General features: G+C 43.1%; 11 protein-coding genes, 1 non-coding gene and 3 pseudogenes across 18 annotated transcripts; 9 read left to right on the top strand and 6 right to left on the bottom strand.

Annotated features, from left to right (window-relative positions):
• Window positions 1-730: 730 nt before the first annotated feature.
• LOC106562065 (embryonic polyadenylate-binding protein 2-B) lies at window positions 731-3,775 on the top strand. Of its 3 annotated transcripts, XM_014126614.1 has the most exons (7): window positions 731-804; window positions 891-1,118; window positions 1,644-1,737; window positions 2,082-2,152; window positions 2,296-2,402; window positions 2,567-2,654; window positions 2,810-3,775. In XM_014126614.1, exons 2-7 carry the CDS (start codon window positions 1,050-1,052, stop codon window positions 3,128-3,130), a joined length of 750 nt encoding a protein of 249 aa, XP_013982089.1. In that variant the 5' UTR covers window positions 731-804; window positions 891-1,049; the 3' UTR covers window positions 3,131-3,775. The 3 variants fall into 3 exon arrangements, with proteins under 3 accessions (XP_013982089.1, XP_013982090.1, XP_013982088.1); XM_014126615.2 differs by having other exon boundaries at window positions 799-1,118; window positions 2,085-2,152; XM_014126613.2 differs by having other exon boundaries at window positions 799-1,118.
• Window positions 3,776-3,795: 20 nt separating this feature from the next.
• Window positions 3,796-5,381, bottom strand: LOC106562066 (trafficking protein particle complex subunit 2-like protein). The gene is made up of 5 exons (XM_014126616.2): window positions 5,168-5,381; window positions 4,383-4,555; window positions 4,201-4,288; window positions 4,012-4,091; window positions 3,796-3,925 (listed from the first exon to the last, which is right to left on the bottom strand). The coding sequence occupies exons 1-5, from the start codon at window positions 5,198-5,200 to the stop codon at window positions 3,880-3,882; spliced, it is 420 nt and encodes a 139-aa protein (XP_013982091.1). The 5' UTR covers window positions 5,201-5,381; the 3' UTR covers window positions 3,796-3,879.
• Window positions 5,382-7,749: 2,368 nt separating this feature from the next.
• On the top strand, window positions 7,750-26,538 carry LOC106562064 (N-acetylgalactosamine-6-sulfatase-like; annotated as a pseudogene).
• Window positions 26,539-27,287: 749 nt separating this feature from the next.
• On the top strand, window positions 27,288-30,224 carry aprt (adenine phosphoribosyltransferase). Its single transcript, XM_014126611.2, has 5 exons — window positions 27,288-27,565; window positions 27,818-27,921; window positions 28,244-28,377; window positions 28,528-28,606; window positions 28,798-30,224. Exons 1-5 carry the CDS (start codon window positions 27,474-27,476, stop codon window positions 28,935-28,937), a joined length of 549 nt encoding a protein of 182 aa, XP_013982086.1. The 5' UTR covers window positions 27,288-27,473; the 3' UTR covers window positions 28,938-30,224.
• A 48-nt stretch (window positions 30,225-30,272) lies between these two features.
• Window positions 30,273-34,449, bottom strand: LOC106562060 (DNA replication factor Cdt1-like). The gene is made up of 9 exons (XM_045690351.1): window positions 34,351-34,449; window positions 32,938-33,041; window positions 32,535-32,729; window positions 32,298-32,443; window positions 32,096-32,190; window positions 31,817-32,008; window positions 31,329-31,472; window positions 31,026-31,227; window positions 30,273-30,924 (listed from the first exon to the last, which is right to left on the bottom strand). Exons 1-9 carry the CDS (start codon window positions 34,447-34,449, stop codon window positions 30,761-30,763), a joined length of 1,341 nt encoding a protein of 446 aa, XP_045546307.1. The 3' UTR covers window positions 30,273-30,760.
• A 566-nt stretch (window positions 34,450-35,015) lies between these two features.
• LOC106562059 (piezo-type mechanosensitive ion channel component 1) lies at window positions 35,016-111,226 on the top strand. 3 transcript variants are annotated; one of them, XM_045689069.1, is made up of 50 exons: window positions 35,016-35,094; window positions 64,181-64,276; window positions 76,852-76,974; window positions 77,833-77,875; window positions 78,182-78,338; window positions 86,739-86,928; window positions 87,557-87,770; window positions 88,640-88,814; window positions 88,907-89,011; window positions 89,137-89,313; window positions 89,519-89,779; window positions 90,179-90,284; window positions 90,571-90,752; window positions 91,029-91,177; window positions 91,470-91,628; window positions 91,845-91,951; window positions 92,145-92,308; window positions 92,621-92,797; window positions 94,782-94,907; window positions 95,220-95,420; window positions 95,538-95,742; window positions 96,066-96,170; window positions 96,372-96,528; window positions 96,753-96,996; window positions 97,128-97,224; window positions 97,364-97,529; window positions 97,703-97,792; window positions 98,151-98,230; window positions 98,444-98,515; window positions 99,495-99,595; window positions 99,743-99,872; window positions 99,952-100,035; window positions 100,169-100,353; window positions 100,443-100,564; window positions 103,944-104,102; window positions 104,275-104,533; window positions 104,983-105,171; window positions 105,301-105,661; window positions 105,787-105,910; window positions 106,152-106,299; window positions 106,565-106,779; window positions 106,961-107,119; window positions 107,252-107,399; window positions 107,507-107,695; window positions 107,894-107,986; window positions 108,212-108,384; window positions 108,501-108,623; window positions 108,734-108,813; window positions 109,336-109,534; window positions 109,679-111,226. In XM_045689069.1, the coding sequence occupies exons 1-50, from the start codon at window positions 35,085-35,087 to the stop codon at window positions 109,941-109,943; spliced, it is 7,644 nt and encodes a 2,547-aa protein (XP_045545025.1). In that variant the 5' UTR covers window positions 35,016-35,084; the 3' UTR covers window positions 109,944-111,226. The 3 variants fall into 3 exon arrangements, with proteins under 3 accessions (XP_045545025.1, XP_045545023.1, XP_045545024.1); XM_045689067.1 differs by lacking the exon at window positions 35,016-35,094 and adding an exon at window positions 35,618-36,464; XM_045689068.1 differs by lacking the exon at window positions 35,016-35,094 and adding an exon at window positions 35,620-36,464 and having other exon boundaries at window positions 100,169-100,341.
• LOC106562061 (cytoplasmic tRNA 2-thiolation protein 2-like) lies at window positions 110,985-119,936 on the bottom strand (annotated as a pseudogene). The gene is made up of 15 exons (XR_006757501.1): window positions 119,613-119,936; window positions 119,369-119,443; window positions 119,090-119,168; window positions 118,949-119,008; window positions 118,719-118,779; window positions 118,488-118,597; window positions 115,439-115,734; window positions 115,162-115,297; window positions 114,836-114,968; window positions 114,632-114,723; window positions 113,772-113,872; window positions 113,386-113,584; window positions 112,608-112,673; window positions 112,454-112,507; window positions 110,985-112,287 (listed from the first exon to the last, which is right to left on the bottom strand). The product of XR_006757501.1 is annotated as a cytoplasmic tRNA 2-thiolation protein 2-like (transcript).
• Window positions 119,937-120,031: 95 nt separating this feature from the next.
• On the top strand, window positions 120,032-135,372 carry LOC106562062 (E3 ubiquitin-protein ligase RNF166). Of its 2 annotated transcripts, none has more exons than XM_014126610.2 (6): window positions 120,032-120,758; window positions 129,323-129,479; window positions 129,714-129,826; window positions 131,189-131,303; window positions 131,488-131,595; window positions 131,962-135,372. In XM_014126610.2, the coding sequence occupies exons 1-6, from the start codon at window positions 120,589-120,591 to the stop codon at window positions 132,025-132,027; spliced, it is 729 nt and encodes a 242-aa protein (XP_013982085.1). In that variant the 5' UTR covers window positions 120,032-120,588; the 3' UTR covers window positions 132,028-135,372. The 2 variants fall into 2 exon arrangements, with proteins under 2 accessions (XP_013982085.1, XP_013982084.1); XM_014126609.2 differs by having other exon boundaries at window positions 131,862-135,372.
• A 7,195-nt stretch (window positions 135,373-142,567) lies between these two features.
• LOC106562074 (zinc finger protein SNAI2) lies at window positions 142,568-146,723 on the bottom strand. The gene is made up of 3 exons (XM_014126621.2): window positions 144,812-146,723; window positions 143,382-143,993; window positions 142,568-143,247 (listed from the first exon to the last, which is right to left on the bottom strand). The coding sequence occupies exons 1-3, from the start codon at window positions 145,008-145,010 to the stop codon at window positions 143,066-143,068; spliced, it is 993 nt and encodes a 330-aa protein (XP_013982096.1). The 5' UTR covers window positions 145,011-146,723; the 3' UTR covers window positions 142,568-143,065.
• A 209-nt stretch (window positions 146,724-146,932) lies between these two features.
• LOC106562057 (B-cadherin) lies at window positions 146,933-163,940 on the bottom strand. The gene is made up of 17 exons (XM_014126600.2): window positions 163,846-163,940; window positions 161,657-161,942; window positions 161,089-161,203; window positions 153,243-153,478; window positions 152,859-152,999; window positions 152,613-152,768; window positions 152,375-152,519; window positions 152,101-152,273; window positions 151,870-151,998; window positions 151,570-151,755; window positions 149,878-150,122; window positions 149,644-149,786; window positions 149,307-149,531; window positions 148,995-149,213; window positions 148,731-148,861; window positions 147,957-148,097; window positions 146,933-147,771 (listed from the first exon to the last, which is right to left on the bottom strand). Exons 2-17 carry the CDS (start codon window positions 161,705-161,707, stop codon window positions 147,565-147,567), a joined length of 2,643 nt encoding a protein of 880 aa, XP_013982075.1. The 5' UTR covers window positions 161,708-161,942; window positions 163,846-163,940; the 3' UTR covers window positions 146,933-147,564.
• Window positions 163,941-173,993: 10,053 nt separating this feature from the next.
• LOC106562058 (cytosolic iron-sulfur assembly component 2B) lies at window positions 173,994-175,890 on the top strand. The gene is made up of 5 exons (XM_014126601.2): window positions 173,994-174,246; window positions 174,395-174,474; window positions 174,612-174,737; window positions 174,872-174,917; window positions 175,205-175,890. Exons 1-5 carry the CDS (start codon window positions 174,120-174,122, stop codon window positions 175,309-175,311), a joined length of 486 nt encoding a protein of 161 aa, XP_013982076.1. The 5' UTR covers window positions 173,994-174,119; the 3' UTR covers window positions 175,312-175,890.
• Window positions 175,891-176,903: 1,013 nt separating this feature from the next.
• On the top strand, window positions 176,904-176,976 carry trnaf-gaa (transfer RNA phenylalanine (anticodon GAA)). Its single transcript has one exon. It is a non-coding gene; the product is annotated as a tRNA-Phe (tRNA).
• Window positions 176,977-186,646: 9,670 nt separating this feature from the next.
• LOC106562056 (fibroblast growth factor 19-like) lies at window positions 186,647-195,517 on the top strand (annotated as a pseudogene).
• Window positions 195,518-198,751: 3,234 nt separating this feature from the next.
• lto1 (LTO1 maturation factor of ABCE1) lies at window positions 198,752-201,226 on the top strand. The gene is given in 5 exon segments (NM_001141837.2): window positions 198,752-198,882; window positions 198,988-199,093; window positions 199,913-199,983; window positions 200,101-200,218; window positions 200,454-201,226. Coding segments are annotated over 5 exon segments (426 nt in total). The 5' UTR covers window positions 198,752-198,829; the 3' UTR covers window positions 200,532-201,226.
• A 3,319-nt stretch (window positions 201,227-204,545) lies between these two features.
• Window positions 204,546-211,940, bottom strand: LOC106562055 (G1/S-specific cyclin-D1). The gene is made up of 5 exons (XM_014126599.2): window positions 211,429-211,940; window positions 209,829-210,044; window positions 209,293-209,452; window positions 208,106-208,254; window positions 204,546-207,964 (listed from the first exon to the last, which is right to left on the bottom strand). Exons 1-5 carry the CDS (start codon window positions 211,624-211,626, stop codon window positions 207,809-207,811), a joined length of 879 nt encoding a protein of 292 aa, XP_013982074.1. The 5' UTR covers window positions 211,627-211,940; the 3' UTR covers window positions 204,546-207,808.
• Window positions 211,941-230,244: the final 18,304 nt, after the last annotated feature.

Genomic DNA, 230,244 nt, shown 5'->3' with positions numbered 1-230,244 from the left:
TGTAATGAATATTTTTGAAATTGTTGTATGTTGCATTTATATTTGTGTTCTGTGTACATATATAACATTTAAGAGTACAGATTATTGTATGGGACAATAAGCCTATACAAACGTTTTTGAGAAAGATAATTTAATTTTTTTTTTTTAATTTAGTAAGTGTATTTATTGGTTTCTTTTCGTTTTGATAAGAAATGAAAATGCTATTAATTTGTTGATGTAAAAATCGAAATGTACGCAATTTTATGTTGTGTCATTATTATATTTGGGGTGGGTGGGGTCGCGAGAAATTATTGGGGGAAAAATGGGGTCTCAGTTGAGTTTGAATGCCACTATAATCTGATGGACCTTAAAAGGGCATTTGTAAAGGTAACGGTGTATGTACCAGCAGAATCATTAAAGTACACAGGTGACTGAGTCCAATAGGATTAGGCTACTTCGGACACAAATGTTAGGTTAACATTAAGGTAAATCATAGACAAAGACCACAACAGGCTTTTTACTGTTATTTTCATTATATTTCACATAGCCCATAGAGGGGGATTATTCACAGCGTGTTCCAGCATGAGGTACGGGCAGCATTTGGACAAGTCACCTTATCCTGACATTATAATCAATAGCAGTTCGCATTGAAACCACACGATAATTACATGGTGGCATTTTTGAAAATAAAATTATACTTTATAGATTCATTTTTATTTTTTATAAAATGCCCATTCAACAACTGATTGGGCGAGCCCACAAACATGTGATGCACAGACAGGTGACAATTAATTGACATTCCCCCTCGTCATATTGGACAGACAGGTAAGCAACCAGTATTGACAAGGCGTGGGTAGATTCCGTCCGCGGGAAGATATTTTTATTTAATCCAAACAACCTTCTGTATTTAGGCTACATTTATCGGCCTTATCAAAATCGGATTAGTGATTAAAGACACCATCGATTGCATTGGAGTCTCCTACACTGGACTGGTTACAAGAGAGCGACGTCGCGGGCATTAAAGTGGGGTCCGCGGGCATGGGTTTGGTGTCTGCTGTTGACCACTGAATATGGCGGAGCAAAGGCAAGATATGTACATAGAAGGCGAGCTCGCGGGAGATCATTACATGGAGGACCCGGTATGTAAGGAAACATAAGACAATTGTATTCGGCCTTGCGTGATACAATTTGCAGGCTAGCCTACTGTTTTTTTTTTCTTGAATGCGCAAATGATTGTAGGCTACATAATGTAGGGTTTAGGGATATTCCAGGTAGCCTATTGTATTATTATTGCAGCACATATGCAATGTCCCACCTATGTTACCTGATTGATATGACAGTTTTGTATGTTTTAAACTGCATTATCTTGCCACTATATATCCATCCACTGGGTAATGTGGCAGCAGCGTGTGGTTCTGAACAACAATATAATTGCATCCTCAAACAACTATTTAAGACAGCTGTTCATATAGGCCACTGAGATGCTAGGCATATGTGGGCCCGCTGCCACATTAGAACCCGAAACCTCAAGGCACTTGCTCATCTCATGCGTTTCAGACATGTTTTCATGTTGTCTGAAAGTTTTTTTTTTTAAGTGTCTCATACTGCATAGTCGTTATGACACTGCATGTTTCAGATGTTTTGGCATTTCCCTTTCCATATAGGAACTTGAAGCCATCAAGGCACGGGTGCAAGAGATGGAGGAGGAGAGGCTGAGAGCAGTGCAGTATGAGGCAACAGAAAGCCAGATCCAGGCAGGTGAGCTCCTGTTCAGCCTAGCCAGCTGGCCCACACCTGAGCCCATCTGCTGGGCTGGCCTGCCACGGTGTGGCTCACATCATTTCCCAATGAGATGAGCAGTGAGCCGCAGCGTTCCAGAAGGGTATCCTCATTGCCCAAGGCCCGGCATCCTCTATTTCAGGTTATCCCTTCCTCTGATGGAATGGGGCTCTCTCTCTAGTGTCTTCTTGCAAACACCTCTTGATAAATATATCTAACTAGTCTACAGTTCCTCAAGGTGTTGTAATTAGTTGCTTTGTGTTGCTGACTTTCGATTTCCGTCGTGTGAAATGTGCTCCAGTGTTCTCTTGTGTTCAAAATAGCAGGTATGTTCTATACAATGACCCATGAGGAAAGGATAGATGCTGACAACAGATCTGTCTATGTGGGGAATGTAAGGTTTACTTTTTTAATTAATGTCTACATTTACCTTTAGCATTCATGTCAAGTTATACACAATTCATATTTGATATGATATCCACAAAGTAACTGAGGGTCCTCATGCATAGACTCATGATATTTTATGGAAATGAACAGGTGGAGTATGGTGCCACTGCAGATGAGTTGGAGATCCATTTCAATGGCTGTGGTCCTGTCAACAGAGTAACCATCCTTTGTGACAAATTCTCTGGCCATCCCAAGGGGTGAGTTTAACTATCCATCCCATCACGTGGGACATCAGTTTCAATGCAAAGTCCAATTACAAATAGTTTATCCACCATTTTATTTGTTTCTTGGAGATTTTGTATGTTCTGATTACAATTTGAGTATGTTATTGTGTATAAATTGACAACTTTCTTTCTCCCAGTTTTGCATATATTGAGTTCCATGACAGGGACTCTGTGCAGACTGCCATGAGCCTGGATGAGACAGTATTCAGAGACCGTGTCATAAAGGTTAGTAGGAAGGGATTACTTGAATTCTAAACTCAAAACACACTTGATTTGATGAAGTTGCACATTTATGAATAAATTGAGCTGAATAAAGTTTTCCTGTGAATTGTAAATGATTCCAGGTCTTTTAGGTTGTTTCTGTGGCCTTTGCATTGCAGGTATTGCCAAAAAGGACCAACATGCCAGGAATCAGCACCACAGACAGGGGGATTCACAGAGGTGCTCGATCCAGGGGACGAGGTTTCCACCCACCCAGATACAATGGGTATCAACAAGGCAGGTTCCGATACAACACTGGCCCCGCCAGGTCAGTCTCGCCACACCCATACGGGCCCCCAGCTGGGAAGAGACACTGGGGGGTCCCTGAGCATCGTGAGCAGGGCCCTAAACGGCACCCATGCCTTCTCCTCATAACCCCACCCACTGACCACTCGAGGCCAGGGCACACTGGACACATGCACCCGCAGCAACACTACTGAATCACGTCTGTATTCAAGTGATTGTTTAATAAACATGGGATGTGAATTTCAGGATATCGTGACTTGCTCGTCTCTACTCATTTGCAAATTATTTTCCATGCATGTTAATGGGCAGAAATTGAGACAAGCACAGATTTCAACCTCATTGAATTGATTCATATGGCATCTGTTAACAGCCTCCATAAAAAGTTTTTGCAACTTAATCCTAACAAGTCAATGGCCATTTTATCCTCTTACTGTAGGGGAAATGGAAGAGGCCAGCCTTGGTTTGCTGCTTATTACTGTGAAAGATTGTGCCTATGGTGTTTTATTTTAGTTGAGCACAGTTTTACTGTGCAATTTACCCCAAGGACTGTTTGACTGCACAGCCATTTGCCATGTCATACTTTGTTTTAAGGATGTTTTGATCAGATCACTCATTTTGTTGGTGTGGCTATCGAGCTTGTAAGTATAGTTGTTCTAAAAAAGAAATGATAAAATTTGCATTGTGATTGGCTTTCTTTTGTATTTCTTTTAACTATAATGACATGCAATTGGCAGTTTGCTTCAAGTACATAACTCAATCGCTCAATGTTTATCACTGTATATAATGTCAAACATCTTTGCTTTAGAAATGAATGAATAAATGAATTACACTTGATAGTGCTTCTTTGAAATGGTGTAAATGAGGTTCTGATGGACATAGTTTATTATGAGGCAACACGCAAAGGGTTTCAAGAAATTATGTACAGATGTTCAGGAGGATAATATCAGCTAGCTTGCACCATCATTGCAGACACCATGCTGTCAAAGGCCCTGGAGGAAAATAGGTGTAAATCAGACAACAGCAATTTTGATAGATACACCATTGCATAATTATCACTGTGGTAGGGATAACTTACTTGGACTGAATGGTGTCTCCAGGATTGTAGAATGGGTTGCACATCACATCAGTAAATGAGTTGTGTAGCTTTCTGAACATCTGAAGGAAAGAATGTGTCAAGTAGTTTCATCAACATGACCATAAACTGAAGCAATCAGATCCCCTGAAAGCCATTAAGAGAACCATACAGATTCAGGAGTTGACTTACACTTCTAATCTCATTGTCCCGCAGAGATGTGTTTGACGAGTCCACAACAATGACAAACTTCACCTTGGAGTTTGTCACATAGCCATATCTGGTATGTCGGTAAAGGATAATATTTTCAATTTTATAGGAGAAAAAACATGCAGACAGGAGTGTAATATACAATTTTTATCATATAAGGATACACTTTGTAGTCCTCAGTTGGGTACAGTAGCCCAAGGTAAAGCTCTCTCTGGTCTGCCATAGCTTTGCCGACTGCTGAAATCTTCTCTTCCACCACATCCAGAGAGGTATGCACCGTGTAGTGAAACTTCAGTTCATTCTGTACGGGTACACTTCGGATGTACAGAGGATAATTCTAACAGAATAGGAAATTAATTACTGCAACCTTTAATAATAAAGCCTAAATTCATCACAAAATAATGTATATAAACAGGCCAAATACTTGCAGATAGAATGTCTATGGTGCTGGACCACTGGTTGAGAGTGCGCAAGCCTTTTGTTCCAGCCCAATACTAATACACCTGAGGGCTTAATGATGACCTAGTTAACAAATTAGGTGTGTTTGGCTAGGAAAAAAGCCTCAACCTTCTTTGGTTTGGACCAAGATTGAAGAACAGCAGTGATTTGCTAGCTATCTGCACATTAATTGAATAAGAATAGCTAGCTACGTCCGGACCTTTCACCTGAAGTGTGACTTAATGCGTTATTATTCCATGCTTATCTCTCAAATGAACTCTACGATAAACCATACTCAATGTATCTAGTTAGCCCAGTTGGCTAACTACTACCTAGCCTTATAGCATCACAGTCAACACTCAGTTTCGTAGAGGGGTTGGGTTAAATGCGGAAGACACATTTCAGTTGAATGCATTCAGTTGTACAACTGACGATGTATCCCCTTAGAGGCTAGTCAATACAAAAACGAAATTCAAATGTCGATGTAAATAGCGTTCTTGTTTCATTTTACCTCTTTAGCGATGACAGCAATACAGACCGCCATCTTGGAATTATGTACACTGTGCCTGCCAAGACGTATCACGTGACTGTGATAGATAAAGACTTGTAAGATAACTTAACTTTAATTTTGTGTAACTGTTTATGTAAAATAACGGGAGTTATTATAAATATTTTAATCAATACAAAAATGTGTTTTCAAGCGTGACTACATCGGGCAGTAAAGTCAGCTTCACTATTTGAATATGCGCAAGTGTTGCGCTAAAAACGCTCATGAAAGCAATGAAAAATCGTCATGTGCTTCCTGAATGTGTTATCATGTGATCACTGCAATGGATGTCTGTCTAATTCAAACTTTGATATTGTTTTGTAGTTTAATATGTGGTTTTTGGGGCAGATAATCCTTCAAACAAGTCGACTCCGAGCATTGTCATCATTATTATGGATGACGTAAGATGTTGATGTACGTTTAGTTTGGGGAGTCTTACTTTTGTGGCATGAGACTTTTTTTGAATGTATTTCTAAAACCTGTGGCATGATTACTCAAATGGAAAGGCTGTGTCCACTCTGATTATATGCCACGTATACTTGACACATATTGACATACAATACTACACAGCATGCCAACATGTGCTTGGTATTTGGTCTCTGTCAGGAAATGGCAACCATTTCTCTGCAACTCTTTGTGATGGTAAAGTCTGCTTATCATAGCATCATGATCCACTGGCATTTGACAGCTTGTTCCTCTAATGTTTAGATGGGTCTCTAAGGAGACCCCAAACCTTGACTCCATGGCTGCCCAGGGGATGCTGTTCCCCAACTTCTACACAGCTAACCCCCTCTGCTCTCCATGTCAGTGTCAGCTCCATACATGTCATATTTGATTAAAGTCCCAGTCCTTTTGAATTCATAGATATGAAAACATATTACACTGATTAAAAAGACAGAAGGAATTCATAGTCTGGATTCATATCCGGAATTGGCACCACATGCATAAGAACCTGACTGTCGGTGCGACAATCAATGATGACAATTCAATAGTAATTCAATATTGTCATTGGAGAGGAATAGTTACAGTGATGATAACGTCACTGTGATTAAGTGGGATTTGGGTGAGAGGTTGGTGGTAGATGCAGCCAGGAATCCTTCAAAAGCCTTTTGAAACAATGTGACGCATACATCAGAAGCCTAAGCTGTGTGTGTCTGGGTGATAGAGGGGAGAAGACTCATTATGCTAATAGGGATAATACACTATTGAAATATGCTAATGATACCTAATTTGGGAATTTGAATGAACGTGTTATGCAAAATAGATCAACCCTTTTCTTTTTTTCTAATTAATATTTAAGCAAATAAGACCTAATCAATTGCTTATCTCATATGTGTGTGTGTGTGATGTGTGCCTGAAGGAAGCCAAGTGCATCATACCTGGCTATTTGTATTAATGCGACGGAGAGGGTATTAGAGGATTCAGCCACTGAATGTTAATTAGAAATGTAATCATATACTGAAATGGTACGTGGCTTAATCACAATATCCAGGGTGAGCTCCCATATATATATTTGTATTTGAAAATATAGCCTGACGCAAAACCCAAATGCAAAGCTCAACTCGGTTCATACATACAGTACCAGTCAAAAGTTTGGACACACCTACTCATTCAAGGGTTTTTCTTAATTTTTACAATTTTCTACATTGTAGAATAATAGTGAAGACATTAAAACTATGAAATAACACGTATGGAATCATGTAGTAACCAAAAAAGTATTAAACAAATCAAAATCTGAGATTTTTGATTCTTCAAAATAGCCACCATTTGCCTTGATGACAGCTTTGCACACACTTTTTTATTAGTCTTTTTTTCTTGTTTTTTAAAATTTCTTTATTATTATGATTATTTATTCATTTTTTACCCCTTTTTTTGCCATGATTTTGTGATATCCAATTGGTAGTTACAGTCTTGTCCCATCGCTGCAACTCCCGTATGGACTCGGGAGAGGCGAAGGCCAAGCCGCACTGCTTCTTGACAAAATGCTCGCTTAACCCGGATCTGACTAGTTATATACTGTGGAACTTTATGTAAAATCACATGCAGCCTCTCCCACATTAACTACGCATTCAGCTGATCATTGAAATAGTTTATCAAAACATGATGTTGATGTCTCTTATCCTATTACTCCTTAGCCAGAGCTTCACTTCTGACAGGACGATTACCAGTTAGAAATGGATTCTATACCACCAATGCCTATGCCAGGAATGGTGAACTCTCACTCTGTCTCTCTTTTGAGTTATATTTTCCTTGCTGCTTTGCCCCACAAATGAATGTAACCCCTGACCTTTGCAGCCTACACACCCCAGGAGATAGTAGGAGGGATCTCAAAGGACAAAATTCTATTACCACAGGTACTGAAGAAGAAGGGTTATGTCAACAAGATCATCGGCAAGTGGTGGGCACCATTCATTTTGATCTCATTTGAAGTGGTAACAATAGTGACAATTCTAATTTTGTGTTTCCCCTTCCCCCATCATTTTTCCTGGCCTAAGGCATCTTGGTCACAGAGCTCATCACCTACCTCTGGAGCATGGTTTTGATGAATGGTTTGGTGCTCCAAACTGCCACTTCGGTCCCTACAACAGCAGCGACAGGCCTAATGTCCCGGTCTACAACAACTCTCAGATGGTGGGAAGGTATACACACACACAACCCGCACACACGCCCACGCTCGTTCCCTCACTCACACAGAACAGAAAACATAAAAATCTTCTCTCCCGGACTCTTTCAGTGTTTGGCTCGGCTGGTTGCTCCTCTGAATGAGGATAATTTCTTTACTCCTCTTCTCTGTACCAGCTGCGCTTGTGTATTCCATTTTCCGCCCATTTGTTTTCCCCAAAACAGCCATATGTGTATTCAGGGTCATTGGCGCTAGCAGGCGGGCGCTTTTTGCGCTTAGCCGTGGGTTTAATCAGCATAGCGTACCTGAGCCTGGACAGACGCACACACACGCACCCAGGAGACGGCAGGTTGCGTTGGCGGTGAGTGAGGACACCTGGAACAGCCCGAGCATGAGAGAGACGGTGGGCGCTGCTGCGTCTACCGTTCCACGCTTCAGTACTATTTCATAACAGTTCCCCTGCTCTTCAGAGACTTCTCAAATCTGCTTCTCTAAACTCCCCTCTAATCACAGCCTGGGAGGACGGGCTTTTCAAAGTCTGCTGCTGGGTTTTTGGAATAAAACAAATTGTTTATTAAATAGCCACGGTGTGAGTGTTGTGTATGAGTCCTATTGATAACTAATAACTATTGTACTTATGTAGATGACATGGAAACTAATGAACTACGTTTGTTTTCCAGATACTATGAGGAGTTTGGGATCGATAAGAAAATTGGAGATCTACTTGGAGGTAAGTGATTGAGTGGCAGACGTCCATCCCAGTTCTTCCTTACAAATACTTCTTGTAATAGGAATTTCCAGGTGAACAAAAGGGAGAGCAGTCATTGATGAAGTCAGTCAAAACCAATCCAGTTTAATTACAAGTTACAACAGGGAGACACCTACAGCACAAAAGCAGAGAAAGTGTCTAACTGGCCTTCTCTAAGCAGGCCTTTATATTCTAATCTCACAGCACCAATGTTCTGTAAACACCTGCTGAGAGGCAGGTAGGATGTCACAAATCAACTGCTACAGAATCGCACACTGTCACAGAAGATAATAACAATCAATGTCCTCGGTCTTTGTACCTCCAGTCTAGCGTCAATCACTATCAATCACCCAAAAACAAACACCATTCTGCACTAACTGTCATTTTTATTCAGACATTTGGAACAACACAAATAAATAATCATAAGATTTAAAACTATAAAAATATAAATAAGACTCATAAATATCAAAAATAAGTAACAAAGACAAAGAGAAACAATCTTGTGTTGTTTTGGCACTCGAGCGTCAATACATTACCCATCCCCCCAACACTGTCAACCAAGAGTCAAGACTAAACCAATTCACCTTGGTGGTGTGCAGACTGGTTTTATATTATTCTTAACGATTTCACACAAACCAGAAAAAAAATGCAACAACATGTCTGTGAAACTATATATTCACAGTATTATGAATGAATTGTGGTTTATTTGGTAGCATTTTTTGGTGTGACTGATTTTACTAATTAGTACTGTACAACGTTAGATGTGCACTATTTGATAGATTCCCCCACCCTCCCTACCTCGGGCTTCCAGTGGGGAGACCTGAGGTCAACCTACCCCCGCCCCCTTCCCATCTCGTACTTCTGAGTGGGAGACCTTCCCAGGCAGTAGCCTGCTTAGCTCACAAACTAGAATCAGGGCGCCCTCTCTGACAAGGTGAGTTGACCTACAGTCCCACACGGTGACATGATATCACTGACGTGACGTGCAAATGAGCGATAGAAAACTGATCGCGCAAATGTCACCATTCCACAAAAAATTGTATGGCCGCCCTGTGCAGGATGCCGCCCTGTGCAGGATGCCGCCCTGGGCGGCTGCCCATGTTGCATATACCTAAATCCGCCACTGATCAACAGATATGAGAACAATCCATAATGTACAGTATCAAGTCTAGTTACCATCAACCCATACACAAATGAGTGTCCCAAATAGAACACTGGAAATCATGTGTATTAAAGTGAGGGAAAAAAGTATTTGATCCCCTGCTGATTTTGTACGTTTGCCCACTGACAAAGAAATTATCAGTCTATAATTTTAATGGTAGGTTTATTTGAACAGTGAGAGACAGAATAACAACAAAGAAAATCCAGAAGAACACATGTCAAAAATGTTATGAATCGATTTGCATTTTAATGAGGGAAATAAGTATTTGACCCCTCTGCAAAACATGACTTAGTACTTGGTGGCAAAACTCTTGTTGGCATTCACAGAGGTCAGACGTTTCTTGTAGCTGGCCACCAGGTTTGCACACATCTCAGGAGGGATTTTGTCCCACTCCTCTTTGCAGATCTTCTCCAAGTCATTAAGGTTTCGAGGCTGACGTTTGGCAACTTGAACCTTCAGCTCCCTCCACAGATTTTATATGGGATTAAGGTCTGGAGACTGGCTAGGCCACTCCAGGACCTTAATGTGCTTCTTCTTGAGCCACTCCTTTGTTGCCTTGGCCGTGTGTTTTGGGTCATTGTCATGGTGGAATACCGATCCACGACCCATTTTCAATGCCCTGGCTGAGGGAAGGAGGTTCTCACCCAAGATTTGACGGTACATGGCCCCGTCCATCGTCCCTTTGATGTGGTGAAGTTGTCCTGTCCCCTTAGCAGAAAAACACCCCCAAAGCATAATGTTTCCACCTCCATGTTTGACGGTGGGGATGGTGTTCTTGGGGTCATAGGCAGTATTCCTCCTCCTCCAAACACGGCGAGTTGAGTTGATGCCAAAGAGTTCAATTTGGTCTCATCTGACCACAACACTTTCACCCAGTTGTCCTCTGAATCATTCAGATGTTCATTGGCAAACTTCAGACGGGCATGTATATGTGCTTTCTTGAGCAGGGGGACCTTGCTGGCGCTGCAGGATTTCAGTCCTTCACGGCGTAGTGTGTTACCGATTGTTTTCTTGGTGACTATGGTCCCAGCTGCTTTGAGATCATTGACAAGATCCTGGGCGGATTCCTCACTGTTCTCATGATTATTGCAACTCCACGAGGTGAGATCTTGCATGGAGCCCCAGGCCGAGGAAGATTGACAGTTCTTTTGTGTTTCTTCCATTTGCGAATAATAGCACCAACTGTTGTCACCTTCTCACCAAGCTGCTTAGCGATGGTCTTGTAGCCCATTCCAGCCTTGTGTAGGTCTACAATCTTGTCCCTGACATCCTTGGAGAGCTCTTTGGTCTTGGCCATGGTGGAGAGTTTGGAATCTGAATGATTGATTGCTTCTGTGGACTGGTGTGTTTTATATAGGTAACAAACTGAGATTATGAGCACTCCCTATATGAGGGTGTCCACAACACAACACTTGACTTCATATTTCACCAAAACATGGCCCAGTGGCCATTTCTTCTCTACCGGGCAGCAGACGCTACGCACGCTTCAAAACGGTTCCTGGGGAAGAGCCAGAGGGGGCGGTAGGATCACAACACTTGAAGCTACAATCATAAAATGTCAATAATAATGTCATATATAGAAACGGACACTGCAAAGTCTTACACAGAGACATGTGATGTGTTGCTGACAAAGCACGGAGCGTTTCTTCCAGAACAGAGGGTTTGGACACACTCTTGGTTATTAACCTGTATCATTGTTGGCTTTGTTGATCTGGCTATTATAGGACCTAATTAGTACATATCTCTTGATGATTTTCTACCCCGGTACAGTATTTCTGTTTTTGTACAATGTTTACCAAACTGGCTTGTTGTTTTAAAGCTCTGCTTAGATCTCTGGGTCTTAGGCCATTGATTTAGGGGCTTTGTGAATGTGTGAAGTGGATGAGCTGTGCCTGCAGCAGTGTTACAGCGTGGGGAAAGTCATTAGCATGAGCCACTGCGTATTCTACTAGGTGATCTATTGCCCATCTCACACCTGGAAACGTGAGCAGAATTAGATGCCACTTGGAAAAAGAATCACGGTATCAACATGAAGATTAAAAATGGAAAATGAGAAAAATATTGTAAAAATGAAGAGAAGAAAAAAACAGTTTCTTGCTCTGAGGATATTTGTCAATTAAATGTAGATTTTTCACACCCTTTTGCCCCTCTGTGGTTGTGGTGAGGGTAAAGGGATGTGTTGCTCATCTGGGCTCAGGTCACTTAGTATTCCTCTCAGTCTCAGTGAACACTCAGGCCTCACTAAGCAGGCATTTCTTCAGAATGCCAAATGAGTTTTTGTTGACAGAGAAATGGATCAGAGATGAAAAGTGTTAGCCAGGTGCCTGGGATAGGTGGCTCACACTGAGATGGAATACTTTTCTATTTTTTCCAACAGGCTTTTAGTCCATGTTTTTTGGGTGTAAACTCTTGTTGCTAAATACCAAATGTTTGATAGTAAATACCTAATTTACCTCCATGTTTTCTACGATATTGCAACTTGGTTGATGGCTTTGCCTAGCCCTAGTGCCTACACAGACCTGTCTGTCTCTATGGTGAGTTGGGGTTGGGCATTTGAAGTTCCTGAGATACTGTTGTTTGAATGGCTTGTGTGTGTACTGCAGGTACAGTCCGGTGATGCAGTTATGGAGCTGGACTACGGTGTTGGACAGATCCTGGTCTGGCTGCGTGCTCTGGGCATCGAAAAGGACACCTTTGTGTTCTTCACCTCAGACAACGGGGCCGCAGTGATGTCCGGCCCCAAGCAAAGTAAGAGCTGCACGCCATGATTTAGTCTCTCAACTCATCCCCTGATACCAACAAATGCAATTCCATGCTGTTTTCTTACAGTTCTTGTACACATGCCTGTATCGATAGATGTGAGTAATGTACTCTATCTCTATGAGTAGTATGTGTGGGTATTTTCTTTGTTTGGGGCTCCTTTCAGTTGTGTATAAAGTAAGTTGTTTTAGTAATCTCTTTATCATGGTGCTTAGAGTGTGAGTGATGTTTCTGTCCCCTGAGGTGGCAGTGACGGTCCGTTTCTCTGTGGGAAAGAAACTACGTTTGAGGGGGGGCGTGAGGGGACCTGCCGTCCCCTGGTGGCCTGGACACATCCCAGCAAGGCACGGTGAGAACTCTCTCTTTCTCTCTGTTCTACCTGTCCGGAAGATCTCCAGGTTCCAGGTGTTCTAGATATGTTCTTGGTGTTCTACTTGTCTGGAGTTGGGGAACATCTCCTGGTATTTACACACAGCTGTGAGTGACTGTAGTGCTATCTGTCTGTAAGCAGGTTTTCAAGCAGGTACCACATTAGAAAGTAATTACAATTAGTCATTTCAGTAATCGTCTCCCTCATATCATTGTAGTTCTTTGTTTCGATTGTGTATCAATGTCCTCAACATCGTCACAACTCAACTCTCTTCAGGTGCTGGCATTGCAAAAGCAAACACACCGTTTTTTGGTTTGTGTGGGTGGGTGGGTGGGTGGGTGTGTGCGCGCGCGCAAGTGTGGACTTTTTTCAAATACTTTTTGAGGTGGCAAGGTTCATCTTCATAACCCCCCCCTTTCCTGTCTTCCTCCTCTGTGAGCCTGTGAGGAGGACTTTCCCCCTGATCCGCTAAGCCTGTGCGTTTTGCAAATGACTTTTAATTGTATTAGGGGCAGCTGTGACACGGGGCTGTGGCGCAGAGGGATTTTTGGAGGAGCGAGCGGAGGAAGCAGTCTGTAGGCTGAAGTAAGCCCTGCCCCCGGCTCATATCTGAGGGGTGTGCTGTGGCCTGATAGCGCTGCAGAGTGGCGAGGGAGAGGGGGATTGGGAGCGTGTTAAGCGGCTAATCTGTTTGTCTGTTTGCTGAGGTTGGATTGAGCTGTAATGAGGACTTCTGTATCTGAATATGCCAGGCGCACAGGATAAAGGACAGGAAAAAAGAGAAGTAAAGGGGTGGTTAGGAGAAGAGAGGGAAGGGTGCACCCGGTGCAGTGTTCTACAGGGTTGCTTCTGGAAAAGACGGCAGTGCCAGGGAGGTAGGGAGGGTTTGTATGCAGGGTCTTTGGTGTGCTGGTGCAGTGCCATAACAACTAAACCTCTGTGTATACGTTTGTCTGTAGCACCTGCTGGTGGGTTAACTAGAGAAATTACTGCAGATGAAACACTTCTGAGAATGGAGTATTCTGAATGAGGCACCACTGTTATGCTGAAGAACAGGGATCATCAACTAGATTCAGCCGCGGGACGTTTTTGTCTTCAGTGGATGGTCAGGGGGCCGGAACATAATTACAAATAATTTGTAGACGGCAAATTGACCGCAAATAGCCCAAAGAGATATAATATTTGACTAAAACATAATCATTTCAAACCTCGCTTACATTTGTATATGATCTCATACATCTCTCAATTATGCGTGGGAATACTTGGGAACAGATTTCCAAAATTAAAATCACTTGGAGCTGATTTGTTGGGGTTTTTACAGTCTTAAAAAAATTAAAAAAATAATAGTAAATTTGGCCCGCGGGCCGCCAGTTGGGGAACCCTGCTGAAAGCCGTCTGTGGCTTTGGTCTGTGGATCGGGCAGGAATACATGGGGCGAGCTCCTCTGTGAGTCTATGACAAAACAGATTTGTCGTATGGGTTTTGTTTCATCTCTCTGCTGCTGGGGAGGATGGCCAAAAATATGATTTCCCTCTCTGTTGCTTTGTGCCGCGCTGAAATCTCTCTGTTCATCTGCACATTGAAAAGTTTCATAAGCCCTGAACATAAATGCTGCACATAATGAACAGCCACACGTGCCACGTCGCTTTTGTTAGGAGGATTGTTGGTACAGAGGCCAGCAAACATTACCAAAGCCTACTCTAAATCGTTTCAGATTAAACATGCTTTCAGGTTAAATACTACAGCTAGGTTTGGTTGGTCCAGTTTCAGGTTAGGCTAGGTAAAGTTACTTCTAACATTCTCACACTCATTACAAGAATCTTCAACAGAGGAAGAAGACTCCATTACAATCTGTGTGAATGCCACAGTCTTACTGCACAGTGATTTGATAGATTAAAGTTTTTTTTAAAGTGAATCAGTGTGTAGGTAAACCTAGCATGCCATCGTGACTGAACTGCACATACAGTTGAAGTCGGAAGTTTACATACACCTTAGCCAAATACATTTAAACTCTGTTTTTCACAATTCCTGACATTTCATCCTGGTAAAAATTCTCTGTCTTAGGTCAGTTAGGATCACCACTTTATTGTCAGAATAATAGTAGAGAATGATTTTTTTCAGCTTTTATTTCTTTCATCACATTACCAGTGGGTCAGAAGTTTACATACACTCAGTTAGTATTTGGTAGCATTGCCTTTAAATAGTTTAACTTGGGTCAAATATTTCAGGTAGCCTTCCACAAGCTTCCCACAATAAATTGGGTGAATTTTGGTGCCATTCCTCCTGACAAAGCTGGTGTAACTGAGTCAGGTTTGTAGGCCTCCTTGCTCGCACACGCTTTTTCAGTTCTGCCAACATATTTTCTATAGGTTTGAGGTCAGGGCTTTGTGGCCACTCCAATACCTTGACTTTGTTATCCTTAAGCCATTTTGCCACAACTTTGGAAGTATGCTTGGGGTCATTGTCCATTTGGAAGACCCATTTGTGACGAAGCTTTAACTTCCTGACTGATGTCTTGAGATGTTGCTTCATTATATCCACATCATTTTCCATCCTCATGATGCCATCTATTTTGTGAAGTGCACCAGTCCCTCCTACAGCAAAGCACCCCCACAACATAATGCTGCCACCCCCGTGCTTCACGGTTGGGATGGTGTCCTTTGGCTTGTAAGCCTCCCCCTTTTTCCTCCAAACATAACGATGGTCATTATGGCCAAACAGTTCTATTTTTGTTTCATCAGACCAGAGGACATTTCTCCAAAACGTACAATCTTTGTCCCCATGTGCAGTTGCAAACCGTAGTCTGGCTTTTTTATGGCGGTTTTGGAGCAGTGGCTTCTTCCTTGCTGAGCGGCCTTTCAGGTTATGTCAATATAGGGCTTGTTTTACTGTGGATATAGATACTTTTGTACCTTTTTCCTCCAGCATCTTCACAAGGTCCTTTGCTTTTGTTCTGGGATTGATTTGCAGTTTTCGCACCAAAGTATGTTCATCTCTAGGAGACAGAACGCGTCTCCTTCCTGAGCGGTATGATGGCTGCCTGGTCCCAAGGTGTTTATACTTGTGTACTATTGTTTGTCCAGATGAACGTGGTACCTTCAGGCGTTTGGAAATTGCTCCCAATGATGAACCAGACTTGTGGAGGTCTACAAATTTTTTTTCTGAGATCTTGGCTGATTTCTTTCGATTTTTCCATGATGTCAAGCAAGAGGCACTGAGTTTGAAGGTAGGCCTTGAAATACATCCACAGGTACACCTCCAATTGACTCAAATGATGTCAATTAGCCTATCAGAAGCTTCTAAAGCCATGACATCATTTTCTGGAATTTTCCAAGCTGTTTAAAGGAACAGTCAACTTAGTGTATGTAAACTTCTGACCCACTGGAATTGTGATACAGTGAATTATAAGTGCAATAATCTGTCTGTAAACAATTGTTGGAAAAATGACCGACTTGCTAAAACTATAGTTTGTTAACAAGAAATTTATGGAGTGGTTGAAAAATGAGTTTTAATGACTCCCACCTAAGTGTATGTAAACTTCCGACTTCAACTGTAGCTCTAATGAAAGTGTTGTTAGTATTGAGGGACAGAGAGCGTGTTGGGAGATGTGCTGGAATGAGAGAGATGAGGTTGACGGCGGGAGCCGGGCACAGGTTCAAATTCCCCCGGTGACTGAGGGGCCGCGGTGGGATGAGGCTGGCTGGGATGGAGGGGGAAAGGGGGGGCTTTTTCCCCAAAACACTGCTGCTTCTGCCACCGTCACAATCCTTTTTGTTGTGTTTATCAGCTGGGAGACACGGAGCCTGAGTGCATTAGACAGGGATAGCAGGTCTGCCACGTCAGATAACTACCACCAAGGTTTAACCTAGAACCACACAGACAAAAGGCTGGCAAAAAGAGAAAATACAGAAAGAAATGTACTGAATGGAGAGAAAAGTGTAAATGGAAATAAATGGGAAATAATGAAATGTTCTCTTTCAACTATTTAGATATTTTTTAAATGGTTTGCATTTTTTGGTGGAGGATTTAGCGAGCGCAGATTATAGAGGAGACTGGTTACCTGTGCTACCTGGTAGTCAACTTCATTAATTGTCCTTTTTGATTTCTCTTGTTTTATGCCATGTGTGTGTGTTAAGCGTGAGAGTGCAGATAATGGAATGTGTTGCAGGGCCCTTTCTGGCTAGTGCAGTGGCTGCGGGAGAAAAAGGAATTCATTTTGGTGGTGTGTGTGCAGGCAGCTGATAGGAGCATGGAGGCACATGGCGGCGCAGCTGCTCTGGGCTGATAGCACTATCTGATTGTGAGCGTGCCGTCTCCCTCAAAGGGCTGCTCAGGAGAGAATGGAATGGAAGATCAAGGATGACAGTGAAAAAATTGCATTTTATCTGAAAATAGTTCAAAGTTTATAAATAAAATAAAGCTTTTCACAGGGACTGGGGAAGGGAGATAAAACAGCTAGCGCTAGCCCGCGCCTCATCTTCTCTCGTTTTCCTCACTCCCCTTTTTCTCCTAATTTACAGAGGCGTTTGTGAGGTTTATAATAAACCTGCGAGCGCAGATTATAGAGGAGACTGAGAACTGCATCATCAGGACTCACGCCCCCCCCCTCCACCCCATCCGCTGTAATGGTGGGCTTTCATAGGGGGCGCGTGCACGCTGTTTGCTATTGTGCTGTCGTGTTGGGTTTCATGCATGGAGAGGGATCCCTTGGTGTCTCTGCAGGCTGCTGGTGTATCACAGCCTCCCAGTAGTGTGAATCACTGTGCTCTAAGGAGAAGTTCTCTCTGCTCCCTAGCCCTGCTCTGATCACGGCGCTTCACAAGGCTGCCGCGCTGTGCTGTTCAGGATGCTAACATGGACACTCACTGCAGCTTCGGAGGAGACGCTCATGCATTTTGACAGGATATTCATTGATTAAAGCAAATAAAGTGTTGTAATTTGGGAACAACATTTTTAAGATTTGTATTTAAATTGATCAGTTTGTGCATTGTTCTGGCGCCTATGGATGCCCTATCTAACTTCCTACAACAATTGCTGTTAAACTTTCATGTCGGCACCCATAGACAATGTGATTCTATCTGGATTTGAATTCCAGTGTGTTACGGTTCAATACCAGGACTCTTTCTCCCATCTCCAGGTGAGCCAGCAGCTGGGGACTGTGGTGGATCTGTTCAGCACCAGTCTGTCTGTGGCTGGCCTCAGCGTTCCAGACGACAGGCTCATAGATGGACTGGACCTCAGCCCTGTCCTCCATAACAACACACTCATCAACAGGTTAGAACTCGCAGCTAGGAGAGGCGGTGGCGGTGCCCCCTGTAGGGAGGCTGCTGGCTGGGGCCCAGGGAGAGGGACCACCCTGGTGGATAAGGTGTTCCACCAAGCACATAATGGGATGAGCCATGGCAGCGTGGTGGTGGGGCGCGAGCCTGGGAGGGGAGGCGACGGAGGGCCAGGCAGTGCAGCGCGGGGGGGGGGCTTGGAGCTGAGAGAGGGCTGCTGCTTATCACAGGAATCCAGCAGTCACCAATCCCATTTCACACCCAACAGGCCCATCTTCTATTACCGCGGCAACGAGATGATGGCAGTCAGGGTTGGGCCTTACAAGGCCCACTATTGGACGTGGAGCAACTCGTGGGAGGAGTTTAACCAGGTGAGTCACTCTCAGTGACTGTAGTGTATATTTTGCATTCTCTCTCTCTCTCTCTCTCTCTCTCTCTCTCTCTCTCTCTGACTGTAGTTTACCTCTCATTGTCTCTCTCTCACTCTCTCTCTGACTGTAGTTTATCTCTCATTGTCTCTCTCTCACTCTCTCTCTGACTGTAGTCTATCTCTCATTGTCTCTCTCGATCTCTCTCTGACTGTAGTTTATCTCTCATTGTCTCTCTCTCTCTTCCCCACACCCTCAACCAGCCATCCACAGTGCTCTCCAAAAACACACATTTGGTAGTCAGTGTTATCTTGAAAACAGCTCATCAAGTGGCTGTTGTGTACATCAGTGGCTAATGAATATTAATGAGGACACCCCACTTCACCAAAGTACTATCATTCATCAGCACTGGCTGTCGCTGGTGGAGAGTTCTCCCCTCCTGCTGAGTATCCCACTCCTCCCTCCTGTGCCCTGAGGAGTGAGAATGTGTTCTCTCCTCCTCTCGGCACCCTTTAAAATGTGCCCTGCTCTTCTCCCTCAGAAACTTCAGTTTCAAACGTGCAAGTTTGTATTATGTCCCATCGGTTGCTTAAATTGCTCTCTCCTAGAGGGCCGCTGAATCAATAGCAGCCTCCTTTATCAGCTCATGTGAACTGGAGTGGAACTTCACAAATAATGGCGTCTGATTGCCTGTGTGTTGCCTATCGATTGGTGTGTGTGCGTGCGCGTGTTTGTGAATGTGTGTGTCTGCGAGGAAAGGATGGTTTGAAGGGGAGGCTCAGGGTCTCCAAAGCTGACTCTGAGAGTTAATGTGTCGGTTCTTCACCAGAATGGGCAGCGGGCATTCAGAGCTTTACAATGACCCTTTTTCCGAGCATCTCACCCGAGCATCCATCACACAGAAAAACCACCCTTTATTTTCAAGCGGTTTTAAACGGGTCTGAATATTGTGCTGAAATGTTGATCCATCATTCAAGCTTATTATTTTCTTACCAGTTGTAAGTAATGTTGTGTATTTACTATTTATGTTCAATTTAAAATAAAACAAGGATGGTGTGTCTTTTCTGAACTTGAAATTCAATTATGGCTTAATAGCCATGAGCTCTACTGTGATTTTTCTGGTGAAATCCAGCAGATTCGGTGATGTGCAAAATTAGACATTTCACAGGGTTAAGTGGTTTTCATCAAAACCTCTTGTTGGATGGTGTGGTAATGGTGTGAGGTATTATATTGTGTTGGGAATGGGAACATCAGATACAGACCGTTATCTGCTCGGCCTTGTCTTTGGTGGGTAGCATACGTTTAATAGGACTCTTTATATAATCTTTTTCTTTGAGGAAAATATGAAACCAAAATGCTACTTTTGCATTCCATGTTATGTCCCTTGATTCTTCTTATAATGCTGACTACTTTACTCCATCTTGAAAAGAACATTGCTTTATGATCTGCTATATTCTTAATACCATGGGAGATATGGAGTTCTGCTGTGTCTTCTTCTTGGATAACAAATAAATGGGCTTTCTCACAGTCCAGAGGGATTTAGGCTCTTTTACATTTCAAAGACCACAGCACAGAGACTGCTTCAGGACACTATGTGGGCAAGGCTGGATCATAGTGGGCTATGCAGTGTACTGAGGTGAGGTATGTGTGTGGGCGCTCGTGCCTGTGCTCCTTTGAGCGTGACTGCTTGTGGTCCCAGAGGGGGGTAGGTAGAGTGCCTTACAGATGAGTGATCTCTCAATATTAGTCGTGTTGCTCACAAGGGCACCTGAGAGGTATCCCCAGGGGGTCTGGAGGGGGCTATGACTCAATCAGCCTCTGTCAGAGCCAGGCTGCTACCCCAGAGGAGGGGTGGAGGGGAGGAAAGTATAGGGGAGCAAGCCTGCACACTTTTGGGGGTCGGCGGGACAATCGTACAGGCCATGGTCCCACATTCTGGCTGGCAGATAGAGTAGCCACATGGGTAACAGCCACAGGCATACCGTAACCCCAGGGCAGAGAGAACAGGTTGACAGGTTTGAGGTGAGGAAGACGTGATACTATATACCAAACAGATATAGTCACACACACTATACACCATGTACTGTACACATCTACACTCCGCTCCCTTGGACAGATTCCTCCATATCTTCAAACAGAGAGACGGCATCAGGTTCAGGTGTGCAGTGAGAGTGTCGGTCTGTAGGTGGACATCATTGACAGTCTTTTTAATTGAATTTTATTTTCAAGGGCAGTTTCTCAGGGTCAGTTGAAATAGGTTATCTGTTACCACAACAGTCTCCATTGTCCTCTGTGAAGTGGGCGTTAGAAGCTAAAGATCAATTGTGTGTATGTGTGTCTACTCTAACAGGGCAGTAACTTCTGTCCAGGCCAAGAGGTGGCAGGCGTGACCACCCACACCCAACAGGAACACACAATGCAGCCACTCATCTTCCACCTGGGCGGGACCCCGGGGAGAAATACCCTATCAGGTGAGTGCTCATTAAAACAAACAAAGATTCCTTGGTGTACTGTTAGATTGTACTGAACGTAAAGTGAAAAGCAAGGGAAATATAGACAGGGCTTGGGGTTGGTCAGCCAATCTCCACACAGCTCAACAAACAGCAGGCCTCTGGTTAAATAAGAGAAGACAAGAGCAGAGGAGGACGAGGAGGGGGTTGTGGGACTTTGGTGGACAGAATCTATGGGATCAATACTGATCCAGTTGTGGGAAAGAGGCGCAGTGATGACTGAAGATTGATCTTTGCAGCCTCAGACTGGCTGATTAAACACTATTCTTTGTGATTGCAAATAGCTCTTTAAAGCTCGCTGTCTTGCCTCAGACCCACTGCTAGAAGTTAAAATTGCAAGACAAATTGTTCTCATATAAATCGAGAGGGAGTGCTGTTTAATGGACTTTTGTGTGCCTTCGAACATGACCCGTTAGTGGTGTAAAAAACAGTTGGGTGTTTTATTTAGAATACCTTTTAATTTTTCTCTATACATTAAATGTAATTGTGATGGTGTAAAAATGTGGACAAAAAATGGCCTTAATTGTACAAAAGAACCATTATTCGGTGGCAGGTAGCCTAGCGGTTAGAGCATTGGGCCAGTACCGAAAGGTTGCTGGATCGAATCCCTGAGCTGACAAGGTACAAATCTGTCATTCTGCCCCTGAACAAGGCAGTTAACCCACTGTTCCCCGGTAGACCGTCATTGCAAATAAGAATTTGTTATTAACTGACTTTCCTAGTTAAATAAATGTTAAATACATATATATTTTTTTTATTCATTTTTTCTTTCACTTTTTTATTGGCAAAGACACTCAGAGATGAACAAAAGCGTGACATACATTCATATAGTTTCCATAATGATTTGATGAGGGAATAGAATTTCCTATTATCTTGCTTTCTCTCTGATCCGTCTTCATTCTCCTTAATGTTTTCTTCAGTCGGATTAGCTCCTGTCCCCCATGCTGTTTCACACCCTCTGGCTGGCTCCCTCCCTCACCATCTCTCTATACGTCTCTCTCTCTCTCTCTCTTTCTTCCTCTCTCACTTTATCACTCTCTCCTCTCTTAATCTCCCCGTACTCCTTTTCTCACTTGAAGGGAGATGGAATAATTAAACATTCATGTTGTTTTTGATCAGCCCATCTCGTCTCTGCTCTCTTCTATTCAATCCGCATAATTAAAAACAGAAAAATCTATAGCAGTGTTGTGTTGAATGCGTTGGAGCGTTTATTTGGCCGTGTCCCAGACTTATGGAGAGGAGGAGCTGATTTGGCACCTGGAGAGAGGACCCTGTGTCCCCTCTCCAAGTGGGTGGGGGTCATTGGGGTGGACCGTGAGGTCACAATATTCCAGCCCCATACCTCCAGCCCCAGTAATGACACCCAGCCACCATCCACCCCCACTGCCCTCCCTCCCATCTCCTCCCTCTCTCTGTTTCCCTCTCTCCTGTCTGTGTGTCAGGCAGGCTGCTGGCCATGTGCTCCTTGGGCACCCAGCTGGACCGGCTGGCCGTCATTAATCTCTGTCTGCACCTAAAGAGCCACTTAAGATGATGTAGGGCCTGTCTGCACGCATACCTTCAGTTGTGTGGCAGGCTGATACTACAATAGTAACACACGTTGCCCGGGCAGTCGCTCCACTGTCCCAGCCTCTTAGGATACATGGCACACTCACCAGAGACCTGCTGCAGGAATCCAGGGGAATACAGAAGATGCTTTTCCATTCATATCTGAGTTAGGATATATCATATTTTGTCTTTATCTCATTGATATACAATAACAAGACAATCACAAGCACACAGAGATCAGCATTCTACCGCTGTGAAATTTAGACAAAACATTTATTTACTGTTAAGCGTTTTCAGACTGTACATGAGCACATGAAATTGTTCTTATTGGTCCTCTTCTATTGGTGTGGTAGATGACTCCTCCTGTGGTTGTAGATCAGTGGGAAGGTGTGGCTGACTGGGTCCAGTGTATATAGTAAGACAGCCCAGTTCTCCCTGCCTGTGTCCCAGTGGGACTGAGACTTAGCCCTGCCTCCTGCTGCTCCGGCTCACTTCCCCTGGGCCCTCGTCACCCTGTGCTGAGCACTTAAGTCCCAGCCAGCCTCGGGCTAATGTAGCAGGCAGCCCTGCACACTCTGGCCTCATCTGCTGCCGACTAGCACTTCAGCCCCCAATCAATAGTCTTCACCGATTTGCTCAATTTCCACAGGAGGAGGAGAAAGGGCAAAGGTATTTGATTGTCTCTTCAATTCCCTCTGCTTGATGCCTGCTGCTGTGTGCGTGCGTGCGTGTGTGTGTGCGTGTGTGTGTGTGTTCGCTCTACCAGTGGGGTTATGAATCACTAATCAGAGTGTGGTGACACACCAGAGCAATACCGCCTTCCCCCTGGGTGTCATGCATTATAAATCAAAAGAGTTCATTTGCATGCAGCGTTATTATTATTCCAGTTTTTGCTTTAACACCAGTGGGCTAAGGGTTATAGTAATGATAATGAGGCTGTGCTGACTGGAGTTTTCTTTGTTTATTTGTGGAGATGGAGTAGAGAAATACATGTGTTTTTATCTATATATTTTTAGGGTTAGGGTGCTCAATGCATAGACAAAGAACAGTCTGTTGACACAAAAAGGGCTGAGTGTACACTTTCTGCACCACACGAAGCTGCTGAGGGGAGGACGGCTCATAATAATGGCTGGAATGGAGTCAATGGAATGGTGTCAAACACATGGAAACCACCATGTGTTTGATGAGTTTGATACCATTCCATGATTCCGTTCCAGCCATTACTATTAGCCTTTCCTCCCCAAATAAGGTGCCACCAGCCGCCTGTGTTGCACACTGTGTTTGGTCTGGCTCTGATGTATGGTTCTAATATTTAGTGAGATAAAGCAACTTCAGAAGTTATCTGAAAACGAATCACAGTGATCAATACAGAGCAGAGAACAGATAGGATGGTAATGAAATCTCCATCATTTTGATCAAGATATTGTCTTTGGTCCATGAAGCGGAATTTGTGATTTCAAATACATATATAGTCAAATTTAATCTGAAATGAAACACTTGTTTCTATAGAAACCTTTACTCATTAAAGATATGATCAAGGCTATGGTATGTTGTGATTCTGGGTCATTGCACAGTATTGCGTCACCACACAACCATAAGAAATAACCAGCAAGCCAAGGCGGAGAGCAGATGGTAAGTTTAGACCGCCATGGCCTTGTTAAGAACCTAAAGGATGAGTTGTGGTGGGGAACACTGGGGCAGTAGAGTAGTGATGCTGGGAGAGCAGAGGGTGTGAATATAGGAGTAGCACATGGCTGAGGAATAGGGGAGCAGGTGCTATTGTGTGTCAGAAGCCCCACTGCCCTCTGGGATGTTGAGGGGAGGTGGAGGTGGGGAGATGGAGGGGAGGTGGAGAAGGAGGAGGGGAGGTGGAGAAGGAGTTTGGGGAGGTAGAGGGGATAGGCGGTGTGAGCCGGACAGGACCTGGGGTTATTACACTAATTGACACTTCACCTCACGCACACCCTCCCCAGGGGCCAATCAGAGAGCTGGCTTTGGGGAGGGGCGGGGGAGGGGCGGGGGCGGAGCTGGCACAGGTGCTGCTTGCGACTGTATTATGGGTGTAATTGCATTGGTGATATTTGTCTATCCACGTGTCGCGCCACCAACCGCCCACTCCCCCCAAACACAGAGAGCCCATTAACCCTACAGGTCCTATTGAGAGCAGACAGAGCAGTGTTCCTTTGAAACACTTCAGGGCCTCTGCGTTTTACACACTGAATATAATAATGCACAGAGGTGCTCCGCCGTGTCCAACAAGAATAATTGAGAGACAGGGGATGGGGAACATGGCCAATCCTGCTGAGAGGGCTCCTCAAAGTGTGGGGGGGGGGGTGCGTGTGCACGTGCGTGCGTATGCTGTCAAAAGGCTCTCATATGAGTTAAGCTTGTCGGCTTTAAACTGTTTCAGTCATTAGTGTACATTCGCTATGGATTATATCAGTTGTTTAAAGGCAGGCAGGTGTCATACAATCATATTAGATAGTCATTTTAGGCTGTACAGCACATGGAAGACTAATCTGCAGATTTATGAAACTGATTTATGAAAAATGTTTTACTAATCATACAGAGATTGTTTTACACTGATCTATATTGTAGGCCTGCTGTGTTTGTGTGCGAATGTGCATTTGTGTGAGCAGTGACCTTCTGTCATCTGTCTATGTGCTGTGACTGACATCTATTCTCTGTGTTAAATTGTATAACTACGCCATTGGTGTGCTGTATGTGTGGTGAGTGTTTTGCACAACTACTTACGTCTGTGTGTTTCTCTGCAGTGTTGTGACTAAGGAGTACCAGGATGCACTGAGTCGGATCACAGCAGTGGTGGGGAAGCATAAGAAGGGTTTGGTACCAGGTGTGGCCCAGCTCAATATGTGTGACATGGCTGTCATGGTAAGATAAATACTACACAGAATGTCCATTCCCCATGTAGCCTCCTTTAACTTGTTTGATATAATACATTTTGTTTCAAAGTATTGTTCTGTGGCTTTTGTTTTCAGTGTTAACATCTCTGACTTGTGTGTTCTTTCTCAAAGAAAATGATTTTAGAAAAGAAATTGCTTAAGAGCTTGCTGTAGTTTTTCTCATTTCTCATTTCCTTTATCTTTTTATAATGCTGAATGCTTTCAGTAAACTATGTGGGCACAATTTCAGATTTGTTTACCAGAGTTATTTTCTTTCCCTTTGTTTGTAAAATAATAGACTATCTTATTGTTATTTGTGGAAAAACACAGCAGCGTGATTCTTGGACCTTTTGTCTCAGCAACTGTTCCTGTGGGTTTTAGCTGCTTTTGGAAAAAATAGGGAGTGTCTGTCTCATTGGTTTTGGTTTTTACAAAACAGCTTAAAATGATCATTGCTTTGTATGCTCATTGCTAAAGCAGTTTGTCCATGATTCTGAGATCTGTGTATCACTAGTGTAGCAGCAGCTCCCCCATGCGGTTTCCTTGGAGAACATCATTTTAATAATGTTCAGCTCAACTGAATTAATGTGTAAGAATGTTTTCTGTGGTTTCTTTCACTGACAGAACTGGGCACCTCCAGGATGTGAAAAGTTAGGAAAATCCCCCAAGTCACAGCCGTGGAAGTGTGACTGGCTGCATTAGCTATCTGTTTCAGCGCCACCCTGGGAAAAGGGAGGATGTCAGCGAAGATGCTGCCTTGATGAAGAGCCATTTTCAGGAATTCAACTTGAATTTCTATTCGTTTTTAACTTGTAATGTTGAAACAGAACAACATATGGTTTGAATGGTGGACGTTAAAAATGTAATGAATGCTTTCTGGGTACCATATGATTATTAATTGAATGAAGCTGATTTGCAATAGCTTTTTTTTAAATGACGCCATCTCTGTAGATGTTTTCTCTCTCGTTACTTACTTATGCACTATTGTGGAAGACATTGAAATAGGGCAACAACGACAACAAACTGTTTTAACTAGAATAAAACAATGTTTCATTTTTATGCAACGTTTTTCAAAATGTTCTTAATAACAGATGTTTTCTAGTGGGCGGCTGATTGAAGATTTCTGCGTCAATCGATGGGTCGTCACTTGCTTCCACAGTCACAAAGTCATAATAATAATAATTTATTAAACTTCGAGCGCTTTTTATAATAGAAATTGCTTCGTAAACAAAAAACAAACAAATAAACAAGCAATATATTATGACAGATCAACCAATAGAGGTCAAGTCTTTGCAGATGGAGAGGGTCAGTTCGTGGCTTGAGCGGAGGGAACTGGTCAGACGATGGTGATGAAGTCTGCTGATGATCTTGTACAGGGCAAGTCTGAACCAGCCCGAGTTTTATAGCCACTGGAATTCTCTTCCACCCTGTGAAGCACCTACTTGGGGGACGCCTCGGCATTCCTCTCACTATTATGAGAGGAATATTAATATAATTATTATTGATGACAATTATATTATAGCTAAATCCCGCCTATTTTTACAGTGTGTGTATATATATATATATATATATAGATTTTTTATTTTTAAACCTAACCTTAACCACACTGCTAACCGTATGTCTAACCCTAACCTTACATGACGACCAAAAAGCTCATTTTTGTTGTCATACATTTTTACGATAATGGCAGTTTATTCTGACTTTGTAGCTGGGGAATCTAGTGAATACCCAATCGATGTCTCGAAGTCAACGAACAAAACGGGTTTGGGGTTTCCACTAGATCGCATATCTACAATTTGCTTTTAATTGAAGGTTAGCCATACGGTCAGCAGTGTAGTTAGGTTCAACGTCTGATTTTAAGAAGATACATTGTACAAATAGGCTGAGTTTGTGGCTGTGGTAACTAGTGACGACCCGGATTTTGTCGCATGACTACCAGGCATCTGACCTTTTGCCTCAAAGTCTACGTCCACACAGACGATCCCACAGGAAGTTAACCATGGCACTCCACACGAGAGAAGCTAAATTAGATCTGGTCACCAAAAGCATAAAACATTTTCCTGATTTCCCAAGCAAAGGAATACTTTTCAGGTAGGTAGTGAATGATAGATTATCGCGATACACCTCGCTAGCTAGCGTTACAGTCATGTGGCGAGTTAGATAGCTAGCCATCTTTGCAATGCTAGCGTTCTGTTCTAAATAACGTGCATGCGTGTAATACTATTTTGTAGTAGCTAGCTAGCTATGTTGAAATGCTCGATAGAAGATACATTTTACGAGATGGCTAGTTTAGAATATTTATTTCAACAGCTAATGTGAATGATGTTTTTGTGTGTCACACAGAGACATCTGTCCAATTCTCAAAGACCCGGGTGCATTAACCGCAGTCATCGATCTTTTTGAGGAACATGTGAGGCAGACTCATCCCCAAGTAGAACTGATTGTCGGTGAGTCATCCCCATGGCTGCGTTTAGACAGGCAGCCCAATTTGGTCTTTTGGCCAATCAGATCAGCTCTGAGAAAGATCTGACGTGATTAAGACCAATTGGTGGATAAAATATCAGAATTGGGCGGCCTGTGTAAAAGCAGTCACTGTCAAATGCAACTCCTGAGGAACATTAACATGAGAAGTAATGGGACTGGCGCATGTGTCACTGAGGACACCATGCAGCTCCCCAGTTCTCGTGCTGTCTGGGAATTAGGCAATTCTGAGCTCATTGAAGGTTGCAGCTGTCACTGTGTTCTAACAGCGTGATCTATGTCCTGTAGGTCTGGATGCCCGGGGATTTCTCTTCGGACCCCTTCTAGCCCAGAGGTTAGGAGTGGGATTTGTGCTGGTCCGGAAGAAGGGAAAGCTCCCAGGGCCTACAGTGTCTGTGGCATACAAACTGGAGTATGGAGAGGTGAAATTGGCTGGTGATGACCGCTGTATTACCTCCTACACCTTTTTGTTCATTCATATCACAGCTCCAAGCCTCTGAAAAGTACATATTATGTATTGGAACCTGCTATTTGTTTATAATGTTCCTTTTCAATGAATATTCCTTCATCAGGCCGCAGTTGAGGTCCAGGAGGATGCAGTGGCTCCAGGAGAGAAAGTGCTTCTCATTGATGATCTACTAGCCACTGGAGGTGAGGCATTTCACTGTTCATGGGGTGTATTTTGTACAAATAAGTGGACAGTATGACAGATAAAAATATATGTTGATTTAAGGGAACTGTGTTTCATTGGCATTACCGTTTTTGTTTTGAGACCAGTGTCGATGACAATGCCTCCATATTACTCAGTAGTACTCTACCTAACTTTCTCTACTGTTTTTCAGGAACCATGTATGCTGCCTGTGAGCTCATGAAGAAACAGAATGCGGAGGTTATGGGCTGCATGGTGGTCATTGAGCTCAAAGAGCTCAACGGGGTTGAAAAGCTGAAGCCAAATACCCTCTTCTCCCTGGTGCAGTATTGAGGTCAAAACAATTCCAAGTGTTCCATTCAGTATGGTTTAGAACACACTACTTTGATGCAGTTTACTGTCTTACAGTTCCTACCCAACTGTAATGAATTGTGATGGAGACGCACTATAAAGCAAATGGCATTCATTTTATAAGTATACATAGTACGTCTGTGACGGTTATGGAATTTTGGAAGACTATTTGGCCAGCCAAATGACCACGGTCACTGTAATAACTGTTGGAATAGCAGCAACAACAAAAATATTTTTACACACATTTTTCTCCTCATCCACGTGCGGTCATATGAATAGAATGGGCGTCCCCATTCAAGTCAATGATGGCATAATGGGTGGACTGGCGAAAGCAGGAAGAGTACCATAGAGAGAGGTGAAGCGAGAGGATTCTCTCTTCCCAAAACCGGTCCACGTGAGATGAACCCTTTTTTGTATGGAACTCTTGTCAAATTATGTGAGGCTTTTTTGATAACAATGTGCAATTGAAAAGCCACTTTATTCTTACATTGGTTCAAAATACTGACCCTCAACGAGGTGTAGATGAGAGAAATAAATAAAAAAAAAGCCCAAAAGGAAGTGCCAGCTGGCTGGCTTGCCTCTGAAGCTATGCAGGGTTGTCCCTGAATGGGTGACCAGGTGCTGCTGGAAGTGGTGTTGGAGGGCCAGTAGGAGGCACTTTTTCCTCTGGTCTTAAAAAATATCCCAATGCCCCAGGGCAATGTAGGGTGCAGTCTTTCGTGTGGGACGTTAAACAGGTGTCCTGACTCTGGTCACTAAAGAGCACATGGCACTTATCGTTAGTTGGGTGTTAACCCTGGTGGCCTGGCTAAATTCCCAATCTGGCCTTCACACCATGGTCACCAAATCATCCCCAGCTTCCAATTGGCTCATTCATCCCCCTCTAGGTCGGTGCTGTACATGAGAATGTGTTCTCAGCCAATTTAACTGGTAAAATGATCTAAATGTGTCACTGACAACTTTGAGAAAAACGTACATTTTGCACGCATATCTGCCTTATTGGCATTTATTGTTTGATCAGTCACAGCTTTCTTGTCAATATAGACCATCTGTGTGTACCCATCAATGTGCTGTTAATTAGTTGTGCTAGCCCTCATTTATATGCAATAAGAATCAATGACTAAAGATGCCTTCTGTTGTGTACTGGTGCAATTGCTAGTCATTTTGTCAGTATACTTGTTTCACCATGACTGATTAATTGTTTCAAACTTCTGCAGAATAAAAATGAACTGTTCACATTGGAGAAACATGTGCACTATAGAATAAGAACCTGCTTGATGGGAATCTGTGCAAGCAAAAAAGGCAGTTTGACAAGGGTAACTAGAAAGGTTTTATTACAGAAGACAACGGTGTCATACTACCTAATCAACCAGAAAGTCTCCCTCAACTGTAAAACCACCCACAATGAGTCAGTGTTAGAATTGACAAAATCATTGCACAGTGTAAATCTATACAAAAATTACATGGTTATTGAATTGATACAAGTTATTTTACTTGCTTTAAAAACCAGCCATGCATTGTACAATAATCAAAGACTTGAAGTCACAAATTGCAAATATATATAAATATATATGCACACACACAACGGCCAATATGTCTCTATTCAAATTACACATTGAAAAATCATAGCTTTTTTTAAACATTTTAGTCATTTAGCAGGTGCTCTTATCCAGAGCGACTTACTGTAGTGAATGCATACATGTCATTAATTTTTTGGTACTGGCCCCCTGTGGGAATCGAACCCACAACCCTGGCGTTGCAAACACCATGCTCTACCAACTGAGCCACAGGGAAGCTTTTAACCTTCAAAGCCTTTCTTCCTCTTTGGTCTTCTGCTTCAGCTTCTCCAGTACCACATTCAGGTCCATGGTCTTGTTCAACTTGAGATAAAAGTCCTTTCTAATTGTGTGAATGGTAAGCCATTCAGGAGTCAGTTCTGCCAGCAGGCGAAGGTGTAGCTCCATATCACCTAAACAAAAAAGTCAATGTTTAAACGAATGCACTGAAATGGCTGTTTTTAAAAGTTAAAAATCTAGGATTTCATATCAGGCATTTCTTCAGATGACTCACCTGTGTTCATGGCAGAGCGGTAACTAGAGATCATCCGGTTACAGGCCACCTCCATGATCAGTGCGGGTTTCATCTCTGCCACAAAGACGTTACGCAGGATCCGAGACAGCTCCCCCAGCCGTGACATCATCACAAGGCGCTCCTCCTGCTGAGGGTTCCGGGTCATGGCAGCTTGGAGCTTCTGAGCCTCCTTTGCTCGGATCTACAACAAAAGAGAGGGGTCAGTCCCAGTTCTCACTGCATAGGGCACACTGTACTACATACACACATTTGTGTCCTAAGTCAAACAGCAGGGTGACCTACCCTCTCCAGCAGGGACTGAGACACCCCTTTGAGGGCACTGTGAGTTTCAGCAGGAGCTACGGGAGTTTGTGGAACAGGCCCTTGCTCTTTTACACAGACCATCTCTGCGGTCTTCAGAACCACGTTGACCAGCGCTTTCTCCATCTAGAAAAAGCAAAATGAATACCAAACAAAGCTATTGAAATGAATGCCCATCAAACTAAAGCCCAATCAAATCAAGGTTTATTCAGCACGTACAGAGTCTACAGCAAGTATAATATATGCAGTGAAATGCTTACTTGCAAGCTCCTGCAACAGTGCAATAAAATGGAAGTACACAATATAAATGATGAATGTGCCATGTCCAGTATGACTTTTTACAAGTATAAAGTGGATAGTGTCTTCATCACACAGATGATGTTATATAGATAAAACAGCAGCATTGACTGTGTGTGTGTTAAGGGTTGGATGTGTAGAGCAGAATTTAAGACAGACAGGTCAGTAACTACCTTAGGGGTCATCATGGAGCGGGCCTTGTCCAGAACCTCCTGGGCAGTGGTTAGCTTCTCAGCTCCCTGTGGGGGCTGGGGCAGCTCACCGGGCAGGACATTGGGCACCTCATCCACATTGAAGCGAGGGTGCCAGCGGGTAAGCTTGTCATCTGGGACTCTAATAGGAGGATTCAACTTGGCAAGGAACGCCTAAAGACAACAGATACAGATTGGTTACCAAGTCAGGTCAACTCAAAGTATACAGTTACAAAATATTATCTTATAAATGGTGCCTACCTTGTGATGCCCTTTCACAATGCTGACAAGGTTTTGATGGAAGATACTTCGCCTCTCTAACAGGCGGGAAGCAGCCAGCACTGCCTTGCTCTTATCTGAGGAACAAAAACAGACATTAAGAGAGACACTCAGATCAGCAGTTATTTAAAATACACTCATCTGTGTTGAAAGAATACAAAGCATCATGAGACCATCCCCTCACCAGCTTCAATGACAGGCTCCACTGTGAGCTGGTAGCTAGTCTTCTTCACTGTAACACTGAAGGTAGGAATGTTTCTCTCCTGGCGGAAATGGTAGGCAGTAGGATAGACCGTCTTAATCTGGCCCACATGGGTCTCTTCAAAACGCCTGTGAAATAAAAAGTAATGAATATTTCTGCTGCTCCTTCCCATGGATTTCTACTAATTACCCAATTAGACAACTGTAGTTTGCTCCATACTTGTGCATCATGTCCTGGACACCCTGCTTCACTTTGGCAAAGGTAACAGTCTCTGAGCGGTTGAAAAGCATTCCCACTATGGTGTCCATGCTACGGAACATTCCAGCAAGCAGTTTGTACTTGAAGGGCAGGGTGAGGCCAGGGGGAGCATCCTGGGCAAGAGTATGGTACCGCTGATAGGCTGGGAGCTTATCTCTGAAAAAGAGCATATTACAGATCAGGACAAAGGATGAGTTATAGTCAAAGCCACTACAGCAGCCTCTTTTCAAATAACACTGTTTCCCAACAAAGACCCCTAAAAAAGGTGGCAGAAACATTTGCATTAAATGTCACTATTTTGAGCTTCACCCACCCTGGCTGAATTGAAGGTTGTCGATAATTGAAATAATTGTTTCATCCTCACCCATCCTCGGTTTTGCGGCTGATTATTTTCCTCAGTAGATCTGGCCTCTGCCAACCTCTCCTCCTTCCGGTGTTGTGCCTTAGCAGCAAGCTCTTTGACACGGGCTAGCTTTGTCTTCAGGTCTGGGGCAGTAGACTCTGGGGCCGTAGAGGGCAGGTTCTCAGCTTCCCGTGTCTGGTCCTTGATCTTCTGAAGTCGGAACTTGAGTGCCGCAGCATCCTCTGTGGTGAAAGTCTGATGTAGCAGAAAGAAACATTTAAAAAACTATATATATTAAAAATCAGTGTCATTGAAACATGTGAGGATGCTGTCCATTATGGTATGACTAAGGAGTAAATTGAGAGGATAAAATGACACATTCTCCCATAGAATTGAATTTTGGCCAGGTGTGTAGACATAACAGCGAAGAGCAGAGGTGAAAGCATAAGCCACTAACAATACTGTACCTTGTGCCCCTCTTTTGGGTTTGAGCTGCCCTGAACATGTGGTTTGCCCGTTGGAGAATGGTTGGCACTGCGATTGACTAAATTCTTTGATTCTATATCAACAGGTAGTGAATAGGGTACCTGCGGGACATCTTTAACCAGAGGGTGGGTTTCCTAAAAAAAAAAAAAAGGTTAAGTTGTAAATATTCAGCCCCCTTCAATGTTTTCAAATTATTTAGCTACTAGTAGCCAAACTAGGAAAATAAAAATGAATTGTTGTGAGGTCTGTTGTGTCTAGCTTATGACTATAATATCAGTCAGTTAACATGACCTTTATTAAGCCGTTGTACTTGTTTTGATTAGCCTACCTAAAAGTGACGTTATTTTGATGAAGATTGTCTTAGAACAACACGTAGTTATGAGATCTAAGCCTGTGTTTACCACACACACACACACACACACACACCACCTTAATTTACGCAGTTTATAAAAATATAAACATTAAAATGACCCCATGGCGGCCTACGAAAATACGCCATTATTAAGCCAACATTACCTTTTCGTCGTCTTTGAAGAGAATCAATTTCTTCCTGACAGACTTCGGTACAACTTTAAACCGCCCAGGACTTGTCCCTGCAGCGATAGAATGTTTTTTTGCCCCGATCCGAAGACGCTTCTTTGCGATGATATGGTCAGCAGTGGTTGTAAATACAGTTGATCCAATATCGAACTCAGCATCTGCAGAGGTCCTCTTGGGAGTTCGAGGGCTGGGGAAAAGTGTTTGTTTTTCCGAGTCGGTCCTCGCCAGCACAGCAGACACTCTCTCCACCTTATCGACCGAAGTCGCCTCGTCAATAACCCTCCAAAACTCCTCTTGTACACTGTTTTCAGAACATGTGGATTTTGAAGTCTTTATCATAACCGTTGTTGTAGATGCCGCATTCTTGCTTTTCGACCGAGTTGATCTTGTGCTGGGATGACTTGTTACAGTGTCCACAACTTGGGTTGTATTGCCATCACCATGCGCAGCCCCACCAGCATCTTTCTTTCTCTGGACGTAAAAATCGGTGACCCGCGCCTGAGCCATAATGATGCCAATCTAGAACCACACAATTCTCTTCTGGTCAGGAAAGACGAATGACCAAACTATAAATAAAGTCCAACTCAGCAGCTTGAGCCACCGAGGTATATATGCAGACCTGATCAAAGTCTATATGACCGGAACGTCAACACGCTTTCGCGCGAAATGGACACGTGACCTTCCCAAGCCTCCTCCCGCCGCGTTTCAAATAGATGTGTTTAGTGATTGGCCAGTGTATCAACTCTTTTGAACGAATCAGTTGTTGATAAGGCTGTGTCAAAGACAGTGCGGTAGGTAGTTTAGAAACGATTGTGTGATTGATGGGATTTTATTCCTGATTAGCGTTGATTGCATTTGATTAGAGCCGTTTATGTCTAGAAGAGATACTGCTTTTGTCAAAATGGACTTTTCGTAGCAGGTTTAGGATCATTTACGCAGCATGTTAGGAGCATTAAAGTAGGTTAGGAGATTTAGGTTAAGGTTAGGAAAATAGTTAGGGTTAGCTAAAATGCAAAAACATTTATTTTTATTTTTACATCAATTTGACAAAAGCTGTATCGCATCTAGACATTACCGCGTGAGCCAGTTGCTCCGTTCTGGCCGAAGGCAACGTGAAGTAATGAGTAGGATTCTGTGTTCTCATGTGCAAAGGTGGTTGCTTTTTTCTTCTTTTTACTAGTTTCCCTCGTGTATAATTTGTATCTGCATGCAGTGAAAATGTGTACTTTTTATTGTACGGTAGGTCAATGCTATGTTATTTCTATATTTTGAGTTTGAGTTGGTGATGGTTTCCTATCTGGCCATGTACATTTGAGATTATTGTAGGTCATGCATTCTGGATGTCTATGAGTTAAGTAGTGTGATTATCTGACTGCTTCCTCTTTTTTTATGGAAATTATTTGAAGAGGGTTTTCTTGATGTGAGTGTGAGAGTGATGAGTTGGGCTTGGTGTACCGCTAGATGACGCTAATGATTTACCAGACAATATTTATTTAGAAGATTGTAGAATCAATTTCAAGCAGGTTACAGTAGTTTGAAACTTCTTCAAAAGATTACCGAGTACGAGTTTTATGTGTATAATCTCAAAATTCATAGGCTACTGGTTTTACTACGCAGTTAAGGTAGGGTAGGAGTGTCACATAGCAATATTTCACCTATAATTTCCTGCCATAGGCTAAAGTTTGTAAGTGTCATGTGTCAACGCAAAACGACGATGTGCTCAAGTAGGAAAATCGCAGGCGATGGTGCTGTCATTGAGAGATGTTCAAACATGCGTTAACTATGATATAGAATAGCTGAATAGTTTGACAATGAATTCGTTTCTTTCGAAATGACCGTACATTAATTGGGTATGCTTGTGGGATAGTCTTCCACGTGGACAGGTTGCTTTCGAAAACACACATTAAAATTGTTAGTTAGGTTATGAAGAGAGAGAAAAAATTCAGAGGAAGTGCCAACCCAGTGAGAGTGAATTGGATTTACAGCGACTGAAAGAACAGTTCATCTGTTGCAGTAGGCCTACTGGTGAATCACTTTTTCCAGGAAGATATTGCTTTACAGGGAATATTCAGTCCAAGGGGCGGCAAGAGAGGAGAGTTGTTTCAATACGGGAGAGCTGGTAGTTCGTTTTGTTTACAATTTCGTGAGATTACATTTTATATCCCCGCATTGTGAGGAGGTGAAGATGTCTTGTGGATTTACAGAACAAGAACCGCAATAGATTTCATTAGTCCATCACTCTGGAAACTTGAAAAAGTTTACTTTTGGAAGTCATTTGTCTGCCTAGTGGAATGACCGCACCGCTTTATTTTCTCGGTTCAAAAGACTGTTTTAAAACCATGAACAGTTATTGCGGACTGAGTTTATTAAAATTGTTTGGGTGGAATGTAACGTTCCGTCGAGGAATGTCAGCGGGGCTGTAGACTGGAGTTAAGCAGTGCATTTGGGACGCGACCTCATGGAGCTTCAGGTGGTATGTGGACTGCTCTACTGCTTCCTTTTGCCGACGTTCTTGTTAGCAGGTAAATTGTCAGTGTTTCCATTGTGAATTGAATTAAGACAGAATTCAATTTTACTGCTCAATAGGTCTAAATTATTGATATTATGTTATTTTGCTACATATTCAATTTGCGTGTCATGCTATTATTTATTGTCTACTTTTTAGGAATTTTTTTTCATGTAATTTCAGGCAGGGGTAGGCTACAATAAAAACATGAACGTACAGAAAACTGACAGAATGACATTGATAGATCAGATAAACATCACATAATCTGAAATTGCAATCACTTCTGTATGAATAGGATTATTATGGGTTAAGTATTTGACTTCCCTCTTTTGCACGGTGGCCCAATGAAGATAGGCTATACTTATTTCTCTGTTTGTCCTGTTTTCCCCAGTTCAGATAGACTCCAGTGAGTTCTCCTGATTCATCTGGTGTTTATTTAGCAGACACAGGCCTGGTTTCCTTTCTACATTAGGTTTTAGATGGGACCTTTTCCTGTTAAAACACACAAACACACACACACACACACACACATATATATATATAAAAGGGTTCTTTGGCTGTCCCCATAGCATAACCCTTTTTGGTTCCAGGTAGAACCCTTTTGAGTTCCATGTAAAACTCTGTGGAAAGGTTTGTACATGGGAGTCAAAGCGGTTCTACCTGGAACCAAAAAGGGTTCTTCAAAGGGTTATCCTAGGGGGACAGCCGAAGAATGCTTTTAGGTTTTAGATAGAGTGCACACCATTGTTCATACTCCGTTCTTTGCCTATATAATGGTAGGATGCTGTGCCACAGGACAAAGTAAGTGTAAATGGTAGTTTAAATGAAAAGTTGGTTTGTATTTGAAGCTTCAAGTGTAGTAGGCCTATGACTTGGTAAATGAACTGAGGACATTGTCCCCCACACGTAGGCCTATTAGTATCATGTAAGTGTTTTAACAGGAAACCGTCCTCCTCAGTTGTGTCATCTGTAAATATTATTTTCTATCTCAGCCTTCTTGTCCCTGAAACTTTCCATTCCACGAGCCAATTTTAAGGCACTAAAATCCAGATATTCTCCCACTGGTCTTACTAAGAGCTCTGTGGTGCTTATAGATGTGGTTCAGACTGTTGACAGGATACTGCTAGAAGATGTGGCATCTCTTGTCACATGGGTTCTCCGTGGCTCACAGGAAACAGAAAGTGTCTCGCGAGCCTCCTTAGCCGTTACACGTGGCCAACCAATCTCCACGCATTTCCACATTGGCTGCAACTGTTTCAATCTAAGGTCTATGTCTCACCCACACGCCTGATTTTCCTTTTTTGACCGCATAATGTTGCTCTTCTCATGTTGTTTAGAAGTTGCAGGCCTCATCAAACATGTTCTCTGTTTTGTTTGTCAGCAAGATCTGTTGGTGCTCATCTGGATGCAGACTGTAACGCTGCCATCTTTGTGGTCAATCCAAGGCTGGAAGGTGCACATGACTGAGGGCAATAAAAATGCTCCACACAGTGGGTCATCCTGACCAGTGCATTGTTCCACATGAGGCCACATAGGACCTGTTTAATCAAGACCACATGGTTGGCTGGTGTGTTTACTACTACCGTTTGAAAGTGAGACAATGAGAAGATAATGAACCTGTATCTTAGTGGAATAAAGATTTTAGAACAAGGTGGAATATGTGAAGAGCGGACAAACACAATAAATCAAATTAAATCAAATGTTATTTGTCACATGCGCCGAATACAACAGTTGTAGACCTTACCGTGAAATGCTTACTTACAAGCCATTAACCAACAATGCAGTTCAAGAAATAGAGTTAAGAAAATATTTATTGAATAAACTAAAGTGAAAAAATAAATAAAATCAAAAAGTAACACGAAAATGACATAACAATAACGAGGCTATATACAGGGGGTACCACTACCAAGTCTATGTGCGGGGGTACAGGTTAGTTGAGGGAATTTGTAAAGTGACTATGCATAGATAATAAACAGTGAGTAACAACAGTGTAAAAACTGCTGTTACTCACTGGTGGGGGGTCATTGTAAATAGTCCGGGTGGCCTTTTGATGAATTGTTCAGCAGTCTTATGGCTTGGGGGTTGAAGCTGTTCAGGAGCCTTTTGGTCCTAGACTTGGCGCTCCGGTACCACTTGCCGTGCGGTAGCAGAGAGAACAGTCTATGACTGGGGTGACTGAAGTCTGATAATTCTTTGGGCCTTCCTCTGACACCGCCTAGTATATATATATGTATGTATGTATGTCCTGGATGTCTAGAAGCTTCCAATATATTCATTTGGAAATTTGGAGAAAACCTGGACTTGTTCGATGCAAGCAATAAAATATAGTTCAAATAATGACATACTGCATCAATGATATTTTCTACTCACACAAACACACACTTGTGTGACATGAACTCTTCCATTTTGGAGCACTTCTGTATGCCAGTCTCGGCACAATGATATCAAAATGAAATGTTCTGTGCTGGCGTCGCCTACCAGCACTGTTGTGTAACCTCCTTTTATAAATGTAAATTTCTCATTTTTATATTTCCATTGGCAATGTGAATCTAAATAATTTCTCATTCAAAACCCCATTTAAATGATCAGTGAGTGCCCTTTCCTCCAATGGTGCAACACTGTCTTTGACAAACAATACTAGGCAATCAGTGCTCATTTAATGACAATACAAACCCAACCCACTCTCCAATCAAGCAGCTATCAAATCAAATTGTATTTGTCACATGCGCTGAATACAACAGGCGTAGTAGACCTTACAGTGAAATGCTTACTTACAAGCCCTTAACCAACAATGCAGTTTTTAGAAAAATGTGTGTTAAGTAAAAAATAGATAAGTAAAAATATAAAAATAACAAATAGTTATAGAGCAGCAGTAAAGTAACAGTAGCGAGGCTATATACAAGGGGTACTGGTACAGAGTCAATGTACGGGGACACAGATTAGTCGAGGTAATTGAGGTAATATGTACATGTAGGTAGAGTTAAAGTGACTATGCATAGATAATAACCAGAGAGTAGGGTCCTGTGCTGTGTGAGGATAGTTGTGTGTGAGGTTAAGCTCATGTAATAAACATGGGGCGCACAGTGAGTCTGCTGCATAGGTCTGATAAACCGCTGCGTTTGATTCTCCAGCTGCGGTACATAGTGAAAACACCTGTAGCCCGTCGCTCCAGCACAGCTTAAATACTCCCATTAGCTAGAACGATGCTCCAAACACTGTTAACATTACACAGCCAGGAGACATCCAATGTATAGAGAGGAGTTTTCAATCTCTACCTTTTGATTCAACTGGCTGAAGTGTAATTCACAGCCCTGAAGTGCTATTCTGTTGAAGAGCTGTTTGAGAACATAGAGGATAGACTCGATCTATGCTAGTTCTCCTTTTTCCCGGTGCCAAGAATAGATCTATGTTTTATTTGGTCACTCACTGCCATAAAGATGAGTTAGTGTCAGTGAGATGTAAACCTGCAAGAGGCCTATTCTAGGGCCTACCCTGGGCTGAGACTCTGCTTCTAGAAGAAGAGAATGTGAGAGGGACATGACTGGCAAAGTGGGTGAGGAAAATAGTTCACCCTTAAGTCCTGGCTTGCTGCTCATTACCTCATGTTCAAAGCTATAAACAGTATGGTTGGCCTGCTCGCTAAATTGTGTGAGTGCATTGCATTACCTCGGTTAATCCCATCTGTTTTATACCTAATAAGAGACAAGTATGCCCATTCCCAAGAATGAATGGGGGTGGGCTTACTGGGCTAAACTAAATCACAGATGTGTGTGGTGTGTTTTAGTGTTTAGAGATTCACAGTGGTCTCTCAGCAAGTTGTGGGGTTTTACTTACTGAATCCTCCGTACTGGCCTTGGATTATCACGGCAATTCTGATCCAACCATTCATTTATACATTGTGCCCCTGGCCTGAGAGGATGGCAGTTCAATAAGTAGCTAGATGTAGAAGGCTAATGTTAACTAGCTAACTTTGCCCATGAAAGCAAGCATTTTAGCCAGGTAGCCTAGGACATCAAAACTAGAAGCGTGTACTGTATGACAGAGTGATATACCGTTTCGTCAACATGAAAGAGAGGAGGATGGCATCGGTGTTTCACTGCAAGTAGGGTGGGTCAACATGTTTTTCTACTTGCACGACCGTACACACACACACACACAAATCAGAGCCATGGACAGCCACATCATATTTAGCTTACGTTGATTGGACTAAATCATTTTGGGTATCTTTTAGTTGTCACTGTATTAGACTAAGCAGAGGTGATTTGATGATGTTGAAATGGTGCTGGAATAGTGATGGTGGAGGCAGCTCCTGTGTTCTTTGCGACATGCGGTAACTCTCCGTGGTTGTAAATCAAAAGTTATTTAGTGGTTCGAAAATGTCGGAAACATTAACTTGCTTGACCATGCTGTAAGTCGTGTAACTGTTGCATGCAATATGCTTTGTGGACTTCCCCCGACAGAGGTTGCTCTCCGGTTTTGTCATGAAACAAGGGTGTGTTTGAATTTATTCTGCCACTGTTGTCTTCCTATTGTCTCGGCCTTTAGGCCTATGTATCACGGACGCAAGGCATATGAACTATCAGGTTATAGACGCAATCTCAACAGATAGGCTGTAATGGCATTTTTTTCTAGCTTCCCCAGTGATTTTAACCACACACTGCTACACGTGTGTGTGTGTGTGTGTGTGTGTGTGTGTGTGTGTGTGTGTGTGTGTTTCAGTCTGAGTGTGTCAGCACTAGTTGAGACGGTTGAAGCAGCTTTCACAGTCTAGTCTGAAATGTGACACAGGCCTTGTGGGGAGGGCAGGGCTCCATCCCGGCTCATCTAGCTCCGCTTTAGTAACGACCCGCAGGAGGCACGCCTGTTTACAGGAGCCGGCAGGCAGAACCACTGCCCTTAAATTACCTTTAACACCCACACATTGATTGCGTAGCCCAAAGCCAAGTGTTTGTTTTACTATGTCCTGGACACAGACCCACAGTCAATGGTACCGCAGCAATCCCCCCCCCCCAAAAAACAGAAAGGAGGTCAATCCAGGTGAGCACAGCCAGCAGCCCCAATGTTCCACCAACAATGGAAAGGCTTTGTTATACACTTTGTTATACACTTAACACTTAACAAATATAAACGCAACATGCAACAATTTCAAAGATTTTACTGAGATAACAGTTCATATAAGGAAATCAGTCAATTGAAATAAATTCATTAGGCCTTAATCTATGGATTTCACATGACTGGGAATACAGATATGCATCTGTTGGTCACAGATACCTAAAGAAAAAAGGTAGTGGCGTGGATCAGAAAACCAGTCAGCATCTGGTGTGACCATCATTTGCCTCATGCAGCATGACACATCTCCTTCGCAAAGAGTTGATCAGGCTGTTGATTGTGCATTATCATGCTGAAACATGAGGTGATGGTGGCAGATGAATGTGTCACGCTCTGACCTAGGAGAGCTGTGTTTTCTCTGTGTATTTAGGTCAGAGTGTGATAGGTGGGTGGGCATTCTATGTTTTGTTTTTCTATGTTTTGGCCGGTATGGTTTCCAATCAGAGGCAGCTGTTGATCGTTGTCTCTGATTGGAAGCCATACTTAGGCAGCCTGTTTTTCCCTGTGTTTTCGTGGATAGTTGGTTTCTGTTTAGTTTGTATAACCTGACGGAACTGTTGGCTGTCATTTTGTTTATTTTGTCTAGTGTTCGTTTTCATAAAAAAAATAACGATGAGCACTCAACACGCTGCACCTTGGTCTCCTCTATATGACGCCCGTTACAGAATGGCACGAAAATTGGCCTCAGGATCTCGTCACGGTATGTCTGTGCATTCAAATTGTCATCGATTTAAAACGCAATTGTGTTCGTTGTCCGTAGCTTATGCCGACCCATACCATACCCCACTGCCATGGGGCACTCTGTTCACAACGTTGACATCAGCAAACCACTCGCCCACACGACACCATACACGCTGTCTGTCAGCTTCTCTGAGACGGTTTCTGACAGTTTGTGCAGAAATTCCTTGGTTGTGCAAACCCACAATTTTATCAGCTGTTCGGGTGGTTGGTGAAGAAGCCGGATGGGAAGGTCCTGGATTGACGTAGTTACACGTGGTCTGCGGTTGTGAGGCCGGTTGGACGTACCGCCAAATTCTCTAAAACAAAGTTGTAGGCGGCTTATGGTAGAGAAATAAACATTCAGTTATCTGGCATCAGTACTGGTGGACATTCCTGCAATCAGCATGCCAATTGCACGCTCCCTCAACTTGAGACATGGTGTGGTGTTTTTATGACAAAACTGCACATTTTAGAGTGGCCTTTTATTGTCCCCAGCACAAGGTGCACCTGTGTAATGATCATGCTGTTTAATCAGCTTCTTGATATGCCACACCTGTTAGGTGGATGCATTATCTTGGCAAAGGTGAAATGCTCACTAACAGGGATGTAAACAAATTTGGGCACAACATTTGAGAGAAATAAACTTTTTGTGCATAAGGAGAATTTCGGGAATCTTTCATTTCAGCTCATGAAACATGGGACCAACACTTTACATGTTGCGTTTCTATTTTTGTTCAGTATACATGAAGTCAGTTACATGTTCATGTATGTTAGTTTGAAAGTTGAATCCAAGCATGTCATAGTTTTCCGTTACTCAGTGGAGTTTATTTTGTGAATAAACTGAGTGTTGTCATTTCCACTAGCTGTATCTACGGCCCTCAGTGTGTCTCGACCACACCCAGACGTTCAGACTGTTTACCATGGTATTACCATGGTGAAGATGTGTGCCATGGCAACATCCTGAGACGAATCTCGTGCTTCCACCTTTAGACTGGCAAGTCAACTTCTCAGAAAGTGAATGTCACCAGTACAACTAAATACAAAGTCCTATGTGTCTTCTTGCATTTACACAACTTTGAGTTTGATGATTCATAAAGCGAAGAAATGACAATATTCATGTGAAAGTTGAGTAATGTGCAATAGTCTCACTGCTGCTAAAAGGAGGAAGTAAGACTTTTTGGCCAAGTACAGTACAGACATCAAATAACGCCTTTAGAGAACGCACAATCTGCCATAGATGCCACGGTTCAGTGTGCATCCCAAATGCAGTAATGTGTTCCTTACACACAGTCCTGAGTGTAAATGCCCTTTCCATCCCATGTACGTTAACCATGGAGAAGAAAAGGGATGATAAGGAAAGGGGATACATAGTCAGTTGCACAACTGAATGCATTCAACTGAAATGTGTCTTCCGCATTTAACACAACCACCCTGAATCAGAGATGTGCGAGGGGCTGCCTTAATCAACGCCCTCGTCATCGGCGCCCGGGGAGCAGTTGTTGTTGGGGGTTAACTACCTTGCTACTGGGGAGACAATTCGGTACGTGTTCCGTGCACTGTGCATGGTGTCTGTCTTTGGGGCAGTGATGATAATGGCAGATGGGTCACACTTTGAAAGTGTATCAGCTGTGTTTTTTGTATTTTTATTTAACCAAGGTCTCTTTTTCAGATGAGCCCTGTATACCCACCAAACACATCAATATACGCTATATGCATTAATATTCACATCAATACACTAAAAGCAAAACGCAATCATCGAAAACAAACACAATCTTCAGTAAAAAGGTGCTCAATCAGCCTTTTGAATTGCCATAGAGGCACCAATTCATCCAACTTTAGAGAGCGTTGGAGATCATTCCACAAGTCAGGTGCCAAAAAACTATGAGCAGATTTACCTAACTCAGTGGAGATAGCCATTCCTGAGACCAGATCTGGTATACTGTACGTCTAGTGCAGTACTCACAGCAAAGACTGAGGAAAACCCCTGTATGATTTAAGATACTCTAATATTTGAAGAGAGGAAAATAAAAATATTTGTATCATTCAACCTCACACAATGTTGACGTTTTCTTATTTTTAAAAACTCATAGTGAGTGAAAATGGAAGCATTTTCAACCAGAAACGGGTGTGTATTCATTTTTGGATGATGGGAATGGATGTGAATGGCCGGGCCTCCATGTGTTCCCTTCACATTGATGTTCAGTGTGTCACATCCTGTTTGTCAGAGTGCTCACTGCTTAAGCTGCAGGTTTAACACACACAACCTGTGTGTCACTGCGGGCACAATGACCTGAGGAACCACAATGATCTCATAGCTGCACTACTAATGAGAAGTTGACGTAGAACACTGATAAACTTGGCAGGGACTTCAGTCTTGTTAGGTTAAAGGGTTCTGGATGATGAGACGTTTTATGGTCTCTGGGTGAGTAATAGTCTGGTTCAGATGGTGGTGCACTTAAGAGGCTGTAACTGGGCCTGTGCAGCAGAAGTGGTTATCAGGCTGTGCCAGAACTGTGGGGGAGTCTATTGACTGACTGTCCTCCCGGTGCACATATGTACACTATATATACAAAAGTATGAGGACATGTAAAATTGAGCACACAGCTATGCAATCTCCATAGACAAACATTGGCAGTAGAATGGCCTTACTGAAGAGCTCGGTGACTTTCAACGTAGCACTGTCCATAGGATGCTACCTTTCCAACCAGTCAGTTCGTCAAATTTCTGCTCTGCTAGAGCTGTCCCGGGTCAACTGTAAGTGTTTTTGTTGTGACATGGAAATGTCTAGGAGCAACAACGGCTCAGCCGCAAAGTGGTAGGTGGTAGCCGAATCCACTAATTTGAAGGGGTGTCCACATACTTTTGTACATATAGTGTATGTCACGGTTTCCCAAACATCACAAACTGACCGTTAAACTGATAATCACATATCCACACACACATCCTGGTTAGTGCTCTCAACTGCTTGGCAGTGTTTCTCTCAGTGTCGAAGTTTGACTGGGATCCAAGTGTCTAGAGAAGAAAATAAGGCCATGGCTTTTGTGTTGCCTTTAATTTAGGGCTGAGATGCTTATGATATATTTGTAAACCTAACTCTGACTTAAAACTCACTTAGACACAGCAGCATTCTGGAAAGTTACATGCCTTTGGTTGCTGTGCTTTGTGAAAATTAAATATAGACCGGAAGAAATGCTGCTCAGCCAGAAATACCTAAGTCAGTTCTAGCTACGTGTATTTAGGTTAAATCTACCTCAAATTCCATGGAGAAAATACTGAAAGTTTCCGTCCCATACTGATGAACTGCCCCAGTAGTTACTGAATCATGAAGGGGACAGTTCATTATAACTGAAGATCCACTTTCCCGTGGTCTTCTTGCAGATTAACCCAAAACACTTCTCATGACTATGAAAAACGTCTGAAATTTGAATGACCTTGATCATATATTTTTATCTGTGGGTTGTTAACATCTGTATGATGTGATCAGTAACATTGGAAGACCAAAGTGCAGATTGGCCCCAAGCAAGTGTATGTTGATCTGTGCTATTGTCTTAATCAATTACCCAAATGTATTCAAACAATGCCTGAGATACATCATCAGTATTGTTTGCCACTAACTTTTGTTCACTATGAGCAATTGATCAAGTATTTTATCAAGTGAGACACATTCTGGCCAGTGTAAGTATTCGATTTCAAACCCAGAGGCGCAACATGGCGATAATTCCAGGAACGCGTTGCCAAGCAGACTAGACAGACCAGACTTGGGGTTTGGTAAGTCAATGGGAGGTGAAACATGCATCCTTAGTTGTTCATTTTCTCGAATTCTAAAGGAAAAACCTAGATTCGAGCCGATGTCTTAAGTAGCTGAACCTGTCATTACTACAACCTCGTGAAAGTGACAAACTGACACGCTTTTAATTTTGTCAAGGACAATTTTATATTGAAGGAGTGCGTTTTGGTTTGACGGCCTTCACATGCGCAGTTCGGCGCGACATGACGGTTAACCTGATGAAGTGTTTCTGCGCATGAGCTATGCTAACTAACGTAGCAATAACTTCGTCTACAAGTGTGATCGGGAATTTCTATTGGATAATCATTTTTTTTACACCCTTTTTTCTCCCCAATTTCGTGGTATCCAATTGGTAGTAGTTACAGTCTTGTCTCATCGCTGCAACTCCCGTACGGACTCGGGAGAAGCGAAGGTCGAGAGCCATGCGTCCCATGAAACGCAAACCAAGCCGCAGTGCTTCTTGACACTGCGATGCAGTGCCTTAGACCACTGCGCCACCCGGGAGGCGCCGGATTATCCGTTTCTGCTTATCTTCATTAGGGCAGCGGTTTACCTCACTATTCTCTTTCACACACACACAGCTGTGAAGGTGCTGTCATGAGTGTCCTTTGAATGAACTCGGACATAATCCTCCATGTAGGTGCTGCTTCTGTCAGCGTAATTGGATTGAGATGAGTGGGAGGAAGTTGAATGTTGAACTTCAACAAGACATAGTTCCATAATGATAAACATACTGCTTGAACGCTCAATTAAATGCTATGACTCACACATCTATCTACAGTACAGTACTTGGACTCAGTCGGGGAAGACTAGCTTCTCTGCTAGGCCCCAGAACCACTCAGTTTGTATGTTAGGTCTGGAATCTGACACCAGCCAGCGCCATCCAAACTCATTATTGGTGAATTAACAGTGAGCCAAGGACAGGTGTGGGACTGGCCCGGCTTCAGAGATTTGTCTTTCAGGCTGCAGTAAAACATGATACAGATGGAGGTTACTCATTAAATGAGAATTTGACTTCCCGCTGATGCCTCTGGCTGACCGGTAACCAGATAACAGACTGCCACTGCACTGGCCTCATGCTGGCCAGTCACCACAGAGACAGGAGTGCTAATGCTGTTTTTAATGAGGAGCATGGAGCTCCAATGCCCAACACCTGTTGCGGGCACACATTTAGATGTGCTGAACTAGCTGGCTGCCTGGGGCTGAGGCTGGCTGACCACGGCCAGAGAAAACCCTCTCGGATATCTAGGGCATTGGGCAGAGCTGGGTCTGCAGCCAGGCCAACTGCCCATAGGCCCAGTGGTCCAGTCCCTCCAAGCCAAAAGGATATGGCACAGCGTGAGTAAGGGAGAGGAAGTTGAGCTTCCTCAACTCACTGAGTTATTTTATGAAGAGATTAATTAGATTGAAAAGTGATCTTAAGCACTTACAAATTCGTAACATATTGTACGAATTGGAATTCGTAACATATCATGTGAATTGCACGTAGAACATATACAGTACCAGTCAAAAGTTTGGACACACCTACTCATTCAAGGGTTTTTCTTTATTTTTACTATTTTCTACATTGTAGAATAAACATGAAGACAACACAACTATGAAATAACATAGGGAATCATGTAGTAACCAAAAAAGTGTTAAACAAATCAAAATAGATTTTAGATTCTTCAAAGTAACCACCCTTTGCCTTGATGACAGCTTTGCACACTCTTGCCATTCTCTCAACCAGCTTCATGATGTAGTCACCTGGAATGCATTTCAATTAACAGGTGTGCCTTGTTAAAAGTACATTTGTGTAATTTCTTTCCTTAAAGAGTTTGAGCCAATCAGTTGTGGTGTGACAAGGTAGGGGTGGTATACAGAAGATAGCCCTATTTGGTAAAAGACCAAGTCCATATTATGGCAAGAACAGCTCAAATAAGCAAAGAGAAAGGACAGTCCATCATTACTTTAAGACATGAAGGTCAGTCTAACCAGACAATTTCAAGAACTTTGAAAGTTTCTTCAAGTGCAGTTGCAAAAACCATCAAGCGCTATGATGAAACTGTCTCTCATGAGGACATGAAAGGAAGACCCAGAGTTACCTCTGCTGCAAAGGATAAATTCATTAGAGTTAACTGCACCTCAGAAATTGCAGCCCAAATAAATGCTTCACAGAGTTCAAGTAACAGACACATCTCAACATTAACTGTTCAGAGGAGACTGCGTGAATCAGGCCTTCATGGTCGAATTGCTGCAAAGAAACCATTACTAAAGGACACCAATAAGAAGAAAAGATTTGCTTGTGCCAAGAAACATGAGCAATGCACATTAGACCGGTGGAAATCTGTCCTTTGGTCTGATGAGTACAAATTTTTGATTCTTGGTTCCAACCGCCATGTCTTTGTGAGACGCAGAGTAGGTGAACGGATGATCTCTGCATGTGTGGTTCCCACCGTAAAGCATGGAGGAGAAGGTTTGGGGGTGTTTTGTTGGTGACACTGTCTGTGATTTATTTAGAATCCAAGGCACACTTAACTAGCATGGCAACCACAGAATTCTGCAGCGATACGCCATCCCATCTGGTGTGGGCTTAGTGGGACTATCATTTGTTTTTCAACAGGACATTGACTCAAAACACACCTCCAGGCTGTGTAAGGGCTATTTGACCAAGAAGGAGAGGGATGGAGTGCTGCATCAGATGACCTGGCCTCCACAATCACCCGACCTCAACCCAATTCAGATGGTTTGGGATGAGTTGGACCGCAGAGTGAAGGAAAAGCAGCCAACAAGTGCTCAGCATATGTGGGAACTCCTTCAAGACTGTTGGAAAAGCATTCCAGGTGAAGCTGGTTGAGAGTGCCAAGAGTGTGCAAAGCTGGTCATCAAGGCAAAGGGTGGCTACTTTGAAGAATCTAAATTCTAAAATATATTTTGATTTGTTTAACACTTTTTTGGTTACTACATGATTATTTCATAGTTGTGATGTCTTCATTATTATTATACTATTCTCTTGGCATATAATTATTTTTTGCAGAGCGTAACATATTGTGCGAAATGGATGACTGTACACAATTGTGCACCATTTTCTGGGACCTATTTTTGGCTTGTGAGCGCTACTTTCAAAACTACTGGCTGAAATTATACAACACCTTTATAATACATCTTTAAGCAAGATGATATTACAGTTGGTTAATGTATCTGCTTGGCAGGCAGGCATCTCTTTGTTAGCTTCTATTTAGGATATAGCTCATAAAAACCTGATTTGATTAATTGAAACTGTTTTAATTAAGTTGTGATTTTGTGATATGAGAGACATTTATAACACTGCCTGTCTACATAGTTATGAATATTGGACAATGTGTTACAGCTTGCTGCTGAGTCTGAGCCATATGAGAGCTGTCTCTTATCTCTGGCACTAATAATAACATAACTGCTATATTGCTGAGGGGCCCTAGGCCCATGGATAGATGACGCATTTGAAGGGTCTTCTCACTGTAACTCAGCCCACTCTCTGGTTTCCAATGACATGTGAGTGATACAATTTATGGGGTTAAGGTCTCACCATGATCTTCCACTCCTTCTCATCTCCTCTTCATGGGAATGAATGATGAGCATTTCACCAGCTCTAAATGCAATTCAATGTTAAGCTATTTTTGAGCTGTCTAGCCAAGTATTAGGAGGTCTGTTGCAATGGAAAGGATTTGTCTCTCTAATTGCTCTCTGAAAATCTAAATCGCAGAAATCTATGCATTTCTTTTGAAATGAATACCTTGACTTACATTGGGTTTCAAAGGTGAAAGCTCTGAGGTTAAGGGCACTAGTTTGGATAATATGTAGTGTAGGTGCCCTTATGTTTGTGTGATGTTGTAGTCAGTTCAAACGGCATGGGTCATACCAGTAGTATTAATTGTGTTCTGTCCAGTCATGCTTATTCTGCATTCTTGGTTTTGACTGAGGCTAGTCTGTATGGAAACACTGTAGGGAAGTGTAGTTCTTCTGAATTTCAAAATAATTGCTAAATAATTGTACTTCAAACTATATCATCACTTCTTGCAACTGTAACTAGGCCATATGGCCTAGCAAACTTCTGAAGAAGGAATTACAGCCAAGTGGGAGCTACAAGCTAAAACTCACACCATTCAACGTGTTAGATTATGCCTCTCTGTAAGCATTCCTCACACACTTGCCCTGACAAGCCTTGTGCTTTTTACTTTCCATTCCTCCAGTAGCGGGATTACAAAATGCCTCCTAATGACCCTGATCTCCCTACTTGTCGGGAGGCAGGCAAGCATCAGATGATGATGATGATGATGATGAGAGGGGCAGAGTACAGAGTCAGAGAGAGGGCTGTGGTGTGTCAAAGAGCAGGCTGCAGGCTGAGATGAGAGCTGGGCATATCAAAAGGCTTTCTGACTTTTACGACAGGGTCCACATTCTGTTCTTCACGCTGAACGCTACTTCTGTTATGGGCCATTTTATGGAAAATTGCTTCCTCGTGCCGTCGTCTGACTGCGCCGTTTGAGTTCTGGGTCTGAATTGAGGTGGTGGTGCAATATCCTCCCCACACATGTTCTCAGAGCCTCCGCTGCCTTTACTTGTCAAAGAGAGAAAGAGGGAGGGAGTGAAGGGAAAGAGTGACAGTCTGTTCAGGTTGCTTGGCTAGCGCTGTTATCTTCTCGGGCCACATGGCACACGCCTTTGTGTCCGTCGGGTGGAGAAGTCTCACACAGATAGGTGGAGAGTGGTGTTCCTTTTTGTCCTTTAGAACAGGGTGATAGATGGGTCATTATGTATGCAGAAATAGTAATAACCCCCTTGAGCACCACATGGCCATTCAAGATACTGCATTCATACTAATGGAAATATTCATAGTGTTTGAAAGGGGCATATATTAGATGCATATTTTCTATTTTAAGGGCAAAACTTCTCTCACAGAGCTGTTTCCTCTCCTAGCACCCAAGTGGTTTCCTCCCCTGGCATCCAAGAGCATTTCGTATTATTCTGTACATAAATCCGAGACACTCCGTTTAGTATGATATGTTACGTTTTGTATGGTATGTATTAATTTGTGGATCTCCATCATCCATTTCGTATGATATGTTACAAATTACAATTCATATGATATATTATGAATTACAATTCATACGATATGTTACGAATAGCAATTCGTACAATATGTTACGAATTTGCAAAACCTATAGTATGTTAAGAATTCCAATTTGTTGTTGCTAACGTTAGCTAGGTGGCTAACGTTAGCTAGCTCTAGTGTTAGGGTTAAAGTTAGGAGTTAGGTTAAGGGGTTAGGGTTAGGGAAAGGTTAGCTAAAAGGTTTAAGGTTTGGGGAAGTGTTAGCTGAAAGGGTTAGGGGAAGGGTTAGCTAACATGCTAAGTAGCTGCAAAGCAGCTAAAAAAGAGTAAGTAGCTAAAGTTGTCCTTGATGGGATTCGAACACACAACCTTTAGGCTGCTAGATGTTTGCGTTATACGCTCGCTCACTCATCCACCCCGACCAACTACCCTACTTTCGTTTTTGTTTGAAGTAACCTGTCTTATGTAACCATACCAAAAGTAACATATCGTACTCATTTGAGTGTCTCGGATTTACATTTACTATATCTATGAGACCAGTCTGCTGTCACAGAAGTAGAACAGTTTCACCCATCACGGCGGGAAGGGAAACCAAAGGGGAAGTGATTGTTTAGAGGATTGAAGAATGAGCATTGTTTCATAGAGCTGCAATGGACAGTGAATAGAGATTGACTTGGCAGCATGCACTTCTTGCAATGCCAGCTGTTTGTTAGGAGTTGACTCAGATTTGTTGGAAAATGTTCTCAGGTTTCAGTAGGTTATATGAGTGAATAGTCTCCATATTTTACAGGAGGGCAGCTCAAGTTCCCCTTTTCTTATTCACACACCACACTAGAGGTCGACCGATTTAATCGGAATGGCCAATTAATTAGGGCCGATTTCAAGTTTTCATAACAATCGGTAATCTGTATTTTTGGACACCGATTTGTCGTTTAAAAAAAAAAATGTTACGCCTTTATTTAACTAGGCAAGTCAGTTAAGAACACATTCTTATTTTCAATGACGGCCTAGGAACAGTGCCTTGTTCAGGGGCAGAACGACAGATTTTTACCTTGTCAGCTCGGGGATTCAATCTTGCAACCTTACGGTTAACTAGTCCAACGCTCTAACCACCTGCTTTACATTGCACTCCACGAGGAGCCTGCCTGTTACGCGAATGCAGTAAGAAGCCAAGGTAAGTTGCTACCTAGCATTAAACTTATCTTATAAAAAACAATCAATCAATCAATCATAATCACTAGTTAACTACACATGGTTGATGATATTACTAGTTTATCTAGCCTGTCCTGCGTTGCATAAAATCGATGTGGTGCGCATTCGCGAAAAAGGACTGTCATTGCTCCAACGTGTACCTAACCATAAACATCAATGTCTTTCTTAAAATCAATACACAAGTATATCTTTTTAAACCTGCATATTTAGCTAAAAGAAATCCAGGTTAGCAGGCAATATTAACCAGGTGAAATTGTGTCACTTCTCTTGCGTTCATTGCACGCAGAGTCAGGGTATATGCAACAGTTTGGGCCGCCTGGCTCGTTGCGAACTAATTTGCCAGAATTTTACGTAATTATGACATAACATTGAAGGTTGTGCAATGTAACAGGAATATTTAGACTTAGGGATGCCACCCGTTAGATAAAATACGGAACGGTTCCATATTTCACTGAAAGAAAAAACTTTTTGTTTTCGACATGATAGTTTCCGGATTCGACCATATTAATGATCTAAGGCTCATATTTCTGTGTGTTATTATATTATAATTAAGTCTATGATTTGATAGAGCAGTCTGACTGAGCGGTGGTAGGCACCAGCAGGCTCGTAAGCATTCATTCAAACAGCACTTTAGTGCGTTTTGCCAGCAGCTCTTCGCAATGCTTCAAGCATTGTGCTGTTTATGACTTCAAGCCTGTCAACTCCCAAGATTAGGCTGGTGTAACCGATGTGAAATGGCTAGCTAGTTAGCAGGGGTACGCGCTAATAGCGTTTCAAACGTCACTCGCTCTGAGACTTGGAGTAGTTGTTCTCCTTGCTCTGCATGGGTAACGCTGCTTCGAGGGTGGCTGTTGTCGATGTGTTCCTGGTTCGAGCCCAGGTAGGAGCGAGGAGAGGGACGGAAGCTATACTGTTACACTGGCAATACTAAAGTGCCTATAAGAACATCCAATAGTCAAAGGTATATGAAATACAAATCGTATATAGAGAGAAATATTCCTATAATAACCAGGGGCGAAAATCTGATATAAACTTTGGAGGGGACAATTACATGAAATTTTCTCCAGAGCAATTCCTGGGGGGGACACCAAAAGTAGTGCTGTAACACATAGCCTACATTGTAATATGGTAAATGTATATTGAGGAACCAAAGAAATAAGGTGTTTGCCGTACTCCTAACTACCTGTACCCAAAACTACACAACTAATCACAACAGCAATACCATTGCCTTTAACAAATCTTAGTTCAGTCACCAGTTTAAGTTGAGAGTGGGGGTATCCATGGCATTTTCCAATTATGTTCCTATTTTACAAGTCAAAAAAATAGAGAACCTTTCATAATGTTGTCAAACAAAGACTCAACAAACTTACCTGAGACTCCCTGTCTCTGCCAGTCTGTCCCTGCATATCTGTCCCCAACTCTGCTGTCTGTGTGCCATCTGTTGCCTGCTCTGCCTAATGACATCATTGTGAAACATTTCCATTAGAATTTCATTTCTTTCTTATGAACATTTTATCAACTAGTCTTTGAGATATTAGGCTACTAGGGTTCTTACTATGCCTTTTGGTGTGTTGAAAAATACTCTGATGTCCGTCTTTTATTTTTCTGCCATTTTTCTACCTGGCTGGCTGGCTGGCTGGCTACACACACAGTGTGTAGGTTATTTACAGTAGGAGATGGGCTTCTATCATCTTCAATCATTCTATTTGGGCTTCGATCTAAAAGGTAGCTAGCAAATGTGAAACTGATTAAAATGACAAGAGTTGACAGCTGTATGAGTTCACCATTTACACAACATATGCTGCAACCTTTTGTAATTTTAATTGTTTGTTTCATATTGGCTGGCTTCTAACAATAGCTGAATTTGCAAAGCTAGCGAGCACCAATTCAATGGTGTTTGCTATAATCTTTGCTACCCGGGTTAAATAAAGGTGAAATAAAATAAATAAATAAAAGTTCACTTGCGACAATTTAGCTTTTGCAACGAGACCATTAAATATATTTAAGACAATGGTAGAAGAGAGTATAGTTCTGTTCAGTTTGGATTTCAGTTTATCGCTAACCTTATCACAGGGACTTTGAAGCACTAACTTACATCATCTGCATGCTGACTCCATCTTTGACGACGCCACATAAATGGAATAGGTACTAGCTAGCCTAATAGTTATTATTTGCGCGCTAGCTCTGCATATTTAGCTAGTGTGTGTGCGCGATTGACTGGATTAACCTCACGTCAGTTACGTGCATTGAGTGCCTTTCAGACAGTGGATACGACCTTTCTGTTACGGAGCAAGCTAAGGAACTGGCAGTGGATCAAACCATTGTGAGGCAAAGGGTGGGGGGGTTGCAATCTTTTGAAACTTAAAAACACGCTATTAAGTGTCTATAACCAGCACAATTGCTTTCATTGCGTATTATTAATATTATTTAAATTACATAGTTATGTTTCAGTGATATATTGGGGGGGACAAATCATATTTTTCCCAGGATGGGGGGGTCGTGTCCCCCCCGTCCTCACCGGGATTTCCACCCCTGATAATAACTACAACCTAAAACTTCTTACCTGGGAATATTGAAGACTCATGTTAAAAGGAACCACCAGCTTTCATATGTTCTCATGTTCTGAGCAAGGCACTTAAACGTTAGCTTTCTTACATGGCACATATTGCACTTTTACTTTCTTCAACACTTTGTTTTTGCATTATTTAAACCAAATTGAACATGTTTCATTATTTATTTGAGGCTAAATTGATTTTATTGATGTATTATATTAAGTTAAAATAAGTGTTCATTCAGTATTGTTGTAAATGTCATTATTACAAATAAATAAAAAAAATTGGCCGATTAATCGGTATCGGCTTTTTTTTGGTCCTCCAATAATCGCTAACGGTATCGGTGTTGAAAAATCATAATCGGTCGACCTCTACACCACACGTACTCAATGGGCCTTGCGAATCTTTCATTCCTGCGGCAAGGTGTCTTTCAGAGAGCGATTCTAGTTGACAAAGTTCTCCTTCTTTGTTCTGGCTTGTTTAGTTTTGTCTGGTTATCTCTGTTTAGGCCCTACTATTGTCCTGCGGATCACACGTGAATGGCTTGTATCCTTTTTAAATTGCTACCCTTAAGGGCATGTTATGATTCTTGACTTTCTTTCTCTCTGTCTGAAATGATAACAGTAATAGAATGATAACAGTAATAGCATGCAGAAACCGGAAAGTTTGAGAGTGAAGTAAATTAACTCTTGTCTGTCGAAAGGAATTTCTCTGTTTGGAAAGCTGAAAATGAGCGAGAATGGAGGTCAGAGTGGCAGCTAGTTCTTCAGGAACAGACACTGACAGCAGGGCTGGTTGCGTTCAGATTCTCAGTTCTCCTCGCTTTTTATTTTCCAATTCCTCGCAGGCACACAATAAGATTTTTGTGGGAAGCTCAGTATTTGAGCATACAGTGTGTGCAGTGTGTGTGTGTGTGGGAAAGACAGAGGAAGGGGGATTGTCTCTGGCTGTAGGCCTCATGCAGGGCCTGCCAGATCTATAGGCTTTAGCAGCTGGCAATGGGATTCATCATCCTAGAAGCCCTTCACGGCCTGCGCTCCAGGGAGGGGTTGTCTCTCTCCACTCACCCCTATAACCCAGCTCTGTGTCTGGCTGGGAGAGCTGCCCTGACTCTGGCTCCCCACCTTCTCCTCTCTCCGTCAGAACAGAAGAGCTGGGATCAGGCTCCCTGGGCCGGCCTCAGTCCAGGAACAACCCATTCGCCCTAGTAGATATGAATGGATTAGAATGGTAGGCTATCAATATGGCAATCAAGAGCTGCTATCATATGGTTTTAAGCCGTGGATCCACAACTGTGGACGTGGCTTTTTCTCCACTGTACCGTAGAGTTGCAGTAGAGCATGTAAAACTGTCAAAGCTCTGTCACATCCAGACTGGCCATTTTATTTTAATTATCACATAAAGCCGACCTCATTAGTTGATCGCCCCACTGTCCACATGGAGATCGGGTCCTATTGAAACACACAGTTGATTACTTAATGGCTTCCATGAGCCGTTGTTTCTCTCCCTGAGCTCAGCTGACATCATGGAACACTGTGGCGTCTCTGGAAAACTGCTCCCTACATTTCCCCTTTAAACCCCTCTCTCTTCAGCTACACAGACTCCAGCAGAATAATAGGATCAGTGTGAGTGCCCAGGTGATAGACTGATAGACTGTAGTGAGCCTAGTTAGGGTACTTTCCACTGGTGAGTTGAATAAGAGCATCCGTCCAGCTGTATAGTAGTGGAAACACAAGACATGTTGAAGACGGCAGATCTGGGACCGCTGCAATGGAAGACCTCTGTGTGACTCATTCTAACCAGAGCCAAAGAGTCAGGAGGAATCACAGGGCTCTATCGAGACCCATTGAACCCACACCGCTGTATGAGAGATACGTACATAATCCACTCTGCGAGGGATCTACATGTCATTCAACTATCCGTATTGAAGATCTGACCTTGTATTATGTAGCAAAAATGTTAAAGACTGCAATTACGCCCAGTATTAACCAGGCCATCATGATGAGTTTGAAAGAAACATAGGATTGCGTTCAGGATCATTGTGTGCTTAACAAACATTAACAAGTAGATAACAATATAGTGTTGTCTTTTTTGAGCGCCATAATTAGTCCAGTTATAGCGCCAATTATAGTGCAGGATTACTCATAGCCACTGTTGACGAGGATGGTTACGCAGTTACCAGTTTAGAGTTTCCCAGATGTTTCGCTTGACATCAGCACCCTGCTGTTTATTCCGAAAATGTTTCCATGTTCCAGTATCTATCCCTCCTCTCACTACCCTTTACCCACTTGGCTCATCCAAGACGCTTACTCACCCACTCCTCTCCCATATCATGTCTCTCTCACTCTTCCATCTCTCCCTCTCTTTATATCCTCCTTTTCTACTTGCTCTTCCTTTCCATCTCTCTTTTTTCCTCTCTCTCTCTCCTACCCTCCCCCTCTTTCCCTCTCCAGCCGTCTCTCTTCCTGTCTCTGTGACCCGTGCCGGACTGAGCTGTGTTCACATACCTGTAGACTGAGGTCACTGTGAGGGCCAGCTGTGGGCCCCTGGAGTCATGTAGCTGTTGGCTTCACTGGGCCTGGCAGGCAGACACACTTGCTCACAGACCCAAACGAGTGATCGCAGTTGGCCTCGCTTCTTATTTTTTTCCCTCGCTTTCTCAACTTCCTCCCTCCGTTTTCTGCTGCTAAAGGTTATTTGTCATTTTCAATCGCCTTTGATGTGACTGCCATGAACCGTCTGGGTTGTGTGTAGTGTGTAGTGTTTCTGCAGTGGGGTAGCTCTATTCCGTATGCACATGTGAGCTGCAGTCACGTGGCACTTTCTGTTGACAGTGTTTTGTGGTGTGCCTGCCTTTTCGCAGGACATGCCTTAGGTATTTCATTTTCTTTCTCTCATGTTACATGTGGTGACACGGTCATGTTGCCGTGCCTCTGCTATGACTCAGCTAGCTCCAGGGAGATGCTAAGGTGTGATTGAGGAGCTGCTGTTAGGACCAGGGTGAGGTCCCTGAAAACTGGGCGTATGCCCATCTGATTAACAGGCATTTGGCCACGCTACCGGGGAAGGCAAGCTGCAGCAAAGTGCAGGGATCATATTGGCGCCGCTGCCTCTTAGTATTTGTCAAAGTACTGCTTTGTCTGAGCGAGAGGAGCCTTTAACTGACTGGGTTGGATTCTCTGGGACACTGCTAGTCACAGTCACTGTCTTACCACGTGTTCTCAGAAGCACCACTACGCTACACTGAAAACACTGTAAATGCCTGGAGGGTGGAAAGTATTGCGATCCATTAGCTCTGATATTAGACAGATCCACTGTGAGTGTGTTGCTCATGACCTGTGGCAATTACACACATTGGAAACATCTTTTAATCAGATTTGGCTCTGGCAGTAAACACTGGAAACTGTGATCTGAGATGATTCACTGCTGATCTGTGTCACGTTTGCTCCCGCTCTTCCCCCCCTGGCGCTCGCGGGCGCCAGGCTGCCCTGCATCACTCACTCCTATCATCTATTACGCACACCTGCCTTCCCTCATCACGCGCATCAGCGATATTGGACTCACCTAGACTCGCTTATCATCTGTTTATTTCCTCCCCTATATTTGTCAGTTCCCTTGCTCTGTTCCCTTCTGCTGCATTAATAGTTTTTTGTCTCTATTATTAGTTTGCTGACGCTGTTACTGTCTCTTTCCATGTCCGTTCGTTGTTAAATGTTTTACTCCCCGTACCTGCTTCGTCTCTCAAGCGTCATCCCATGTGACAATCTGCTTTACAGACAGGCCCATACAGTTCAAAAAATGTCAATCACCAGTATCTACTGAAGTCGATTTCTAAACAAATTCTTACGGTAGCAAAACAGTGATCAGATCAGCAGCTTGGACTCTCCCACTAGGCTTTGCCTAATGGAGATGATGACATTTTGAGTGTCCACCAGAAAATGAAAAGCACCTGAGTGTAAAAGGTCAGCTCCCTCTTCAGTGTTCTTCCATTTCAGGTTTATATTCAGTCAGGATTACTCTGTGGAGACCTTTCTATTTGCCGTACAGTAAACAACCTCAAGTTCAGGGAAAAACTGCCAAAGCCCTGGAAAGATTGGCAAGAACATTTAAATACAGGAGAGTCCCTGACTGTAAGTCAGTGGAGATATGGAGTCACATCTCCTCCCTCAGTCAACACAGAAGCTATAAAACAATGACATGCCAGATGGGAAACATAGAGCCTCTCTGGCCTGGAGTTGGACGAGGTGGAGTTGGTCTAGGTGGAGTTGGTCTAGGTGGAGTTGGACTGGTTGGAGTTGGACTGGGTGGAGTTGGACTGGGTGGAGTTGGACGAGGTGGAGTTGGTCTAGGTGGAGTTGGACTGGGTGGAGTTGGACTGGGTGGAGTTGGACTGGGTGGAGTTGGTCTAGGTGGAGTTGGACTGGGTGGAGTTGGACTGGGTGGAGTTGGACTGGGTGGAGTTGGTCTAGGTGGAGTTGGTCTAGGTGGAGTTGAACTGGGTGGAGTTGAACTGGGTGGAGTTGTGCTGGGTGGAGTTGGACTGGGTGGAGTTGGACGAGGTGGAGTTGGTCTAGGTGGAGTTGGACTGGGTGGAGTTGGACTGGGTGGAGTTGTACTGGGTGGAGTTGGACTGGGTGGAGTTGGACTGGGTGGAGTTGGACTGGGTGGAGTTGGACTGGGTGGAGTTGGACGAGGTGGAGTTGGTCTAGGTGGAGTTGGACTGGGTGGAGTTGGACTGGGTGGAGTTGTACTGGGTGGAGTTGGACTGGGTGGAGTTGGACTGGGTGGAGTTGGACTGGGTGGAGTTGGACTGGGTGGAGTTGGACTGGGTGGAGTTGGACTGGGTGGAGTTGGACTAGGTGGAGTTGGACTGGGTGGAGTTGGTCTAGGTGGAGTTGGTCTAGGTGGAGTTGGACTGGGTGGAGTTGGACTGGGTGGAGTTGGTGGGGACTGGGTGGAGTTGGACTGGGTGGAGTTGGACTGGGTGGAGTTGGACGAGGTGGAGTTGGTCTAGGTGGAGTTGAACTGGGTGGAGTTGGACTGGGTGGAGTTGGACGAGGTGGAGTTGGTCTAGGTGGAGTTGGTCTAGGTGGAGTTGGACTGGGTGGAGTTGGACTGGGTGGAGTTGTACTGGGTGGAGTTGTACTGGGTGGAGTTGGTCTAGGTGGAGTTGGACTGGGTGGAGTTGGACTGGGTGGAGTTGGACGGGGTGGAGTTGGACTGGGTGGAGTTGGACTGGGTGGAGTTGGACTGGGTGGAGTTGGTCTAGGTGGAGTTGGACTGGGTGGAGTTGGACTGGGTGGAGTTGGACTGGGTGGAGTTGGTCTAGGTGGAGTTGGACTGGGTGGAGTTGGACTGGGTGGAGTTGGACTGGGTGGAGTTGGACTGGGTGGAGTTGGACTGGGTGGAGTTGGACTAAGTGTAGTTGGTCTAGGTGGAGTTGAACTGGGTGGAGTTGGTCTAGGTGGAGTTGGTCTAGGTGGAGTTGGACTGGGTGGAGTTGGACTGGGTGGAGTTGGTCTAGGTGGAGTTGGTCTAGGTGGAGTTGAACTGGGTGGAGTTGAACTGGGTGGAGTTGTACTGGGTGGAGTTGGACTGGGTGGAGTTGGTCTAGGTGGAGTTGAACTGGGTGGAGTTGGTCTAGGTGTTGTATATATGAAGTGTGACTGTCTATTGACATTAAGGATTAGACTACTGTTGAGTCTACAACTATGTAATGGTAAGATATTTGAGAGAGTAACAAGCCTGTTAGTCTTTGCAGTTTGCAGTGCATCATTTTGTCAGTAGTTTGGTCCATGGTTTGGTAAAGGATTGACAGTGATCAAGACCCTTAAGAAACAACCACTCTTATTATTTTCTCTAATAAAAAGGAATCATATTGAAATATATGTTGGTGGTGAGATGTGCTCCAGAGATACACAGGTATCCATTTGTAAACTATTCCCAGAAATAGTTAGGCAACTCTAAAGGACAAACATTGGCAGATTTATGATTGACAAATTAGAGTTTGAGACTTAATTCAGTGTGATGTCTGCAGAGTATAAATGGTACCTCTAAATGAGCCAGCTACAGTAAGTGTAGTCCAAAGGTGTTTTACCATAGAGCATACATTATAAGACCCTGGGCATAAGAGACCAGCTTTTCACCGTGTTTGACTGCACAGGGCACAGACCAAGCTGGGACACACACACTCCAAGTGTGTTTCTCAGAGATGCGTCATGACCCCAGCTCTGCGGCATGCTGTTGGTTTTTCCAATCTCGATTACCATAATTTCCTGAATCTATCCGATGCATAGTTTGAGAGTCTATGGGCTCTGATATTTAGAGTTTTGGTGGTGGGAGTCTAGGCTGGAATGTTAGGGCTTTGACCCTGTAGGAACAACCAAGTGAGGTAGTGCTGCTTTTTGAGGAGTGGGTTCCTCCTCTCTCTCTCTCTGGATGGCTAATGGCCCCCTTGATCACATGGCATTTCTCTCTGTTTCTGCACCACAGGAACTCCGATCTCAGTACTCTGTCTGTCCCACTCACCCCACACCTGACTGACAGATGTTTGGTGTGTGTGAAAGCGTGTTTGTTTGAGAACGTCTAATACTGTTACTCATCCGAACCGCTCATCTCTCATTGATTGTTAATAAGGAGATTCTTCAGTAATTGAACAGTGGACATTGTTCATACAGTATTAAAGCCCCTGACTCCTGATTTGCTGACCTCTACTTTCCTAGCTGGGTGCAATAGGTCGTTTAGTGTAGCTGCTCAGGCAGCCAGGCAGGCAGGGGGAATGGAAACATCAGGGATATGCTACAGAGGAGGTAAACAGATGGCCAGCCAGTCAGAGAGATGGATGAAGTGAGATGGAAAGAAAGGAGGAAACGCAGGATGAACTCCTCACACTGTTGAACTTTTCCTCGCTTCAGTTGAGTTGCGGCCCATTTTTCTGCACTGTGTCACCGGCTGGTTTAGTGCGTGGGTATGAGTGTGTGTGTGGGTATGAGTGTGGGTATGAGTGTGTGTGTGTGGGTATGAGTGTGTGTGTGGGTATGAGTGTGTGTGTGGGTATGAGTGTGTGTGTGGGTATGAGTGTGTGTGTGGGTATGAGTGTGTGTGTGGGTATGAGTGTGTGTGTGGGTGTGTGTGCACATGCGAGTGAGGATGCTTGAGACTCAATGACGGGGAGAGGGATTGATAGAAAGGAAAAAGTTCTCACTGCCTACCTATTAGCAGCACATTTTTACAGTATACTAAGAGCAGACTAGGGGCATTCCCTCTCTCCGGTCTCTGTTGAAGCCTGTTGATTGTGGGATGAGAAGCTGATGACCTCACTCTCTGATCCAGAACCAGCTGATTACAGACACAAGGCTGCTGGTCTTTGACCATAAAACCTCCCTGCAGCAGTCTGTGGTCAGTGTTGTAAAGATGAACTTGAATCACACACATTCTGAGGTAGACCTCACCCTTGACTGGGCGGGGACTAGAGACCCAGTAAACCAGAGTCGACATTGTCACTTTTATCAGCCCATCTAATGCTGCCCCCCCCCCCCACGTTTTGTTTATTGCCCTATCTCTACACAGCTGATTCAAATAGCCAATTAATCATCAAGCTTTGATTATTTGATTCAGTTGTGTAGTGCTACGGCAAAAACGAAACGTGCACGGGGGGGCGCCAGGACCGACTTTGGGGAAACCCAGCATTAGCTCATGTCACATTACATCATGCGTGGGTGAGGTAACCATGGGAATATGTACATTAAGTCTAAACAGTAAGTCGCAGTGACTCGCCCCTCAGCCAATGTTGTCAGCCAGCTGGTCCATCCTCAAGATCATTGGCAGGTTCTCTGCCACTGTGAGTTTGCTAAAGACATTACACTGCGCGTGACACTTGACATTTTGTGCGTGTGTTACATTAAAAAAAAGATATTGTCCCTATATGATCCACATGAAAGAAGGAGAGAGTGAGAGCTGTTGAAGGTTCGCTAACAATGAAGCCAGAATTAGTAGAAAGGCTCCCTGGCGTGTGCCAGTGAAATCCTTAGAACAAACAGCACTGTGGGCCACACGCTAGCTAGCTCATTGACTCTCACTTATAGGACAAAGACAGTCTTTGTTCTCCCATTCTGGTTGTTAATTATAGATCTGTAGCAGACTGTAGGCCGGGGCGGCACGCCTGCGGGGCTGGGACACAGTACTGCACTGGGTGACTGACTGCCAGGCATTATGATGGTGGATATGTTGTGATGTGTAGGGTGGGCTCTCTGCTGTCAGTTGTGGACACTGTGGGGTGCATTGCTGCGTTTCCCTGCTGGGTCTCTGTGGGGCCACCCTCAGCATCCGGTTTTCAGAGGAAAAGCAGAGAAGAGGTGAAGCCTGAGATGCTTTAGATGCTTATGGGTTCTTCCGACCCTGCTCAGCCGTTTCTTTTACGCCTGCTACTTTAGGTTACTGAGGGGCAGACCCAGAGGGCCAGATGAGAGTTGGTTGTGTGAGGATGAAACGCTGTGAGACGGATGGTTGTGGCAGGACTCTAACAGGCCTGGAACTGGAGCCCAAGGGGCAGAACACAGCATAGGGGAATCAGAGCGCTGGGCTCCCAGCTCCCCCTTCCAGTCTCAGAGCTCAGCCGGGGAGCGGAGAGAGAAGAGGAGCGGGGGTGTGAAGGCAGCCCTCCCAGGGCCCCAGCAGGCGGTCTGGAAAGCCCTTGTGTCCCCTGGCAGACTCTCAAATGACCAGCAGCTAGCTAGTTCACTGAACACAGGCTGAGTAACCAGCTTATGCCTGGACAATCACAGGGTCTGCTATATTATCAGCATAATAATAATCATCATCATTATTAAAGGAATGTTTAGTGCAGAGCAGGCCACGGTTGGCTTGCCATCCAGCTCTGTGTTACTGTTAACACAGTCCAGCACTGCTGCTTTCACAGGGACCTGAGAGAGCCCTGCTTGTATGTAGACTCATTAGATGTTCCACTGTTTTCCAGTAAGGGAGGTGTGTGTGGATGTGTGAGGCATGCGGTTACAAACCAATACAAGTGTCAGAGGGTTTTCAGGGAGGCTTGGTGATGAAAGGCAGAGGCCTTCATTCTCAAGCAATTCAACCCCAGTCTCAGCCCTCACCCTTTCTCCTCTCTCTGGTTAATTCAAAAGTCCACGCATCAATGTGACCTCAATTCACAGATTTGTACATAGATCATTCAACCACTCAGACAAATTGCTGTGTATTAGTCATTGACTAATGTTTGTCTGTGTCGTGCCTGTCCTCTGACCTCTGACCTCTGTGTGTCCCCAGCCTGCCTGTTTCGCTACAATGCCCTGTCTCTGGTCTACCTGCTCTACCTGCTGCTACTGCCATGGTTCCTGTGGCCCAACAAACACACACTACGAGGTAAGACAACACGCCAGTCCTTCCCTTCATTTGGCAACTCCTGCTTGTTTTAATAGTTTCAGGCGTGGGTGGGTAGGTGTGGTTGTAAGTGGGAATGCCGTGCTCTCTCACCGCAGCATTGAGATTGACGTTTTGGACGTTGTGTTTGGACGTTGTGCAATATAACAGAAGAGCCAGACAAAACATTTGCAATACGATCCAAAATGAATTGTGGTTTAAAAAAAAGAAAAAAGGGGTGAAACAACAAAACAGGTTTTCAGAGCATGGTTCACATCCTCATACATACCACAGCGTCTGTGTTGTAGTTGCTTTCAGACAGAGCGCTTCTGTAGACTACATGGCAAAATCTTAACCACTCATTTCTATCTATATTTGACCTCTAAACCTATGAGGACTGGCCTGCAACTCTGATAGACTCCAGTAAATACAGGATCTTTGGGGGTTTATAAGTGATTGGTTTTTCCTCTCAGCTATTTAAGCAATAAGGCCTGAGGGCGTGTGGCATATGGCCAATATACCACGGCTAAGGGTTGTGCTTAAGCACGACGCAGCGCAGAGTGCCTGGATACAGCCCTTAGCCGTGTTATATTGGCCATATACCACAAACCCCCGAGGTGTCTTATTGCTTTTATAAAACCGGTTGCCATCACAGTAAGGCAAGGAACTACACATCCAATTTGAAAATGTTGCTTTAATAAATAAACTCATAATAAATAGATTCCGCCAGAAAAAGTAGTCCGGATGTCACGTATAGTCCCTCTCCGGCCTCTAGGTCATCAGGCTGCTGATTATCCTGCACACCTGTCACCATCGTCTCACGCACCTCATGACACTCCCCTGGACTCCATCACCTCCTTGATTATCTTCCCTACATCTGTCACTCCCCTTGGTTCTTTCCTCAGGTGTTATGGACTCTGTTTCATGTCGGTGCGTTGTTTGTGTTTCGTGTTTATTTTATTTATTAAAACACTCACTCTCTGAACTTGCTTCCCGACTCTCAGTGCACTCGCTACACCGGACAAAAGTCTCGTTGCTAGACTGTTGCTATGCAACAACCACAGGCTAGCTTGCAAGCTTACATTAAATGTATGCAAGAACCGAGCATTAGTGCCAGCCACTTCAGAGTGACTAACACATTATTTATTAATGTTGATCTGAATGTTGCCATTTATTGTGCACAAATGGAAAAATTGTCCCATGTTATTGTTGGCTAAGCCCATGTCGTCGTTTGTTGGCTCCACGCTGCTGGAAATAGATGCCATTCTTTTAACTGGGGGAGCTGCTGCGTAAGACAATAGCATTAGCTAATCAATCAAATTTACATCAGCCGATGTCACAAAGCGCTATACAGAAATCCAGCCTAAAACCCCAAACAGCAAGCAATGCAAAAGAAAACTCCCTAGAAAGGCTGGAACCTTGGACGAAACCTAGAGAGTAACCAGACTCTAAGGTGTGGCCAGTCCTCTTCTGGCTGTGCCGGGTGGAGATTATAACAGTACATGGCAAAGATGTTCAAACGTTCATGTTTGGCCAGCAGGGTCAGATAATAATAATCACAGTGGTTGTAGAGGGTGCAACAGGTCAGAACCTCAGGAGTAAATGTCAGATGGCTTTTCATAGCCGATCATTCAGAGTTAGAAGCAGCAGGTACGGTAGAGAGAGAGAGTCGAAAAACAGCAGGTCTGGGACAAGGTAGCACGTCCGGTGAACAGGTCAGGGTTCCATAGCTGCAGGCAGAACAGTTGAAACTGGAGCAGCAGCATGACCAGGTGGACTGAGGACAGCAAGGAGTCATCAGGCCAGGTAGTCCTGAGGAATGGTCCTAGGGCTCAGGTCCTCCGAGAGAGGAGAAAAGAGAAAGAGAATTGGAGGGAGCATACTTAAATTCACACATGACACCGGATAAGACAGGAGAAATACTCCAGATATAACAGACTGACCCTAGCCCCCCGACACAAACTATTACAGCATAGTTACAGTAATAGTTAGGCCTACATAGCTACCGGTTATATTGTGAGGGTACATTAAAACCGAGCCAGTCACCTGCATTGCTTGCTGTTTGGGATTTAAGACTGGGTTTCTGTACATCACTTTGTGACATCAGCTGATGTAAGAAGGGCTTTATAAAGAAATTAGATTGATTGATTGATTAGAATGATTTAGCTAGCTAACAGTTACATACCATATGTAGCCGTTCACTGGTGGGCAGCTTTGTCGCGCCCCTCTTCCCTTAACTTTTTAATTACGCTGACAGACACATTGTTGCTCGTTGTGAATTCGGTGTCCTTCTGTACACGCCATGCCAAACTGAGAGGCGGGTCGTTGATATGTCGGTTCAAACCTGCTCTGAGTCCAGCGTAGCTGCTAATCCCATATTCTTCGCCATTCATGTTTCTCACTGAACCATACAAGTCCCGTAGAATGACGTTCAGCTCCTTTTTTGTTGTATTCCCAAACTCACAATGTATCCCTTTTTCTGCACACCAGTCAGTGAAGCAGGTAAGTGCCCACTTTGTTTGTTTCACAATATTATTTTCGGTTTCTCTCAAATTAATCTAAACGCTTATGTTCTACATCGGCATGTCGAGCTACTGTTGATGTAGCCATTTTATCGACGTGAAAAGGCGCAGTGATATAAAGGGGAAAAGGCTAAACGTCATAGTCATGGTATACGGTCTCACTTACACACGGCTAAATGCTGTTTTAGCCAATCAGCATCCAATATCCAAACTACCCGGTTTATAATCTCAATTAGACAGCTGGAGTGGGTGTTGTGCAATGTTTGTGGGTGTTATGCAATATTAAGCCATGGATTAGATTCAGGTGTGTGGCTTTGCCCTCTCATTTCCTCTGTGGAGGCTGGCAGCAGTGTGCCCGCTGGGCTGGGCGGTGTCAGGATGATGCCAGGTTAGCCAGGCAGGTAGACGGGCGCTTACAGAGGGCTTTACATCCAGCTTTGTATGGGGCCTGCCAAAACACACAGCAGGTGACTAAACCAGCTCCCTTTTGATATTGCTCAAATGATGCACTTCCGCTGAATGGAGGTGTTGAATTTTATGAATATCTCATGCCAAATGTATGGACTGACAAACTAACCTCAACTGGCAGCTTCATTAAATAGTACCCGCAAAACACCAGTCTCAACATCAACAGTGAAGAGGTGACTCCGGGATGCTGGCCTTCGAGGCAGAGTTCCTCTGTCCAGTGTCTGTGTTCTTTTGCCCATCTTAATATTTTATTTTTATTGGCCAGTCTGAGATATGGCTTTTTCTTTGCAACTCTGCCTAGAAGGCCAGCATCCCGGAGTCACCTCTTCACTGTTGATGTTGAGACTGGTGTTTTGCGGGTAATATTTAATGAAGCTGCCAGTTGAGGACTTGTGAGGCGTCTGTTTCTCAAACTAGACAGTCTAATGTACTTGTCCTCTTGCTCAGTTGTGCACCAGGGCCACCCACTCCTCTTTCTATTCTGGTTAGTGCCAGTTTGAGCAATTCTGTGAAGGGAGTAGTACACAGCGTTGTACGGGATCTTCAGTTTCTTGGCAGTTTCTCACATGGAATAGACTTCATTTCTCAGAACAAGAATAGACTGAGTTTCAGAAGAAAGTTCTTTGTTTCTGGCCATTTTGAGCCTGTAATCGAACCCACAAATGCTGATGCTCCAGATGCTCAACTAGTCTAAAGAAGTCCAGTTTTATTGCTTCTTTAATCAGGACAACAGTTTTCAGCTGTGCTAACATAATTGCAAAAGGGTTTTCTAATGGTCAATTTTCCTTTTAAAATGATAAACTTGGATTAGCTAACACAACGTGCCATTGGAACACAGGAGTGATGGTTGCTGATAATGGGCCTCTGCACGCCTATGTAGATATTCCATTAAAAATCAGCCGTTTCCAGCTACAATAGTCATTTACAACATTAACAATGTCTACACTGTATTTCTGATCAATTTGATGTTATTTTAATGAACAAAAAATGTGCTTTTTTTTTTTTAAACAGTGACATTTCTAAGTGACCCCAAACTTTTCAACGGTAGTGTATCTTATAACTGCCTCGAGCTTAGTTCGACTGTCATACCCATCAGAACCCAAAACAAAGTCAATGTAAACAAGCATGGTTAAAAGAATTTTTTAGCTCATAGATGGTCAGTCCTGGCATCCATAGCTCAGTCTATTCATTTGAGAGTGGTTTCTATTTCTCAAGCACCATCCCTCAGCTGTTTACCAAAACAAGAGGTGAGGTACCCGCTTTGTCATTTTTTGAACTCCGGATTACCCCTTTAAAGAGTGAGTGAATTTGGGCCTTTTGACTATAACACACAGGGCCACCCAAGCTCTAGTTCTATTTCCTGGTTACTTTTATGTGTAAAAATGTGTGGTCTGGTTAGGAATAAAAACTAATTTGCAGAGATATAGCTATGATATTAATGTGGAAAGTGAAAAACCTAATGGCCAGTAATCTGTGATGGCAAGGAGACAGGAATTCATCTGAAAAATACAGAAACCTCTTATTCTTGACTCTGCTCTGGAAGCCGAACTTGATTACCACAATACACTCCTGTTGAGAGTTTTTCAATCTCTACCTTCTCATGATTTGATGGTGCGGTTTTTTCCCTTAGCGTTCCCTCGATATAAAATTCAGATTTCACAGTACTTACCGGTAGTTGCAGTCTGTGTTAATCTCCTGCAGACATGATAAAAACACAGCAGATGTTGTTTTTCAGAACTGTATAAAGAAAAATTCTGTCAGCAGCACAAACCTACTGCTCAAAGATGTCCTTATTCTATAGTAAAGAGGATGTACAGAAGTATAGAGCTAACCTCATGACAGCTCTATTCTTTTTTTTTGCCGCCGCTGCTCTTGCTCAGCAAAACCCAAGTGGTTTCATTGATTTACTCTACATAAATATTGCTCTATTTTAGACAGACAAATCTCCTGGTGTGCTCTTAAAACCTCTACAGGATCGGTGGGTCCCCCGCGGGACGGTTGAGCTAACGTAGGCTAATGTGATTAGCACGAGGCTCTTAATCAAATACCAACAAACAGTGGATATGATTTCAGGTCTGGAAAATCCGCTCTTTCCACATCCTGCCCCTATCCTCCACCCATATCCCTGTCTGTGGTAGCAATTTAATGGTCTATGGTGGCTGTAGAGCAAATAGAAATGGGACTCATTTTTAACAGCACAGATAAGCACACACACCCTGCACCCAGCCTTAACCCCCAGAGGCGTGTTTATCCAACATATCAACTGGCTCACGCTCCTGAGAGCCAATGGATGCTATCAGTTCCTGTACTGGTGATAAGGTCTACAGTGAATCAGACCCTGTTCCTGCCGCCTCTGGGGAAAATATACACAGAACCCGAAGTGCGCTTATTATAGATAATTAAAACAGTTGAATTCTCCCATTCTCTCTCTTTTGTTCTTTATTTTTCCATCGATGAAAGGATGGGAGATTATATCAACAAGCTGCGTTTAATACTATTCTGTCTCCGGTGCTGTTAGGTTCAATAACCCATGTTTCTTTTAGAGGGGAAAAGGAGGGAAATCTGAGCATGATCAGCTGTGCGGGGTCACATGACTATTGCTGGGGGAACTGAATATGTGTAAATGGTGAGAGGTTTATTTCAGTGGGACTCGCTGGCGGAGGTGATTCCCTGTAGGAAAATCCCAGAGTCTGCCAGCCTCTATAAAATGAAGCCTGACAGAGAATAGGATTAACGCTTTTAATGAAAACCATCTTGAATCGTTCCCTGCTCCCAATTATCAGCACATTTCTTGGTCCGGGCCGCCATGGGAGGACCAGATCCATGTAATCAAGGGGGCAGAACCAGGAGGATTCTGGAGACGTCGAGCAGAAACGACCCCTCCGCCTCACCTCCACATGCTCCTCCTTTCCATGGAAAATGTATTCTCACCCTCCGTGAATGTGGTGGAGCGTGGGGGCATATTAGGGTTGAGAGTAGCCATGGTCACAATTTCCTCTGTGGATTAGAGGGTTAAAGGAGCCGTCTTATGTCAAACTGCCCTGAGAGCTGACCTGGTTACAGACGCTCTGGCCTGTCTAGAAGGAAACTATGACTGTTTCCAGTGACTGAGAGGAAGACCGAGAGGAAGCTTGTTCCATCTGCATTACAATGAATAAAGGCTACCACATGCATGTGCGCTCTTGCTTTCCCCTTTTGTGTTATTGAATCGATCCCATATTGTTGTCATTCATTCATTAACGTAAGCTAAGACTCGATTTAGTGGATCTCACCAACTGTATTGCCCATAAGGGATGGTATCATTGGATTCTTTGATGCCACTGACAGAGAGGACTGTGATACGCCTTAATAGTCCCTTTCAGCTCCTCCCCAGCCTAAATACACATCACCTGATACACTGTGTTTGACATTCCCTTCAAAAGACTGTTTTCCATTGCTCGCTCCCTATTATCTAAATCCCCCGTATTGTACAATCTGGACACACTGTCGTTTCCCCAGAGCTGATAAGTAAAAGGACAAATATTGAGCACCTGTCTGGAGCCTGCTGGGTGACACTGTTTCCAACATAGGAGAAATATAGGGGATTTATTCGCTGGTATTCAGGGCCGACGCTCGCAGGGTGTTGCGTCAAATCTCCTCCCGTGTGTATTCTATTCACACCTGCTGGGGCTTTACAACGTCCCTTCCTGAGGCACCGATGTCGAGACATCGCCCATATCCACAGCTTTCATGTCGCCGGGGGAAACAGCAGTTTGAGACATGGAGGGTTGAATGTCCCCTCTGGTTTTTGTTTTGTGTGTCATTTGTTGAGGAAGGCGTCGTGTGGCTTTCAAAGGCCCAAAAGCCCAACTGTCAGACTGCCATGCTGATAAATGAGAGGGTGTGAGGGAAATGCACACCAGGCCAGGCCTCCCTAAAGGAGTACTCAAGGCCGACCACAGCTTAAACTGGGCAGAGAATAGACTGTGGGAAGGGCCGTAAATGCCGTTGACAACTAGTTTGCAGGTGATTTCAGATGATTTCTGTTCCAATTCTGATATATTGGACAGGACAGCTGTCTGTTCTCAGACAAATATGAGTCCACTCTCAATAGGCCCATCTGGTTTATTTGAAATTTGTGGTCCTTTATTTGTCATTTTCCCCTATGGAGAGATGGAGCAGGTTTAGCCATTGAAAATAGAGTCCAGCATTTTGAATAATGAGAGAGAACTAGCATCAGTATGTAAGGTATCTGTACACTGCATATTTCATCACAAACCATGTCAACCTGTAAATCATTTTAATAATGAAAACAAATTACAACACTATCTTCATTACGTGGCATGTAAAGTACACCTACAAACATATTGGCTATATTATGGATATTTGCCAAGCCTGACCTTTCCTTTCCTTTACCCGCTAGGCAGTGGAGGCTGCTGAGGGGAGGACAGCTCATAATAATGACTGGAATGGAATGGTATCAAATGGTTTCCGTTCACTTCATTCCGGCCGTTACACTCGATTCAAGACATTATTATGAGCCGTCCTCCCCTCAGCAGCCTCTCTGCTGCTGGGAGTTATGTGGGAGGCAGGGTTGCGGTCAATTCCATTTCAATTCCGGTTGCCTTTAATGCTTTTCAATGAGGAACATTTGGAATTGAAATGGAATTGACCCCAACCCTGGTGGGAGGAGTGAGGGCCGGTGGACCCCTGTTTGGTTGTTTCTCCTGGTTTGATTAGTGCCCTGAGAGTGAGAGGCCATGGGGCCAGAGAGGAGCTTTTCCCTGAGGCGTGTCTGCTATGTGCCCTCCTCTCCTCTGCCCCAATAGAAACTGGGATTCCACACACCACTGTTATTTCAGCAGTCTTCTTACGCAAACGGCAGCTTTTCTCACACCAACGCAGCACTGCGACAGGAGAGGATGTCAGAGAACAGCCCAGATAAGCGTAGGCAGCAGGACATGGTGTACGATCCAAACACGTAATGCAAAACAACAAAACAGAAATGTCGGTGTTGTCAGTCATTTTTGTTTACTATCAGGTAGCTGATTATTGTTGCTGATTGGTAGAGGTTTTTAAACAAATGTAGCTTAGTGTAATGAGTTTAAACACATAGAACATGTGAATGAGATCACTCTAGTCAGCAGATCAATTAGCAGGGTCAGTGTGTTCTCTCACTCTAATATTTTAGCAGTACAGTACGGGTGGTGTAGGCCAAAGAGATGCAGTGTGTGTGTTTCCAGTCAGTGGATGGTGTTAGGAATTGAAAACCGGTCAAGGTGTGGAGAAGTGCAAGAAGCAAAATACAAGGCGAACAACTTCTATGTTTAAAGGTTTATTAGACAGACAGACAAAACATTACGTACGCCAAGTAGATTAGTCACAAAAGTTAGAAATAGCAATAAAATGAATCACTTACCTTTGATCTTCATATGGTTGCACTCACAAGACTCCATGTTACACAATAAATGTTTGTTTTGTTCGATAAAGTCCCTCTTTATATCCAAAAACCTCAATTTTGTTGGCGCGTTTTGTTCAGTAATCCAATGGCTCAAATGCGGTCACAAGAGGCAGACGAAAATTCCAAATAGTATCCGTAAAGTTCGTAGAAACATGTCAAACGATGTTTATAATCAATCCTCAGGTTGTTTTTAGCCTAAATAATCGATAATATTTCAACCGGACAAAAGCTTCGTCAATATAAAAGAAAACAAGAAAGGCGTGCTCTCGGTCGCGCGCATTAACCAGCTCTGAGGACATCCCAGGGTCCACTCACTCAATGTTGTCATTCTCCCAGATTTTTCAGCATAAAAGCCTGAAACAATGTCTAAAGACTGTTCACAACTAGTGGAAGCCATAGGGAATGGAATCTGGGTCCTATCACTTTAAATGGTGGATAGGCTTTCATTGGAAAAACAGCCATTTCAAGGTAATGGCACTTCCAGGATGGATTTTCCTCAGGCTTTTGCCTGCCATTTCAGTTCAGTTATACTCACAGACATTATTTTAACAGTTTTAGAAACTTTGGAGTGTTTTCTATCCAAATGGACTATTTATATGCATATCCTAGCTTCTGGGCCTGAGTAGCAGGCAGTTTACTTTGGGCACGCTTTTCATCCGGAGGTGAAAATAGTGCCCCCTACCCTAATGAAGTTAACAGAACCACCACGCCCTCTGTACACTGGACTGTTGTGTCCGGAGGCTGGCCCTGCGGACTCCTCTACATAACAGCCCAGTTTACACTGGCCATCTAAACCAGCTTTTTACGATGCGCTGGAAAAAAATAAGCCATTATGCCTGAGGTCCTCTTTTTTTGAAAGTTCCCCCTTTTACAAATTAGGTCAATTCAATTAAAGAAAATACATAGTTTTTTTGTGTGAATTAAAACAAACACAGTATTGCTCAGAGTGCCTGGCAGGAGTCGGCTCATTTCTCAGGGATGAAACTCAATTAGGTTCTGTTTTTCGACTTCTGACTATTATTCCATCTTCCCTCAGTCTAAATAGTGTACAGGAATAAATAAACCCATCAACTGCAGGATAACCTCCAGACCAAACTGTGAAAGTTGTGTGTCTGTTTAGCGGCCTGAGTATTAAACATAATACCCTGCTCTTTTAACATGCACTGTTTTCCTTTCCACTCTAACCCGGCCCCAGAAACCCCGCTGCGCCCCTCCATGACAGGTACACTACAGTCACAAGACTTGTTAAAACAATGTTCAGAGCTACTCTCGTAAATGTTCGAATTCCTCCAAATTATCTTGTTTCATGGAAAATCCAGTAATGTCACCCCAGATTTTAGTTGAGGTTTTACGACGCGTACAGCACCAGGGTGAGTGGGGAAGGAGGGCGTCCGCTGAAACATTTTTTTTTTAAAGAAGTCACCAGAGCGAATTTCCGCCTGTCTCTGAAAATATAAACTACAAAAGGTCCTGCGACTCACTGGGTTTGGGTTTGATCTCCCTGTAGTGAGCCTTCATTGTAAATAAGAATTTGTTCTTAACTGACTTACCTAGATGAAATAAAGGTTATATAAATAAAATACATTTAAAAAAAATCACTGGTGCGAAGATGGATGTGATTTTAATATAATGTTTGTGTTAGTAGTACTTAGGCATAGTGATTGCAGGTCTCAGATTGGTGGCTGTGCTGGTCTCTCCTCAGAGAGATCTCCATCATATGAAACCTGCTCTGGAAAGAACACTACGTACCACGCTCTGGTTCCCTGTGAGGAGCTGTCTCCCTCTGGCCTTGTATTAAGACACTGGAATGCACCTCCACATTCCATTCCTACTTTATCTCTTGGAATAGGAAACTATCCCAAAACTTTGATAGCGGTGCGGATTACTTAGTGGTGTGCAATGACAGTGTAAATACAGGTAAGTGGGTCTATGTGTGCATATTTTTTAGATGTTTTAGAGGTCATGTTACTCTAGCTGACGGTCCTGAGTAATGTAACGTAGGAATGTAGTAGATGGACAGCTTCATGACGACCCTGGAATAAACTATGATAGGTTATGTTTATAGCCCTTCAGGTCCTACAGGAGAGGGACGGACTCAATAGCCTTGAACTATACTGTGACACAGGACACATGCTGACGATTAGCAAGGCAGTTACAGAATTTGTTTTGGAGTTGCGTTTTAAAGAGACTGTCCATGTAATGGCAATGACATCATGATTTTCCAGTAGCAGGGGTAGAGAGCCGGGGGATTGAAGAGAGGGAAGACGGTGCAGTGAACTTAACTTAAACACACACACACTTGGAGACAGAGGAGCTTATGTGCAGGGGTTTGGGTTGCAGCGGTTGAGTAGAGCTGTCTGCAGTAAGTCAGGATGACCTCGTCCTCAACAGGTGGTCTTGGTTGTGTACAACGCCTCCCATATTATTTACTCCTCTCTTGGACGGGTCCCTTCTTTTCCAAAACACACACTGAGATGTTATTAGCATGTGTGTCCACTGCGGGTTACAGTAGGCAGGCTGTGTGTCTTACATTTGATCAGCTCTGTCACGTCTCTCTCTCTTTTTCTTTCCATCTCATACATGGGAAGATAAACATGTCCAACATAGAGAGTGGCTGTGATGGATCTTGATCCTGCACAATTGGAAAGGGGTGGGGGGAGGACAATCTTAACCTTTTCACAAAGTTCACATCACTGAGTGGTGCGCGTGAAATCAAACTTGAATGGTTGACTGTGCGTGAAATGATTTAAAAGGATGATGCTCAGAAACCAGGTGTAACGCTTGTCGTCTGTAGAAGAAGGGGACCAAAGCGCAGCGAGTGTTCATATTAATGATTTAATAATAAGAAACACTTCAAACAAAACAAGAAAATTAACGCCAGTCAACAGTTCTGGCCGGTCACAAAATGTACAAAACAGAAAATAACTACCCACCAAAACCCCAAAGGAAAAAGGCTGCATAAGTATGACTCCCAATCAGCGACAACGATGTACAGCTGTCCCTGATTGAGAGCCATACCAGGCCAAAACAAAGAAATACAAAGCATAGAAAAAATAACATAGAATGCCCACTCAAATCACACCCTGACCAAACCTAAATAGAGACATAAAAAAGGCTCTCTCAGGTCAGGGCGTGACACCAGGTCCATGAATAATCCTCTCTCACTGCTCTGGTGTGCTACCTCTAGCTAGCAATGCCACGTTGAATATTATTTCATCTTCAGGTCTAGTATTAGTCATAAATGTAAATTGGTGTTCGTGGAATAAACCTAAATCTGGGATCAGGGATAGGCTTGTAAATGCAATACCTAACCTCCTGTCTGCTGTAATTGAGGGGGTGGTAGAGCAGCACTGAGCCATTAAACTGCCCTTCGCCCTGCAGGCCACAGAGAAAAACAGCCCTATAAAACACAATCAAAGCCCTAACCTCGTCCCTTCACACTGACTTGTTGTAGCTGCTAATTTTCTTGAGCCAGTCAACGCCTGTAAAGGAAAATCCCCCAGGATTCTCCACAGGGACCTACAGCGTTCGTTCACTACACTGGGAGTTTGTGCCTGTGTCTTAACGGTGGCCTGTTTCACACCACCGATGGGAGCTGACAGCTTTATGGGGAGACCAATCAAAGCTGCCTCACACAAACCTGTGGCGAGGAGGGGATTCGGGGCTAGAGCGGGCAGGGGGGCATTTTATGGTCAGCAGCACAGTTCGGCACGGGCAGTACCTCCATGCCATCCGCAGGCTTGATAATAGTCTAATGTTCCCATTTTGTTTAAAAACGGGCAATTAACTGTTACAAGCAATTCCTGCTTAGACTATAAATGTACTGCTGTGATTACTAGTGCCTCTATGGTCTCAGTATGTGTTCTGACTGGTGGAAAATGAAGCATCATTTGAAGGTGGGATGATGTTGCGGATGTTGAGTTCAGTCAGATCAGGATAGGTCCTTGGAAAACACTTCAACCCACACCCACTATAATGACCTGCTGTCCTGTTCATGCTCGCTTAGTACTGTGCACCCTGCTATTTACTGAACCTATTTAAACTGAGGGATGGGAGGAACTGATTGTTACGTTATCCTCCCTTTCATATTCTACATTGCCCCCCTCCCCCATTCCCTTCCTCTAACTCCATCTCTCTCTTTTCTCCAGGACATACTGGACGCTTCATCAAGGCTCTGTTCTGCACCAGTCTTCTCTTCCTGCTAGCCCATGTCTCCTTCCAGATCTGCCTGTACACTGTCCCTGACCTGGACCATGCGCTGGGAAACAACTGTGAGTGAATATAGACGTCTTTGACAAAGGCCATTCCATTGCCATGTTTTCAGTCAGCATTTCTGAACAATGTCCTGTGCCATACATAAGGGGCTTGTTTAGGTTCGATCAATCACTTAGACCTCGTGTCAAACTCATTCCACGGAGGGCCGAGTGTCTGCGGGTTTTCGCTCCTCCCTTGAGCTTTGACTGATGAATTAAGGCCAGTGATGAGTAAGGAACTCCCCTCACCTGGTTGGCTAGGTCTTAAAAACAAAAAAAACAGCAGTCACTAGGCCCTCCTTGGAATGAGTTTGACACCCCTGACTTAGTCGAAAGAAACTCCATGAAATCATAGCCTCCACCTCTGATTTATTTTGACACGTTAAGTCCAGCTCTCTTCATGCTCAGTCTACTGCTCTGTCATTAGCCACCAGCGTGGAATGCTAGAAGGGATGCTTGTGAATGCTCCATGCTTACTACCGTCCGACTGTAGAATATGTGGATTTTGTTTTGTGGTCTGTACTTATTTTGGCCAGCCCAAATAAATATGTCCTGAAGGAGCTTTAATAACTAAAGCAGTATTCTTTGATGTCATATTATTTGCTTCTCTGGACCATGTGAGTTAGTCCACCATGCTGACTCCAGCTTCAGTCTGCCCATGCCTGGGCTTCTCACAAACCCATTCACGGTGGCTTACTCCCTGAGATACTGGGGGCTCATGGGAACATCTATGGTAGCTGTAACTGTACGCTATGTTGTAGTTTTTCTGTAGAGTCTTTGCCTTGTATGACACTTCCCGCCCCTAAACGACACTCCGTGGCAGAGACAGAGTGGCCTGGGGAGAGCTGGTAGTCCTAACACTCTCTGTCTTTACAGGTAGTTTGTGGGAGACGCTATCGAGGCATGTCGGTGTATCCAGGTATGTGAGGAATGTTTGGAAACAGCACATTGGGTCTGTGTATCTTGTCACTGAGGATCATTCCTCCCTGACCTGTGTGTGGAGATCATCTACTGTTATCTGCGGAATTCAACCAATGTTCACTCTTCCATCTCTTTTTGTTCTTTCTGTTTGTTCTTTGATCTTATGACTCACTGGTTGTGGTACATGCTATCGTTTATGTACCCTCTTTACTATCTTTGCGTAAATGTGTGAGAATGTACACATTGTAGTTCCTCGTTAGGTCTTTGATGACCTTTGACCCCTGCATGTGGCTCTTTCTTCTAGGCTGCCCCTGGATGACCCGTGGGGTGTGGTGCGTCTGCTGACCCCTGACCTGGGGGTGTTTGTGATCTCCCTGGTTACCCTGGTGGTGTGTAACCGGCTGGTCAAGAAGAGAGATGACTTCACTTTCCAGTCCGTAGCCTCAGACTCCACACAGGGGGTGAGTGGTTATCTACTCTATAGACACAGACTGGGCCTCACCGCTATGCTGCTATTAATATGGGTCATATGTGGGACATGCACACACACACACACATTTCTCATGCAAGTGCTAGGTAAAATACCCCAGAAACACTTATATTCAGTGCTAAATTTCTCTCCGTTTTGGAATGATTTGTTCCGGCACCTATTTGGCCAGATCTGGTATCTTTCATGTCATGAAAAATAATTGTCACTTTTTGCAATGTAAAAATTTAATTAGAATAAAAGCTATCAAAGTTAATTCGAGTTGCTTATTTGTTCATTCTCCTGCGCCCACAAAAAAATGTGAAAAAGTAGATTAAGAGTTGATTTGGGTTGGGCCGGGCCGGGTTTATGGTTTGCGCAACACTGTAACCTATGTTTGAGACCAACACGTGGCCGTGGCTGTGTGAGAAGAGCACCAGTATCTCTCACATAACTAGAATGAGATTCACTTTCCATAATCCCTCTCTGCTCTGATAGGCATGAACCTGCAACTGTCATCTCTCCAGCGTTGCACTTCATCATGTATTTCCTTATAGAATCATAGCTGCAGGAAGGGTTCTGGAGGAGCTGTAGCACCCCTGATGAATTTAAATACATTTGCCAAAGTTATAGAGTTACTGATGTCTGTTCAGAAATAAGTGAAATAATTCAGAATAGCAGAACTACACCATGAGAAGGCCTATCATTTAGACACAGAGGATCAATAGCTTCTTAAAAAAATAGCCTAGCTGTGGTTTGTAGCCCAATAGCTTAACAAGGAATAGCCCACAGTCGGGAACGCGCGACAAATATGTCAGTGAAAAAACAGCATGCAGATTAAACAGGCCTTTTGCAATATTTCAAATACAATCGAGGGAAACTACAGGTTGGAAAGCAAATTTATTTCTCCTGCTGAAAAGAGAAGACTGTAGGCTACCAAAACGTTTGATCAACTTCCAAATATTCTTTTACAAAACAGAAAAGAGGCTTTTGGCACGACTGCATCAGCCATCACCAGCGAGTGAGTTGCGCATAATTGGGTGAGTCAGTGAAACTGGAAAGCATTTTAAGGGCTATAATTTCCTCCTCGATCTGTCTCCACACCTAGGCCTAGGCTATTGATGGATTCAAGACAAGGTCGTTTTTATTTATCTCAGTTTGTCAGTTTCAAAGTAGCCTGCCATTTAGATAATTTGTGCAGTATTAAAAAAAGATTCTGGCAAAGTCTCCAGTCATGTAAAATGACTTAGAATTGCATGAAATGCGTTTATACAAGTCCCCCAAAAATGTCCCATGTGTGCAACTTCTGTAAGTGCATCTACTCTACTGCTCTATGCCACTACGCAAATGCGATGATACGCATGCAACGCTTTATTATAAATGTGATTTTTTTCATACGTTCGGGTATGTCGTCACACCCCTCTCGCGCTCACTTTTTTGGTCTGGCACCTCCCGGTTGACAAATTAAGCACTCCTTATATGGTAATACTCCGAGCCATATATAGAGTAGTGGTAATGGTCTTGCGCTGCGAATCAGTGAGTCACAAATAATAGGCAGTGTCCCTGGCTTCCACCACTCAGGAAATGGAAGTGGTTGAGTCATTGCTGCATGGGCTGCTATATATAATGGAACTTTAGAACGGTACATTCTAATGGAACGTTATGGCACCCAATGTCTTGTCTCATTAAAGAGGAGGGTTATGGCTGAGGTCAGTGCTGGAATGAATGTCTGAGCTGGGCTGGCCATGTCCGCCTCACCCACTCGCTTGCCTCAAGCCCTTCCTCACTGTTCATATTAACTTCATATTTTGTGCACAACCGTTTCTTAAATTAAAGAATTCTTTAGTAACAAACATATTTCTGCATAATTACTTCGCTTTAAGCATATTCCAAAATTGCAGATTATATAGGACATCACATTCAGAATATTCACAGCAGACGCACAATGGTATGCTGATAGCACTGTTGTGCAATCACTGCTGGTAAGAGAGATTATTATTCTCTGTATCTTGTGGTGAAACAGTGTTGTGGTATGCTACAGTAGTTTAGTGTTACTGCTCTCTGGTGTGTTGGTGTTTGTTGTGGTGTTACTGGGGCAGGGAGAGAGACACAGGGAGGTAATGGGGAGGTTCCCTCAGACCTGGTGCTGGTGACAGTGGTAGCTATTGTTCCACCAGCTGAGCTGGTTTCCTGCTCTGCTCCACAGTGTGGGAGGCTAGCCCATCCTCAGCCTGCCTGGGAAAGAGAGGTGCTCCCCAGACGTAATGCTGCCTCCAATCCATGGGCCTATCTCTCACACACACACACACTCACACACACACACACACACACACACACACACACACACACACACACACACTGAGGTTTCACCAGCCAGTCTATTAGTGGAAGCTTTTCTCCTCCATTTTCATTGTCCCCGACAGTCTCGGCTGCTCTTCACTCTCCAGACTACGTTCTACTTTCGATCCCGTTTTTTTTCTCTCCCTCTTTTCGTTCTTTCTGTTGCCTTGTGCCATCCGAACACGCTCCCTGTACAGCTGCCCAGAGCAACAGTTTTCTACTCCTGTCGTCGCCAGGGCAACCATCCAAACAAACACAACCTGCCCCAGTCTGTGTCAGATTGATCAATGATCAAACACAACCAAACTGCTGTTGAGCCTCTTGTCTCAATTGAATATCTCCAATTGGCAACAAACAAAACAAATCAACAGTTTGTCTTCAGGTTTTGTTCTTCATTGGGAGAACAGTCTGTTCTCCTGTTTTTCCTCTCTCTGTTAAATCTGTATATCAGTCAGAATGTTTCTGCATGCTGTGTTCTTTGCTTCAGAAGTGCTGTGATGATTGAGGGAGCACTTTGAAGATTGATTGCCATGTGTTGACTGGGTGACAGGGGTTGCCCCTCTGCTCCGCTCAGGCAATACGTCATTCAGACAGATGACCACTAGGGCTGAGCCCTGCCATTGGGTGCACTGCAGTTCTCCCTGACTGTGCAGTACACTCAACACCATTTGAGCTGCGCTCTCTTCTCCCACTTTCAGACCTGCACACACATCAAAAACAACGTTCTCACAACATCTCGGTGATGTTGCTGTAACGTTCCGACCGCAACGTTCTGCGTCTGTTCCTGTGTTTGGGAATGAGCGGGCTGCCTCCAGCCAGAGAGGCTGAGACAATGGTCTTTGATGTGGCCGGGACTCAGGGACTGGCTGTGAAGCCTGGTGGTGTTCAGCTGGGGAAACGGGAGACTGTGTTTGTGAAGTGGGCCGGTTTAGGCACATCCTTTAACACATACAGTATACCTCACCCCACCCTCTCATCATACTGCATTCACTCTCCCTCTGGCTCCCATGGTTTCACTCAGAACTACATCTAAGGGAGGACAGGGGAGGCAGCTGTGGTTTGTCAGTAACATAAACGTTCCTGTCTTATTTTGTAGAGGAGGATTAGTCTTCATGGAAACCCCAAGCATACTCCATGTGCAGCTCCAGAAACAGAATCACATTTGGTTGTGCACGTGGCACGACCCTGTCCCATTAGGGAGATGGAGAGAGAGAGAGATAGGTATGGGAGTGCCGGCGGCAGGAGAGTGATGTTGATGATGATCTCTTGGGAGGAATCCTAGATGAAGGAATGTTCTGGGTGCTTGACCATTCTGCCTCCTAGCAATACTTCTCCCAGACAATCACAAGTCCTCATTAGAAGGTTAGAGAGGCGTCTGAAAGAAGGGAAAAGTTAGTGAGAGGCAAGCATCTGTCTAGAGAGATACTTCTGGTCATAGGATGAGATAGGAAAAACGGTATTAATGAAACATGAGGGAGAGTGGGGAGAGAGAGAGGCCTACTTTCCTTGTCTGTCTTTTTACCATTCTACCACTGAGCAGTCAGCAGCACACAGACCAACCCGAACGCTCTAGGTTAAACAGAAGACTACAGGGACTCCAGGTAGTTGGAATCCCACACACACACAGACACACACACCACACACTCTGCCTCTTATACAGTATTCCATCATCGAGAATAATGTTGCTGATGCTTAAGATAATGCATTTTTGTTAATGGAAAGTTGTAGATAGCTATCTAGTGTACTATCTATAACCTTAAACGGTTCTTCAGCTGTCCCCATAGGAGAACCCTTAGTAGAACCCATTTGGGTTCCATGTAAAACCCTTTCCAAAAATGGTTCTACCTGAAACCAAAAATGGTTCTCCTATGGGTACAGCCGAATAACCCTTTTTGCTAAGAGTGTATGGGAACACTGGGTAACTGGTAGTTGAGATGTGTTTTGGTACAGGTGTTTGTCAGGAAGTTTCCCCTTTCCTCTATTCCACACATCAATAGTTATCTTCCTCTTGCCAGACTCAAACAGATACATAAAACAGCATTATAAACTCTCCACTACTGCCTGTTATTCTATTCGGGAATGTAACGGAGTGAGACTCTCATGCCAGCGAAGTTAACCAGTGAGAACTTTAGATGGCAGCATTTAATGAAACCAAACACAACAAACCAGCCCAGAGTCTAAGGGGGATAATTAAAAATCGTATTAGGACTTTACATTTAATTCATTCGGAGAAAGAAAGAAAATCAGGTTATGAAGCATTTGTTTTTATATATATATATATATATATATATATACTACCGGTCCAAAGTTTTAGAACACCTACTCATTGAAGGGTTTTTCTTTATTTTGACTATTTTCTACATTGTAGAATAATAGTGAAGACATCAAAACTATGAAATAACACATATGGAATCATGTAGTAACCAAAAAAGTGTTCAACAAACCAAAATATATTTTATATTTGAGATTCTTCAAACAGCCACCCTTTGCCTTGATGCCCAGCTTTGCACACTCTTGGCATTCTCTCATCCAGCTTCACCTGGAATGCTTTTCCAACAGTCTTGAAGGAGTTCCCACATATGCTGAGCACTTGTTGGCTTCTTTTCCTTCACTATGTAGTCCGACTCCTCCCAAACCATCTCAATTTGGTTGAGGTCGGAGGATTGCAGAGGCCAGGTCATCTGATGCAGCACTCCATCACTCTCCTTCTTGGTCAAGTAGCCCTTACACAGCCTGGAGGTGTGTTGGGTCATTGTTTTGTTGAAAAACAAATTATAGTCCCACTAAGTCCAAACCAGATGGGATGGTGTATCGCTGCAGAATGCTGTGGTAGCCATACTGGTTAAGTGTGCCTTGAATTCTAAATAAATCACTGACAGTGTCATCAGAAAAGCACCCCCACACCATAACACCTTCTCCTCCATGCTTTACGGTGGTAAATATACATGCAGAGATCATCCGTTCACCCACACCGCGTCTCACAAAGACACGGCGGTTGGAACCAAAAATCTCCAATTTGGACTCCAGACCAAAGGACAAATTTCCACCAGTCTAATGTCCTTTGTCGTGTTTCTTGGCCCAAGCAAGTCTCTTCTTCTTATTGGTGTCCTTTAGTAGTGGTTTCTTTGCAGCAATTCGACCATGAAGGCCTAATTCACACAGTCTCTTGATGTTGAGATGTGTCTGTTACTTGAACTCTGAAGCATTTATTTGGGCTGCAATTTCTGAGGCTGGTAACTCTAATGAACTTATCCTCTGCAGCAGAGGTAACTCTGGGTCTTCCTTTCCTGTGGCAGTCCTCATGAGAGCCAGTTTCATCATAGCGCTTGATGGTTTTTGCGACTGCACTTGTAGAAACTTTCAAAGTTCTTGACTGACCTTCATGTCTTAAAGTAATGATGGACTGTCGTTTCTCTTTGCTTATTTGAGCTTGTCTTGCCATAATATGGACTTGGTCTTTTACCAAATAGGGCTGTCTTCTGTATACATCCCCTACCTTGTCGCAACACAACTGAATGGCTCAAACAAATTAAGAAAGAAAGAAATTCTACAAATTAACATTTAAGAAGGCACACCTGTTAATTGTAATGCATTCCAGGTGACTACATCATGAAGCTGGTTGCCAAGAGTGTGCAAAGCTGTCATCAAGGCAAAGGGTGGCTATTTGAAGAATCTCAAATATAAAATATATTTTGATTTGTTTAACACTTTTTTGGTTACTACATGATTCCATATGTGTTATTTCATAGTTTTGATGTCTTCACTATTATTCTACAATGTAGAAAATAGTAAAAATAAAGAAAAACCCTTGAATGAGTAGGTGTTCTAAAACTTTTGTCCGTTATTGTATTTTCTTTGTGTCTTTAAACATTTTTGTAGCCCTTTTTCTCCTCAATTTCATGGTACCCAATTGGTAGTTAAAGTCCTTTCGCATCGCTGCAACTCCCGTCCGTCGAGCATCCTCTGAAACACAACCCAGCCAAGCCGCACTGCTTCTTGACACAACGCCGGCTTAACCCGGAAGCCAGCCACACCAATGTGTCGGAGGAAACACTGTACACCTGACAACCTTGGCAGCGTGCATTGTGCCTGGCCCGCCACAGGAGTCGCTAGTGCACGATGGGACAGACCAAACCCTCCTCTAACCCGGACAACGCTGGGCCAATGGCCGGCTGCGACAGAGCCTGGACTCGAACCAGGTTCACTAGTATCACAGCTAGCACAGAATCTTATGGAGCAGATAGATACCATGTTTGAGACTCTTCCCTCTGGTTGGTTGGTTAGTTGGTTAGTTGGTTGGTTGGTGGGTTTTTGTATTGCATCTGTTCATGACCCTCATGATAATCAATGTCACACATGTACTTAGAGTACAGTACAAACACAAATACACTCTTACACATCAAGGTTAGGAGCAGTGGACAGACAGGATGCCAGGCCCAGTGTATTTACGAGGGGAAGCACAGTGGAATTAGTTATATGCGCAACAGGACGTGACTACCCAGGCCAAGGGATAACCAGGGTGACAATGTGGCAACAGATGCCACCTGTTGGTGGCACATTAATGTGACGTGACAGATGAGATGCTGGGTATATTTGTGAAGCTATAAGTTATAAAACCCTATCACAGTTGTTAGCCCACCCAGGCCCGGTGTTGTGTTATCCCCCTGCGGCTGGGGTGCTGAGCAGGGAGGGATTTGAATGATACTGTGACCTCAGTATCATGTGACTAATGTCCCAGTTACATCTGGCCCTCTGACACGATCCTGTCAGTGATGCAAATACATTTACCACATCCTTCACAGTGCCAGAGGGAAATGACTGCTATGAGTGCTGCAGCACCCTTCGGGCGTGCTCTTAGCAGTTTGTGGAATGAACTATGAATGCACCCCCAAACACACAAACGCGGCCCCCCCGCTCGTTCTCTCACGTTGGTACAGTGTGCCAACCTGACACCTGTGATTGACAGGTGGTTTCCTCCACACCCCATCAGATCTTGGTCCCTCCTGATAACCTGGGGTTAGAGTGACAGGATGGCCACTCTGTTGTGCTCAGGGCTGTGTCGTCTCGTTTGTGTACTCATCCTCTCAGTGGGAACATTCTCCGTCATGGTAGCAGCCGCCGGGCCAGGCCAAGATGCCTCCGGCCCGCTACTGAGAAAAGTGACAAGCACTGCCAAAAAGAAGAAAAGACAGACAGTACCATGAGTCACCATGGTAACAACACAGAACCTGGTAAACAGTCTCACTGGTTAGTTTTATAAGACTTCTCATGACTTCACCTGATTTCTACAGAATCGTCACAAAGGTCACGTCATCGTTGTGCTTTTGAGTGGTTTGCTTGGCAGGTCTCTACATAAAACGATATGTTGTAAAATTGAAAACACTTTTATTGAGTATTGCACCATAAAAGCATAACATTGTTATGCCTGGACAGGCATATTACATTTGTAACTGAGCTCTAAGTTGAGAGCATGTTTTATCTCAGATCCTATGCGCTCCCTATGTTATCATTTCTGTAATTCGTGTTTATTATCTTATCCGTGGTGCCAGTTTCTGTGAAAGTCTTTTTCCCTAAGCTGGAACAGACACTGTATGCTTTCCCTGGCCACTCTGAGACCCTAGTGTGTACAGGATTGTAATGAACATAGTGCCCCAGTCAGAAAGTGATCTCAATGAGTGTGTAATGTGCCATGTCAGTTTTACCTTTTACAATGTTGACCTACTGTATGTACGTAACTGGAGATGACAAGAATAGTATTGCATATCCATGTCTGGTGGTTATGCTTTGTGCCAGGTTCTTGTCATGGAAGTTAAGTGCTCTTGATAACGGGATACAGATAGCATTGGATCTGAGATTTACCGCACTGTTGACATTACACTTTATTGAAGTATTTGTTCTCTTACGCTTTATTGTTCAATTGCTGCTGGCCTTGTGCTATAGGGCTCCCTTGTAAAAGAGACCATGGTCTCAGTGGGACTCTCTGCCTAAATAAAGGTTAAATTAAAATAATTATGAATATCTGTTTACTTTTGGCTCATGCTTTGGTTCTTTCCAGACCGAGGATGAGTCAGAGACAAAGGAGGAGGAAGAGGAGGGAGATGAGGAAGGCATGTCGTCTCCCAGTGACCCCGTGGTTTCTGCAGCAACTCGTGCCAAGCAGCTGGCGGCCCGGCTCCGAGCCACAGCCCAGAAGGTCCTGAGGGACCTGGGCCGGGTCCTGGCCATCACCCTGCTGGCCCTGGCTGGTGAGAACTGGAGGGAGGAGAGGGTAGAGTGGAGTCAAGGCAATAACCCCTGTATTACTGCTTAATTATAAAAGGAAATTAATATACTGGTAATAGATTTATATGTGAAATAAATGTTTAATAATTTTTCTTTAAACGAATCACTATTTTGTTCTATAAAACGGAGGCATTAAAGCAGGGATAGGCAACTTTGATGGAGGTGGGGGCCACAAAAAAATCTGAACTCCTCATGACGGTCCGCAGTTGTAGAGAAAATATTTTTTTTGTTTGAGTTAATTTCATGCAATTCTACCCATTTTGCCATGGTGCGGAAAAGAAAATTAGCTGTTTTCAGCTAGTTTCCTGCAATTCTACACATTTTCACATAGGGTGGAGAGAAATGTTTGCAGTTTTTAATATGATATCTGAGTGAGACTGACTAACAAAATCAATTTTTATTTTGGTGGGAAATTTATCCGAGGGCTTTCAAAAGGGGGGCAGCCCAATGGCCGGCAGTTACCCATCCCTGCATTAAAGTATGGGGAACTGCTTTAAGATATCCATGTATGGTTTGTTGTATATGAGAGACGACGTGCAGTATTGTTGTATTGTGTTGATAAAGTCCCTCACCTGTATCTATGTTCCCCAGGCATCACGTTACCCTCGGCCTTCTCTGCAATCTACTTCCTGCTTTTCATCGGCGTGTGCACGTGGTGGGCCTGCCACTTTCCCATCAGCCACCTAGGCTTCAACGTGCTGTGTGTGATGGTGGGCTTTTTCACGGCGGGCCACCTGGTGTGTCTCTACCTGTACCAGTGCCCCATTGCCCAGGGCATCTTCCCCCCTGCCAGCCTGTGGGCCAGGTCAGTGCCCCACTCCACCTCTACCCAAATAAGTCATTCTATTCCCTTTTAGTCATTGTATTTCATGTCTCTAGTACCTACTCAGCTTTACTTCTCACAGGGACTGGCAGCAGCCATAGCGATGCTCCTGGTTGGCACACTAGCTCAAGATTGTGATTCAAACATATTGATTCAGAAGTGATTTGTACGCAATGACTCCTTGGCTCACAAGTTTCTGATAACCTTAAACATATCATCTTTTTGGGGTTGTGTGATCTTGTTGAGACAGTTGCAGACTGCACTCTTACCTAACAGCAGATGAATGGAAATGAGACAGTTCTCAGTTTTGTGTGATAGTTCTAAGTATCAATGGAGGGAAGGAGGGGGAAGAAGAGGAATGGAGTGAAATGAGAGGGGAGGAGTGGAGGAAGAGTGTGAAAGCTATGTGAGGAAATACTGGCAAGTAGTTTTTGGAATATTACCAAATGGGGTGGGTGTGATGAAGCCGTCCTGTAGCATTCTATCTCGGTGCCTCGGGATTTTGGCATAGGATGCTTAAGAGAGATAAAGGGGGAGAGATATGTACTGCTGTTATCAAGGCCTCCCAGGTGGAAACACCTGTGATCTTTCTTTCTATCTCTCCTTCTCTATCTTCACCGCTCTACCTCTGGCTCTCAGCCACGCTCAGCCATCAACATTAGAAGTCAGTTCCAGCCCACGAATCTACCCTGACATTTCCCCTGCCTTGAAACTATAATCAATGGGTGTCACGGCAGGGTGAACCCAGGGCGTTAAAGTTTGATGACGTTTCACAGAGAACCATGTTTCCTCAACTCAACTCCATATACAGGCTTCTGTTACATTCCTTCTCCCTTCTTCTCAACCCCCAGACTGTTTGGCCTCAAGGATATCATCAAACCTGGCAACTGCTCCGCCTCCTATGACCTCATCCTTAACACGGAGCATGATTGGCCGGTGTACGTCAACCCCGGGATCCTGCTTCTCCTGTACATCACCGTGGCGACGGTCCTGAAGATCAGCAGCCACCATGGATCGGCTGACAAGGTACCGACATCAGCACTCCGAGGCATGAAACATACCTGTCTGTCTTGATTGACATGTGCTGCTTACTGAATCAGTACTTGCTTATATGACAGGGTGAGGAGGGGGCCCAGCTAGTCAAAGGAACAGAGGCTGGAGGAGGAGAGGTGGAACTGAAGCCCTGGTCCGCTCAGAGACGACCCAGCCAGGGGGACACTGAGGTGGGCATGAGATACCTGATAGCACCCCTGCCCTGCTCCATGCAGTCCAATGTACTACTGTCCACCATTCTCTGACTGTGCGTTGGTGTTGCTGTTTATAAAGGTGTGTTGTGTATGTGTTCCAGAACACTCTTCAGTCTATAGAGAGTACAGTAGACGGCATCACCAATGGCTCCAGTCATCAGGACTTAGGCCCAGGGCTCAGCAGCGCCCCTGATGGACAGCACGGGGACCACCCTCTGCACCTGCTGGGTAGAGTGGTCATGCAGCAGAGCTACGTGTGTGCTCTCATCGCCATGATGGTAACACTGGAATCTTATTCACATTCTAAATGTATCCTCTCTATGAGCCCTATGGGTATATTAGGCTATGTTCCAATATCCACACTAGAATACCACTAAGAATGCATGGGATATTGGAACCAAGCCTTAGTTCTGTGACCGCAGTTCTCAGTGAGCGTATGTCATGTCTTACCTGAACTCCATCTCCCATGATGCCCCTCTGCAGGTGTGGAGCATCACCTACCACAGCTGGCTGACGTTCGTGCTGCTGCTGTGGGCGTGTCTGATCTGGATGCTGCGTGCGAGGCGCCACTTCGCCACGCTGTGCTCTCCCTTCATCCTGCTCTACGGCCTGGCCCTCTGCTTCCTGCAGTACGTCTGGGCCATGGACCTGCAGCCGGAGCTGCCCCGCACCGTGGGCACCATGAGCCTCAGGCAGCTGGGTCTGGACCGAGCCCAGTACCCCTGCCTCCGCCTGGGGGCCATGGTGAGGAGAGAGGGGGTAGGGGCGGAGGGGCGGAGGCTCTGGGAAACGTCAATGAATGCAGCCTGTTAAGTGCCTACAGGAAATTGATAGTGCAGTAGTCTGTATTCTGAAGACTCAAGTGCTGTAGTAAACATGTCCACAAGGTATCATTTAGTGCGTACCTGAAAAGTTCAACCACTCAACAAATATTTTATGTGTAAAACATGTCTGTCACATATGCTGAATAGGCTATTGAACAGTATATGCTCCTGCACTTTCTTAAAGGTGTAGAACCACTTAAAAGTGCGGTCCTGCAGTCAATCTCCCAAACAGTGTCAAGACTGTACTCCAATGGTGGCTCATTTCACATCTCTCTTCTCCGCTCCTCTCTCCCTCTGTCTGTTTTGTTGATCCTGTCAGCTGCTGTACACGCTGACATTCTGGCTGCTCCTGCGCCAGTCAGTGAAGGACAACTTCAGCAGGAAGAAGGGCAGGTCTGCCCCTCTACAGGAGGTCACCACTGGAGGTGAGAGGGTACACTTCCGATTCACACTCTCTCTAAAAAATGAAGTACTTCACGAAAGTTGTGAAGTTCCCAGGTGTGTGCTTTAGTATGGTCTGGCCCAGTAACATTCTCTCCCACTATCTACATTTTACATGTTAGTCATTTAGCAGACGCTCTCATCCAGAGCGACCTTACAGTAGTGAGCGCATCAATTTTGGTACTGACTGCGAGTCATGTGCGCCATGCAGTATGGCAGTGTCTTCAGTTTGGTTAGTAACAAGGTGCTCTTCTCCCTTTGGGTCCACAGAGGGGAGCGGGCAGAACGAGTCGGTTCTGAAGGTTGTGGGCAGACTGGTGATGAGCTGCTATGCCAAGTACTGGATCTACGTGTGTGGAGGCATGTTCATCATGGTCAGCTTCGCGGGCAAGCTGGTGGGCTACAAGATCATCTACATGCTGCTCTTCCTGCTTTGCCTCTGTCTCTACCAGGTATGTAGGCGCCATCAGTCCAGGGGGTTACACTCTGAAGTCCTTTTAAACTATGACCCCCATCATCAACTCCTTGTGATTTCCATATTACAATACTACTTTATTGGTCCGACTGCTACTTCGTACGTGTGTTTCCTGCTTCTGCTGTCAACCCTCCACACACAAACAAACATGAGAGTAACTCAGGGTCAGCTTCAGTGCAGCACACAACAAAGGAATATTGTTGTTGTTGTGGTCCACCCCCACCGTGACTGTAACTGTTACCTATATCGTCAGGTGTACTACTCTCTGTGGAGGAGGCTGCTCAAGGTTTTCTGGTGGCTGGTGGTGGCCTACACCATGCTGGTCCTTATCACCATCTATACCTTCCAGTTTGAGGACTTCCCTGCCTACTGGAAGAACTTCACCGGCTTCACTGAAGAGCAGTACGTTTCCCCCACCTCACTGTGTGGTCAAGACTAATACACACTTTCTTATTAGGGTTGTCATTATGTTTGATGATGAAGTGGCCTTTTATAACATCAATCTGGGTTCATAGATGTGGTTTTTCCTGATAAATCAGGAATTCCTAATTATCATCAATTTCCGCACCAATATCCAGTTTTTCCCGATTTTCTATGTTGTCCTGATCACTCCCATCTGGGTTTGAGGTGTACAATGAGTATAGTAGAAACCTCTGGAAATTGAAGCGAGTCCTGCTGCTCCGTCTCCCTGCAGGCTGGCTGACATCGGCTTGGAGACCTTTAAGCTGACCGAGTTGTTCACCAGCATCCTGATCCCAGGCTTCTTCCTGCTGGCCTGCATCCTGCAGCTGCACTACTTCCACAAACCCTTCATGAGGATCACAGACCTGGACCACGTCACGCCCATACACAGGTACGCTCCTCTCAGGCTCCTCCCATACAGTATGACTCACTGCCAGACAGAGGATGATAGAGAATATGCTCCTCAACTGCCCACGTAATAGAGTCCATAGTAAATGAGAGTTCAGTCGTGTGCTGTCCATCTCATTTAACATCACTGCCAGACAGAGCCGTTGTCCACCTCTGCAGAAACAGTATCCTATATGATGACATTATTTTGATCCCACAGGAAGAGGAACAGGCACAGACCAGAGGTCCGCCGCTGTGATGATGGGGCTGTGTTTGAGGAGGAGTACCTGGTGACGGATCTGAGGGATGATGAATCGGAGGATGATGGTGAGCACAGATGTTGTTGAGCTTCATGCAGTCTCCGGTAACCCTTTTTATACATTGGATTTGTATAGTGCTTTTCTAGGACCCAAAGACCGCTTACAATTGTACAAACAAAAACAGTACAAGGCTCGTGTTTCGTTATAGGTGGCATGTCTATAATGATGTCTCGGTCTCTTTCTTTCTCTCTGCTGTACAGAGATGATGCCCAGTAAGTGGGGTTTGGTGGTGAACAGGCTGATAGTTCTGCTCAGGAAGTTATCTGACACGCTGACCCAGATCCAAGTGTTAATCTGGAGGGTCCTGGAGCTGCACATCCTCAAGATGGTGGCCTTTTTCGTGGTCTGGGTGGCTCTGGGAGAGGTTAGTAGTCCACAGCCGTCATCTGTTAAAGTCTATTATGCACCGTGTGAATTTGGAAGCAAGCCCTTATTCCCCCACTCTTTTTCTAAACGGCCTCTCTCTTTGTCTGTCTCTCTCGCACTATCTATTTCTTTCTGTCTTATTTTTGTCTCTTTCTCTGTCTGTCTGTCTGTCTGTCTGTCTGTCTGTCTGTCTGTCTGTCTGTCTGTCTGTCTGTCTGTCTGTCTGTCTGTCTGTCTGTCTGTCTGTCTGTCTGTCTGTCTGTCTGTCTGTCTGTCTGTCTGTCTGTCTGTCTGTCTGTCTGTGTCTCAGCCGTCTGTGATGAACCTGGTTCTGGTGGTTCTCTGGGCGTTTGCCATGCCCTACTCCCGCTTCCGTCACATGGCTTGCGGTCTGTCCACCGTCTGGGTCTGCATCATCATCGTCTGCAAGATGCTGTACCAGCTCAGCGTCGTCGACCCTGTCGAGTACTCCAACAACTGCACTGTGGTGAGACACCAGTCTGGAAAGACACACAGACAGTGGAGTACAGATGAAAGTGTACAGAGCTACAGTGAGGGAAAAAACGTATTTGATCCCCTGCTGATTTTGTATGTTTGCCCACCGACAAAGAAATGATCAGTCTATAATTTTAATGGTAGGTTTATTTGAACAGTGAGAGACAGAATAACAACAAAAAAATCCTGAAAAACGCGTCATAAATGTTATAAATTGATTTGCATTTTAATGAGGGAAATAAGTATTTTACCCTCAATCAGAAAGATTTCTGGCTCCCAGGTGTCTTTTATACAGGTAACGAGCTGAGATTAGGAGCACACTCTTAAAGGGAGTGCTCCTAATCTCAGCTTGTTACCTGTATAAAAGACACCTGTCCACAGAAGCAATCAATCAATCAGATTCCAAACTCTCCACCATGGCCAAGACCAAAGAGCTCTCCGAGGATGTCAGGGACAAGATGGTAGACCTACACAAGGCTGGAATGGGCTACAAGACTATCGCCAAGCAGCTTGGTGAGAAGGTGACAACAGTTGGTGCGATTATTCACAAATGGAAGAAACACAAAAGAACTGTCAATCTCCCTTGGCCTGGGGCTCCATGCAAGATCTCACCTCGTGGAGTTGCAATGATCATGAGAACGGTGAGGAATCAGCCCAGAACTACACGGGAGGATCTTGTCAATGATCTCAAGGCGGCTGGGACCATAGTCACCAAGAAAACAATTGGTAACACACTACGCCGTGAAGGACTGAAATCCTGCAGCGCCTGCAAGGTCCCCCTGCTCAAGAAAGCACATATACATGCCCGTCTGAAGTTTGCCAATGAACATCTGAATGATTCAGAGGACAACTGGGTGAAAGTGTTGTGGTCAGATGAGACCAAAATGGAGCTCTTTGGCATCAACTCAACTCGCCGTGTTTGGAGGAGGAGGAATGCTGCCTATGACCCCAAGAACACCATCCCCACCGTCAAACATGGAGGTGGAAACATTATGCTTTGGGGGTGTTCTTCTGCTAAGGGGACAGGACAACTTCACCGCATCAAAGGGACGATGGACGGGGCCATGTACCGTCAAATCTTGGGTGAGAACCTCCTTCCCTCAGCCAGGGCATTGAAAATGGGTCGTGGATGGGTATTCCAGCATGACAATGACCCAAAACACACGGCCAAGGCAACAAAGGAGTGGCTCAAGAAGAAGCACATTAAGGTCCTGGAGTGGCCTAGCCAGTCTCCAGACCTTAATCCCATAGAAAATCTGTGGATGGAGCTGAAGGTTCGAGTTGCTAAATGTCAGCCTCGAAACCTTAATGACTTGGAGAAGATCTGCAAAGAGGAGTGGGACAAAATCCCTCCTGAGATGTGTACAAACCTGGTGGCCAACTACAAGAAACGTCTGACCTCTGTGATTGACAACAAGGGTTTTGCTACCAAGTACTAAGTCATGTTTTGCAGAGGGGTCAAATACTTATTTCCCTCATTAAAGTTTATAACATTTTTGACATGCGTTTTTCTGGATTTTTTTGTTGTTATTCTGTCTCTCACTGTTCAAATAAACCTACCATTAAAATTATAGACTGATAATTTTTTTGTCAGTGGGCAAACGTACAAAATCAGCAGGGGATCAAATACTTTTTCCCCTCACTGTATGCTCTCTGTTTATATTGATAGCATTCTCACTCTCCTGCTGCCAGCGTTCTGCTGAGTGCACGCTATGCTAGTGTTTACCCCTGGTGAGAAGCTAATACCTTGGTGCTAATTACAGGCAGTTTCATGTGTGAATTCTGTTGACGTGTTTAGTCTACCTGCTTTACGGCCGTTTAGAGGAGAACAGCCTTTTGTTTATTTTTCTGTGATTTGCAGAGAGACGTTCTGGCTGCAGTTCCTCAGTCTCATATATACTCTCTCTCGTTCTCTCGCTCGCTTGCTCTCTCGCTCTCTCTCGCTCCCTTTCCATTTCTCTTTCTTTCTGTCATAGCCCTTAGCCAATGAAACCAATCTGAAAGATGCTGAGGTCCTGAACTCCACTCTGTACAGAGAGCCTGTAGACCCAGCCAACTGGTTTGGCTTCAGGAAGGATGCCACCGTGCTGGGCTATAGCAAGGTGAGATCAATGCTCTTCGGGACTGTTTTTTGACTGTGATTATAAGGTAATGTCATTGAGCTATGTTCGTCGTCATTTCATTTTTTATATGTGTACTAGGCAGGGTTGGGGTCAATTTCAATTCCAGTCAATTCAGAAAGAACAAGGAAATTCCAATTCTTCAATGCTTTTCGATGAGGAACATTTTTTTATTAGAATTTTGTTTACCTTCTAAATAGACTGGAATTGAAATGGAATTGACCCCAACTTTGGTACTAGGTCAAATAACAAGTGTACTGGACCTAGCTCATGCTGTTGTTTGTGTCCTTCTAGAACCACCTGCTGGTGCTGATGCTACTGGTGTTTGAGGCCACAGTGAACCGCCACCAGGCCCACCACTACAGGCAGCAGCAGAGGTCCCCTCCCCTCATCCCAACTATCTTCCCCCAGGCCAACAGAGACACCCTGGACCAGGGCCTGCTGGCCTGCATCAAGTACCTACTCAACTACAGCTTCTACAAGTTTGGCCTGGAGGTAGGCCTCTTGCTGCTGTTTGGAGTTACTATTCAAAAGCATGTTGGTGTATTTCTCTATGCTTTTGGATTCCTCTCATATCTTTCATGTCTTTTTCTGTCCATGTATCATTCCAAGATCTGCTTCCTGATGACGGTGAATGTGATTGGCCAGCGGATGAACTTCCTAGTCATAATCCATAGCTGTTGGTTGGTGGCCATCATGGTACGGCGTCGCCGGGCGGCCATCGCTCAGATCTGGCCCAAGTACTGCCTGTTCCTCAGCATCTTCATGATCTACCAGTACATACTGTGTGTGGGCATTCCCCCTGCACTCTGTATAGGTGAGTGGGGTTCATTCATCTCCACGTATCACCATTGTTGCCAACTGGGATAGTAGCTATACAAGAACATCACCTTCTTTACCTACAGTACCTGACAGTGTATGTCCCTCCCTCTACAGACTACCCCTGGTACCTACAGTACCTGACAGTGTATGTCCCTCCCTCTATAGACTACCCCTGGTACCTACAGTACCTGACAATGTATGTCCCTCCCTCTACAGACTACCCCTGGTACCTACAGTACCTGACAGTGTATGTCCCTCCCTCTATAGACTACCCCTGGTACCTACAGTACCTGACAGTGTGTGTCCCTCCCTCTATAGACTACCCCTGGCGATGGAACACCCCCGTCATAATCAACTCAGCACTCATCAAATGGATCTACCTCCCAGACTTCTACACCATCCCCAACTCCAAGAACCTCATTGGTGAGTCTCCTGTCTCATCTGACCCCTGACCTCAGTGATATTGTGGCCTACTAATGCCACGACCTGTGTTTGTTTGACCTCAAAATATCCTGGTCATAGATGCATAATCTAAAAAATGGTTCATTAGTAATTTGCTGATGTTCTACTGTAGCGTTTCTCCAGTTTGATGCTGATGGTTGTGTCTGTATCTGGTCCCTCCAGCGGACTTTGTCCTCCTCATGTGTGCCTCCCAGCAGTGGAAGGTGTTTGAGGATGAGAAGAGGGAGGAGTGGATGGTTCAGGCTGGGGAGAACACAGATGACCCTAACCCCATGGACGAGCGACCTTTCAACCCTGCCCCCAACTTCATCAACTGCAGGTACTGTATGACCAGACACCGAGAACAACTGACCTAACAGCAGCTATAACCACACTCCTCCTCTTCATACCCTTCAGGCATTATTATGAGGGACGGGAGTTTTTCCTGACCATGCGACCTGACCAGGAAAAACTCTGGGCACTAATTATTATACATCCTCAACTACACCTACCAGTATACAGTATCAACATTAACTCTCATCTCTCTCTCCCCCTCTCCTCCAGGTGTTACCTGGACATGGCCAAGGTGCTGGTGTTCCGTCATATGTTCTGGTTTGTCTTGTCGGTGGTGTTTGTGACGGGGGCCACCAGGATCAGTGTTTTCGGCCTGGGCTACCTGCTGGCCTGCTTCTTCTTCCTGCTCTTCGGCACCAAGCTGCTCAGGAAGCCCTCCCGCACGCGCCTGGTCATGTGGGACTGCCTCATCATCTACAACGTGGCCGTAATCATCTCCAAGAACATGCTGTCTGTGAGTGGCTATGCACCTCGCCGTGGACAACCACATACTGTAATCATACGCCTATACAGGGTGGAAATAAACCTTGTTAGGTGAACTGTTATGCTTGCGTACCTTTAAGCGAGAGTGTGTTGTGTCCCCAGATCTTGGCCTGTGTGTTTGTGGTGGAGATGCAGAAAGGTTTCTGCTGGGTGATCCAACTCTTCAGTCTGGTCTGCACAGTCAAGGGCTACTATGACCGTGAGTACTCAACACATACAGATGGATACAGTTCTTTTATCTCTGAGTGAACACACGTCACCCTCCAAATTGGCAGGAAAACAATGATATTATATAATAACCAAAGCGGACTTTGTATGCTTGTGTGTGTCTCCTACAGCTAAGAGTGTGAGCGATAAGGCGTGTACTCTGCCTGTAGAGGAGGCAGGCATCATCTGGGACAGTATCTGCTTCTTCTTCCTCCTGCTACAGAGGAGAGTGTTCCTCAGCTGCTACTTCCTGCACGTGACAGCCGACCTGCAGGCCTCTGCCCGCCAAGCCTCCCGGTGAGCACTGGTCTCCACAGCACCCCCTAGAGGGCACCCTAAGAGCCACGACAGTCCCCTGCAACTGCCACAGTGTTTTGATGGACTCACTCTGACACTGTTTTACTGTGTGTTCAGTCTGTCTGTACTGTATGGAAACATGTTATGTTGACCTGATGTTTTGATTGGGACAGGGGCTTTGAGCTGTTCAGGGCCAGCATTGTGAAGAACATGCGCTTCCACCAGGAAGTAGAGAAGAAGTCCCTCTCGCAGCTCAAGAGATCGTGAGTAGCCATAGAAACGACCGCTTTCCATGTTCTCAACACATTGAGCCATTCCTCATGTATCACGCTAAAACGGGCTAATGAGAGAGCCAGCTCTCATAACTAGCCCATAGCCAAGAATGGCCACTAGCAAGGCCATTGATCTCCCTCTGCATATGTCTGATGAATGTGAAAGCAGATGGACGATCTCTGGAAAACACATGTCCAAAACCAAGATTGTAGTGTGGTCAAGTGCCATATATGACTGCTTAATTATATACAACTAATGTAGAAAAACTGAGAGAGGAATGAGAGAGAGAGGGTAAACTAGTCAGTGCTCATCATGATGACATCAGAATATGTCTGCCCTTCCCCTCAGGATGGAACGGATCCGCTCCAAACAGGAGAAGTGTAAAGAGGGCCATCGGAAGTTGGACACCAAGGCAGATCCGGCATCAGGTACTCAACTTCATTACTCTGTACTAATCCAGCACGCATGAAATGAGCTTTGGTTTGGACTTGTGCTCTCGCTGTCATGAATCATCCTATTAACCGTTAATCAATTTCTTCGAAGTAATTCAACAACCCACCGCTACAGATTATGGTTTGAGGGTGGTTGTGTTGTGTGTTTGCTGTTTGGTAAAGCCTGAGGCACTTCATCTCACCCCACAGAGCCACAGAGGGAAAAGAGAAGCCACAAGCGTGGCAAGAAGTGGCAAGAGCCCTGGCTGGACCATGCTAAAGGTTTGCTCCATAGCCCACCACTATATAGATCTCTGTCAGTGTATATGTCAGTGCTAGACTGACTCTCTCCACATCCCTCCATCTCCACAGTATCTGACCCCGCATTTATCTCACACCAAGTTCTTAAGTGGATGTGTTTGTGGATGTGTTTGTGCATGCAGCTGCTTGTCGTGTGCCTGTATGTGCATGTTCCGGGTGTGTCTATGAGCATCCATGAATATAATATTGTATATGTGACTGTGACTGTGCACTCTCTATCCCCTGTAATGCAACTGTGTCTGAGAGACTTCTTCTGGAAGGTCATCCAGCCAGTTAGAACCACGTCATTACCCGAGGCTGGGCTGTGTCCCAAGATGCCCTTAGCTTAAATAAAATACCTTCCATCTGTCTGCCTCAGGAGGTCCGGAAATTAGATTTGTCTGGGCTCTTTGATATTAAAATAGGAGTATATTTCTCCTGCGGTGAGCGGCATCTGCATCTGATGTCTTCTGTCAGTGATGGGGTAATGGTTGGCTGAGCCAGCCTGCACTGTTTACATGCTCTGTCAGAAATCCGGAAGAGTTTGCCTTAGGACAGAACCAATCAGAGTTTGTCACAGTTCTTTAGCAGACCTGTAGTGTTTTCATAATGGAATAGATCTTACACATGGGGGTAGTACGCATATTTCTCTATACTCTTTGAATTGCAGCTGCAGACCAGTAGAGGATTGTAATCTCCCGGTCAATTTGGCCTGTCTTTCCCCACATCTGTTTTCATTATTTCCTTCCTCAGACAGAACGGTTTTGTCCAATGCTGCTAGTCAGTTTCCTTAGTTTCAGTTTTGTTAGAAAATCAGGCACTGAACACTCCTGGGTTTGAAGTGGTCTCAGTGTATATGAGTTATGACTAGGTGTACTACCGGAAAATGCATTTACTACCCATGGTCTGTCCTGTTCCCATGTATTGATATCATCTGTAAGGTTTCTGTTTACCTCTGCAGTGTTGCATTCTGGGGATTACTACCTGTTTGAGTCGGACAGTGAGGAGGAAGAAGAACTATTTTCAGAAGAAAAAAAGCCTCAGAAACAGACTGCCTTTCAGGTGAGTTCACCTTACAGACATTAAACACAGCCTCTGCCACCACAGCATTGTCACAGTGTTAAATTGCACTGAAATGTGCAAAAACAACAATATTACTCAACATACTCCAAAGCTTGCTTTTCACAATGCAGTATTGTGCCCTCACAGCTGGCGTACCGGGCGTGGGTGACCAGCGCCAAGGCAACACTGAGGGAACGCCAGGAGAGACAGAAAGAACAGAGGAGGCTGGAAAGAGAGGAGAGACGGCAGAGGGAACAGGACAGCTCTCCAGCATCAGGTCAGAGATCACACACACACACACACACACACACACACACACACACACAGTGTTTAACTTGTTGTTTTTTCTGTTACAGGTCATGAAGGCAGTCTTGAATTTGAAGAAAGTATCTCACACGAAGAGATAGACGATAATGACGAACTTGAAGGAGAGGGCTCGGGTATTTTGGGGGTTTCTTTCATATTTTGGCCACTATATTCCCAGTGTTTTATATAGTGCCATTTACTCATTAAGTTTCACACATTTTATTGTCTGTATGACCTAGTGCAATGTAATCTCATGCTGTGCTCCAGGGAAGGCAGACATCGTGCAGAGGATCCTGGACATCCTCATGTTGCTGTGGATCGTGTTCCTGGCCATGGTGGACGGCCTAACAGAGTGGCTCAACCTCATCACCAAGCAGTATGTGGACACCTCCACCGTGCTGTGCAACGAACGCTACCACCTGATACACAACGCCAGCCAGGTCAGTTCTAAGGTACCTCCCACAACCAAAGTCATCTACTTCTAGTGAGGCACTGTCCCAGTATGACCAGTGATGGACCCTAACCCTGTAGTGTTTTACAGGGGCCTCTGAGGGAGCCCATGGAGGATCAGCTTTCCCAGGGCAGCGAGAGCCCCACTATGGAGACCTGTCTGGGAGACATAGAGGGAGACACGGACCATGGGAATAGAACCAGTACCACCAGGTTGGTGAAGGTGATGGCCCATTTAACCTATTGGGCACATTAATATTGAATATCTCTTTCAAGGGAGAAACAGAATAGAATTTAACAGAATGTATATGTCCTTTTCTTACTAGTTTGTAATCACCTACACCAGTAGATCCCAAACTTTTTATAGTCCCGGACCCTTTCAAACATTCAACCTCCAGCTACGTACCCCCTCTAGCACCAGGGTCAGCGCACTCTCAAATGTTGTTTTTTGTCATCATTGTAAGCCTGCCACACACACACTATACGATACATTTATTAAACATAAGAATTAGTGTGAGTTTTTGTCACAACCCGGCTTGTGGAAAGTGACATAGAGCTTTAATAGAACCAGGGCACAAATAATAATATAATAATAATCAATCATTTTGCTCTTTATTTAACCCTCTTACATATAAAACCTTATTTGTTCATCGAAAATTGTGAATAACTCACCACAGGTTAATGAGAATGGTGTGCTTGAAAGGATGAACATAACTCTGCAATGTTGGGTTGTATTGGAGAGAGTCTCAGTCTTAAATCATTTTTCACACGCAGTATGTGCCTGTATTCAGTTGTCATGCTAGTGAGGGCCGAGAATCCACTCTCACATAGGTACGTGGTTGCAAAGAGCATTAGAGTCTTAATTAACAGCGCGATTTGCCAAGGCAGGATACTCTGAGCGCAGCCCAATCCAGAAATCTGGCAGTGGCTTCTGATTAAATTCAATTTTCACAGAACCGCTTGATGCAATTTCAATGAGGCTCTCTTGTTCAGATATCGGTAAGTGGACTGGAGGCAGGGCATGAAAGGGATAACAAATCCAGTTGTTTGTGTCATCCATTTCGGGAAAGTACCTGCATAATTGCGCACCCAACTCCCTCAGGTGCTTCGCTATATCACATTTCACATTGTCAGTAAGCTTGAGTTCATTTGCACACAAAAAAATCATACAATGATGGAAAGACCTGTGTGTTGTCCTTGTTAATGCAGACAGAGAAGAGCTCCAACTTCTTAATCATAGCCTCAATTTTGTCCCGCACATTGAATATAGTTGCAGAGAGTCCCTGTAATCCTAGATTCAGATTATTCAGACGAGAAAAAACATCACCCATATAGGCCAGTCATCATGCAAGTGGTCAGACAAGTAAAAACTTTAAGCTCCTCTCTCAATTAAAAAAATCGTATCAATACTTTTCCCCTTGATAACCAGTGCACTTCTGTATGTTGTAAAAGCGTTACATGGTCACTGCCCATATCATTGCATATTGCAGAAAATACACGAGAGTTCAGGGGCCTTGCTTTAACAAAGTTAACCATTTTCACTGTAGTGTCCAAAACATCTTTGTAAGGTATGCGTAGCTGGCTGCAGGGAAGTCGGGCGCAGGAGAGTAGAATTTGGGTACCAAACGGAACCCTTTATTACGGCCAACAAACACACGGCACTAAGAACACTAAACAAATACGGGTTGACATAACCCGGCGCAAACCAGTCTAACGTGCACATACACGTAACAACAAACAATTCCACACACAGACAAGGGGGAAACAGAGGGTAATATACATTCAGTCTGATGACGGAATGTGAACCAGAATGAAAGGTGGAGCGGCGATGGCTAGAAGACCGGTGACGTCGACCGCCGAACACCGCCCGAACAAGGAGAGGGACCGACTTTGGTGGGAGTCGTGACAGTCTTCAAGCTGTCAGGCATTCCCTTGGCGGCAAGAGCCTCTCGGTGGATGCTGCAGTGTACCCAAGTAGCATCAGGAGCAACTGCTTGCACGCGCGTTACCACTCCACTATGTCTCTCTGTCATGGCTTTTGCGCCATCAGTACAGATACCAACACATCTTGATCACCAAAGTCCATTTGATGTCACAAAGCTGTCCAGTACTTTAAAAATATCCTCTCCTGTTGTCCTGGTTTCCAGTGGTTTGCAGAAGATGTCTTCCTTAATTGACCCCCATAAACGTAACGGACAAATACCAGGAGCTGTGCCAGGCCCGCCACGTCTGTTGACTCATCCAGCTGTAACGCATAGAATTCACTGGCTTGTATGCGAAGCAGTAATTGTTTCAAAACATCTCCAGCCATGTCACTGATGAGTCATGAAACAGTGTTGTTTGAAGAAGTCATTGTCTGTAGTTTTTTTGGCCTTTTCCCCCAGCATTGTCCCAGCCATATCCGCGGCAGCAGGAAGAATTAGGTCCTCCACAATAGTATGGGGCTTGCCTGTCCTAGCCACTCGGTAGCTCACCATATAAGACGCTTCTAGCCCCTTCTTATTAATGGTATTAATGCATCAGATTCACAACTGTCAGTGTCTATGCTAGCTGGGCTAACAACAAATGTAGAATTACTGATGCTAGCATTGGATGTGCTCGTGGAAACAGAACAATTTGTGTTGTCGACAACTGCAGGTGTAGTACTGCTGGTAGTAGCAGTACTACTGCTGGTAGTAGCAGTACTACTGCTGGTAGTAGCAGTACTACCAGTAGAGCTGGTATGTGTCTTTATGGACGTGGGCCTTACTTTTTTTTCCCATTTATCAATTTTCGAGCAAACGGAATGAGCAGCAGCTACGTTTGGCTACATATGGACCGTTAGTGGAATTCCTGCGAGAGAGTAATGGTTAATGTGATTGGATGTTAATTATTTGACTTGGCTACCTGTATTTGACATTGTGTTGTTATTTCGCTGAACACTAGATAGTTTATTTTTATTTTTGGCAGTGAAACGAGGCTACTCAGGTGAGGGGGAAAAAAACTAGCAAATGTATAGCCCTGTTGGAAAATATAAATGGACTGTTTGAAAATGTGAATAAAATAAACATGAATTTTTTTTTTTTTTTATGTGAATCAAATTTTTATTTGGTGTACCCCCGACGGCATTGCGCGTACCCCAGTTTGGGAATACCTGATCTACACTGAACAAAAGTTTAAACGCAACATGTAAAGTGTTGGTCCCATGTTTCATGAGCTGAAATAAAAGTTCCCAGAAATTTTCCATGAGCACAAAAGCTTATTTCCCTCAAGGTTTGTGCACAAATTAGGTTACATACCTGTTAGTGAGCATTTCTCCTTTGACAAGATAATCCATCCACATGACAGCTGTGGCATATCAAGAAGCTGATTAAACAGCACGGTCATTACACAGGTGCAACTTGTGCTGGGGACAATAAAATTTGCAGTTTTGTCATGACAACGCAATGCCACAGATTAGGGCCTAATACATTTCTTTCAATTGACTGATTTCCTCATATGAACTGTAACTCCGTAAAATCTTTGAAATTGTTGCATGTTGCATTTATATATTTGTTCAGTATATAATTCAGTCAGTGTTAAGTGTTTTGCTTACCTGTGTGTTATGTTGTAGTGGGTTGGAGCTGGAGGAGCTGAGCGAGCGTGAGCGTCACAGCGGCACCACCCTGTGTTGTTCAGAGCCCACTTTGGAGCTGCTGGGGGTGGAGACAGAACCACAGCACAAAAGCCGTTACCGCCTCTCCAGGACCGCCAGCGAGATGCTCACTGACCGGTACTGACATACACCTTACAATGTTCCCATAAGATCTCTACAGTTGACATGCTACAGACTCCAGCTTCAAGCCTGATCGACTCAGACTGCCAACTGTCCCCACGTATCAGCTTGTGTATGTCCTGCGTGTATGAACTGTACTGACCCCAATGTCTCTATACCTCTAACTCAGGCAGTTCTTTGTGGAGGAGCTGGTCCAGTCTAGAGAGTTTTACTCTTCTCAGAACCGCCTGCTGAAGCTGCAGTTTGCCCTGTACAACCTCCTGGCTGCCAACTCAGAGCTGGTGTGCTACTTCATCGTCGTGCTCAACAACATGGTGACGGCCTCCGTCATCTCAGTGGTGCTGCCCATCCTCATCTTCCTCTGGGCCATGCTGGCCGTGCCACGCCCAACCAAGAAGTTCTGGATGACCGCTATTGTCTACACTGAGGTGGGTCGTTGTTGGTTTGAAAATGCTGGTACCAAGACAGAGCTGGTTTATGGATTGTTATTGTTGCGCCGATGTAGTATGGTAGTCCACACCTATGCAAGCCCGATGAGACATGGTAAGCGTCTGCACCTGTGCATTGGCTATCTTCTCCCTCCTCTTGTCTTCGTTGGCTAAAGTGGTGTAAACATTGCGTAAGATGTGAAGTATGTAATGTATAAGATAGTTTTTTATTGAACATCTGGTGTAAACCAACGGTAGAAACCAAATTGCATTCCAGATTTCCAGCCCTAATTTAGGGCTTTATTCCACTTTATTCCCGTTCCAGGCTGTTAGCTTTTATAAAAATAAATACAAATAATATTTAACAGATGGTTATGTATTAGATACGTTTCTTTATGTTAAACTATGTTTCCCTCTGCATTGTTCTGGTTTGTTCCGGTTCCACTCAGGTCATGGTGGTGGTAAAGTACCTGTTCCAGTTTGGTTTCTTCCCGTGGAACAGTGTATATGAGCTTACGCTGAACGAGGACAAGCCTTTCTTCCCACCTCGTATCCTGGGCCTGGAGAAGACCGATAACTACATCCGTTATGATCTGCTGCAGCTGCTGGCTCTCTTCTTCCATCGCTCACTGCTACAGGTATACCAGCCCACCATTCAACTCTCAGCCGTGACTCTGTTGGCCTTGACATTTATAATCATACGTTTATACCACAAGATTTGGATTCAATACTCATAACGTTTTTGTTTCTTCACTGTCTCTCATCAGCGGTATGGCCTGTGGGACCAGGAATGTGCTCTGGAGGAGAAGCCCTCACGGCCATCAAAGGAGGCCAACAAGAAGGAGGAAGGAGAAGGGGTGGAGGTCCTTGTCCATCCCAGCCCAGGACCCAGCCTCATGGACCTGGAGGAACTCAAACCGGACAAGAACCAGAAGGCTGAACCAGAGCCCAGCACCAGCGTAGCCCCTACCCCAGAGCCGCCCCCCAGCCTGCCTGTGGAGGGACCCATGAAGAAGGGCAGCACCAGCATAGCCCCTACCCCAGAGCCGCCCCCCAGCCTGCCTGTGGAGGGACCCATGAAGAAGGGCAGCATCATGCGCTTCCGCAAGAAAAAACAACTGAGCAAAGGTGAGTTGAAGAAACTAGCAATAGAGGGGAGAATGAAGACATTCATGAATTAAGGGCTTGTGTGTCCTTATGACTGCCGTCCTCAGAGTTACAGTGAAATGATTTGTATTCTGTTCGGATTCCAGAAGCCTTAGATATCAAGGCTGAGAAGAAGGAGCAGAAGAAGAAACAGAAGGGTAAGCGTAGAGAGGCAGCCAGTAAGAAGCTGATAGCAGTGGGAGAGAAGATCAAGCACCTCACCATCACCACGTAAGTACACAGGAGTCACTCACTGGAGAGCTCGTCAGACAATACAGACGTCACATAATGACATAACCAGTGGATTCTATAATGTTATTATGGTTTGAAAATCATTCTGTGGGGTTTGATTTGCATTTAGAAGTGTAGTTGGTTGTGACACGATTACTGTGCTGTATGAATCAGCGGACCTCTATAATCTTGCCGTATTTGGGCATGAGACGGTGATTTGATTTCCCAATCTTCTTTGTAGTGTGCGGAATGTCTACAAGCCTTGTCACGAATTCATCAGCGACATTTTACATGCGCCGTACCGTGCTGCCACTGATGTCTACGCCCTCATGTTCCTCACTGACGTGGTGGATTTCATCATCATTGTCTTCGGTTTCTGGGCCTTTGGAGTGAGTACTGTTTACATGACTGCAATGAAATTCACTTTGTGTACGAGGCCACTCTTGACCCACAACCTATTCCTATACCTGCGCCGGCAAAGGGCTCTCAAACCTTTCAAACCTCTCAAAACAGTTCCGATATTGTATTACTCATTGTTACGTCACCACCTACATGTTATTCCGATCAAAACACCATCTTTAGAAGCTCTGTGCTTGGTCACAGGACACTATAACAGTGTTCTGTGGACTTAACGGTTCGCCCATTGTGCCTCAGAAACACTCGGCCGCAGCAGACATTGCCTCCACGCTGTCAGAGGACCAGGTTCCCGAGGCCTTCCTGGTGATGCTGCTCATCCAGTTCAGCACCATGATCATCGACCGAGCCCTCTACCTCCGCAAGACCGTCCTGGGCAAGCTCATCTTCCAGATCATCCTGGTGATCGGCATCCACCTCTGGATGTTCTTCATCCTGCCTGCTGTCACTGAGAGGTGAGGAAGAGGAAGGTGTGTCCGCAGAGTGATGCATCTCCTTACATCTTGTCTATTTAATCACGCTTAGGACGATATGTTTGTCTGTCTTCGTGACGTTCGACAGTCCTTAAGCGGTGTGCCTATTGCATCATTTCTCTGAGGTGCATACTGGAATGTCTCTCTCTCTCTGTCCTCTCAGGATGTTCAGTCAAAACTCGGTGGCTCAGCTCTGGTACTTCTTCAAGTGTATCTACTTTGCCCTGTCGGCCTATCAGATCCGCTGTGGCTACCCCACCCGGATCCTGGGCAACTTCCTCACTAAGAAGTTCAACCACCTCAACCTCTTCCTCTTCCAGGGGTGAGTCTGTCCATTCAGAATCTCCTCCTCTGCCACACCATGTAATATGTTTGAGTCAGGGAGTCTCCCTGTTCAGGGAGGTGATGGGATGAGGTTGGGTACTGGTACAGGGTGATATTGTCTGTCTCTCAGGTTCCGCTTGGTGCCTTTCCTGGTGGAGCTCCGGGCAGTGATGGACTGGGTGTGGACTGACACCACTCTGTCCCTCTCCAACTGGATGTGTGTGGAAGACATCTACGCCAACATCTTCATCATCAAGTGCAGCCGTGAGACAGAGAAGGTACAAAGACCTCTAGGTTACAAATGTAGTTGATAAAATCCCTTGCTGTCTGTTGTACTATGTGATTAGGCCAGCAGTTCTTACAGCTGGTTCCTCTTCATCCTCAGAAATACCCTCAGCCCAAAGGCCAGAAGAAGAAGAAGATAGTGAAGTATGGGATGGGAGGACTCATCATCTTCTTCCTCATCTGCATCATCTGGTTCCCGCTGCTCTTCATCTCATTGGTCAGATCGGTTGTGGGCGTGGTCAATCACCCTGTGGATGTCACAGTGACCGTCAAGCTAGGAGGATATGAGGTAATTACTGGGGGGAATTATAGTGAGCACAGTTTAGACTCTATGGGCAGCGGACCCATGCTGCCCATGGTCATCTTCAACGGCAAGTCTAGTCCAGCACTAAAAAGCAAGCAATGGAGAATCTATGGACGATACATTTGATATGTGCTCATGTTAGAGATGTTGTACTGAAACGTTAACCATTGTCCCTCTCCATAGCCCTTGTTCACCATGAGTGTCCAGCAGCAGTCCATTCAGTCCTTCACTGAGGAGGACTACAACAAACTCACCACCAACTTCTATGACAATGCTGTACGTAATACCTCCAACTCTACTGTAAAGAGCTCAACTCATTTCCTTCCCTCGGGTGCCCTGTTTTAGAATATAATTAAACAAATTGTGTACAACTGTGTGACTGTGAGTAAGTGATCCCTGTTGAATGATGACTACAACAAACATGAATTTGAGCTCTGCTGCTCTCCATTTGCCTCCGCGGTAGGTAGTTGTAACTTCTGTCTGTGTGTGTGTCCCCTGCAGAGGGCTATGCAGTTCATCACCCTCTACAGCTATGAGGACATAGTGACAGCTAAGATCGAGGGCAGCTCAGGGTCAGTGTGGAGGATCAGCCCACCCAGTCGACAGGAGGTGGTCAAGGAGCTGCTGGGCAGCCCTGTGGACATGACCCTACGCCTGGCCTGGACCTTCCAGAGGTCAGCTGGGTGTGGTGTGTGTGTGTGCACCTGTATGCACCTGTTTGTGTGTGGTTTTAAGTAGTTGCCCTGTGGTTTTCTATATTTCATATATTTTTGTCTGTCTCTTTCTTCAGGGACCTTGGCAAGGGAGGCACTGTGGAGCACACATCTGACAAGTACTCCATCGATCTGGATCCAGGCAACCCGGTCAGAGCAGACCTGGCTTCCCTGCTAGTGGGGAACCGCACAGACCCAGTGTATGTTCTGCTCTCCGCTCAAAGTCAAATGTAGTATTTCCATTTCTGTCGTTTGAAATCCTGTCCTGAATTCCGTTTGACATTATCTGTACTGTTTTTTTTTTTATCAGACGTGTGCCTCACATGTTCCCCAACTACATCCGAGCACCGAACGGAGCCGAGGCCAAACCAGTCCACCAGCTGTATAAAGGTCAGAGCGGCTTTTATGTATAAACATCCTTCTTGCCATACAGTACTTGAAATATAGACGGGTTAGCTGACAAGGTCACCAAAACGATACCTACGCTTCAAAGGGGCAGAAGGCAGTGTTGTGATTCTGGATGGTCAGATAGCTAGCAACAATGACAAGAAGCTGCCATGTGGGGAATCGTTAGTGGCTCGTTTCAGCTTGTTTGATATTGTTCTTGATACCATGTCATGTTTTGACTGATGTCACGTCAACTAATATGGCAAAGATTTGCTAGCTGTAACGACTTATTTGACAGACAAGTGCTCATTGTTCAGCTTTCTTTATATTCTCAATAAACATTGGAGGCGATATATAGTTGATATGTTGTCAACAATCTAAGCCAACCAGGTCTGTTTTGCCCCGTAGTTGCTCACGCATCAGTTTTGTTGCTAAACAACCAACGCGTCTATAAGGAAGCTCAAAAGTTAAAACATGGACAGTCAGTCTGTGTTACTGTCTCCCTGACACCGTGTTATGTTGCAGGTGATGAGGAGGGCTACCAGGATGTAACACTGTCTCTGATGAGGGACCGCTCTCTGAACAGCACCCGTGGGGCCCAGGAGTGGTGGGACATCAGCATCGCCGACTGTCCTCCGTCCACAGGGGCCTGCGGCGTCCTGCCCATGGTCATCTTCAACGACAAAGTCAGCCCCCCCAGCCTAGGTTTCCTGGCAGGATATGGGTAAGGATCTGTACCTACCTGGTTTTCTCAATGGTAGCCAAGTCCAGCTACTCTAATAGACTAGATTTACATTCGAACTGTATTTTGAATAGAAGAGAGCGCTATGTTCAATTATGCTCATTCTACACTTGTTCTCCGTTGCAGGATCATGGGTCTGTACGTGTCTGTGGTGCTGGTGATCGGGAAGTTTGTGAGGGGCTTCTTCAGTGAGATCTCGCACTCCATTATGTTTGAGGAGCTGCCCTGTGTTAACCGTATCCTCAAGCTGTGCACAGACATCTTCCTGGTCAGGGAGACAGGAGAGCTAGAGCTGGAAGAGGAGCTCTACTCCAAACTCATCTTCCTCTACCGCTCACCAGAGACTATGATTAAGTGGACAAGAGACAAGCTATCAAGTGACAATCGCTAGCCCCCCTCCCCCCCAGCTGTCCTGTCCCATTCCATCCAGAGCACCCCTGGTTGGGGCTGTCTCACTCACACACGGGGGTGCCTCTACCTGGTCTTCCTCTAAAAGACCCAATGCTAGCTCCAGTGGTTCTAGTTTCACTGTGCACTAACCCCTCTTAGCCAGGGGGAAAGGCATGTTGTCTGTTCCTGTACACTGAGTGCCATTTGCCTCTGTTGGTGGGCTCTACTGACAAGACAGTGAGCCAGAGGCTGTGTGACAGCCAAGGGTCTGCTCCAGTGCCTGTCCCCTGCTTATGGAAGCTTTGGCTAGGCCTCTCCAATCAGAAGGGCAGGTTAGATGCTTTGCACTTTGCCTAGACTAAAGCCAGGCTCCTCTTGTCTTATTGCCTGGGTTCCAACCGAAAGGTCGGCTTCTGAATGAGGTGTGATGGCCGGCTCAACCTACAGACACTACCCCTTAATGAAGAGACAGGCCCCCCTGACAGGTCACAGGCTGGATCCTCACAACGCTGACCAGCACAGTGTGGACTAACGCAGCGCCAAAGGGGACAATTTAAGAGGAAAAAGGACCTAAAGTAGAGTGTTTGTTTCTAATCAAAACATTATTAGATCATATTCAGCCAAATCTCTGAATCTTACTCAAACTGTTTACAAATTGAAACACTTCAGTTGGGAGGAAAGCTAACTTTGTACATTGCAACAAGTTACAGGCTTATTGATGGCAAGACTTGAATCTCTTTCATTTTTTTTTACAAGTAAAATATATTGTGATTAAATGAGAGTATAGCAACACTGTAGAGTAAAGACTGAAACATACAAAATGTCTCCATGCTGGACTAACGCATAAGGCAACATTAGCCCCATCTCTAGAAAATGTCGGGCTAGAGTAGTTTGATAAATTGTGACACTATACAGGAAACACATCTACCATTGTGCCTTAAATCTTTCTTTCTGAATTGTTACAATATGGTTCAACCATTGCTTGAGTAGTTGCCAATATGCATAAATCTATATGCAAAAACATCAAACCAAAACCTTTCCCTAACTTTAATAAACATGTGTTATACTTTATTGCCATATGTTTGCTCTCATTTTCAGAGAACCTGCGTGATGCTGATGGGAGTTCTAATGCAGAACCATGTAGGTTGTTGCTATGGGATCTCTGTTGTGGAAGAATAATAATTTCTATTTCCAATATAATGTGATTCAGCTCCTAAACCAATGAAAATATTGTTCATCTGTACAAATAAATGATCCTTCTCATTCCTGACATGGAAAAACAAACTGTTTCAGCATCATATATTCAATTCATTAGTTTGATTCACCACCAAGCAGTGCCATGTACAAATCATTTTGGGTGCAGTTACGATTGATTTAAACTGTCTATACCGTAAATTCCGGACTATAAGCCGCAACTTTTTTCCCCAGGCTTTGAACCTCGTGGCTTATATGGATTTTTTCCGCTTTCAATTGTTTTTTTCTCCAAAAAAACACATTCTGTGACGTGCTCAGTTTTTTGGCGGCATGAAGCTTTCATTAGACCAATGAAATTGCCGAACGGGTTACGGTCAAACAACTTTTTTGTTTAGATGAAATCGAGCGCTCTCAAACTTCCCATCATTCTGATTACGGTAGTCATTTTGTTACCCTCATGGCAAAGACACAGAGAAATGCATATGATGCAGCTTTCAAGTTGAAGGCGATTGATCTGGCTGTTGGAAAAGGAAATAGAGCTGCTGCACGGGAGCTTGGTCTTAATGAGTCGATGATAAGACGTTGGAAACAGCAGCGTGAGGAATTGACTCAGTGCAAAAAGACAACTAAAGCTTACTGCTAATTTTTTATTTTTTGTTACAAGCCGTGTTTCGTTAAAGCCTATTTATTTTTGTTACAAGCCGTGTTTCGTTAAAGCCTATTTATTTTTGTTACAAGCCGTGTTTCGTTAAAGCCTGTGTAAAGTTCATTTGTTTCAGTGTACCGGTAGGCACCTGCGGCTTATAGACATGTGCGGCTTATTTATGTTCAAAATATTTTTTTTAAATTAATTCAGTGGGTGCGGCTTATATTCAGGTGCGCTTAATAGTCCGGAAATTACGGTAGTTGTCTTATAGCCAAATAATTAATAAACTGACTGAAAATAAATAATAAAAGCAACTGGTATTACAGTTCATATTAAGACAAACAGCCTTGGCTGTATAGTTGCCAAGGGAACAATGTCACTGCAGTGTCTGTGCCGTTGGAAGTTGTCTAGTCACACTGGGTATTCGTTATGTCACAAGGACCCATTGACCCTCGGGATGGCTTCATCCTCTAGCAGGAACTCACTGATCTCCCTCATCTGAGACCTAGACAAGTCAATAAAGAGAAGTAACAAGGTGAATAGAAGGATATGCTAAGTGCAACTCTACTGGTAATAACTTAATATTCTATGCAGACATTATGGGCAAATTAAAAATAGCTATTTCACACGTTTTTCTTGTTTTTGAGTAAAGAATGTAGTTTTAATCTCACCTTCTCCTCTCAGCCTCTGACAGTACGTACTGGGGAAGGGCATCTCGTGCAGTCTGTAGAACAGAGAAAGGCCATGGTTCACATTGTCCTGCTGTAGTCTTTGTAAATATTATATTGGTCATGTTTAGGAGTAATGTGAAGTGATAGATGTCCTATGTCTTTGATGGTCAGTCCACAACTGTAACACAGCAGGCTTTTAAGATCCACTGTCTCTGGCTCCCTGAAAGAACACACAACAGTATTCTATTCATTCAATAGGATCAACATCCCAAATTAAACACAGACTCTTATTGTACAAGCAACCTCAAGTTGCTTGGCACTTCACCCTAAAATGTAAACACGAGAATATACACGGTGTGTACAAAAGATGAACAACTGCTCTTTCCATGACTGACTGACCAGGTGAAAGCCATGACCCCTTAATGATGTCACTTATCATATCCACTTCAATCAGTGATGAAGGGGAGGAGACAGGTTAAAGGATTTTTAAGCCTTGAGATCATTTAGAATGTGTGCCATTCAGAGGGTGAATGGGCAAGACTAGATTTCAGTGCCTTTGAACGGGGTATGATAGTAGGTGCCAGGCGCACTGGTTTGTGTCAAGAATTGCACCGCTGCTGGGTTCAAACTCAACAGTTTCCCCGTGTGTATCAAGAATGGTCCACCACCCAAAGGACATCTAGGCAACTTTACAACTGTGGGAAGCATTGGAGTCAACATGGGCCAGCATCCCTGTGGAACGCTTTCGACACCTTATAGAGTCCATGCCCTGACGAAGTGAGGCTGTTCTGAGGGCAAAAGGGGGAGGGGTACAACGCAATATTAGGAAGGTGTTATTGTTTTGTACACTCAGTGGACATAATCCAGCTGTACAGTAATGCAAACATTGGAGACGTATACACTGGGGACAGGAGACATAAATGCCTACTGACTTAGCAGAGGGGCAGCAGCCCCCCTCTCCAGTCTCACAGCCCTGACTCTGGCCCCCTCCAGAGGACTGGCCCTGGCCTGCCGAGGAGGCTGGAGGCGACCCTGGAGCTGCTGCTGTACCAGGGGTGAACCCAGGACGTGGGCCTCGCCTCTGAGACAGCTGCTCTGAGATCAGTGTGGCCTGGTAGGCAGAGAACTCCTCTACAGTACAGTGGGAGGCAGAGAGAGAGAGAGAGGGATGGGTAGAGATATTTACGTGATTAGGGTATTACAATATAAATGAAAAATACAACTCATTTCAGTACAAAATGACATGTATTTATATTTAGTGAGTACAGTACATTTCCGTGATGTGATGCCGTCTTAGTACATTGGCAGTGTGACTCACCTAGTTTAGTGTCCAAGGCACAGACACACAGTAGGCACTTAGCAGAGAGTTGTGTGTTGGTGTTCTGAGGGGGACATGCTGTGTGGAGCTTGTCACTGGTCCTGGAGGACAACCATCACAGGTGTTCAATACCAAAATCCTCAAACATTATCAACAGCTATCTTCACACGAGTCTAGATACATAACAGGCTCACTTAAGATGGATATAGTATCCTTCTTTTAACAAAATCCCCTTTCAACTGTTGGTTCCACTTTTCTGGGCTCCGTTATTTCCTTAACAAATAAGGAACACTCAAAATGTGCACTTATAAATCCTAACAATTTTAATCAAAATACAGCTGTAGACAGAAGTCAAAGATCAAACATCAGACATACAACTGATGTTTCTCCTGAGTTCTGCCCTGAACAAAAGACAGGATCTTATATACCCAAGATCACACCTTATGGTGGGATCTCCAATGTCAAAACGTGCACGTGCAGCTAAAAGAACAAGTTATTCTTAACACAAGGTTTCTGAGAACCTGTCTCAGCAGTATGCAAATCTGCCCTTGTTTCAGAGGAAAACAGACGCTGTCTCTCGCCATCACCCTCAGTCCCTTTTCTCACCGACGCCGGGGCTGCGGGTTCTGGCAGAGAGCTAGACACAGACAGAGGCCTCAATATTCAGCTATACAGTGAGCTTAAGTACAATGGCACGTAAGCAAATTAATAACAACAATCAATGGTGAGGTTCTTTAGAAGACCCCCAAAAATCAACTTAAACCCTACACAACAACTATTTTCTTTACAAATACTGCACAATATAGAAGTCCTTCTTACAACTACTTCCTAGTGTACCTTCTTGTGCTACCCATCCTCACCTGTAGATTGTGCTGACAGTAGAGGGGAAGTCAGCCCGGAGTTTGGTGACAAAGCTCTCTGTCAAGCGCTGGATGCTGGCCTTGTCTTGTGCCTGGAAGAGGCAGTGAAGAAAACTCTTAAAATACTCTGACAAGAATACTGGCTCGGCACACAGTGCCACACTGGATGACAATGATAGTAATCAGAACACAGTCGACTCTCACCTTACAGTCTAGGCCAGGGATGAAGACTGAAGGGATGTCAAAACATTCTGTTGTAATAGGCTATTTCTTTAGAGGAGTAGTCCCTCATGGGTCTGACAATGACCACGTCTCCGTAGCGAGGATCTGAGAAGGCCTGTGAACATAGCAACATTACAAAATGACACGGCTGATGCTGCTGCCAGAGCTCAATACACAATGTATGCCTACGTAGGGTAATGCAACGTTGATGCATTTCGAACGGTACTTTAAATATTGCAATGGAGGGGCATAAACATAATGTTCACTATTCTACTGAGCTGAAAGAGGGGAGGTCTTTTTCCCCTCACCGTGTCCGTTGCCAGCGATGCCCCTCGCCCCAGAGAGATGTTGCTGAGCAGTTTGATGGCCAGGCGGGAGCAGCTGTCCCCCATCATCACCTTGGTGTAGCCCTGCGTCCTCGCTGTGTGGAGAATCAGGTGCTGCCTAGACAAAGGCACGCGTTACACCTCAGTCATAAATGGCCTTTACACAAACTAGACCTTCAGAAGCATTTCAGACATGTTCATCCCCCATATGCTCGGATACGTAAATGGCATGTCTCGGAGATACTGTCTAGTCTCTCACCTCAGTGTATGTAGCAAATCCTCTTTGGCTGTCAGCGTCCTCACAGAGGCAAACAGTCTCTGAAGGGCTTGAGTGTGTTCAGGGGTGATGGGGCTGGTTCCTCCACTCTGGACCTCCTGCATGCTCAGACTGGACAGGTGACTCTGGACATTCTCCACAGAGAGGTCTGGGTGCTGGTTCTGGTTCTTCCTGGTCTGGATGAAGTGGTCCACAGCAGCTTTATAACTCGACCCAGTCTGAGGTTTTTCCGTTGCCGAGGATCCTGCCTCTAGCACTGAGCTGGGGAGACTGAGTACCTGAAACACCATGGGAAGCGAAAGTCAATAGACATGATGATGCAACTAAGAGTAGATGATGCAACCATATGTTCTAAAATCAGTGGTTCCCAAACTTTTTATACCCCTTCAAAACATTCAACCTCCAGCTGCATACCCCCTCTAGCACCAGGGTCAGCGCACTCTCAAATGTTGTTTTTTGCCATCATTGTAAGCCTGCCACACACACACACACACACACACACACACACTATACGATACATTTATTAAACATAAGAATGAGCATGAGTTTGTCACAACCCGGTTCGTGGGAAGTGACAAAGAGCTCTTATAGGACCAGGGCACAAATAATAATAATCAATAATTTCACTCTTTATTTAGCCATCTTACATGTTAAACTTTATTTGTTCATCGAAAATGGTGAATAACTCACCACAGGTTAATGAGAATGGTGTGCTTGAAAGGATGAACATAACTCTGCAATGTTGGGTTGTATTGGAGAGAGTCTCAGTCTTAAATCATTTTTCACACACAGTCTGTGCCTGTATTCAGTTGTCATGCTAGTGAGGGCCGAGAATCCACTCTCACATAGGTACGTGGTTGCAAAGAGCATTAGAGTCTTAATTAACAGCGCGATTTGCCAAGGCAGGATACTCTGAGCGCAGCCCAATCCAGAAATCTGGCAGTGGCTTCTGATTAAATTCAATTTTCACAGAACCGCTTGATGCAATTTCAATGAGGCTCTCTTGTTCAGATATCGGTAAGTGGACTGGAGGCAGGGCATGAAAGGGATAACGAATCCAGTTGTTTGTGTCATCCGTTTTGGGAAAGTACCTGCGTAATTGCGCGCCCAACTCACTCAGGTGCTTCGCTATATCACATTTCACATTGTCAGTAAGCTTGAGTTCATTTGCACACAAAGAAATCATACAATGATGGAAAGACCTGTGTGTTGTCTTTGTTAATGCAGACAGAGAAGAGCTCCAACTTCTTAATCATAGCCTCAATTTTGTCCCGCACATTGAATATAGTTGCGGAGAGTCCCTGTAATCCTAGATTCAGATTATTCAAGTGAGAAAAAACATCACCCAGATAGGCCAGACGTGTGAGAAACTCATCATCGTGCAAGCGGTCAGACAAGTGAAAATGATGGTCAGTAAAGAAAACTTTAAGCTCGTCTCTCAATTAAAAAACAACTTTTCAATACTTTGCCCCTTGATAACCAGAGCACTTCTGTATGTTGTATAAGCGTTACATGGTCACTGCCCATATCATTGCGTAGTGCAGAAAATACATGAGAGTTCAGGGGCCTTGATTTAACAAAGTTAACCATTTTCACTGTAGTGTTCAAAACGTCATTCAAGCTGTCAGGCATTCCCTTGAGAGCAAAAGCCTCTCGGCAGATGCTGCAATGTACCCAAGTGGCGTCGGGAGCAACTGCTTGCACGCGCGTTACCACTCCACTATGTCTCCCTGTCATGGCTTTTGCGCCATCAGTTCAGATACCACCATGAGCAGCAGCTACGTTTGGCTACATACGGACCATTAATGGAATTCCCGCGAGAGAGTAACGGTTAATGTGATTGGATGTTAATTATTTGACTAGGCTACCTGTATTTGACTGTTGTTATTTCGCTGAACACTAGATGGTTTAATTTTATTTTGGGCAGGGAAACGAGGCTACTCAGGCAAGGGGGAAAAAAAACACCCAAATGTATAGCCCCATTGGAAAATATACATGGACTGTTTGAAATGTGAAGAATTTTTTTTTTTTACAACAAAAAAAAACCCTTGGGGAATACCTGTTCTAAATAATGACAAGCTATAATACAGTGCCTTTGGAAAGTATTCAGCCCCTTGACTTTTTATGTTACAGCCTTAATCTAAAATTGCTTAAATCGTTTTTTCCTTCTCATCAATCTACACACAATACCCCATAATGACAAAACGAAAACAGGCTTTGAAATTTTTGCAAATATATATATATATATATATATATTACAAAAACGGAAATATTACATTTACATAAGTATTCAGACCCTTTACTCAGTACTTTGTTTAAGCACCTTTGGCAGTGATTACAGCAGAGTCTTCTTGGGTATAATGCTACAAGCTTGGCACACCTGTATTTGGGGAGTTTCTCCCATTCTTCTCTGCAGATCCTCTCAAGCTCTGTCAGGTTGGATGAGGAGCGTCGCTGCACAGCTATTTTCAGGTCTCTCCAGAGATGTTCGATCGGGTTCAAGTCTGGGCTCTGGCTCGGCCACTCAAGGACATTCAGAGACTTGTCCCGAAACCACTCCTGTGTTGTCTTGGCTGTGTGCTTATGGTCATTGTCCTGCTGGAAGGTGAACCTTCGCCCTAGTCTGAGGTCCTGAGCAGGTTTTCATCAAGGATCTCTCTGTACTTTGCTCCATTGATCTTTTTTTATTTTACCTTTATTTAACTAGGCAAGTCAGTTAAATTCTTTTTTACAATGACGGCCTCGATTATGTAAATAAAGTATCCGTTTTTTTATATACATTTGCAAAAAAACTGTTTTTGCTTTGTCATTATGGGATTATGTCATTATGGGATAGATTGTAGATTGCTGAGGACTTTTTTAAATACATTTTAGAATAAGGCTCTAATGTAACAAAATGTGGAAAACATCAAGGGGTCTGAATACTTTCCGCAGGCACTGTACATATTTAATTCCAATGATCAAAGCTCAGTCTCACATCCCAGACAGAAGTACAACAAAAAAAAATCTGACCCATCTCTTGGCAGCTCACCTGCTTCAGGTGGACTATGTGGTAATGGTAATTACTGGCTCTGAAAACTGACTCCAGTTGAGCCAATGCCCTCTTCCGCTCTTCCATGCTTTGACCACTGGCACCGCCCTCTGTCAAGACACAGTAATAGACAATCATCACACATGAGCAAGTCTAATGGGCCAGAACCACCTGTTAAGTGACAGAAGAAAAAAAAACATTGTGCCAAAGAGATGATCATCTGTGCATTACCATCTATGTAGATAATTCCAGGGACAAATCTCAACTTCTTGGGTGCGTCTCGACTCAAACCCTGAGAGAAGAAAAAGGTTAATTTTCATTCAAAAAACAAAAACAGTTTGAAACCCTTAATAATTTGAAGACACTGTTAATGAGTTACATCTAAAATGTCAGCCCTGTGATATTTCAGTAATTGCAACGTACAGTGTGACTACAGATCTAGGAAGACATTGACCCACTACCTCTTGAACCTGTGACAGCATGGAGCTAGAGGCTGGCCCTCCAGACACTGCAAGAAGAACCTACAATAGAGAAACAATGCCAACTCAGTTGTTTGATTTATGTAAGACGTTACAAACATGTTAGAGATGGATATTCAATACCTTCTCTCCTGGGAATATGACCCGGTTCTTTCCCAGCATGGCCCGGAACTTGTGTATGAAGTACTCTTTGAAGCAGCCCCTGGCCAGAAGACATACCCAAATAAATGCATTACTTTTCATTATTAGCTACAAAGAGCATATGTGCTGACAATGAGAGCAAAAAATGCACAACTAAGTATAAATTACCACTAATTTTTGCAGTAAATTCTGTGGGGTCAGTTCTTGAGACAAATACATTTAGTTTGTGATACTTGCAAAAATAAGTTCAATTAACGTTACCTGCAAAATGCATTTCCAGCTCGGATGATCAATACAGTTGTATTTTCTTTGCATTTGACACACTTCTTGGAGACACTGCGATAAAAACATGAATTGTGAGCGGATGGAAGCAGTTGCTACAGCAGACAACACTTTAAGTAGCTAAGCTAACGTTAGCTAGCGAGCTGAATTTACACGTGGACATTAGCTTGACTGCAGCTAAAGCAACTGGGTAATCTAGCTGTTAAATGGGCAAATAGTTTACCGTAGGGTCACTCTGTGTTCTAGCTGTCCATTGTATTCCTCATCAACCTGGCACATGGTCGGGTTAGCTAGCTATGTAGAGCTCTAATTTATTGTAGCTTGCTAGCTAACAATTGCAGAATGTAGCTGTAACAGTTTTCGGTTCAAGCTTGCCAGCGAGCCAGTTAAAGCTATGTGAGCAGATACCAGAGTTTTTCGAAACTCTATTTAGCTAGATGAATTCATTAGATTAATTTAGCTATTTCGAGATGTATTTAATTCAGCCTATTTCTTATAGCTGTTAAAAGGCTCGTCCTGGAATAACAACATAGCGCATTTTGATGACGTGCTAGATTCTTTACACAGTCACGTGAAGAGCGTTTTGTGGTTGGATCACTGTTCTTTTTGTGGATGTATCACATTAATCAATGTTGCAACACATATTTAAAAGAGAAAATTTGAATTCTAATAAAGTAAATATTTTACAACACAATGAAACAATGTATTCTGGGACTGTAGTTTGAAGCGGCTGTAAACTGAATTGGTGATATCGCGAACGAGACTTCAATGCCCAGAAACGTAATCTTTTTGTTGTAGCTGTACGGCTTGTTCGTTAGAGTCGCGCTGAACGAGCAGTTGTGCAAATTACCTGATCTTTTAAGAATCTGGATATATTTTGGTCAGTTGTATGTAAATCAAAATGATTTGAAGATCGAATAATCTGCTCAGCGCCCGGCTCAGGTCCTCTCGTCAACCTGCACTGTCTTGTAATGTTTACTTCTTTCGTGCTTCGGCGTGTCCTCTCGAGCGCTCGTGTAGCGGACTGATGTAGTGTCTGTTAGCTACATTATTTTACACAAACAGTTCATAGCTTTATTCATACGCTTTATTCACACAAAGGATGTCCATCGTGCACAATCGATGTAAATACTCGATGTGAATACACCCAGGTAGTTGCAGCCATAGTCGAGAACGAAGTGCGAGCAAGATCCTCGTTCATGATGGCGATGTTTCGCAGTTTTGTGTCGGCTACTCATCAGCTCAGGCAGCACCAACAAAACGGGGCAGCCGCGGCTGCCACTGGCGAGAGCCTCGAGAGCCAGTTCTCCTGCCCAATTTGCCTGGAGGTGTATCATAAACCTGTCACCATTGGAAGATGTGCCCACACGTAAGTTGACGGATTTGTGATCTCTTGCTTCTCAGACAAGTCTCTCACTTAAACAACAACGTGCTATTATTGTATATAGCAGAAAGTCTCTCATATTTGTATTAGTTGTTGTCACTTATCAGTCTGCAGATACTGAGCTGTCAACCTTATTTTTGCATGTCACTTAAAAGTAACGGTTTTGTTATAAAATGCTTATGATTCACAGCAAAAATGGCACATCTATGATAGAAAAAAATGCACTGATACTGGGATAGGGATAATGTTTTTGTTTTTCTTGGGATGCCAACTTGCCAAAGGGAACGCAAGGGAGCTCAGACAGTAGAACAAAGCGGGCTAGGTGGTAGTTCAGTGCCTCTCGAAACACATCGACGTAAAATACTAGCTAGGCTATTATAGCGGATTTGATGAGAAATGTTGGACAACAGCTTTTTCATAATAAAGACATAATAGCCACAGACGGAGGAAATGCGTCTGAAACACAAATTAGATTAGCCGAGGCAGCCGATAGTAGGCACTAGATGGTGCCCACGATCGGTTGTCTAGGCTAAAATGAGACGTGTTGTCGAAAAGAGGAAGACCGTTGTGTATACTTTAAACCAGCACTAGGATATGTGGAAACAACAATATGAACATGTTGAATGGGATGTTTTGGATTCTCATGACGCTCATTGCATTGTTTGCTCTATCATGTTTCTGTAGCGTTTTAGTACTCAGTCAGAGAAGAAGCCGAATTATTCATGTTGTTTTTTTCAGGTTTGTTTTCCCACCACTGCATTTCACCATAAGCTGGCCGCGATGTCCTTGGCTAGGCCTCGGGAACGTGGGTAATATAACCTCAGTGTGGCACATGAGAGTTGCCTTTGATCTGTGAGGTGCTGCTTCTGGAACATTGAGCAGAGCTGGAACACTGAGCAGAGCTTCTGCCTGCACCATTCTCTCACTGTGATCATTTCACATGTACATGAAAAGACTGCAGCTGTGAAAGGAAGCTCGCTGAATAGTGGTTGTAAAAGTTAGGTTGAGAACATGGCATTAATTTACCTCAATAAGACTTTTTTTTTTTTACAATCGTTAGGCTACACTTGTTTTGTTAAGAACACACACCACAAGGTTGAAAACCAATGGGTCTGAATGCTCCAGTTTTATAAGCCATTTGAATGAGTTTTAAAAAAGCTATTTGGAGGAGCCACATCTTCACCAGTTATTGACTATTATGGCTAGTTCCCCTAATCTGAACGTTAATGAACATCTTTGCAGGGCTGTAGCTAAAGTAACACTGCCTGTGTTTTATTTTTTTTGCCTCCTGTGAATTTCATTACTAGCAGTTACACAGAAAAGGTCTAAATGCAGTCTACTCTAAAATGTTATTTTTGAGGGCAACTTGATGCCCATTCTTCTGCTGTCAACACTGAAGATTACTGGCATTTGGAAAACAGCTCTCTTCTATTCTTCCTTTTTGACACCTTCTGTGTGTCTACAGGAATGAATGTGTAGGGTTGACTTGAAACTGACTGCGTTGTCACTCGCTAAACAAACCGTTCCCCCTGCCCTTTTTTTAGGATTTCATTTCTCTGACAATGGGAGCGTTAATATGGCTGCTCATTTAAAGACATGAGTCAGACAGACCTCAGAGCCCCATCTTTTTTCTTTTTTGGTCTGTCTTGTGGGAAGTGGTGTAATGTGGGTCTGGTGGGTGGATTGAATAGTCTGCTCAAGGTGTTGTTTGCTGTGTGGCTGTCTGTTGGCCTGTCCCACCAGCAGTACTGAGCTTGCTGATGACATTTGGGCGAGGTACTCAGAGCAGCTCTTCTCGCTTTTCATTTGCCTGCTCGCTCCAGTGACATACAGCTTTTCTGTGGCACACTTCTATCTGACATGCATGTAGGCTCGTCCGATCTGTGTGAGACTGGCTCTGGATGTCAACATCTCACATCACACACACACCTTTGCTGAGGTTGAAATTTACGCAAGCCATCCTCTTCCTCATCGGGAGTTAGTGTCCAAGCAGATTTCAACACCCATGAATGTGTGTAGAAAACATGGGCTAATACTGTACATTTTATATTTTGTGTTTAACGTTAATTCAACTAGAAGTGGTCATGTCGTTGACTCAGATATCACCAATATCTCTCTTAAGTACAAAAAATGTTCTCTGCTCTGTATTCATACAGCATAATGCCAGTGAGGGGCATATAACTGTCGTTTAGGGACATATGCATACAGTCAGTCTAAATATAGAAATAACCACAGGGAGAATGAATGTATTTTCTATTAAACCTCATTATTGAGGTCAGTGGTTCTGGTTGAACCCAGAACTAAAGGTCCTGTCTGTGCTATTATCCTGACAACAACACTTGAAGCATGAAATGTACATGGATGTAATCCAGCGGGAGAAAAAAAGAGCTGGGGATGATGGAATTAAACACTGTTGTCATGATTGCACTACCACACACACTTGCACGCACATGTCCTGGTGCTGCTCATTGTCATGGTGACGCTAAAGACCACATGAAACCAGGTGTTTGATACCATTCCATTCACTAAATCCCCGCCATTATTATGAGCCGTCCTCCCCTCTGAAGTCTCCAGTGGCTCACAGGTATGTATCCATGTGGACAACTCATTTTTAGCCATTGATCTTGGTATGAGATTACTTTTTCCAAGTGTCTGTAATACCTTGCCCAGGACAAAACTGAGAGACTCCGGTCTATTCAGCATTATAGACAATATTATGAATAAGATCAAATCATCTAATCAAATGGCCACCCAGACTATTTGCATTGCCCCCCACCCCCCTCTCCCCATCTTTTACACCGCTGCTACTCTCTGTTTGTATCATCTATGCATAGTCACTTTTTAATAACTCTACCTACATGTACATACTGCCTCAACTAACCGGTGCCCTTGCACATGTGACTAATAAAATTTGATTTGATTTGAGATGGGAACCGTATATCAGTTTGTAAATTCCAAATCCCTCCCCCAAAAGGACCGCTCCACAATCCCAACGTTATCTCAAACTCTCCAGAGCATGCACTTTAGTCTTCATCGCAAACCTCAATCTGTTGAAACCTCAAGAGGCCAGACCTAATCCGTATCCCACTCAGTGGTAAAGTCTCCATCTGGCTGTTTCAATCCCTTACCCCACTCTTCTCTTGAACATAGACAAAAGCTTCAATGGAGAAATGGGTGCATCTCATACAGTGTGCATCAGCATAACCCAGTCCAGTAACACACCTGCTCAAAGCCTTTACCTAAGCTTCATCCCTCGCCTACTCTCTTTTTTTGTATCTCTCTCCTTCCATCCCTCTCTTCCTCACGTGGCGTTGTTAGTGGGCTGAACCCACGGCAGCCTGACTCCTACCCATCCCCCACCTCCTTCCTTGTCTAGGGTGATTTGATGAAGTTTGCCCGTTGAGAGAGAGGGAGGAAAGGAGCAAAACAGTAGCTTTTATTCCTTCAAGGTTGTCCTGCATTCTCATGTTTTCACTCAGCTAGGCAGTGTGCCGGCATACATTTCGCTGTCTCTCGCTCCATTCTTTCACTCTCCCCTGCTCCAGCCGAGCTGCATCTTACTGCTCTCTCAGGCCATGGAGGAGACCACTCACTACCTTCTACACTACTGTGTGCATGCATTGCTTAAGCGTGCAGTCTCGCTCGCACACAATCACATACACACGGACTCGTGCACCTGCTTTGCCTCCTGTGGCGCTGGCATGGATCCCACTGTTGGATTTTAAGTCTGTTTCCTCTGGCCAATATGGCTTTCTAATCAGCTCCCCACTCTGCTAAATGGGTCTGTGGGAAAGGGCAATATACTGTGTAACTATTGTAGCTACAACAACAAAAACAGTTCACTACTTCAGACTGTTGCCAAGCACGATTGGCATTGCAACCTGGCAGAGAACTGATCATGCACTTTGTGTGGTCTGATGTTGCATCAGGATACCTTTAGCTGAACCTTCCTGTGTGCGTGGGCGGTAGCCTGGAAAGCTGACTGAGGTGGCTTTCGTTTAGTTGTCTCAGTACAGTGGCAGAATTGAAGGGTTTGTTTTGCCTCTCATGCAGACAGTAATTTGCTATAACAGTCCTTAAATGTCCTCGGATCAATTTTGGTTCTTCTACAAAGAGCAGGTGGATATTTTAAGCCAATACTGACTGAGACTCTTCTTGGCTTCCTCTCTGTAACGATGTGCGCTGAAAGTCGGGAAGCAAGTTCAGGGAGCGAGTGTTTTAATAAATAAACGCAACATAATACAAAACAAGAAACACAGACATGACACAGAAACAATGACGCCTGTGGAAGGAACCAAAGGGAGTGACATGCATGCATGTATGTATATATGTATGGAAGGTAATCAGGGAAGTGATGGAGTCCAGGTGAGTCTGATGACGTGCAGGTGCGGTTAACGATGGTGACAGGTCTGCACCATAACAAGCAGCCTGGTTACCTAGAGGCCAGAGAGGGAGCACACGTTACAGTACCCCCCCCTCCCCGATACGCGTCTCCAGCCACAGGACGCCGACCAAAATGACGATCCCGGGGATCAGGAGCGGACCGGTCACCCCTGCTGATGAGCGGGGATCTGACAGACCGGCCGAGGCAGGGGAGCCTATAGCAGCTCCCGAACCCGACGTCATTCCACCTGACACAGAATATATATAAAGTCCTTTATGCCTCCCTTAGGTGAGGCGTTATTCTGTAACGATGTGCGCTGAGTCGCGCAGGTGCGTGTAACGATGGTGACAGGTGTGCGCCATAATGAGCAGCCTGGTGACCCAGAGGCCGGAGAGGGAGCACACGTGACACTCTCTGTGAAAAATGTGTTTGTTTCACAACCTAGCCTGCTGCTGGATTTTCATTCCTAGTGCTCACAATGATGTACATTGCACTACAGTCTTCTAGGCTATACTGGGAGAGCTTTTCCCTCTGCGTTGGCATACAGTGACTTTGGTGTTACGGTACATTCAGAGGATGTCCAGCCGAGAGAACCTTGAGGTGTGTCATGTCAAAACGAACTGTCCTCGCCCCCACCCTCTCTAACAGTGGAGTGTCACGTAAGCCATGTGTTTCAATGGGCAGGCAGGGGATGTGTAAGCATGGGGTTGACTGGGATGGGCAGTAGTCTCCTCTGATACTGCAGGAGATTATACAGGCTAGCTCTATGGTTTCCCTCATTTCTGCTGCTGGTTTTCTGTGCTGTCAAGCCTTTAATTCTGTCCTGTGACGTTACAGTGACAAGACCATCTGACGGCGTGTGAGAAGAGCCTTATTTCAGCTGAGAACGAAGCTTCTGAAAGTCACATGTAAAGATGTTCTGCCATGTCAAACTTGCTGAATGTGCGAAATGCCCTCGCAAACTCATACCCTCTCTGCTCTGTTAAATCTGATTGTTTTAAGGTGGAAGCCTGTGTCTGTTCAGGGGGAGAAACACCCATGAGTTCCTACTTCTCCTCTATGCTCTGCACTGTCTAGTAGATTGAGTAGATTGAGCTGAGGTGCAGATGGCGAGGAGCCAGCCCTGAGCCTTCTGTGTTCTAGTAGCACCTGGCTTCATTTGCTCTCATTAGCCTACCTCTGCAGCTCCTGAAGTGGCAGCAAATATCTCTCCGAAAGTTTCCTCTCACTTCTCTGCACAGGAAACATGGTGAGCTCGCCTCATTCCTTCAGGGAGGGAGGTGGAGAGGGTAGATCAAATATACACCGTTATGGAGCTTCTCTCCTTATAGCGCCATACATCATCATCATATACCATATGCATCAGCAAGTCGTCCCGGTATCCTTGGGCCAGGTGTGTGCTGCGTTGTGACGGCAGGCGAGGCCATTGTCTCTCTCTCTATCTATAATGGGGAGATGGCACTATTTTTACACATAGATAGGCCTCTTTGTTGACTGTCTTTTACTCCTGGAGGAATAGGTTGTTCCTCGCCTGCTCCTTTAACACCTTCCTTAGGTAGCCTAATAATCACATTCCCGTGTAATATTCTAAATAGTAGGCAACTGCTTATCTTTTATCTATGGATGAGAATTTCATGTAAATACTCAGGAAGCATATTGGGCATGGCCAAAATGTGTACAACTAGGCAGTACAGAACAGTATTTCAACAACGCCGGTTTCACCCTTGAGTGTTTGTCACTCCCACGTCACCACACACTTGACCACAACTCTTTCTTTAGCCCCTTCTCAGTTAAACGCAAGACGTGTCTGTGTGTGTGTGTGTGTGAGCCTGCAGGTGGTGGCGTTCTGCTGTCTGAATGTTAAATACAGTGGCGGTGATTTAAATCTCTAATAGGAGTCTACTAAACCCGGGCATCTTTAAGTGATGACAGACGAGGCTAGAAGATAAGTTGGCTTACAGCCGTTCAGGATGCTTACTTTGAAAGACCTCTGCTGCCGCTGGGGTACTTGGGACAGATTTGTATTTCATTGATATGGAGATAAGTTTCCCCTCAGACTTTTATGTGGAGGAGTTGTTCTCTGCAGGAGAGGGAGATGAGCGTTTTTATGGGGCTCGTGTTGCTCGCTGCATGTTCTGCAGACCGTTGTAGTTCGACACTGTCGTAGCTCTCTCTGTCTCTGTCTGTCTGTCTGTCTGTGACAGGCCAAAATTATGGTGTTTTAGCACTGCTGGCTTTTAGTATTCATCAGTGCTGTTTGAATATGTGCTTTGTTCAATGCTGCTCCTCTCAAGTTGGTCTGTCTAGTCTCTGAGACAGTATCAACCCTAGACAGTCCTTCATCACGGTCCAGACAGAGAGCTTCACTAATCTCAGCTGATCAAACGGGTCCCCAAACGATCTGTTTTGGAGCTGCAAAAAAGTCCCTCCCACCTATCTGTTTTATTGATCTATAAATAGGTTTTTGGGATCGTTTTCTGGAGTGTCTGGGAGCGTGAATAGGTATGAGGACAGACTGCAAACGTTATTTTGATCTAACCTGACAGACACCACACTTTGCAAGATAGACACAGGCTCGCACTTTCGGACAACGCCTCACGGAACAACTGACTCCGACATGAGGGTCAGAACGCAATGTGCTCCGGTGACATTTATGCTAGCTGAGCCTCGCGCATACAAACAGTAACATGTTACGTTGTTGGATCCTAGTGTCAGCATTGTAGCAATCATTTGGCCAACGTCTTTCACGGTGCTATTGGTTTATTAAGATAGTAGAAAAGGACGGCAAATGACTTGTACTGCTCTGATATTGAGATGTGCTGCAATTCTACAGCCTAGGCTAGCTGAGTGTACCTTTTTGAATACGAGGCAATGATTGGCCCAGAGAATATTATTACCAGCCTCTACAGTCATGTATAATTTCTCAAAGAAATGTCTTTCCAAGTATTGTGGACTCTCTTGAGAATTGGTCTAGGCTTACTCACGAGGCCTAATTTATACGCATGTTTTAATCTTAATGTAGGCATCCACTTCTCAGCTCAACAGTGTTTGGCGGATGGAAACCAATAGAGTTTGTGGATATTTTGAACATGTTTTGACTAGATGACATTTGTTTTGGGGTTTCCCATGTGACTGGGAAGAAGGAAGTGACTCCAGAGGAGGTCACATGGGTCATGTAGCTGGTTGAGTATGGATGGAGTGAAGTGAGAGATGTTTAGCGATTTAAAACTAAGCCCATGCTAATGCGATAACTAAGGTGCTGAAACACAGTGCCATTACTTTAATAGACATCCCCTGACGCTATTTAGCGCTCCGCTGTGTTGAGTTTATTAGCCACTTGATTAGCCTGCCTGAGGGCAGACTGCACGGCTTCTTCCACAAGCGGTGAGTTCTGGTCACCAGCTGAAAGAGAAGAACAGCGGTAGACCCGCAAAGTTAGAACCAAGACTGGTTGTGGCTATGCAGGAAGATCTGAGTTCTGAGGTGCAACATGGTTCCTTACATATCTGACCCCTCCCTGCCCTACCCGCTCGCCTTCAGGCTGACAGGGCCATAAAGCACCCAGCAGCGCTGTAAAAATCCGCAATGATTCAGTACTCTGGCAGTATAAACTCCTGGCTCGTTTGTCAGGGGAGGTTTCGTGGCCAGCCCAAGACCAGCTCTCTGGGCCCTCTGTTTGCTGACGTCGCCCTCCCTGCATTATGCTAGCCCCCCCTGTTAGGTCCCCCTGGCAATGCTGACTGCTGACTCATGTCGTCATGGGAGGTGACTGCCCATCACTCAGCCTGTTTGCATGCCACCGCAGGGGCATTTCTCGGCCCCACCGTGGCCCAGCACCCAGCGGTGCCCACATTGCTGAGCCGCCAGAGGAGATGATGATGGGTTGAATGCTGGTGCTGTCTGACTGAGTGACGCTGCCCCAGCAAATAGATACACCACTTCTCTAATGGCACTGAATGAGACTGACTGGAGTTCACTGTGCGGGCAAACCTTGAGAAGAGGTTCAGAGAATCTTATTTAAGCACACAAACACATCTCATTGAGATGACACATTTTTCTGGGACACTCGCTCCGAATAATCGCTCTGATTCACTTTGTGTTTAGACTTTACGTATCAGTCAACGACTGACTGCCTCTCTCTCTCTCTGTGTGTGTGTGTGTGCAGGTTCTGTGGGGAGTGTCTGCAGCCTTGTCTCCAGGTCACCTCTCCCCTCTGCCCTCTGTGCCGCATGCCTTTTGACCCAAAGAAGGTGGACAAGTCCTCCAGTGTGGAGAAACAGCTGTCCAACTACAAGGCCCCCTGTCGGGGCTGCAGTAAGAAGGTGAACTACACTACTATGGCCTGCCACTCTGTCCAACACACATACTGTACAGACACACTCTTGATGATACACACTACCACTCACACACTCTCAAAACATCTCCCTATTCACTTAATAGCATGTCTTGCTCTCTCTCTCTCTCCTGTTCCTCTGTCTCTCTCCTGTTCCTCTCCCTCTTTCTATGTCCCACCCCTCCCTCTCTCTCTCCTCCTCCTCTCCACTGGCGGGCTCCAGGTGTCTCTGGTCAAAATGAGGTCACACATCTCCTCTTGCGCAAAGGTCCAGGAACAGATGGCCAACTGCCCAAAGTTTGTGCCTGTGGTCCCCACTTCACAGCCCATTCCCAGGTAATCTCTCTCTCTGTCTGTCTAATTGTTTCAAAACATCTCCTGCCATGTCACTGATGCATCGTGAAACAGTGTTGTTTGATGAAAACATTGTCTGTATAGTTTTTTTGGTCCTTTTCCCCCAGCATTGTCCCAGCCATATCTGTGGCAGCAGGAAGAATTAAGTCCTCCACAAATGTATTGCCTGTCCTAGCCACTCGTTAGTTCATCATATAAGACGCTTCTAGCCCCTTCTTATTAATGGTATCTTGTTTTTATACATGTCTTACTACTCAAAAGTCGTCTTAATTCTCGCTCTGAAAAACTCCTGTGGCTTATTAATTTACAATTTGAAAATTTGAAGAGAATAAATGTATATATATCTATATTTAAAAATAAAAAAAATGTGAATCACATTTTTACCTACCCCAGTTTGGGAATACCTGGGATAGGGTCTTTCTGTCTGGAGGGTCTGTGAACAACTCCAGAGGAGGTCCCACTCCCAACATGTGCTAGAAGCACCGAGTTACTAGTCTGAGGAAGATCAGTGATCAGGTTCTGTGACGTCTATAGTGACCATCTGGAACTCACGAGTGAACACAGAACAGCTTATCTGTGTCTTTTCAAGGTTGTTGTTTTTACCACATTCCAAAACACTATTTAATTGGGCGATGTTGCCAGCACCACAAAGGCAGTCTCGTCTAGTTGAAGACCCAGAGAACACAGTGGACCGTCTTCTGGTGTTGTCTACTTGTCAGGAAGTAATTATTCTGACTAAATTGTCACTTTTTTTGTTGCCCGCCCAAGGCTGAAATTATGGTTGGTTGGTATATTTTGTGGAGTTTTTCTGAGGACATTGCTGTTCTATTAAGTCCACAGTATAGTGTGCACCCTTATCGGCTATTCAAATAGACGTCTGTCAAATGGACATTTCCCATTAGCTAGTAGACTGTCCTACCTGAGAGACCTGTCAACCTTAAGTCTGATGGGATTCTAATGGGATGCCCCTGGTCAGCTGTGGAGGGTAGTGTGTGAATAGGCCCTGCTGTCTTGGTGTAGTGCTGATGGAGCAGTGAGTTAATGAACACATTGTTCAGGACCCTGTTCTACGGCTGTGTGGCTCGGCTAGCGTAAATGTCACTGCAGCACGTTGCTCTCTGACCCTCATGTCCACACAGACCAGCTGTCCTTCCAGGTGTGTTGCTGGACATGATTGGCATCCTACTAGTGTCTGGAAACTGGGCCTCAGACTTTGGGTTTATATTCACACAGACAACAACACACCATCCAGTGTGTGTCTGGCAAAGTGTGTGTGTGTGTGTGCATACCCATGTTGTATACATTATGGCTCCTTCTAAACGTGTGTTTTCTCCCTGCCTGCAGCAATGTTCCTAACCGCTCCACCTTTTCCTGCCCATTCTGTGGAGCCCGCAATCTGGACCAACAGGAGCTGGTCAAACACTGTATGGAGAACCACCGCAACGATCCCAACAAAGTGGTCAGTCTGCTATGTTATACCCTGAACTATGGACACTGTCGTAGTCTGAATTTCCTCAAGCATTTATGTGCTGATATGAAGTGTTACGCGACATTGACGTCACTGCAAGAGATTCTACTGCATTCTGGTTTGGTGTATTGGGTGAGGTAATGACAGGGTTGTTGATTGGTTGGTGTGCTTCTAGGTGTGTCCTGTATGTTCAGCCATGCCCTGGGGGGACCCCAGCTACAAGAGCTCCAACTTCCTCCAGCACCTGCTCCACCGGCACAAGTTCTCCTACGACACGTTTGTGGTGAGGATAAGGGTTGGGGTCTGGGCTCTGTGTCGTCTGTTCTTTAGATAGGACTAGAGCAGTTCTGTTGTTAATAATGTAACTGTAATATCCTAGTACTGTCACTGTAATATCCTAGTACTGTCACTGTAATATCCTAGTACTGTCGCTGTAATATCCTAGTACTGTTACATAAATGCACTGCATATCTCAAAGCAGTCTGCTTTATTTATTTGGTGTCAGGCGTTATTTGCTCAGTGGTTGACTGTCTGACTTTGTGTTTGCAGGACTACAGCATTGACGAGGAGTCATCACTGCAGGCAGCCATGGCCCTGTCCTGTCAAATCAAATGTTAAAGTGAGTGACTGTCTGACTCTGTGTTTACAGGACTACAGTATCGATGAAGAGGCGGCACTACAGGCAGCCCTGGCTCTCTCCATGGCAGAGAACTGAGAGTCCCCCATTCTGCTGTCTGGGGACGCACTTCCATCCTGACACCCCACTAGCTCTCTTTCTTTCTCTGGATCCAGCTCATATCCAGCCCCCTCCACAGCCACCTCACAGGGAGAGTTTGGAAGGACTTGGCCCTGGCCTAGACTCCCACTCTGGGAGAGCTACAGAGAGATTATCTCCTCACCCTGTCCCTGATCCTCTGCCTGGCCCTTCATCCACTCTGCTCACCTGCTTAACTCGTCCCATTACATCATATCCTCTCAGCCGGCAGCAGCCCCTTCACTTCCTGTATACTGGGGAGGAGGGGAGCTTGGCCTCCAATAAATGCTGCAATTCAAAACCACTGCAATGCAAAACAATGAGTACAGCAAGGACATTTTTGTTCTTCTGCAGAAAGTATGAAGGTTCCCAAAAGTAATGATTTAAGGTATTTTCTTTTACTCTTTATTTTTCACTGTTCAAATGAAACATTTTCAAACTCCAGGAAAAAGCCATCACTTGACACACGTTCTGGTAAAAGTACCACATATTAGCTCTGTTAAAGTTTATTCTCAAGTGCATAGTTTGATGGCGTTTTGATTGAGGGACTACAGTTGAATGGCTTGACCCCATTCTCAGTGTGATAATCTTACCGCTGGGTGACAGTCTAGACATGACCAGTTAAACACAGAGAGTGAGGACATTCTGACACCCCCATCACGACAACAACACACTCTTAACATTTGCAACGCAAATCAAAACAAACTCTCAAACTATCCCCTTTTTTGTATTCAGAATTCTTGTGAATACTTGCACTTGTCACATTTTCTACATAATTGAACTATAGATTGTTCTTATTTCGCAGTTGAGAAACAGAATTGTAGTACTCCATTTATTCTTCACTCTGCTGATATTTTTATGAAGCACCAGACAAGATAAAAATATATTTTTAGAAAATGTTCCAGTTTCAAATGGTGTACTAATAATAAGAAACGTGTTTGTTGGAGATGTGTTCGTTGTTTTACCACCTTTTTCTAAGTACCCGTTGGTACTGTACTGCTGGCATCAAACAGTTGTTAGCAGGAGCTTAGAGCCCATGTGTAATACGCTCTCAAACACAAGAGGGCGCCCCAGTCTCAAAATAGACCGGGCACATGTCATTCAAAGACGTGTTCTTCAGTCAGTGTTACTCCAAGTCATCATGTTTATACCCATTCACAGTATTGTGAAGAATGCCCATGTGTTGCCTAAATATATGACCTGTTTGGTTTAGTGCCCACTAGGAGAAGTGCAGTATTATGACGTGAGTACTGTTGGATAAGTCTATCCTTGTGGTTGAGTTGGTTGCTGCCCCATAAGAGTCCAGTTTTATGTTAATTATTGTCTTGAACACCAATGTTGGACTGATAGTCAAATGCAAATGTCAAAGTGTTCGTTGCTACACTGCAGAATCTGCAATATTCCTAGGCCATTTACCTTTCAGGATCCACACTTCTCCAATCTCAGTGGGGTCTCCCCAAAACCCATTGGTCATCAGAGCCGTGAAAATCTGTAACAGGCCTGGAATGTGTATGGTATATTCAATCATTATGTTCCAATGGTTTGTTAAAGACATCCACTTTCTGATAGCGCAGTAATTATTTAAGTTGGATTTAAACAGAACTGTTCAGAACAGCTGCATATTCAATCTTATGAGATAGATTTCTTTAAAGGCACTTTGCTTCAAAGGGATAGAATTCTAAAAGTACGTTTCCCCAAAGTAGATGTTCAACTATAAGCCATGTTTGAGTAGTAGTGTACCCTTTGAGCTAGCATTGATCTATGGAGATTTAAGATAATGTTTTGGTTCACTCTGATGAAGGATGCCTTATAGGAAACGGTTTAGATTGTTCTTATATAGCAAGCAATGGAGGAAGATATTATGTATTGTGATTAGTTGTTACTAGACTGACTAGTAAAAGTATAATGGTCTGTCCATTTGTGTTTTTCCTTGTTTCCGAGGAGAATTGTACATACGGTAGAGAATGCAACATTTAGGTTTAGGTGTAACTTTTCGTAAGTTATATCTTTTTCACAGAGCAATGCATTTAAATAATGCACTTTTAATTCAGAAATATATGTTGAAGGGTAGGAACTCTGTCATTTCTTTCTCTTTTACTTTCATTCGTTCCAATGTGTCCATTTCATGATGGATGATAATGTAAGTTGTGGCTGTTTTTGTGTAAGAGCAGAGAGAAGCTTAAGTATAATCTCAGTCATAACATGTTGTTTTGGAGTACTGGGATGGTACAAAAATGTGTCTGTTGTGTCATTTAATATTTTATAGATGGGTATAGATAACCATCCCAGATGCACAATAGTGTGGCAAACAAAAATGGTCTCTCGGCTTCGTCAGTGTTCTTGGAGATAATACATCCTTATTTGATAGACATATTTTCAGTGTTTTAAATGTAATGTACCGGTTGGTGGCACAGTCTTGACAGGGGTAGCCATTAGAGAAAAACTGTCGTCACCATGAGAAGTCCTGAGTTTCTTCTGGGGCACCAAGGAATTGTCACGCATCCTTCATTTCATCATTTACTCAGCCTTTTTTACTACCTAATAATGATGCTATTTTATAAATGTAAGGTAAAAGGTATTGTATGTTTTAGATCAGCGTTCATGTGCACAGCTGTAGCCTAATGTAGATTTTCTATGGAGTATACCTGAAATGTATACTTTTCACTGTGTATTGTTGCGTCCATGCATAATGCCACTGTACTGTGCATCATCATCCCAGATGTCCTGCTTGTGGTCAAAACCAGCCCAATCTCTGTAAAATAAACTCAATGTTGCAGGTCACACACTGATAGACCACCTGCAACAAAGACATACACCAAAAACAGGACAGTGAAAAGGAAAGTAGTTGTATGAACTTTGTTGGGTCATTTTTCTCGAGGGCCTTACTGAGACTGTCTGTTCTGAACTTGGTTAGGCTGCCATATAGACTGGTATCACAGCAATCAGAGAAGACAGAGCCTGTGTCTGACTGTGTCCCCCAGGACTTGGCTGCCCTGGGAGTGTATGTAATGTCACTCAGTATAGACACAGGCTGATGTTGTCCTCCCCAGGGGGACTGAGCTATAGTCACTTGAACCAGATAGTTTCCTTCAGGGCCACTGTGCCCTAGAGACCCACCCTGGGGTTTTGGCCCTACTGTCAGGGCCTGTATGTGTTTAAATGTGATTTATGCATTCTTGAAAAATAGTAATAATACCAGTAATAACAATGTGGATATTCAAGTTCTAACACTGTTTGAAGTTTAATAAGATATTGTATTTGTAGCAGATTTTTTTCCCCCCTCAATAAAAACACTGACCCATCCCACTCTCTCTTTTTCCTTCCTGATATGTTGTCGCTAGATTTTTGAATTTGATACCCATTCAATGTGAAGGTAGTAGTGGGGGTAACATGTTTACTGTGTTGTGATCTTTGAACTGAAATTAGAGACATAACTTTAATCAGGAGTACTGCCAGGAGAAGATCCCTGTCTTCTGCTGGTATGTAACAAGTAGAGTACACAGGGTGGTGTGAGACATTGGGGACAACGGATAATTACTGGCAGTGAATAGAGGCCTTACAATCTCCTTTAGTGGGGGCCTTTTTCAACTGGAGAATGGGGGACCCAGAGCTCACTGTGGACCCTAGAGGCCTGTAAACAACCACTGGTTGCCAGGGAGATGCCTGTCTTTGGAGGTGCTCTAAAATGGAAGGCAACAGGGGCCTTTGTGACAACACTGCAGCACCGAGGTGACGGAAGACAGACGGCAAGCATGCAGAGCCTCCAAACCGGTGTGGTCTCTGGAGACGGGCAGCATCTGAAGCAAAACTGCTCTCGCACTCAGACCTTTACTCTGTGGTGGGGCCTGGACTGGTGTCACAACTGTAAATGCTTCACCCAAAAATAATTTCTCTCTGTTGCTTGTGATTAACCCCCTGGCAATATTAATAATGATTTCATTGTCTACCTTTCTACATGGGACAGAAGCTGGGTGCTAGGTGAATGGATATGGCATTGTCCAGCTGTTAAGTTTAGACGTTTGTGTTTTGCGCAAGTGTGGAGGTGTTGCTATAGTCTGGGATAGGCTATAAGACGACACGAGGGTCCTTCCTACACAGTAGTTACTCAAAGTGAAGTGGTCCAATTAACCACAGTCTAAACAGAGCAGAGGGCAGCCCCTGTGACCTGGGCCACACTGGAGGATGTTTTGATTGAGCTATGGATTGGTGGCGTTTGTTGTGTTATGTTAATATAACTGAGGCTTGGTTATAAAGACCTTTCAAACTCCACACACACTATTCAGACCGCTTGAAAAACGTTCTCCTCATTACCCATTGTTATCTCTAAGATCCTCTGTTTGTGTTTCACCTCTATGCAGGTTTTAATGATGACTGGTGTCATAGTGTGTGAAAACAGTCAAGAAAAAACACTCACCCCAAGAGAAAGAAATGACAAGTGACACTACAATGACCTTTCTTATAATGAAGAAAGAAGGCTTTTGCGTTTTTGCATAATCAACCTATCTAATTATTTAATATCGAAATAATATGTTATAAAAATAATGAGTTTATCATCTTGCCGCTTGTCATTAAATATGAGATTATTCATTTTGAGTGCATCAGCCGACATAATCTTCCACCCTTGAGAGTGACCACCATTGTAGTCCAGCGCTCTCCTGTCCCCAAAACACCTGGCCCTTGAACCCCCTTCCCTCCCTATCCACCCTCATACTGGGGCCTGGGAACCAGGCATGGGTCAGCCACTGATGAGGTGCAGGCCTCTGCCATTATATCAGAGAGAAAGTGTGTTACTGAATGGCAGCACACACATACAGTGAGGGAAAAAAGTATTTGATCTCCTGCTGATTTTGTACGTTTGCCCACTGACAAAGAAAGGATCAGTCTATAATTTTAATGGTAGGTTTATTTGAACAGGGAGAGACAGAATAACAACAAAAAAATCCTGAAAAACGCATGTCAAAAATGTTATAAATTGCATTTTAATGAGGGAAATAAGTATTTGACCCCCTCTCAATCAGAAAGATTTATGGCTCCCAGGTGTCTTTTATACAGGTAACGAGCTGAGATTAGGAGCACACTCTTAAAGGGAGTGCTCCTAATCTCAGCTTGTTACCTGTATAAAAGACACCTGTCCACAGAAGCAATCAATCAATCAGATTCCAAACTCTCCATCATGGCCAAGACCAAAGAGCTCTCCGAGGATGTCAGGGACAAGATTGTAGACCTACACAAGGCTGGAATGGGCTACAAGACCATCGCCAAGCAGCTTGGTGAGAAGGTGACAACAGTTGGTGCGATTATTCGCAAATGGAAGAAACACAAAAGAACTGTCAATCTCCCTTGGCCTGGGGCTCCATGCAAGATCTCACCTCGTGGAGTTGCAATGATCATGAGAATGGTGAGGAATCAGCCCAGAACTACACGGGAGGATCTTGTCAATGATCTCAAGGCAGCTGGGACCATAGTCACCAAGAAAACAATTGGTAACACACTACGCCGTGAAGGACTGAAATCCTGCAGCGCCCGCAAGGTCCCCCTGCTCAAGAAAGCACATATACATGCCCGTCTGAAGTTTGCCAATGAACATCTGAAGGATTCAGAGGACAACTGGGTGAAAGTGTTGTGGTCAGATGAGACCAAAATGGAGCTATTTGGCATCAACTCAACTTGCTGTGTTTGGAGGAGGAGGAATGCTGCCTATGATCCCAAGATTACCATCCCCACCGTCAAACATGGAGGTGGAAACATTATGCTTTGGGGTTGTTTTTCTGCTAAGGGGACAGGACAACTTCACCGCATCAAAGGGACGATGGACGGGGCCATGTACCGTCAAATCCTGGGTGAGAACCTCCTTCCCTCAGCCAGGGCATTGAAAATGGGTCGTGGATGGGTATTCCAGCATGACAATGACCCAAAACACATGGCCAAGGCAACAAAGGAGTGGCTCAAGAAGAAGCACATTAAGGTCCTGGAGTGGCCTAGCCAGTCTCCAGACCTTAATCCCATAGAAAATCTGTGGAGGGAGCTGAAGGTTCGAGTTGCCAAACGTCAGCCTCGAAACCTTAATGATTTGGAGAAGATCTGCAAAGAGGAGTGGGACAAAATCCCTCCTGAGATGTGTGGTAACCTAGTGGCCAACTACAAGAAACGTCTGACCTCTGTGATTGCCAACAAGGATTTTGCCACCAAGTACTAAGTCATGTTTTGCAGAGGGGTCAAATACTTATTTCCCTAATTAAAATGCAAATCATTTTATAACATTTTTGACATGCGTTTTCTGGATTTGTTTGTTGTTATTCTGTCTCTCACTGTTCAAATAAACCTACCATTAAAATTATAGACTGATCATTTCTTTGTCAGTGGGCAAACGTACAAAATCAGCAGGGGATCAAATACTTTTTTCCCTCACTGTACAGGCAAAGAGACTAAATGGAGAGGATAGTGAGGGATCATGCAGAAATACCCTTCTGTCTGTTTAGCTTTCATATGAAATAGTGTCGTTGAACAAAGCTGCACTTGATTATCATCAAAAGTGCACACACATATTCATAATCTTTACCAATGATACTATACTTCAGATCATGATCATTTATCATTTTCAAGCACTATTTTTTTCTTTTTTTTCTTGATAAATACAATGTTTTGTAAGTAGAGTATAATTAGCATGGCAAGCCAAATCATTTTGGAACATCAGGACCTTTACTGTTGGCTGGTCATTAATCAAATGTTGAAAATGATATAGGTGTTTCACAGTTATTAACGCTATGCACTCTGAAGATGGACTCCTTTGAATAACGGGACAACTTGAACTTTGGGGTTAAAGGTCAGGGCATGGAAAACGAATGTGGTGAGCAAGCAGGAGCCCTTGGACGAAAACAATCTCAGATATCAGATGGAAAATAGGACGGGGGCGTTGGCTGATTTCGACGGGCCGCTAAATGTTACCAAGCTGCACCTGTTCAGGCCTGCAGGGCTTTTTTTCCCCACAACAAGTGGACAGATATAACTACCCCCCTGAATCCTCCCATCCCCAGTCCACAGCAGCATAGTGGCAGGGTTTTGGTAACAAGCGCAACACATAGCATTAATACGCAGTGTGTCAGGGAGCTACAGGAGTGAGATATATTTATAAATGCCCAACACTCACTGTGGAAAATATTCTGAATCGGTGCAAGGCTGTGCTGAGGTCGTTCACAAAAATATCCCACTAGGCCAGATAGCATCCGCTGGATAGACTAAAAATAGCCCCACTTTGTCTTCACAGGGGCTATAAGTGGCAACTGGGATGGTATTACTATGATACTAGCAATGGAGTAGTGGCATGCTTATTCTAAACAAGTTATCCAGTATTTATAGGCCTAAACGTTTGTATTAATATCCATATAGACACGACCCGGCTGGATATCCCCTGAAGTCAAGTTGAGCTTGCAGGCGTTCATGCTTTGACAGCGTTGCCATGGCAACGGGTCGGTGTAGGTAGTAGCGTCCACACACACCGGAATAAATGTCAACTTTGATCCACACGCTGATCACAAATCTTAAACCTGGTGCCGATATAGGATTCTTCTTTTGTCTAAAGGCTGTAGTCACTATCCCTAATTTACAGTGCTATTCTAGATGGATCTATTACCAGATGGTCTTCAACACTTTTCATTGATTCAGATTTTCTAATAGACTAATACTGTATGACCCCATGTTTTGTTGGCCTATTGGAAACCAGTTTGAAATAGAGTTACTTGTCATTGGACTACAACGGACAATTAAATCCATTTGAATCCCACTTTGTAGAACAATAGAATGTGAAGAAATCTAAGGGGCCTGAATACTTTTGCAAGAGCTTTTATCAAGAGCACGATATTCAAATACGACACGGATGTATTTTCATTTGTGTCTGTTGGCGGCAATACAGACTCATTTAATTCTGTTTAAAGTCCGTTGTGTTTCAACACTCAACAAACATTTTACAGACAAATAATTGATTTATCTTCCTTCACTCTCTTCTCTAGAGTACATGTGCTTTTCATGAGTTCTGTGATGTTTTGGGTCTGTGACATGAGCTAATTGTGAGATAGCTGTCACTAGTTTTATCCAACGCACATAAATACTGTCTAATCACTAATCGACAGTAGATTCTCATCACTACCGCCAACTGATCAACATAAATGCTCAACACAGATATATCAAAGCACCTTCTCTATCTCAATGGACGGGAACTCGTTGACCTTTATGCTATCAAATCATCCCAGGAGCTAGTACGGTGGCTGTATCCAGCAAAGTAGCAGGACAAGTGGAAATGGGGTCGAAATCCCCAGCAGCTGTGAAAAAGTGTGTGTGTGTGTGTGTGTGTGTGTGTGTGTGTGGGTGGGGGTGGGGGGTTACTGGCAGGCGAATCCCTGGATCAGGCCCAGGGATTGTTCCAAAGGGAAACAGCTAGGCGCAGCTCTATGAAATTGGAGAAAGCTAACACACTCACGCAGAGCATTGGAAACTCTCTAGGTTCCACTCATCAGTGCCAGGGACCTGAGAGGGACTTGTAGGCTCATGTCAGCCCAAACCAGGAGCTAGAGTTTGACCAGGCCCAAATCACACTGGGTCAGAAATAGCCACACTGCCTCTATTTTTGACCCGTCTGCTGCTGTAAGGGTATCAGGTCCATGCCTCTCTTACCCTGGCTACAGGGTATTTATAGGGTGAGAGGGCTCTTTTGTGGAGTCACAGTGGCTATAGTTAGGAGCTGCTGCCGCGTCAGCTGACGCACACGTCATGGAGAAAGGTGACAGAGGTCAAGATCACGTCTGGAGCCGGAGCCTTGTGTTTGTCTACCGTCCTCATCCTCTGGGTCTGTTCAGTAAGGCTGGTCAACGTTTCTACCAGACCTCTGAAACGGTTACATTCATATTGATCTCCACAATGTTAGTAGTAGTAGAAGTTGTCCATGGTTGACCAGGTCCATGGTGTCCTGCAGCTAAAGAATTACGTTGGTATACATTTCGTGCGTCAGAAAGGTGAAGGATGGGCCGAGACGGCTCCAGCCAGGATATGCTGAGGAATGCGTCTGCCATGTGTCTGCCATGTCAGTCTCCACTAAAATCCCCCAGCAACACCCCAGGAAGCTGTGACGGTGGTGCCAGAGCCCTGCCCCATGGGATCTGGCCTCCTGAAAACACTGGCCTGGCACGATGAGCTCGGCTCTGCGTGGGCTTCCTGTTAAGTTATGGGTTTTGTGGCCCAAGATACCCTTTCTCTCCCAACTTAGAAACGTCCAGGTGTCTCTTTATTTCCACAACTATATCACCTACTGTGTATATTGACATTTTGGTCATTCAGCACAGGATTTTGCCCGAGCACTACACGGCTGATTCAAATAACCAACTCATCATCAAGCTTTGATTATTTGAATTAGCTGTGTAATGCTAGGGCAAAAACAAAAACGAGTTTGGGAAACCCTGATTTGGCAGACACTCTTATCCAGAGCAATTCATAATATGTGCAATCAATGTACATTTTAACATTTAACACAGATATTTTTATTTGTTCACCCTTTATGGATTTCTTTATTTTTTATTATTATTAAATGAGTGGTGGTTATAACAACAAAAGAACAACCGTTTTATTGTTCAAAAGGGGTTGACCATCTCCAGTTGCAGCTACTGTACATAGCTGGCTATTGCTGCCATGGCTGTATATGTGAAACAGTGTACAAGTAAACAGTTGACAAATGTTTAATTGCCGGCCAGTGCCAACACAGCACCCAATCCCCATTCATCCTTCTACTCTACAAATCATCTAACAGACAGCCAAGTTGCACCAACCTGCGCGTGTTTGTAGTGCCTTGGGACATGCCAGACATGTTTTGGATTCTGCTGAAGAAAAGCAGCGTTTCTCCCGGCCGGCAGTGACTGGCCGTGTGTTTAGGGAGCTCTCTCCACTCAGCTGCTCCACTTGTGCTGAGCAACTGGAAAGAGTGGACCAAGCCCCCACCGTATCCCCTCCCGCAAGGCCTGGCATGGCGCCACAGCAGCATGCAGCTGGCCTCCCTCCACCTGCCAATAAACAGATATATTTAATAAGAATTTTCCATGCACCATTACAAATGAGAAACATCACGGTTTTATTTAGACTCTTAAAATATCCACCTTCACCAGCTGCCGTCCAAAAATTAATTAATTAGCTGAGGAAAAATAAGGGGCTGTGATTTAAATGATCCCATCTCAGAGACCCCTGAGAGATCCTGCCTGGGGATAGGGGTGTCACAAGAACACTGCCAGAATGTCACCCACACTGTTTTCCGTTTATCCTAATCGCTCTATTCTCCAGTTTCCTGTGTGCCCATGATGATATTTACAGTGATCTCACAATGCCAAGAAATGGTCGTAAAGTAGGAACGTGCCGGGTCACTGATAGGAAAGCGCTAACATTTAGTTCTAATACTCTACTTGTGCACTCTTCAGCACTCACTTTTGATTTTAGAAAAGTGGGTTTCTTCAATATTTCTTGACTTAGACAAGGGCTTGTGCTTTCATCTCTGTGGTTCATGTCTCCCATGATGATGCATGTTTTCATATTTAGGCATATTGTACAAAAGTAGGTATTTATTGTTTTTAAACAAACAAAGTTCATACAAAATGGTATACTCCAGCTATACATTTCCTCAAAAGGCACAGGTAATCATCAATAACACAATCAAAAACTTCAAGGCTTTTAAATTTGAAGTATTTTTGGCAGCATGCGATAACTTTTCTCTTTTTTTTGTCAAACAACTACTTCATATATCAAATATATGACATAAGAACGTCTTTGGACACAGTCCGTTGTGCTTATTTCATGAGCTTGAAATGTCAGAGACCAAAAACATACAGTAGTCAGAGCTCCGTGTCACTAATAGCAGTCTATCTCCAGTGCTTTGTGAGGGCACAGCAGTCTGGTGTTAGTAGAACCAGACATAGCCTAGGCAAGTAGGCAACAGGCTCAGAGTGGCCAGCACAGGCAGTAAATGGCATCAGGACAGTGGGCAGCAGCCAGACTCTTCATGCTTGGAGAGCAGAGATATCCTGGAGAAGGTTTTGGAGCAGCTCTTGCACTGGTATTTCTTGATGTCAGAGTGTGTCTGTAGGTGTGCTCGGAGGTTGGAGCGGTCAGCAAACGCCCGGCTGCAGTGTGGGCAGGAGAAGGGCTTCTCACCTGAAAAAAGGAATTGATAAACTCAGAGCCCTAGTGGGTAACTGAATATGGGATGGTGTGAAGTCAAGCTCAATTCATGAAACAGGGGAATAAAGGTGAAAAGTGTTGCCGGCTGTACATTACTCTGTCCGTACCTGTATGTGTGCGAATGTGTCCCTGGAGCAGCCAAGGCCTGGAGAAGGCCTTCCCACAGAGCTTGCAGACGCAGGGCAGTGTGTGTGTTCGGATGTGCATCTTCAGAGCTCCCAGGCTCACATACTCCTTGTCACAGTACTTGCAGCTGAAGTACTTGTGACACTGCCACTCACAGTGCAACTGCCTGTGCTTGGCCAGCCCAGAGAAGGTGAAGTAGGCTTTGTGGCAGTCGAAGCATTCAAAGCACTCCTGACTAACACTAGAGCGAACAAGGCCCAGGAGGGGATTAGGCATGCTGCCCCTCTCCTCCAGGTGTCTGAAGTCCTGTGAGAGCAGGAAGGTCTGGGGTTCCATGGTTCCCAGGGGCTCAAGTCCGGAGTGTGAGTCTCTTAGCGGACTGTTGTGAGACACTGACAGGGGGTAGATGATTTCCTGTGTTGAACTATGCAGGGACAAGCTGGTGTCCCTTGAAGGCAGCCTGTCTACCTGTGGAAAGTGCATGGAGGCTGGTGTGGGGATGAGACTTGGCCCTGGCAGCCAACCCTCCAGGGGCTGAGGAGTGCTGGGGATGTAACAGGCTACCTCAGGCTGGACCAGGCTGTTGTAGAGATCTGTAATGACACAAACACCATTTTATGTTAAAACTGTTTTACAAGTACACTCAAATGTTTTAATAATGCTCTATGAGAATAATTAGGTCGAATTCAGTAATAAGTTAAAACATATAGTTAAATATTTGACATTCATTTACATTATTAAGAGCAGTCTCAAAGTAACAGAGGGACTGTATTGTGCATATCGATTTGCATAACATCCAAAGTTCCAATGCATTCCCATAGCATAGCCAACTGATTTTAGTCACATACATTTTCTTTTCCACTTCTATAATGGTCATCTTTGACAGTTCAATACGGGAGGGTGAGAGGCTAGCTCGCTTTAAGGGGTGAATTGGAACAAAAACACAGACTTAAGGCACATTTTGGGGTAAAAGGAGCCTCGGAGGGCACTACATTAGCCTCTTGAACGCGCTTAATAGGACCCTTCAGATCCCAGGAGGGACTAATAATAAACTCTTCTTTTGTGTGACAGATTTTGCACCTGCTAAACTCCAAAACCGCATTTGTCGTATCCTATTCCAAGGTATTAGTTAAATCCATCATTATTTACTTTCCTATAACTCAAATCATATTGTTTGAGTTATAGGCCTAGTGTGTTCAATTACTCACGGCAAGAATAGAATTCATTTTTAAAATGGGCTATGAATGGAATAAAATAAATATAATTTTTTTTCTGAAATAATGCCAACAGACAAAATAGCAAAGGTATTCACATTGGTATTTAAAAAAATATATATAACTACTGTAGATGAGAATATACAACACAACGATAGAAACATACAATTTAAGTAGATTTTTAAAATTAACTGTACCGTCTGCTTTTGAATCCAGAATTCCATAGTTTGGCTTCTTATTAGTGAGATGTTTCTTCACCAGAAACGACCTTGGCATCTTTGTTATATAGCTCTGGGTTATTGATGAGTCTGCAGCGTCGCAATAATGTAACAAGTGAGTGCTCGTTGGATGACCTGTTGAATAAATAGCTCTTGGAGGCTGTCTTTTGCCTTGCATTCTTCAGTGGAGTGGAGAGAGTCAGGTGCAGGGGTCGCTAAAAATTTGCATACACACCCTGTCGGACCAATTAGAATGAAAGGACAAGTGCACCGGGGCGGACCTCTGCGTCGATCAGCATACCCCAACTAAACAGGTGCATCGCAACACACTGTATACAGTAGTCAGCAAGCCCGTAGACAGGCGATCTGAATTTGCCCTGCCCGACTGGCTTTATTAGTAAAAAACAATATTGGCCTACCGGTATTTCTTTCTCTATATTTTACTTTATTCTACAGAGGTTCTCACTATCACATGGTATAGCAAAAAATGCCAAATAAATGTGTTTTTTTTGTTGGTTGAACTAGCCGTCAAAAACGTTATTCACCTCCATCCTAAAAATGTGCTCAAAGTCCAGACCTATGATTAGGCAAACTATAGGTGTTTATTTGAATGAATGAATGCACTTTTGTATCCTATGCTTACTTGTATAGAAAGACAGACTTGAAGTGTTTCGTGAGAGGTTCCTCGTCTATTATTCTCCGTTTCTTTCCATGTCTCATTTGAAAGCTTCGGAAACAAAGCGCATTCCCAGACCGGTCATTTTCCATTCCGTGAAGTGCGTCCTATTGAAGCAGCCTATTGAAGCAGCCGAACTAGCGGTCAAGGAGGGGAGGTCATTGGTGTGGAGGACTGAAAGCAACATTATCTGCTTCTTTTTTTTTTACGATGGTGTGTAAGTATTCACTTCCTTGAACAGTTCAATGTGTAGAAAAAAATGATATACTGACCTTAACCACCTACTTCTAAAGTGTAAGACGAAACAAATATTTTTATTTAACATGTTTAAAAATAGCGTATTTAAGCAATAATGTGGTATATGGCCAATGGCTAAGGGGTTCTTATGCACAACGAGGAGTGCCTGGATACAGCCCTTAGCCGTGGTATATGGCCAATATGGCCAATATACCACAAACGCCCGAGGTGCCTTATTACCAACGTAATTAGATCAGTACAAATAAATATTGTTTTACCTGTGGTATACAGTCTGATATACCATGGCTATCAGCCAAACAGCATTCAGGGCTGGAACCACCCAGTTTCTAATGGAGATTATAGGCTACTTTAGCCACCGATTCATATACATGTGATTCAAGGCACATTATAAACTCGGTGGTTCAAGCCCTGCTGATTGGCTGATCAAATGAAATGGATTTATAAAGCCCTTCTTACATCAGCTGATATCTCAAAGTGCTGTACAGAAACCCAGCCTAAAACCCCAAACAGCAAGCAATGCAGGTGTAGAAGCACGGTGGCTAGGAAAAACTCCCTAGAAAGGCCAGAACCTAGAAAGAAACCTAGAGAGGAACCAGGCTCTGAGGGGCAGCCAGTCCTCTTCTGGCTGTGCCAGGTGGAGATTATAACAGAACATGGCCAAGATGTTCAAATGTTCATAGATGACCAGCAGGGTCAGATAATAATAATCACAGTGGTTGTAGAGGGTGCAACAGGTCAGCACCTCAGGAGTAAATGTCAGTTGGCTTTTCATAGCCGATCTGATAGGCGTAGTGTATCAGTCCGTATACCACAGGTATGACAATATTTATTTGACTGATCTAATTATATTGGTAAGCAGTTTATAATAGCAGTTAGGCACCTCTGGGGTTTGTGGTATATGGCCAATATACCATGGCTAAGGGCTGTGTCCAAGCACACCGCGTTGCATTGTGCTCAACAGCCCTTAGCCACAGTATATTGGCAATATACCCCCCCCGGCCTTATTGCTTAAATATAAAACTTGTACAATCTGTTCTGTGGAACAAGGAAATGCCATCATTCATTGACCCAGACCTGTTTCATTCTATCATTGCCATCTAGTGCCTCATCTGAATTTCATTAATTTAGCTCATATAAAAAAAAATTTAAAAAAAAAAAGACTGACATGTTGTAATTTATTTATTAAAACTATTCACATGGCCATCAATGTACCAAAGGGATATCCTTTATAAAAAAAAATTCACAAGTGCTTCTTCAGAAGCAAGTAGAAACAAAAAACATTTAAAATGAAAAGGAACACAAAAGACCCAAACTTATATTTTTATCAAACATTTTTAAAAAGCGTTTGAGCTTGATAATTCATCTCAGTTAACAAAAAAAATCCTAAGGCTGATTTGGATTTGAAGTAACTTACATTACATGCCAATGTATAGTCTTTATAGAAACTTTATGATATGACACCAACATAGAAGCAAGAACCAGCAAACAATGCATATTAAATTCAAGTACAATCTGGGGTTATTAAGAGTCCATTAGAAAGCACTGCTGAACTGTGTAAAATCTATGTCAACATCCTGCTAGTGCAGAGCCAAGAGTGTGCCACCCTCCCCATGCTGAAGACGAGCATTGAACACAATTCTCTAAAATGTTCCCACGGCTGCACAAATCAAACTGTAAATGTGCCCGAAACACACAAGATGGGAAATAAAGTAAAAAAAAAAGGGTCTTCAGCCTACAGACCCAAGTGTGGAGAACTGGACGCTTTCCAAGCAAAAAGGTAGAGAGGCTGACTGACTTCTCAATCCTCTCCTCCTCCATACATGTCAGACAGCTTCTTGAAGCGCGGGCCCCACTGTTGAAGGAGGTCGTAGTCCTGGTCGTCTCCTGAGCTGGAGGAGTTGAGGGAGCTGAGAGAGCCGGCCTCAGAGCCACCTCCTTCATAGTCAAACACCAGGAGGGAGTCGTAGGGAGGAGCAGTGGGGTCGTTGTCAGCTGCCTTCAGGTTCTGGTCAACAAAGATTACACATTACCACCTTGGTGAATATACAGCACAAATTCTAAACAAGCATAAACTGACATTATCCATGTTAAATCCAGTTACTTGAATGACAAATCATCCCCAGAAGACTTAGATATGATCTTAACTGTGCATTCCACTCACATTATAAATCAGTTCAAGACTTTACTCACATCATCAATGAAGTTGCCTATGTCGGCTGGGTTGGCGGGTCGTGGGCGATACTCTGGCCGGGCCATGGTTGGAGCGATGTCATTACGGAAAACATCCGGACGGTTATCCAGACCTCTGTGCAGAACACTCAAGTCGAAATCCTGAAGGTGGAAAGATGTACAGACATGCATTATATTACAAGATCATGCTGTATATAGATTCTCCTACTGTATTATTGATTGTGTGTTTGTTTATTCCATGTTTAACAGTGTTGTATGTGTCAAATTGCTTTGCTTTATCTTGGCCAGGTCACAGTTGCAAATGAGAACTTGTTCTCAACTAGCCTACCTGGTTAAATAAAGGTGAAATAAAAATAAATCAGAAGACACAGAAGCATCAACTTTAGAAACATTGACTGAGATGTGTTATTGCATATCCCAATAATAAATGGACACTTGGGAGAGCCTAGTGGGCTTGTTCTGAGCTAGGCTGCAGTCCAAATAAATAGATTTTTAAGTTTGCCGACTTTTCTTAGCGGATGTACAATCGTCACAAATTTAATTATGGGGAGTTTCAGGACCCGGAGAAAACAATTATACACTCGCAAACGTGACTAAAAACAAGGGCTGAGGGGCTTACATTGCAAACTTCCATTGCTTGGCTAATCATTTGGACCGCCCTCCAAGATGGCGACGGGGATTCATCCAAGGGCATAAGGCGAAGGTAAGCGGACGAAGGTGTGTCTTTTTTGAGAGTCTGAACCACAGCCCTAGTCTGGTGTGCTCTTCCCTCACCTGGTCATCCTCGCCACCTCCCTCCTCGTCGTAGTAGTAGATGTTGTCCCTGACATCGTCCTCCTGCAGCAGAGGCTCCTTCTTCTCACCACCTCTCTTCCTCAGGAACATGAGCAGCAGAAGAGACAACACTGTGGAGCACAACAAACACACAGGGCCTTAACGCACTTGCACTTCATTGTGTATTAACAACTACATATGTAGGCTTCGAGGACAGCAATGACCAAACACGTTAGTGCCATGTTAAACAAATGAACAACTTACATAGGAGTAGTAAAATGGCTCCTAGAATTCCCAGAATGCTAGAGAGGCCGAAGCCTGCTACAGCTTTATCGGCGCACTGGACATCAGCTCCTTTGCAGTCACACACGGAGGCCAGGATGGTGCTCTCCTGGTGCAGGCCCTGGTTGTCAGACACTCTCAGGACAACCGTGTAATCTCCACTGTCCAACATAGTCTTCAGTGTCAGGATAATGCCAGTTTCTGAGATGGAAAATGGTAACATTTAACATCAAACAATGCAGTTATTTTAAAGGGGGGGCTAGTACTGTAGTTCTGGGAAAAATCAACACATACTTGAGTCATTCATTCTGGCAGTCCAGTTGGAAAGGGACGACCCCTGAAGCTGTACAGTGTATGGAGCAGCGAAGCCCGCTCCGTCTTTATCAGTGATTGACAGCAGCTGTGGGGAGGACTCCTTGTTGCAGACCTTAATCATCCTCTCGTCGATGGTTGGAGGGTTGTCATTCACATCCTCCAGCTCTATGATAAGGGTGCCAGTGCCCGTTGCTGGGATTTCATCTGCAAATCCAAATTAGAGCACTGTCACTCAAAAGGTCAAGTTTAGGCTGTGGTCATCTTCTAAACTTGAAATGTGAACAATTAATATTAGAGAAAGGGTTAATTGAAATACCGTTGTCAGTGCCCAGAACAACAACAGAGTATTTGTTGTCTTGGACAAAAGTGGATTCTCTGTCCATGAGAGTCTTGACTTTTATCAGCCCAGTGTCTTTGTTGATACTGAGCCATCCAGCAACATCATTCTTAATCTTGTATCTGTGAAGTAAATGTACAAACATCTGTCACAAATTATCCTCTTCAAATCTTACAAAAATATAATAAATTGTAAATGAAGTTCTAATCTTACGTGACTTTCTGATTCCTTGCAGTGTCTGGGTCTGTGGCTGTGTACAGAACCAGGTCGCTGTCCACATGGAGGTCCTCAGGTCTTCTGATCATCTTCTCCACTGGTTTGAAGACTGGAGCTTCATTCACATCCTCCACATTCACTATAACAGTAGCAGTGGAGGTGGGCAGAGGGATGGCAAATGGGACTTCATTCACCACAGTGACCAGCAGAGTGTACTTGTTGTTCTTCTCAAAGTCAAGGGGCTGTATTGAAAGAACAGGAAAGCCCATCAGAATAGGAATCCTTCAGACATTATAGAATCAGGATAATGGTGTTTATATCTACAAGCATACACTCCCCTACATATTTATTTGGACAGTGTAGCCAGAACTTAATTTGGCTCTATACTCCAGCATTTTAGGTCAAATGTTTCATATGAAGCAACGGTACATAACAGAACTTGAGGGTATTTTCATAAATAAAATAACTATGCATCTAGTCGCCCCCATTGGAAAGAGTCATAGGTATTTGGACAAATTCAGTGTATTAAAAGTAGTCAAAAGTTAAGTATTTGGTTTCATATTCCTAGCACGCAATAACTACATCAAGCTTGCGGCAACAAACTTGCTGGACGCATTTTCAGATCGTTGTGCCCAATAGAAATTAATGGTAAATAAGAATCCCTTACTGTACATAAGAATATGTTTCTGAAGAATTTTACATTAATGTGGATGCTACCATGATTATGGATAATCCTGAATGAATCGTGAATAATGAGTAGTGAGAAAGATCATACGCCCAAAACATGCTAACCTCTCACCATTACCAACAACCATTTTTTGGGGGGTATGATATTTATCCCTCGAACTCACTCATCGTGATTCAAGAGTGATTCGTGATTATCCATAATAAAATGGTAGCATCCACATGAATGTAGAAGTGTTTAGAAACTTTCTTATTTACAATAAAATAGACTCCAAAATGACAATACATTATTTACCGTGCACTTCTATAGACCCCTTTGTGTTTGCAAACATTGCTGCACAAGAGCGATATGCACAAGTTGGTGGCAGAACAAGGGAGAGTTCTTATAGAATGCCAGCAAGATAACTATTTACATGTTGCTTGTAGTGCACATGTAGACCTTAATCATCCTCTCGTCGATGGTTGGAGGGTTGTGCATTTCACACTACTTTTGTATTATAATTGGATTTTAAGCCTCATATGAATCTGCTGCTTAATATAATGTTTGTCATTAGTGAATTTGTCCAAATACTTAAGACACCTTCAAAATAGGCGGACTAGAAAAAGTACTTTATTTCTAAACTGTATTAAAAAAAATAATAATAAAAAAAAAAATGTATTTAACTAGGCAAGACAGTTAAGAACAAATTCTTATTTACCATGATGGCCTGCAAAAGGCCTCCTGCAGGGGCGATATGTATGAAACTACTCTCTCTCGCAAAAAAAAGGTGACATTGTGTACAGTCGCCTCATATGAAACATTGAATCTCAAATAAAAAAAATATATAGTATAGAGCCAAATTAAATTTCAGCTTCACTGTCCAAATAAATGACTAAGGGGAGTGCAAATGGCTTCCTACAGGATACCATTCTAGAGTGGAAGCTAAAAAGCTAGTGACAGGCTGCTTTTGCTACACCTCCAGAGTAGCAGCTCAATTACATCTATTGGAGAAGATTTCAACATACCTTTTCTGTCGTAATGATGCCTTCCAGCTTGCTAGGGCCTGTGCTCACACTGAAAAGGCCTTCAGGGTCCCCGTCAACTATCTTGAAGGTGGTGGCCCAGGCAGAGGAGTGAGGATCATCCCCATCAGTCACTGGCATTTTCACCACCAAGGCATCTACTTTATTCTCTGGGACTGACACAGTGTACTGTGTCAGAGGAGGAGAGAAGCAAGATCATAAAGCAACAAAGGGCAATTTGATTATGTGTTAACACGGTTTTAAGGCTTCAATTTGAAATGTTGTCTTCACAAATGTGCTTACCGAAGGCGTCACAAACTGTGGCGCGTTGTCATTGCTGTCCGTTACTGTAATGATGGCTTTGCCAAAGCTGGTAAGGCCATCTCCCTCCAAATCAGCAGCTTGGATTTCCAAAGTATATTTAAGAATTTTCTGAAACAAATTTAGTAAACTAAAAATCACAAATGTAACGCATGTAGAAGGTACACAATGAATAAATGACCAACAAGACTATCGATTTGAAAAGAGACCAACCTCTCTGTCCAACCCAGGTGCGTTAACCCGAATCCCTCCAGTCACAGGGTTGATGACAAACATGTTGGGGCTTGGTAGTGGAGGCTCCTGACTGAGAATGGTGTATCTGACATCAGAATTGGCAGAGCCCTCCTCATCAGCATCAGTGGCTGTTACCTGCATGAACTCATCACCTGAATAGAGTGAAAAAAATTACAGAATCGTCCTAGCATTATTTTCCTTAAAAACCATCACATCATTAAGTACTGTAAATACTGAGCGTGTGTGAACATACCTGGTTTTGCTGCCTCAGGGACTGTTCCCATAAATGGATTTTGGGTAAATACAGGTTTGTTGTCATTTTGGTCGATGACTTTCACAATGACCTCCATGGGTGCCTCAGCCTTACCTGCACCCACAGCAACAGCATGGGCTAGGAGCTACAGAGAGAAGTAACAAATAGTTTAAAACTACATATAAAAATCCGTTTTCAATTAAGTCAAGGAAAGAAAATTAGGATACACAAACCGTACAATGTATTTGTCTTTTTTCTCCCTGTCCAAAGGCTGGGTCACATAGAGAATCCCAGAGTTTTTGTCCACAGTGAAGAGTCCCACAGGAGGTTGGTCTGCCCCATTGCCAGTGATGCTGTACATGATCTTCACCTCTTTATCATTGCTGGACCTGATCTGTTTTACAAGGATGATAATGTTCACGTCAATTACAAAATGCCCAACACCGACAATGGAAAAACAATCCTTAACCTACAAGACACTTACCTGCACCATAATCTTGGGGAAGGGGCCTCGCTCATTCTCTGGGAAGTTGACGGGAGGAATGACCCAGTCCCTCTTCCTTCTTTTCAGACCTCCTGAAGACTTGGGGAAGTTCAGAACAGGTAGAGACAGACTTGATCCAGGCTGTGGAATTGAAAAAAACCCATGAAATATCAAGTCTATGGTTTACAGGTACTAAAATAAAAATATTTTTACAAAAACTGTCAGCAAATATCAATTTACCTGAAGAATAAAATAAATAAAAAATCTGTTTCAATGACAGAATATTTCCAGCTATAGAAGCCATTGAAACACATCCAGAGAGATGCAGTTGCCCATCTATCCACTAGAGGACAGCATAGTCAATATTAATTTGACCAGTCATACCTGGGGCTGGGTGGTCATCTCATGGTGATGGTGGTAGTGTCTGGCCTCATGCAACACTCTGACTGGAACAGTGATCTTCTTGCCCATGGACTGGGTAGAGACATAGAACTCCTTATGTCCATTATGCAGAGTCACCCCCCTCTTCAGTTTCAGCGTCCCGTCGCCATCTACTTTGAAGCGTGAATCCTCGGAGTGAAAGAGAAAGCTGGTGCGGCTGGTGCAGTCATCAAAAACCACTGAAAGGTGGTCAAAAGATATCCTTTTAAAATTATCACAACCATAATTCGTATGTGGGTCTAAAAAAATAATTCAACAACAGGAGCATATTTAAAGCACTGTCGCTTTAATCTCAAATTCATAACATAAGAGCCCTATTCTATCAGTGCTTTCTAGATAAACTGCCACCACAGACTCACTCAGTAAATTTATGAATGGAATACTGGTCACAGTAACAAAGCAGCAAATGACCTTCTAAAAAATAAAAACAGCTAGGCCTAAATCACCTCATGATCACAATTCTGATCTGCTGCAAAGACATTGTGCAAATAATAATCCCTGCATAATGTAAAAATCTCCAACATGTCTGACTTGCAAAGGAGTAAATTGACCCATATCCTCATGTAACTAACATGACATGTATAACTAGTACTGTGCAACTTAGAACAATATACCAGGTAGAGATGAAGCTGTCATTGTATACAAGTAGTCTACCAGAATCATCCTGTGTGGACAGAGAGGGCAGAGTTGACCAGCCCTGGGTTAAGACTCAAGGACAGGTGAGCAGCAACCCCTGGTTTCACATTACTTCTAAAACATCCTGAGACATAGACCTAGCTCTACAAAAGAGGCCTGAGTCACTTAGGTTTGAGTGTCTCATTATGCCCCTATTATGTTAACAAAATAGTACTTTTTAATGACGTACAATTCAGTTTTTCCCCTCATCTTTCTGTAGTTTCATTTAGGCCTAGACTGCCCATAAAACATGTCCGTTTAAAACCCCTAAATCAATACACCTCTTTCCAGCCTAATGAACTTGTTAAATGTTATGCAGAAATTCTGTAATTACATAAAAACAAGGTGGGGTTGAGAAGTAAAACTGAATTGTAGTACGCCAGAGTACACACTTCTGCTTATCCTATTGATAGTTAGGTACTAGAGAATCAGGTAGGTAGATGTACAGCGACTACCACTCTTTAGGCCAGAAGGCGGTTGTCTTGAACAAATTAAAGAAAGCTGTAGGTGGTAAAGCTCAAGTGCAGAGCAATAAAGAATCAGGCCACCTGTCACAAAAACATTTGTTTTACAACTGGCTGTCACCAGCGAACTCACACAGGAGAGAAATCTCACCACTGTTTTGATTGTTGGAAGAGTTACTTTAGGTTACATTGTTGGTAAATCAGGCCTAAGACTGTTGTGTCGTCTGCAAACTTGATTCTGCTGTTGGAGACGTGTGGCCACGTAGTCATGGGTGAACAGGAAGTACAGGAGGGGGATAAGTGGAGATAACTGTGACTCAACCGTGACTCAACGCTCCAGTCGCATTTCTAGTGCATACGGATGACATGTCTTTTTTCCCACTGCCAATTTGATAAACCATTCTAAATTTAAACATATGTAAAATATGATTAAAGACAAGATTAAATTGAGAATAGTCTGTTGGGTGAAAATATGATCACTTGAGAGAACAACATGTGCAGCCTGAGAAGCTTTTTTTGAAACTTTTTCAAATAATGAAAAACCTATAGTCGCAAATTTGCATTTTCAAAACTCAGACCATCAACAAAACAAAAACGGTGTTTTTAACCATGTCACCTGCGTTTTATATTGAAAGTCATGTTTTTGCGCCAATAGAGTGCGCATGGGGCGTGCAACTATAGTTTTCATTCATACAAGTGTCACACAAGACAGAAAATAGCTCATTTTGATCAGATGACAGAAGTGCAATACTATTTGGCTAGCAGCCATACAAATAAATGAGCTTACAATGAAAAAGCACGGGCTTTTGGGCAAAAACTATGCATGGCCATCATATATTTCAAATGTGTATCATAGAAAGAAAGCAGCCAGCTATATTTCTTAATGTTTTGCTTGAAGTTTATCTTGCATTTTACCAGAGAAAAGTAGCTACACAGTTGGACCCCCTTTTCCTCCAGAACAGCCTGAATTATTTGGGGCATTCTACAAGGTGTCGGAAACATTCCACAGGGATGTTGGTCCATACTGACGCGATGGCATCACGCAGGTGCTGCAGAGTGGACGGCGGTATATTCATGCTGCCAACAGCCTGTTCCATCTCATCCCAAAGATGCTCTATTGGGTTGAGGTCTGGGGACTGTGCAGGCCACACAAGTAAACTGAACTCTCATGTTCCATGGTTGTGGCCCGCCTGTTAGCTTGCACCGTTCTTGACATTGTCTTTCAACCCCTCTCATCAACGAAATGTTTGACCCACAGGACTGCAGCTGACTGGATGTTTTTTGTTTGTCGCACTAGTCTCGTAAACCGTAGACACTTGTGTGTGTGAAAAGCCCAGGAGGGCGGCCACTTCTGAGATACGGCGTGCCTGGCACCGACAATCCTCAGTCGCTTAGGTTACTAGTTTTGCCCTTTCTAACGTCCAATCGAACAGTAACTGAATGCCTCAATGCCCATATGCCTGCTTTATATAGCAAGACACAGCCCCATGACTGTCTGTAGCAGCGATCCATTTGTGAACGGGGTGGTGTACCTAATAAAGTGGCAGGTGACTATTCGGGACAAGGCACTTAAGCATATCTTCTCCGCTAAATGAACTAGCCTACAGCCTATAATGGCATGGCACAGTCAGATAACATTACCGTAGGCTGACTTCTTCTGAAATACATTTTTCCTAAAATAAAATCATGGATTTATTGTGATGTGTGTATTAAATAGATTTATTACACTTTAAAAATGTATATGTTCCAAAGGCGCTAGGGATGTTAACGGTTACTGTTAGCCACTGGAAATACATTTGACTGGTCATGCTTAATTTGTATAAATTGAGAGGAATTATACTGAACAAAAATATTAAAACGCAACGTCTAAAGTATTGGTTTCATGAGCTGAAATAAAAGAGTCCAGAAATTTTACATAGGCACAAAAATATCATTTCCCTCATTTCACACACAAATTAGTTTACATCCCTGTTAGTGAGCATTTCTCCTTTGCCAAGATAATCCATCCACCTGACAGGTGTGGCATATGAAGAAGTGGATTAATAAGCATGATCATTACACAGGTGCACCTTGTGCTGGGGACAATAAAAGTCCACTAAAATGTGACGTTGTGTAACAACCCAATGCCACAGATGTCTCAAGTTGAGGGAGTGTGCAATTGGCATGCTGACTGCAGGAATGTCCACCAGAGCTGTTGGCAGTGAATTGAACGTTAATTTCTCTACCATAAGCCGCCGCCAATATAATTTTAGAGAATTTGGCAGAACGTCTAACTTGCTTCACAACCGCAGACCACGTGTAACCATGCCAGCCCATGACCGCCACATCCGGCTTCTTCATCTGCGGGATCGTCTGAGACCAGCCACCAGGTCAGCTGATGAAACTGTGGCTTTGCACAACTGAAGAATTCTTGCACAAACTGTCAGAAACCGTCTCAGAGAAGCTCATCTAGCACAGTGGTCTAAGGCACTGCGTCGTAGTTGCTAGCTATGCCACTTGAGATCCTGGTTCGAGTCCAGGCTCTGTTGCAGCTGGCCGCAACCGGGAGACCCATGGGGCAGCGCACAATTGGCCCAGGGTCGCCTGGGTTGGGGGAGGGTTTGGCCGGCAGGGATGTCCTTGTCCAATCGCGCACTAGTGACTCCGGTGGCAGGCTGGGCGCAGTGCAGGTGACACGGTCGCCAGGTGTTTCCTCCGAAACATTGGTGCGGCTGGTTTCCGGGTTAAGTGGGCACTGTGTCAAGAAGCAGTGCGGCTTGGTTGGGTTGTGTTTCGGAGGACGCACAGCTCTAGACCGTCGCCTCTCCCGAGTCCGTACGGGAATTGCAGCAATGAGACAAGACTGTAACTACCAATTGGATGCCACGAAATTGGGGAAAAAGAGGGGTAAAAGTTTAAATATTCTTTTAAAAGTATATATTTTTATTATTTAGGAAAAAATACAATTTCAAAAAGAGAAGCTCATGGCCCTCACTGGGGTCTTGATCTGACTGCAGTTCGCGTTGTAACCGACTTCAGTGGGGAAATGCTCACCTTCGATGGCCACTGTCACGCTGGAGAAGTGTTCTCTTCACGGATGAATCCCGGTTTCAACTGTACCGGGCAGATGGCAGGCCGTGTGTATGGCATCATGTGGGCGAGCAGTTCTGTTCAACATTGAACAGAGTGCCCCATGGTGGCGGTGGGGTTATGTATGGGCAGGCATAAGCTATGGACAACAAACACAATTGCATTTTATTGATGGAAATTTGAAGGCACAGAGATACTGTGACGAGATCCTGAAGCCCATTGTCGTGTCATTCATCCGCCGCCATCACATCATGTTTCAGCATAACGCACGATCCCATGTCCCAAGGATCTGTACACAATCCCTGAAAGCTGAAAATGTCCCAGTTCTTCCATGGCCTACATACTCAGACATGTCACCCATTGAACATGTTTGGGATGTTCTGGAGGTGTACGACAGCGTGTTCCAGTTACCCGCCAATATTGCACAGCAATTGAAGAAGAGTGGGACAACATTCCAAAGGCCACAATCAACAGCCTGATCATCTCTATGTGAAGGAGATGTCGTGCGCTGCATGACACAAATGGTGGTCACACTAGATACTGACTGGTTTTCTGATCCACGCCCATACCTTTTTAGGCATCTGTGACCAGATGCATATCTGAGATCCATAGATTAGGGGCAATTTTTTAAAATGTAACTAGGCGAGTAAGTTAAAAACAAATTCTTATTTACAATGAAGGCCTACCCCCGGCCAAACCCTAATCCGGACGATGCTGGGTCAATTGTGCGCTTCCCAATGGGACTCCCGGTTGTGATACAGCCTGGAATCGAACCAGGGTCTATAGTGACGCCTCTAGCACTGAGTTGCAGTGCCTTAGACCGCTGCGCCACTCGGCAGCCCCTAATGAATTTATTAGTTGCTCCCCTAATATGAACTGTCAAATCTTAGAAATTGTTACACGTTGCGTTTCTATTCTGTTCAGTGTAAATTGTCGCTGATGTTTTTATGTCATTAGTCGTCATGCATCTTATTTATCACACGTGCACTTCTAGAGCCTAGTTTGAGAGGAAATATCACCTGTCAGAGAGCAATACAGCTGGATGCTGCTAGAGTGAAACATGTGTCCAGTCACTGCGCAACAATTATAAATGCAATTGTGTGATAAAAACATGGTTTTGGTGGCCACAATTAATAAGAGGATCCCAGCTTTCTATTGCCTTTGCATTCTAGTGCATAGGCAAGGTAGGCAGGCTATGACATGTCTCAACCACTTTGCAATATGAGCTGGAGGCTGTAGGCCTATGCATTTTAATACTTATTTACATTTACATTTTAGTCATTTAGCAGACGCTCTCATCCAGAGCGACTTACAGTAGTGAATGCATTCAGTTCATACAACTCAGTCCGGCTTTTAACTTACTCTTGAAAGTTGTAATAGTAGAATGCACAAATTGGGAAGTGCATCATCAGTTTTTTCTCGTCATGTCAGTCATTGCATACCTTTCCCCAATCCTGGAAGGGGGGCCTGAGTGAAAAAGTTTGGGAACACTTGACCCATTGTACAACATCAGGTCTTACCAACACAAGCCCCAGGATCTCTTTACACCATGATCACTCACTTTTCAAAACAAATGCCAGATGCACACAGAGGACATGTCTCAACTTTTCATTGAGAGGATTTTAGCATCTCAATTTTGTCTTTTCTTTAATGAAATTCCAGTACGGTTAAAAAGTGTTTTGTACAGGAATCCTTATAGAATCCATTATGTTATTTTTCTTCTCATGTTTTCTTAATATAGTGTTATCCTGTTAGGTTGGCTCTGCATTCATAAACAAAATGTCATTGTTTGCTGTATATGTCATTGTTGAGTATTCAATCTTGTTCAAAGTAAATAGCCTACTTCCTGACCTTAAATAGAAACATTTTATAGAGAAGCCTAGACTTAACTATATCCTTTTAATACCAACAACCATGACATGACTGTGCTAAGCACAGAAAGAAAAGTTAGACGCATAGAATGAACTTATGTTTGAAACATGAACATTTTACTTCATTATGGGGCATGTCTTACCTTGCTTCAAAGCAGCCTCGCCAAAATCCCACCATAGAAACGTGGAGGCAATTATTTTATAAAGATTTCCTCATATGCCATTGAAACCAGCATTTCTCTCCTGTTTTATTGGTTTTCATAAACTTTCATTGTCGAGAAGCCAAAATCTTAGTTATATTAGTGAACCCATCCTAGTTGTTGCATCTTTAGATTCCCCCTTTAAGTTTATCAAAGATGATCATCCCGGTCCCATATGGAACCACACTGTTATGAACTAAGTTAAGAACAGCACTTAGTTGCATGAAAATATCCGCCTGACAATTTCATGATCCCCACAGGCCTAGCTATACCCGCATAATATTGCCCAACAATAGCAAGACACTGACGTCAATCTTATGGGTTAGGAGTGAAACTAGAATGGATTCCTGACCTTGCCGCAACATGTAGATGAAAGTACCAAACTTTATGTATCATAAGAGACAAGAATAGATTATACTGAGAGTCTGTAGAGGTCTTCCCGTAACATATCCCAAAGGGAGGAGAAATAGTTGTAAAGCAATGACTAAGACTACCTCCTAATTACTGTAATATTTGGTACTAATCATGGAACATGATCATGGGAAATAGGTTGCTACACAAAGGGATTGATTGAGGCAGTATTTCTAATTTCCTATCGATATGCATGATTCATTTGTAATATGCTGGCAGTTGACGTGAATGACAATCAATGTCAGAAGTCACTCTGAGGAATCTAGGCCAGCCTAATGGTTGTTCCAGGAAGTCTAACCAGTTTTACTCTACTGATCAGATCTTGTGCCTACATGCCCAGTTAAACTACTAGAGATGTAGCATGTCTCAAGTAGTTCACCCAGTCTAGTCAACCGTTTTACAATGACAAAAACAGCCTTCAGTTAGGTCACAACTTGATGAAAACATAATTGAAAGCCATAATGCAAATCTAGCCTACTAAATTGGTCACACAATTGTGAGTGAGACTTTGTTTTCTTAGCAAAGGTGTGAAAAATCCCTCCATTAGTCCCAATGCTATACACCACAATGCTATTGTAAACAAACTAACACTGAGAAAACAGGGGAAGAACAGTACCATGCCATATTTGCCAAGTAATGGTTTGTCTGTACAATGTAGAACTGTGGCAGTTTGATTAGGAATCAAGGGAGAAGGACCCAAATCTTGAAAAACAAAATACTTCCAATTGAACCACTTCTCACAAATTGAACAATGGATAAACATGTATCAATGTGTACTGAAATATTCAAAGCAGAAACTAAAATGTAATCTGAAGTGATGACACCCATTTCAAAAATATATAGTTGGCCTTACGCAGCATTCAAAACTGCGACTCGGGAAAGAAATAAAGGTCAAATCATGACGCCATTGATCTTCAGGTCTGAGCTCTTTTAAGAGACCCGAGTTCCAGAGTTGGAATTCTTTGTTGGATGACAGTTCAAAATGTTTCAGTCGGAGCTCATTTTTTCCCCGAGTTCCCAATTGTTTTGAACGAGGCGTTAAACATTTTTGCTCAGTCGTATGCCAAGAGCGCTTAAACTACCATTTGTTAGTTCTTACCTTTTCCTAGTCTCCGGCCACTTTGTAAGTGATTTCTTTCCACTTTGAAAATGTACATTTCCGAATTGAAACCTGGTATACATTTTGACTCCTCCGACGACCCTGGCTTGAAAGCCTTACAAAAAGGAAAAAGCAAATAACGTCAGTTTTATTATTTATAAATCAACTACACAAGGTCATGAAATCAATATTCACCAGATTACCTTAGAAATGCTATTATACTACCATATTACCAGTCATTACTATTGTTGTTGATCTTCTACAAATACCACAGCACCCTACTGCGAAATGTGGCACAAGTATAAATAAAAGCTAAGAATAATACAAAACAAATATCCGGGTGCGTTAACCTGGTAAAGTTAAATAATCGACCAACGCAACGCTGGCTAAAACAAATATACCCAACAAATCATGAAAAGTTAATAAGAAAAAGTTAATCATAAATGAGTTAAAAAAGACCAGTAGGCTGTAGCTGAACCAGTATCTGTGACTTAGTGTTCCCAGGTAAATGGCGTAGCCTACATTGCATGTTACTTTCAGAGTAGAAACAAACAAAAAAAAATCTTACCTGGAGAAACAATGTTAATAACCCCAACTCCACGAACCAAAAGGCCCCCATTTGTTTTGAATAATTTCAGAATAGTCGTTCCACCAACAGTAAAAAGTAATCAGTTTACGCGTAGACGGGAGGAAAAGTCTCTTGTTCAAATGTGAGCTTTCTGGATTGTCGGTTAAATTGAAGAAATGAGTTTCAGCAGGTAGTTTCTGGAGAGTGCCGTGTGCAGGCAGGTGACGTCGCAAATCCGCTCGCTCCAAGTATGGGCATGGAGGGGAACGGCTCCTTATACCCGCACCTATGAAACACAGGTAAATTGTCATAATCCAGAAACCGACAGCAAGGGTCCTATGTTCCAAATTATTACACAATAATGTGAGAATTCCGATCGAGAGGAGAAGCACTGATGAGGAAGAGTGGGTTCAGGATCAAACACGGATGTCAGTCATTCCATTTCATGATCTACCTAGTTTCAAACAAAACACAGTCAGCAACACTGACAATAATTTCACAGACTGGAGTTGTCTATATTTGTCAAAAGCTGTAACTTGTCAAAATAAACTTCACATTTTAACAAATTACTGATAAATACATATATTTTAATCATGGTAAAAAAAAACATATACCATTACTCCATTTAGCCTAGTCGAAATAAATGCCGAACATATTCTTCACCATACGTTTCCTCTGCTTGTAGTAAAGTCTGTGTGTCAATGTGAGAGACCCTGTGCTATTCTACCACTACCACTTCTCTCAAAGGAACCATTCATTTTGCTAGTTTGACCCCAGACTGCATGATCCTAAAGCCTGTCCAGTTGGGGAATGAGACGCTTTATTAAAATCAACCCAATTTTATAAAACCATTATAGTACTTAAATACTATTTATGTTGAGCTCTCTTTTACTCCTCAACGCTCATACTGCTGTAGTTTACATGGCTGCCCTACACAACTGAGCTAAACATAATCACAATGAGTAGCCTAAACATCTCCAGTCAGCCTAACATATCAGTACAAAAATGATGTATTGTAGATGGGCTTTACTCCACTACCTGAGGATTTCTGTGGACCTGATTGGCTACAAATACAGGAAAAATTGCTATCACATCTCCATCATCCTCACCCCAGACATGGTGGCAGATCAACATTACAGACCCTGCTTGCTTTGGATTCCCTGCAGCCTTGTGAAGCAATGGTTGAATGACGTGAGTTGACTCATAAGTCTATGGTGTCACCTTGTAGAACCAAATACGTCCTATAGACCTAGTCTTTGGTAGTAAGTAACCTCTATAATATCAATTAAATTATTAAGATATGGAGAGACCGGCCTGTTGGAGAAAATAAAAGTGCTTGAGGGTTCCGAAGGGAAAGTATGACATGCAAGATATTTATTTATCCATTCAGTCAGTGACCTTAGAGTACAGATAATATTGTGGATCATGAGTTTCAAATGTGATCAGTTTGTGACCCACATCCAAACATCACTTCCTTCACTTTTAAGGCTTCTACTCATGATTCACAATATGGGTATTCATTGCTAGCTAGCATAATCATAAGCTCCACATTTGTTTTAGCAGTCCCTCCCCTGTTTATCCATGATTGCCATGGCATAAGTAGAGGCACAAAAACTATGCACAAAACTACTGACTTCAATTGAACTGATGCTGTTTTCAATGGCGCCGAAAGTTGAAATATCAAAGCCAAACTGGATGTTAACCCTCCTGACTAGTCTTCACTAAAACAACAACACTGTAAGACATTTTCCATTTTATTCTCAATAAATGTTTAGTAATATCAAGAGTCAAACTACGAATGTTTGAGGCCGTTAAAACGATGTATTTGGACATGAGAGCATGTTTTTCAAACGAGCTAACGTTAGCTAGCCACGATCTTTTGCATGCCATCCGGTGATTTGGTAATGTGCGCGGCATAATGACGCTAAATAGCCTACAGAAAGCTGCAATCCAACAAGTGGGTTGAGTGAATTGACGCTACCATTACATTTCTGACAACTGTTTTGAAAAGGTCCGAAACATTCTGTAGTTGAGCTACTAGCTAGCTAACGTTAGTCCTGGCCTACTTGCCATGGGGCAACTAACGTTAGCTAGCTAACTACTAGCATTTACTCTGTAAAAAGTTACAAGTCAAGTCTGACAACAATGGATAATGTGGGAAAAATGGTTTTGGTTTGAAATTCACTTACCACTTGCTTGAATAATGTGCTCGACTATTCTTATTCTTATTAGCTATTATACCAGCTATACTTGCAGAATAGATAACTGCAAAGCAAGACAATGTTAGCAGCAGAATTTAGATTGGCGTGTGCGAATGTGATAAATGCGCGCTTTTTATTATATCGCTTCAGATGATTAGTTACTGTATTTTGACATCTAAATATCTCTTTACCCCGTGTCGTTTTTTGTATGTTTCTTTTTCCGCCATGTTTTTGTAAATCTCACTGACTAGACCTCGGTAGGTCCCATAATTCAATAGACAAGTAATGCATTGCTTTATACTTGCTTTATAAGTAATATTGAGCAGTTTGTGATGTTTCTGAATAGGAAATTATCCAAACACAAAGTGGTGTAATAAGAGGAAATGACACCATATGAAATGTAATCCAGTTGTCTCCACTCAAACCATTTGACAGTTATCAGAACCTCTATTTAGAATGAATCTGATGCTCACAGCTCCACAGTCACTTGACATGAAAGTAGGAAATAGTGAGAAGCAATTTTATGATCTTATCTTCTCTCTTCCAGTTCCCTTCTTTGTGTTGTATAGACCGTCTCTGAATAAACAGCAGCTGGTATTGTATGATAAGTCAAATCGTCTGTGTTTTGTAAGTATGAACAGTGGAGTCCAATCAGAAATTACATGGTATGTAGTCCATATCTAACAACTGACTTAATCACATGCCTCACTTCATGACCCAGCAGATAGATACTGTAGCGTATTGTTTGATGGAATATATTTTTAGGCTTTACATCCCATTTCTGACTCGGAACATCACAAATCATTTGAACTTCTTCCTCATAATGAATACATTAACACACTACAGGGTAATTTGCTACTGCAGTCCTAGATAGACGTATCATGCACTTTTTATCCATTGTGTGAGACTCACGTCTCATATGAGACGTCCTTGTAAATGTTACCATGTTTTCGCCTCCACTGAAGGACAGTATTTACTTCAGTTTTCCTTATCTATGCTGGAATGTATAACAGATTATACAGAACTACACTCCCTAGCTGGACTTGACTTTGTGCTAATTAGGAGAAAGACTCCCAACTCATTAGTCCAAGAGGAAAGGAGGCAACGGGAATCTTGTTAATCATTATTTGGTTGTGTGCCTATCTGTGCTTGTATATTAACCCCAAAGGACAAATACTCCAGTGAGTGTGGTAAAGTAAACTGTGCAATAACATGTGACTGTGAGGATGCTCTAGGAGAGAGTTCCCAGACTTAGCCAGAGGGAGAGCCTGTGTTGCTGTACTCAGTACTGCATGTGTGTCAGTGAAGGCTCATTATATCATCATCACCAGTCATCACCAGTACATTGGACTTTAATGTTCCCCTTAATTGGATTGGCCATCCATTTTGAATGCAAAATTGGAGCTCAGTTCACAGATTCCCTTCAGATGGTCTCACAGGAGTGAAAGTGTAGACTATATTTTAACGAGATAATACGTTTTATGTATTCATTTTGCATTAAGACTGCCATCCCGTTGCACAGTCTGACGTTCAGGATCTCATTGGTTTATTTTACTGTGTATGGCTGGGAGACTGACTGTGCCCTGACTTGTTAATGTGGTCATATTGTTAACAGGAAATCTCTGGGGAATTCTATCCTGATAGAGACATTGACTAATGGTTAAAGAAGTACAGAAGCAAAAGTCACATAGTAACTTTGTTTAAAATCCTTGGAGAAAATATCATGAATGACAATTGTAAGAAGCTTGAATTATTAATTGAAAACAGTTTACTGTTTCAGGTTTTCCATAAGAACGGTGTCTCCCTTATTCTACATATGAGTTTAAAGAATCAAAGATAATAATTTTGAAGGAATGGAACAGGGTTTTTCCCGCAGATGCGTAATGGTTTCAACAAGTCTAGCTTATTTCTCATGAAGGGTTCTGTCAAGGCTGGTTGGTTATAGGGGCAGTCTGTCATTTATTTACCAATGTGTAAAGAATGTAAATAGATTCGACCTTACTGTCCCTATTGAAATGATAGAGGCTGAAACCTACGCAAAACGTTCAGGAAATCATTTTGAAAGCATTATTATTAACAAAGACTTGTACATCTCCTAAAGCATTTGCTTATTATAGTACATCTATCTTTAATGATTATCCATCCGTCTAATGGGATATGTTTGGCACTTAGGCTTAATACAACAATAACGTTTTAAGCATTTCTTATCTGCATCCGCCAAGTTTTACCAACTTCAACCCTGAAAGCTAGAGAGCAAACTAGCTACAGTGTGTTGATCATGAATTATATATGGCGTGTGTTGTTATGTTTTCTGGTTTTTCAAAGATGGCTGATAGAGCTTGTTGGGCAACAGCAGTTTAACAAGGTGAGGCGATGGGGGAGGGGTAAATGATATGCTCAAAGAAGCGACCTGGTTCTGTATTACACCTACTCTTCCTGTATTCAGTCTCCACAGTAGCAGCCAGCACTCATTCGTCTCTGTGCTCATTCACATCAAAGATCTAGCATGACAAGATCCTTATTCAATCCCTCCCACAAAGATCAAGGGATCAAGATGGAAGGGAAATGCTCTTTGGAGATATGACACTTTTTCAGTGTAGGCCTATGTGCAGTACTCTGGTAATTGTATACTGTACATTCCTAATGATCTCACCCATTGACCTAAAGTAGTCAGTGGACATCAATTCAATTTAAATGCTGTGATCAGCCAATATCCCTCCATTGTCCAGTGAGTGACTTCCTCTCTACACCATCGGCCCTTAAAAGCCCATCAACGCAGAGTGAGGCTTTTCAAATCAAATCAAATCCAATTTTATTGGTCACATACACATGGTTAGCAGATGCTAATGCGTGTGTAGCGAAATGCTTGTGGTTCTAGTTCCGACCGTGCAGTAATATCTAACAAGTAATCTAACAATTTCACAACAACTACCTTATACACACAAGTGTAAACGAATTAATAAGAATATGTACATATAAATATATGGATGGCCGAATGGCAGAGGCAAGAGGCAAGATGCAGTAGATGGTATAGAGTACAGTATATAGATATGAGATGAGTAATGTAGGGTATGTAAACATTATATAAAGTGGCATTGTTTAAAGTGACTTTTACATCCAATTTTTTATTATTAAAGTGATTAGAGATTTGAGTCAGTATGTTGGCAGTAGCCACTCAATGTTAGTGATGGCTGCTTAACAGTCTGATGGCCTTGAGGTTAGAGGTCGACCGATTAATTAGGGCCGATTTCAAGTTTTCATAACAATCTGTATTTTTGGACACCGATTTGGCCGATATATATATATATATTTTTTTTTTCTATAAAAAAAATGTTTAGACCTTTATTTAACTAGGCAAGTCAGTTAAGAACACATTCTTATTTTCAATGACGGCCTAGGAACGGTGGGTTAACTGCCTTGTTCAGGGGCAGAACGACAGATTTTTACCTTGTCAGCTCAGGGATTCAATCTTGCAACCTTACGGTTAACTAGTCCAACACTCTAACCACCTGCTTTACATTGCACTCCACGAGGAGCCTGCCTGTTACGCGAATGCAGTAAGAAGCCAAGGTAAGTTGCTAGCTAGCATTAAACTTATCTTATAAAAAACAATCAATCATAATCACTAGTTAACTACACATGGTTGATGATATTACTAGTTTATCTTGCCTGTCCAGCGTTGCATATAATCGCTTAGGTACACGTTGCTCCAACCATAAACATCAATGCCTTTCTTAAAATCAATACACAAGTATATATTTTTAAACCTGCATAATTAGTTAATATTGCCTGCTAACATTAATTTCTTTTAACTAGGGAAAATGTGTCACTTCTCTTGCAAACAGAGTCAGGGTATATGCAGCAGTTTGGGCCGCCTGGCTTGTTGTGAACTGTGAAGACTATTTCTTCCTAAAAAGACAGCCGACTTCGCTAAACGGGGGATAATTGAACAAAAGCGCACTTGCAAAAAAAGCACAATCGTTGCACGACTGTACCTTAACCATAAACATCAATGCCTTTCTTAAAATCAATACACAGAAGTATATATTTTTAAACCTGCATATTTAGCTAAAAGAAATCCAGGTTAGCAGGCAATATTAACCAGGTGAAATTGTGTCATTTTGCGTTCATTGCACGCAGTCAGGGTATATGCAACAGTTTGGGCCGCCTGGCTCGTTGCGAACTAATTTGCCAGAATTTTACGTAATTATGACATAACATTGAAGGTTGTGCAATGTAACAGGAATAAGGTTTTGTTTTCGAGATGATAGTTTCCAGATTCGACCATATTAATGACCTAAGGCTCATATTTCTGTGTGTTATTATGTTATAATTAAGTCTATGATTTGATAGAGCAGTCTGACTGAGCGGTGGTAGGCAGCAGCAGGCTCGTAAGCATTCATTCAAACAGCACTTTCGTGCGTTTTGCCAGCAGCCCTTTGCAATGCATTGCGCTGTTCATGACTTCAAGCCTGTCAACTCCCAAGATTAGGCTGGTGTAACCGATTTGAAATGGCTAGCTAGTTAGCCGGGTGCGCGCTAATAGCGTTTCAAATGTCACTCGCTCTGAGACTTGGAGTAGTTGTTCCCCTTGCTCTGCATGGGTAACGCTGCTTCGAGGGTGGCTGTTGTCGATGTGTTCCTGGTTCGAGCCCAGGTAGGAGCGAGGAGAGGGACGGAAGCTATACTGTTACACTGGCAATACTAAAGTGCCTATAAGAACATCCAATAGTGAAAGGTATATGAAATACAAATCGTATAGTGAGAAATAGTCCTGTAATTCCTATAATAACTACAACCTAAAACATTTTACCTGGGAATATTGAAGACTCATGTTAAAAGGAACCACCAGCTTTCATATGTTCTCATGTTCTGAGCAAGGAACTTAAACGTTAGCTTTTTTACATGGCACATATTGCACTTTTACTTTCTTCTCCAACACTTTGTTTTTACATTATTTAAACCAATTGAACATGTTTCATTATTTATTTGAGGCTAAATTGTATTTATAGATGTATTATATTAAGTTAAAATAAGTGTTCATTCAGTATTGTTGTAATTGTCATTATTACAAATAAATAACAAAAATAAATAATAATAAAAAAATGTTGGTCCTCCAATAATCGGTATCGGTATCTGCGTTGAAAAATCATAATCGGCCGACCTCTACTTGAGATAGAAGCTGTCTCTCGGTCCCAGCTTTGATACACCTGTACTGATCTCGCCTTCTGGATGATAGCAGGGTGAACAGGCAGTGGCTCGGGTGGTTGTTGTCCTTGATGATCTTTTTGGCCTTCCTGTGACATCGGGTGGTGTAGGTGTCCTGGAGGACAGGTAGTTTGCCCCCGGTGATGTGTTGTGCAGACCTCACTACCCTCTGGAGAGCCTTACGGTTGTGGGCGGAGCAGTTGCCGTTCCAGGCGGTGATACAGCCTGACAGGATGCTCTCAATTGTGCATCTGTAAAGGTTTGTGAGTGTTTTTGGTGACAAGCTACATTTCTTCAGCCTCCTGAGGTTGAAGAGGCGCTGTTGCGTCTTCTTCACCACACTGTCTGTGTGGGTGGACCATTTCAGTTTGTCCGTGATGTGTACTGCGAGGAACTTAAAACTTTCCACCTTCTCCACTGTTGTCCCGTCGATGTGGATAGGGGGGTGCTCCCTCTGCTGTTTCCTGAAGTCCACGATCATCTCCTTTGTTTTTTTTACGTTGAGTGTGAGGTTATTTTCCTGACACCACACTCCGAGGGCCCTCACCTCCTCCCTGTAGGCCGTCTCGTCGTTGTTGGTAATCAAGCCTACCACTGTAGTGTCGTCTGCAAACTTGATGATTGAGTTGGAGGCGTACATGGCCACGCATTCATGGGTGAACAGGGAGTACAGGAGTGGGCTGAGAACGCACCCTTGTGGGGCCCCAGTGTTGAGGATCAGCGGGGGGGAGATGTTGTTACTTACCCTCACCACCTGGGGGCGGCCCGTCAGGAAGTCCAGGACCCAGTTGCACAGGGCGGGGTCAAGACCCAGGGTCTCGAGCTTAATGATGAGTTTGGAGGGTACTATGGTGTTAAATGCTGAGCTGTAGTCAATGAACAGCATTCTTACATAGGTATTCCTCTTGTCCAATTGGGTTAGGGCAGTGTGTAGTGTGATTGTGATTTCATCGTCTGTGGACTTATTGGGGCGGTAAGCAAATTGGAGTGGGTCTAGGGTGTCATGTAGGGTGGAGGTGATATGATCCTTGACTAGTCTCTCAAAGCACTTCATGATGACGGAAGTAAACTCTATAAAATGTTTATGCATACATAACCTCCACAATCTGATTAGGTTATGGAATCATGTTTCTAAATAGCCAGCCATCCTTATCTTTCCCGGATTAACCAGCCCCAAGCTTTACAGCATGTTCAGATTTGTCTAGAGCAACAGCCAGGGCCGGGGATAGACAAGACCTATCTTGTGTTGTGCCTGGGTTTTTGTTTTCCTGGAATGTGTGGTGATGGGACCTCCTGTCTCCAGGAGAGCTACATTAAGCTTTCCGGCTTCAGGCATGACGGTGTCTGTGACTCTACCCCTCCTCTCCACACTCTTGAGTATTGAGATGAAATGGCACCCCTGCAACACTGCACCCAGACAGAACCCACGCTGTCTCAATTGCTGGGCTCCAGGCTCACGGGGGTTTCAGCAAACTGTGTGGGGCCTGAGGCACTCTCAACCAGTTCTCAAAGCTGTTGTGATGTCACTGTGGAGTGTCATGCAGAAGCTGTTGAAAGTCTCTCATTACCTTCTGAAAGGGTGGGGTCAGTGGGATGAAAACAAATCCCTCACACATGCTACCTGACTCCACATTCCAGGGCTAAAAGGATTTTATGCTGGTAGTAGGTGCTAAAATATATCCATTCCCTGTCTGTCTGTGTCTCCTTCCTTGTGCTTCATCACCTGTAGAGAGATGGCACACCGATGCTCACTCACCTTTTTGACAGTCTCCTGACTCCTCTCTTTCTTTGCGTAAGGTGAAAAGTTACTTGTGCATAGTATTACCTGGGTCTGCAAAGACTAGGGCAAGGATAGCATGCTGATAAGTGTCCCTGGAGGAATGGCTAGCAGCCCAGCACTTAGCCTGGAGCAAGCTAACCACACCCAAGACTCCTGCCTGTCTTTACCTTAATTGTTATTGTTGACACAGAATGTGGGTCGTTCAGCTGACTGCCCCACTGAACTATCCCTCTGACTGTGCTGATGAATGAGTAACTTAAAACAACTGAGGGTGAGGACTAGCTTGAGAATTTCAGTTGGCACACTCTATTTTTACCTTACAAGCTTTGATACTGAAATACATGCACAATCACAGTTCTTGTAGTTCAAATGAATGAATTTTGTTGGATTAGGATACACACTGATCATTTACAGGGGTTGAATAAAGTTCAACAAGATACCGCTGCCTCCTTACAGCCAAGCTGGGCGCATGCAAATGGGATGGGGAAGGTGTGTTATCAGGCTCCATCTAAACAGGTATTTCAGGTTGAGACAGGCTTTAGGGTACAATGGAGGCTCATTGTGTACTGGAGTGAGCAAACCAGGTCTTTTTTCAACAGCTGTTGACAAGATGGACAGAGAGAAGGATTGTTTGCATTCAGATTAAAGGAAGTCCTTAGTGATATATTACCAAGGTTTTTCAGTAGTCGTTTTCAGTGTTATTGTTTGCGTTGGTGACACTCAACAAATGGGTTTGGGGTATTTCAATAGTGTGTGCCCAGTATTTCTAAGAGCTAATGTCTTTCAGCTATTTAGATTATTTGGCACAGTAAAAGGAATCACCTAAGACAGTCATTTATGTCATGTATCACTCCAAATCTGGACATAACAACATTGACTTTGTCAGCTGCTATTGATACTATAAACATACACTACCGGTCAAAAGTTTTAGAACACCTACTCAACCCTGGAATGAATAGGTGTTCTAAAACTTTGGACTGTTAGTGTACATAGGGTGTTAGTGTCTGAAACTTTCCGATACATTTCCGGAATTGTTCTGGAAATTTTCCATGGGAAGTTAAACCCTGGAATTTGGGGAATTTTGCTTAAATTCATCAAAAAGGTTGGCTTATAACAGTGAGCCTTTTTTATGGGATACACATAAGGCAATTCTAGGTCTTGTGGCACAGTTGCAATGCCATAATTCAATGGCATTGCAACCCTCTGCATGCACAGTGCATTCTTGCATCACATGTACATAATTATAAATATACACACTATATACACACAAACTACACTATATATACTGTACACACTAACTACACTATATACACACTAACTACACTATATATACACACTATATACACACTATATTCACACTAACTATACTATATATACACACTATATACACACTATATACACACTCACTAGACTAAATATACACACTATATACACACTCACTAGACTATATATACACACTCACTAGACTATATATACACACTAACAATTTATTAACAATTTTAGAAGAGTTCATTTTAGGAAGACGAGAGTTCTAGAAGCTAGTGAGTTTTTCAAAAATTAAGATTGTAGAAAAATATATATATTTAGAAATGTTTTTAATGGTTGACAGCCAGTAGACACCATGTTTATATTGGTGAATATTATTTGATATGACATACATTACCTTTTGTTAAATAGTAGCCTAGGAGTTTCTTCAAGAAATGGCCATGTCACAGTCTGGATGATGTATTTTGGGAGAGAGTGGTAAGCAACCTGAAACTCCTGAAACCTATAGCAGTAGCCATTGCACGGATTGAGGGAGACATTGCCATCCTGTCTGATGTTCAGATGTATGAGAAGAAATCTGTACTGCCCTGCCCACTTCACTGTTGCTCCAAGCAGAGGAAACTGCACTTCTGAAATATATCAAAAAGCATGAAGACTTCTGCCTGAAGCCCATACACGTCGCAGCGTAGATGTTGGACCCCAAGTACGCTGGCAAGAGCATCCTGTCTGGTACAGAGATCAACAAGCCCTATGGTGTCATCACTACCGTGTCTCGCCACCTTGGCCTGGATGAGGGAAAGGTTCTTGGCAGTCTGGCGAAGTACACTTCCAAGCAAGGGCTTTGGGATGGAGGTGCAGTATGTCAGTCGTGCCAACATCAGCCACCTGGTGGAAGGGACTTTGTGGATCTGAGGCTCTTTCCCCTGTTGCTTCCATCATCCTCCAAATCCCACCAACATCAGCTGCCTCAGAGCGCAATTGTTCCTTGTTTGGGAACACACACCCCAAAGCACGCAACAGGCTGACCAATACAAGGGTTGAAAAATTGGTGGCCATCCAGGCAAATTTGAGTTTTTTTTAGCCTGACAACGAGCCATCCTCAACCAGGTTGGAAAGTGACAGTGAAGAGTCTGATGTTCAAGAGGTGGACATTGAGGAGATCCAGGGAGAAGACTTTCGTTGTTCAGTGAAATCATCCCATGTCAACTCATTTAATTAAAGTTCAATTCGTAACTAAATTGTTTTTTACATTTCTATTGGAAGGATTTAATCATTTGCAATTATGTCTACTTATAAGGTAAAAGGTTTATGTTTCTGCCTCCATATGATATTGTAAATATATCCAATGCAACAAACATCTACATTTAAATGGTATTAATATTAATTTCCGTATATTTCCGTTAATTCCCATATATTCCCGTTAATTCCAACGGGAAGTTTCCACCTCTGAATATTCCCCAAAATGTGCAACCCTCACAGACACAGGTGATTAATTGTACAATTATGGGTTAGGCTTGACTTTGAAATGGTGCATTGCAGATGTATTCTAAGTCGTCAGATGTTACTTATACTGCTACTAAAGATATTAGCTAGAGCTTATCATTTGAGTCTATGGTAAAATGCTGTTTTGCCTGGGATTCACAATTCACATGTGTAAGAGGGCTAAATGAATTGCTGTTTTATTTATTATTTATTTTTGCATAAACAATATTTTGTACTTGGATCATTATTGTCATGCTTCTGTGTAGCATTTCCATTATATATTAACATTGTAGTTCAATTGTACATTAACATTGTAGTTCACAGTCACATTGCAGAATTTAAGATGAGTATGCTGCCACCTGCCGGATACATCTGGAAATCCAACATAACACTAAATCGCTGCGCTGCGCCTGCGTACGTTTTGACGTCTACAGTTTCCGGAAGTGGATCGTTCAGTCCCGTGGTTCAGAGTAAAAAAACGATAGCACAAACAAATATACGTATTTCTTTCATTTCAACATCACAAATGTCAGGAGGGACCCTTTTAGAGAACGCGAATCCCTTGATTTTTCAACGAACAGGCGAGAGACTTCAGACCGCAAATGACGAGGACGAAGATGTTGCTGATCCCATCGACGACAGAGAAATATTTGATATCCTTTCTGTGTAGCTAGCTTAAAGGATACATCCCTTGAGCTTTCAATGTCATACTAATTAACTTTGCATATGATGCTTAATTCTTTAATAAGAAAGCTAATTTCTCAACATTGTGTTATCAGATTTCACCTTAACCCACGCTACATCTCATCAGATCCATTAATGATCCTGAACACCCACTGTCCCTCGAGGAGTTGAACGTCGTGGAACAAGTGCGAGTGCGCGTGAGTTAAACTTCTTTCACAACTTTTCCCCCAGTTAGAAGTTCGACACACAGACACACTTGTGTAGCTACTAAGGACAGCAGATAGTCCATAATGTGTTAGCCTAATAAAACCACCAACTTTATTTTTCTTTATAGGTAAATGACCAAGAGAACACAGTGGGTGTGGAGTTCACCCCCACTATACCCCACTGCAGCATGGCAACTCTCATAGGCCTGTCCATCAAAGTCAAACTGCTGCGATCCCTGCCAGAAAGGTTTAAGGTGGGTGAAATAAATGAAGTCTGCTTTCTGGTGAGCTGTTAGAGGAGAGCAAGCTTTAATATGATTTCATTGTCTGGACATTTAACATTAACATAGTGTGTCATGTCCATCTATGCCTAATCATATCTCCGCAGATTGATGTGCACATCACTCCTGGGACGCATGCCTCAGAAGATGCAGGTAAAGTGACATACCTCTGAAGTTTTGACGAAAGCAAAGTTGGAAGGACACAATTATTATTTCAATTAAAAATCATTATTTATAACATTGTCAACGTCTTGACTATATTTCATATTCATTTTGCAACTCATTTCATGAATGTTTTCATAGAAAACAAGGGCATTGCTAAGTGACCCCAAACTTTTGAACGGTAGTGTATATCTTAAAGTGAAGTATCTGAGTGTCAGCGTCACCCAGTTACCGTGGAATTGCCCCTAACTAAACCCTTTGCTTTTGCTTTGTTCCAGTCAATAAACAGCTGGCAGACAAAGAGAGAGTGGCCGCTGCCCTCGAGAACTCCCAGCTTCTGGAGGTGGTCAACCAGTGTCTGATATCCAATGCAAGGACGGGCTGACCCTCCTGATGGATCAATAGAAAATTCTCCTTAGTCCAGGACTAGGCTTAATGTTTCTCTCTTGACATGCTAACTGGACTGGTTGTTCAGTTTATGTTGAGTAAATGGCAAATGTATCAATTATGCTGCCACTGTATTATTTTATTTACAGAATTCCAATTTATTTCTGCTACAGGCAGAAATACCTATACTGTGTGTTTTGTATGTCTTCACTATATTCCTGACATCTTCAGTTTAACAGTATTATAGAGAAGCATTGTGTCCTTTGATTATACAGGTAAAGCAATAAATTACAGGGTCATATCTTATGTCATTGAAAATATACCTGATATTGGCATTTGCAAAGAGAACCAAGAAAATGCATATGTCTTATAAATGAAGCAATCTCAACGTACACAATGACATGAAAGCTCAAAGACTGGGGAAATGGCCCTGACACTGAATAAGAAAGGCCTTAGTTTATAACATATGTCTGGGGAGAAATTATATATAGTATAATACTTGTGCCATTGGATTTCCATCAGATGCCTTATTTCATATTTGTCAAAAATACAATAAAATAGTATACAATCAGTGAAATAGCATTTGATTTGTTACGTTTTTTCTCACTTATCTTTAATGTGGTAAATAAATTAAAAGACTTGATCAACAACAACAAACAATTTTAGACAAAGTTAATGTTAGTGTAATGATATTCATTTTGTCATTAGATTTGTCTATACTTATTTTACTATGGCAGTGAAATAAGTATTGTTTTCAAATTCTCTTTAGGAAGCTCCTGAAATCTTCATTCCATACATACGTAATAAGCTGGTCTCGGGATCAAATGCTACATATCCTCCCAACTTTATAGACAGCAGAGTGGCGCAGCGGAAGCGTGCTGGGCCCATAACCCAGAGGTCGATGGATCGAAACCATCCTCTGCTATATTTTTTACATGTCGGTGATTCAGCAGGGGGAAAAAACACAAATTGAAAATATAATGTAAAAAATCTATATGCAATACCTACATACAGTTATGATTAGACAAAATAAAAGGAGAGCTTTGTTTACAAAGAATGTATTAAAATGTTGTTTATAAGCAAGACTATAACTTATATAATACATGAACTATGACTAATAGATGGTTGTGTTAGACCACATTAATATTGCGTCATGCAGAAGGGTAAGTGCAAATTTGATGTGCTCACTACCACACTCTCATGGACAATGGATAAAATATCAGGTCCTTTTATCTGAGCAGTTCTAGAACTTCCATTACACATTGAGAGCCTGGGTCTGTTAGCAAAAAGACTCCAGATCAACTGAGTCAGTAAAAGGTTAGCCTAATTTTAATAAAAATTCGAACTAATATTGTAACTAGTATGTGTGAGTTTGCCAGAGCACCAGCTGGTGGCAGCATTGTCTTTCTAGCAGTTTGAATAAAACGTGTTGTGATTATTCCATCCATGTGGGGATATTTGTCACTCCCTGTTAGAGAAAGATGAGTAGAAAATATTGACTATCCTAAAGCCAAATAAATACACCGGACAACCAACCACAGACCTTAGAAAAGTATGACTAATTATTATGGTGCTAGCTTATGGAGTATAGCCGAAATAGCTCAGTTGGGAGAGCGTTAGACTGAAGATCTAAAGGTCCCTGGTTCGATCCCGGGTTTCGGCAGGGATTGTTTTTGAGACTGTTCTAATTTAGGCCAGAAAACGGAGTGTTTTCAGATTTGAAAATCTTGCGTGGAGATATTTTAGGAAGATTCTCGTTTGGACAGAAGACCATCCTCAACTCCTCCATCCTTGCTCCGTGACCCAACCTGGTCTCAGAGCATTTCATATTATTCTGTGCGTATATCAAAGATACACCATTTAGTATATTTTACGTTTCATATTGTATGTATTATTTGTGGATGTCTATCATCCCTTTCGTATGATATGTTACGTATTTCATAAATGTAACGAATTAGCAAAATGTACAATATGTTAAGATTTCGCAAAACGTATGATGTTACTAATTTACATTTGTCTTGCACAACTGACTTAATTTGTTTTTATGACTTAACACATTTATTTTGGGATCCAACACTAAACGTAATTTGCCTGATGACGCGTGAGTGGAGAAGGAGCTGCCCGGTGTTCACTAGCACACGGTGCTGCGCGGTGAAACACCGCTTCCCATTCATTTTCAATGGAAGGAAAGCGGTGAGAGGCGGAGAGGGCGGGGGACCTTTGGGCGGTGCGAAGGTAGCGTTGGAGACGGTGAAAAATATAAACTTTTCCCAACTTTATACAAATCACTAGCGGCGACCGCTGGGTGATGACCAATCATATCGAGTGGTTCCCATGACGAATTTGACGCTACGCGACCAAAGGCAGGAGACTTTCTTCAGCAAAGATGGCTGACAAAAATACTGGGATGGAAGCAAATGTAAGTGATTATAGCGTCATAACGAATCATGCAAAAAAAATGTACAGTTGACAGGAATATGTCAGTTAATGTAGAGACAAACGATTATGCATATTGTTTTATCATAAAGTTAATTTACGAAAATCGCAATTTAGCAAGCTAGCTGACTAGCTAACATTAGTCAGCTAGCTGGCTAGTTGTATGGGTGTTGTGACATGAGTATGAAATAGTAATTCAGGTTTTTTAATGTTTTAGGGACTCCTGAAACAACCAGCAAACCAGGCTGTCGTCTTGTGAAACAGTTGATGTAAAGAATCTAGCTAGCTAAAGTACTTACTGCAAATTGAATGTACAATTTTGTATGCTTGCCTTGCTGATATTTGCCATGCAATGCAGATGCTTATTGTGCAGTGGAGGATAAAAAAATACCTGTGTATGGACCATAAAACATTTGGTATACATATTAGTTCAGAACCTAGCTATGAACCTCAGCTATCATAGCCAGTTGTATCAACTTCAAAACAGTCTGAATGACATTAATTAAGCTTTTTTTTTTTTTTTACCAGGCAAGCCAGTTAAGAACAAATTCTTATTTTCAATGACGGCCTAGGAACAGTGGGTTAACTGCCTTGTTCAGGGGCAGAACAACATAGTTTTACCTTATCAGCTCAGGGATTCAATCTTGCAACCTTCCAGTTACTAGTCCAATGCTCTAACCACTAGGATACCTGCCGCCCCTATGGATTGAGTAGAATAAAATATAACTTTGGGCCAAGGATGCAAGTCATATATACATGCAGTTAATACCATGCATGAGATCCCCACATTGTAGCTTGTCCATTTAATATATTCACTGATCATGTACTCTACCTTGGCAAATAAAGGTGCAGTTCAGGTGTGAATGTCTGAGATTATTTTTCAGTCATATCCAATACCAGGGAGTATCAAATTCCAGCCTTTGAATGATGCTGTGTCTGCATGTATGTATTACAATTATGCACTTCAACAGTGTTTACCAATCTTGGTCCTGGGACATCAATGGTTACACATTGTAACTAATAGACTAGAAACATGATTTAACTAGTTAAAGGCTGATTTGTAAATCATATATAGAGAAATAGAATTAAAAAAACATTACACTACATGTCCTATGCATCATGTAAATACTCTAACCGGTTCATCTCAATATCTAATTTCCTTCATCTGCATTGATCTGATAAACACAGGATAGGTGTAGTATTTCATCAAATGAGACTTAATTTCAACCAGTAGAGAATGTGAAACGCTTTATTGAAAGAAGTTAATTATCCATGTGTTATAAATACATGCATTATAAATACACTGCTCAAAAAAATAAAGGGAACACTAAAATAACACATCCTAGATCTGAATGAATAAAATAATCTTATTAAATACTTTTATCTTTACATAGTTGAATGTGCTGACAACAAAATCACACAAAAATAATCAATGGAAATCCAATTTATCAACCCATGGAGGTCTGGATTTGGAGTCACACTCAAAATTAAAGTGTAAAACCACACTACAGGCTGATCCAACTTTGATGTAATGTCCTTAAAACAAGTCAAAATGAGGCTCAGTAGTGTGTGTGGCCTCCACGTGCCTGTATGACCTCCCTACAACGCCTGGGCATGCTCCTGATGAGGTGGCGGATGGTCTCCTGAGGGATCTCCTCTAAAGCATCCGCCAACTCCTGGACAGTCTGTGGTGCAACGTGGCGTTGGTGGATGGAGCGAGACATGATGTCCCAGATGTGCTCAATTGGATTCAGGTCTGGGGAACGGGCGGGCCAGTCCATAGCATCAATGCCTTCCTCTTGCAGGAACTGCTGACACACTCCAGCCACATGAGGTCTAGCATTGTCTTGCATTAGGAGGAACCCAGGGCCAACCGCACCAGCATATGGTACCAGCAGTACTACACCTGCAGCTGTCGACGACACAAGTTGTTCTGCTTCCACGAGCACATCCAATGCTAGCATTAGTAAATCTACATTTGTTGTCAGCCCAGCTAGCATGGACACTGACAGTTGTGAATCTGATGCAGCCGTAGAGATACCATTAATAAGAAGGGGCTAGAAGCGTCTTATATGGTGAGCTACCGAGTGGCTAGGACAGGCAAGCCCCATACTATTGTGGAGGACTTAATTCTTCCTGCTGCCGCGGATATGGCTGGGACAATGCTGGGGGGAAAAAACTATACAGACAATGTCTTCATCAAACAAAACTGACTCATCAGTGACATGGTTGGAGATGTTTTGAAACAATTACTGCTTCGCATACAAGTGAATTCTATGCCAGTGAATTCTATGCGTTACAGCTGGATGAGTCAACAGATGTGGCGGGCCTGGCACAGCTCCTGGTATTTGTCTGTTACGTTTATGGGGGGTCAATTAAGGAAGGCAAACCACTGGAAACCAGGACACTGGAAACCACTACTGTTTTCTGCCCCTCCCAAAAGATAGAATTTGTAGATAATTGGCCCTCTTTCTGGGACTCACCCACAAACAGGACCATGCCTGGCCTGTTGAGGAGTGACGGACTCCATCCTAGCTGGAGGGGTGCTCTCATCTTATCTACGAACATAGACAGGGCTCTAACTCCTCTAGCTCCACAATGAAATAGGGTGCAGGCCAGGCAGCAGGCTGTTAGCCAGCCTGCCAGCTTAGTGGAGTCTGCCACTAGCACAGTCAGCGTAGTCAGCTCAGCTTTCCCCATTGAGACCGTGTCTGTGCCTCGATCTAGGTTGGGCAAAATTAAAAATGGCGGTGTTCGCTTTAGCAATCTCACTAGTATAAAGACCTCCTCCATTCCTGCCATTATTGAAAGAGATTGTGATACCTCACATCTCAAAATTGGGTTACTTAATGTTAGATCCCTCACTTCCAAGGCAGTTATAGTCAATGAACTAATCACTGATAATAATCTTGATGTGATTGGCCTGACTGAAACATGGCTTAAGCCTGATGAATTTACTGTGTTAAATGAGGCCTCACCCCCTGGTTACACTAGTGACCATACCCCCCGTGCATCCGGCAAAGGCGGAGGTGTTGCTAACATTTACGATAGCAAATTTCAATTTACAAAAAAAAAAACAATGACGTTTTAGTCTTTTGAGCTTCTAGTCATGAAATCTATGCAGCCTACTCACTCACTTTTTATAGCTACTCTTTACAGGCCTCCTGGGCCATATGCAGTGTTCCTCACTAAGTTCCCTGAATTCCTATCGGATCTTGTAGTCATAGCAGATAATATTCACATTTTTGGTGACTTTAACATTCACATGGAAAAGTCCACAGACCCACTCCAAAAGGCTTTCGGAGCCATCATCGACTCAGTGGGTTTTGTCCAACATGTCTCTGGACCTACTCACTGCCACAGTCATACTCTGGACCTAGTTTTGTCCAATGGAATAAATGTTGTGGATCTTAATGTTTTTCCTCATAATCCTGGACTGTCGGACCACCATTTTATTACGTTTGCAATTGCAACAAATAATCTGCTCAGACCCCAACCAAGGAGCATTAAAAGTCGTGCTATAAATTCTCAGACAACCCAAAGATTCCTTGATGCCCTTCCAGACTGCCTCTGCCTACCCAAGGACGTCAGAGGACAAAAATCAGTTAACCACCTAACCGAGGAACTCAATTTAACCTTGCGCAATACCCTAGATGCAGTTGCACCCCTAAAAACTAAAAACATCTGTCATAAGAAACTAGCTCCCTGGTATACAGAAAATACACGAGCTCTGAAGCAAGCTTCCAGAAAATTGGAACGGAAATGGCGCCACACCAAACTGGAAGTCTTCCGACTAGCTTGGAAAGACAGTACCGTGCAGTATCGAAGAGCCCTCACTGCTGCTCGATCATCCTATTTTTCCAACTTAATTGAGGAAAATAAGAACAATCCGAAATTTCTTTTTGATACTGTCGCAAAGCTAACTAAAAAGCAGCCTTCGCAAATGGAGGATGGCTTTCACTTCAGCAGTAATACATTTATGAACTTCTTTGAGGAAAAGATCATGATCATTAGAAAGCAAATTACAGACTCCTCTTTAAATCTGGGTATTCCTCCAAAGCTCCATTGTCCTGAGTCTACACAACTCTGCCAGGACCTAGGATCAAGGGAGATACTAAAGTGTTTTAGTACTATATCTCTTGACACAATGATGAAAATAATCATGGCCTCCAAACCCTCAAGCTGCATACTGGACCCTATTCCAACTAAACTACTGAAAGAGCTGCTTCCTGTGCTTGGCCCTCCTATGTTGAACATAATAAACGGCTCTCTATCCACCGGATGTGTACCAAGCTCACTAAAAGTGGCAGTAATAAAGCCTCTCTTGAAAAAGCCGAATCTTGATCCAGAAATTATAAAAAACTATCGGCCTATATCGAATCTTCCATTCCTCTCAAAATCTTTAGAAAAAGCTGTTGCACAGTAACTCACTGCCTTCCTGAAGACAAACAATGTATACGAAACGCTTCAGTCTGGTTTTAGACCCCATCATAGCACTGAGACTGCACTTGTGAAGGTGGTAAATGACCTTTTAATGACGTCAGACCGAGGCTCTGCATCTGTCCTCGTGCTCCTAGATCTTAGTGCCGCTTTTGATACCATCGATCACCACATTCTTTTGGAGAGATTGGAAACCCAAATTGGTCTACATGGACAAGTTCTGGCCTGGTTTAGATCTTATCCTTCGGAAAGATATCAGTTTGTCTCTGTGAATGGTTTGTCCTCTGACAAATCAATTGTAAATTTCGGTGTTCCTCAAGGTTCCGTTTTAGGACCACTATTGTTTTCACTATATATTTTACCTCTTGGGGATGTCATTCGAAAACATAATGTTAAATTTCACTGCTATGTGGACGACACACAGCTGTACATTTCAATGAAACATGGTGAAGCCCCAAAATTGCCCTCGCTAGAAGCCTGTGTTTCAGACATAAAGAAGTGGATGGCTGCAAACTTTCTACTTTTAAACTCGGACAAAACAGAGATGCTTGTTCTAGGTCCCAAGAAACAAAGAGATCTTCTGTTGAATCTGACAATTAATCTGGATGGTTGTACAGTCGTCTCAAATAAAACTGTGAAGGACCTCGGCGTTACTCTGGACCCTGGTCTCTCTTTTGAAGAACATATCAAGACTGTTTCAAGGACAGCTTTTTTCCATCTACGTAACATTGCAAAAATCAGAAATTTTCTGTCCAAAAATGACGCAGAAAAATTAATCCATGCTTTTGTTACTTCTAGGCTGGACTACTGCAATGCTCTACTTTCCGGCTACCCGGATAAAGCACTAAATAAACTTCAGTTAGTGCTAAATACGGCTGCTAGAATCCTGACTAGAACCAAAAAATTTGATCATATTACTCCAGTGCTAGCCTCCCTACACTGGCTTCCTGTTAAGGCAAGGGCTGATTTCAAGGTTTTACTGCTAACCTACAAAGCATTACATGGGCTTGCTCCTATCTTTCCGATTTGGTCCTGCCGTACATACCTACACGTACGCTACGGTCACAAGACGCAGGCCTCCTAATTGTCCCTAGAATTTCTAAGCAAACGGCTGGAGGTAGGGCTTTCTCCTATAGAGCTCCATTTTTATGGAATGGTCTGCCTACCAATGTGAGAGACGCAGACTCAGTCTCAACCTTTAAGTCTTTACTGAAGACTTATCTCTTCAGTAGGTCCTATGATTAAGTATAGTCTGGCCCAGGAGTGTGAAGGTGAACGGAAAGGCTGGAGCAACGAACCGCCCTTGCTGTCTCTGCCTTGCCGGTTCCCCTCTTTCCACTGGGATTCTCTGCCTCTAACCCTTTTACAGAGGCTGAGTCACTGGCCTACTGGTGTTCTTCCATGCCGTCCATGGGAGGGGTGCGTCACTTGAGTGGGTTGAGTCACTGACGTGGTCTTCTGTCTGGGTTGGCGCCCCCCCTTGGGTTGTGCCATGGCGGAGATCGTTGTGGGCTATACTCGGCCTTGTCTTAGGACGGTAAGTTGGTGGTTGGAGACATCCCTCTAGTGGTGTGGGGGCTGTGCTTTGGCAAAGTGGTTGGGGTTATATCCTGCCTGTTTGGCCCTGTCCGGGGGTATCATCGGATGGGGCCACAGTGCCTTCTGATCCCTCCTGTCTCAGCCTCCAGTATTTATGCTGCAGTAGTTTATGTGTCGGGGGCTAGGGTCAGTCTGTTACATCTGGAGTATTTCTCTTGTCTTATCCGGTGTCCTGTGTGAATTTAAATATGCTCTCTCTAATTCTCTCTTTCTCTCGGAGGACCTGAGCCCTAGGACCATGCCTCAGGACTACCTGGTATGATGACTCCTTGCTGTCCCCAGTCCACCTGGCCGTGCTGCTGCTCCAGTTTCAACTGTTCTGCCTGCGGCTATGGAACCCTGACCTGTTCACCGGACGTGCTTGTTGCACCCTCGACAACTACTATGATTATTATTATTTGACCATGCTGGTCATTTATGAACATTTTAACATCTTGACCATGTTCTGTTATAATATCCACCCTGCACAGCCAGAAGAGGACTGGCCACCCCTCATAGCCTGGTTCCTCTCTAGGTTTCTTCCTAGGTTTTTGGCCTTTCTAGGGAGTTTTTCCTAGGGAGTTTTTCCTAGCCACCGTGCTTCTTTCACATGCTTTGCTTGCTGTTTGGGGTTTTAGGCTGGGTTTTAGTACAGCACTTTGAGATATCAGTTGATGTACGAAGGGCTATATAAAAATACATTTGATTTGACAACAGGAGAGGATATTTTTTAAGTACTGGACAGCTTTGTGACATCAAATGGACTTTGGTGGCCAAGATGTGTTGGTATCTGTACTGATGGCGCAAAAGCCATGACAGAGAGACATAGTGGAGTGGTAATGCGCATGCAAGCAGTTGCTCCCGATGCCACTTGGGTACACTGCAGCATCCACTGAGGGGCTTTTGCTGCCAAGGGAATGCCTGACAGCTTGAAAGATGTTTTGGACACTACAGTGAAAATTGTTAACTTTGTTAAAGCAAGGCCCCTGAACTCCTGTGTATTTTCTGCACTATGCAATGATATGTGCAGCAACCATGTAAAGCTTTTACAACATACAGAAGTGTGCTGGTTATCAAGGGGCAAAGTATTTACACTTTTTTTTTTATTGAGAGACAACCTTAAAGTTCTTTACTGACCATAATTTTCACTTGTCTGGCTGCTTGCATGATGACGAGTTTCTCACACGACTGGCCTATCTGGGTGTTGTTTTTTCTCGCCTGAATGATCTGAATCTAGGATTACAGGGACTCTCCGCAACTATATTCAATGTGTGGGACATAATTCAGGCTGATTAAGACACTGATGCCCTTTGCAACCACGTACCTATGTGAGAGTGGATTCTCTGCCCTCACTAGCATGACAACTAAATACAGGCACAGACTGTGTGTGGAAAATTATTTAAGACTGAGACTCTCAAATACAACCCAATTTGCAGAGTTATGAGCATCCTTTCAAGCACACCCTTCTCAGGTTTACAATGATGGCAAAAAACAACATTTGAGAGTGCGCTGACCCTGTTGCTAGAGGGGGTACGCAGCTGTAGGTTGACTGTTTGAAGGGGTACGGGACTATAAAAAGTTTGAGAAACACTGGTGTAGTCTATGGTGTTGCCAGAGAACAGCACCCTCTTCGAAGAAGTAGGAGGTAAAGATCTCCTGCACAAGGATCGCCTCTCTTGCTGCGTTGTTGGACCCCATCCTTGAAACATCCTGCAGAGCACCAGACTTCCCCTCTGGCACACACTGGCAAACTGCAGATCCCTTCCTGGTCCTCGTGTCCATCCTCATGAAGTTATGCAGGACACAGGTAGCCTTCACACACCTGAATTCTTCCAGGAGGCAGGCCCAGATGGCCCTAGTCACCCAACCTTGCAGTGCCCCTACACGGTAACTGTAGGCAATCGTTTTGAAGGAATCTCCAGTTACAAGGCATCTGTAGGAATATGGAAGGTAATGTCATTATTAGACTTTTACATCACCAGGTCATTGTGGATTACTAAAGTATAATATCCCTTATAACAAATCATGATACCATTGGATTGATAGATGCATGTGCACACACATGTGCATGTGTAGCATGTGACAACACGATCATATCAAGGACAGCATCACAAATAAATATCACTTGCAGCTTGATGATGAGTTGATAATTTGAATCAGCTGTGCAGTGCTATGGCAAAAACAAAATGTGCACCCCTTTGAGTCCCCAAGAACAGGACTGAGAACCACTGCTCTTCATTGGGACCTCATCTGTAGGCAGGCTTTCATAGCTCTTTTTATCTGAGGACAGAAAACCTCACAAGAAACAGACTTCATTATACTCAAATTACACCACACTGAATATTGTTACTATTATCTCTGTACTCACTTCTAGGGACTGGAACTACACAATTACCTGCCCTATCCAGAATAGCCCACTCATTTTGACAGTTGGGGCTGCTATCCTTTCACCCTCCTCCACCCTCCTCGTCAGCTAGCTACCTATAAATGCATTTTGAGTTTTTACAGTGATAAATTCATCAAGTTAGCTAGCTAAGTGAATTAAATATCACCAACTACCTATCTATACAGTATGTAAAATTGGCTAGATAGCTAGCAAGCGACCTCATTTGAGTTAGTCTGCACTGTAGCTAGTTAGCTAATAATACATAGTTATTTTTTTACATTTTCAAAATGTATTTACTTACTTACTTGAGTAGGTTCTCCCAGCCATGTGGACAATTGGAAACAGGGAAGCAAAGTTTGTCACCAGAGCGTTTTAGAGTTTATTACTATTGAACAAACATTTCGCAAGGCCTACCACCCAGTAAACACAACGTTTTTGTCGCCATTCGATCAGAGGGCAGGAGCCTGTGTGAGACTATGGGCATGATACTGACTGACAAGGCATACTGATCAAAAGTATAATGCACAACAACAGCATGCCTACAATTAAATGTGGCGATAAAAGGGTTAAGGCTACCATCTGATCTTGTTAACCAGCCTAGGTTACCCTATTCACTATCACCGTTAACACAGTCAGCTGGCCTCCGTGCAAATATGGAAGACACCTTCGCAGTGCACCCAATTCAAGGCGTAAAAGTGCGCAAAAGTAGGCCTATCCTATCCAGCACACGTGTAGCCTTTGAAGATGTCATTGGCACGAACTTCACCAACCAATTCCTTGTAAGACTCCAAACTCACGAATAATTTAAAATGGATAATCTGGTATTGTGCGCCACCTAGTGAATATAATGACATGGACCACTGAGTGAAACAAAAACTGGTTTACAGAATAAGTAGGCTATTTATTATAGGCAGAGCTGGTTAATTAGTCCATGGGTTAGTCAGTAATCTTCAAGTAGTCTCCCATTTAGTCGGTAAGATCATAATGTTATGAATAAAGTTAAAGACATCAGTTTGATTTAAAAAAAAAAAAAACATGTATTTGGACAAATATTGGCCTACTGGAATAAGCTACTCACCGAGAGATGTTATCTCGACCGTCCACACAGTTTAATACTACCTGATCTGATATATTGCGCTTTGGAATGTAGGTCCTCGGCTGTATTTTCATGAATGGGGATATTTGCTCTAAATTACTGTTTATTAACTTCTATGTAGCCTACATTTCACGGTCCACATAGGAGTTCGTCAATTGACAACGAGTGTGCACTAAGCATCGGAAACCCTCGGTCAAAATAAGATAACAGAGGGGTAAATCTGTTATTTGTGCTAAATCCAACAAGTACAGAAATGCTCCTGTGCCAGAGTTGATTTGAATTACACATGACTTGTATCCTTGGCATTTAGCGAAATAACTGAATGCTCCCCCCGATTGAGCAATGGCAAACCAGATTTCATGAATATAGCCTAATTTAAAAAGGTTGTTGTTATATTATAATGACGAGTGGATGGCTATTATTTAATCCAGTAGCCTATAATTCACTAACTTCTCAAGACCTCATAAATTACACAGGGCTATAAATCAAATGGAATAAACATATTTAAACAAAACATATCATTATAATCAATTATTATAATACATTATGATCATCAATGTTTTGACTTTGATCATTTTTAAGGCCTAATTCTTTTATAAATCATTGATCGTGGCATGGCCAACCAGTCACCTAGGATTTTGTTGTTCCCAGAATTGGCTTTGGGAAAAGGGTTATCGATCGTACTGATAAGCAGTACATTTTAAAAAGGCTGGGACATTGTCTTACTAGAAAATAGCGACAGGTAGAAAGAAGGGAGACGGCCTGGCATAATAGACAGAGAAAAGCATCAGAAAATATAATTTGTTACTGCAGTATACATGGTTAACATGTGTTTTGCTGTTGGAGTTGTTTGTCTGCCCATGCCAGACTCGGGGCCTCATATAGGCAATGGATGGGGACAGCCATCTGTATGCTGCCACACACGGATTGCATTTGCTTATCAAAGAGAACGGCAAGGTGCACGGATCTCCTGAGAAGAGTTCTTACAGTAAGCACTTTACCACTATAAATAGAGCAGCAATGAAACGGTTATATTTTGTTGAGACATAGTGGCCCTATTAACGTGGCCTTTGCTTTGCCAACTTTGAATATCACTGGCAAGGTCATTCACAATATTGATTGGAGACTGCATAACCAGAACTCATATTCTGGATAGGTTGTTTTGATGAAATAGGTGTTGAACTTTTGGTAGAGCATTGTATTGGCATCCTTTAAGAAAGTAATCAGAAAACGTGTGATTATGAATTTGAAATTTGTGGATTATGAAATGGTAACTCTATTAGGTTGTACATAATACTTACATACATCAGAGATATGCCTAATAGTCAATACAATTTATTTAGAAAGTGTGTAAACCTGTCTAAAATCCCAGAAGTAATATGCACTTATAACTGGCTTACTGCAGAAAAAAAGGCCATTTTGAAAGCTTTGTTTGATCAGAAGGCTCACTTGAACATTCTGTGGATCTACACCTTGTTATCTCCTGGAGAGTTCCACCGCCAATATCCACCTGGTCCTCAGCCATCTCCTTCATAACATCCAAAATAAGGAGTTAGCTAATGTCCAAATACTGAACTTTTTCATTTCATCCCAGATTTGAGATATTATTCTGAGTAGGCACAATATAAAACTATATTTCTGTCTGTTTTATATTTTATGTTATTTGTATTATCACGTGTTGTGGTTGTCTGTTGGTATATCTGTATGTATTGCTGTCACGGTTTTATTATTATTTGTAAATATTTAATCAAAATAAAAAAGTAAACTGAATGTCCTGTTGTTTTGATACAGGTTTGTTGGAAATCCTACGTGTAGACACGGGCTGTGTCGCAATCAAAGTAGTAGCAGCCTCGCAGTATCTCTGCATGGAAGGGAATGGAAGACTATACGCATACCGAGGTAAAGACAGTTTCAAGTTCGATATTCGACGGATATTCGCGCTTTCAAACCTCAATCGCTTTCACACCACTTGAGCCACAGACTCCAAATTAAGTGTCATGATGTTGGAAAAATTGCGCACAGCATTGCACAGGTCTTATTTTCACGATTTAGACATGAATTCACTTTCCAAAGCTAATAAACATGTGGAAATGTGAGCAGCGTTTTGTATTCCTAGTTAAATTAGTTAGGGAGCGTAAACGAAGTACAAACTTTTTTTACATTCAAATTTCAATAGCACCTTGGTCATGTGACATACTTACTTCAAACAGACTTGAACCACAGGGGTAAAAAGAGAGTAATCCAAAAGGCACAGACACACCCCTTGACTTTCAATTGGCACCTTTGACAGACTTGAACCACAGGGGTTCTCTGTAAAGAGAGAGTAATCCAAAAGGCACAGACACACCCCTTGACTTTCAATTGGCACAGTTGACCTGTATGTATTCTCTCCTGATTGGCTCTGTGTTGCAGAGTCTGGCAGTCTGACTAAAGTGCCAGAGGTATGAGGAGAGACGTCCTCCTTTGTATTTATGGGAACAAATATTTCCTAACACTTTGGATCCGTTTCTTGGACAGTTAGAAGACACAATGCATCAATGCAAAAAAAATGGTATTACTAATTACTGTCCATGAATAACCTCAACATTGTGGGTCTATGGGTGTTTGGGCCAATCAAGTGCCAACTCAATTCTACCACTGACTAGTCTCTCATGCCCCTATGAACGGGGACACAGGGCAATAGTTTTTAATCTAAACCAGCCCTTTTTTACTGGAGTACACTAACCCCTAATTGGGGCTCTTTTCTTGACACACAGTAGCAGTTTACAGATAAAAAGTCAAGAAGATCAAAAAGTAGATTGTTGTAAAGGTGTATTACATCCTGTGCTGGCCCCATTGTCATATCAATTCTGGATTCTGAGTGGTAAAATAAGCATGCCCCATTAAAAAAATGTAGAACCAGGAACAGATATAGCCCTGGGTTCACTCTAGACCTGACTGCCCTTGACCAGCACAAAAACATCCTGTGGCGTACTGCATTACCATCGAATAGTCCCCGCGATATGCAACTTTTCAGGGAAGTTAGGAACGAATATACACAGGCAGTTAGGAAAGCAAAGGCTATCAAACAGAAATTTGCATCCTGTAGCACAAACTCCAAAAAGTTCTGGGACACTGTAAAGTCCATGGAGAATAAGAGCACCAACAGCTCTGCACCCCCCACAGCAACTTGCCCAAGCCTTCTCCATTTCTCCTTCACCCAAATCCAGATAGTTGATGTTCTGAAAGAGCTGCAAAATCTGCATCCCTACAAATCAGCTGGGCTAGACAATCTGGACCCTCTCTTTCTAAAATGATCCGCCGCAATTGTTGCAACCCCGATTATTAGCCTGTTCAACCCCTCTTTCGTATCGTCTGAGATCCCCAAAGATTGGAAAGCTGCCGCGGTCATCCTCCTCTTCAAAGCGGGAGACACTCTAGACCCAAACTGCTACAGACCTATATCTATCCTACCCTGCCTTTCTAAGGTCTTCGAAAGCCAAGTTAACAAACAGATCACTGACCATTTCGAATCCCACCGTACCTTCTCCGCTATGCAATCTGGTTTCCGAGCTGGTCATGGGTGCACCTCAGCCACGCTCAAGGCCCTAAACGATATCATAATCACCATCGACAAAAGACAATACTGTGCAGCCGTATCCATCGACCCGGCCAAGGCTTTCGACTCTGTCAATCACCACATTCTTATCGGCAGACTCAACAGCCTTGGTTTCTCAAATGACTGCCTCGCCTGGTTCACCAACTACTTCTCAGATAGAGTTCAGTGTGTCAAATGGGAGGGCCTGTTGTCCGGACCTCTGCCAGTCTCTATGGGGGTACCACAGGGTTAAATTCTCGGGCCGACTCTTTTCTCTGTATACATCAATGATGTCGCTCTTGCGGCTGGTGCTTCTCTGATCCACCTCTACGCAGACGACACCATTCTGTATACTTCTGGCCCTTCTTTGGACACTGTGTTAACTAACCTCCAGACGAGCTTCAATGCCATACAACTCTCCGTGGCCTCCAACTGCTCTTAAATGCAAGTAAAACTAAATGTATGCTCTTCAACCGATCGCTGGCCGCATCTGCCCACCCGCCTAGCATCACTACTCTGGATGGTTCTGACTTAGAATATGTGGACAACTACAAATACCTAGGTGTCTGGTTTAACTGTAACTCTCCTTCCAGACTCATATTAAGCATCTCCAATCCAAAATTAAATCTAGAATCGGCATCCTATTTTGCAACAAAGCATCCTTCACTCATGCTGTGAAACATACCCTCGTAAAACTGACTATCCTACCGATCCTTGACTTCGGCGATGTCATTTACAAAATAGCCTCCAACACTCTACTCAGCAAATTGGATGCAGTCTATCACAGTGCCATCCGTTTTGTCACCAAAGCCCCATATACTACCCACCACTGCAACCTGTATGCTCTCGTTGGCTGGCCCTCGCTTCATATTCGTCGCCAAACCCACTGGCTCCAGGTCATCTATAAGTCCTTGCTAGGTAAAGCCCCACCTTATCTCAGCTCACTGGTCACCATAGCAGCACCCACCCGTAGCACGCTCTCCAGCAGGTATATTTCACTGGTCACCCCCAAAGCCAATTCCTCCTTTGGCCGCCTTTCCTTCCAGTTCTCTACTGCCAATGACTGGAACGAATTGCAAAAATCACTGAAGCTGGAGACTCCCTCACTATCTTTAAGCATCAGTTATCAGAGCAGCTTACAGATCATTGCACCTGTACGTAGCCCATCTGTAAATAGCCCATCCAACTACCTCATCCCCATATTGTTATTTATATATATTTATTTGCTCCTTTGCACCACAGTACCTCTACTTGCACATTCATCTTCTACACATCTCACTCCAGTGTTTATTTGCGAAATTGTAATTATTTCGCCACTACGGCCTATTTATTGCCTTACCTCCCTAATCTTACTTCATTTGCACACACTGTATATAGACTTTTGTATTGTGTTATTGACTGTACGTTTGTTTATTCCATGTGTAACTCTGTGTTGTTGTTTGTGTCACACTGCTTTGCTTTATCTTGGCCAGGTCGCAGTTCTAAATGAGAACTTGTTCTCAACTGGCTTACCTGGTTGAATAAAGTGGGAAATATTTTTTTTTTTAAATACTGTATGTGGGAATGTCTTATGTCCGTCCTACATGTAATGTTGGTACATGGAATATTCCTCAACTGCATATATCATAAATTGCTATTGCAAATAGAAGTATTATGTTCAACAACTGACATTTTCAGATATTATTTTGACAAACACACTTTGGTGCTTACAATTCATTCTCTATTGTCATAGATTTGGTGGGCACTGTCATCTGTCATCTTTATGATATGACTTTCTTTAAGCACGTACTGATGAAACTGTCACTTAATATATTTTTCTTAAAGTCTACAAACGCTCTACATTCATTCACTCTGTGATAGGGTTGGATCCTATATGCTACTTTTATTATTGTCCTGTAAATGGTTCAGTGCCTATAATTTAGGCTGTGTGTAGAATGGGGCATAAAGGAAATTACCTCTACTAATAAATGACTACTAGATTATAGTAATAATGAAAACAGCATACACATTTGGCTTGTGTATTCATTTGCCTATAACTAATCATAATTCCATTATTTTTACATAAAAAAGAGAATACTTCAAAATGAGAAGATCCTGCCATGGAAAAGACGACTGGGCGGACATATTTTGTTTTGCATGCTAACGCTGGTTCCATGTGCTGTGCCTAGGAATGAAGACAAAAGAGTTCAACAGAGTAAAGAACACAAACTGGAAGTGCAGTCTTTGTTGTTGAAAATGTATGCTATACCCCATCCACACTGAAGAGGCTCTGAAATGTACATCAACCAGGGATAAAGAGGAAGTTAACACTGTGAAATGTTTCATTCTTAATTGACGTTAAGTGTCTTGACATGTTGGAAAAGATTTAAAGGTCTACAATTTCTGTTTAATTTATCAATATTACATTTTTATTCATTGATTTACTGGCCACCATTACTGTGGTTATATGTTCAGTATATGTATTGACCAGCAAAACCACTGCAGCCTACCTCACTAGCTCACTCTCCATCCCTGCTTTGGACAATTAATAGCATGACTCTAGTACTTTGCCATTTTCCTTTATGGTTGATATTAACGATAAAAGGAGATATCATCTGTCTCTCTCCTATTGTGTACCACACTGTTAAATACTGTGGAAAAATAAAAAACAGGGAAAATAAGTACTTAGAACTACCAATTATTGTAGATAAATATTAAAGAAAAGGGTAAACACAACACTGGACTGAACACCCTAATTGTCAAACTAATATTAATGTACAACAATATAGAAGATACATGACTATAGGTTATGCAATATGGGTGTATATCCACTGCATGCTTGTTAGGTGTGTAATTGACATGACCAAGGAGCTATTGCAAATTTGAAACTATGAAAAATGTACGTTGCGCCGCGTGATTTTACAGTACACAAACAAGAGTGTGCAATATAGAAGGGTAGTCAGCAGACATTAGGTCCCATGACCATGGAGCTATTGAAATTCTACAATTTGAAAAATTCATGTAAAACCATGTGAGCTGAAAATGGACAAACTAAAGGGTGTGCAATATAGAAGGGTAGTCAGTGGACATTCGGGAACCTTGTTTGAAGTCACTAGGTCACATGACCAAGGAGCTATTGAAATTCTACATTTTGAAAAATTCATGTAAAACCATGTGAGATGAAAATGGACAAACTAAAGGGTGTACAATGTGTGTCTATGCGATCGGGTTAGCTACAACCAGTTTTGAAAGTGTTTGGAGTAATAGTTAAAGAGCTATTGAAATTTGAACATTTTGATTTGTCAGTATTTTGACGGTCCCCTAACTGCTGCTGGTGGACGTAAGGAAAACTACAGGCGAATATCCGTCGAATATCCAACCTGAAACTGTCTTTACCTCGGTTATACACATCGGTAAGAGCACTCACATTGATTGAAATGACTAAAACCTCACAATTACAGATGCAGCTCCGATTTGTGACTAACAGAATTTCATAGTTTGGAGGAGCATTAATACATTGACATTTATATCAAATTAATAAAAAATACAAAATTATATACACTCATTTTGAGAAAGTGTTTGGGACAGAATATCCAATTATCCTTCATCAGATGTCTAAAGAACCCTATAATCCTAAAGTTTTGCTCTAAATGCAAATAGTAAAATCTAGGCAACACAAAGATCATAGCTCATGATAGTAAAATATTTAATGTTTCCTGAGTTATTTACTGAAGCAGTTGCATAAAATGTTACATTACATTTCCGTACCAGATTTAAAATATATTTGGCAAATACTGAGAATTATATGGTTTACTATAGGCTATACTGTATGTCACTGCTGCCACCTTTGTCCACTGGTAGGGTATATTTGAAAAGTTAAAACCTCATTGGAAAGGAACAGGAATAACAACCTTGGCCTCTAGTGACTCTGTGTACACTATGAAAATAGCTCTCGAAGAACTCCTGGCAGGAGTCAGTCAGGATGACACACTTTGATGATGAAGAGGGCCTAACAAACATCCTATGTGTGTCACTCCATATTCACTAAACCTTATTGTCTCCCTCCTCTTCCCATAGCAAACCTATATGAAAGATGACTGCTCCTTCAAGGAAAACATCCTCCCAAACGGCTACAATAATATCTCCGACAAGCAAGCATGGGACCCTGATGAACCTGGGTGGCAGCAGGCAGAGGCTCCAGGGGCAAGAGATGCATTCCTGAACTGTCCCAGTTTTTTCCAAGGGTGAGCACCCTGCCCCTGGATATAACAACAAATTTGGGGTTGTCAGCCCACTCCTAGCAAGGCCCACAGTCAGGCCTAGACATAGACACTATGGATGCCTTTTTGGAAACTTTCACAGATCTCGATCCAAAGCCCCAGTTTCAATAAGAGATGAGCGACTGATGGTGCTAACATGAAACCTATACTAAGAAGCTTCTACATCTACAAGGTGTCTCCAAACTCATCATTTGCACTTGGCACAGAACATTATACACCACTCCAAACATACAGGCCCAAGAAGAACTGGATTGAAATCAATTGTAGTATTTATTTTGTTATTATTATTATTTTTACTTATTAAGCATATTATTTAATGAAAATACTTGATCCATGTATTTTGAAAAACAAATATGGTCCGGGTGGCCATTTGATTCATTGTTCAGCAGTCTTATGGCTTGGGGGTAGAAGCTGTTAAGGAGCCTGGGGACCCATGCCAAATATTTCAGTCTCCTGAGGGGGAATGGACCATGATAGTTTGTTGGTGATGTGGACACAAAGGAACTTGAAGCTCTCGACCCGCTCCACTACAGCCCCGTTGATGTGAATGGTGGTGTGTTCGGCCCTTCTTTTCCTGTAGTCCACGATCAGCTCCTTTGTCTTGCTCACGTTGAGGGAGCGGTTTTGGTCCTGGCACCACACTGCCAGGTCTCTGACTTCCTCCCTATAGGCTGTCTTATCATTGTCGGTGATCAGGCCTACCTGATCGTCAGCAAGAGTCGTGGGTGAACAGGGAGTACAGGAGGGGACTAAGCATGCACCCCTGAGGGGCCCCTGTGTTGAGGATCAGCGTGGCAGATGTTGTTGCCTACCCTTACCACCTGGCGGCGGCCCGTTAGGAAGTCCAGGATCCAGTTGCAGAGGGAGGTGTTTAGTTCCAGGGTCCTCAGATTAGTGATGAGCTTTGTGGGCACTATGGTGTTGAACGCTGAGCTGTAGTCAATGAAAAGCATTTTCACATAGGTGTTCCTTTTGTCCAGGTGGGAAAAGGCAGTGTGGAGTGTGATTGGGATTGTGTCCTCTGTGGAACTGTTCGAGCAGTATGCAAATTGGAGTGGGTCTAGGGTTTCCGGGATGATGGTGTTAATGTGAGCCATGAACGGCCTTTCAAAGCACTTCATGGCTACCAACGTGAGTGCTACGGGGCGGTAGTCATTTAGGCAGGTTACCTTCACGTTCTTGGGCACAGGGACCATGTATGTATTACAAACTCAGTCAGGGAGAGGTTGAAAATGTCAGTGAAGACACTTGCCAGTTGGTCTGTGCATGCTCTGAGTACATGTCCTGGTTATCAGTCTGGCCTTGCAGCCTTGTGAATGTTGACCTGTTTAAAGGTCTTGCTCACATCGGCAACGGACAGCGTGATCACACAGCCGTCTGGAACAGCTGGTGCTCTCATGCGTGCTTCAGTGATGCTTGCCTCGAACCGAGCATTAAAGGCATTTAGCCCATCTGGTAGGCTTGCGTCACTTGGCAGCTCGCGGCTGGGTTTCCCTTTGTAGTTCGTAATAGTTTGCAAGCCCTGCCACAGCCAAGAGACCAGAGGTGGCAGAATGGAGTGCTCGGGTTGGGGTGTAGGGTTTGTGCATAGCCTGAAGGGAGGGAGGGGCAGTAGCCTACTAAAGATAACACAATAAATATACCTCCATAGTAAAAGTAAAAGGCCAGTATGATAACTGATAGTTCAACCCATGCATGGACAGAAATTAAGCGAATCCTAATCCTGTTATTTTTTCATCAGTGTTTTGTCATTCATATATACAAATAAATATTTGTTTGTTTTCTGTATTTTCCGGTAGCTTTCATCTCCTGGTAGGCCTTTTTAGGGTAAAGAAAATCCTGACCTTCCTTGCACTCAGTTGTGGAAAAAGTACTAAATTGTCATTCTTGAGTAAAAGTAAACATACCTTAATAGAAAATGAAAATGACTCAAGTAAAAGGCTAAAGTCACCCAGTAAAATACTACTTGAGTAAATGTCTAAAAGTATTTGGTTTTAAATATACTTAAGCATCAAAAGTAAATGAAATTGCTGAAATGTACTTAAGTATCAAAAGTAAAAGTATAAATCATTTCAAAATCCTTATATTAAGCAAGCCAGACGGCACAATTGTTTTTATTCCAGCACACAATAATTTACAAATGAAGAATTTGTGTTTAATGAGTCTGTCAGATCAGAGGCAGTAGGGATGACCAGGGATGTTCTCTTGTTAAGTGTGTGAATTGGACCATTTTCCTGTCCTGCTAAGCATTCAAAATGTAACGAGTACTTTTGGGTGCCAGGATAAATGAATGGAGTAAAAAGTACATTATTTTCTTTAGGAATGTAGTGAATTAAAAGTTGACAAAAATATCAAAAATAATGTAAAGTACAGATACCCCAAAACACTACTTAAGTAATCCTTTAAAGTATTTTAACTTAGTACTTTACACCACTGCTTGCACTTGGTGCTGCTAGAGCACTACAATCATTGAGATGCATTCATCGGCTGTTATTACGTGGCACTGTCCATGGTGTAAATCATCATGTTCATTGCGAGAAGTGACAACGTAGCGCAAAATGTAATGTTTATTTTCAGCACTAGCATCTCTTTACTGCTTATAACTGGAACCTCGGCTCCAACAAACTCCAGCTTGATTGGATTAGATTGGGTTGACGGAAGATGGCGGAAACTGAGGTTTTGTTTGAAACTGCTAGTGAGTTGAGTGAAGATTGAGTGGGTTACAGTGGCGTAGCAGGGCGCCTTTCAGGGGGGTTATTTCTGGGGTGGTGCAAGAAGGTGCAAAATAAAGGCAGAGGATATAACTGAATGCATCGATGGAGTGGTTTGTGCAAGTCGATTGACTTGTATGGTGGATGGAGAAAATAAGTTCACTTCATCCATGCTACTGAGTCTCTCCCTTCTCATACAAAATTCGGTTTCATGAGATACCCTGTAAAAGCTTTTGTGCACAAGCCCCTTCAGTGTCATACATGTAAAATATTTGGTAATGTGTCAAGTGCATGCAGAAGGGAATAATATTGTATGCCAGATGAAGGGAAATGCTGCACCTGTGGCTGTGAACATGCACCTGAATTCTTGGAGTGCTCTGGTGAAGGAGTGTCAAGCGAGTCACCTATCTGGAGGCTGTGAGAAAATGGGAAGGAACTAGTGGCGGGGCAATGGTAGGAGAGCCACCAATACCTGTGAATGTTTCTCATCAACCGAGAGATAGTGAAATGCTACATGTTAAAAAGGTGGACTTTGTATTATTTATTGCAATGGTCATAAACTGTACAACACAAGCGGAGAAGAAGTCTAAGAAAATTGGAATCATTGTGAATGCCGCTGAATGTTCCTGTCGGTGAACGTAGCCCTATCACAGGCCCCTGAGCCGGTGTAGGGATGCATTTTGGAGTGGACTGTGATTGAAGAAGTATGATTTGATTTATTTATTTATTTTTAGATATTTTGTATGATATCGTTTTAAGCCTTTTCAGGAATATATTTTTTCGTTTTTTATTTAATACCCCGTCCAGCTGGTGGCGGTAATGCACCATTAACATTGAATGCCAACCGCCGTTATACCTCATCGAAGAACAAACTCCAACACAGTAGATGGCAGTGATGCGCGAACTAACTGTTGGGCTTTCCAAAGCAATGCTGTAGCCACAAACTAATGTTTGCGGAAGCGAGGGCTGTTGGCTAGGCTAGATACCCAAGTAATATTTTTAATAGGCGATACTCTTTTAATACTCTTCGAAAATGGCCCACAAAAGTGAAGATTTATTTGACTGTATTCTCATGGCGGACGACAGGTAGGCTAAATACTGCCTTGCTCTAGCATGACGCTTTTCTGTGTATAGTTAGCTAGAGTTGTAGCAATGTTCCGTGATGACCGTATGAGTTTTATATGATTTCAGGTTCCATGTAGAGGGATACCGGGAGGGGTTCGATGAAGGCACCCGACAAGGAATGGTTGATGGTCGGAAACATGGGGCATCACATGGTGCCAAGCTTTCAATGGAGGCAAGTTGAGCATCACTTATCCAGGGTCATGTCTAAATTGACGTCAAAAGTAGATATTTTTTTTGCATTTGAGCGAAACCTAATGATTTTCCTAACCTTAACCGAATTATCCTAACATGCTACGTTAATTATCCTAACCTACTGCGTAAGTTCTAACATGCTACAAAAAGTCAATTCTGACAAACTGGAAACCATCTAGTCAAAACTAGTTATTAAGGGGATAGTTTACCCAAATTACATATTAGTTTCCTTACCCTGTAGTAAGCAGTCTATGGATAAGGTATGACAGCAATCAATGCTTTGGTTTAGTTTCGCTGTCACTTTCCACGTGCTAACGTGAGTTATTTTTCGCACATCATGTTCAAATCATCCAAAAGTATCTAAAATGTATTATGAAGTTCAACAAAATCACTTAAGATGATTTGAACTTGATGCGCAAAAATGTGGAAGACATGGAGAAGGTTTGGGCCAAGTTTAGACAGGTAGGACTATCTCACTCAAACCACAAGTCAATTGTGTGAATAAGCTCTTAGAAACAAACAAATGTGCCTTAGACCACTCCACCACTCGGGAGGCTGACTAGGCACTTTTTAATAGCTAGTCAAAACCCCAGGGCAGGCATGGCAAGCCAGTGTTGTTACAGCAGCTGCTTTGTTACTCAGCTAAAGTCATACATATGATTTTGTTACACGCACATTACATGTATAGGCTTACTGGTTTGTGAAAACAGCTTCGTTAAATAAGTGGGATTTGTGTTTTACAACTAATTTCTCCCCAACTACAGATAACTTTCTAAACTACACTCACCTCTTTTTATAGGTTTCCTTCTATTATGGATTTGGAATCACTTGGAAATGCCTTCTCCAAAACAACACAGACATGAAAGCCAGGTTTGACCTCTCATCTGCAGTAATAAAATGCCTATAGCTCATCTAATCATTGGTCACTTGTTCCTGTTGACTTACATGCAAATAATATGATCTTCAGTTTTCTATTTTATGTTTCAGAAAAAGGCTGAAAGTTTTGGAATCTCTTCTTGGGTTGATTCAGAAGTTCCCCCATGAAGAGCCTCAATATGAACATCTCCAGGAAGACATGGAGAAGGTTCGGGCCAAGTTTAGACAGGTAGGACTATGTCACTCAAACCACAAGTCAATTGTGTGAATAAGCTCTCAGAAACAAACAAATGGTTGACTCAAACGTTTTTCATTGTAAAGGTTCATGGCCTTTAGATTATCCATGACCTAAACTGACCACTGGTTAGCAGTGTTTTTCATGCTCTTATTTTGATGTCTAAACTAATGTCTACTGAAAAACTAGGTACTGGTCTTTAGCTCCTCTTAATCTCTTTCACCTTTAGGTCTGCTCTCTGTTAAATGTGCCAACGGACTTCAGTGATTATGTGAAGTCTGGAGGGTCTGGAGGAATATCCTTCTGAAGGGAACTGGCAACTGTAAAGCCCACGGCTTGAGCATCTGAAGGGGGTTCCTTGAATGCAACCTTTCCTGTGAAGCATTGTGGCTTTGAAGACAAGATAGGAGAAGAGTTGAGGAGGAGGAGGAACCTGCAGGTGGGCCTGCCCTTATGTAAACAGGAGGTCCTGAGTTGATCTGTAGTGTAGTTAACTGACTTTTAATGGTGGAGCATAAAGTATGCTATCAGTTGGTACTATGAAGAATTGGTGTTTTCGAATGACAAAGGTTAGAATGTTAATTGGTGGGGCATCAGTCAAGTTTTGAAATATGGAGTGCCACTGAGAACACAAAGTTAACTGGAAGTGCTACATAGGCCTAACTGGGGTTCTATAGTCCTTGATGTTTAGTGCTTTGTCTGGGTGGCAAGAGAGAGCTGAGTTGCAGCAATTATTTTGTAATTCTAATGATCCTAGATAAAGGGAGTGAATATTTAAAATAAAAATCTACACTTTGAAAAACAAGGTTCCAAATGGAACCAATAAGGATTATATCTCTTGCTTTATATATATATATATCTATCTCACCCCAAAAAGTTCTATACAGAATCCTTATGAACACTTTTTCTAATAGTGTAGGTCAATTTTGGGTGACCTGGTTGAGAATGAGTGATTGCCTAAACTACTGGTTGATGTGAAATAATAATAAAAAGCTATTTATTTCAAATACTTGTGAAGTATGTATGTATGTTAGAATATCCCAATACATTTGTTTCCTTTTCTATTCGCACTTGCTAAAATATAAATGGTCACAAGGAGATACATCATTTCAGTGGTTGAAATTATCAAGTAGTAGGAAGTCATATGGATAGCCATAAACTTCAACATCCCCACTGTGTGGTCAATGAAAAATATCACACCCATGTTTTAGTGAGCTCCTCAGGCTGAGAAAATGTATAAGAGTATGGAGATGGATCTCCTCCATCAGCTATGGTGTATTCGTTTACACGCATTAATTAAACTCACAATTGTATGAAATAAGTGATCAAAACCACAATTCTTTACTATGCAATACAAACTGAGGTATGTGTTTCTAAGCCACTTTTTTTGTAAAATGACTTTACAGTATGACAGGAGGGTTGATTCACCTGCCAGAGGCACAAAGCAATCACTGTCTGTTGGTTTTGTTTAACCAACTCCATCCCCATGAAATTCCACCACTGGGCCTTTCAGCCTCATTTCACTGGTGGTTAGCAGTCAGTTAATGTTCGGCCCCTTCTCCTGGGTCATGTGTGGCATTGGCCTCTGGCTGTAACAATGGTATCAAGAGGCACCAGCGATGGCAGGGGCTGCGGAGCGCTTGTTTTTGTTCGTGGTACCCCCTTTCTATTCGCTGTAAGGATAAAAATTCAGATAGACAAAACCAGGTGGGGGCCAGTGGCAGCTGGTTGATGCACTGTGCAGCAGCAGGTGAACACTGCCCCGAGGCACCTTCTGAGGGGGACAGATAAATCCCAAATGAGCTGGAGGGAAGAAGGAATTGCCAGTGCGCTGCTCATCTTTGTGCGGTCTGACCTGATTCGTAGTTACTTGTGTGTGTTTGAGTCCAATGCAAAAAAAGAACAGAGGGAGAGAGGGGGTATGCCAGTGAATGAAAGCTGTAGCAGCACTGTTTCTTTGATTCCCTGTGTTGGGCAAGCAGAGTGGATGGGGCCAAGGAAAGGGAGGAGGCAGAGAGGGATATGGGGGCACTGGAGGGTTTAGAGAATGTTCTGGAATTTCTGGAGCAGGTGGCGAGTGGTGACATGAAAAGAAGACGTGACAAATGCAACCGCCAGGCATTTCGAGGGGAAAAAGCCCCAAACTAAATGGTGGCATAGAGTTTTACCCTGCCTGGGTGCCTCATATGCCCCCCCCCATTCCAGTCCTGGAGGCAGATGGCTATAGGCTATCTGAGCTCAGTTTTAACAGCTGTCTAGCCCATTATGCAGTATGTCTGAAGAATGCCAGTATATATTTTCATGCTTTTGTTTTTTGAACATTCAGTTACGATTAATCTTGGCACCAAGAATCAGCTACTCAATTTAATATTTTAATGTTGATATGTATCACGGTGAAAGTCAGGAGATTTCATACCTTTTTAAAAGACCTTGATGCATGATGTCACAAGCTGCTCATGGCATGAGTGAGAAATGCCTAATTCTCAGTTATGAAGGTCTGCACTGCATCACAGCTACAGACATGGGTAAAAATGTTGAAAGGATACCACACTGAGGTAGCATGTCCTGATGAGTCAATCCCTGTACCCTTTGATGGCACTTGGGGAGCAATGTGGATCCTTCCTCTGAAACCGCAAGTGCTAAGATGTCAGAGGCTGAGGACACCGTATTAATGCGAACCTTTATGTGAAATACTCCAGAGTTCCTTCACAAATTCCCAGGGCCTTAGACCAGTGTGTACCATCTTTTCTTTACTCTGGCCCATCTGAAAGCCTTTGACATTTTATTGTGACCTACAGTACCCAACAATCAGTTGCTTTTACACTTAAGTAAAAATACTTTAAAGAACTACTTAAGTAGTTTTCCCTGACACCTAAAAGTACTCATTACATTTTGACAGGAAAATGGTCCAATTCACACACCTATCAAGATAACATCCCTAGACTTCCCTACTGCCTGTGATCTGGCAGACTCACTAAACACAAATGCTTATCTTGCAAATTATGTCTGAGTGTTGGAGTGTGCCCCTGGCTATCTGTAAATTACTTATTTATACAAGGTGGGTCACCAATGAGACCAGGGTCTCATTTGCAAGGGAGCCCTGTGAACATGTTGTGAAAAGTGTTATTAAAATGTAATATTTGAAATTGCATATAACTGCCTTAATGTTGCTGGACCCCAGGAAAAGTAGCAGCCAATGGGGATCCTTAATAAATACAAAACATGAACATACAATAAATAATATCAATACAATAAATATTACAAGATTAATCAAAACAATCACAACTCTCACATATCACCTCCCTAAAACGCAATCTAAACTGTCCAATGGAGACAAGCAAGTCTAATTTTAAGGTGGCCTGAAGGGTACCCGCGGGACCTCCAGAACAAGCCAGTCCAGGGAGCGGGTCTGAAAATTGCTGGATCTCCAGTTAATACGTGAGCTGAGGTTGTTGCAGAGTCTCTGAAGAACAACTTTATATACAAAAAGTAGCCAGTGCTGGGCCCTTCTTGTAGTCAGGGACTCCCAGCCTATACAAAATGCAGTGATGCGTACGAAAATTTCCCCAGTGATAAAATGCAGTGCTGATAATTGGCCAAAGAGCTGATCTGATTGGTCAGATATGGATGTAAAAAGTTTACAATAAGATCAACAGGTTAAAGCTAGGGCTAGTGTTAAGGCTAGGGTTAATAAATCATTAGTAAAACAGTTATAACCCAGGGTTAGATTAGGCATTTTATGATAGTTGTTTTGGTGCTTGTTAAATACTGAGCAATATGGCTGCAGTTTAATTAATCCTTTAGTTTACAAATGCTATAAGATGCATGATGTTCAGAGAGAGCGAGAGATGTCTGTGTGCCAGCAGGAATTTGGTGCCGCATTGTCTTATGTGCTGAAACCCTTTATCCACTGTTTGTCCAGCTCACGATTGCAGGGCTGTGGGAAAGGATTAGGATTTCACACCTTTTTCTTTACAGAAAACCCTGATCAAAGGAATTCCATGCATAATAAATCAATGAGTACTGTCACGCACTCATGCTTTAACCAATAGCATGGGTAATCATTAGTCCCACAAAGCATTTCTACTTTAGATTTTGGAAAAATATCATTATGTATATCAATGTTGCTTTTTTTGTAAAACTATTCAGTCACTGTCAGTAATCTATAACTTCCTATTCAAAATGGGTGATTACTGATCATAACTGAGGTGTGATTATGGAATACAATAACTTTGTTTTAGAAAGAAATATGTATCATGTGACATTGTAAAAGACATGAACATTCTTTTTTGTTTTCCCATCAAGAAAAGACAAAACAGGATGTATTTAATCCACTTTTAATTCTGGTTTACTTTGATGTTCAAATCATGTTTATAGAATGGATCTGCAAGTAAACGGTTGTGCATTTCAGACCAGCAACTGTTACACAAAACAGACATTTCAGAATCTTTGCTTTATTTTCATGGACCCCAGATGACCTTTGACTCATTGCAATGAACACAGATCCTGAAACAGTTCAGTAAGAGGGGCGACCTACCCGACCATCATTAACAATAGAAGCAATGGTAAAAAGCTGACCATTTAGCTTTTTTTTTGGGGGGGGGGGGGTCACTGTAGCACATTCTGTTAATGTTTGGACAAAGATTGTTTTTACTAACAACAATTTTTTAATATGACAAAAATATGCTTTAGTTGATCACAGGGGCACCAACATTTATTTTTACTCTCCATTTTTTGAGGTAACAAGTATTCCTTACACTAGATAGAAAAACAATAATTCCATCCTGGGTCCTGTGTTAGCGAGTAGAAATTTGAGCAGCTTGCAGCAACATCATTTGTCAAATACTAGGCAACAACTAGGCCTACCTCACATCTACAACCAGAACATATAGCAGCATCATGTCTATGGCTAAGTGAACCACTGTTGGCTCTCACACTCATTAACTCTGATTGAAGGATGTCTGGGTCAAATGGAAGTGTGCCAACAATATCAGTAGCCCATTATTTTGGCTTCAATGTACCAGTAGCGGTTCAGTTAAGAAAAAAACTGCAGTGTTACAAGATTTAAATCTATTTACCATTTATTGTGCAGTTGACACATAAATATGCTATGCTTCTTGGAGGACAACATATCTGGAATAGCATGAACTGAACTGTGTGGAATAACGGCATGATGATTTGAAAGTAATTCTATGGCTTGGTATTTAACAAACTCAAATAAACTCATTACGGGCTTTAACTCAAGCAAATGTTATATAAATATAAAATAGGAGGGCCTTCAGGAGCCTAAAGGGGATAAAGACTCTTTCAATGAGACAGCTTAACACTCAAGAGTTATACAATCCGGGTTACTTGCTCACATCAGGACCCATTTGGATAATGATCAATGCATTACCATTAGCAGTTTAAAACAGGACTATCAGCCACTGAACAAACTAGTAAAAAAAAAAAAAAAAAAAATAGATTAAAGAAATCTTGACTGTAGTATGAGGTATTGTTGATAAAAACCATGTCTATTGTCTCCTTTTCCCTGTTTTTGGAATAGCACTGAAATCATATTAAGTAAAAACTGATGACATAACTACAAAAACAAAGATGTCAACAATTTTCTCATAGAAAATTAAAGACCTATTACATGGCAGTATATTGACATTTACATGTAAAAATTTTTTTAAATAGCAGCAAACAATAGGAGAAAAAGCATTGGTTTTTGTCATTTTTCATTTTGTTTTACACTTTGCTGGGAATTCCTCCATAGCAGCTCAAAAGGAGGAGTGTGCTCTTCCGTTATCCTGTTGTCTCATCTTTTTCTCAATGTACAGTCAAACACCTTAACTCAGCAATTCAACAAAAACTTGCTGCCTCCCTTTTTCCCCACTCCCACTTTTCAACGTTAGCCTAAGATAAGAGGGAAGGCTATGTTTTTGTGGCTTGCCTAAGTCTTCAGGTTTGTGCAAAATCATCTCTAAACCAAAACTATTTTTTTGTATTTTTTCCCCCCGCAACTACACATATTCTAAACAGCATTTTAACTATGGTGTTTTCTTTCAGTTTTGCATTGAGAAAACAGTCATACATGACTTGGAGGGCAGGCATGTGTTAAGCACCATGGTAAATAGTTGTGTACAAAATGTTACATAGAGACAGACTTTGGCATCCTGTTTCTACTCTGTACTGGCTCCAATAGGAAAATATGCAATAAACAACCTAAATCTTTGTTTTAGCTTTCAAGTTTGATATTTTAGTGTTTTCAATGCCGTTCAAGCGATGGGATACAGGATGCTGAAACATGCCAGACACAATGCTCGTCTCACTATAGACCCCTCCTGTAAGAACTGTGGCATAACAATCTCCAAAAGAATACCCTTCTACATCAAGGGCACACAGGATCGCTGCTGGGCTGCGTTGACTTGTACCCAAAATTGTAATACACATAACACCATAGTTAAAAGAGACCTGCTCCACTCCATTCCATTTTTTTCAATGTGATTTTTTTTATGAGTCAGAAAAAAACTGACTAAAAGTGCTTTTAAAAATGGAATGGTATTAGAAAGTAAGATATAACCACAAAAAATTCCAAACTGTGGATTGCATGGTAAAGGTTTGCAATTAATGCTAGATTTTAGTTTATCGTGTCATAGCTAGCTGTTGAAATATGTACATATGTGGCAATGAGGACAAAATATGTCACAAATCAACAGCCAAACAATGCTGGTTCATTCAATTTACTCCTAATTGAATATAAAGTAAATGTCCTTATATTGAATGAACTTACTTGCCAAACCTCAGCACCAGCAATCCACAATCATCTAAACAATAAAAACAGAGCAATATATACTAAAAGTATACTGTTGAGTTATACAACCCAGTTAAAAAGAGAAGAGGCCAAAACTAGGGGCTCAGAATTTCTTTAGAAGTCTAGACAATATAATAAAGTGACTAAACGCATAAGCAAGCAGGGATACACAGATGCCTAGATGCAAATATTTTTTGTTGTTTTAAACAGGGGAGTTTTGAAATCAAGCAAAATGCCTATCTATTAGAGAACAAAAATGCCCCTTCTCTTTTATAAATGAATTTATACTTCAAATAAAAAACCTAGACAGACGAAAAATACCTACTTGTTGTTATTTTGAATGTTTTAAGTAAGCATGTAAAGTCAGTCTATGGTATTTAAAAATCCTAGTTCAACATTGGGTGGTAACAATGTATATTTCTGTGGCTTAATCTTGCACAAACTATAATGTTTTCGTTTCATCCATATAGTTGTGCATCTTCCATAAGAATTCGTTTTTGCTATCATCCTTGTCTAGGTCTTGAGCAGGATGGGAGAGTGAGAGGGAAAACTGGTGGTCTCAGAAAAGTGAGGTGTTCAGTCCTTGACAGCCCTGGCTGAGGGCGGCCACACGTCACTGGGAGGCCATACAGGCCGGGGCACCGTAACAGGTGTGGCACAAAAGCATTTGCCAGAGGGTGTTCAGAGGGTGACGACTCGAGGGTGCGCTGGTGTCCTCTTTTCCCAGATGGCCTCTTGGTAAGGCCAGAGCCTCAAAAATATTTCCCCAAAAATGCAGAGGATGCCACTCAAATGTTAATGTCCCTCACATCTGTAGGGGTGCAGGACAGGTCCACATCCTCATCTACCCTTTTTGTTTCTGTGGAGACATTATGTTGCTGTGCCTGTCTCAGACTAGACTCAAGCAGAGACTCAATCTGTTCCTGACATGACCTCAGGCAGTCCTGTGAGGAGAGAGAGATACTGTCAGCATAATGAAGCAAAATATCTGAAAGACAATCGTAGCGAAAGGGTTTGTGACAAATAGTCAATGCAAGCATGTGTATGGTGCAATGTAAAGGCCCGGGGAGCTGTGTTTGACGTACCGGGTCACTCCTGATGACTTGGGACAGAAAGTTGGTTAGGTTCTGAGATGACAGTGCACCATCTTTGCTCTTTAAGTACAGCCCCTGGACCGCTGCTGCCACACTGCCCGCTGCGATCATGGAGGGAGGGTTGGCAATGAATTTGACATCTACAGGGAAGACAAAAGAAAGAGACGGTAGGTACTTATGTCGTAAAGCAAAACATCTGAAACAGATCATTGACTAAATAGTACACATGAGCTTTCAATAGGATTAATGTGGAGGTTATGTGAGGGAGGCCATTCTAGGCTGTGGCATAATGATGTAGGGGACAATGGATATCCTGTTGCTCCTTTCCACTCACAATATCCTGAATGTGCCTTATTTCACGACCAGCCACTGACAGGACACCGGTGCGCATGCACACGCTTCCAAAAACAATAAATCTAGCTCATGGACAAAATAGATCAGGTACAAAAGTACTTCCAGCACACGCATTCAATGGGTACATCACTTCAAAACTTTTTCCAAGAAGAAAGGAAATACCACTCTTTCCCACCCGTTTCCCCCATATAAATTATAGTTTTAAACCCCACTGAGCTGATCTCCTCTAAAGAGGTTAGCACCCCACTTCCTACTCCAAGTGCATGAAAGGTGACCATGAATCTAGAGTGGACAGTGTCCATCCCCCAACTGACTGCCTGCCTACCCCCCCCCCTACCCCCCCATGCATGCAGTAGATATATTTTCACAAATGAATGCATTGACAGCACAACCTGTTTCATTTCCACAATAGCCCTAAAACATACCCCAGTGACAACGGATTCAAAAGCTATTGAGCAAACCCTGCCTTTCGGGAGAAACAACAAAGCAATGTGAGAAGCAAACCCATAATCACATGAAACTGATCTGGAGAAAAAGAGATCACTGACTCCATTCCAGTACCTCCTCTACTTGTCCACACTATACAGTGACTGAGACACCCTCCATAAAACATGTTAGGCCTTGTACACTCATTCCTGCACCAGAGCCCATACCCCCAACCATTTACATTGACCATTGGCCACCTGGGCCCTTCAAGAAGGAAGAGTTATCCTGACAAGTGGGGGGAAAAATGCAGACAAAATATAACATATATTAGCCATTGGTCCCTGAAAAAGTGGTTATGGCGCAGTGACAGGAAACCGGTGGTTCATGCGTGGGCCTACCTGTTGCACAGAGAGCCACGAATGTCTGGGCATGCTTGCGCAGAATCTGCTTCGTGTTCTGATGGACTGGTAGCTTGGAGAGGAAATGGTCTATGAAATCGTGTGGTGTTACCGATGCTAGATCCCATTTCAACTTGTTTAGAGTCAGTAGTTCCATTTGCTACAAAAAAAGACAGACGTGCGCAATGAGACAATCGAACTTCACAAGTAGCTTCACATAATTTATTCTACGTTTTACGTTATCCACTAGAGGGAGATGTCGCCCTCGTCATGTCATTGCGCTACACCGCTGTAGACTACCTTTTGAAATGTATAAGAAACCAAATGTTCTTTGGTGCAAACTTTCTTTGAAATTAACACACAAAAAATGCAATAATGATTTAGATCCAGTCAAAGAGAAACTAAGACAAGTAGTAGGCTAACTATAGGCCTATATTATGAAAATGCACATTACAATTGTCTGGTCGATATTAAATGGATTATAACTACAGCCATATACAGAGTGTCTATTTAGAAGATTGACATTGCTCATTTACCAATAGATCGCTGGGCCGGATGGAGTTGTCGGTGTAAATGCACAACTTATCTGCAGTTAAAGGGACCGTTTCCTTCATCTTTGAGGCCAAAAACATACAAGTAGCTCCCAGGAGTTGTAATCTGGTTTTATTTGTGAGCTCCACAGACAAAAATCTATCCAAGTAGTTCATAGCCAGGGGAAAAACCTCCTCCTCGCATTTCTGTTCCTCGCAGACCTAGAAGTGAAAACAGCAATTTAGTCTATAGCCTCAAATTACAGTAGCCTATAATATAGGCCTATAAGTGCATTCAGGTCGATTGTATATACCAATAAAAAGGCCTGCCCATAAGTGAAAACGAAATACTGTAATGACAACAACACATTTTTTTAATTATCCTTCTATTCCTTAAGGCTGTCCTTAAAACAATAGCTATGGCCTAATTATAGGCTTCAGGTGGCGCAAAGTGGGCTATAGTCTGCCAATGCAATTAACATAAAATCATGTATTTCGAAAAGCTGAAAGTTGCTTAGGTCTAATTAAAACGGAAATTGAAATAGTTGAGAATTTAGGCTGTTTTCAGTCGCTTCTTGGAAAGACACAAAGGTGGCGTCAATGCAACTTTCCCCTTAAATTTCTAGTTCGTCATCTTTTCAAAAAAGAATAAAAAATATGTAAAAATTGTCCCGGTTTGTCAAATTAGCATGTAAATGATCCTTATGGTATACCTTATCGGATAGTTTCATGAAATGTCGAATTTTCATAGTAAACACATGAAAACAATTGAATTTACAAGTCAACGCTCTTTCTCGTGGAGCGTGCGACATTTAGATCTTGTGCTGACTCACAATTTCTGAAATTAATAATAAATGTATGTCGACATAAGACTCAATCTCTAACTACATGTAAATGTTGATTAATCGATATAGTATCATATCCGACCATTTAAAAAGCATTTTTATTTACATTTTTTGTGAAAACGATCATGTTTCCAGAGCGACCTTCATAAAACTGCAGCAACAGCAGCCTGATTAGTAAGCCGAAACAAAACTTTACGGTTTTATATAATCATTTTTCGCCATCCATGCGACAGGATTACACATGCATACCCAAGATATACTTTTCGCCTTGCTGATTGAGTTACTGTCATAGCTGACATTATTAAATATTTTTAATTATATTAAAAACCTACGCATACGACAACAAAGATGGCGCATAATACTGGCAAGAGTAAGACTGCATACGTGTACATTGCTATTAATTTTGGGGGGGAAATTACATCTAAATACAAAATTACATTAAATAAGTCGCCGACAAAGAAAATAATCGAGCAGCTACATTGCTAGTGTTGTAATTACTGAACACACACGATACGTGGGAAATAGCCCGATAGGCTACAACCGTGTTCCAAATCTATTTTAGCCTACTTGGACAACCGTACACAAATGAAACATTAGCCTACTACATGTCAATATGTTTACATAATATGAACGATCATGCTTGTGAAGTATAAAATGTACGAAGCATTAAACGACCAATTCAATACATTGCGTCCAAAGGGCATGGTTAGTGTTTGGACAAACTTTTCAGCAATACATTTAGACATCATAAATATACATACCTCTAACATCCATGTAGCCACAATTTTCCTCATTTTAGGTATTATTTCTTTCTGGACACACTTGAAGTAATTTGGAGACGGAAGGTAATTTTCCTCTGCTTTGAGCATTGTCTGTAGAACTCGGTCATTTAGTAAGTTTGCATCTTGGTAAGCTCTTCTGATGGTTTCCACTTCACAGCACAACAGCTGGTGTTCCATATCTTTTGCGGTAGTAGCTTGCGTTTTCTGGCCTGAATAAATAATCAAAAGAGGTGCTTCTTGTTAGGAGTGAATGAGGCTCCGTGGATGCTGCTTGCTGTTCCTAAAATGTAGCCCTCTGAGAGCTTCACGCTTCGAGACAAAACTCTCCTTCAGAGGGTTATGCGATGACGTTAACTGTTGTTAAGGAGGAGATCAAAGCAACAGCGAGTCTGAGAGAGCGGAGCTAAGGAGTCTATAGCGAGAGGAGGATGACTCTAAAGAACTACCCCTCTAAAGTCCCAAGTCCTTCCAATCGCTGCTGATCCACTCCTATAGGTATGGAAATGGGAGGTCCCAGTATTCTGGGTGGCGTAGCCTATACAGCCGAGGGGAGTCAGGAGGGGGTGAAGAGAACGGACGCTGAGTGGTGGGGGTTTGAGGGAGGAGGGATGTAAGGCTAGTGTCGGTATAGGGAAGTTGGTTATGCAGAGATGAATGTGAAATGGTCCGATTTTGATAGGGGGCGGTATAGACACATTCTTGAAACGTTCCTGTTTAAAAAAAGCCATCAGAGAATAGCCCCGGCTTCTCTGCTCGTCACCCAGTCGAACATGAGGTGAGCACATGGGCAAGCTTCTACCACACAAAGACGATTAACAGTGGGACATGTCTTTTTTTAAGTCGCTTTAACATACTCATTATACAGCAATTCATGTAGTTGTTCAGATTGCAGGCATATTCAATATACCTATGCATCACAAAACCTGTAAAAAGCAACCATCAGCCATTGAGCAAGGCAGGCTATTTAATATCTCAAGAGTAAAACACGATGTGCAAAGTCGTTTACGTTAAAGCTTAACCTAATAATAATAGCGTTATAAACCTCTCTAATTTAGACAAAATAGCTTGTTAACAATATTGATTTCAGGTTTCAGTTTAATTTTATGTCATTAAACATGGTACAATACAGTTCAAGGGGCTTTATAGGCATGGGAAACATGTTTACATTGCCAAAGCAAGTGAAATCGATAAACAAAAGTGAAATAAACAATAAAACATTTACAGTAAATATTACACTCACACAAGTTCTCTCTCTCTGACTAGGGAGGAGACCGAAATGAGTCTAAACCAATAGGAGGAATTGCTGTTACCAGGCAGAAGACGATCAAGCACTTATGGGAGTGTTGAAATGTTCTATTCAAATTAAAGTTATCGATAATCATGTGATTGGTTAAAATATCATTGGCTGTAGGCCAAATAAAAAAATGTTGAAGTTCTGTTATATAACATTAGAACAATAACAAAACAAGTTTGAACAGAATGGTATGTTCTTTTACCTTTGCAAGTCATGTTTGTGGAATATCAATATTATTGTTGTGTGAAAGAGGATCTAAATAAGGGATCAATTCTGTGAATAGTCGAAATCAGATTTATCACACTTTTTCTAAGAGTCGCAATAACGTTTAATCTCACAGTCGTTTCCATAGGAATATGAGTTTTTCATATTCTTAACATTCCTCTCCACAGGTTATTGAATAGCTACAGTAAAACTACCAAAATAGGTTTTCTTTTTGTCAAGACTTGTTATTGTTCACGAATGTGGGTGACTCTTTCACCTTGACTCTCACATTTACACGTTTTTAAACTAAACTTATTTTCAATAAAAATCGATTTTTATCATTAACCCATATGGCCTATAAGGAAGTCCTTCTATTCCTATCACCTAAGTTGCACATTATTGCACTTTTTTTCAAAATCCCTACATATTTTGACCAGGGGCTTCAGCTAAATGTAGGGTATGGCAAAGTTACAATGGGGGATTTCCTACCACAGCCATCTTCCACCTCTGCACTGTTTTGAGAGAAAAGTCATGCTGTTCCCTGCAGCTGTGTCAATCCACTCTCCATAGATGGGTTGGCTGACAAAGTCACAAAATAATGCACAGGCATGGATAGGGCCAGAAGCTCTGCTTTGTTATGATTTCTGAATGGTCAGATAGCTAGCAACAATGACAAGAAGCTGCCATGTGGGGAATGGTAGGTGTCTCATTTCAGCTACTTTTATCTTCTTCATGATCGCTGTGTCCAATTGTCATACTTGAGTAAAAGTAAAGATACTGTATTAGAAAATGACTCAAGGAAAAGTCACCCAGTAAAATTCTACTTGAGTAAAAGTATAAAAGTATTTGGTTTTAAATATACTTAAGTACCAAAAGTAAACGTATAAATCATTTAGAATTCCTTATATTAAGCAAACCAGATGGCACCATTTTATAGTTTTTTTAATTTACGGATAGCCATAGTCACGCTCCAACACTCAGTCATTACATGGGACGGCAGGTAGCCTAATGGTTAGAGAGCATCCCAAACATGCTCAATGGGTGACAAGTCTGGTGAGTATGTAGACCATGGAAGAACTGGGAGATTTTCAGCTTCCAGTAATTGTTTACTGATCCTTGCGACATGGGGCAGTGCATTATCTTGCTGAAACATGAGGTGATGAATGGCACGACAATGGGCCTCAGGATCTCATCATGGTATCACTGTGCATTGAAATTGCCATTGATAAAATGCAATTGTGTTTGTTGTCCTCAGCTTATGCCTGCCCATACATAACCCCACCACCACCATGGGGCACTCCGTTCACAACGTTGACATCAGCAAACCGCTCGCCCACACAACGCCATACACGCTGTCTGCCATCTGCCTGGTACAGTTGAAACTGGGATTCATCCCTGAAGAGCACACTTCTCCAGCGTGCCAGTGGCCATAGAAAGTGAGCATTTGCCCACGGAAGTCGGTTAGATCAAGGCCCTGGCCTGAACTGCAGTCAGGTCATCTCACACTGGTTGACATGCACACTTCTTTTTCACATGTCAGAGCTTTGTGGCAGATTATGGCATAGCCCTTCGGTTGGTTTAATGCTTCATGAGCACTAGGAATTCACTCCTTTCTCATTCTATGTGATAGCAAAGCTACAATTATGTGCCTCTCCCCTTCTGAAAGAAAGCGATAGCGTTTTTATAGCTGTAGAAGTGAGATGATCTGTAGTCTGTTGAAGGAGTTATGCTTTGTTAGTAACATTCAATACGAGTGCTGTTCTGTGTTAGTAGAGGGTGGGTGGTATTATCTACTGTATATAGCTAGTACTGTATGTTGTATTGTGTTTATGTTAATATATGAAGTATATGTTTGTTTTAAAGAGTACATGCTCACTGTCTGAATGGACCTCAGTTATTTATCAGAGAGAGAGAGAGAGAGAGAACACAGAGCGATTCTCTAGGAATTAGAATGCTGCTCTATAGTTGAGGGTGGCCTGACTGTGTGTCCCGAGGCCCTGCTGCCGTTGCAACTCCCTCCCACAGGTGTGCAGTAAATCAGCTGTAGGCCGGGTGACGAGTGCTGGTGTCTTGCCTCCAACCTGTGTTGCTCCATAACCCAAAACAAATAGCTGCCTAATGAGAGGATTACAGGTTGTCAATCACTTAACATAACGTCCACCTGACCACCTCCCACCATCTCCCAGCCACTGCCTCCTCCCACTTCTCTTTGTCTTTGAGGATTTCTCCATGTTGACTCTCGTCAACCCCCCCCACTGTCTCCACTCCGCCATGGACTCAGATGCATTGAGTTCACTTTCTTTCCTCAGCGGGTGTCACCCTATGCTAATACAGGGTCATCCCTTGAAACGTCCTTGACCTATAGAGGTTAACGCCCTAAGGGCGGGGCAACATTTTCAGTATAGCCTATGGATTGTGAAATGTGCTTCGGTAAACTTCTGCAAAAGTTTGCTGGTCATGAAGTTTCAGTTTAGTAATGTGGGTGAAAGTGTAGCTGTGTGTGTCTATTGTACATTACCGAGCGAGATTCCTGCCCAGTTGATAATGGCACACATATTGAGCTGTGAAAATGGAAGACTTTACACTGATAGGCTACTGTTAGTTAAAGGCTCTGTTGTGTGAATATGTGAATTAGTCTAGATGGTTTTAGTGAGTAATAGTTTAGTATGGGGACCTGGTACTATGGAGTTCAGAACCGGCTGGTCCATGGAAGTCCAGGCCTCTCCTTCATTAGAGGGGCTGGTCCTATGTTGCGATGTCTCTGAAAGTATAAATCGTGGCCCTTGGAAACAGACCACCTCAGGGACCCCCTGATGCCACAATAAATCACAGACCTATAATGGAAAGCCAACTACACAAGGAGTGCTAAAGTACTGTGTAACAGGTATCAAAGATTAATGGGCAGCATTCTCAGTCTATGGGCTATGGCAGTGCCCGACCCCATGACCCCTGCTGTAAATCAAAAGAACAGCTCTGAAGTCTGCACTTCACAAAAACAAAACCTGAATGGGGAATCTGAATATTTTCCACATAACACTGTTAATAAATGAAAGCTCAATTTAAAAAGGTCATAAAAAATCATTTGTCATAAATTGGGTCTGGTTAGGAGAACTTTTGCCACCATCATTATAAACTAAACTACGTTTTGTATGTTGATGGTGATCTGGTTTGGCTGCCACAGAGCTAAGCCACCATGTTTAGTTAAGTACTTGTTAGATATTACTGCACTGATGGAGCTAAGAACACAAGCATTTTGCTACACCCGCAATAACATCTGCTAAATATGTGTATGCAACCAATAACATTTGATTTGTACATACATCTCTCTTTCTTTCTCACTCTCCACTCTCCACTGTTTTTTCACTTACTCATAATGTATTAACATACATGGCCCCTCGATTATTGAAATAACATTTATTCAACACAAATTACATCATCCCTTTTGCATGCAATTAGACAATGAGACTCACAAGATTGATTCTCATCTTGAGGGGCCCAACATTCCCCCACACCACTGTCTCTGTGATCCATCTCCACCACTCCCAAAGACACTCTCTCCTCAAAGCCACCTTTTATTTGCCTTATGGTGATCAAGATTAATTTGGTGCCAAATGAAGTAAAAAGAATTCCCAACTCACTGCCAGTGGAGGCCAAACCCTAAGCAGGCCCCTTTGTTTCTGCAGAGATTAATGGAGACGTGGCAGATTGCTCTCTCTCTCTCTCTCTCTCTGTGTGTTTGTTTGTGTGTGTGTGTGTGTGTGTGTGTGTGTGTGTGTGTGTGTGTGTGTGTGTGTGGAGGCCTATAGCCCTTGTCAGGTCAGATGTTTCCCATCCATATCTCTACAACTCAAAGACAAAAAGAGTAAAACTCAAATGTTTGGTTAGACATCAAACTCACTGAGTAGATGGGACACTGGCTTTGCCTGGATCTATCTGACTGACCAATAATAGTAAATAGATTACTGATGGGACTACCATAGGAAGAATTACAGTTCTGCAAAGTGCTGTTTCTCAGAAGTGTGGTTGCTTGAATGGCTCAATGAGGTTTGAGATGCTCTGACTCCATACATCTGACTGAGAAAGACAGGAATCTCTGTTCTCGACCAGGGGCTCTGGCAAAAAGGCCACAGGGAACACATTTGATAGTCAGTAGGTCCATTCATACAGAGCATGGTTGACACCAGAAGTATCTCTGGGTTCAAGGGTCAGAGGAAGCCTGCGTGCCTGACATTTATGTTGGCCATCTCATGTGGTCAACTCGTGCTGATTTAAAACTATAATGTACACTGTAAAGGGGTTGTATTGAATTTGACAGTAACTTACAGGCAGCTCATTGGCAAGTAAGTTACTGTATTTCATATTTCAGTACACCTACTGTAATCTAAATACAGTATCAATGCAAGTACTGTGTAATGACACACAGTACACTACTGTAGAATTGACTGTATTATACTGTAAAAAAGTAAATGCTACTATAATCGTAATGAATGTGTGAATAAATGGATGAATGAAATTCATTGTGGGGAGGTGTGGTTTGTATTTCACAGTATTTTACTGTAATTACATGGGATTGGTGCAAGCAGGTTGGCTGCTAGGTAATGTGTTTACACATACAGCACATCAATGAATATTTGGTGTTTTATATCACTTGCACTTCTAGAATAGCCTGACGACTCACACTAAATTCTTCCGCTCCTCTGTCGTTCGCTATATACTTTAGTCTGAGACTGCATTCATTGAAGTCAATTGTGGTGAGAAGGGGCACGAGGGGCGTTGTACAAAACAAAGTCATCAGCGATTGAATTGTCTCTAACCAGAGTATCAAAGCAAATGACTGATTTCCAAACTGCTGCTTCACCCACGTGAGTTCTGGCTCTGGCCCAACCCATCGGTTTCTGTTCACATTTTGTGAAGGGTCGGGGAGATACTCAGCTCCAGACTTATTTCGGAGAAGAAACTAACGTCTTTGGTCGTGGCGTAGCGTTTGGCCAGAACAAGGAGTCTGGGTAGCCAGGCAACTTCTAGAGGCCTTAACAAAGACTTCTAAACTGGCAGCGACTCAAGGGGCAAAACAGACCAAAAGCACATGGCAAAATGCTAAACCATTAAAGGAGGACTACACTTCCTGATTTGGTTCATTAAGAAATGCTAACGGCCATGACATGATTGAATTCAAACGTGAGTTGGTTTCTGGGTGTGGTTAAATCTGGGTGTCTCTTGTGTGTGTTTGCAGGTGGGAAGAGTTAACCAAATTATTTCGCTAAATAGCTTCAGCCAGCTGGTGTTTTACTGTGGCAAAATTGGTTTGCCAGCCTATCTCTGGGGATAGTTAGGGACCGTCAATAAATTACACAATGTAAATTGGGCAATGTTTTCATGTTGCACATCTTTTAGTTTTCTCATTAAATGCTTTCAATATTTGTAGATGAATTTCTTCAATGTGTAGTTGGTTTGAGGTTTTTAAAATATTGTCCCATGTACATTGTGTAATTTACTGATGGTCCCTAACTAACCCCATAGGGATGTCGAATGTCAAACCAAATTGACCATCGGTATTATGCAGCAGCGCTCCGAATTGAAGATTACTTGAGTGCTCCCAGCTGTGGGGATGTAGGCAGGATTAAAATAAACCCAACCCATGGAAAACTGTTACGGTATCCTTCATTCCGTGACATACTATTTTTACCTATCATCTCGCAAATCTCAGTTTTGGACGAGACTGACTTTATGACAAAAATGATTCTATTTGCACTTTGTAGTCAATTTTGATACTAGAATAAATGTTTCTGACTCATATCAAAACAACAACACCATGCAACCACTAGTGGTCAAAAGGTTTTTGCCACTACAAAAATATGGTACGGTACTGTATTCTGTGGGATGGAATTACAGTACCATTCGAAATACAGCAATTCTTTCCCTGCCAACAAAAAATGTTTCACAGTATTTTACTGTTGATAATACCCAGAATTACCATGTTTAAATTACAGTTTTCCATTACAGTGTGTTGCGTAAGTGGTGAAATGGATAGAGAGCGTGTTGTGATAGAAGTGTGTGTGATCTTGAACTGCAAAACTAGAAATATGCCTTTAAATAGTGCGTATCTACCTTGATCATCTCACTCAGGATTTAGCAGATTGCATTTGTTATGATCTTGTCTCATATTGTTGGAACTTGCCTTTAAATTAAGGGTCTGGAGTGGGTAGGTCGCTCATTCAAGTTCTTGTTAAGTGAGTCATGAAATTGGCATCAAACTCAAAATAATCTGTTAGTGACATTTTGATGAATAAATGCTGCTACTGTCAGTATAGCTTTGTGTCATATCTGTCAATTTAACAAACAATAGTGTCCTCCCACATTATGGGTGTAACGGTGCAAAAACACTATCATCAGAAGATTTACTCACCATTTTCAGTGAAACTTCAGTTACTGGAAGCACATGTGGCATTCTTAAATTGTAATGACTTTCCATAGACCAATGAATGAAATGTGAGTGATTATGATTATGTCAGCTGATTTAAATTGAATAAATTTATATTTATGTTTATCTGTCACAACAACCGTCTGTTGCTTTACAAATCATAGAATATAATTTGTCTCTGACAACTCTACCTTATCTCTGACAACTCAGTTGTCATTATTGAAATGTAATAGGATCATTTCTGTTGATAACTGATTAATGTCCTGAAATAACTTTAAAAAGGGGCAATCAGCAATTGGTACATACATTTTTAGACTTTAAAATGTTTGATTCTCTAGGAATATAACTTATAAATGCCTCATGAGATTAATTCAACTGTCATACTCCATAACCCAAAATATCAACTTTTACTCCATTGTTTGAAAACAATGTATAGCCTCAAAACATGGTTAAAACTATAATGGTGATATCAGGGATGGTCAGTCCTTGCATCCATAGCTCTGTCTATGAATTTAAGAGTTGTTACATTTCTCCAGCCCCATCCCTCAGCTGTTTACCAAAACAGTGACCAGTTGTTACATAAAACATCCTCCATTCAGGCTGCAAAGACGTCTGTTTCCTCCTTAACTGAATTTAATGGCCCGCCGGACTAAAAAAACGGGGGAAATATGCATACTGTCTTAATAAAACACAGTCACCACCATGCTAGAGTGACTAATGCTACTTCCTGATGTTGCGCACCACGTTCAACCAGGGGTAAAAAAAACAGACTGGTGTAACCTGATTGGCTGAACACAGTGTGCAACATCAAAATGGTGGTGTACAAACATCAAGACAGTACAAACATTTTAAATAGCTTAATCAGAGTTCCAGCGGTGTATGCTTACTTCTTAATGACCTTACGCCGATTAAGATAAGTAGAGTAAGGTGTTTACATGACCAATGCCATACTCGGCCTACTGACGTAGTCAGTTTAATATTGTTAGTATGCATGCAAATGTACTCCTTGATAGGTATATTGACAGTTCGTTTGAATATTGAGGATGGGGGAGGCATTCTCTCCAGCTTTGATGCCCTGATTCCTCTTCATATCCTGGATATGTGCTCCGAAAAGGGAGAAGGCCTTGCAATAAGAGACACATAGTCTGTGAGAGCTTTTCTTTTAACCCATCCGCAACCCCAAAAAAGCATAACGAAAAAAGAGAGAAAAGATTTCCCACTGAAAGAAGCCCCTTTCTCAACTCTAGGCAGCTCCACAATGCCCCCTGAAAAGATGGATAGAGTGATTGTCCTGTTTAGTGATCCGCAAACTGGGAGAGGTGGGGGTCCAGTCTGGAGGGCACGCCTGCACCGTGCCTGACCTGACACCACTGGCTTGGGTGGGTGGTTGGGGGCCATGTCCGGTCAAGGGCAGCAATGAGAGGAAAGGTCCCCTGAACAATGGAGGCCCTTGGGAGAGAGAAGGACCTCGTCCCTGCTATGTGGGGGCCTACAGAGCCTTGGAACATGGGGGACTCCAGACAAGGAATGGGAGGAGCATCATGAATTAAAAACTTCTACTTATGTGGCCCATATCTGCTATGGAAGAAAGTTGGAGCCTGTGCTATGATTTCAGGGCACAAAGGATTGCAAAAGTTAATGGGCCCCCAAAGTCATTCCCGAGCGTGCATGTACGTGCACACATATACATACTGTGCACACCACACAGTCATAGTTTTTGGTTTGGACGGAAATAAACACATCCAACAATCTGTAGTCAGTTGGTTGCTCTTTTGACAATTATGTGTCAATAAGTCCCCATCCTGACAGCCATTCGTAAAGTCCATGGTGCTGATGGCAGGATTGTCTTCTGAAGCTTCTGGTGGCTTAAGAGGATCCCGGATCCTTTCTGTCTGATGGTCTCAGAGCTGTAAGACTGACGCTCATTTGCTTCTGAATAACTCCTTTCTTCCCCATTCTCCTATCTTGTTATAGACAAAGCAATGCATACTGGGGTTGAGATGGGTAGGGTGTGTGTGTTTGTGTGTGTAGATGGGAGGATGGGGGGGATCTCTTCCTTGACTCATGAAACACATAATCATGAACACCCTTAAATATATGTGGGCTATTTATCCTTAAACAAATACTTACAATATATCTATCTAAGAACACCTTTCACGTCCCTCAAAAGTAATTTGCATAGACCTTGAACATTGATCATGGAAAAGTAGTAGAGTAATTATAGAAAGAGTAAAATAATGATCCAGAATTGGTCATTTGCCTCAGGGAAAGTTTTGATATTGACCAGAATCCCTCTCACTTGAACTACAACACGTCCCTCGGGAAATACAACACCTCTCGCCATTCACATCGACGGTGCTGTTGTGGAGCGGGTCGAGAGCTTCAAGTACCTTGGCATCCACATCACTAAGGACTTAACATGGTCCACAAATACCCGCACCGTCATTACGAGGGCACAACAGCCCCTCTTCCCCCTCAGAAGGCTGAAAAGATTTGGCATGGGCTCTCAGATCCTCAAAAAGTTCTACAGGTGCACCATCAAGAGCATCTTGACTGGCTGCATCACCGCTTGGTATGGCAAATGCACCGCCTTAGACCGCAAAGAGCTACAGAGGTTGGCTCTGAGACAGCTTCTACCCCCAAGCCATAAGACTGCTAAATAGCCACAAGACTGCTAAATAAAGTTAATTAAATGGTTACCCACACTATTGACCGCATTGACTGTATTTTGCACTGACTCCATGAACACTCACAGGACTGTATATACGCGCGATATACAGTTGAAGTCGGAAGTTTTTCACAATTCCTGACATTTAATCAGAGTAAAAATCCCCTGTCTTCGGTCAGTTAGGATCACCACTTTATTTTAAGAATGTAAAAAATGACTAAAATGTAAATGTGAAATGTCAGAATAATAGTAGAGAGAATGAATCATTTCAGCTTTTATTTCTTTCATCACATTCCCAGTGGGTCAGAAGTTTACATACACTCAATTAGTATTTGGTAGCATTGCCTATAAATTGCTTAACTTGGGTCAAACTTTTCAGGTAGCGTTCCATAAGCTTCCTACAATAAGTTGGGTGAATTTTGGCCCATTCCTCCTGACAGAGCTGGTTTAACTGAGTCATGTTTGTAGGCCTCCTTGCTCGCACACGCTTTTTCAGTTCTGCCCACACATTTTCCATAGGATTGAGGTCAGGGCTTTGTGATGGCCACTCCAATACCTTGACTTTGTTGTCCTTAAGCCATTTTGCCACAACTTTGGAAGTATGCTTTGGAAGACCCATTTGCGACCAAGCTTTAACTTCCTGACTGATTTCTTGAGATGTTGCTTCAATATATTCACATCATTTTCTTCCCTCATGATGCCATCTATTTTGTGAAGTGCACCAGTCCCTCCTTCTTAATTCTTACTCTTATTATTATCTATTCTGATGCCTTTACTCTGCCTTTATGTACATATCTACCTCAAATACCTCATACACCTGCACATTTATCTGGTACCCCCTGTATATAGCTTCATTCTTGTGTATTCTATTTGTATATATTTTTTGAAAACTTCATCGTTCGGAAGGGCTCATATAAGCAAGAATTTCACGGTGAAGTCTACACCTGTTGTATTAGTCGCATGAGACAAATAACATTTGATTTGAAATAGTGTTATTTAAACTTTCAGGACAATGTAGTGCCAGCAAATAGAAGAAAATCAACATTGCAGGTCCTTGTCAATCTGAGGCCAGCTCAGAAATGCAGTAAGGCTCATGAAAACCTTCCCAGGCAAAGAACTCAGAGGAGACAGACTCCCAGAAATAGTCAAATGAGATGCAGCCTTACAGGCATCTTTCATTATGATTCAACTAAAAGCTAAATCGGATTTCACCTTTTGGATCAGGAAACGCCATAGGCAAAACCAGGAAGAAAATCGGGAAGCATGTTCGCTCAGGGATTCTTTGGAGCTTTCATGAAAATGTTGGTCTGGATGTGACACGTTCCACATTGTTAATTTGCAAAACTTTGAATTACTTTTGCATTGGCTGTCTAAAGCATAGCAAAGTTCCTTTTCGTATTGATATGTGACTCAGGTCAATGAGAATTGTTTGAATTGTTCAAATGTACAGAAAAGTACTGGGAATCCCTCTATTACACCATCATTTCATAAAAAATTACTTCTGCATACTGTGTTTTTTGATGCATGTGTAGGCTATGTGGTCTAACATTGAAGAGTGAATGGGGTTTAAAATGAGTCTGTGTATAAATAATTTAACTGGGGAATTGTATACAGTAATCTCAAGCATGTACAGTACTTTTAACCTGAGGGATTGGATAACTGTAGATAAAAAGCTAAAATATGTTTTAGTGTACACGAGTAATCAACAATGCTTTTAGTATGCTATTGATATCATTGTCAACACTGTTATAAAACATGATGATGAATAGTTGGAAATAGAAGGAATAAGAGAATGCAGTCAGCATTATACAGTACTTCAGAAAGTATTCAGACCCCTTTTTCCACATTTTGTTACCTTACAGCCTTATTCTAAAATGGATTCAATAGTTTTTCCCCCTTATCAATCTACACACAAAACCCCATAATGGCAAAGGAAAAACAGGTTTTTAAAAACCCCCTGAAATAATACATTTACATAAGTATTCAGACCCTTTACTCAGTAATTTGTTGAAGCGCCTTTGGCAGTGATTACAGCCTCGAGTCTTCTTGGGTATGATGCTACAAGCTTGGGACACCTGTATTTGGGGAGTTTCTCCCATTCTTCTCTGCAGATCCTCTCAAGCTCTGTCAGGTTGCTGCACAGCTATTTTCAGGTCTCTCCAGAGATGTTTGATCGGGTTCAAGTCCGGGCTCTGGCTGGGCCACTCAGGGACATTCAATGGTGCAGACATTTTTTGGTACCCTTCACCAGATCTGTGCCTTGACACAATCCTGTCTCGGAGCTCTACGGACAATTCCTTTGACCTCATGGCTTAGTTTTTGCTCTGACATGCACTGTCAACTGTGGGATCTTATAGAGAGAAATGTGTGCCTTTCCAAATCATGTCCAATCAATTGAATGTACCACAGGTGGACTCCAATCAAGTTGTAGAAGCATATCAAGGATGACCAATGGAAACAGGCTGCACCTGAGCTCAATTTCGAGTCTCATAGAAAAGGGTATGAATACTTATGTAAATAAGGTATTTCTGTTTTTCATATTTACTAAATTAGCAAACATTTCTAAAATCCTGTTTTCTCTTTGTCATTATGGGTATCTTGTGTAGATTGAGGAATGTTTTTATTTAATCCATTTTAGAATAAGGCTATAACGTAACAAAATGTGGAAAGAGTCAAGGGGTCTGAATACTTTCCGAAAGCACTGTAATTGTTATTATGGTTTAAGTGGTAGGCTAATTAGTGTGTTAAACATTAAAAGTTGGTCAAAACAAAATACCTAAAACTTAAAGAATGGGGTCTGTCCTGGCGCTAATACATTTTGTTATTGTCTACAATACAGGACTGAAGCTTTCAACTGTTTTGTTTGTTTTTAAGCTTCAAAGGGATAGTTTAAAAAAATCCTGCTTAGTGAGCAACAGTTATTATGCATTGTAACTCTTGCTTCCATTTTATTCTCTCTGTACACAGAGCCAAGTATTTAAAACCTGATATCACATTCCTAACAATACTTAAGGTCAGATGTCACTGTAAGAAGGACATGTTACAGCAGCACCAAATAGCTTATATGCGATGTGTGGGAGGAAGGGAGAGGTTTCCCACCAATGTTACCCCATCAGTTAAATCACACAAAATATTGCCTGCATGCCTGCCTGCCTGCCTCCTCTCTCTCTCTCTCTCTCTCTCTCTCTCTCTCTCTCTCTGTTTCTTTCTGTCTGTCTCTGTACACAATATGACATTCTTGTGCGTGGGAGCCCACGCTCTTATCCTTTTGAATGTCTTTAGGGTACCAGAACCACATCGGACAGGCTTATTATAAAGAGCGGACTTGGACCCTCTCTCATCCTTTCTCTTCTCTTCCTAGTCTCTCTTCTTCTCCTTTGGGTTAGCCGCCCTGCCATTTAGGATGCTCCGTCTTCTCCTCTGTTCCCCTTGCAAAAGAGGACGTAATCCCATTGTAACTGCTGCCCGGGTCAGGGACAAAACTGAGCATAAACAAACAAAGAGAGGAGCGATGGGAGCCTATAATCAGGTTAGCCCTGTTAGTCCCGCTCTATCCGCCGGCAGCAGAAACCACCAGGACGGCCGTCCAGAACGTCATTCCCTGCTCCACCCCTCTTTATGTTCTATAATAATACTCAATGTGTACACTATAGACAGTGCTGACTAGGGTTTAGCCGCCAGTGAACTCAATTATGTTCATCATTTCAGAATGACAACAAAAAAATGTCAGAATGACAACAGTGTTTAAGGAATGTTTCTTACAAACTACATATTGCGATGTGTGTGCATGTGTGTGAGTGCTCGTATGCGTTTGTGTGTGTGTGCTGGTAGGAGGATGTCTCTGGCATTAAATCCTTATAAATATTAATTGTGCCAGCCAAGGGCCAGGGAATGTGACCTTTTGCTGGGGCTTAAACAGATCTTCCTCAAGCAGCTTACAATGCGTCCCAGTTCAAAGTGATCCGACTAGCATTTTGGTGGCTCATCGTCTCCCTTTGAAAACCCAAAGTTATCTGTACTGTAAAAGGAACTATAGAAGAAAACTCCCAAGCCTACAACGTTTGTATTCTCATGGGATTGTTCAACTGAAGCAGCCGTATGGCTAAGCAATAGTTCAAGTGAATTCATTTGTTATACAGAACAATTGATTCTCCAGGCACTATAGCCAGCAGTTAAGGATGGTGGTTTGTATTACAGAGGTTCTTGAAAATGAAAAGCTTGTTTATTTATTCTTCTTTCCCGCTAGTAATAGGGCCTGTTCTCACCACCTTTTACACAGAGATTCTGGGATGTTGACAATAGAGACTTGATTGTTGAGCGTTTAAATATAGAGGCATGGGGCCACCACAGGTCCTTCTAATGCAGTCATTGGGAGTTTAGCAATCAAGACCATTTGGCTCATCATTGAGTCTGCATACATTGGGCTGACATGCATAATATAACACTTGCAACCAGTGGATAGTCACTTAGTGGCTGAGGCAATTAGTGTAGCTAAAAGTTAGAACAATGCAAACTAGTTGACAGAGATATCTGAAGTATAATGATGCAGTGTATGGTATCAAACTAAAATTCAACACTTGAGGTGCAACAACTTCTTTATTGCAGACTTTCTTTCTTTCTTCTCCTTAAGACCTGTACTGAGTCAACCAGTTAAACCCCCGTCGACCATCTTCTCCCCAACCTCCTGCCAACTCCCCCCTTCCTCCCCCATCCTGATCCTTAATAATGGGCCATGGGACAATGAGCTCTGGCCGTCTGTTGGTTGGAACACCCATTCATTTGTGTTTCAGTAAGTGCCCCTATTGTGTTTTTCAAATTGAGGCGGTGGTGGTGGTGATGGTGCTTGTTTTGGTCGGGGGGGGTAAAAGTTCCTGAGGAGAGAGGACGAGCCCCTTTGGCTGACGTCACCCAAGCCCACGTCAAAAGGCACCACCACAGGAACTTCAAACCAGTGGCTGGGACAACTTTAACAGGGCGTCCTGACAGACGTTTACGACCTCCATAGCTCCAGAGGAGCAGCAGCTAAAGCCATCATGGGCCAACCGGGGCATCCCCCTCACCCCGACCCTCTAAACGCAAACAGGGTTTCAGGGAGTTGAATTGAAAAACATGGGGAGGAGAGCCATAGCGAAAATACCTGAAACGCCTCCATGTCATTCCAGCTTCATTTGATCTTTCGGCAGCCAGAAGATGTGCCATTCCCATGATCGAAGCTTCAAGGTTCTATGTAGGGATCACAATGCCAAACCTCGAAGAGCAAGAAGGCTTAGAGACAGTCTGTTCTTGCCCAAGCCTGCAGCATGTCTCACACACAGCAACTTCAGTTTCATAAGGCTGGTAGTACTGCATTTCTGAACAACCACAAATGACGTTGTAGCGGTGCAGGGGCCCATTTATGAAATCAAAGCAAACACATTAGTAAAAAAATAAAATGTATGTTTGTTTACGGGGTGCTTGTTGAGATGTGCAGAATGCCTGTGGTGTGTAAAGGTGCCCTAGGACATTTCATTCAGTCCCGATGAAGAATCTGCTGGAGAACATTAACAATGGCAGCCGTAGAACGACAGCCAAAACGGAAGGCCCATGAGCTGCCATTGAGGTTCCCGAACGATGAAGTATTGGCATTGACTAAACAATTTCACTGAAGCTGTTCACTTCCATCCACGTCTGCTGCCAGTGTTCCATCAACATCTAGTAATATGTATTGAATTTGAAATGTAGTTGGAGTTAAGATTTCCCACTGTTGGCGTTGCCACACATAATTGGAATGCGACTTAGTATGGATCGGCACATTCCTGAAGGTATTCTGAATGATAACAATGATATGAAACAATATGATCAAAAAACGTTCAATAGGGTTGGCTATAACTGCTTTTCTCATTGGTGAGCTCTATACCGCATACACTACATAACCAAAGTATGTGGACACCTGCTCCTCGAACTTCTCATTCCAAAATCATGGGCATTAATATATATGGAGTTGGTCCCCCCTTTGCTGCTATAACAGCCTCCACTCTTCTGGGAAGGTTTTCCACTAGATGTTGGAACATTGCTGCGGGGACTTTCTTCCATTCAGCCACAAGAGCATTAGTAAGGTCGGGCACTGATATTGGGCAATTAGGCCTGGCTCACAGTCGGTGTTCCAGTTCATCCCGAAGGTGTTTGATGGAATTCAGGCCAGGGCTCTATGCAGGCCAGTCAAGTTCTTCCACGCCGATCTTGACAAACCATTTCTGTATAGACCTTGCTTTGTGCACAGGGGCATTGTCAGGAAAGGGCCTTGCGCAACTGTTACCACAAAGTTGGAAGCACAGAATCATCTAGAATGTCATTGTATGCTGTAGTGTTAAGATTTCCCTTCACTGGAACTAAGGGGCTTAGCCCGAACCATGAAAAATAGCCCCAGACCATTATTCCACCTCCATCAAACTTTACAGTTGGCACTATGCATTGGGGCAGGGAGTGTTCTCCTGGCATCCTCCAAACCCAGATTCGCATTTACACTGTTCCAAAGTTTAATGGTGGCGAGCTTTACACCACTCCAGCCGACACTTGGCATTGCACATGGTGATCTTAGGCTTGTGTGCAGCTGTTCGGCTATGGAAACACATTTCATGATGCTCCCAACGAACAGTTCTTGTGCTGATGTTGCTTCCTGAGGCAGTTTGGAAGTCGGTGACTGTTGCAACCGAAGACAGGAAATTTTTACGTGCTTCAGCACTTGCCGGTCCCATTCTGTGAGCTTGTGTGGACTACCACTTCGCGGCTGAGCCGTTGTTGCTCCTAGACGTTTCCACTTCACAATAACAGCACAGTTGACTGGGGCAGTTCTAGCAGGGCAGAAATTTGATGAAATGACTTATTGGAAAGGTTGCATCCTATGACAGTGCCACGTTGAAAGTCACTAAGCTCTTCAGTAAGGCCATTCTACTGCCAATGTTTGTCTATGGAGATTGCATGGCTGTGTGCTCAGTATTATACAACTGTCAGCTTATTTTTGCTTTGCTTGTTGTTGCAATGTTTTATAAATCAGGCACATACATGTTTACCTCCCTATACCCCGCAGCTAACATATGAACATTAAGATGTAGCCTTGTGTTACATGTAGGGCTATGTGTTCTACATTTCTTTTGATAGAAACAAGTAGCGCCGGTTCCTTTGATATGTCCTATCTATTGCCTCAGACCCCAGTCCAGGCTCATATCACAGAAAACCATCCTATGACTAGTTCAACTCCACTGTAGAGTGTGTTTGCTGGTACCATTCCCATTTAGATAATGTCCAGACAGTCCAAAAATAACAAAGATCAGAACTCACAGTTCAACATTTCTGCATTTGTGTGTTGTTGATACAAGAAAGAAGTTACATTGTGTGCTAAATGATGAATGTCAGTCGTTGTGAAGGTAGACAGCAGAGTTCGGATTCATGCCAATGACAGTACAGTATTTACCTACAGTAGCCTACTTACCTAGCCCATTGCATTAGATTCTCAAAGGCCATTTTTCAATGAAACCAAGAAACTCTCCACAAACCCACCTCCTACTTCCTGAACTTTATCAAAACACGCATCTCGAAGAATGGGGGTCCCCAAACACTCATGCTTTCAATTATGAAATGAGGGGCGCTTTGGTGGCTGGTTTTTGCTCCACTGAAATGTCACTGCCCTGGGCCTAGGTCTGCCTCAGCTTTCCCCTGATCTCCCAAACACATACAAGGAGGTAAATGCAAAAACCGTTTGAAAACCTCTTATTGCACTCCTCAGGCGAATGTACTCAACTGGCTCAATGTTCCCTCACCCATAGCCTATACCTAACCTTATGTTAAGCATTCCTCCACTGGAACTTTGGTGGTTGCATGGGCCCCCTGATCTGATTCCCCGAGGTCTCTGAATATGGCTACCGCAAACTACTGCCGTACCGACTGACTGGACGTGCACATTCCCTGGGGTTCTGAACTAGATGGACACATTTTATCAGCACAACAATCACACACATACACGCACGCCCAACACGCATGTATGAAGCTATAAACAAAAGTAATCTAACATCATAAGATGTATTCGGCTGCACATGTCTTTTTTTTTCTCTCGCCGGTGCCTCTCCTCTCCACATGTGTGTTCCGAAAAGAGACGAATGACATCAACATGAATACTTTTCAAGAATGAGAGAAAAAGAAAACCATGACTTCCAAAGTCTGTGCACCTAGGCC

Source organism: Salmo salar, chromosome ssa11, assembly GCF_905237065.1.
Source record: "Salmo salar chromosome ssa11, Ssal_v3.1, whole genome shotgun sequence".
Classification (NCBI taxonomy): Eukaryota; Metazoa; Chordata; class Actinopteri; order Salmoniformes; family Salmonidae; genus Salmo; species Salmo salar.
This window is presented reverse-complemented; position numbering and strand designations above follow the sequence as displayed.

Excerpts from the sequence above, each read along its gene's own strand:
- LOC106562065 (XM_014126614.1), top strand. The coding sequence starts at position 1,050 with ATGGCGGAGCAAAGGCAAGATATGTACATAGAAGGCGAGCTCGCGGGA. Across the intron at positions 2,153-2,295 it reads GATCTGTCTATGTGGGGAAT|GTGGAGTATGGTGCCACTGC; the intron begins GTAAGGTTTACT and ends GGAAATGAACAG. Across the intron at positions 2,655-2,809 it reads TCAGAGACCGTGTCATAAAG|GTATTGCCAAAAAGGACCAA; the intron begins GTTAGTAGGAAG and ends TTTGCATTGCAG.
- LOC106562066 (XM_014126616.2), bottom strand. The coding sequence starts at position 5,200 with ATGGCGGTCTGTATTGCTGTCATCGCTAAAGAG. Across the intron at positions 4,092-4,200 it reads GGGACAATGAGATTAGAAGT|ATGTTCAGAAAGCTACACAA; the intron begins GTAAGTCAACTC and ends TCTTTCCTTCAG. Across the intron at positions 3,926-4,011 it reads GGAGACACCATTCAGTCCAA|GGCCTTTGACAGCATGGTGT; the intron begins GTAAGTTATCCC and ends ATTTTCCTCCAG.
- aprt (XM_014126611.2), top strand. The coding sequence starts at position 27,474 with ATGGCACTCCACACGAGAGAAGCTAAATTAGATCTGGTCACCAAAAGC. Across the intron at positions 28,378-28,527 it reads ACAAACTGGAGTATGGAGAG|GCCGCAGTTGAGGTCCAGGA; the intron begins GTGAAATTGGCT and ends TTCCTTCATCAG. Across the intron at positions 28,607-28,797 it reads TGATCTACTAGCCACTGGAG|GAACCATGTATGCTGCCTGT; the intron begins GTGAGGCATTTC and ends ACTGTTTTTCAG.
- LOC106562060 (XM_045690351.1), bottom strand. The coding sequence starts at position 34,449 with ATGGCTCAGGCGCGGGTCACCGATTTTTACGTCCAGAGAAAGAAAGAT. Across the intron at positions 32,009-32,095 it reads TTGTGAAAGGGCATCACAAG|GCGTTCCTTGCCAAGTTGAA; the intron begins GTAGGCACCATT and ends TGTTGTCTTTAG. Across the intron at positions 31,473-31,816 it reads GCTCCATGATGACCCCTAAG|ATGGAGAAAGCGCTGGTCAA; the intron begins GTAGTTACTGAC and ends TGCTTTTTCTAG.
- LOC106562059 (XM_045689067.1), top strand. The coding sequence starts at position 36,401 with ATGGAGCTTCAGGTGGTATGTGGACTGCTCTACTGCTTCCTTTTGCCG. Across the intron at positions 104,103-104,274 it reads AGCGAGATGCTCACTGACCG|GCAGTTCTTTGTGGAGGAGC; the intron begins GTACTGACATAC and ends CCTCTAACTCAG. Across the intron at positions 107,120-107,251 it reads AACCTCTTCCTCTTCCAGGG|GTTCCGCTTGGTGCCTTTCC; the intron begins GTGAGTCTGTCC and ends TCTGTCTCTCAG.
- LOC106562062 (XM_014126609.2), top strand. The coding sequence starts at position 120,589 with ATGATGGCGATGTTTCGCAGTTTTGTGTCGGCTACTCATCAGCTCAGG. Across the intron at positions 129,480-129,713 it reads GTCGGGGCTGCAGTAAGAAG|GTGTCTCTGGTCAAAATGAG; the intron begins GTGAACTACACT and ends GGCGGGCTCCAG. Across the intron at positions 129,827-131,188 it reads ACTTCACAGCCCATTCCCAG|CAATGTTCCTAACCGCTCCA; the intron begins GTAATCTCTCTC and ends CCCTGCCTGCAG.
- LOC106562074 (XM_014126621.2), bottom strand. The coding sequence starts at position 145,010 with ATGCAAGGCAAAAGACAGCCTCCAAGAGCTATTTATTCAACAGGTCAT. Across the intron at positions 143,994-144,811 it reads TCTGGATTCAAAAGCAGACG|ATCTCTACAACAGCCTGGTC; the intron begins GTACAGTTAATT and ends GTGTCATTACAG. Across the intron at positions 143,248-143,381 it reads ACACATTCGCACACATACAG|GTGAGAAGCCCTTCTCCTGC; the intron begins GTACGGACAGAG and ends TCCTTTTTTCAG.
- LOC106562057 (XM_014126600.2), bottom strand. The coding sequence starts at position 161,707 with ATGGGGGCCTTTTGGTTCGTGGAGTTGGGGTTATTAACATTGTTTCTC. Across the intron at positions 153,479-161,088 it reads TGGCCGGAGACTAGGAAAAG|TGGTTTTTGATGACTGCACC; the intron begins GTAAGAACTAAC and ends ACCACCTTTCAG. Across the intron at positions 151,999-152,100 it reads CACCTGGGTTGGACAGAGAG|AAAATTCTTAAATATACTTT; the intron begins GTTGGTCTCTTT and ends AATTTGTTTCAG.
- LOC106562058 (XM_014126601.2), top strand. The coding sequence starts at position 174,120 with ATGTCAGGAGGGACCCTTTTAGAGAACGCGAATCCCTTGATTTTTCAA. Across the intron at positions 174,247-174,394 it reads CGACGACAGAGAAATATTTG|ATCTCATCAGATCCATTAAT; the intron begins ATATCCTTTCTG and ends AACCCACGCTAC. Across the intron at positions 174,738-174,871 it reads CCCTGCCAGAAAGGTTTAAG|ATTGATGTGCACATCACTCC; the intron begins GTGGGTGAAATA and ends ATATCTCCGCAG.
- LOC106562055 (XM_014126599.2), bottom strand. The coding sequence starts at position 211,626 with ATGGAACACCAGCTGTTGTGCTGTGAAGTGGAAACCATCAGAAGAGCT. Across the intron at positions 208,255-209,292 it reads CGTGGCTCTCTGTGCAACAG|ATGTCAAATTCATTGCCAAC; the intron begins GTAGGCCCACGC and ends TCTTCCCTGTAG. Across the intron at positions 207,965-208,105 it reads AAGTCATCAGGAGTGACCCG|GACTGCCTGAGGTCATGTCA; the intron begins GTACGTCAAACA and ends CTCTCCTCACAG.